The sequence below is a fragment of the Staurois parvus genome, unplaced genomic scaffold (genome assembly GCF_062004578.1).
Source record: "Staurois parvus isolate SC_StPar_1 unplaced genomic scaffold, SC_StPar_1.0 ptg000004l, whole genome shotgun sequence".
NCBI lineage: Eukaryota > Metazoa > Chordata > Amphibia > Anura > Ranidae > Staurois > Staurois parvus.
Genome location: NW_028317800.1, coordinates 5,174,085 through 5,462,442, shown reverse-complemented (window position 1 = coordinate 5,462,442; position 288,358 = coordinate 5,174,085). Strand labels below are relative to the sequence as shown.

The 288,358-nt window shown below is 41.2% G+C and overlaps 1 protein-coding gene across 7 annotated transcripts; it reads right to left on the bottom strand.

The window, feature by feature from the left end:
* Positions 1–48,690: 48,690 nt before the first annotated feature.
* On the bottom strand, positions 48,691–261,590 carry CSNK1G3 (casein kinase 1 gamma 3). 7 transcript variants are annotated; one of them, XR_016312431.1, is made up of 15 exons: positions 261,116–261,588; positions 190,998–191,418; positions 158,585–158,625; positions 155,507–155,576; positions 103,175–103,323; positions 98,118–98,352; positions 86,939–87,024; positions 85,970–86,054; positions 85,347–85,495; positions 80,920–81,015; positions 75,688–75,783; positions 64,371–64,477; positions 59,054–59,077; positions 50,493–51,139; positions 48,691–49,102 (listed from the first exon to the last, which is right to left on the bottom strand). XR_016312431.1 is itself a non-coding variant. In XM_089675348.1 (14 exons), the coding sequence occupies exons 2-14, from the start codon at positions 191,170–191,172 to the stop codon at positions 51,085–51,087; spliced, it is 1,365 nt and encodes a 454-aa protein (XP_089531474.1). In that variant the 5' UTR covers positions 191,173–191,418; positions 261,116–261,590; the 3' UTR covers positions 48,691–51,084. The 7 variants fall into 7 exon arrangements, 6 of the variants coding, with proteins under 6 accessions (XP_089531474.1, XP_089531373.1, XP_089531531.1 ...); XM_089675348.1 differs by having other exon boundaries at positions 48,691–51,139; positions 85,347–85,492; positions 261,116–261,590; XM_089675247.1 differs by having other exon boundaries at positions 48,691–51,139.
* Positions 261,591–288,358: the final 26,768 nt, after the last annotated feature.

The following is a 288,358-nucleotide window of genomic DNA, read 5'->3' as shown; positions in this document are numbered from 1 at the left end:
GTTCTCACACTTAGAGCCAGTGGGGGACAGGTTCTGCATCGGACAGCAGGGACTTGCTATGATTCGAACCATGTATGGGCAAGCCTGAATCTACCCAAGCTGATCGATCGATCAACTTGGGTACAACCAGCCCGTCAGATTTGACATGCAATTATTGCTAGTGCTGGGAGAACACAATGGCTCTGCGGGGGAAAGGGGGGGGGGATTCCCCCATCTACACTGACTGTGTTGATGAGAGAATAAAGCAGTTTTCATTCCTTGCAGGAAAGAAAATCGCTCCTTCTATGGACAGCTTTATGAATTTTCCCACCCCTTGGCAATATGCCCCAGATAAAACTCAGCGTTAATGAATCTGTATTTAAATGGACGCCATAATCAGCTTCTGTCACAGCTTCAATATGATTACTCTTTGAAGCAATATATTGTATTAGGCAGTAAGCCATGTACAAACAAGCAGATTCTTTGGTGATTTCCTTTTTTCAAATGCTCTACTTATCAGTGGTGACCCTGAAGCATGTCTTTCTGTCCTCAGTCCACTCTCTCATTCTTTCTTTACTGCTGTGTGGGTTTTGACAGATTTGAGACATGAGAAGTAACACTGGCTTATATATATTTTGCATTGTCTGTGTTTGGGTTATTGGTTTCAAAATATTTATGCGGTTTTGATTTTGTGCAGATAACTTCTATTTTCACTTTAAAGGGTGATATTATGTTTGGTTTAAGATAGGGATTGGGATTGGCTCAATAGGTATTAATTTTCTTAATTAAATGCATGGGGTTTTTTTTTCATTTTTTTTTTTTAATGACTGCATATTTTTGAGCTCATGAGGAAGCCCAGTGAGTGCTTGATCTGCTGTTCTTTGAAATATTTCAAAAAGGTTGGGAAGTAAAAAAGTTTGCAGCCAAGAGAAAATGTACAGGACAGACAGATGAGTTTACAGTAGTTTTTTTTAACATACCAAAATTGTGTTCAGGAGATTTTACTGGCGTTTCAAACGCCAAGCACTTGTAAACGCGGTTAATCTTGTTTACGTTTAGACGTGTTTTTTGACAGGTCCATATCCAGATGCTGTCCAGAGCAATTTTTCTTCATCAGAAATACATGCAAAGCGTTTTCCATGTATTCAAGTGGACCCAGTACACCAGCACAGACAGTTCCAGGTTTTGCATGAAGGAAAAATGGTAGAACGTGCTGCATTATGCTCATGATGGGATCCATAGTGAATACAACCAGAAAAGATAGGTAATCTCAACACATACTGCTTTCTCTGTTTCTGCTCTCTATTTCTCTCAAAATGTCTGAAATAGTTATTTACTATTTTTCAGTGCATTCTGGGCATTTGGGAGGGTCTCTTTTAAAAACGCTTCTAAACGCAAATGCGCATAAATGCAGTATGCAAACACGGCTAAATTGATGTTTTTTTAACCTACGTTTTCTAGCAGTCAGTTTCCAGTGGTCAGAAGAGTTTTCCCAAACACCCCGTGTATATGAGCCCTTACAATCTGAGAACTTCTGATACTCCGTTGGTAAGGAAACAAAGACTGAATGTTTGCTTACAATCAATTTATCAAATGTCTTTATCAGTAAAGCATTTTGAGGACAAAAAGGTACCTATGTTACTCCTCTTAATCAAACTGTGTTGATTGGTGGATATACAGTACGTTATGTTGTCACTGTCTTCTGTTCATTGAATTGTTATAGACAAGAAAAGAAAGCACACATCTTTTGTAATATTTGTTTAGAGGAAAGAGGGTATAGGCACAAGAAGGGAAGGGAAGGGATGACTGAGCAGTCATTATGAGTAGAGATGAGCGAATCGAACCAGGCGAAGTGGAATTCGTTTCGAATTTCAGGAAAAATTTGATTCGCGGCGAATCCGAATATTAGCATACTTTGGGTGCGCGAATCGGATTTTTCCCGATCAGCCGGCAAAAGTGTCCCTGCAGAGAGCTCCGCTATTTCTGACAGTTCTCTGACAGTTCCTTCACATGTACAGCGGTTGAAACATTGTATCTATTTGTTTCCATTTAGGATACAGATGTTTTTATTCGGAAATAGATACAATGTTTCAACCGCTGTAAATGTGCAGGAACTGTCAGAGAACTGTCAGAAATAGCGGAGCTCTCTGCAGATACACTTTTTGCTGTACTGGAATACTTCTTCTTTTCATTCTTCTCATTCTTCTTTTCATTCTTCTCCTTCTTTTCTTCTTCATGAAAAGAAGAATGAAAAGAAGAATGAGAAGAATGAAAAGAAGAATGAAAAGAAGAATGAAAAGAAGAAGAATGAAAAGAAGAATGAAAAGAAGAAGAATGAAAAGAAGAATGAAAAGAAGAATGAGAAGAATGAAAAGAAGAATGAAAAGAAGAATGAAAAGAAGAATGAGAAGAAGAATGAAAAGAAGAATGAAAAGAATGAAAAGAAGAATGAAAAGAAGAATGAAAAGAATGAAAAGAAGAAGAATGAAAAGAAGAATGAAAAGAAGAATGAAAAGAAGAAGAATCTTTTCATTCTTCTTCTTCTTTTCATTCTTTTCATTCTTATTCTTTTCATTCTTTTCATTCTTATTCTTTTCATTCTTCTTTTCATTCTTCTCATTCTTCTTTTCATTCTTCTCATTCTTCTTCTTTTCATTCTTCTTTTCTTCTTCATGAAAAGAAGAATGAGAAGAAGAATGAAAAGAAGAATGAGAAGAATGAAAAGAAGAATGAGAAGAATGAAAAGAAGAATGAAAAGAAGAAGAAGAATGAAAAGAAGAATGAAAAGATGAAAAGAAGAAGAAGAATCTTTTCATTCTTCTTCTTTTCATTCTTCTTCTTTTCATTCTTCTTCTTCTCATTCTTTTCGTTCTTCTTCTTCTTTTCGTTCTTCTTCTTCTTCTTTTCATTCTTCTTCTTTTCATTCTTCTTTTCATTCTTATTCTTCTTTTCATTCTTATTCTTCTTTTCATTCTTCATGAAAAGAAGAATGAAAAGAAGAACGAGAAGAAGAATGAAAAGAAGAATGAAAAGAAGAAGAATGAAAAGAAGAAGAATGAAAAGAAGAAGAATGAAAAGAAGAAGAATGAAAAGAAGAATGAAAAGAAGAATGAAAAGAAGAAGAATGAAAAGAAGAAGAATGAAAAGAAGAAGAATGAAAAGAAGAAGAATGAAAAGAAGAATGAAAAGAATGAAAAGAAGAATGAGAAGAATGAAAAGAAGAATGAGAAGAATGAAAAGAAGAATGAGAAGAAGAAGAATGAAAAGAAGAAGAATGAAAAGAATGAAAAGAGGAAGAATCTTTTCATTCTTCTCATTCTTCTTTTCATTCTTCTTCTTCTTTTCATTCTTCTTTTCATTCTTCTTCTTCTTCTGAGGATGAGGATGAAGAAGAAGAAGAAGTAGGATGAAAATAAGAAGAATTCCAAGCCGGCAAAAAGTGTATCTGCAGAGCTCCTCTATTTCTGACAGTTCTCTGACATTCACATTTACAGCGGTTGAAACATTGTATCTATTTGTTTCCATAAATGGAAACAAATAGATACAGTGTTTCAACCAAATGTTTCAACCACAATGTTTCAAACAAATAGATACAATGTTTCAACAGCGGTTGAAACATTGTATCTATTTGTTTCCATTTATGGAAACAAATAGATACAATGTTTCAACCGCTGTATGGAGTGAATGTCAGAGAACTGTCAGAAATAGCGGAGCTCTGCAGATACACTTAGCGGAGCTCTGCAGATACACTTTTTGCCGGCTTGGAATTCTTCTTATTTTCATCCTACTTCTTCTTCTTCATCCTCAGAAGAAGAAGAGGATGAGGATGAAGAAGAAGAAGAAGTAGGATGAAAATAAGAAGAATTCCAAGCCGGCAAAAAGTGTATCTGCAGAGCTCCGCTAAGTGTATCTGCAGAGCTCCGCTAAGAAATAGCGGAGCTCTGCAGATACACTTTTTGCCGGCTTGGAATTCTCCTTCTTCTCATTCTTCTCCTTCTTCTCATCCTTCTTCTTCTCATCCTTCTTCTTCTCATCCTTCTTCTCATCCTTCTCCTTCTTCTCATCCTTCTCCTTCTCATCCTTCTCCTTCTTCTCATCCTTCTCCTTCTTCTCATCCTTCTCCTTCTTCTCATCCTTCTCCTTCTTCTCATCCTTCTCCTCATCCTTCTCCTTCTTCTCATCCTTCTCCTTCTTCTCATCCTTCTTCTCATCCTTCTCCTTCTTCTCATCCTTCTTCTTCTCATCCTTCTCCTTCTTCTCATCCTTCTCCTTCTCCTTCTTCTCATCCTTCTCCTTCTCCTTCCTCATCTCCAAGGGCATTTAAATTAAAGGTACAGTGTTCTGCACTATTATAAAGGCTCTCTGAAGCCTAGAAACCCTTTTTATAAGTTAAATTTGCAGCGAATAAATTCGCATCGAATCGAATTTCTTCCTCAAATTCGGCGAATCAGCCAAATCGAATTTTTGAATAATTCGCTCATCTCTAATTATGAGCATTAGGTTAAGTAAGGGATTGGAAGGTAAGAGACCCTCAGGAAATGTTCAGCACAAAAGAAGCACTGAAGAATATATGAATCAGAAGTATGGTCCAACCTATACTTAGCAGCTAGATAAATAGTTAAGATGGACAGGGATCCTCAATGAGTAACAGGGCTACTAATGCAGGCCATAGACGGGTCGTTTATCGGCCAAATTTTCGTCCGCATGAAAAATCGGCCAATATTCATGCAGTTAGTGGGACCAGCCCATCGGCCGTTTTTCATGGATCTTCTCGTTTAGTTTTATCGGTCATGCTGGAAAATCCGTGAAAAGTGGCAGTTTTTCGTGGACATGGGTGGCAGCATCGGTAACGGGGCCGACCAATTTTTTCGTTTATCGGCCGAAAATTCGGCTGATAAACGGCCCCTCTATGGCCTGCCTTAGTCCATAGGGACTAGGGGTAAGACCCCTGCCCAGATTAAACAGCTAGAGAATTTATGGAAGAAAGATATGGATGTTGGGTAACAGTACCTTTAAGTATTTGAGCAGGATGGATGAAGAGTCAAACAATATAACACTAAATGTTTTGATGTTAGGTTGTGATATGAATGTATGCATAGGTAGGTTCCACAACTATTAAAAGCTAAACCATGGAGAAACAAAAGTCGGATTGTATTAAGAATAATAACAATAATTAGAATAATAGAACTGGTCTCTGTAGCGACTTAAAACTAACTCACACAAGGACATTTTGAGAGAGAATGTTATGTATGTGTTGTGTAAGAAATAGGAATATTGCAGGCAAATTAGAGAACTGGGATATGATCGTCTATGGGAATGGGCTTACTGATAGCAGAAGTGACACAAAAATTCTGTGTAGATGTGCTCTCTCTCTCTTGCAAGAAAGTAACGCGTGGGTTTAAATGTGAGAAACCACAAAGGGAACATGTGTTTATATGCTTTCCTGAAAGTTATTATAACGTTTTTTAGAAAGAAAAATGTATAAATGTGTCAGCTTAATTAATGTGATGATAAACAATGTGATCACCATTATTTTGAATCTATTTTCTAAGTATTGTTAAATACATGTATTTTTGTACCTTTAATAGGAATGCCATGTCAAACTTAAGTGAAAAATCCTCAATGTACTAAATTTAATTGAAATTAAAAACGAGCACTTGAAATGCTTTTTTTTTTTTAGTTGGAAAATATTCTCCTTTAAGGAGATAGTACCTGTGTAACTGAAATAAAGGTGTCAAATTGTCACTTAAGTATTACTTTCTGATATACTGCCGACAAAAGTATTATTAGAGGCAGATTTATTACAAATGGATTAGGCAGACTGAGTCTACAGGCAAGAGAAAAAAAAGAAATCTGCATATAACTATTCAATTTCATATGACTTGCCAATGTATTACACACAGCACTCATTGTGCACCTGGCCCTAATAATGTTTTGATTATATCTTTGCACTCTTTCAAATCCTGATTAGAAATTAGCCTGTGTTACGCCCCTTGTTACTATAAATGTTTGATTGTAATTTTAATGTGATACCTATGTAATCATGTGTATTAAAAAAACTTCATTTGTGCCAAATAAACAGAATGGTTCTTTGAAAAAACTGCTGACTGTATCTTTTTGTGTTTTTTCCCTACTGCAGTAATTGTTATTCATTTGGAACCACTAAACAATATGAGGATAGCAATTGCCCATTTCCCAGTGAAATTTCCAGAACTGTTGCCGAGCCTTTGCCCAGGAGGGAATTTCCAGGTGATCCTGAGAATCTGAAAGGAGGAGCTTGAAACAATCTTTGATTTTCTGATAATCAGCCAGTTGATAACCAGTAAGCCCTTTACTTACCTTAGGTTCTCACTTAGCCCCCGGTAACATTGGGTGCGACTTGGCATGTGATTTGTATGCCCTGAGACTTGCAAATCGTATGCCAAGTCGCACCCTATTGTCCGCTCTTAGAGCGGTCATCTTGATGCGGATCCGACTTGGTCAGAGCCGCACCGATTTCTAAAGTAGTGCATACACTATTAGAAAAGGTTAGCAGTTGACTAGAGCAAGCTGAAAAAAAAGACGGTATTTTAAATCCAATGCAGAGTAAACAAAAACATCAGTAATAGATGCAAATAATTTCTTTAGAATAATCATTAGGATCCTCTGAAAAGGTGGACATATGACATGGTGAACACACAGTCAATCAGAAAAATAAAAACTGAGTTAAAAACAAAAAAAGTCCTGCGTGTACACTTAACTGAATCATGGTGATTAAGTGCATGGCTGGGAAACCGATATATATGAATAGGAAAAAAATCTTCATTTAGGAGAGGTTGTAGTAGTGTATGGAAAGTCCACTTTCAATATGATCACTAAGTCGCACGATTTCAAAATAGGCTTTGATGTGACCGGGGGGTAATGCACATTTCAGTGCATTTTTCAGTTTGCATAAACACATTACAGCCCATTAAACATGATTTTCCTATGGATGTAGTTCACATCTGTGCATTTTGAGCTGGTGTGTTTCTTGGAAAGAATCAGGGACTTTTTTTTCCTGCAGCCAATTGTGTTTTGTGTGTAATAGACTTCAATGAACCCACACCAAAAACGTGTTGCGTTTTTTTATGCATTTTTTTGTGTTTTGTGGGGGTTTTTTGCCAATAGAAAAGTACTGACTTTGACACCACTTTGCTGCGACTTAAGTGCCAGAAGGTGTAAAGTCGCATTCAAGTCACAGCAAAGTCACACCCATTAAAAGTTGCATCAAAGTTGCTTTCCAATTGACACAAAAGATGCAAAATGCATCAAAAACACAAGATACACTGCAAAACAGACTGTGAAATTGCACAATCCAGGTAATCCAGCCCAGGATGATTGGACTACATTCCACAATTCTTCTCTATTTCTTGGTTTTGCCTCAGAAACTTAATTTGTTATGTCACCCCACAAGTTTTCTATTGGTTTAAGATCCGGGGATTGGGCTGGCCACTCCATAACATCAATCTTGTTGGTCTGGAACCAAGATGTTGCACGTTTACTGGTGTGTTTGGGGTCGTTGTCTTGTTGGAACACCCATTTCAAGGGCATTTCCTCTTCAGCATAAGGCAGCATGACCTCTTCAAGTATTCTGATGTATTCAAACTGATCCATGATCCCTGGTATGCGATAAATAGACCCAACACCGTAGTATGAGAAACATCCCAGTATCATGATGCTTGTGCAACCATGCTTCACTGTCTTCACAGAGTACTGTGGCTTGAATTCAGTGTTTGGGGGTCGTCTGGCAAACTGTCTCCGGCCACTAGACCCTAAAAAAACAATCTTACTTTCATCAGTCCACAAAATGTTGCGCCATTTCTCTTTAGGCCAGTCAGTGTGCTCTTTGGTAAATTGTAACCTCTTCAGCACGTCTTTTTTTCAACAGTGGGACTTTGCGGGGGCTTCTTGCAGATAGCTTGGCTTCACATAGGCGTCTTCTAATTGTAACAGTACTCACAGGTAACTTTAGACCTTCTTTGATCTTCCTGGAGCTGATTGTTGGCTGAGTCCTTGCCATTTTGGCTTTTCTTCTATCCATTCGAATGGTAGTTTTTCGCTTTCTTCCACATCTTTCAGGTTTTGGTTGCCATTTTAAAGCATTTGCGATCATTTTAGCTGAGCAGCCTATCATTTTCTGCACTTCTTTATATGTTTTCCCCTCTCCAATCAAATTTTTAATCAAGGTACGCTGTTCTTCTGAACAATATCTGGAACAACCCATTTTCCTCAGAATTTCAGAGAGAACAGCACTGTAACCAGCATGTACAACATTTGCTGCCTTCCTTCCTTAAATAAGGGCAATAATTGCCACCTGTTTTTCAAAGAATAAATGACCTCACTAATAGAACTCCACACTGCTATTATTTTGAACATGCCCCTTTCAATTAGTGATTCAATTACACAGAAACAGCAGCATGCATGTCATGACTGTTGGGTCTGTTGGATTTCTATTACTCTACTACACCTGCTAGTAAATTATTTGCCATGTAGAAATATCATTTCTACCAAAAACAGTGATTGATCAGGTTAGTGATGACTGACTGCTATTATTTTGAACACAACTGTATGTTATGCTGCCACTGTCTACTGTCCATCAAAGTGTTATAGATAAGAAAAGGAAGAATAGTGCTGTTAACAGGTTTTATGAAGCACACATCTGTAATAGTAGTTTAGAGGCAAGAGGGTATAGGAAAATGTAGAAAAGAGAGAGGACTGGCCTGTCATTACAGGCATTAAGTTAAGGAATAAAAGGTAAGAGACCCTCAAAAATGACCAGCACAACAGGAGCGCTAGAGAATATATGAACCGGAGGTACAGTCCCACCCCTACTGAGCCCCTTGATAAATAGTCAAAGTGGATAGGGATCCACATTGAGTAATAGGGTTACCAATATCACAGGGATTAAGAATCACATAGATTAAACAGCTAGAGAAACATCCATTTGAACAGAATGGATCAAAGGTGAAAGACAATGTAACACTAGACATAAAAGGAAATGTTGATGTTAAGTTGTGGAATGAATTTAGGGTCAGGCACCACAACTAGTAAATTCTAAAACATGGTAAAAAACCAAAACAAAGAAATGAAAGTCAAATTGTTTAGGACTAACAGAATTTTTGACCCTGGCCCAAATAGAATACTTAATATGTGGTCAGAGAAGAAAGATGGGGTGAGCACTATGGCTGCCCATCTGATCATAGGAGCTAGAGTAAGTTGAGTACAGGAATAAAGTACAGGGGATGCAAAGGATATCAGAGAACAAAATAAGGAAAGCAGAATTTAGGGAGATAAAACTAACATAAGCAGTTAAAAGAAAGTGAGAGAATGATATGCATGTGTTGTGTAAAAATGGGAAACAATGTAAGCAATTATAGAGAGATAATCGTGTATGTGCGTGAATGGGTGTGCTGGGGTTCTTAGTCTCTATCTCCCTCCCTTTTTCTTTCCCATGACAGGAATGTGCTGGGATGAGACATGAGTGATGAGACTGGCAAGACCACCTATGATATGACTGCAAATAATAACATTATCTGCCAGGTAATTAATCTGAAACAATGTGATCATAGTTATTGTGAAAGTTTTCCAAACATGATAAAATGAAGGTTACATTTAAAAGTGCACATGGTATAAAAGAACACAAATTAAGCACCCTTTGATAGTGTAAACAGTGCATTTAAAAAGGGATATAAGGTAAAGTGTCCTCCTTTAACCACTAGCCTACAGGGCACTTTTACCCCCTTCCTGCCCAGGCCAATTTTTAGCTTTCAGTGCTGTCACACTTTGAATGACAATTGCACGGTCATGCAACATTGTACCCATATGACATTTTTATCATTTTTTTCACACAAAATAGAGCTTTCTTTGGTGGTATTTTAATCACCAATGGGTGTTTTATTGTTTGCGCTATAAACAGAAAAAAAAGAGCAAAACATTCTGCAAACAGGTAATTTTTCTCCTTCAGTGATGTGCGTTGATGAGCCTGCACTGCTAGGCAGCACTGATGAGGTGGCACAGATAGGCAGCATTGATAGGCGGTACTGGTGAGCTGGCATTGATAATGCTGCACTGATGGGCAGCACTGTTGGGTGGCATTGTTGAGCACAGTTGCGTGGCACTGCTCATCAGTGCCGATCACTTCTCTGACAATTGCCGGTTATTGGCAGTACTTTCCTCACACTGTGACAGCGTGAGGAAAGTGCAGTCGGAAACCGGCAACTCTATTTACTCGGTGATCTGCTGTGCCGCTGGGGGCGTGTTCTGGAAAGACATCCATGGACATCGTCCCAGAACTAGACAACCGTGCTATAGCCAAAAGCCGGGAGAGGTTAACCACTTGCCCTCCAGAGGATTTACCCCTCTTCCTGTCCAGGCCATTTTTTGCATTTTGGCTCCTGCGTTACTTTAACTGACAATTGCGCAGTCATGCAATGCTGCACCCAAATTAAGTTTATGTCCTTGTTTTCTCATGAATTGAGCTTTCTTTTGGTGGTATTTGATCACCTCTGCGGTTTTTATTTTTTGCACTATAAGCAAAAAACGATCGACAATTTTGAGAAAAAAAAGCAATATTTTGGACTTTTTGCTATTAAACGTCCAGTAAAAAAATTAACAAATCAAATTTTGTCATAAATTTACGGCAAAATGTATTCTGCGACATGTCTTTCCTAAGAAAAAAAATCCCAATACGTGTAAATTAATTGGTTTATGTGAAAGTTATAGCGTTTACAAATGGCGGTACAGATAATTCGATTTTTTTTCTTTTTACTAGTAATGGCGGCGATCAGTGATTTTTAGCGGGACTGAGGCGGATATTCTGACACTGGGGGGAACTAACTTGTTGATAACCCAGTGACACCAATACAGTGATCTGTGCTAAAAAAAAAAAAAAGCACTGACACAGTACTAATGGCACAGGGCAGGAAGGGGTTAATGTGAGGTGATCAAAGGGTTAACTGTGTGCTGCGAGTGTTTTACTAGGTGGCGGGGGGGTGTTCTTCACTGAAAGCACACTGATTGGGATGGATGTACCGTGCACAGCCATCCCGAGCAGTGTGCTTGAGCTGACAAAGAGAAAGATTGTTTGTAAACAAAACAATCTTCCTCCCCGTCAGAGATGCTCGGTAATCACCGGCCGGGACCTAGTGATTGACATCTGCGGCCACGAATGGCGGCGCGGGTAGGGCACGTGCCCCTACCTGGAAATGCAAATTCAAGTATGTATACGTGATCCTGCTCACAGGTGCCGCCCTGTAGCAGTATATCTGCTATAGGGCAGTCCTTAAGCGGTTAAGGAGATGTATCTGTGTAATAGAATTTAGGGTGTGATACTGAGATCATCACTTGAGTATTAATTTCTGATATGGTGCTAACAATTTAATTAATGATATAGACATTTTATAATTGGTTTGGAAATGAGATACAGGTTATTGGGAAAATTTGTAATATGGAGTTACTTCAGATTAAGCCCAGGTACACACCCATGCAGTGCAGGAAATGCTGCAAATCCTGTGCGTTTCCTGCATCATATTGCAATTGCATCATGTTCATGTGATCTGGTGCGGTTGTCATTGATAAATTAATGACACCCCGAAACAGATCGCATAACGTAATGCAATTGCCAGAAATTGCATTCCATGCGTGAGAACACCCATGCGATGCGATTCACGTGCAGTTTCGATGCAATTTGAGACATACAAAATATATGGCTCAAATCGCATCACACAGACATTTGCATGTAATTTGCAGAGGAATCACACTGCATTTGCACAAATGTCCTGCACTGCATAATGTGAACTTTGGCTAAGATGAGGTGGTACTACATACTACAGCTGCCATAATACTTAACAGAGCCTAGATGGACAGCATACATAAAAATGCTTTCTAGAACAATTAAATCCAAAGGTCTGATAATAATGTGATGTGAGTTCAATATCGTGAGAGTCATAAATACAATTATAACTGTTGACAGACCCATTGCACCAAGTCCACACACCCTGTTACAAGAGATGCCACTTGCAGCCAGCTGTCTTATAGTTTGTTTTTTTTTTATCTGGCTGATGATTTTTCTGTTCTTACATATACAGATTGTTGGTACTTCTTGTTTTTATTTTTTGATCCAAAGCAGAATGTATGGATTGTGAAATGATGTGTCCATTTTCCTTGTAAATGCAGTGGTAAGCTCAATAAAGTAAAGGATTTACAGACATCTTTACATCACGGCAAGGTATTCTTATAATATAGTATATTGTGACATTGGAAAATATGTAAGAGGGAAAATAAGGACTTGTATTATCAAGCTAAATGTTACGACAGAGCAAGCAAAAAGAAATGATATTGTCACGAAAAAAAAAAAAAAAAAAGAGTATGATACAAAAAAACAAGCCATTGAGATACTGTATATTTCATGCAAGGTGAACCCAGTAATCAAGGGTTCACCCAGTTGCATGTAAGGTGCTACTAGAAAAAGTTACAGACATTATTTTGGACAATATTTAACTTTCATGGTCCTATATTTGTGCAGGAATTATTGCAAACAGCCCAAACTAATTATTTGTTTAATGCAAAGTTCACAAAATATGAATTTGTATTTCTATTTATATACAAATCTAATAATGAAAACTGCATCCCATTGATCCCAGCCACCCTATTTCCTGTATTGAAAGAGGCTGGAGACGAAGAAAAACCACGCGTTAAATTGAGGATGTAGGAATCAGCTGCCATGAGCTCAGTGCAGGACACATTCTTGGAAAACCCCGATATTTTATTTTTATAGATGGATCTTGGTTTTATACTGAGGATGGCAAAGCAAAACCCATACTGAATATGCAGTTATCACTTAGAAGGACACTTTGTATTCAGAGTCATTGGATCCGTCTTCACCAGCTCAAGAAGCAGAGCTCCATGCTTTAGCAAAAGCTATCAAAAGAGTATGCATTTATACAGATAGTAGAGATTTAGAGAGCTTTTTGGGTGGTGTATTTTGGTTCCATTTGAAAGGCTAGAGGTTTTTTGTTTACTTCAGCAGGTAAACCAATCAAGCATGCCAAGTTAACTTATTGTCTGTCTTCAGTGTTCCAGCTTCTTGCTGAAGTAGCCATAATAAAATTAAAACGCACACATGGAACACACAAGATGAGGAAAATTATAAAGCAGACCAGGCAACTAAGAATGCTACATTACAGCCCCAGACACTTGCTGGGTCTGTCCAACTAACAGATTCTACCCCTAGTTCTAGCCCAGTAGAGCGATTAACAATTGTGTTATTAAACCCACAACAGTAAAATCATTCTGTACATGCAGTAAAACATGCTCGTTATACTGAGGAACCTAAGGGGTTAATCTGTGTTAAAAGGATGTTTGATCCTGTGTTCTCTGATCCTCCCCTTCTTCCACAGTCCCCAAATCATCTCCTGATAGAACAGAGCCTTGGGCGAAAGCTGCACATGCTCAGTTTGGTGTGTATTACTATAGGGGTTTTTTTGGGGGGGGAGGGGGGAGTGCATGTGATCAGCACAGTGCCAATAAGCATTGTCCAGACAGAGGGTAAGGGGTCCAGAAGTCTCATATGGGGTTTTAAAAACTCCTCCTACAAGCTTTAAGCAGTGCTCTCCTGGACACCGATGGAAGTTACAAGACTACTCTAGCTGCTGACAAGAAAAAGTATATAGCAGTTTATATGTACTAAAATAATTGCATTTCCATGTTCTGTGTACTGTGGTAGACCAGATGAATGCAGGGTCCTGGGTTTAGTAACATTTTAAAATTCGAGGACTCCAAAACAAGAATTCCACAGTGGGGGTAACTTAAGAAGCAGGACTTTGGAAAAAAAAAAAAGGTGATCTTTTATGTCTTCCAGACACTCTTTTCCATATGACAGCCAGATTGATACATGGACCGTGTCATCAGTCAAAAGCAATTATAGCTGCCTTAGTAAATACGTATGGGACAGTGCCATGGTTCACCGCAGTTGTTTTAAAATATACCACTTCTTGTGTTACCAAAAACTGAACATCCGTTCCAGAGATTACAAAAAAATATATCCAGATGCCCAAGTCAGGAACTTACGAGTATGCACTGGTCTGTATGGACATGTTTTCTGAACGGCCTAAAGTTTGGTCAGTGGCAAATGCTACTGAAAAGGCCACAGTGTTATCACAAGTAGTTTTTAAGTACAGAGTCCCAGAAGCTACAGAGGAACTCTTTTTATGGGAGAGTTCTTATAAGAAGTTTTGAGGTTTTATTTTACACCCCCTACCATCTACAATGTAGTGGAGAAAGAAGAGTAACTAAGGGAATGTCAAAAACTAGAAAACTATGGCCAGAATGTCTTCTAATATTTTATATTAAGCTCCTAAGGGGATATTGGACCCTCTCCCTATGAGATTTTGTTTGGGAGTGTGTCACTCAATTTCTTATATTTTTCTCAGCAGCTGAAGGCCTCCACTCAGATCTCATAGAGAATGTTGCTGATCTCTTAAGGTTTTTGAAAAACTCATGTATGCATTTTCTCCCCAATTACAGATCCTAACAGTTTGGAAAGATTTTGTAAACTACAGTCAGGTGACTTAAATTGTTAAGAGATATTTATATATATATATGTATGTTTGGAGACACAATACAGCGTCTATTTCATGTACAGTATACAAAAGCTGAAGGCTCCATACTAGACATGACAAAAAAAAAAAAAAAACTAAATGAAAGTATCTCTGTGTTTGATTAGTTTTCCTCTAGGAATCACAGTCTGGGATACCATTTATTCAAATATTTATTGTACGGGATAAATATATTTATTGTGATTTGAAATGTTGTTTAGCCATGCTGAAGTTATATTGCCTTTTATATGTCTTCCATTTTAAGTAGAATTATCCTTGTTTAACTATGCTGATAAGTAAGCATGTCTACAGTCAAGCTACAAGGCCCTCCTGGTCACAGGATCTGAGTATACAGACAAATAATGTGTGAATATTTATTTGTTTTTATGTAAGTTTTAGTCACAATAAAATGTCATTTTTTTAATGATATAGCTGCTCTCAGCTATTAGATTCTTCCCAGTGGAGTTTACCTCTTAGGCATGGACAAGTTCCACCTAAATAAAAGGAGGTTTCAGGTTAAAGATGATAGTTGGTGTGTTCAGTAATCAAAATGCAAAATACTGATCAAAAGGGAAATTGTAAAAGAAATTGTATTCTGTATATAACTGTATTCTATGCCTTGCCAATGTAGAGCACACAGCACTCATGCACACTGCGCTAACAATGTTTTGATTATATCTTTGCATTCTTTCAAGCCTGCCTATGTTAACCTCCCTAGCGGTCTGATTATGTCCATATTTCTGTGCTCAAAGTGGTACATTTTTTGCATGGAAATATGTATTTTTTTTATTGTAGGCCTGTAATATTTAGGAATAACTCACTGAAATCTGTCCGAACAAGAGTCTAGTAAACATCCCGGGTATAATAAAATTTGAAACACGAAATCATAAATTATAATTTAATAAATCATACAAAATAATATAATAATAATAAATTGAATTCAATAATATAATCAAACCAAAAACACTAAAATTTGAAATATAGCGTCAAGTTCGCACATCACTGAGCAAAGTCGCAAAATCGTTTTCAGTGTCTGATGACGAATTTCCCCACGAATCATCACTCAATTCTGCAAGTGGTTCTAATTTACTATCGCTGTTCTCTAGCTGGTCTAAAACCGCTTTTTAACTAAAGGGACGCTTTTTGGACGCCATGGACATTTCTCAGTTTCCAGGCAGAAAGAATGGTAAAAAAGCAAGCAGGGCACAGGACAAAGCACTTGGGCCAAAATGTATGTGCAATGGTTTGATACAGTAATGTTTTACTATGTGATTTTAGTGAATGTCACTTTTTGTAATTTTCCAATTTCCCGCCAGTTCTGTTCCCGTACGTCCCGAAGTCGCAGGGAACTGAACCCAAAAGACAGATGCCGGCATCGGCCGGAGGACATTACAGGGGACACTGCAGGAGGGACATCGCGGGAGCGCAGGACAAGGTAAGTGAAGAAGAGATCCCGGAGCAGCGCCGCATGGTAAGCCCAAGTGTAGCTCGGGGGTTACCGCTTTTGGTACTGAAACTTTACCCCGAGCTACACTCGGGAATACCGCCAGGGAGGTTAATAACCCTTGTTTCCATAAAAGTATAACTGTAATATCAATGTGATACCTACGTAATATGTGTATAAAAAGCTTAAATTGTACCAGATAAACATAACAGTTATTAGGAAAGATGCTGAGTATATCTTTTTGTGTCTGTTCCCTACTGCAGCAGTTATTAATTTAAAACCACTAATCACTATTAGGTTAGGAGTTGCCCAACTATGAAACTTCCAGAACAGGTTCAGATATCCCAGAACAAGAAGAGCAAGTGGTCCATAGTGGGGGGGCAATTACTAATGAAACTGTGCTTTGGAAAAAAGGTGAGCTTTTATGTCTGCCAGCTACTCTTTTCCGATGATGGCCAGCCTTACACATGGAGCTGTCATCTGTCAAAAGTAGTTAAGGCTACCTTAGTAAAGGAGCATTGGATATCACCAGGTTTCAACATAGTTGCTTTAAAATTTACTGCTTGTTTTACTGGTTACCAAAAGCTCTGTATCAATTTCAGAAATTATAAATTGGTATATCAAGATGATTTGTACATGTCTGTGTGGACATGTTTTCTTTAGCTTGGCCAGTGGCAACTGCTTCTGCAAATGCCACAGTAAAAAATGTGGGTCATCAGAAGTAGTTTGTTAATATGGAGTTCCAGAAACGGCGCTGTGAGCCGTTGAGCGCTGTGTTAGTTCATCGATCCTTCCCGTCAGTGTGAAACTGCTTGCCTATACAATGGGCTGACAGCTCACACCGACAGTCTGCAGGTGTCATGCATGGCACCAGTGATCTGCTGATTATTGGTGTAATGCTTTACAGGCTCCTAAAAAACAAAAATAGTAAATGCACATTTTTTTTTACCTGCAACTTGTCCTTTAAAGCATGCACTGTAAATCTCCTTGCCAATAATTTTCAGCTACTAGTACTAGGTCAGGATAACATCCTACTACTTACGAGATGGTGGCTAACTATGTATATACTGAAGAGGTCTAACAAGATAAAAATAAAAAAAAAGAGGAACATGAACAACAGGAGGGAAAGGATAAGATAAGACATTATATATGATATTACTCAGTAAACTATATACAAACAAGCAGATTCTTCAGTGATGTCCTTATTCAAAGGCTCTACTTATCAACATAAGTTTGGATTATAATTTGTCTGCTCCTCCTGACAATGGTAGAACAAAAACGCCAAGGGACCTCTCTGAGAACCCTCAGGAAATACAAAGTGGGAATCGGACTGCCTGAAAGAGCAGAGTAGCAGGCAAACTCTCACAGCGTGTGCCATGTCAAGACAGTAAAAAGAAAATTCCTTGGAATGTTTTGGAACTGATCATAATGAAGGAGGAACAGTGTCCTGCTTGAGGTCAAAGGAAGAAACCATCTTTGAGAGAAAGGAGACTCTAGACTTCAAGACAATCTTGTCTTGTGCAGTGTTAAGAAGTGCTTCTTATAGGATACGGTAACAAACTCAGAGACCCTCAATGTAGAATTCAAAGCAACAAGAAGGGCTACTTTGTGAGTGAGATTTGACCGAAGAATTTCCCAAATAGGTTCAAAGGTGGCTTCTGAAGAGCTGATAACTGAATAATGGAAAAAAAAAGCATACTGGAGATGAAATATGTGTGACACCATGAACAAAGGACTTAAGATCTCAAAAGGTCTCTGGAACAGAAATACCAAGGCCAGACTAAAGGCAGGACAGAAGAAGTCCCATGGAGTAATTTCTAGGAAATTCCCTGACATGCACCATGCAAAATAGGCCTTATGGGTGCATTGGTAGACTTTGCGTGAAGTTGATTTCTTAGCCTCAAGAGGGTAGTCTAATTCCATAGGGCCCCTGTCTTTCAGGACAGCAGCTTAAACAGCTATAAATTAAAGTAGACATCCAATAACCTGTACGGAACACAGGCATTTGGGACAAAAGATCCACATAAACTGGACAGGGCACACAGAGTACGTCTGAGAACCACATGCCCCTGGGCTTATTCAGTGTGAGAAAAATCATAGGAATGTCATCTATCTCAATGCAGCGAACAACATATAGAAACGGTGTACATCAGATTGATCCGATCCCATTATTAAATCTCTTTATGCCCATCACACATCATACACAGACAGAAACTCGCATTATCTAGTGTAACAAGATAATCGCACTAGATCTCCATCTACATTCAGTGGCACTTCTGTGCAATTATGAAGAAATCCCTTAGTGCTCAACAAACATTTTACTCTGATGAAAAAATCTTACATAAAAACAGACATTTCCATCTATAGAAATCTCTTGAATCAGTGTTTCCAAGCAAAAGGTCCCGCTTTCTGTCCTCCTTAAAATAGTACACTTTTAACCCTATTTAACAGTTTTTTGCCAGTGCAATCAGACAGACAGCAGTGAAGAGACTAATACCCGACAGATAACTACACTATCTACATTCAGGGAAATTATAATAAAATCTTCTTATGCCCGTCACACATTTTACTCTTCTGTAAAAATCTCACATCTGCCATACATCAAAACAGTCATTTGCATCCACAGCCAAACCTACTTCAACAAAATCTCCTGAATTGGTGTTTCCTTGCAAAACGGTTCTACTATCTGTATTCCCTAAAAAGGTGTAAAGGAAATTTGTCAATTCTGCATAAAATTGTATTCTATTTTGTATGCATTGAAATTAGAAATTAGCCTGCCTTTGTAACGCCCCTTGTTACCATAAAAGTACAATTGTAATATTAATGTGATACCTACGTAATTATGTGTAAAAAAAAAAAAACTTCAAATGTGCCAAATAAGAACAGTGATTTGGAAAGATGCTGAGTGTATCGTTTTGTGTCTGTTCCCTACTGCAGTAGTTAATATTAATTTGGAACCACTAATTTATATGAGGATAGACGTATTAATGTCCAGAACAAGGGCATTCCTCCATCCCTATTGCCACTGTAATCAGAATGACAATGAAGAGGCTCATACCTGACTTAATGTAATAATATAATTGCATGGTGTACATTCAGGGACACTTCTGTGAAATTATGCATCTATTTATACCCATTTCATATTTTACTTGGATAGAAAAATTTCACATTTACCATACATAAAGAAAAATTTGCATCTATACACAAACCTATTCAGAACAAATCTGGTGTTTCCAGCCAAAAGATCCTGTTGTGTCTTCTGTAAAAGGACACACCTTTGTCCCCATTTTACAGTTGTGCTAGTGCAACCAGAATGGGAGCAGTGAGGAGACTCATACTTGACTTTGTGTAATAAGACTAATTGCACGGTCTACATTCAGAGACAATTCTGTGTAAAAATTATGAAATCTCTTTAGGCCTGTCACACATTTAACTCAGATGGCAGCAACTCACCATATTTAAAAATAGACATTTGAAGCTATAGTTAAATCTACTCCAAAAAATTGTTCTGAACTGGTGTTTCCAAGTGAAAAGGTCTTGCTGTCTCTCCTCTGTAAACTGTACACCTTCCTCCCCATTTTACAGTTCTGCCATTGCAATCAGACTGACTGCAGTGCAGAGATACAGATGTCCTACTATGAAAGAGAACAGATCAATTATATCTTAGCTGATCTCTCATATGTGCTGATTAAGTAGCTGAGATGAGGAGTGGAGAACACTTCACTTCTCATCACAGGACACACCCTTCTGTCATTCACTTTTACAGAGATAGACGGTATTTGAAAGTGATATCTGAAGATCTCACTAGTCATCTCTGTAAAATATCTCTGTCCTGGCTTCTCCAGCCCAGAGGTGGAGAATCTGGCATAGAACTATTGTAATGTGAGGAAGGCTTCTTTTTATCGTGATTAAAAATGAAAATAAATAAGACCAGGGGACATTTTTTTTTTGGAGGGGGCAAGGTTTTTGTAAAGCACTTGTCAAAAACTGGCTGTGTGTTTATTTACTTTGCATTTTTCGCTGGAGTACTATGTATCCCATACTCATTCACATAGGGGTCGGCTGGGATCTGGGGGCCCCCTTGTTAATGGGGCTTCCAAATACTGATAAGCTCCCCACAACCACCAGGGTTGTGGGGAAGAGGCTACATTATGGACAGAATGCGATACTCGGAAAAATTTCCCAAAAATTATGCTTTATTAAACATTAATGATAGACAATAGGGCAATCACCCTGGTTCACCATCACCTCAGTATGAGACAATACACACAGACCTAAAACCATTTAAAACCACACCAAGACCGGTCTGGATATATATATGTGCTGCAGAGACAATGACAAACCTTGTCTAAAGCATTTGCAGCACCGCACATTGGTTACACTACCAGTAGGAGGTATTTAAAAAAATTGTACCATAGGTATATATAATATAATTATGACATGCTATGCATAGTAGCTAATACAGTTGCCATGTGGAAAGAGACATAACCCTTAGCCTATTCAAGGCAATGTGGGTAAAAAAATTGCATAAAGGGGAATAAACCCCAGTAATATTAATATGAACTCATGCAGTACAACCCTATAGAGGCACATGTGAGTGGGACCCATCCACCCTTGGTAGATGCAGATAGTTGCAGAAATTCTTATAAATGGAGGAGTCCCTGTTGATGTCCTTGATGGAATAATAGATGTAGATAGCAGAGCCCTGCTTTACATGGTTTCTTCACCACAACGTGTGGACTATAAACCACTATGATATACGTGATGGAATGAGGCCTGATGGGTCTTCCGTTTGTTGTAATATATGCTGTATGCCTTGCATCTAGGTAATACATCATAATGTCCCCATCCACCTGTGCCATGGGTAGTAAATAATGGAAATGTCCTTCGTATGTACTGCCGTATTGATCCAGGGAACAACCGCTTACATCAGCCGATATCTTGCGGGTTCCGTTCTCTCCATGGCGCCTGTACAGCCTTGCATGGCTCATGGCATGTGAAGATGGCCGCCTCCTAGTTGGTCGGCGTGCATAACGCCAATGCGCATGACCGGAAGTGACGTATCTGACGTATGACGTCAACGCGTTTCGCTGATGGGCGTATCTCACTCAGCTTCGTCAGGACCAATGAGATTCCTGCCATTCAGCTTCCTATTTATAGTGGGTTTAAACCCACCCAGATATGCAAATTGTTTACCTGCAGCTATTCTCAATGGGAAAGAGGCTAATTACTTAGCACAACAGCTGGTCATTTATCACATTTAAAAAGACAGGCAACTGGACACATCAAAGAGAGGAAAGAATTACCATGTTCTATTAACATTAGAGAGAATGAAAAATTACAGCAAAGTCACCACAAGATGGCGCTATTAAGAAATCCCTACATATGGCTATTTTTCCAAAAATACCTGGAGATCACATTCAATATTTAACCCTTTTGGAAACAGGGTGTCAAGTTTACAGTGGGGATCGAAAGTTTGGGCACCCCAGCTAAAAACGTATATTAATGTGCATAAAGAAGCCAAGGAAAGATGGAAAAATCTCCAAAAGGCATCAAATTACAGATTAGACATTCTTATAATATGTCAACAAAAGTTAGATTTTATTTCCATCATTTACACTTTCAAAATAACAGAAAACAAAAAAATGGCGTCTGCAAAAGTTTGGGCACCCTGCAGAGTTAATATCTTGTACTGCCCCCTTTGGCAAGTATCACAGCTTGTAAACGCTTTTTGTAGCCAGCCAAGAGTCTTTCAATTCTTGTTTGAGGTATCTTTGCCCATTCTTCCTTACAAAAGTCTTCCAGTTCTTTGAGATTTCTGGGCTGTCTGTCATGCACTGCTCTTTTAAGGTCTATCCATAGATTTTCAATTATGTTGAGGTCAGGAGATTGTGAAGGCCATGGCAAAACCATCAGTTTACGCCTCTTGATGTAATCCCCTGTGGATTTCGAGGTGTGTTTAGGATCATTATCCATTTGTAGAAGCCATCCTCTCTTTAACTTCAGCTTTTTCACAGATGGCATCAAGTTACCATCCAAAATTTGCTGAAATTTTATTGAATCCATTTTTCCTTCTACTCGTGAGATGTTCCCTGTGCCACTGGCTGCAACACAACCCCAAAGCATTATTGATCCAACCCCATGCTTAACAGTTGGACAGAGGTTCTTTTCATTAAATTCTGTGCCCCTTCTTCTCCAAACGTACCTTTGCTCATTCCGGCCAAAAAGTTAACTTTTAACCTCATCGGTCCACAGAACTTGTTTCCAAAATGCATCAGGCTTGTCTATATGTTCATTTGCAAAGTTCAAACGATGATTTTTGTGGTGAGGACGTAGAAGAGGTTTTCTTCTGATGACTCTTCCATGAAGACCATATTTGTACAAGTATCTCTTTATAGTGGAATAGTGGACCACAACTCCAGTGTCTACCAGATCTTTCTGGGGGGATCGTGCAGTCAAACGTGGGTTTTGAATTGTTTTTCTCACAATCCTGCGAGCTGTTCTGTCTGATATTTTTCTTGGTCTTCCAGATCTTGCTTTAACTTCCACTGTTCCTGATGACTGCCATTTCTTAATTACATTCCGAACAGAGGATATTGACATCTGAAAACGCTTTGCTATCTTCTTATAGCCTTCTCCAGCTTTGTGAGCGTCAACTATTTTCAGTTTCAGTTTTCTAGACAACTGCTTAGAAGAACCCATGGTGCTGATTGTTGGGGCAAGGTCAGATGAGTCTGGGCATTTAAAACCTTTGAGATTGACATCACCTGGTCTTCCCAGACGATGATTGAGAACAATCCATGACACAGGCAGGTCTCAGCTTTGCAAAGGGGGCAGTGCATGCTATAAATTCTGCAGGGTGCCCAAACTTTTGCAGACGCCATTTTTTTGTTTTCTGTTATTTTGAAAGTGTAAATGATGGAAATAAAATCTAACTTTTGTTGACATATTATAAGAATGTCTAATCTGTAATTTGATGCCTTTTGGAGATTTTTCCATCTTTCCTTGGCTTCTTTATGCACATTAATACAAATTTTTAGCTGGGGTGCCCAAACTTTCGATCCCCACTGTATAAATCCAGTATTTTTCTCTTTTTAATAATTCTTCATCAAAATCACCTCTCCTCTGAGGAAAATGTAATGCAAAGAAACCTTTCACTTTTGTACCTTCTAATTTACCACCGTGGTACCTAGCATAGTGTGGAGCGAAGTTACTTTCAGGGTCATTGGATTTGATATCTCTAAAGTGTTTGCCTATTCGTACTTTAAGTTGCCTTTTAGTTTTACCTATATACACATCTTTTTACATGGGCAAGTCAACATATACAGTACTCTAGCTGAGGAGCAGTTTATAAGACTTTGAATTTTATAGTGAGTACTATTATTTGAGTCAAAGAAAAAATCTGTGCGATCCACAAATTTACAGATTTGACATTTTCCACATCTATACATCCCTTTTGTACGTGACTTTAACCATGTTGTTGGTTTTAACGGTTGATAGTCAGAATGAATAAGAAGGTCACCAAGATTTGGTGCTCTTCTAGCTACCATTTGGGGGCGTTCACCCACAATTTTACCTAATTTAGGGCATTGGGTTAGAATCTTCCAGTGTTTTTCTAATATTTGTCTTACACCCTGCCATTGAGCTCCAAACCGAGTTATCATTCTAACAGGTTGCTCACTTGATTTAACCTTTTCATCTTTTTTTGGGGATAATAAACTCTTACGATCAGTTTGATATGCCCGTTTACGAGCTTTTCTAATCTGAGAGTGGGAATATCCCTGTTCCCTAATATCCCTTTTATAGAGGTCCTGCGCCTCCATCCTAAAGTCATTAATATTCGAACAGTTTCTTCGACATCTCAGAAACTGTCCTACCGGGATTCCTGTAATCAATGAACGTGGGTGGTAACTCCTAGCCTCTAATAAGGTATTAGCTGCAGTTGGTTTTCTAAACGTTTTGGTAAGGAGCCTGTTGTCTTCAAGTCTAAGTTCGAGGTCAAGAAAAGAGATACATCTTTCATCAAACACATATGTGAGTCTAATATTGAAGGAGTTCTGATTTAACTCCTCCAAAAATAGTTTTAATTCCTCCAATGTTCCTCTCTATACAAGGAAAATATCATCAATATACCTCAGCCAAATCTGAGCATATGCAAGAAACCTTAGCGACTTGTAGACAACCTGTTCCTCCCAAAAACCTAAATTTAGACACGCATAAGCCGGAGCCCATGGTGCCCCCATACTTGTACCTCTAATCTGTTGAACCAACTGCAGCTAATACCTTATTAGAGGCTAGGAGTTACCACCCACGTTCATTGATTACAGGAATCCCGGTAGGACAGTTTCTGAGATGTCGAAGAAACTGTTCGAATATTAATGACTTTAGGATGGAGGCGCAGGACCTCTATAAAAGGTTTAGGGAACTGGGATATTCCCACTCTCAGATTAGAAAAGCTCGTAAACGGGCATATCAAACTGATCGTAAGAGTTTATTATCCCCGAAAAAATATGAAAAAGGTTAAATCAAGTGAGCAACCTGTTAGAATGATAACTCAGTTTGGAGCTCAATGGCAGGGTGTAAGACAAATATTATAAAAAAACTGGAAGATTCTAACCCAATGCCCTAAATTAGGTAAAATTGTGGGTGAACGCCCCCAAATGGTAGCTAGAAGAGCACCAAATCTTGGTGACCTTCTTATTCATTCTATCAACCAACAACATGGTTAAAGTCACGTACAAAAGGGATGTATAGATGTGAAAAATGTCAAATCTGTAAATTTGTGGATCGCACAGATTTTTTCTTTGACTCAAATAATAGTACTCACTATAAAATTCAAAGTCTTCTAAACTGCTCCACAGCTAGAGTATTGTACAGTGGGGCAAAAAAGTATTCAGTCAGCCACCAATTGTGCAAGTTCTCCCACTTAAAAAGATGAGAGAAGCCTGTAATTGGCATCATAGGTAGACCTCAACTATGAGAGACAAAATGAGAAAAAAAAATCCAGACAATCACATTTGGAAAGAATTTATTTGCAAATTATGGTGGAAAATAAGTATTTGGTCAATATCAAAAGTTCATCTCAATACTTTGTTATATATCCTTTGTTGGCAATGACAGAGGTCAAACATTTCCTGTAAGTCTTCACAAGGTTGACACACACTGTTGCTGGTATGTTGGCCCATTTCTCCATGCAGATCTCCTCTAGAGCAGTGATGTTTTGGGGCTGTCGCTGGGCAACACGGACTTTCAACTCCCTTCAAAGGTTTTCTATGGGGTTGAGATCTGGAGACTGGCTAGGCCACTCCAGGACCTTGAAATGCTTCTTACGAAGCCACTCCTTCGTTGCCCAGGGGTATGTTTGGGATCATTGTCATGTTGGAAGACCCAGCCATCTTCATTGCCCTTGCTGATGGAAGGAGGTTTGCACTCAAAATCTCACGATACATGGCCCCATTCTTTCTGTCCTGTACATGGATCAGTCGTCCTGGTCCCTTTGCGGAGAAACAGCCCCAAAGCATGATGTTGCCACCCCCATGCTTCACAGTAGGTATGGTGTTCTTTGGATGCAACTCAGCATTCTCTCTCCTCCAAACACGATGAGTTATGTTTCTACCAAACAGTTCTATTTTAGTTTCATCTGACCATATGACATCCTCCCAATCCTCTTCTGGATTATCCAAATGCTCTCTAGCAAACTTCAGACGGGCCCGGACATGTACTGGCTTAAGCAGGGGGAGACGTCTGGTGACTGACTAAATACTTTTTTGCCCCACTGTATATGTTGACTTGCCCATGTAAAAAGATGTGTATATAGGTAAAACTAAAAGGCAACTTAAAGTACAAATAGGCAAACACTTTAAAGATATCAAATCCAATGACCCTGAAAGTAACTTAGCTCAACACTATGCTAGCTACCACGGTGGTAAATTAGAAGGTATAAAAGTGAAAGGTTTCTATGCATTACATTTTCCTCAGAGGAGAGGTGATTTTGATAAAGAATTATTAAAAAGAGAAAAATACTGGATTTATAAACTTGACACCGTTTCCAAAAGGGTTAAATATTGAATGTGATCTCCAGGTATTTTTGGAAAAATAGCCATATGTAGGGATTTCTTAATTAATAGCGCCATCTTGTGGTGACTTTGTGGTAATTTTTCATTCTCTCTAATGTTAATAGAACATGGTAATTCTTTCCTCTCTTTGATGTGTCCAGTTGCCTGTCTTTTTAAATGTGATAAATGACCAGCTGTTGTGCTAAGTAATTAGCCTCTTTCCCATTGAGAATAGCTGCAGGTAAACAATTTGCATATCTGGGTGGGTTTAAACCCACTATAAATAGGAAGCTGAATGGCAGGAATCTCATTGGTCCTGATGAAGCTGAGTGAGATACGCCCATCGGCGAAACGCGTTGACGTCATACGTCAGATACGTCACTTCCGGTCATGCGCATTGGCGTTATGCACGCCGACCAACTAGGAGGTGGCCATCTTCACATGCCATGAGCCATGCAAGGCTCACTATGCATAGCATGTCATAATTATATTATATATACCTATGGTACAATTTTTTGAAATACCTCCTACTGGTAGTGTAACCAATGTGCGGTGCTGCAAATGCTTTAGATAAGGTTTGTCATTGTCTCTGCAGCATATATATATCCAGACCGGTCTTGGTGTGGTTTTAAATGGTTTTAGGTCTGTGTGTATTGTCTCATACTGAGGTGATGGTGAACCAGGGTGATTGCCCTATTGTCTATCATTAATGTTTAATAAAGCATAATTTTTGGGAAATTTTTCCGAGTATCGCATTCTGTCCATAATGTAGCCGCTTTTATGTGAATCTCTTTTCACAATTTCTTTGTTTGTTTGCATATTTTTTGGCTACTGGATGGAAGCCATATATTGGGTGATACAGTAATATATATATGAACCTCTAAACCCCATTTTTTATTATTTGTGGGGAAGAGGCCCTTGTCCCCATCAACATGGTGCCCCTTCCATGTTGAGTGCATGTGGCCTGGTATGTTGAATGCTCAGAGAAGGGTCTGATATGAATTTTGGGGGAACCCCAAGCAATTTACCATTTTTTTTTGATGCGGGGTTTCCCTTAAAATCCATACCAGACCCAAAGAGCCTAGTATGGATTAGGGGGGACCCCCATGCTACATTTCTCAAACGATCTCAATATATATTGCGTGTATTTTTACAAAACTCAGTTCCTAATTACATCTTTCCTCTGGTCCTCCAAACCTGCATGATTGAAACACTCTATCTTAAGTAGACCTAAACACACCTATACTACACAGCCACACATTTTACCACAGCACTCAACTGGTGGTGGAACTGAAGGCAAAACTGTTTGAATTTTGAATAGAGTAAGGAAGAGTTATAAACCCTCACTTTTTTTGTTTTTTAAACCATCTGTGTTCCATTAGGAGACTTCCCTTCACTTACTGTCCCATAGCCAAAACAAAAAGTGAAAAGAAATCCCTCCAAAGTGAGACAAATTCCTGGTAATCATCAGGGTCACCAGAACTAGTGTCCCAATTTGAAGATTTCTCCTCTCCTGCTGTTCTGGAGACCAACAAATAGGGATTTTGTTCTTCACTTTTACTCTCGGTGTTAACAGTTACCAGGACAAAGAGGATGAATCTCTCTAACATGGGCACAGACAGCAATAAATACCTGAGAGATTTTTTAATTCCTCTCTGCTCTGTCTAAAACTAAATAAAAAGTTCAATATTAGTTTATTTTGCCTGATGAAGGGACCCATGGTGCTTTCAAAGGGTTTCCCTTTTTCTATGACACGCTTGTTCCAGAGGTGACAATAGCAGATACAATGGATATAAAAAGCTCTGAAGAAGGGAGTACGTCTCCCGAAATGCATTAACCTACCTCACCAAGGGTCTACTGTAACTGGGACTGTTATTACTGCCTCTTCTTCTGTTTTTATTCCCCTTTGGTTTGTGAGTATGCATGTATATGCTTTTAAATAAATTTGTGTCTCACCACGGTAATGCACGAAGAAAGTGCGCCCTGTTTTGCTTTTGTTCACCAGTAACCTATAATCTGTACAACTCAGTTGACAACAAACTGAAATTTTTTAGGTGGAGGGAAGTTAAAATAGAAAACTAAAATATGGTTGCATAAGTGTGCACACCCTTAAACTAATACTTTGTTGAAGCACCTTTTGATTTTATTACAGCACTCAGTGTTTTTGGATATAAGTCTATCAGCATGGCGCATCTGGACTTGGCAATATTTGCCCAATCTTCCTTGCAAAAACACTCCAAATTTGTCAGATTGCAAGGGCATCTCCTGTGCACAGCCCTCTTCAGATCACCCCACATAATTGGCCATCAGATTCAGGTCTGGGCTCTGGCTGGGCCATTCCAAAACTTTAATCTTCTTATAGTGAAGCCATTCTTTTTTTTATTTGGATGTATGCTTTGGGTTGTTGTCATGCTGAAAGATGAAGTTCCTCTTCATGTTCTGCTTTCTAGCAGAAGTCAGAAGGTTTTGTGCCAATATTGACTGGTATTTGGAACTGTTCATAATTCCCTCTATGTTGACTAAGGCCCCAGTTCCAGCTGAAGAAAAAAAGCCCCAAAGCATGATGCTGCCACCACTATGCTTCACTGTGGGTATGGTGTTCTTTTGCTGATGTGCAGTGTTGTGCCAAACATACAGTATCTTTTGGAATTATGGCCAAAAAGTTCAACCTTGGCTTCATCAGACCATAGCACATTTTCCCACATGCTTTTGGGAAACTTCAGGTGTGTTTTTGCAAAATTTAGCTTGGCATGAATGTTTTTCTTTATAAGAAAAGGCTTCCATTTTGCCACTCTACCCCATAGCCCAGATATATGAAGAATATGAGAGATTGTTGTCACATGTACCACATAGCCAGTACTTGACAGATATTCCTGCAGCTCCTTTAATGTTGCTGTAGGTCTCTTGGCAGCCTCCCACACCAGTTTTCTTCTCGTCTTTTCATCAATTTGGAGGGTCCAGTTCACTGTTGTGCCATATTTTCTCCACTTGATGACTGTCTTCACTTTGTTCCCTGGTATATCTAATGCCTTGGAAATTCTTTTGTACCCTTCTCCTGACATACCTTTTAACAATGAGATCCCTCTAATGCTTTGGAAACTCTGCAGACCATGTCTTTTGCTGTAGGATGCAACTAAGAAAATGTCTGGAAAGATCTACTACAACAACTGAACTTTACTTGGGGTTACATGGGGTTAATCAGAGGCACTATGATGGCAGGTGCGTACTGACTCCTATTTAACATGATTTTGAATGTGATTAATTCTGAACACAGCTACATCCCCAGTTATTAGAAGGTGTTGCACACTTATGCAACCACATTATTTTAGTTTTTTATGTTTACTTCCCCCCTGAAAGATTTCAGTTTGTTTTTCAATTGAGTTGTACAGTTTATAGGTCACATTAAAGGAGGAAAAAGTTCTGAAATGATTTATCTTTGTCATTTTTTTTACATCACAAAAACCTGACATTTTAACAGGGGTGTGTAGACTTTTTATATCCACTGTAATTTCCCCATGTTTGCTTTTTTTGCTGAAGGTTGTAATTTATTGCCGGGGCATCATACTGCTTTTCTAATTACAGGAAAAAAAAAAGATCAAAGTAAATTTTTCCCCAAGGACAAGATAAGTGATTTCAAAGAAGGAATACCTGGTAGTTCCTTGTTCCATTCTAATTACAATTATTTCACTGAGTTCTAGTAGTGTAATTCATTAAAGAGGAATTAATGTAGAGACCTGACACAAGCGATCATCCATTTGTTTTGTGGAAGGATCATTAAATCTAGAAATTCAACATTTTTTTAATAGAAGATGAATGATAATGTGAAAATTGCCATAACCCATGTGATCTTGTATTGATCTGAATTTAGCAAACCAAAATGTAATTGGTTTCTGAGGCTACTGCTATGTTACCATTGCTTTTGCACTTTTTTTTTTTATATAACAGGTCAAATGGAATTCATGATTACATGATAACAAATTCTTCTGTCTTTTTTAAGAGCATCTGGTCTTTAATAATCCTTGATCATTATGCACTTCTAATTTAAATAGGAATGAGGTTAGTTTATCAAACAAATTATCACACGTCTCTATCTGCAACTTATAGGGGAGACATCCTTCTACAAGTTAGTACAATTTTTTTTAGGTTAAGTTGTGTTTATTGTTTACGTGTGCTAATAATTATGTTGGTGTGCTTTTACTAAAAGATCATTTCAATAAACATTTGTGCAACTATCATGGGTTTTACAAAATCAGCATTAACATCTTTTAACCATAGGTCTTGGGTCTTCATAGAATATTTGTTTTGAAGGATCTTTAAAAAAATTTTCAAGCTGTGAAATGTGAACATGAAACAAAACTGGTTTGGATATCTGAAGCAAAATGTGAAGCAATGTATGGCAAGGGAATCATTAAAGCTGAATCCTAGTAATTCAGCAACTGTCTAAATCTGATTTACTATAGGTTATGTCCAACAAGGTGCTTGCCATCTCCTTATTTCTTATTTACAATGGACAGTTTCATTGAGCACCAGGAGTACAATTATCGTTATACTTCCAGTGCGGAGAAACATTGCTTCCTTATACAGCAGCACTCCCTCCGCTGTTCATTTAAAGAAGGATTTGTATTTTGTGAATGGGTTCACACAGTGTAAAGTGTTCTGTGATTTGGTAGGAGGAGAGGAAGGGTGGGCAAAGTGGCTCCATTTGACTCTGAAGCTTCAGGAGCTGAGACCAGAATGTCTACTGTCAGAGCTCCAGTAGATGTACTCCTGGGGTTTACACCAGCAAGGATAAATTGTAAAATTTGCAAATTAGAGAGAAGTCCACATAGTGGCATACATCTCATTGCACTTAACCCCTTCTAATCCAGAACATTTTAGAAAGTGACTTAACTCCTGGAATTTCGCTGCCAGGTCCATACAGCATATGCATCTGGAATGTCACATGGAAGCATTCTGGTGACTGTGCTACCGTCTGTTTGCTTCCACCCCCCCGCCATATTTTCTTGGGCTCGGCTTGTCCATCTGTGGGCCCAGGATCAGAGTAGTGGGTACCACTGGGTAGACGGGAGGGAGCAGAGAGGACACATGTCCACTCTCCTCCGCTACTTCTTTGAGGTAATATTGTGACACAAAAAATTGCAACTACCACTGTTTTATTCTCTAGGGTTTCTACGTTCAAAAATTATATAATTATTTGGGGGTTTATGCAATTTCCAGGCCTAAAATTATTTTTTCTTAAAATGTGTGGAAAAAAAAATGTAAAAACGGCTCTGGCAGCGAAAAGGCTAAAGTAATATCTGAAGAGAAAAAAGGAATTCTTCTTTGGATGAAAGACACAAGTAATGCAAAGGTTGAGCAGATTTAAGAAAAACAACATCTAACAGCTAGTTAAATAGGGCAGTAAAAAATAAAATAAAAAATATCACCTGATGCTACCTTAGCGAGTAGCGAAAATGCCTGAGTTGCTGCTTATATTAATTTCCATGACAGTAAGTACAGTGTCGTACAGGGTAGAGCCCTCTGCAGTTTCATTTGGTGCAGTCACTAGTTCATGTCCTCTTTCCACATATGGTATATGTTATTTATCAACAGTATTTCACCATCTATCATACTCACCCTTGTGAGCGCATTCCTTACATTTCTTAATAAATTTCTTTGATTTTACTTACATTATTCATGTTTTATGCGGTCTTTTTCTTTTCCACTGGTGCCATTCCAATATAGTGCCAATCTGGCATAACAGTGATATACAGCCACAAAATCTCAACAGCTGAATGGCATAGACCAGGGGTGGGCAACTGTGGCCCTCCAGCTGTTGTAGAACTACAAGTCCCACGAGGCATTGCAAAACTGACAGTTACAAGCATGACTCCCAAAGGTACAGGAATGATGGGACTTGTAGTTCACCAACAGCTGGAGGGCCACAGTTGCCCACCCCTGGCATAGACCATAGGTTTAAGGCTGAAGAGTGAGCTTGTTCCTTAATTGACTCCCTTCTTGATTTTGTCAATTTCTTGCTGGTATACCATTTTCTGTACACAGCAGATGGTGCAATGTCCACTGCTGTAGGGTGTTCTCTACAGCTACGCCATCTGCAACACCCTGGTGATGAATGCTTTCTAAAACAATAAATTATGTGGATTAGATTAGAAATACAAAGGGTGAACAAAATTATGTAAACACCAGGTAAAAGAACAACATCCTTACCTAATATGGTGTTGGATCACCTTTGGCATTCAAGACAGTCTGAATTCGCTTGGGAATTGATAAATATGTCTAGGATGGAGGAGAATGGAATCTGATACCACTCTACATGCAAAAACTGCTCCAGTACTCGCAGAGATGCCAGAGGTGGAAAAAATGAACCATAGTGGCTCTATGATATTGAGGTTCTGGCGATTGTGGCACCCACAGAAGGTGAGAAGGAAGGAAGGCCTGTATACTCATCAAACCATGATTTGGCAACACCAGCTGTGTGAATCAGAGCATTATCGTCTTCGCAAATGGCACTGTCTTTGGGAAATAATGGTTTGCACCATGGGGTGCACATGGTCGGCCAACATTTGTACATAGTTGCTTGCAGTGACTCTACCTTTCCATGTGATGATGGGGCCTGCAGAATACAAAGATATCACTGCCCAAACCATGATTGCATCACCGTTGGCACAAGACAGTCCTGGTCATAAGCTTGGATGGTGTTTGTCACATGTAAACACATCTTGTGGTTGGGAACATTGTGAAGCTCGATTCATCGGACCATATCACAGTCTTCTATTGATCGATAGTCCATGATTTATAGGTGTTGCACCACTCTCTCCTCTTTTGAGCATTATTATCAATCACTAATGGTTTGGCAATTGAAGCTCGCCCGTGAATGTTTTACTTATGGAGTTTCCTCCACACAGTTTTTGTGGACACAGGCTTTGGAAGACGGAGATTGAGCTCTGCAGTCACTTTTGCAGCAGTTGTTTAATTACTTCGGGTCACAATCCTGCGCAATGTCTTTTGGTCTCTTTCAGTCAGTTTACCATGTCGACCGCGCTTATGCTTATCAGATGTATTCCTGGAAACTGTACATGCCATCATAACCTTAGATACTGTGCCTTGCAACACCGCAAATAAATTGGCAACTTCAGTCAGAGGCACCAGCTAAGTGGGCACCAGCAATTTGCCCTCTTTGAAGCTCAGTAAGCTCAGACATGACTCCGTATTACTAGCAGAACATGCAGTGAATGACGAAAGTGAGGCTTCTCACCTGTTCGCAAGTTGTCTCATCATATAGAGAAAGCAAAGGATGTCACGTCACTTCTACTTTCAATGTGAAAATGTCATCAGTGTCACACCTGCAAATCATGTAGTGTTTCCATATTTCTGTCCAACCCCTGTAGCTCACAACAGATGACCAACTTGAAAAGCGTTCTAAACTATGCAATCACAATTTCAGCTTTGCATTCACAGAGGTGTGGTATTCATGATCCTGATTTTTTTGTCAACCTCAGGATTCACTAGCTTTTAGGTAGTTTGAGTAGGAATGAGGTAGAGATCCTTATAAAAGAGTCTTGGAGGCAACAGCCACCAGCTGCCACAAAGAGCTGCTGAAGGTACAAGCTTTTGTTGCACAATCTATTAAGTAGACTTCTGTGGAAATGTGATTCCATTATTCTGGTGCAGACAACCTTCTGCTATGTTCTACCGTGTTGTCAATGTACACATAAAATGGTTTTGTTTGTTTGTAAATGAAACAAGCACTACTGTAGTGTCTATCTAAAATGTGAAAGAATAAATTTTAACATTCATGTCACCTTTTATGACTTCAGTAATTTACACTGCTAGTACTGCTGTACAAATAGGGAGAGATTGCCATGCAAACAGCTTGGAGACAGTTGAGCTCAAACTGCTGGAATTGGTGGTGGTTGTAAAGCTGATGCCTGCTGACATCCGGTACTGCACTTCCAAGCCACGGTAAAATATACAGTGGGGCAAAAAAGTATTTAGTCAGCCACCAACTGTGCAAGTTCTCCCACTTAAAAAGATGAGAGAGGCCTGTAATTGGCATCATAGGTAGACCTCAACTATGAGAGACAAAATGAGAAAAAAAATCCAGACAATCACATTGGCTGATTTGGAAAGAATTTATTTGCAAATTATGGTGGAAAATAAGTATTTGGTCAATATCAAAAGTTCATCTCAATACTTTGTTATATATCCTTTGTTGGCAATGACGGAGGTCAGATGTTTCCTGTAAGTCTTCACAAGGTTGGCACACACTGTTGCTGGTATGTTGGCCCATTTCTCCATGCAGATCTCCTCTAGAGCAGTGATGTTTTGGGGCTGTCGCTGGGCAACACGGACTTTCAACTCCCTCCAAAGGTTTTCTATGGGGTTGAGATCTGGAGACTGGCTAGGCCACTCCAGGACCTTGAAATGCTTCTTACGAAGCCACTCCTTCGCTGCCCGGGTGGTATGTTTGGGATCATTGTCATGTTGGAAGACCCAGCCATGTTTCATCTTCAATGCCCTTGCTGATGGAAGGAGGTTTGCACTCAAAATCTCACGATACATTCATTCTGTCCTTTACATGGATCAATCATCCTGGTCCCTTTGCGGAGAAACAGCCCCAAAGCATGATGTTGCCACCCCCATGCTTCACAGTAGGTATGGTGTTCTTTGAATGCAACTCAGCATTCTCTCTCCTCCAAACACGATGAGTTGTGTTTCTACCAAACAGTTCTATTTTGGTTTTGTCTGACCATATGACATTCTCCCAATCTTCTTCTGGATCATCCAAATGCTCTCTAGCAAACTTCAGACGGGCCCGGACATGTACTGGCTTAAGCAGGTGGACATGTCTGGCACTGCAGGATCTGAGTCCCCGGCGGCGTAGTGTGTTACTGATGGTAGCCTTTGTTACGTTGGTCTCAGCTCTCTGCAGGTCATTCACTAGGTCCCCCCCATGTGGTCCTGGGATTTTTGCTCATTTGCTCGTTCTTGTGATCATTTTGACCCCACGGGGTGAGATCTTGCGTGGAGCCCTAGATCGAGGGAGGTTGTCAGTGGTATTGTATGTCTTCCATTTTCTAATTATTGCTCCCACAGTTGATTTGTTCACACCAAGCTGCTTGCCTATTGCAGATTCAGTCTTCCCAGCCTGGTGCAAGTCTACAATTTTGTTTCTGGTGTCCTTCGACAGCTCTTTAGTCTTCACCATAGTGGAGTTTGGAGTGTGATTGTTTGAGGTTGTGGACAGGTGTCTTTTATACTGATAACAAGTTAAAACAGGTGCCATTGATACAGGTAATGAGTGCAGGACAGAGGAGCCTCTTAAAGAAGGTACAGGTCTGTGAGAGCCAGAAATCTTGCTTGTTTGTAGGTGACCAAATACTTATTTTCCACCATAATTTGCAAATAAATTCTTTCCAAATCAGCCAATGTGATTGTCTGGATTTTTTTTCTCATTTTGTCTCTCATAGTTGAGGTCTACCTATGATGCCAATTACAGGCCTCTCTCATCTTTTTAAGTGGGAGAACTTGCACAATCGGTGGCTGACTAAATACTTTTTTGCCCCACTGTATGTGGCTAACACTCATTTCTATTTCAAGACAAAATTTGCCTTGTCTCTCCTCAGTTGGGTAGCATAGTTAGTTGGATATGAGTCTCTTCACTGCTGTTGGTTTTATTGCATAGACATAACTGTAAAACTGTATACTATCTAAACAGGCCAATTCCCCTTGATGCAAGGGGTGCCAGCCGAGATAATCCACCTACCAGTTTTCCACTCTGGGATGTGGACTGCAGAAAAATCACTGGATGAATTCTGCGGATGATAAAATCTGGTTTGCTTCCTTTAAGTCAGACAGGTTCCTCCTCCATTGACAACTGATATATGCCACTGTGGTGGCATTGTCTAACTGCACCTAAATTGTGGGGGTCCTGTGCTCAAGGGACAGCCTAACTGTTCTGAGCTCCAAAATGTTGATTGGGAATATGGTTTCCTCTAGACCATATTCCCTGAGCTGTCAAGAATTGGAAAACTCCTCGCCAGCCTCACAAATGTACAGTGCATTCATAAAGTATTCAGACCCCCTTCACTTTTTTCATTTTTATTATGTTGAATCCTGATACTATAGTTGTTTGAATTCATTTTATGAACCTACACTCAGCACCCCATAATGACAAAGTGAAAACAGAATTTTAAAAATGTTTGCAAATATATAAAACCGGAAAAACTGAAACATCACATTAGCATAAGTATTCAGACCCTCTGCATCAACACTTGAAATTTAACTCAGGTGCCTCCCATTTCTCTTTACTGTTGTCAAGATGTTTATACACCACCTATGGTAAATTAAATTGATTGGACATGATTTGGAACACACACCTCTCTATAAAAGGCCTCACAGCTGACAATGCATACTGTATCAGAGCAAAAGCCATGGTCAAAATGAACTGCCTGCAGAGCTTAGAGACAGGATTATTGCAGGGTACAGATCCAGGGAATGCTACAAAATATTTTGATGCACTGAAGATTCCCAGGAGCACAGTGGCCTCCATAATTCTTAAATGGAAGAAGTTTAGCACAACCAGGACTCTTCCAAAAGATGGTCACCCAGCCAAACTGAGCAATCAGGGGAGAAGGGCCTTAGTAACAGAGGTGACCAAGAACCTGATTATCCTCGGCTCAATTCACTAAAGAATATTTCATGAGATAATTGAATCACACAACACATTTTTTCCAATTATCTCACAAGATAATGAAAATATCAATTCACTATCACCTAATGAGGTATTTACAGTGCTCAGCATAAATGAGTTCACCCCAACAGATTTGTCAGAAAACCTTTATTTTCTTTTCAACATTTTCTATGGGACACTATTCTACAATATACTCCCACAAATGCAGGGCATTCATTGCAAACACGATTTGATCATTTGCACACACAAAAAAAGTATTTGTCCTAACAAAATTCATTCAAGACCATGTTGCAAAAAATGAAAGTCTTGGGAGCAAAGCTAAATTTTAGACAAAATCCTAATTAAGAAGAATTCAACTACAGGTGAGTTTAATTATTCATTAAACTGGTGTCCAGCAGATAGTGGATTATAAAAAGGATGTTACCCAACAAAGACAACCCCTTCTCATGTCATGCTGTCAGCACTGGCGCCACATGAAAGAGAAATGTCATAAGGCCTGAAAAAGAAAATCATTCCCTTACACAAGAAAGGTGAAGGCTACAAGAAGATCAGCAAAGCTTTACTTATCAGTCAGAATAGTGTAACAAAAGTGATACAAAAATTTAACATAGATGGAACTGCAACCATCTCACAGAGATGTCCAGGCCATCCATGGAAGTTAACACCTCAACAGGAGCATCTTCTGATGAAAGGTTGAAGAAAAAAAGTCGCCATGTAAGTTAACTGCAGTTGACTAAAGAAGTAGAAAGCCAAATTGAGGTGTGATTGCTTCCCGTGACAAAATACGGCATACACTGCAGGAATGGTATAAATGGGCACAAAGGTAGCCTCTCCTGAAGCCCGTCCACAGAAAAATCACGCCTAGAATTTACCAGGGCCCATGCTGAAAAAGAAGACTACTAGGGCTCTGTACTTTGAAGTGAGGAGACCAAGATAAATGTTTTTGGATGAAGAAATCTCTGCCAAAAAATTACCACCCCAGGCGCCCATGCTTGGGAATATATGTTCTTTTTTTTTTTTTTTTTTTTTAAACTGCGGATGATATATTTCATCCAGCAGCGCTGCACGTAGAGATGTATATTCTGAGAGCACACCCCATTGCTGTCAGAATAAATAGATTGGTGCTGCAGCTGAGTGGCATTCCTGTAAAGAAAACAATGGTTAACAATAAAACACAGTAACAACAGAGTATTAACTCAATAAAACAACAATTTTTTTACTAGGTAATACTGTAAACTGGGAGTTTTTTGAGGAGGAGGAGGGGATGGTCAACAGTATCAAAAGCCGCAGAGAGGTCAAGTAGTAAGAGTACGGAGTAGTGGCCATTGGTTTTAGCATTTAGCAAATCATTAATGAGTTTTAGTAGGGCAGTTTCAGTGGAGTGTAGTGAGCAAAAGCCAGATTGTAAAGGGTCAAGAAGGTTGTTGTCAGTGAGGTAGGAGCCCAGGCAATTGTAGACTAAGCGTTCTAAGAGTTTAGAGGTAAACGGGAGCTGGGTCTTAAGCTGTTCAGGTTGATGGAGTCCAGGGAAGGCTTTTTAAGTATGGGAGTGATTGTGTGCATGCTTTAGAGGGGTGGGGAAGACACCATTAGAGAGGGAGAGATTGAAGATGTGAGTGAGGGAGCCTAGGATAGAAGAGGGTGACTGTAGTAGTTGTGAGAGGACAGGATCCAGGGGGCAGGTAGTTAGACAGGCTTCTGAGAAAACCTTAGTGACCTCTTCAGTAGTAGCAAGGTCAAAAGAGGAAAGTGTTGAGGGAGGTTTAGTATAATGTAGGCTAAAGTGGGATGGATATCTGTGCAGTGGAGATGACCCTACGAATTGCATCAGTCTTGTTTTTGAAATGATTTGCAATCCCGTAAGCAGTGAGTGAGGTACTGGGTGGTGGTGGAGAAAGTAGAAAGTTAAAAGTAGAGAAGAGACAACAAAGACTGGATGACAAGCTATTGATGAGAGTGACAAAGTAGGCTTGTTTGGCAGCATGGAGGGAGGAATTGTATGTGAAGAAAGCAGATTTATATAGGATGAAAGCTTCGTGTGATTTGGTTTTATGCCACATTCACTCCAGAGCACAACTATGTTGCTGAAGATTTCTGGTGTCGTCAGTCTGCCAAGGTTGTAATGGTCGGGGCCTGATGCTTTGTGTGGTTAGAGGAGCAAGTGAGTCTAATGTGGATGAAAGCGAACTGTTGTAGACAGCAGTGGCTAGGTCAGGGCAGGACAGGGGAGAGATTCTGTCATAGAGGCAGTCAGTTGCAGAGTAGAAGAGAGAAGGGTTAAAGTTGTGAAGGTTTCTGCAGGTAATTGTTTGCTGCTTGGATGGATAGGTGTTTGAAAACAAGAACACTGAAAGTGATGAGATTGTGATCAAAGAGAGGAAAGGGGGTGTTTGTAAGGTTGTAGAGAGTGCAACGATGGGAGAAAACAAGGTCTAATGTATTCCCATCAGAGTGAGTGGAGGACTGTGTCGATTGTGTTAAGGTAAAAGATGAGGTTAGGTTAAAGAGTTGGGATGTAGCTGGGTTGTTCACATTAATGGGGATGTTAAAATCTCGAAGAATGATAATGGGTAGTTCAGAGGAAAGAAAGTAGGGTAACCAGGCAGAGAAATCATCAAGAAAACGAGACACCGGTCCAGGAGGCCGATAGATCACTGCAATCCTCAGAGAAATGGGAGAAAACAGCTGAATGCAGTGAGTCTCAAAGGAAGAGAAGGATAGAGAAGGAGGGTTATGGAGGACTTGAAAGGTGCTTAGTGGGGATAGAAGCAAACCAACTCTACCACCTTTCTGACCATTGGGTCTGGGTGAGTGGGTCCAGAGAAGGCCTCCATAGGAAAGTGCTGTGATAGAAGAATCTGCTGCTTGAAGCAAGGTTTCTGTAATCGCTAGTAGGTTAAGGGAGCGGGAGACAAAAAGGTCATGGACGAAGGTGAGCTTATTACAGACAGAGCGGGCATTCCAGAGTGCACATGAAAAAGGGAGGGTGTTTTTTACGGGGATTGATATTATATTGAGTGGATTGTGGCTATTCCTGGAGGAAAGAGGGTGCTTGGTGTGGGGGTGAGATAGTGGAGGACCAGGGTTTGGGGAGATATCCCAAGAGGTTAGGAGGATGTGAAAAGTAAGATGGGAGCGGGATGTATATGAGTGTACATGCCTTCCTGTCCTGGTGTTTGGGTCAGCAGGTGAGTAAAGTATAAGCAGGAGGTGATGAGAACAGTAGTAGAGAGATGGTAGCAGTGAGGGTGAGATGCATAAGCTTTGGGGTGGAGCAGAGGGGTAAAGAGATGAGATTTTGGGAACACATGATAGTAATATGAAAAGGAGTAGAGGTGGCATAGCAAAAGGTACATGGAGTAGGAATCAGATTTGTAATTGTTTCCCAGGATGTTTGCTTGCAGTCCATCCAGTGTGCAGTAGAGTTCCTTGTTGTATCTTCCTGTTCCTGCTGCTTGAGTTATCCTGCTTTAGTTAAACTGCTGTGTTCAACTGCAGCTTCACACTCCAGCATCAAACACACCTCCCCCATGAGCTGGTCTAAATTTATAGGGAGATGGTCAAATGAGCAACTCTTCTCCGCTCCAATTAGGAACTGATAAGGATCACATGAATTGGGGGGGGGGGGGATTTTTCTCAAAGACAGACCAGCCACAGACACAGCCCAAGTCATAAAAGAAATGCAAGAGGAGGTGAGAATCAATCACCACAAACCAAAAGATATACACTAATTGTTCTGAGTTTTGCAAAAAGTCTATGCGTTGCAGAAATTACAGTTTAAGGTGGAGATGAGAGCAGTATTTACCCAGAGTAGCAGAAGTCTATGCGTTGCAGAAATTACAGTTTAAGGTGGAGATGAGGGCAGTTGTAAGAATGTTCTAATTGAAAGGGAGGAAAGATTTTCCCTTTGTTAGAGCTAGAGTGGTGATCCACCAGCACAAGGGAGTTCTTGTTTGGCTGAAAAGTAGCCTAGGTAAGTCCAGGAAAACAGCCGATTTTTTCAATTATAACAGAATGTTTTGCTGGAGAGTTCTTGAGTGGAATTGGGATGAAATGAACTGCCTCCAAGGAGGCATCCATTAACCCCAAAAATCTCATAGCAAATTTTACCGTTGGATTTATTTTGAATCTCAGATGTCAAACATGACAGAACTGCCTTTTCTGTAAGAAAGACCTCTACCTAAGATGTGCCTAGGATCAGACCCAAGTACTCTAGGTGTAAGAAAGGCTGGAGAGGAGTAGTCACTATCTTAGCCTCCCCAATGACGCCTACAGAACCCAAAAATGGTGTTAAACTGTCTAATAGCAATTGCAAGGGTCCACTGCCAGCACAAGGAGTCTGAAGCCTTGTTGCAACCAAGAGGATGTTGTTAATGCATGGTCAAGCCCTGGGACTGGCGCACAATAGGCAAAGCCAGTTAATAAAATAGACGCACATCAAAACAAGAGAACATGCCGAAGGCATGGCCACTCAGCGCTTTTAAACACTTTGGCAGCATCATTATTGGTAGGGATTTGCATGTTCAGGAATACTTTCCTAATATTAACAGCTGTATACCTACAGGGGATGAACCTTGAATGGAGTCAGGGTGTAAAAGTTTATTAATTAACTTTGCCAGTCTAGTCACCTAAGTTTCGGCCAAGAATTTGATATCAAAAGCCAAAAGAGATATTGGACAGTAGGAACTTGGCAGAAGGGTATCATTTCCTTGCTTAGGAAGTACAATAATCGCTGCTTCTGACACAGCCAGTAGAGATGACATCCACAGGAGTCTCTAGCAGCTCTAGAAGTACTGTACATAACAATTGTTTTTGTAACTTTCATAGGTAAGGTCATCAATGCCAGGAGTTTTATTTTTAGAACATTCCGCTGCAGGTATGGTAAGTTATTTAACCACTTGACTCCCAGGTAAATTCTGACACTTCTCACATATACAGTTATGCTCAAAAGTTTGCATACCCTTGGGAGAACTGGTAATATATAGTATGTATCATGTTTAAAGAAAGCATGAGTGAGCAGGCAAAACACATTTCTTATGGGATAAATATTCAAGTGTAGGTCATAACAGAATGGCAAACATAAAACAAAACATGGCAACAACAAATGAAATGACCACTGTTAAAAAGTCTGCATACCCCTAGTTCTTAATACTGTGTACTGCCCCCTTTAGCATCAATGACAGTATGCAATCTTTTGTAATAGTTGTTTATGAGGCCCCAAAGTCAAGCAGGTGATAAAGCTGTCCATTAATCTTGGCAAAATGCCTCCAGTTCATGCAAAGACTTTGGTCATCTTGTATGAACCGCACGTTTGAGAAATCCCCAGAGTGGCTCAATGATATTAAGGTCAGGAGACTGAAGGCCACTCCAGAACCTTCACCTTTTTCTGCTGTAACCACTGGAGGATCAACTTGGCCTTGTGCTTAGGGTCATTGTCAAGCTGGAAAGTCCAAGAGCATCTCATGCGCAACGTTTGTGCTGAAGAATGCATATTGTCTGCCAGTATTTCTGATAACATGCTGCATTCATCTTGCCACAAATTTTCACAAGATTCCCTGTGCCTTTGGAGCTCACACACCCAGAAAACATCAGTGAGCCACCACTATGCTTCACAGTGGGTATGGAATTCTTGTCACTACAGGCCTTGTTGACCCCTCTACAAACATAGCGCTTACACTTGTGACCATAAAGCTCTAATTTGGTCTCACCACTCCAGATTACAGTGTGCCAGAAGCCATGAGGCATGTCAGGCATATTGTAATTGGGCTTTTTTGTTGCATTGGCGCAGTTAAGGCTTCTTTCTGGCAACTCGACCATGCAACTAATTTTTGTATCATATGCTCCTTTAAACAACCACACTGTCTTTTTCCAGAGCAACCTGCAAGTCTCCTGAAGTGGCCTGTTAATTCTTCTTTGTATCCCGAACAATTCTTCTGGCTGCAATCATTCTTCGTCTACTTGACCTTGGTTTGGTATCAAGAGATCCCCAAATTTTCCACTTAATAGGTGATCAAACAGTATTGACTGACATATTCAAGTCTTTGGATATCTATTTATATCCTTTTCCATCTTTACAAAATTCCATTACCATGTTACGCAGGTATTTTGACAGTTCTTATCTGCTCCCCACAGTTATCTAGCCTGCACATGAGAGTTAAACTCACTGACTATTTATACAGACACTAATTTCAATTTCAAAAGCCTTTGAAATTAACCTTTAATTGCCATTTTAACCTGTGTGTGTCACCTTGTGTGTCTGTACCAAGGCCAAACACTCCAGGGAATGTAAACTTTTGATCATGGCTATTTGGGCAATTTCTATTATCATTATGATTTTAAAAGGAGCCAAATACCTACAGTACATATGGATTTTTCCAAGCCTGTAGACTTTACCTTACACATTAGCCATGTGTTCGGAACTGTGTCAAACGCTTTTGCAAAATCCAAGTATACCACATCCACTGCCACCGCCACCCCTCTGTTCAAGGTTTTGCTCACCTCCTAATTAAAAGAAATCAGATTTGTTTGACAACTTCTGTCTTTCATGAATCTATGCTGCCTGTTGCTTAAAATATTTTTTTTCCAACAAGAACTCATCTATGTGGTCTTTTATTAAACTCTCCAGTATCTTCTCAACTACAGAAGTTAAACTAACAGGTCTATAATTACTTGGTAAAGATTTTGGCCCTTTTTTAAATATTGGCACCGCATTGGCCTTATGCCAATCCAGTGGTACTATGCTAGTCATTAAAGAGTCCCTAAAAATTAGAAACAATAGCTTTGAAATGACAGAGCTCAATTTAAGGAATAAATATTTTTGGATCATATCAATTGTGAGACAACGTGGATCAATCTGGAGCTGTGTCAATACCATACCCATTATGGACAAGAGCTCCCCCATGCTCCTTTGTATACACAGAGCTGAAGAAGGTATTTAATAAATTTGCCTTCTCTTTGTCCCCCGTCACCCACTCTAGATTATTTTGTAAAGGGCCTACATGCTCGGACCGGTCCTTTTTACTATTAATATATTTGAAGAATTTTTTGGAGTTGGTCCTGCTATCTTTTGCAATCTGTCATTCGGTTTCAATCTTTGCAGCCTTTATTTCCTTTTTGCATATTGTTATATTCTTTGTAATGTTTACATGATAGCATTACTTCATTTTCATATTTAATAAAAGCTCTTTTCTTATTATCTATAGCTTGTTTACCTTTGGCTGTAAGCGACATAGGTTTGATTTTTAGCCTTTTAAACTTGGTGCCCATGGGAATATATTTTGCAGTGTGTTCACATAGTCTTTTTGAAGAACTCCCATTTGTGTTGTCTTCATTGATGCCAATATTCCCTCCCAGTCTAAATCTTGGAGAGCAGCTCTCAGCCTTGGAAAATTGGCTCTCTTAAAATTGAGCGGTTTTATTTTTTCTGTATGTGCTTGCTGTTTACAGCTAACAATAAATGAAATCATGTTATGGTCACTGCTACCCAGATGTTCTTTTATACGGGCATTCAAAATAAGCTCTGCATGGTTTGAGATTACCAGGTCCAGCAGAGCATCATTCCTAGTAGGGGCCTCTATGAACTGTACCATAAAACTGTTCTGTGGTAGGTTTAAAAAGGTTTGCCCTTTAACTGTTCCTGCACTACCGTTGCTCCAGTCAATTTCCAGGTAGTTAAAATCCCCCATTATTATCACTGTCCCAGCCCTTTCAATCTGTGCAAGGAGCTGAGTCTCCACCTCCTCATTAACACTGGGAGGCCTATAACAAACTCCAATGATTACCTTTGTAGTACACACCCCCCATGTGCAGTTCCAGCCATAATGCTTCAGCCTCATCACACTCTCCATCAACTAGGTCCACTTTCACACTCGCTCTGAGATCACTTCTCACATAGAGACAGACACCACCACTTTTCCTATTTTCCCTGTCTCTCCTGATGAGAACATAGCCAGGAATATTAATGACCCAGTCATGTGAAGAATGAAGCCAAGATTCAGCAATACCAATTAAATCATAGTTCTGTTCATGCACCAAAGCTTCCAACTCACCTATTTTGCTTGGCAGACTTCTGGCATTGGTGAACAAACACTTTAATACATTGACACCTTGTTCACATGTATTTTGCATATTTTTCTATTTTCATACAAATGGTACCAATTCCACTGATTGTAACATGGGAACATTCTTATCTGCCATAGCCCTCCCTCCATCTTTCCCCATTCCACCCACCAATAAGTACTGACCCCTGTCTGATCGGTCTACCCCGTACCTCCTCCCCCCTCGATCCTAGTTTAAATACTCCTCCAGCCTTTCCATAAACCTCTCCCCCAGCACAGCAGACCCTCTTACATTTAGGTGCAAACCATCTCTAGCATATAGGTTGCACGCCAATAAAAAGTCAGCCCAGTGCTCTAGAAACCCAAATCCTTCCCTCTTACACCAGGTCTTTAGCCATGCATTGAATTCTCTAATCTCCCGCTATCTTTCCTGAGTTGCGCATGGCACAGGTAATATTTCAGAGAATATCACCTTGGAGGTCCTTCCCTTCAACTTGCAGACTAGTTCTTTAAATTCTTAAGGAGCCTCCACCTTCCATGTATTCTGTCATTGGTTCCAACATGGACAAAGACAGTTGGGTCATGCCCAGCCCCTCCCAGTAATTTATCAACCCGGTCCACCACATGCCATGCGAGGAACACATGCCATCATCAACCAGGAAGAATAAAGCTGACACAAATGTAGAGAAACAGGATCAGAACCTGAATCACAGAAACCTGACATTTTAACAGGGGTGCGTATATTTTTTATATCCACTGTATAGTAGATGTCCACAATTACCTGTTCTGATACATATTAAGTTTGTGCTAGGCCCCCCGCAAGTTGGAAGGATGATATGTCCAGCTGACTGAATGAGGGGAGCCTGTGAACATCCAGTGGTCCGACAAGACGGCGCTGAACGCACTCCATCAACAACCAGGAATTAGAGACTAGAAGTGCGTTCCAGAAAACACTTCTGGTATCACGTGGCATCACATCCGGTCCTCCAGTCAGTACTGAGAGGAACCAGAGATGTGAGCCCCATGGGAGCACAGGGACGACGTCTTAGCTCTCTCTATTGGAATTATCTGATATAGATGGAAAAATGTCTCCACAGCTAGCCTGCACGCATGTAGATGAGCGCATATATAATATATTAAACAAAAATTCTACATATATATATGTATAGTCCATATGACATGTTCCACTGAATGCACCACTGACAAAATACAAACGCAAGTGAAATGCATGCAACGTGGTAGGTTGGCATTTTAAAAGGTTAAACAGTCAGTGAGAAGGCAACGTATTACATCCCATTCGTTTCTGCATCTCCAATCAGAGGGGCAGCAAGGACTGCCAAACCTCATGGCCCTAAAAAAAATGGATAAACAAGCCTGTGGCTGATGAGGGTGGAGATCCTAATTGGAAACATACACAAATCAAATGAGGCACAGGTGAAAGAAAACAGAAAAAATAGCCTAGGGCTCCTTTCATGTGGAGCAGAGTCAGCTCCTTTGTTGATTAGAGCAGAAGATGATGGATGTCACATCCATGCCTGTTCAGTTTCTGCCCAGCAGATACAGTCAGGTCCATAAATATTGGGACATCGACACGATTCTAACATTTTTGGCTCTATACACCACCACAATGGATTTGAAATGAAACAAACAAGATGTGCTTTAACTGCAGACTGTCAGCTTTAATTTGAGGGTATTTACATCCAAAATCAGGTGAACAGTGTAAGAATTACAACAGTTTGCATATGTGCCTCCCACTTGTTAAGGGACCAAAAGTAATGGGAGAGAATAATATTCATAAATCAAACTTTCACTTTTTAATACTTGGTTGCAAATCCTTTGGTGATGTCTATGCGTTCCAGACTTCAGGCTGTAATTGACTGCAGACGCTGGGTTTCATCCCTGGTGATGCTCTGCCAGGCCTCTACTGCAACTGTCTTCAGTTCCTGCTTGTTCTTGGGGCATTTTCCCTTCAGTTTTGTCTTCAGCAAGTGAAATGCATGCTCAATCGGATTCAGGTCAGGTGATTGACTTGGCCATTGCATAACATTCCACTTCTTTCCCTTAAAAAACTCTTTGGTTGCTTTTGCAGTATGCTTTGGGTCATTGTCCATCTGCACTGTGAAGCGGCGTCCAATGATTTGGCTGAATATGAGCAGATAATATTGCCCGAAACACTTCAGAATTCATCCTGCTGCTTTTGTCAGCAGTCACATCATCAATAAATACAAGAGAACTAGTTCCATTGGCAGCCATACATGCCCACGCCATGACACTACCACCACCATGCTTCACTGATTAGGTGGTATGCTTAGGATCATGAGCAGTTCCTTTCCTTCTCCATACTCTTCTCTTCCCATCACTCTGGTACAAGTTGATCTTGGTCTCATCTGTCCATAGGATGTTGTTCCAGAACTGTGAAGGCTTTTTTAGATGTCGTTTGGCAAACTCTAATCTGGCCTTCCTGTTTTTGAGGCTCACCAATGGTTTACATCTTGTGGTGAACCCTCTGTATTCACTCTGGTGAAGACTTCTCTTGATTGTTGACTTTGGCACGCATACACCTACCTCCCGGAGAGTGTTCTTGATCTGGCCAACTGTTGTGAAGGGTGTTTTCTTCACCAGGGAAAGAATTCTTCGGTCATCCACCACAGTTGTTTTCCGTGGTTTTCCGGGTCTTTTGGTGTTGCTGAGCTCACCGGAGTGTTCCTTCTTTTTAAGAATGTTCCAAACAGTTGTTTTGGCCACACCTAATGTTTTTGCTATCTCTCTGATGGGTTTGTTTTGTTTTTTTCAGCCTAATGATGGCTTGCTTCACTGATAGTGACAGTTCTTTGGATCTCATCTTGAGAGTTGACAGTAACAGATTCCAAATGCAAATAGCACACTTGAAATGAACTCTGGACCTTTTATCTGCTCATTGTAATTGGGATGAGGGAATAACACACACCTGGCCATGGAACAGCTGAGAAGCCAATTGTCCCATTACTTTTGGTCCCTTAACAAGTGGGAGGCACATATGCAAACTGTTGTAATTCCTACACCGTTCACCTGATTTGGATGTAAATACCCTCAAATTAAAGCTGACAGTCTGCAGTTCAAGCACATCTTGTTCGTTTCATTTCAAATCCATTGTGGTGGTGTATAAAGCCAAAAATGTTAGAATTGTGTCGATGTCCCAATATTTATGGACCTGACTGTACATGTGGAACCGTTTCAGCTCTATGTACAGCAGTTGTCTGTTTACATCAGGCTACCTCCAGTCTGGTCTGCATAAACTGGACAAGGACACAGTTCTTTTTTTCTGGACCTGGACGAATCCAGAGGTAGTTGTAAAAGGCCACAAGTTTGTTTACATCTGCCTATTCAAAAGGCTCCACAGAACAGCTGATCAAGTCCGTCTGAAAAACCGACAGGCAAAACTGACCAGAATGCCTGTGTGAAAGAGACCTAACAGAACAGCCCTGCTGAAAGAACACCAAATTTCAGACTTTAAAAAGTGACATACCCATGTGTAAAAAAAGAAAACATAGCACTGTTCATACATGAGCAACAGCATGAAAAGAAAAAATATTTCAGACTTTAAAAATTGACATACACCAGACAACTACATAGTGAAGCCTAAAACAGGATGACAGGCCCAGAGGACACACCATTAAAAGAATTGGACAGTCTTACATTTATATCTTTGCATGCTTCTTTTAAATGGCTTTGTATATTGTGAGATTTATATTTCAGGTTTAGCTGTTTTTATTTTTTTTTTTTTACCTTTGTGTAAAAAAAAAAAAACAAAACAAAAAAACATAGCACTGTTCATACATGAGCAACAGCATGAAAAGAAAAAAAAGGCAAGTTAAAAAAACTACCTTTATTTTTTATTTCAGTTACATACTTTTAAACAGGGATTTATTCCATTATTTTAACATTCAGGCAATGTTGACTTCATTAGTATAGACAGGGAAAAAGCATATAAATGCAAAACATTGTTGGCTTAACCTGAACATACCTGCATTACCTATTATTGACCAGTTAGTGCTGCCAAAGAGAGCCTCCCCTTTACATGGCAGCAAACGGAGCACTTAAATATTGCTAAAAAGCAAATGTCTACATACTGGTCATTGCAGCAAATAAAGGGTTTTGTATTTTAAATATTTGAAGTCCACAATTGGATTAATATACACATTTTCTTGTTATGTGTGATGAGTTCAGATCATATAAACACTGTACAGGCCAAATAGCTTCTTCTCTCCACAAAAAAGAAAGATCTAACAAGAAAACAAAATAAACAGGTGTATTATATAAGAAACACAAGTTGCTGCATGTATTTACAATATGGTGCAATAAAATTTGGTCAAATACTGTAGAGACAGAAGTGATTTCACATTAGAATGGCCACAACTCTCATCTTTCATAACGAAAAAAAAATATATATATGTATTTATATATATATATATATAGATCATTCTTGAGATTAAGACAGTAACACAAACAAGGCAGACTGAAAACTGCAGTACGGATTATGTCATTGACAGAGGGATGAAATTAATGTATTTGACCAATGAAAAAGAAAAAAATGTACAGCGACAGTGGGGGGGAACAAAAAAAAAAACAAACAACCATTGTCACATCAGTAATTTTTCAATGTTTTCATGTGAGCGCATAAACCATCCAAAAATAAGCACTGCACTCTTGGTTGTTAACAAAATAAGTTACAAATGACAATTAAAATCCCTGTAAATGCAATAATGAACTCAAAGATGTGCATTTATCTAATTGCAATAAACAATGATTTATGTTACCACAAACCAGACTTAAAAAATAAATAAGTTAGCCATAGAGCATGTGCTGATAGACAAGAAAAAAAAGTTCAAGCTAGGAGACTTTTGGATTTATATTGTGACATAAATTAACCAGAGTTTGGTCAGAAATTTGTTCTAGCCAGTTCCCTTAAAAAAAAAAAAAAAAAAAGCTGGCCTAATGCAGTTAAATGCAATAAAGACAATTATCATGGCTTCACCGCTTAGAAGCTACAAGGTTCTGGATCAGAACATTACTTTACTGCTGGACTTTGAAGTTGATGTCATTAATAAACCTCAAAATTCTTACTGAGAAATCACTCCTCCTCCCCATCTCCCAAAAAAAAAAAAAAAAAAAAAAGCAGACACTTCTTTTTACCAGAAGAAAATAATGGAGAAGAAGTGTTCAGCCAATGCTTTCCACCGTGCCCTACCACAAAGTTGCATTGAGAACAATTCTGAAAGCATCAGCTAACTGCAGGCATACACACGACAAGTGAAGCACCCATCAACTCCGCTGCTTCGTGCTGAAGAGTAAAATGGTTTTACACACCTATCACATGACAGATTTTAAAATTTCTATTAAACGGAGTAATATGCTTTTCTGCATCAAGCAGTATGCAAAGTGCCTTCCAGCTACCATATGCTTATTTTATTAATTCCTAACCTCCGACTCCTTCATGTAGTGTTAACTTACATCAGTTGAGTAATAATTTTTAAGTGTGTTTTTTTTTGTGTTACTAAAACACATTACCAAGAAGCACAAATTACATCATGTACATTCAGGACTACAGTCCTTGCTGTTTCTAGTTCTCTCCATCACTGCAAGAGGTACAACATAAAGAACTATTATATTTACTGCTTAGGAGTCTGTGTCTGACTGCTTTTGTACATTTTCCCCAGTCACGTCCAGACAGGTTCGTCCTGTGTACCTCTGGGCAGTGGTTGTACCTTTTAAACAATGAGAGAGAAAGGTAAGGCTAACTACTGATTAACACAGTACCATTTCAGTAATACTGTAAATATCTGCCAATATTGAACTGAAAATCTCCAAAAGGGAAGGCTTTTAGTGTGTTATTTTAAAGCTTTAGCAGACAATCCTTAGCCACGGTTTGCATGTGAAAAAGCTTGTTGACGACTTATCCATCTAAGAACAGCTAGCAGTTTCCAGTGGTGGTTAAACTGCATTTGGCTGAAGACAGTAACTTATGTCTGTACCACATAATTGGTCCATTTACTGTAAAGAATTCTATTTTGACAAAACTTTAAAGCTTCTAGAGGTTGGACATCATAAAATGTGTGTAAGACAGAGGCATGGGAACATGATGCTGTAAAAGGGGGGAAGAAAGTAACGAAACATGGTCATTGTGGAGATGATTTTTTGTTGTGTGTTATCACAGGACAGCAGATGAACAAGTGAGTAATTCCCCATGGTCTGCCCTTTTCCAGAGTCATTTGTGACGCTGAATGGTTTTCCTTTTCCTCCTCTTGAAAAAGCAACAGCACCTATAAAAAGAAAAAGTTGAAATTAAAGATTGGAAACAGAAAGAAATATCTTGGTGAGCAACAGTTTGGATTCTGTATTATTAGGACTGGGCATGCATCACATACATGTTCTTCTGCATACACAATTGGGTGAAAGCTACAAACTGATTCAGATTCACACATGCACTACATGTATGTAACGAACAACCAAAACATAATAAACACTCACTAAGAAGTCAAGATGGTCTAAATGGAAGGATGATACTTTAAAAAAAAATGTAATCTGAACAAAAGCTTCTCAACCTGGGAAATGTGTACCACCTGAACACTTCTGCAAATTTGATCTCAGAATAAGGATCTAAAACAAATCTTAGACCAAAGAGAAATTTCTTCTCTTGAGGTGGTGCAGTAGACCCCTGTATAAGATATTAGTCAGGATCTCATGAAATCTCCCAACCACAAACATTTTAATGCACTACTGAAATCACTAAGCAGGCTCAGTCCATCCATGAAAAGAAGACATGATTTGGGATTAAAATGGCAGTACTGGTAGAGCTCCTCTACATTTCAGTCCAAAAAACTGAAGGGGTTTCTTGGAAGAATATGCATTTTTTTCTAACCCCTTGTACAGTATTTCCTTTTCTGCTTGATTATAATTTAAAGGATAAGTTCACCTTTAGTAACATGTTACACCTGTATTTTGGGTGTAACATGTACCTTGCTACTAAAAAGCACCTGCCCTTTTTTAAAAAATGAACTTATCCTTAAGCCTAGGTTCACACCTTTGCGTATTGTGCGGCTGCATTAGCATGGGCACAGCAGCCCATTCCTTTAACTGCCTACCAAGTAAAACGCAGGGAAAAGGTCCCTGCACCTTTCCAGAAATAGTAGCCTGCACTGGGAACTGCACTAGTGTGTGTGCAATTTTAAGTGCGGGAGGCGTGTCATTATGATCAATAGCAACCGCCCGCAGGTCCCACGTTTTGTGTGTGGGTCTTGCAGCTGTGGGACAAAGTGCACATCCCACGACGGCTTCCACCCACACTAGTGTGAACTGAGCCTTAAAGACTAACAACTTCTCTATTCTGTACGAGAGAGAAAAAAAAAAGAAAAAGGAAAAAAGGTATTTCAACTATTAGTAAACTTTATACAATTACATGCTGACTTTCAATAAAATAATTAGGGAAACGTACAATAAATCCTCAGTAAGATCCCCTTTTATGAATTTAACATTTTACAGAGGCATACTGCATAAAAATCTTTATGAGTGTACTTGGAACAGAAATTAGGGTGGTGATTGGTAATTTTATGTTTTCAAATGGCTGTAGAAAATAATTCTAAAATATCATTCTGATTACTTGCCTCTAAAAATAATGGCCTACTAAGAACCTTCATTCAAAATTAGACCACCTCACACGTTTAGCTTTAAATATACAGAAAGACAAATAAGCGAGAACTTTCAAGTTAATGGACTGAGATAAAAGCTTGCTGCTATATTGTATACTGTGCAGTTAAGATTTCAAAGGCAAAACAGATGAATATACACATTACTTGAACTGCTTTAAGGATAAACTCTTCTATAGTGTGTAATACAATGAACTGTTAACTAAAGCTGGCCATAGATGGTTCGAATCTCTGCTGGCTCAGCAGGGTCCAGCTGAGATTCGAACCAGGTAAGGGCAGGCTGAACGTACCCAAGTTGATCGAGCAACTTGGGTACAACCAGTCTATTGGATTTTTCATGAGATTATTGCTAGCGGCTATTATAGGCTCTAGCAGTAATCACTGTGTTTTCCCGACGGGGACTGCTCCCCCTGCCAGGAGAACACAACAGCTCCGAGGGAGGGATTTCCCCATCAACACTGACTGTGTTGATGGGAATTGAGTAATTTTCTTTTCTCCAACCTGTGGTCACTGAAAAGAAAATAACTCTGTCTATGGCCAGCTTAACTCCTGGACTTAGTGCATCTTTAATCTTCATAAGAAAATGTTGTCGTTTACAAGTGTGGTCTGCTCAGATAATGGCGCTGTTTCAGACAGATGTCTAGTATAATGAAATATTATGGACTTTGGCATTTAACACACGTGACCAGTGAAAACAATGAATGGAATGCTGTGAAGAAGTGATCATTCTTAGCAGCTCTCTCAACTTACAGAACAAATAATTCAAAAATAAAGTAAACAACTGTTGAAAACCCAGCAAATATTGCAAAATCACATTTAGTCAATTTCTATTCTTTAAGAGATTTTAAAAATTCACAATAACAGAGGTACACAAAACCAGGCTGCCTTCTTTTTTTTTTTTTAGAAAAAATGTCAAGATTGAAATAATGCCAATTGACAAGTCATGGTTGCAGCAATCAAAGATGACATATGAAAGCCACAATTTTCTTATATACAATATATGACATGAATAAATTATCTGAAACACAGTTTAAGAAAAGTTGAGAGCATTGCTTTTGATTAAGACAAAAGAAAGTGACAAGAAAGATTTCTGATCTGCTACACATGTTAATATTAAATATACAAAATTTTTGATAATGTATAGCATTTATAAATTATTTTACAACTCTGTTTCTCCACCATTGTTACAAGTACAAAGTTGGAACTTACAGCAAAAACCATTTACTTTTTGCAACAATTAATATGGAATATTTTACTGAGAATTTGTATGCAGTATTTTAAGAGGTTATATTATGTACAGGGGTATTTTGCTAAAAATATTTGTACAGTGCCTGGATTAAGTATTTTACTTTATCCCTGACCTGTCTGGTGTTTTCCTTGGCCTTCATGATGCTGTATGTTCACTAATGTTCTCTAACAAACCTCTGAGGGCTTCACAGAACAGCTGTATTTATACTGAGATTAAATTACATATAGGCGGACTCTATTTACTAATTAGGTGACTTCTGAAGGCAATTGGTTCCACTAGATTTTGAAAACCATTTATCATGTTCCTTCCACTGCACAATTATGTGCCACTTTGTGTTGGTCTATCACATAAAATCCCAATAAAACACATTTCCGTTTTTGGTTGTAACATGACAAAATGTGGAAAATTTCAAGGGGTAAGAATGCTTTTTCAAGCCACTGTATGTGCTTGTTTGATCATATTATGGTTATGCTTCCTTTAACTACCTTGAGTCCTTGAGCTTTTTTTCTCCTGGTACCCCCTTGTGTTCCAGAGTTTTGTTGTTTTTGTTTTGTTAAATCTTGTTTCTGCGCCTAATACTATTTTGTAACACATATGCAAGTAAATACTATAATAAAATCTCATAACATGCACGTGTTATTCTTAATAAAATCTATTCATGATCTAATCTTTGTGATGTCAGTTCTTAATGTAAAATAAAGTCAGTGGCAAGTCTGTGGTTTACAGTGCCAGGTTGAAGAAAGCCAGTATGTGAAGGATCTGGTCATGTTAGATGAGAATGTGTGTGTATTTTAATGTTGATTGCCATGGTGTTTAGGAAATATTTACTTGTAAAGCAGTGCTGGCGCATGAGCGCTGAAGGAACGGCTGTTCTTTCAGAGCTGTATGCCATAAAAACTGACTCCTGCACGCTTGGAGTGAAGTAATCGCGGCTCAGCCATTCAAGCCACTGGAGCTTGCGAACCCAGAAAAAGGACCGGGTAAAGATGGAAGCCCTGTCAGCGCATTGCAGAGGGGGCTTCATTTTAAGTTAATTCTACAATGTATACTAGCACGTTATGACATTGCCTTGCATTAGGGAGAAAAAAAAAACCACAACAGTGTATGGCCAGCTTTATAACGGAGATCATAAAGATTATTTTTTTATGTATTTATTTATGTTTTTACTTGCATATCATTAGAATATTTCAAGTGTTGTTTATTGTTGCCTTTTGACTTCATTCACAGCAGCTTTAATATATATCTATATTATTTGGTAGTGTGTGGATTTGGTAGTGTGGTACAGTGGCAAGTTTTAAAATTATATCTGGGACCTCATCAGTTACCAAGAAAACAAGTATATCAACTGTAACATGACCATTAAGTGGCAGTATGGGGTTTGCGAAAAAAAAATAAATTATACTCACCTAGGTGGATGAAGCATCGATCCGATGCTGCATCTGTCCTCTGCCACCTGTACTGGAACTGTATTGCAATGTGGTGCGCTGCGTCGCAGTATAGGGTGAGATGTACCCCGACAACAAGTATCATGTGTTTTTTATACTTATGTAATAAAGTATTTTTTCAATCAAAAATCTGTCCTCTGCCACCTCTGCACTGAGAACTGAGCATTCAAATACCGCTGGTCGCTAACTTCTCTGGCTCCCTGCTACGCCCCTCCAGTGCTCACTGGAGCGCTGGGCTGGGAAACGAAGGAAGCAGCTGGCTCAGTCTCCTAGCAGTGCAGCTGAGAGGCTGAGCATGCTGCTGATCCAGGCACCTGGGTGGATCTCCGACTGTAAAGTTGGGATCTTCTGTGAGCCTGGACCAGCTGACTTCAGCTGACAGCAGGTTTTCGCCCGATGTCGGCTAAAAATGGGTCAAAGGAGTGCAGAATGAATGGCAGTTCTTTGATCCATTAGAGAGGTATAGCCCAAAAAAAAAAAGCTTTGGCCATACTCCTCCTTTAACAATATTTAGAAAGTTTAGCACTTAGAAAAGTAGTTAATGGATATAACTAAGCTTTGATGCCACTTTATATATGTTTCAGCAACAAAACTTTCACCTCTGGAGAAATTCTTTTTACAGTAAACTATTTTGTTTTCATATACATAAAAAATATCTTCACACTGTGTACTACCTTGTTACCAGTGTCATACTCTTAGTGGCCAATCACTAACCCTGAGAGCTGATAACACGAGCGTTAAGGGGCATGCCCAGTGCTGAGCAAGAGTAATTTTTTGCTTTAAAGTTTCAAATCTTTTTGGAGAAAAATTCTAACTTGTAGCGGGGCCAAGTTAAGTGCTCATTTAGGCCTAGGGGACCACACAAAGCAGTTTTATTTATCCCCTAGGCTCCTGCACTGGACATAATGACACAAATGTACAGTCCACTGCTGGAGCCTAGGGGAGAGGAGGAGAGCACCAGCTTCTGGAAGGGCAGATGATCAGGATGGTGAAACCGCTTTTCTTGGTCTGCTAAACCTAAATGATCATTTAAAGCTTGCCGTGCAGAGGCAGTCTCAACACAAGGGACAATTTTTACTTTCCCCGGAGAGAGGATTTAAGTCAATTGACTAGAAGATGAGGATTTACAACACAGTGAATGGGGGAATCCTCCCCACTGAATTATTGTATTTTGATAGGAGATATCTTCCATCACAATACAGTGATCAGCGCTGCCGGCTATAGCTGGCAGAGCTAATCAAGTGGGGAAAATCCGACAGGGTGGTTGTAAAGAAGTCAATCGAAAGACTGACTTTTGTACAACCTCCTTGCCAATATGTGGATCGAAATTCAACTGGTCCCTGAAAATTTCGATGTAAAGCCAGCTTGAAGTGGTTGTAAATTCTGAAGGATTTTTAACCTTCATGCATTCTATGCATGAAGGTATAAAACCTTCATTATGCAGCTCCCACCGCAACCCCCTAATACTCACCCGAGCATGATCCCGGTCCAGCACCGTGCACGAGAGGAGCTGCTGTCCCGGCTCGATGCCTTCTCACTGGTTCATAGTCAGTGAGGAGGGATTGGGGAGCAGGCCAAACTTTACTCTATGTGTCTTATGGCCACCCAGGGCCGGCTCGGGAGTGAGAATGCATGAGTAACCCCAGAACAAGCAGATTGCTTTAAGTAAACTTGGCAGGGAAGAGGAGCCCAAAGTGCTAGTAGGGAACCCGAGGAAAGGAGGATCTGGGCTGCTCTGTGCAAAAACCCTTGCACAGAGGAGGCAAGTATGAAATGTTTGTATTCTGTAAGCCTTTAATATCAATTTTTACAAAGTTATCTCCTTTTAAAGACATGGTCTCTTATTGAAATCTTAAACAGTCTAATAATGTATGAATGACTGTTGTGATTTTGAGAGTTAATTTTGGAAAAAGAGACAAAAAGAAGTAAAGGTTTATTTATATAGAGTGTAGCAGTATTAAGCAATTGTGTACAAACCCATTAGACGTTAATATTAAAAGCAATGGGAATGGCATATAATTTAAAAAAACTTTTTTCTGGATTGACTGCCCCAGAATAAAATTTATACTTCAAATCTAATGTGTGAACAAGAGAGTGGTACTGGCAAATCTGACTTTAAAACTCCAAGTCTAGTGAAAAAACTTTTCATTTTAGATAAAAAGAAGGGTTAAAGCTTATACAGACTTTTATTGCGGTTTATATCCCTGCTGGAAATGTTTGTCTCTACCGCCTATCAGAAAAGGATGTGAAAGGAAACCTTTCCAAAGAGCACACAAGCAAAAAAAGTGCTGCTTTTTTTTTTATTTAATTTTTAACAGCGTGGGGAAGGGTTAGAACTTCTGACAATATTTTCTGTCTGTGCCCCCCTGCCCCAGTGATAACCACTTGTAGTGCAGAAAAATCTCCTTAGCGAAGAAAGGCAGAAAGAAACAAAAACCTGACAGAATATAACACTTCCTCAATGTATTAAGAAATAAACATTTTCTAGGAAACAAACTGAATTAGGCTGATTTGTTAATGGCAATTATTTAAGCATTTAACCACTTCCCGTCCACTGTATATATACATCCACAGACAGGAGTGGTGATATCACGATCATGGCTGCAGCCATGATCAAGGTATTATTTTTTAGAGTAGGGGATAGTTTTTCATGTAAAAGTGATCAAGCGGCTATATAGCCGCCCATCGCTTCAAAAAGAGGATCTTTTCATGGCCAACGCTGTCACAAGGGATGTTGTTTAAAGTTAATTTAAAATATAATTAAAGGTACAGTGTAAAAAAATGTAAAGCGCCCCCATCCCCTTGTGCTCACGTGCAAATCCAAACATGCACGTATATTTTACATGCATATATAAAACGGTGATCACACCACACCACACATGTGAGGCATCATCGCGAATGTCAGAGTGAGAGCAATAATTCTAGCACTAGACCTCCTGTGTAATTGTAAACTGATCATTTGTAAAGGCTTTTAAAAGTGTTGCCTATGGAGATTTTTAGGTACTGAAGTTTGTCGATGGTTTGCGGACATGTTCGCTATCAATTTGCTTGGTGTAAGATTTTTTTTTTACCAAAAAATGAGTATTAGTAGTATTATGAGTGTTTGCATGCACTAAAATTCATTAAAAAGTGTATTTTTTCATAAAGGTTTACATTTAATAAGACACTGCGCAAATATTGTGCGACAAAGTGCAATGTCACCAATTTATTCTCCAGGGCCTCTGCTTAAAGAAAAACAATGCTTGAGGGTTCTAAGTAATTTTCTTTAAAAAAAAACAAAAATTATGAGAGAAATGTCAGAATTGGCCCAGACAAGGAGTGTTCAAAAAAGTAATGTGCCAAGACAGTATTACTTTGCTGGTAAGTGGTCCATGATGTCATACTGTGGCCAACAAGAGAAAGAACGTAGTAGAGGCAGTATATTTAGGATGTCATATCAAAGTTGTAGATCTATGGTCATCCTCATTTCCTGTTCACCCTATCCAGCAAGATCTACACATAACTGTACTCATGCAAAAACAAACTTTTAAGATACATATTAACTTATGTGGCAGATCGAAAGAGAAGACTAAAATAAAGCTGTCATAAAAACAAATTGAGTGTAACAGCAGGCATATGTGCACAAAAATCTAATCCACTGACACAAACACAAATTGTGGCAGGCAAAACAGCTCCTTGTATGTAAACAAAGGTGTGTTATAAATACTGCTGAATTCTACAAAAAGTTGGAATGTATATATTACAAGGGCACCATATTAGAAACAACCCCAAGAAGCCAGTTATGACTGTTATTATGACGGAGCTGGTTCTGCCTGCCTCTGCATATGTACAACTCACCACATGTTCAACACTTTCTGGCAGCTATGCAAGGGGAGAACACAAGGGAGAAAGGAGAAAAATCAGACAAAGAGCCACATAGCACCTGAAATTCAAAGATTTGTGTATGCTGCTGTCTAAAGTTTGAAATGCTCTTCAATCAAAACAAAACTAAAAAAAACATTCAAAAACATACTTGTATTTTTTTTTTAAACAATACTGTATCATAAGGAATACCTGCCTGCCTGTTTAGTCTGTAAATGTCTTAAACATTTTAAATGCAATGAATCCTAAACACACAGCTTTAGCTAACAGTAGGAAATAGAGAAGATCCCACAAAACTAAAGCAAATTATGTTTCTAACAGTCGCCCGTGTCGTGGATGTCACTTGCTGCAAAAGATGTATTTTGGGCCTGCTACTAATTTTTTGGGAAGAGATTAATGCCAGTATATTCACCGCTATCTAGTGGCCAAAATGTGGCATAGTTATCTGAAACACCTGAATGAGAAATCTATACCACATTTTGGCTAGTAGATGGAGGTGAAGATACAAGCATTAATCTCTTACAAGAATTACAGACACATTTTGTTATACTGATATGCATTCAACAAATGTTTTATATATAGACTCCAGGGTCCACCCTTCAAAAATTAAATACAAAAATGAACAGCTAACTTCTTAACGTTCAACTATCATCAGTGGATATTGCATATCCGTACCTACATAGGGCTTTTTATTGTCAATGACATGCATCACACATCACAGCAGATAGGATTATAACAAGCACACAACTTGACCTGACATAATTTGTATCTATTTACCTAACCAGTTCTGCGCCACCCTATAGCAGAAATACTGCTACCGGGAGGCACTATATATACGTAATTTTGTAGTTCTGGTTAGGGGGTAGGGGACCTGCACCGCCATTTCCAGCCTCGGCTGTCAATCACCGGGTCCCGGTCGGTATTTACTCGCTGGCACCCGGTGATTGCCGAGTATCTCTAACGGGGGGAGAGACTTATATGTAAACAATACAGATCTCCACCCTGTCAGCTCCTGCACACTGTATGGCTGTGCATAGAAGAGCCATACAAAGCAGTGTGCTTACAGTGAAACACAGAAGCCCACGTAGTAAAACACCACAAAGTTAACCCTTTGATCGCCACAGATGGTAACCCCTTCATGCCCAGTGCCATTAGTACAGTGTTAGTGCTTTTTATTAACACTGATCACTGTATTGGTGTCACTGGGGATGTCAGTGACACCAAGTCAGTTCCCCCCAGTGTCAGAATGCCTGCCGCAGTTCCGCTATGAGTTTCTGATCACCACCATAACGATTAGGGCAAAAAAATTCCAGTATACTAACCACCATTTGTAGATGCTATAACTTTCACGTAAACCAATTAATTTACACGCATTGGGTTTTGTTTATCAAAGACGTAGCAGAATACATTTTGGCCTAAATTTATAATGAAATTTGATTTTTAAAATTTTTTTCCTGGACTTGTTTAATAGCAAAAAGTAAAAAATATTGTTTTTTTTTCCTCAAAAGTGTCGGTATTTTTTTATTTATTGCGCAAAAAAGAAAAAACGCACAAGTGATCAAATACCACCGAAACAAAGCTCTATTTGTGGGGGAAAAAAGGACATAAATTTCATTTGGGTGCAGCTTTGCATGGCCGCACAATTGTCAGATAAAATAATGTAGCGCCGTATCACAAAAAATGGCCTGGTCAGGAAGGGGGGTAAATCCTCTGGAGGGTGGTTAAAACAATCTTATATTTTATAGTTTACAAAATAAAGCAGATATTATATTATGTTAGTGTGCATTAAAGTATATCTTAAAGGCAAAACTTTCTTTTTTTTTTTTACGTTTTCGATAGTGTGGGGAGGGATTAGAACACCTGTAAGGTTTTTATTGCTTTGTGTTTGCCCATTTGATAGATTCACCCTCTCGATTTGTCCTGTTTACCATCATCATTGAGCCCAGGTTCACATTACAAAGTGTGGGACACAGCATGTAATTTGTACAGGAATTGCACCGTATTCCTGTGCGAATTACATGCAAATGACTGTGCGGTGCGATTTGAGCCATACACTTTTCATGGCTCAAATCGCATAGCATCCGCACTAATAAGGTGCAGGGCCCCTTTTTAAATCCGCACCTGAATCGTATTGCATGGGTGTTCTCAGCCATGTGATACGATTTCTGGCAATCGCATCGAGTTTTGCAATCTGTTTCAGGGTGGTCATTAATTTATCATTGACACCTGCACCAGATCACATGAATCAAATGCGATTGCAATGCGGTGAGGGAAATGCACAGCATTTGCAGTGTTTCCCGCACCGCATTGGTGTGCACCGGGTCTGAAAGTGAAAGTAAAAAGATTTCAAGTTTTGGGTTGTCCCCAGGAAATGAACAGATGAGAAATCTTCCAATGGGGACACTAGTTCTGGTGACATAATTTGCAGGGATTACTGCTCACTTCCTGTTTTAGTTATGGGACAGAAAGTAAATCTCCCCAACAGGACACAGATGACAAACATAAAATCTGACAGGAACAACCCTCCCTTTTTCTATTCAAAATGAAAAAAAAAGTTTTGCCTATAGTTCTACTTTAAAATAAAGTTTAAGGTACTGTTTACTGAAAAAACAGGTTTGATAAACAGTTGTGCAAATATACTCAAAGTTTTCAACTTTCTATTCTATCGATTCGCATCTTATAGAAAATATATATGTGTTTTATTAGGGATTATATCCATTCTTCAGGACAAAAATGCATAGTTTAGCACAGCTGTAAAGAATGAAAAAATCTAACGTTTGGAAAATAACAAACTTACTGGCCGGATCACCAAATGAAAATAAAGGGGAAGAAAGGCCAAAAACAGAAAATGTATTCAGCCAATACATCCAAGTATTGAAAGAAAAGATCCAGATATAGAGATAGAAACACAGACACACACACACTATATTGCCAAAAGTATTAGGACACCCCTCCAAATAATTGGATTCAGGTGTTCCAATCACCTCCATGGCCACAGGTGTATAAAATCAAGCACCTAGGCATGCAGACTGCTTCTACAAACATTTGTGAAAGAATGGGTCGCTCTCAGGAGCTCAGTGAATTCAAGCGTGGTACCATGATAGCTTGCCACCTGTGCAACAAGTCCATCCGTGAAATTTCCTTGCTACTAAATATTCAACTGTTAGTGGTATTATTACAAAGTGGACGCAACTGGGAACAACAGAAACTCAGCTACTAAGTGGTAAGCCATGTATAAAGACAGAGCGGGGTCAGTGCATGCTGATGCACACAGTGCACAGATGTCACCAACTGTCTGTAGAGTCTATAGCTAAACATCTCCAAACTTCGTGTGATCTGCAGATTAGCACAACAACAGTGTGTAGAGAGCTTCAGGGAATGGGTTTCCATGGCCGAGCAGCTGCATCCCAGCCTTACATTACCAAGAGCAATGCAAAGCGTCGGATGCCGTGGTTTAAAGCACGCCACCACTGGACTCTAGAGCAGTGGAGACATGTTCTCTGGAGTGATGAATTATGCTTCTCTGTCTGGCAATCCAATGGACGAGAACAGTACTTGCTTGACTGTATTATGCCAAGTGTAACGTTTGGTGGAGGGGGGATTATGGGGTGGGGTTGTTTTCAGGGGTTGAGCTTGGCCCCTTAGTTCCAGTGAAGGGAACTCTTAAGGTGTCAGCATACCAAGACATTTTGAACAATTTCATGCTCCCAACTTTGAGGGAACAGTTTGGGGATGGCCCCTGCCTGTTCCAACATGATTGCGCACCAGTGCACAAAGCAAGGTCCATAAAGCCATGGATGAGAGAGTTTGGGGTGGAGGAATTAGACTGGCCTGCACAGAGTCCTGACCTCAACCTGAAAGAACACCTTTGGGATGAATTAGAGCGGAGACTGTGAGCCAAGCCTTCTCGTCCGACATCAGTGCCTGACCTCACAAATGTGCTTCTGGAAGAATGGTCAAACATTCCCATAGACACACTCCTAAACCATGTGGACAGCCTTCCCAGAAGAGTTGAAGCTGTTATAGGGTGAGCCAACTCCATACTGAACCCTACAGACTAAGACTGGGATGCCATTAAAGTTCATGTGCGTGTAAAGGCAGACGTCGCAATACTTTTGGCAATATAGTGCACACACACACACACATATATATATATATATATATATATATATACACATACACACACATACACTTACACACACTTGACATATCATTCCTAATATGCTAAATGCCTGGGATTTTCACGAAGGGGAGTCTTTCCTCCGGCAATTTTCAGCTAGTTACTGAATTGCTGCTACCATTGGTTCCTTAGTCATGATAGAGTAGCAGGGCTTCCAGGTAAGGCCAATCACCAAACCACAAAACTCCTACATCATCCCCGTCTAAACTCCAACGCCAGTAAATTCCTAAGTTTAGACAGGTGGGGATGCTGCAGTGGAAGGGAGGATGTTTGGGTAAACATACAGGTCTGGGGGATAGGCTATATGCAGACACTGTCACTTTGCTTTGATTGGGAAAAGTGACAGTGGGGGAGATGTACTAAAACTGGTACAGCACTGCATGACAGCCAATCAGCTTCTAACTTCAGATTGGTCAATTAAGCTTTTACAATAAAACCTGGAAGCGGATTACTTTCTGTGCAGAGCTGCACCAGATTTTGTGCCATGCAGTTTTAGTAAATAACCCCAAGTGTCTAATGAAACAGCACCTTCACTAAAAATGATTTTCTCACTTCTTGGTAAAATGTAGGCAGGGCTTAGTCTCGGTTTCCTCACTTGTCGCAGAAATCTGGCAAGGATATCTGCAGTCATAGTTATTATAAGTGAAAGACACTAACAACTGAAATTATTGCTGACACTGGTTTTTGGAGCTTTCATTATATTTTCATGGGGAATACATTAGAGGACACAACACAGAAACAACTATTATGTGTGCCCTCCAGTTTCTACTGCGACTAAAGATCTTTCCATAAACTCCCACATGGCAGGAGACATATGCCACCATAACCAAAATCCATTCTAAGATAAAAGTGCTTGTTCTCCCTCTGAAATTGCTAACCACATTTAAAGTAGGCCATGTCAACATACTAGAAACTAATAAATAGCAGCAAGTAGTATTTTCTCTTGGGAACTAATCATAGTGATGTACACAGGCAACTGCTTTTTTATTATAGACCAAAGCTACATTGTAAAAACAACTTCAGCAATCTGCCTAAAGTCGAATGCAATAATAAAACCACATCAAATAAAGATTGGAAGTTTTGACAGCACAGCTAAATGTATGTGAAACTTACTTTGTTTCATCTAGAACTTCAACTTCTGCTGGGGCAGTGATGGGTGCATTTGAGTGTCCAGCTGTGGGATCATCTGTATTCAGCTCACCATTTGTAGAACTTACAACCTGCAAAATACAAGAGATCACATATTGGCCAATACACGGAAGAATCAGCCTCTGAAAAACTCAACAGATCAACTCGGGCCTTTTCACAGTCACAGCAGAATATATTCCAAGTCTTATTTCATCTCATCAAAGCTACCTCCTGGTTTAACTACCACTTTAAAGAGAATGTAGTGTATTTTTCACTCCATTTGTATTCTATTACAAAGCCAATACAATTCCTTACACTCCACGCACACTTAAAAAAAAAAAAAAACGCTGCTCTTAGCAGTTTGACTGTAGAAGCAACTAATGTTATCCAATGTGTTCATGCAGATTAGGTAGTTGAGAGGCATTTTTAAGCATTTAGGCAGAAAAAAAAATCCATTCTCTGTAAAGAAAAAGCCCTATTATTTCTGTAAATTAACATGAAAAAATTATCTTTTAACCTGTAAAGCTAAAAGAAAAAAAAAACTTAATATAAAAGTTTCCCAACAGCCAGTATATTTGGATGTAGGATTATGACTACTGGACTATTAAAACCTTGTCTGATTTGATGAAGGGGTCTTTTGAGGCCCAAATTGTTACACAAAAAGCCTGTGACAATCCATATCCATGGTTTTGAATACTTCTGGAGTGCTGGTAATGTTTTTTGTTTATTCATTAATACAGCACAGAACGGTGCCATCGGTCCCATTGTCATTTCAAGACCTATCATTCTGAAAGGGTCAGCTGTACACTGCTTACGTGAACTCACACTTCTAACCCTCTCACTTAGTAGAGGAAGGAGCTCTTCTGGATTTACCATTTAAAGGAGTAGTCCAATGCAGAGCTAGAGCTGGGCTTTCTTATTAGCAAGTCCAGCACGCTCTCCAGACAGAATAGGGCAAAGTACCTTACCTTTATTTTTTTGTAAAATAAAAAGTTTCTGTGAATAAATATTAAAAAAAAAATAACCGTAAAACAAAAAAAAAAATGTTTAAAAAAACATTCACAAAAAAAACAGTATAATTCCCTTTAAATAAATTCATGATACACACAATACACAGAACTTATAATTAATATATTCAAAAGTTCAGTATATTTTATAGGGAGGAATATTAAAGGTCCACTGACACTTCTTGGCGCGGATGCGATGCGATATGAGTCAAAGTGTATGGCTCAAACACTGAAGGCATATTTTTTCCATAAAGGACATCAGTGTGGTTCTTGGGGGGACAATGCACAAGGGAAAACATTTCTAAACTGGTACCAGAAGATAGCACAAATGAGAAGTGTGAAACCAGAAATGGATAAATGTTCAGATGCATTTGACTGAGCAGAAAAGAACTTTCAAGATAATGGGACCCAACAAAAAGTCTTATAAAAATTTAAAAATAAAGTTGAGGAAGAAATGAAGTAAAACAATGGAACACGTTATCTTTTCCCAGAGCTAATGACCTAGAGTTCCTGTCACATGTAGGATGCATATTTTTTAGAAAGCATCTAGCTAGCAAAATTGTTCAAAGGAGAAGTTTGGTATTACTAAATAAATAAACATACACACTCCCTTCTATGCTGCAGCATCGCTGTGAGGCTGCAGCTGTCCCCCGCCAGCTCTAAGCCCAAGAACTGAGCGATCACATGACCACTGATCGCTTAGTTCTCTGTTAACACGGAGTGGAGAGCAGTGACTGCACCCTCACTTAACCCCGGCCACTTCATGGGACTCCAGTTGGTGGCAAGCAAAAAGGAGACAAAAAGAAGACAGAGGGGAGGAACCTGAGTACTCACTGTACTCCAAGATAGAGAGACCTTAACTTATCTGACCACATCCAGGAAGTGGAGTGAAATCTCATTAATATGTTTTGGGGCAGGGAATAGGGAAGAGAGGAGATTCAATGAGGTGAAAATAAGAGACCACCTTGGGGAGCAAACAGGGACTGGATCTTAGGACCAATGTAAGACAAGAAAAGGCTCCTTTTACAAGAAAGAGTCACTAACTTGAAGTTACATCTGGCTTATGTAATGGCCACAAAAAAGGTCACCTCTCTCATGAGATCTTTGAATAGGATTGATTCAAATGGAAGTTTTTGAACAACCAAAAGCACCCGAGTGAGATCCCAGAAAGACACAGGAGATTGAAGTTGGGGATTAACACGAGCAACTCCTTGTACAAAAGGACAAGAGTGTGCAAAACCAAATGTTTTTGTAACAGAACGGCTAAGGCAGAGACCTAAACCCTTTAGAGTACTAAGAGCCAGATGATGGCCCAGACCAGACTGGAGGAAGGACAGGATGCAAGGAATAGAAAATATCCACTGTCTGCTTTTCTCCAAGCAAAATAGCCCTTGAAGATGCAATAGTAGATACTAGGAAAAGTACATTCTCCTGCTAAGCAGAGTGGAAAGGACTGTGTCAGTAATGACCCTATCTCTGTGGAATCTGGGATTCAATCAGTCATACCATTAAAGTCAGCATCTGAGAAGCAGAGTGGAACAGAGGCCCTGTGACCAGAGGTCTGGCCTGAGTGGATGAGGCCGTCGTTTGTATGCCAGGAGTCTGTGTGTCTGTATACCAAGTTCTCCTGAGCCAGTTTGGAGCAATGAGGATCACTGGAATCTGTTCTTCCTCTATCTTGTGGAGAAGACGAAGGAGAAGTTTCACTGGATGAAATGCACATACCAATCTGAACAGGGACCAAGGAATCACCAGGATATCCACTGCAAAGATCTGTGAATCCCTGGAATTAGCTAAACCTGTTTAGTTTCTTGTGGGACCTGGAAGTCATGTCAATATCGTGTGCTGCCCATTTCTGACAGAGCATCAGGAAGATCTCAAGATCAGTCCAGGCATTGGTGACTTATAAAGTCTTCTTCTCAATTTTCCACTTTCAGTATTTAAGTAGCATTGAGAGCTGAAATGTGGTTCTCCACTAAACAGAGAATTAGGATTACTTCTTTCAGGGATGTCAGACTTCTTGTACCCCTTGGTGGTGTATGTAGGCCACAGCAATTGCGTTGTTTGATGCTTGCCAGACAAATTCTGACCTGACCTCAGAAAGTCCCATTCTTCCCCATTAATGCGATGGGTGGCCCTACTGACCAACAGGGAGGTGTGAGGGAGGAAGAGGATGTCATGGAAACAAAGTGATGAAGAGGACTGGAACTTGTACATTTCCCCTACAAAGTTCAAGCAGCAATTTAAAAAGGAATTTTAGCCTGGCGCTACTGTGGTCCCACCCCCATTCTTCCATGCCGACATCTTTGGATATCCACAGGTCCCACAAACCTGGCAGAGATCTAAGGCACATCTACACACACATTGGGATTTCCATGCAAGTGCACACACCAAGCTTGGATTAAAGCAAGGCATTCACAAACCTTATCAGTCCATGGTCAAGATCAGAACTTTGCCATTTTACTGAGTAACTAGAGACAGAATCTAGGCAAAATTGATTCATTATATTTATAGATCTATAACATCCTGTGTAAAAAAATTATTTTGATAATTTTTTACTAAATACATGTCATAAGCATGCTAATTCCCCATGCCTAGATTTATACATTTCTTTTGATTGAACTAGAAACCCAGCTATAGTGACATTAACAGAGATGTAACAAACTTTAACACGGCCAAGGGTGCTTGAGTGGTTGAACCAACTGTCTTTTTAAAATAGATTTCAACTATTTAGATAAAACATGATCGTTTACAACCAAGGAAGCTGCTACCTTAGCTTCTCTTTGATCTGCAGCTGCCATTTTGCTTCATGTGTGATCAGTTATGATGACCAGCCATTTGATGGCTCACCAGTTCAGTTAAGAGCACAAGCAACTATACATCCTCATGCAACTGGACATTTTTATAGCTGCTGTTTTTGGCTTTTGGCGGGTTTTTTTCTACAGCCAGTAAACTCCCCAGTATGTTATCCTATGTGTCCATGCACACAGAGATTAATCATCGTTTTTTGGCAGGGGCATTTTTTGGCTGGAAAAAACCCCCAGAACTAGTTGGTTTCTAGAGGAGTTTTTTTAGCTGTAAAAACTCTCTAACGCTGAAAAACATGGTAAAATGCAGAAAACCAGCATTTTGGTAAAAAAAAAAAAAAAACACAAACGCGAAAAAAAGTGACAAAACGCTAATGCAAAACTGCTAAAAAAACCTCACATTTTTAACGTGACTTTACACAGCTAAGGTTACCAGCGTTATTAAAATGCCCCATGTGCATGGAGCCTTAAAGTTATTCACAGCATGCCTTAAAATGTAAAGCTGGCTTTACACTGTGTGGCCATCACTGCTTGACAAAGACCAGTTTGATCGAAGAGACATGCAGGCACACTTTTCTCAATTACGGTAGTTGCTGCAGCTGCTCAGTGTATTCTGAGAGCGACAGATCCTCCATGCAGACAAATCTTAGCATTTTCCAGTCAGCCCGCAGGCTAGGGGGGAATAAAAAAAAAAACTAATCATGCCATGGCCAGCTTAACAGGTTTGGGATTTGTTGGGTTTAATTTCACTTCTCATTAAAGATGGAATGAAGAAAAAAAATATTGAAAGCTACCGATAACATCCTTTTAATATTGCCAGTCTCCTGTCATGCTGATCCTCTGACTCCAATACTTTAAATCACTGAACAGAAGTATGTAAAACAAGAATTCTGATTTTTAAGTACTGTGTGCCACTTTGGTAGTGCTGTTTGTCAATCGTAACTGTAAACTTAACCTGAAAAATCCTTTAATAAAGAATACCCGATAGGGAAAAAAAAAAAGTTTAAATTTCACTCTAAGCTCATCTGATGCATACATCTTATGTCAGTAACAAGACACTGAAGTCAGGCAGCCAGGCAACTAGCATTTTCAGGATGAGGCCAGCAATAGCGGTCCATGTATTTCTCTTATGACAAGTGTCTTTTAAATTAGGTAAGGATGTCAAAGAACAGACACAGTAAGGACAGAGAATCAAAGGAGGAACTTTAAAAGCAGCTGTTCTAGCTCTTATCAGTCTACTCCACCTGAAATAATACTATTGGTTTTCAGATGGAATACTTTAATGCTTTTCCTAAGTTATACAAAGCTAACACCTTCCAGATGGAAAAAGCTTTATATATAGAGGAAAATAAAATTTGAAGCTTTGTTCCTGTAAAAATAAAACTGGTATCCAGGTGGCATTTCTGACAGCTTGTAATCTATGTACTGTTTGCGTTTATTACCCTAACAGGAACAAGCTCAGGTTTCACAGATTACTGGCCACATTTCCAATCATCATTTTACTTTACTGTCATGCTTGTTCTATCTCATCTGCTGACTGCATGTTTTAATTATAAAGGCTTTGAGGTGATTAAAGTGTAACTAAAAGGCAACAATTTTTTGTTCTGGATAGAGTGAAGAGGGATTAGAACACCTGTCAGATGTTATTGCTGTCTGCGCCCCCCCCACCCCCGTTAGGAAGATTCATTATTTATTTGTCCCGTTTACCATTATCATTGAACGTGAACGTAAAAGAAAACTCCCAATTTTGGGTTGACATCAGCACTGTAATAGATGAGAAATCTTCCAATGTGGACACTAGTTCCAGTGACACCAAATGGTATCCCTTCATTTGCATCTCACTTTGTTTTGGCTATGGGACAGGAAGTGAAGGGAAATATGCCCAATGGGACACAGATGAAAAATAAATGGACAGGAACTATAACCCTCCTTTACTCCTTTGCCCCTAGTTACACTTTAATTCATGCTTCGGTTACCAGCAATACCCAGTCTCTGGAAATAAGTTGCAGGGCAGCTGGAGCCAAATAAAGGTAAGATGCAGGGGTAGAAGTTTAGAAGCTTCCACTGCTACTTTTTTTTTTTTTTTTTAACCCAGAGAAATGTAGGCTGCCATTACTGACCTTCTGAAAATGCTACTTGGTTGCCTATCATGCTAATCCTTTTACTTCACCAATATGAAGCAGTGAAGTAGGAACTATTAATATCAAAATTCTAAAGCCACTGATCTGAAAATTTAGAAAAAAGGTCACCAATGGCAGCCTAATTATGTCTGTCAGTAGAAGATCCTTTTAAAGTAACCTGTTCTGAAAGGAATATGGGGGCTGACATTTGTGTCCCCCTGAATATGTTAGTTTTCTTGCCGATATGCTGGCCCCCTGGCTTTCATACTGAGTCAGTGGTAAAACCAGTGACATATAAGCATGCACAGTAAGGGCAGTGGGAAAGAATCACAAATCCTTATCTGTATGTTTGTGACATATGTTTTGAAAATGGAGACAGAATGACAGCCAGGCAGGTATTATTTTGTAAGGGAAAGTTTAGCCATGGTAACTTCCATGTTCCTCTAATGGCAAGTTACCTTTAAATGTCCAGGCACCATGGCTGTCAGCCCAATATACCACTCACTACCTAATGAGTTTCTAAGACAGAAAAGCATGCAGGTTGGAAACTTTTCTGACTCCCCTGGCTACACACCTGTTCAAAGTCAATGATTCACTAGGTAGTAAAGCAGGAATCTAGAGGACAGCCTGAAGCTTGCAATTTTAAAACAAACCAACTTTACTGTGAAGAAAGGATCAAGGTTCACTAAAGTGGATAAAAAAAAAAGCTGTTCCGTATAGACAGGTTTAAAGGAGAATAACAGCCAAAGCTCTTTTGGCTGTAGTTCTCCTGTGGATCACAGCGCTGCGGTTTGTTCTGCACTCCTGTAGCTCGTTTTCAGCTTCCAGAGGGCTGAAGCAAAGCAGAGAGTGGTGACCGACAGTCACTGGTCTCTTCTCACAGCAGCGATGAGAACTCCATGATCAGCGGTCAGGTGAACGCTGAGTTTTCACACTTAGGCTCCATGTACATGAGCCTACCCTGACCGCCGGCTGTAGGAAACCGCAAATAGCAGCAAAACCACGGTACTGCGATTGCTGCGTTTTCCCACAGTCAGTGGTCAAAACATTCCTATCTTGAACACGATTCTTCTGCGATCAGGAGAGGGAGGTCTAAATTCATCTTACCGCGGCAGCTGCTAAACTCTGCTAAAAGCCTATGTGTACATGGACACAGGCTTTTATAGAGTTGAGTTTAGGAGCAAAAATATGCCAAAAGCTCCTGAACTCAAGTTTAGCAGCTGGTCGTGTACATGAGCCCATAAGCCTCCCTAGTGGTATGATTATATCAATATTTCTGTGCTCAAAGCGGTACATTTTTTGCATGGAAATATGTCGTTTTTTTATTGTAGGCCTGTAATTCTTAGGAATACCTCACTGAAATCTGTCCGAACAAAAGTCTAGTAAACATCCCGGGTATGTTAAAATTTGAAACACTTAATAATAAATTATAATTTAATAAATAAGCATAAAAAATATTTTAACAAAAATAAATTTAATTCAATATAATCAAACCAAAAACACTGAAATTTTAAATATAGCGCCAAGTTCGCACATCACTGAGCAAAGTCACAAAATCATTTTCAGTGTCTGATGACGTATTTCCCCACGAATCATTATCACTCAATTCTGCAAGTGGTTCTAATTTACTATCGCTGTTCTCTAGTCGGTCTAAAACCGCTTTTGACCTAAAAGGGACGCTTTTTGGACGCCATGGACATTTCTCAGTTTCCAGGCAGAAAGAACAGTAAAAATGCAGGCAGGGCACACGACAAAGCACTAGGGACAAAATGTATGTGAAATGGTTTGATACAGTAATGTTTTACTATGTGATTTTAGTGAATGTCACTTTTTCACATTTTCAAATTTCCCGCCAGTTCCGTCCCCCGTACGTCCCGACGTCGCAGGGAACGGAACCCAGAAGACAGATGCCGACATCAGCCGGAGGACATTGCCGGGGACACTGCAGGAGGAACATCGCGGGGGCGAAGGACAAGGTAAGTGAAGAAGAAATCCTGGAGCAATGCTGCAAGGTATTCCAGAGTGTAGCTCGGGGTTACCGCTTGTGGTGCTGAAACTTCACCCCGAGCTACACTCGGGAATACCGCCAGGGAGGTTAAAACCGGCGGGGGACAGGTAAATCTAATTTGAAGAAAAAAAACCAAACTTCTCTTTTAAATATGTAATTCTACTACCATGTGTTTTTGGTAGAGTCACTGTTTACAAATTGCAACATTGTCTTCCTTTTTGCTACATGCTCCATTTCAAGTGTTTTTATTTATTTAACTCCTTCCACACTGAATAAACAAAACTAATAGCCAATGCACTGATAGCTTTTGTTCTGCTTTAAATTTTGTCTGCAAAATACACTATGTCTGGACAGATTTGAGAAGCCATGGAAGTACATTGAGTCTTTATGGACTTTTCCACTGCATTTTAATGAGATTCATAATCACTGATACATATTGCTAGCAACTTGCAACAGGCCAAAAGCCACTGACAAAGGCAAGGCAAATTTCCCTTTTCTAAATTAGCTGGCTACTGCTTGTCAAAAGGCTTGGTGTGCATTCTGATACACAGAAAGTACGATTCTTTAAGCCTGAGTCCACATCTTTGCGGTTCCGTATGCCACATTAGCACGTGCACAGCAGCCCGTTCATTTGATTGGGCTGCAGTACCTGCATTTCTTGCAGGAAAAGGTCTCAAAATCTTTTTTTTTCTGGCAACACAGAAAATGCACGGTGCTTTGGCGGAATGAAGGAAACCACACCAAGTTTTACCAGTGCATGGGGATGCCATTAAGAGACAATGGCACCTGTGCATGAGTTCTTTAACCTCTTGCCGACCGCGCATAGCCGAATGACGGCTTCACCGCGGCCGGCCAGTTCTGAGTGGACGTCATATGACGTCCTCCCAGAACGCGCTCTCCTGCGCGCCCCAGGGGGCGCGCACCCGGCGATCTCCGTGATCGCTGTGTCCTACGGACACAGCTGATCACGTGATGTGGTGAAAGGCCGATCCCACCGGCCTTTTACCACGTGATCAGCAGTGTCCAATGACACGCTGATCAGAGGGAAATGCAAGTGCCGGTTCTCGGCTGCACTTTCCTCACGCTGTCAGATCGTGAGGAAAGTACTGCCGAGAACCGGCAGTTGTCAGAGCGGCGATCGGCACCGATCATCAGGGCACTGATGATGAGTGCCCTGATGATCGGTGCCCAGCAGTGACACCTGCAAGTTCCGCCCACCCGTGCCCAGCAGTGCCCCCACCTGTGCCCAGCAGTGCACCCACCTGTGCCACTCTGCAGTGCCACCTACCTGTGCCCAGAAGTGCCACCTACATGTGCCCAGCAGTGCCACCCACCTGTGCCCACCCACCTGTGCCCACCAGTGCCACCCACCTGTGCCCACCCACCAGTGCCACCCACCAGTGCAGCCCAGCAGTGCTGCCAGTCAGTGCCACCAGTCAGTGCCCAGGGGTTGTGCCAGTCAGTGCCGCCAGTCAGTGCCCAGAAGTGATGCCAGTCAGTGCCGTCTATCAGTACCCATCATCAGTGTCACCTATCAGTGCCGCCTATCAGTGCTGCATATCAGTGCCGCCTATCCGTGACCCCTAATTAGTGCTGTCTATCAGTGCCGCCTATCCGTGCCACCTCATTAGTACTGCCTATCAGTGCCCTTTAGTGCTGCCTATCAGTGCCCATCAGTGCCGCCTATCAGTGCCCATCAGTGCCGCCTCATCAACGCAAATCAGTGAAGGAGAAAAAATACCTGTTTAAAAAATTTTATAAAAGAAACAAATAAACTTTTTTTTTTTTCAAATTTTTTGCACTTTTTTTAATTTATAGCGCAAAAAGTAAAGCGCCCAGTGGCGATTAAATACCACCAAAAGAAAGCTCTATTTGTGAGAAAAAAATGATCAAAATTTCATATGGGTACAATGTTGCATGACCGCGCAATTGTCAATCAAAGTGCGGCAGCGCTGAAAGCTGAAAATTGGCCTGGTAAGGAAGGGGGTATAAGTGCCTGGTAGGCAAGTGGTTAAAGCAGTGCAATTTACTTGAGTAATTGCAGAAACGCGTGCGACGTACATGCACTCCTGCACCTGCACAGATGTGAACCTAGCCACAATTATTTTAGTACTTAGAGTTTAAAATTCATACACTGGCCATAAAGGTTAGGTTAAAAACTCAGACAATTTAATTATCTGCATGAGATGTGGCTATTCTCAAAGTTATTAAAATCAATAGAAAGAGAAGCAATACATTTTTGCCAATCCAACTTTATTTTCTCATTAGTTATTCATTCTAAAAAAAAAAAAAAAAAAAAAAAAATGTCCCATTCGGTAAAGTTACCACTTACACAATTTCAGCAATTGATGTAAAGGAAATGTAACCTATTAGATTGTAAGCAGAAGAGGGCAGGGTTCTCATAGCTCATCTCTTGTAATGTTCTGTATTGTTTACACTGAGCATCATTGTAAAGTATAACAAAACACGACAATACTGTACAAATATAAGATTAGCTGATCATACTATTTCATTTAGGGTTTTTAGGTAATATGTTTGTACAAGTGAGAGTATAGGAAATCTTGGTAGAAACATTTTCTACAAAGGAAAGCAGTGTCATTACAAAGAGGAGCAGAGAATGAACATGATGCATGTAACCTAATCCCATGCCTAATCACACACTATTGGTAGACTTCTGTGCTACCCACTTCTTTTCATAGTCTGCAGTGTCTTGCTGCAGCAGCCTCCCCTTCTTTCTCCGAGGGAAACGTATTGTTGCCTATAAGATGTTAGCCATTAGCGGCTTCTTAAAGCAATGTGAAAAACTTTATTAGTGATAAAATGAGCTTTGATCACCAGCTCAAACCCTTACTACAGGCGGCCATACAGGAATCCAAATTTGGTTGGTTCAGCAGGAAATGGTCGAGTTTTGATCTATCTATGGGCAGGCTGGTTGGGCTGAAGTTGATCTATCGATTTCCTTTAGTACAACCAGCCTATCAGGGTTTTTTTTGCCCAATCACTGCAGGTGGCTAGAGCTGCCAACAGTGATCATTGTATTCTGCCGGTGGGGAAGGTTCCCCTCTGGTAGAACACAATAGCGTTGTGGCTGACTATGCTGATGGGGGAATCAAACCAGTTTCTTACCTTCAACCTTTAAAATATCATAATATGATGCAAAATGCAAACATAATAAAATACAGTTTGAGCAGTTTTAAAGGCCTAGATTCTAAAACCACAATATGAATAGTAATGCAGTTGAGAACACACTGAAAAGCATCAAATCAGCTTGAAACAAAAAGCATGCTATGGCAACCTGATAGGGCACGCTGAGGTTATGGGACGCGCAAGTAGTCAGTCATGCAAAGAAGCAGAAAATACCTGTACCGAGCCACCATGTCTGTCTGCTGCTAGGTGAGCTCTTAGGTGGTGGGGGTTGGCCTGCTGGGAGTCCCAAGCTGCCCTGTGGTCTGCCGACTGCCCATTATATAATGCATAAAACATGCATGGAAGAGGAAGGAGAAAAACCCAAAACATATTAAACACCTCATGCGTCATCACAACATGTGAAATTAAATAAAGACAGCAAGCAAATTATACCACAGTATGTGAACTTACAACTACAGCGCACACTACAATTTAAAGCAAGATTTGCATGCAAACTAGGTTCTAATAAAGCAAAAACAAAAGCAAAAGTTTATTAGAATCCAGTGATGTTAAGCTGAAATTACTGCTTAGGAAGTGCCACAAGTGCAGATCTAAAATGCAGCAATCTATAGAAAAAGCTTGTGCTTTATTGAGCTACAGTGACAACTAGAACTAGTGTGTTAGACAAATACACGCATACATCAATGCTTTACATATAGATACGTATGTGTGCATGACAAAGTATATAAATATATGACAGCATATACACATCATAATGTGCAATAAAAGCATATATTTATACATACATTAGATTCTAAATAGAAACCCCAGGGAAAAAAAAATACATCATTGTCTTTTAACCATATATTCATATACTTCAAATATTGTTTTGGAAAGGGTTTTTTCGGGTTTTTAGGATCTATAACCATGAGAGAAAAGTAAAATATGTGAGGAAAAAAAACAAAAGACAAAGTTAAGCATATGTTTACAACATCTTTGTTCGCACATCTGAACATAGTCCCTTATCCCGAGATCCATTCAGTCTCCAGCACTGGATGGTCTGTGGCATCTCACAGCTTAGTACTGACTTATCTTGTACAATATGTTGGATCTCTAGCACTGTGCATAGTCTGTGTTATCTCATGATCTAGTATTACCTTATGTAATATCGTCAGTCCCTAGCACTGTATGGTTTGTGGTATCTCACAGTCTAGTAATACCTTAAGCCGGCCATAGACGGCTCGAATCATCGATCAATCAACTTAGGTACAATCAGCTTGCCAGATTTTACATGCGATTATTGCTAGCGACTGTTAGAACCTCTAGCAATAATGACTGTGTTCTCCAGCGGGGGCAGGGGCCAGCTCAACCCATGCCTCCAACACTGCCCTTGAATGCAAGGCTCCAGGGGGGGAGGGCTTGGGGAGTCTGTGTTGATGGGTGATTTGAGCGAATTTCTTTCCTGCAACCTGCCATCTATGGCCTGCCTTATTTTGTGAGCTATATTCAGCCTCTAGCACTATCAGTCTGTGTAGACTTATAATTAAGTACTGACTTATCTTGACCAATATTATTTGCTCTGTGTCTCTCACAATCTAGTGTTACCTTACCTTATGCAATATCTTCAAGTCTCTAGCACTGTGGATGGTCAGCGGTGTTTCACAGGCTAGTACTACCTTATCCCATGTTACTCCTTCAAGTGGTTGTAAAGGCTTCAGGGTTACCACCTTAATGCATTCTATAATTTAAAAAAAAAAAAAAATCCTTTTATGTGCATCCCCCCCCTTGCCAAGATACTTACCTGAGCGCTCTCTCTTCAGTGGCTTCAGGCTGTTGTTGCCAATCAAATTCAGAGACAGGGGATGGGGGGAAGCGGGGGCACGCACACGCACACACACACAGTGCAGCTCAGGATTGAGTTCGCACAAGTGCCAACATAGGAAGAGGAGTCATCCAGACAACCGAAGGGGATCCCCAGAAAAGGAGGATTGAGGTCGCTCTGTGCAAAACCATTGCACAGAGCATGTAAGTATAACACTTGTTTTTTGTATTTTTTTAAAGAACCTTTACAATCACTTTGAGTCTATCGTTGTGGGCGGTTTATGTTACCTCTCAAGTTGCTACTACCTTATTCTGTATGATCCATTCAGCATCTAGCGCTGAGAATGGCTTGTGCTTCTTTAGGCTGGTATTGCATCACCCTAGGTTCACATCTAAGAGTTTTCCGCAGCGTTTTGCAGAAACACGCTACAGTCCATTTAACATGATTTCCAGTGCCTTTTTTTGGAAAGGGTCATAGACTTTTTTGAATGCAAAAAAAGTTGAGTTTTTGGTTCTATAGACTTCAATGGAAACTCTGCAGAAAAGCATGTAGTGTGTTTTGCTGTGTTTTTGTTGAGTTTTGCTTTTGAAATCTGCCTAGCAACAGGAAAAAAAAATAAAGAAACCTACATCAAAAACGCGGCAAAAACGTGTCAAAACAGCAGGTGCAAAAATGCAAAACACAATGCAGAAACGCAAAATGCATAGGTGTGAACCTAGCCTTATGCTGTGTTATACATTCTACCTCTAGCACTATGGATGGTTTAGGTTCTGCACTATCTTGTGTGATAAATTAAAAGTCTTATGTTGTGGAGAGCTTGTGATGTTTCACATGCTGGTACAATACAAGTGATCCTCTATTAGTTACTATACAATAAGTGTGGATCTCATTGTCTGTAGCACATGACCAGTGTCTGATTCATCACACCGTTTGCTATGCACTGATATAGGCACAGGTTAGTTTGTCTAATTAATATGTAGAAAATGTTGATGAAAAAGGATGCAATTATTTTAATATCATCCTGTGCAGCTCAGCCACACCGACTGTTCTTTAAGGAAACTTCAATTCAAGAGGCTCATGATATAATGGTTTCCATATAGCTCTAATGTTCATTAATTTTCAAATAAAGCAATTTACATTCTTCTGCCTTAGACCAATTTGGTATATACCAAAATCATTGTAACCTGTGCATGCTTTAACCTATATTTAGGTTGTGTAATGTGCAAAAGAAAAAACAAATTAAAAAGATATGACAGAATTTAAAATAAAGGTTTAGCACTGCTTCTTACAAACAAAACTGGATGTATGAAATGTTGGCCTTCAGCTGTAAAAGCCATTTTTAGCAAATCAGAGTGTTGCTAATGAAAGGTTACCATACCAACATCTGCTTCTAAAACAGCTGCATGTGGTGTGAGTGAATGGACCACGACCCCTGGTTCACATATCCGCATTCCTGCGGGCCGCGTTTTGCACGGACACGAGAGCCCATTCATTTGAATGGGCTCCCGTACCCCGGGACAGGCAGGGAAGAAGCCCATGCGGTTGCGATTTACAGTGCGGGCGACGTGCCGTTAGAATTAATGGCACCCGCCCACAGGTCCGCATTCTTCTGTGTGGGTGGTACGGCAGCACGGATTTTTGTGCGGACCCGCAGCGACATCACCCACACATATGTGAACCTAGCCTAAGTCAAGTGGCCAGAGAACGAGCAGAAATATTTATTACACTGGCAAATTCACTAAGGCAATTTTGCCATTTCTGAAGAACTCTGTGCAAAAATGGCGCTGTATCACTGTGCAAGCTACATTTTGGTGGGTTTTAGCCCATTGCCATCTACACACAGGCCTCCATTTGATGGCATGGTAAAAAAAAAAAAAAAAAAAAGCACACACTTGTAGTATAACTTTCACACACTATTTAATAATACATAAAAGATATGTTAAAAAATCGTGCAAATAGCACTGATGTGAAGCTGCACTCTACATGGTAGCAGAAGCTAACATTCATTAGTCTTAAAACATTCATTTTGGCATGCTACCATGAATTCGAGAACATCTCTTAAAGCCCCATCAACCTAAAAATACCTTTATTTTGTGTTGTAGTTTGCAAGCTAAATCACATTTTAACTACTAATTCCATTGATCATGCCAACTATAAAAATGAATGATGGGGTCACAGTCTCCTGAGGGATTTGCCATTATGTAAAAAGCTACTGAATCCAGCAGTGAGCATGTGACCTCAGGTAACCTTGAGCTCCAGGCAAATATACAGTACATGAATACCGGATATTCCATATACATCTCATTTTTGCATAAGCACTTCTATATTTATTTTATCAGACTTCTGTAATTCTCTGCACAACAGACTGCATACTGACTGGTTAGCAGTGTGAACCAGGCAAGGCTCTATTTGCTCTGTTCACAGTTATTAACCTAATGAAGAGCTCATGCCTATGCTTTTCACATTAGCAAGCTTTTTGCTGTCCAGTCACAAGATGGCTGGATCCTGGAGGAGATTCTATTATAAAACCGTATTTTTTGTCTGCATAAAGGTTGAGGACTCGGCTGTTTTGTCTGGCAGGGATGCCTAGAGCACAAGGCTGGACAAGAATTACAAGTACTTTGACAAGTAAAACAATCCACATATATGTGTTTCAGCTGTGGATTTAGCCATTTGCCTGATATTCAATTTTAAGGCCTCGGGGGAAAAGAGTGAAAACTGCAAGAAACTATCAACACACCAGTCTCTAAGAGATAGAAGAGGCTGAATGGTGATTCAACACTCATTAACAAACCTATTCTGAATAACTTTAGAATGAATTTCTCTTTTTAAGGCTAGAAGGACAGGCAATTTAAGCACTGAATGGCTTCTCAGTTAAAATGTGTTATCTGTGCTTAAATTGACCAGTATATTGTCACTTCTCCAATGTTATGGTCCAACAAATTTAAAAAAATAAAATGGTTTACTTGCAATATGTTTTGTAAGAAAACGAAGCAAAACTGTGAGAGTGATAAAAGGCAACTTTATCAAACAGTTAATTAGGCACCATCCCTGGACTCAGGAAGAACAGAGAAATTATGTATCGTATTCACTGCTAAGTCGAAAACACAAATTAATGAGAAGCAGATGGTCACAGAAGCCCATTGGCTTCTTTTTTAATGACACTAGTAAGTTTCTATGGGCAACTGCTGTAATTTTACTTAAGCTTTCTTGACTCCAGCATATGTATATCAGCTGCAGGGGTTCCAAGTTTGTCAGAGACTAAAGTGACAACACTTATTTGTGGCCTAGCTTGGTATGTGTGGGAGTCTTGATATTACAGGAAGACATGTTGAGTTTTCCTTCTATATTTAACTGCCCCTTAATCCAGATGCTGACAGTTGCTGTTTTACTGCACATAAATATTAAAAGGTAAACACTTTTTTTTTTTTTTACAAAACTGAGCACTGACAGAACTAAAAATAAATAAAAATACTACATATTAGAAACACCTTGTGTTACCTCTACAAGTGCAGATATCAATAGTATTATTTGTATTATTTTTTTGAATTACAAAAATAGATTAGTAAGAACATGTTTGTTGATATTAAATGCAAATAAAAGGTTACTATTGCGAGGACTGCAGCTGACAAGGTCACACTTACCTGATTTTTGGCTTGCTGCATCTTATCTCGGTGTTGATGTGCTTCTCTGTTTGATGAAAGAGCTGGATCTGCATGAATGGAGCCAACTGGTGTGGGCTGTTGTGAGGGAAAAGAATATGTTTTAACATACAAGATAGAGATGCAGTACAGCAAAAAGTATTTAATACATCTGCCACTCCTCAATGTTTCCCATGTCTACATCTCTACAGATCTGAGCAACCTACGTATGCTGAAATGAGCTGCAGGACAGAACAATGCAATGTATTCACCACAGAGTAACACATTCTGACATTCTACTGGACTTTAAGGCATTTCTTTGGGCTCAAACATACAAATAACAAATTGCGTTACTACACATGGACATCCAAAGCTGACGTGAAGGTGTCAAGTATCTAATGTCAGATTATGGTACTAGAAAAATTAAACTTTGCACAGACAAGCATTTTAATCAACTGATCAGTATTTTCTGAGGCGGCATTCTGGCCGCATACCTTGTACTCTGACTGATTATATATATATATTTTTTTATCTATTGTATTATTCTATATTTTATCCTTTAAAAAAAATTAAAAAAATTGGTCACTGGCAATACCACACACACGGTGAACTAACAAGATATAAATCACAAACCAGCCCACAACACCCTATAAAAGTCACATAGCATCTTTCCGCATGTTTGCGTTGAGATAAATGGAAGAGGGAAATAGAAAAAAATTGAAAAAACACACACATTGCACCTGGAGTGTAACTAAAAAATTTAAAAATAAACGGGGGGGGGGGGGGCAAAATCATCCGCTGAAGAGGGTTCCTCTTGACCAAACATTAAACTTATTCCTTCTGCCCCTATGGCCAGGTTGTATGTATAGTGATAGAGAGGAAGATTAGCATTATTAAGACATTTCCAGAAAGCAAGAAAGGGGGATGTCGGTTTCTTCCAATGTATGGCAACTGATGTTTAAGCATTAAAAAGGGACATTCCTAGAAATGTTCTCTCTGCTACAATAGGGGCCAGGTCGTTCACCAAATCCAAAAGGCACACCATCGGCTCCAGTGGGAGGTGAGTCTGAGGCACATTATTATTATTATACAGGACTTATATAGCGCCGACAGTTTGCTCAGTGCTTTACATTATGGAGGGAGACAGTACAGTAACAATACAGTTCAATACAAGAGGGCCCTGCTCCTTGGAGCTTACACCATATATTACACCCACCACTCCAGACAAAAGCCAAGAGAAAGACGGACAAGTCCAGAAGACATGAAAAAAACTCATGATCAGCATACAGAAGCCAAAACAGGTATTCGCTTATGCAACATATGCAGAGTTAATTAGGCTCTGTGCAGAAGCTTGCATTGAATGAGCCTATCTCGAGCTGAGACCAGGTGTTTAAAGTGTACATCCCAGAAATCTGACCAGTTTCCATCGTCTAATTCAGGTATACCCCTCCGCCATTTTTCCCCAGAGACTGGAGAGGTCAGAGAGGCTAGCAAAAACATATTGGTAGAGAGACAAAGCTGGTTTCAACAGCTGGTCTAAACGTACTAGGGTTTCTAAAAGGGACCAACCTAAAAGATACATGTCGATGCAAGAACTGACTATGAAAGGCATGAGAAAGTTGCATATACAGAAACTGGTAATAACTCAGGATACTGAACTGGTGCCAAAAGCTATCAAAACAAGAGCAATTCCCCATTAACCACTACATGTGCTGACTGCACTATATTTGACAGCAGCATGGTTCCTGACCATGTGATCACTAGGATGTTATAATGATCACATGGCAAGGTAACAAGTCTAACTTTTTTTTTTTTTTTTTTTTTAAATTAGAAGCGATTCAAAGTAAAAACAGGATCTTTTTCTAGTCTCTGGAAAAAAATCCTAATTTTTTTGTTTATTGGAGGACACAGTTACTGCTTTAGATCATCATCTACTAGCAGTGCTTCAAAGGGGGAAGGCAAACTTAGGACAAAAATAGACTAACCATCTAAAAAGAAAAACGCAGGCTTGTCAAACTGCTGCCTGCAGAAATTTACAGCCAAAATTGGCATCAGCTGAAGATTCCACATCAGTCTTGTAAAATTTGGTGAACGCATGAATAGATGACCAAATGGCAGCCTTACAAACCCAAAAATCGATGATTGATGTTAAAAACTCATGATGTACTTACCAATCTTTCAGAGTGGTTTGCAGTGCTTGAAAGTATGCGCTAGGACAATACTTTGCCAGATCACGCATTAGACAGTTGCAGTAAACAGTTCAACACCCTTATGTGGGCCCTCTCCAGCAAAAACCAGGGAGTCTGACTTATACACCATAATCACCCTGACTGCATTCAAATAAAGTAAAGCAATCTCCTTAGTGTGGACCCACTCAGGACAAAGCAATGGAAGCACAATTTCTTCATTCAGGTGGAAAGCTGGTACTATCTTTGACAGAAAAGGGAATCACGGACACAACCTTATCCTTATGGATGGCCAAAAATGGAGGCTTGCAAGACAATACAACCAGTTTGTAGACGCTATGCACCAACGTAACGGATTCTAGGAACACCATTTTCTGAGATAACATTTGCAGTGGGATCTCCCTAACATCCTTGAAAAGCGTTTTTTTGAACACCAAACACATGTGTGTCCACTTGAATAAAGGTGTGAACTGGTAGTAAAGATGCCAGAAGGCACAGAAATAAGGCTGTCAACACTGACAGCTAACCTTTACCTGTGCCTAAGGCCAACTACTGCTCCTCCCTGTGCTGGATGAAAGCTAAGAAACAGGAATTTATGGCTTCCTGAAAGATAATGGTGTGTCAGCCACTGCAGCGGGAGGATCCAAAAATGATAGGTATATTCCTGATCAACTTAATTGCTGACACCAATTCCTTCCTGGAGGCAAAGTTGATGCTGATGCTTTGTCGATCTCCAAGGGGATGGAGACCATCTTACAGCAAAGCTATGTCCACAGTCCCAGTCGTTTGCCCAAGACATTGGCTGGAAATCACCATCCAGACCCGAGGTGCTACTGGCATCTAAGTGGAACAATGTGATCTACTATTCAGCTAGCTTGTCATATGTGTCTCCCTAGAGAAAGAACTCTGCAGGCTGCTCACAAGAACACCGGACAACTGCAGTTGAATCTGCATGCACTCAATGGCTGCAACTGGGGAGGAGGAGGGTTGTCATCCAGGCTTTCAGCAAGTCAGTGACTTGCTTGAAGTAAAATAAAATAAGGTAGGATTTCCAAGAGGACTTTTCTATGCCCTCCTAGACACTAGGCTAATAACGGAGTTGTTCCACAATGTCAAGGGACTTTTGGCCACTAGCAAGGGCCACCACACTGGGCTGTGTTTTGTTTGTTAGCTGTACCTAGTATTCTATTCCTGCAGGTGGGACTATACCCAGTAAATGATGATATATAAGAGAAGCAGTGTCCTCCAATAAACAAAAGAGAAAAGTGCATTTTGTTGCCCTTTTGTATCCAATCATCAGCATACAAGAAAAAGCACAGCACGGTATATCATTACAATAGCTTATACAAGCTTGAAAAGGGTAAACATTTTAAAAGTAGGAAAATTAAAGTTATAGTCCAGATAAAATAGTTATATGGTCATGAAAGTAGACTGCTTAGCTACTATATACATACATACATACATTTGTAGTAAAGTGTATGTAAACACAATCTATTTTCTAGTGTTTGGCATCATGTCATACTGTATATAGTTTTCCTAAGCAAACCGTGTAAATTTTTTATCTGAAGATACAGCTAAAGTAACATCATTTCTTATAAGCAGAAGTGTTGTCCGTCTACCATGTGCAACTCCTTTAGCTATTGTGCTACTTGATAGACCTGATAAGCAGCTGAACGGGGAAACTACAGGAGCACATACGGCAACCTGCAACAAGAAGTGGTTGCTGAAATGTAAGCTCCACAGCCCACAGAGTTGATTGAATTGTGAAACAGCATCAACACACTGATGAGTTAATATACAACTCTGTTGAACTGGGATATTTTTATGCATTGCTATGTTAAAACACAATAACCAAACATCCTTTAATCTGAATCTACCTTAATCCATAGCAACTATATTGATCAGACTTTTCCAATGGTAGGAGAAAAAGTGCTTGTTACATGATTTCTGTACTGTTCAACCTCTCTGTGATCTAATGGGGGGGGGGTGTCTAGAAACTTGGAAAAGTTGGCCTGCATTTCAGCAGGACAAGAAAAATTCTAAAGCAAGGATAAAGACAATTAGGACAAAGAGAAACATTAATGAAAACAAGAGCCTTTTAAAAAGGTAGGCTAGTCTCCTGAGAATGCAGAATGATCATATTCAACTTAAGTCTACTCTTAACTTTGCACCAAAAATCCAACAGCATGAAGAAAACGAATAAAAATAGTATTGTCAACATTTGTCTATAGTTATTGTACTTACTAGTTGCTTCCCAGTCCAGTCATATTCATAGTCAAACATATATCCCTTTCGATCAAACAAATCTGTAAATAGTTTTCTTAAGTAGTCGTAGTCTGGTTTTTCAAAAAAATCTAGCCTTCTTACATAGCGTAGGTATGTGGCCATTTCTTCTGCAATTTAAAAATAAGTGGTAATTGAGCTGATAGTAATGAACGGGTATATGTCTGAACAGTGAAGAGGCTTCCTAATAAAAGCAAGATAAAGGCAATTAAAACAAACATCACATAGCAAGCTGAAATATTTATTCAGCATACTTGTTTAGGGAACTTGGAGGAAGCTGAGAACAATTCAACGTACATTTGAATTAAGAATACACATTTTAAAATAATTTTTTAAACCAGAATTTAGTGTCACTTTAGCCTGCCTAGGACTTGGCACAGGAAGTACTAGAGTCCCACAACATGCAGTCAGTTAAGGAGGTGAAGAACCTTCTAAATGCCATATAAAGGGGTCCAAGAAGAATAACACATTTTGGTAAACCTGATATACCCTTTAGATAAAAACAATCTACATATAAAGGAGAAAGTGATAGTGCTGGTTTTGTTCATTCTATCTGAAAAAGCCCAATAAATTGTACTTTTTACCTGGGAAATTCTCACAAAGTACTTCTATTGGAGTTGCTCGCTTCGTATCTCCAATTTTCTGATACCTTTCTTTTAACGTGTCAGCCTACAAAACGGAAGCAAAAACAATGTTGAGTGTGTGTATACAATTCTTTATACATACACATACATAGGTGTGCGTGTTTGTGTGTGGGGGGGACACTGTATAAAAAGTAAAATATATATTGGATTAGTATTGAGAATCACAGGCATCAAAAATACAGGTGTATACTGCAGACTAACAAAATATGTACAAACCAACAGTGCAATGTGGCAAGTCTAAAAAGACAAAAAAAAAAAACTTTCAGGCCTCATTCAGATCGTACATGCAGAAAAACTGATGGAAAAAAAACACTTGGAAAAAAGGACTTGCAGAAACACACATTTCCATCAGTTTTCAGATGCGTTTCAACAAGTTTTATACATGCTGCAGATTCCTGCAAAGAAAAAATCTGCACATAATACTAGTACTATCATGTGAACAGGGCACATAGAGAACAATTCTTTTTGGGTTTTTTTGTGCCCTTGCAGAACAGGTGCAGAAAAACCCACATCTCTGCACATGGTGTGACCGAGGCCTTAAGAGTCCTGAACTGGCAAGTTTGGTTCAGAAGAAGCAATTTAGAACGTATACAAGTCATTTTATTTTTTTAAACAAGATACAAATTCTTTTGCTGATAGGAGAAGCAAATTCAAGAAAAAGACCATCCATGCTAAAAGACAATGCAACCATGCTGAAGGAGTACATAATGTAAAAGTTCACAGTGCAGGGCTTTAAACTAGTACACAGCAGATCAGGCCTATAGAGGTCAACAACTTGCAAGCATTACAGCTTCCTTTTCCAAATGAAAAATGTTCAGCTAGTAACTCAAAAAAGGCTAAAAGATAAAATCATGGGGAATCCTTGGAAATAGTACTTAAAAGGGTTACTCCTGAGTAAAAAAAATTTACCTTTAGTCCTTGCCAGGGTAGGCTCCCTCGTAGAAAATACATAAACATATGCCCTAATGCTTCTAAGTCATCTCTTCTACTTTGCTCTAAAGTTAACAAAAAGAAATGAAATGACAGTGGTCATATGCACACATATAATTTATATATTATATTAAATAAATATATATTTATATTACACACACACACACACTCACTCACATACAGTGGATATAAAAAGTCTACACAACCCTGTTAAAATGTCAGGTTTCTGTGATGTAAAAAAATGAGACAAAGATAAATCATTTCAGAACTTTTTCCACCTTTAATGTGACCTATAAACTGTACACCTCAGTTGAACAGCAAACTGAAGTCTTTTAGGTGGAGGGAAGTAAAAATAAAAAACTAAAATAATATGGTTGCATAAGTGTGCACACCCTTAAACTAATACTTTGTTGAAGCACCTTTTGATTTTATTCCAGCACTCAGTCTTTTTGGGTATGAGTCTATCAGCATGGCATATCTTGACTTGGCAATATTTGCCCACTCTGCCTTGCAAAAACACTCCAAATCTTTCAGATTGCGAGGGCATCTCCTGTGCACAGCCCTCTTCAGATCACCCCACAGATTTTCCATCGAATTCAGATCTGGGCTCTGGCTGGGCCATTTCAAAACTTAAATAAACTTCTGGTGAAGCCATTCCTTTGTTGATTTGGATGTATGCTTTCGGTCGTTGTCATGCTGAAAGATGAAGTTCCTCTTCATGTTCTGCTTTCTAGCAGAAGTCTGAAGGTTTTGTGCCAGTATTGACTGGTATTAGGAACTGTTCATAATTCCCTCTACCTTGACTAAGGCCCCAGTTCTAGCTGAAAGAAAACAGCCCCAAAGCATGATGCTGCCACCACCATGCTTCACGGTGGGTATGGTGTTCTTTTGGTGATGTGCGGTGTCGTCTTTGCACCAACCATATCTCTCGGAATTATGGCCAAAAAGTTAAACCTTGGTTTCATCAGACCAGAACACATTTTCCCACATGCTTTTGGGAGACTTCAAATATGTTTTTGCAAAATTTAGTCGGGCTTGGATGTTTTTCTTCATAAGAAAAGGCTGACATTTTGCCACTCTACCCCATAGCCCAGACATATGAGGAATACAGGAGATTGTTGTCACATGTACCACACAGCCAGTACTTGCCAGATATTGTTGCAGCTTCTTTAATGTTGCTATAGGCCTCTTGGAAGCCGCCCAGGCCAGTTTTCATCTCATATTTCATCAATTTTGGAGGGACGTCCAGTTCTTGGTAATGTCACTGTTGCGCCATATTTTATCCACTTGATGGTGACTGTTTTCACTGTGCTCCATGGTATATCTAATGCTTTGGAAATTCTTTTCTACCCTTCTCCTGACTGATATCTTTTAACAATGAGATCCCTCCGATGCTTTGAAAGCTCTCTGCAGACCATGGCTTTTGCTGTAGGATGCGACTAAGAAAATGTCAGGAAAGACCTACTAGAACAGCTGAACTTTATTTGGGTTTAATCAGAGGCACTTTAATTGATGGCAGGTGTGTACTGACTCCTATTTGATATGATTTTGAATGTGATTGCTTAATTCTGAACACAGCTACATCCCCTGTTATAAGAGGGTGTGCACCCTTATGCAAATTACATTATTTTAGTTTTTTATGTTTACCCCCCCCCCCCCCCCCCCCCCTAAAAGTTCAGTTTGTTTTTCAACTGAGTTGTGCAGTTTATAGGCCACATTAAAGGTAGAAAAAGTTCTGAAATGATTTATCTTTGTCTCAAGAATAGAAAAACACCTGCTGATCTATCAGAAATGCACTCTGCTTATATTTTCCTCATGTGGGCTGACAACACACAGCATCTCTGTGTTGTATGTGCGTTGTCTGCCCTGCTGACTAACTTCATCTTCAAAGCAAAGGAACTTGACTTGTAGTCCCAAGCGAAGAGCTGGGAAGGCTTTGAGATAGCACAGAAACATAGATAATTATTTTTGCAGTGATAAAAACAGACCTAAAATACTAAATGTTTTTGATTGTATATTAAATACATGAAGTTAAAGCAAATAGGAGAAATTCATTGTTTGGTTTTATGTACACTGTTTTTCATTGACTAATAAGAGAACATGCAAATTTTTAAAACCAATTTAGCATTTTTCTTTTTGCAAGCACTGGTTATATGAGCTAAATGTATATGTATGCAAGAGGATGTGCATAACCCATGTTATAGAACAGAAAATTGATTAAACTAATAAAGTCATGCTAAGGGAAGTGTCCAAAAATATATTTTATAAAAGAGTTTGATTGGCACAGATACAAGTTAATTCTCTTGTCCTGATTTTTACTGATTTGCCTTGAAGAATGAAACTATATTCAGAGGAAGAGATTAGAGCTCTAACATACACTACCGTTGAGTTTCTGTGTTCCAGATTTACCCCACACAGCCTACCATCTCCCTATGTGTGTGACTTTCCATCACTGGCAGCACCTGAGTAGTTAGAACTCAGTTCTATAAATGACAAGCAGGGAGGCCTAGGTTACATTTTCTTAGGCTGATATTACTAAATGTAGCATGCTGTCTATTTCAGGCTGAAGAGAGGCTGCCTATTATAAGCCCCATTGGAATTTCCCAAAAGTCAACAGTGTAATGCAAAATATTTATCCCATTATCAAAGTTTCATCTTAAATGCATTTAGCACTCTGTGGAATAGAAAATGCCCTAATACAGTGGTTCTCAACCTGGGGGTCGAACGACCCTTTCACAGGGGTCGCCTAAGACCATTGGAAAACACATATTTCTGATGTGTAAAGAGCAGCTATTGTGTAGAAAGCAGCTACTCTGTTAAAAGCAGCTACTGTGCTGAAAGCAGCAGTATTGGAGGTACAACGACATTTCATGAATTATAATTACTGGGTAAACAATTTTATGGTTGGGGTCACCACAACATGAGGAACTGTATTAAAGGGTCACAGCATTAGGAAGCTTGAGAACCACTGCTCTAATATAAAAACACGGCATGTGTCAGCCTGAGTCCATTAAGAAACATTACTGTGATACCCCATTATGATTTTTTGTATGTAGAAAATAGTTTCTCAATTAAGATGGTAAACCAAAAAGAAAGACAACTTTGGCATTTGGATACACTGATTTTAGATTGTAAGCTCCATGGAGCAGGGCCCGCCTAACTCTCCTGTATTGAACTGTATTGTTGCTGTATTGCCTCCCTTTATTTGTAAAGTGCTGAGCAAACTGTTGGCGCTATATAAATCCTGTATAATAATATAATAATAATAATTCTATGAATTCTTGCAACTAAACTCATTAAACAAACATTTAAGAGCTAAATATTTCTCCACATAACAAACATAAGCTTAAGTGTTCCTTCAGAGAAGGCTGAGTCCTCCGATAGTATCGCTGGCATGAACGCTTAGCATTCTTTAGTGGGTGAGAATACAATTGCTTTTCTGTACAAGTGCAAAACTGTTGAATATCAATCAAAGGAAGAAACTCTTTGAGCCATTTATATCTCTGAACTGTGAGTTTCCTTTATTTGAATTCTAGTGTGCAAGATTGAGATTTTTGTTACACTAACCCTAAGTAACCACCAGAGTTATCCCAACTTCCCCTGCACCCAGACCTTCCCCATAGACAGAGCATTTCCTTAGAACCAGAGTGAGAAATCCTCTGTCTGCCAGCAGATGGCAGCATCAAACTACTGTATGAACCATATATTCCATGGAAAGTGAATGACTGGAAGGACCTCCACAACATTTCATTTCTGAGACTATATATACGAGATGTTATATGTTTACATTCTACATTAGGAAAAATTGCGCAAATACGAAAAAAGGAGAAATGGAAGAGTTTCATTGTAACTCACAGGAAAATCCATTGCCAAGATTGAGACGAAACCATAGAAGAGAGGAAATATGTAGTCCAGACAGATCAATTTTAGTTTTCCTGCTCTTAAATTCAAGATCTACTTAAGTAGCACAGATTTCTTTCAAGTCTAGACTAAGGTTTCTTCAATTCAATTTCAATACTAGCTTGAGTACTGGTGCTTCAAGGAACTCTGCCAAATGCACAGAACATCTTGAGGCATTATGGGAATTCATGTATCTGCTGCTCAGGCAGAAATCGCCATGCCATGAAATATGAACAAAGCATATCCCTCTATAGTGTGTACATGTCTCTAACCAGAGCACTAAGTGTCATTTCTGTCTGCTGCTTCCTTCCTTTGTTATCAGCATGAATCACTTCTAACAAGTTTTTCTGACACCAAGAGAAAAATGGTGACAGGGGAGGGATGTCCAGCTGATAACCCGTCTCAGCTCTGTTCCTAAGAGCTGTGTGGAGGGGGGGTGTCCCTTCCTTCCAATCAGCTCTCAGAGTTCTCTCCACTAAGCTCTGCAGAGTGTAAGCTCCCAACCCCACTGATTTCCAGAAGCTCAAAAAAGCTGTACAAACTCTGCACTTTGGATGTAGAGAAGAGGACCTGCAGATGAACAGGTACAACTTATGTAGGAGGATTTGTGTGTCACATGAAGCCAGTCACTTCATTGGGTATTTGTAAGGGTTTACAACCACTTTAAAGCAAGTATTTCCCAAGCAGAATACAATTGTATTTAGAATGTAGTACAGGCACGCCAAAGTGCATGCTCACACTTTTGTCTCGCCTCTTCAGCTCCTCAAACCTGCTGTACTCCAACATGCCAATCTGGCTTGCAGGCTTCCTCAACTCTCCAAGGGTTGTTCCAGTGATGAGCAGCCTCAGGGTGCTGGAAGATGGGGGAAGCCCAGCTTTGGACTAATTTACACTAGTTTACCAAAAAATGATATGCCTTTAAATCACACTTGGCAAAATAGAGAGGGCTGTCATAATAGAGCCCTTCTGATGTTCATTTGAGCCAGTTGATAAATTAACCCAAAAATGACAGCCCACAAAGCCTTGTACCCATTTACAGAATGCTGCAACATGCATGTGCAAACTGAGCTATGAGCACAGACATACAGTGAAAGGCATGAACTGAAGATCCCAACTCTGGTCAACAGGTAGGACAGCACAAACATGCGGCCCACAGCTTCATGTACGGGGTGTCTATTACTGAGCAATAGATACACAATTTCAAACAGGATTTGTGCAGCTGTTTAGGAAAAGTATACACAGGCATTTAAAATTGGTACATGTCAGCTTGATTCCAGTTTGCACTTTTACCTGTCCAAACAAGTCAATGTAAATACATGGTAGATGCATCTCAAATGTCTATGTTCTCTAGTTCTTTAAGGGCCAGTTCACACTACAAAAATGCACTCTGGATTCATTCTTTATAAGTTTTTGCTTCCAGTTCATACCACACGTAATTCCGGTGCAGTTTGCCATGTTTCAGTATGGTTCAGAATAAAATGCAGCATGTTCTACTTTTTTTTCTGCACCGGAAACTGACTGCACTAGTGTGAACAAGGGCCATTGGAATATATGGAAAACACTGTGCATGCATTTTGGATGCAGGAAAAAAGTGCACTAAACTGCATCTAGTGTGAATTAGCCCTTAAGAAAGCTGTTGTGCCTTTTCAAGAAATTTTGCTCCAACATTGGAACATGGGTCTTAAAAATGTCCCTTCAAAAGAGCAAGCTGACTTTTATGCTGCTTCTCCTCCTGCATATACTTGACTTCCCATCACTCCCCTGCTGCTCTGTTCTGTCATCTTAAGCAAAGAATTATGCCCAATAATTCCAGATATTGGGAACTTGTGACTCACTCCTTCACTTCACATGATGCAGCACTGCAAGAACAGCCACTTGCCAGGCACTAGCAACATGGAGATAGATTTCTTACCTTTATGTAAATTTTGACCAGACCAGCAGGGGAAGCAAAGGGAATGTGTATGACATTTAGGTGAACCTGTTGCCTTGCCCTCTCTAAGCAAAGGATGAGTCAACTTTAAAAATGGAATTTTTGGTTTACCTGTAAAATCCTTGTATATTATAAAATATGTTATATTGTCAACATTAAGTGACTGGACACAGGCAAAAAAAGTAAAAATTATCTTTCCCAACCACTTAGGCATAGCTTCAGTTTTGTAGCAAGCCATGAAACCGTAAAGGAAGAAGGGTGGGATCCCCATGTCCTGTGATGTACTCCAAGAAAAAGATTTTATGGGTAAACCAAAATTCCAATTTTCTTAACCATACAACCCCAGTTCACTGGGCATCTTCATATCCATTACGAGGGATGTCCCAAAACACGGAATATGAGGGGAGGACAAGGCTGGGGCTAGAACCTTGGTTGATACTTTGGGAGCACAGGATAGGCCTCGACTACTGCAACTCCCTCCTCACTGGCCTGCCTCGCCGCTGGCTATCCCCGCTTCAGTCCATCCTGAATACGGCTGCCAGACTCATTCACCTTTCCAACCGCTCTGTCTCCGCCACCCCCCTCTGCCAATCCCTCCACTGGCTTCCGATTGCGCAACGGATCAAATTCAAAAGCCTAACGCTGACGTACAAAGCTGTCCACCATACTGCCCCGAACTACATCACTGACCTAATATCCAAGTACCGCCCAGCACGCACACTCCGCTCCTCACAAGACCTCCTTCTCTCTAGTTCCCTGGTCTCCTCCTCCCATGCCCGCCTCCAGGACTTCTCCAGGGTGTCACCCATCCTCTGGAACTCCCTGCCCCAACCCATCAGATTATCACCTACTCTCCTCTCCTTTAGGCGCACCCTGAAAACCCATCTCTTCAGGGAAGCCTACCCCACCCCCTGCTAACTTGCCGACCTCCTCCACTCTTCCTACCACTCTATCCCCCACAGCTATCTCCTCCTGTGCCACCACCCCCTCCCTCCTAGATTGTAAGCTTGTAAGAGCAGGGCCCTCGATCCCCTCATGTTTTGCATTGTATTGGTATTGTTCTGTCACATGTTCTGTCCCCCTTTGTAATGTACAGCGCTGAGCGAACTATTGGCGCTTTATAAATACTGTATAATAATAATAATATTAATAGGCCCAAAAGGAAAGGCCCCAAATTGAAAGAGGCAGTCTCTAACTCCAAACCTTAGGAACCTTTGGTGAGTTGGGAAAATTAGGATGTGCAGATAAGCATTGTTGATACCCACTGAGGCCAAAAAATGCCCCTGCTGGATGGAGGCCACTACTGATCAGAACGATTCCATTTTGAACTTGTATACGCAAGAGAAACCTGGTGAATCTCTAGATCTAGGATGGGGCAAATATCGTTGCTCAGTTTCAGAGCCATGAAGACGTTTGTGTAGAAACTGTGATACCTTTCGCTCTGTAGGACAATCGCTCATCCACAGATCACACAGATAGGTGATCAAAAGCTCACAAATTAACTATCTTTTTTTTGCAGATTCAAAGAAACATTTGAAAGCATAAAGCACAGAGAAGAAACAGACTGAAATGCCAGATTGTAACCTCAAGCCACTATGTTACTGACTCACTTATTCATAATGTTCCCCTACCAAATGAGTGGAAGTGGGTTCTGACACAATCCCACGGTCACAACCACAGTTTGTATGCCTGCCCCAACCAGTGCAAAAGAGACTTTAAGTAAGTCCCCCAAATGCTTGTCCTAAGTATCCTTAAATACTGGGACCTCATCCACTGGCACCGTGAGAGTCTTTTTAACCACTAGCCTACAGGGCACTTATACCCCCTTCCTGCCCAGGCCAATTTCCAGCTTTCAGAGCTGTCACACTTTGAATAACAATTGCGCGGTCATGCAACACTGTACCCATATTAAATTTTTAGCATTTTTTTGTGACAGATAGAGCTTTATTTTGGTGGTATTTAATCACCTCTGGGTTTTTATTTTTTATTAAACAAACCAAAAACCACTGAAAAGTTTGGGGGGAAAAAAACGGTTCTTACGTTTTTGTTATAAAATTTTGTAAATAAGTGATTTTTCTCCTTCACTGATGTGCGCTAATGAGGCTGCAGTGATGGGCACTGATAGGCTGCACTGATGGACACTAATAGGTGGCACTGATGGGCACTGACAGGCATCACTGATGGCCACTGAAAGGCAGCACTGACTGGCCCTGTTAGGCAGCACTGACTGGCACGGATAGGTGGCACTAATAGGTGACACTGAAAGGCAGCTCAGATGAGCACTGATATGTGGCATTGATGTGGCAGTGATGGGGACTGAAATGTGGCACTGATGAGCACTGGCAGGTGGCACTGATGGACACTGACAGGTGGCACTGCTGGGGCTACACAGATCATCAGGGCACACTGATAATCAGTACTCTGATGATCTAAAAATATAAGTAGTGCAAAGAAAGCACAAGCATGATCGCCAACTAAAACACTAGCAAAAAGCTGAAGCTACACCTAGCTGGGAGGGATTATGCCTGGATGAGGATTTTCTTAATTTTTTTGCAAGTGTTTAGTCATCGTAAGGTGGCAGCATAACCCTATCATAATGCATATGACAATGCCCTGTGTCCTGGGATGTGCGATAAAAAAAGCATTTTTTTTTTTTGCTTTTACATAGTTCTCTTCCATGTGTTCGTTATTGTATTTAGACTTCTAGAATAGCGAAGAAACCCTGTATTTCATCTGTCTTTTAGCTTAGCAACTGTATAAACAAAGCTGGCCATACACTGAAGAAAATCTGCCGATACCCTCATCCAAACTAAACAGCATGGATAGAGGAACCTACCCAGCAACTATATTCTGACAACCGTGAGCGCTGTAGATGTAGGGCTAAAATCTTTGTCAGTTCTGTCTTCATTGCATTCATTTGTGACTGCTGAGGATTTTCTATTGCCTCCCCTCTTACTGACAGGTGAAAACACACAGACAGCATTTAGAACACCTTTTTCAGTAAAGTGAAGGTAAGGCTAGAATCTCTGTCACCATTTTTTTTTGTTGGTGTACAGATTTCTTCTTACTTCATAGTGGCAGTATTGTCATGGGACAAATGAGATGAAATCTTCCCAACAAGGCAATAGACAGTGATATCAATGTATATAACATCATCCCCTCCATAAAACTGGAGGCAGAGAGTCGAAGTAAAACCTACTATCCCCAACCTCATTGTTTAATCATAAGTATAATCTCTGCTTCAGAAATACACATCAACTGGTTAGCAGTATGTCCAGACTCAGTTAAGTAGCTCCCAGAGTCCTCTGGCAAATATACAGAACTTTGTATGTCCCACTTTCAATATAAATATTGAATGATCACTTAGTGCTGAAAATGCTGCTCAACACTGCACAGTATTCCCTTTATATAACAACAAAAGACGGGTTGTCTTCTGTTTGCATAGCAAAACTAAATTTAATGCAGCAGTGTACTTGCACTTGCAGAGTAAAAAATTATCAGAATGTTGGACTTCTGTTCCAGAAAATCTTTACAAATAAGAAGCCAGAGCAAACTCTTTCTCATAAAGCCATTCATGTAAACAGCTCTTCAAATGGTGTAGATTCAATTAAAGCCAAGCCCATCTTTGTGGACTTTCTGTATCTCGTAATGGGAACCAACATGATCCTCAGTGCTGTTCAAACAATGCACAAACAAGAGTAAAGGACTTCTTGACCACTACTAAAGATGGATGAAGTATACTTGAGCACATGGAAGCTGGAGGTAAACTTCATTCTGTAACATTGCCATACTCCAAGGAAGGGCTCTGCATGAATCACAGAGGCTTGTGATAGACTAACATCTTTTATAATTGACAGCCTAAATAAAATGTCCATTCAGTTATGAATACTATAGGTTCCTGGTTGCCAGTGTCTGTTCAATGACTGCTGCAGGTATTCCACACTTCAAATTGTGTAACTATCTGCTCCCCTAGCTGCACACACAATAGGTAGTCCCACAGCTTTATACGTCACCAAAGAACGCGCAAGGTGGTGACAACATCTACTGCATGCAGCAGGGATCTGACCCACTAGGAAAGGTTAAATCCCGCAGCAGCTGGGGAGCAAGACACAGGCAGCTGGAAAGGTAAAGTACAGATGGACTTGTACAGGATGGCCTTCTGTTATAAGCGTCCCTGTTGCTAGGAAAAATAAATACATTTTATTTAACCCAAACAATGAATTTCTCTTACTTGCATTCTTTCAGTCTGTTATACACCACTGAGCGGGTTTTGTTATATCCGCTCAGGAAGGAAAAAAAAAAATCTAACACTTATTAGGAAGCGTGTTAGGACAACAGAACACCTGCACCTATGTTTCAGAGAACAGAAAAGGAGGTTTTCTGTAGTCCTAACACTTCCTGTGACAATGTTGCTTCTCCCTAGAGGCAGAAAAAGATTAAGTGATGTTACCCTAGGGCAGGAAGTGCATTACTGACAGGATCAGCAGAAGCCGAAAATCTGAGGAAAAGAGAACTACTGCAGCCACCACATCTAAGGACTGATATGTTGCTAAAAGTAACATTTTATTCTTGGAATAGCAAAATCTTTTTTATCTTGAAGAGTCAAGGCCACTGCTGGCATCCAACATTTTAAGTCCCCTTTTACATGGGTGGAGCCAATCAGGTCTGCCTGATCGTTTTTCAGGTGGACCTGATCGGAAGGTCCATGCATCCCTAAGGACAGGCAGCTGTCACCTTCCTACCTCCGAGTCTGATCCGGTCTGCTTAAAAAAACAAAACAAAAACAAAAAACCATAAGGGGATCCATCCTCTTGCTATTAGGTGGATCGATTGGAGGGTAGTCAGACAGGCACAGTCAGTTTACTTCCAGCCACCCATAGATCTGTGAGCTGATCCCCTGCTGATCGAAACAGATTCTGCAAAGAACCCACCCTGTGTGAAAAAGGCCTAAGGAATGTCAGATGCTATGTATCCCACTGCTCAGGACAGTTCCACTTGCCAGCTGCTATGTCACTAATGGAGACAGTAGAGCAGGGCACATGGTGTCCACCAGACACAGAATTGGCAGATACAAGCAGCAGCCAAGAAAGCAAAGGTTGCAGTTGGTGCCCATAGGACAGGTATTCTTTTTCTTTACAGGCTGCTTCTATTTTCCTAGCAAAATTGTTGGTTTAAACTATCAATAATAAAAAGATAAAGTCAAAATCTTTTCAAGATGCAGAACATGCATTAGACAATGGGAACCAAGCCAAAGCTTTAGAATCCTACACAAATGATATTATTAGCAAAAGCAAGATTATGGCACATCAGTGATTAGTGGTCACACACCTTTTCCTAAATGTGTATTAATACTCATGTATCTAGCTGTTCCTGTAAGGCTCTTGTGTTCTCTGTAAGGTATGTGCTTCTTTGTTTCTGGGTCTATGTATTCTTTTGCCAAGCCAAAATCTATAATGTGAATTATTTGCTGGTTCTTGTTTCCTGGTCGACCTATCAAAAAATTTTCAGGCTTTACGTCTCTATATATCAGGTTTTTCGAATGAACGTATTCCATGCGGGAAATCTGTGGAAAAATGGAAAAGAGGAAAAAAAAAACAAAATTAACATTGAAGTCATGAAAAAAATATTTCGGTGTTTCAATATTCAACAGCAAGAAAGTTTATTGTGAACAGGTTTTAGAGCAGCACATCATCATCAGGATTGATCAGTAACCAAAGGCAAAGAAAAGGTCTATGGTGCCCAATACATTCTCTTTCTTGGTTATATTCAGTTATATTTCTCTCTATTTTCACTTCAATGTGTCCCTTGACAATTCATAAAATTTGGCTGGTAGTCATGAATCTGTTCATAAATGAAGCTTCAAAAGCTGCAGAATAAATTCAACACAGAAAAGTTTGGTTTTACTCGCTAATGGTGAAAATCTGAAAGGCAGTGCATTCTAGAAAGTTTCTTTATTAACCACTACAAGACCAGACTGCTTTACCTTTTTCATGCCCAGGCCATTTTTCTGCTTTTAGCACTGAATGACAATTATGACAACTGAGAAATGTGTTTCCTTAGTTCTGGTTATAAAATTCAGCACATAAATAATCTCTCTTCATAAATTTAGGCCAAATGTATTCCGCTACATTTCTTTGGTAACAATAACCCAAATTTGTGTATATTATTTAGTCTGTAGGAAAGTTATAGCGTCTACAACTGGTACATATATTTGAAAACTGATCAATTCTGATGTACTGACAACCTCATTTCTTAAGGCCCTAAATTGCCAGGACAGTACAAATACCCCTAAAATGACCCCTTTTTTGGAAAGTAGACAGTCTGAGGTGTTTGGGAGAGTTTTCAAGAGGCATGGTGAGTTTTTTTGAATTTGTAATTTTTTTTGTTTGGAAAATAAAGAATCAAAAAATTTTTTTTCCCCACAAAGTTGTTATTTCTCACACACAGCATAGGTCTACAAACTATGGTATATACAGTGGCAAGAAAAAGTATGCAAACCCCTTGGAATTACCAGGCTTTCTGTAGTAATTTGCATTAAAATATGATCTGATCCTCACCTAAGTCACAACAACAAACACAGACAAACACAATGTGCTTAAAGCAGAATTAGGCTCCATGTACACGAGCCTACCCTGACCGCTGGTCGTGGGAAAACGCAAATCGCTGCAAAACCGCGGTTACTGCGTTTTTGCCACGCTTTGCGTTTTCCCACGGTCAGCGGTCAAAACTTTCCTATTCTAAACACGAATCTTCCGCGTTCAGGAGAGGGAGGTTTAACCTCACCAAAACGGGGCTGCTTCTAAACTCTGCTAAAAGCCTATGTGTACATGGACACATAGGCTTTTATGGAGTTAAGTTTAGGAGCTTTGGCAAAAAAATGTCAAAAGCTCCTAAACTCGAGTTTAGGAGCTGCTTGTGTACATTGAAGCCTTATATTCACCTTACATCTCGCAATGCAACATCCCAGGGCTCCCACCCCAGCCTCTAGCCATCTTCGGGCTTTCATTGGCCGGACAGGGGTGGCGATGACATCACTCCTGCGCATGCACGGAGTGCAGACAGCTTCAAAGGGGAGTTTTAAATATTTCTCTTCACAAGACTGCTTTGTAGGATGTCTGGTATGAACAGCTCGCAAAATCATTCCACAGAATTTTTATGGGTTAAGGTCCGGGCTCTGAATGGGTCACTCCAAAAGGTGCATTTGCTTTTTCTGAAGCCAGTCTGTGGTGGATTTTCTTCATTACTTAGGGACATTGCCCTGCTGCATCACCCAACTTCAACTAAGCTTTAGCTGGCAGACAGTTAAGCTGACATTATCCTGTAGGACATTTTGGTAACCTTGGGAGTTCATTTTTCCCTTGCTGGTGTCAAGTGGTCCAGGCCCTGGGGCAGCAAAGCAAGCCCAAACCATGATGTTCCCTCCACAATCATTCACCATTCAGATGATGTTTTGATGTTGATAAGCTGTACCCTTTTTTGCATCACATATAGTGCTGAGCATTCTTTCCGAACAATCCAACTTTTGTTTCATCAGTCCACAAAACACTTTCCCAGTAGTTACTCTTTGGAAACTTCAGGCACACAGCGATGGGTTTTTAATTTTTTTTGGAGAGCAGCAGCTTCCTCCATGTTGTTCTGCCATGGACACCCTACCTGTGCAAAGACGTACGTGTGGTAGGCTCATGTACAGGGATGTTTGCCAGTTCCACTGTCTTCAAGCCTTTAGCTGTTACTTGTGGATTCTTGTTTACCTGATTGAGGATTTTGTGCTGTGCCTTGGGAGTCATCTTGGCTGGGCACCCACTTCCAGGAAGGGTAGCCATGGTACTAAACGGTTTCCATTTATAGAAAAATGTGTCCACTGAGGGATGCCTAAACACTTTGAGATTGATTTGTATCCCTTTCTAGCTTTTTCTAGGTTTTTTTTTTTTTTATGATCACCAGAACAGTGAATTGACAGCAGTAGGCAATCAATTCCCCAGCACTGTCCAAAGACTTATGAACAAATTGTGCAGCGCAAAACTATATGAAACAAGTATAGATGTGTTACCAAACAATCCAATAAATAACCAGTATAGAATGTCCAATAAATGAATGACAGGGACACAAATAATCCACTATGACGTGTCCCAAAAAAACTTGACCGAATATTAGTCCCAGACAATGATGTGATTAAATGGTGACCAAAAAATGATTGTGACTTCTGTGACTTCAGTGTTACTCCTCCACCATTATGCACTCACCAGAAGTAAGTAGCACCCCAGCATTGGATGAAATGACTCTGAAGCATATCTGCCCACTTCCTATCACCAGTCACCGATCCATCCATGGGTGGAATCCCTCCAGCTGGCATCAGCACTCTCTACGTACAATCACTTGGCGTGTAAGACGGGCTCGTCCTCGCCGACCGGTTCTTGACTGGCAGACGCAGTGCGCGCCTCCTTAATCCAGCGTGTTCTTGGGAACCTCACTGACAGCGCGCGACCCCGGCGCAGGGCACTGATAGTGAGAGAGGAGCGTCCCTGTCATTCATATATTGGACATTCTATTCTGGTTATTTACTGCATTTTTTGGTAACACATCTATAATTATTTCATATATTTTAGCGCCATTTGTTCATATGTCTGTATAGTGGGAGCAGAGGGTTTGCCACATTGTGCCAGCTGCTTCCTTTATTATTATTTTCCTTTCGTGCTCACTGTTCACATTTATTACTGTTCAGAGACTGCATTAATGCAGTCTCTCTTTAATACTACATTACAGCATCACTTCTGGTTCCAGTCCTGAAGTCAGGACTGAAACTGGAAGTGACATGGTAACATTGTATGAAAATTACGTAGGTGGTGAGACCGTGATTGGATCGCTACACGTGCTTTACCTGACGCCACTTCATGTCTCATTCACGGATAAGCACTATGTTGATTTTAATTTTGAGAGTGGCTTTTCACTATTTTAATAAAGTTTATTGGTTACCATTGGAGCCATCTTTTTTTTTTTTTTCATATACTGACGGTATGAGTCGGATAGAGAATTATTATGATGAAGATTAATTTCCTGAAAGCTGATATGCAAGTAAAAAAGTGAGTTATACCAATCATGAGAATGGGAGACATAATGGTTTGGTGAGTTTTTTCATAAGGTAGAGGGACTGCACAAGCGGTGCTCTGATGGAGCAAGAGTTTTTTTTTTTTTATAAGGGGAGAAACACTACTTTTCACACACTATTGGCTGTGGACTTATTAGGACGACTCTTTATGCACTCTTCCATATTATTATATCACAGCGCTACTGTAAAATGGATACATTGTGTTTTTAGGTTTTGACTTTTTGGCCAAGGAAAGTGGCAGCAGCATTGTAATATCTGTTTACTACTGTTACTGTGATTACAGTGTACTGATCTGTGGCCCACTGTGTCTTAGGGGCACAGCAATCACAGATCATGTGCTGCATGCCCCCACATGGGTATTGACCTCCCTGAACAGTTCTTGCCCTGCCCAGCCGTATATGTACAGTGGTCGAGTGTGACGCAGTTAAAGGAGGACACCAGTCACAGAAGATGTAGTATTCTGATAACTATAAGCAAATAACACATGTAATCCTAGTACATAGTATATTTTCAGTGTGTTCTTGTTCCCATGTACATGTAGACTAAACTGACTGGCAAAATTGACATGGGCTGGGACAAGACACAAAAAAACTTTCAGGCGTGCTTACAATTACCTTTTATTTACTTGGCAAGCTCCCCTAGCAGAGTTATTATAGCTTATCACCAAGCCTTCAATGACTCCCACTACAGTGTCTAAGCCAATGAAAAGAGAAAGAGCCCAGAGAGCCTCTACTCTCATACACATCACTGGATCGAGATCAGGATCAGGTGAGTGTAGGGGGAAGAGGAGCTGCATACAGAAGGTTTTTCACCTTAATGCACAAAATGCATTAAGGCAAAAAAATTCCAGCCTTTAGAACCACTTTAACATTAACCAAGCTGCCACCAAGAGAGGCACAACTCTGCCATCGCCACCCCCCACTGCAATGATTATATTGCCCTCTTTGCCTAATGGTAGAGCAATAAAAAGTGTAATACTTAACTTGTTTCTGACTCTGACAGACTCCCTCTCTCTGTGCAACAGGTGACTCGATGCCTACTCTCTCAGGCATTCCTGGATGTGGTGGCCCTCTCACCTGTGCACATACAATCCAGGACTGAAAGTCCTGCACTGCATGCGATGTTTCCGAGAGACCACCCACAGTCCAAAGCATCAGGGAGAATAGGAAAGACTTGAAGCAAGAAATACAGTAAGTAATACAGCCTCTTCCCTTATGTTTAGAGTTAACAAACATTAAAACCTTTAATGAGACACATTCAGAAATCCATATCTACTTACCAGCTGTATGGCTATCATGAGCACAGTTTTTAAGGAAAATGTTCTGTCACACAAGTCGAACAAGTCTTCCAAACTTGGCCCCAACAATTCTAGCACCATGGCATTGTATTTACCGCATGGGCCAAAGTAATAAACCTGAGGTACACCATCTAAAATAGAAACAAAGGAGAGAAAAAAAAATTAACTCCTGTAGTGATAAAATACATCCCACTAGGTAGTTACAAAAGGTCAAATGCCAAATGACAGTATGCATCAGCTCTCAAAGAGCACATCTACTGCACCATAATAAAGATTTTTTTAAGGCAACTAACAGAGTTCCAGAAGACTCAAATGATGCAAGTGCATCAACACAGGACAATTCCTAAATGCCCCAAAATACAGCATGATAAAATTGCCTGCCACAAAATGACTCACATTCAACAATCATCGCATATAATGAGTTTCAATAAAATGAAACCTATTGCAGGAAAAATAGTTAAAAAACCCAAACATTATACACCAATCAGCCATAACATTATGACCACTGACAGGTTAGATGAATAACATTGATTATCTCGTTATAATGACATCTGAAAGTCGGTGGGATATATAAGGCAGCAAGTAAATATGTTGTGCATGGGGTGTAAAGGGGTAGTTCCAATTAGGGATACCCTTTTTTGATGAGTGAGTATTGATAGATGCTTGAGATTCTCAGCTGTAGGAAAGGAGAGAAAGCCAATTTCATTTGAAATCCCCACAGCTTTCTCTCCTCTCCTTGCAGGGATGACAGTTCGAGCTAGAGGGCCTTTGATTGGTCATCACCGTTACATGGACGGTGCTGACCAATCAGAAACTGTTAGCCTGCGCAGTCATCCCTGTAAGAAGAGGAGAGAAAGCTGCTTCATAGGTCTGGGGATTTGATATCCGCACGACTTCCTCTCCTCTCCTTGCAGGGAAGACAGTACAGGCTAGATAACGTCTGATTGGTCAGCACCATCCCTGTGATGGTGCTGACCAATCAAAAGTTCTCTAGCCCGAGCTGTCACCCCTTCAAGGAGAAGAGAGAAAGCTGCAGGGATTTCAGATCCTCAGATCTGTGAAGCAGCTTTCTCTCCTCTCCTACAGCGGAGGATGATAAACATCCCGATATGCCCACTCTCCGCTCAGCATGCGATCGGAGCAGGGAGGTTTCGTGCTCCGCTCCTGTGTGAACTCGGGCTATGACAAGCCTGGTTCACACAGAAGCAGTGGGGAAAACGCATGCGATTGGAACAGGAATCGCATTCCTGTTCAAATCGCATGCTATTCTTTGCAGTGTGATTTGCTTCAATGCAAATTGGGCCACAAAGTATCGGTTTCCGGAATTGGAAGCATTTTCACGAGTATAAGTGAAAATATTTAATATCAATACCGGTATTGGTACTAATACTGGTATCAATGCATCCCTAGGTCCAATATTTTATGTCTCAAAACATTTGTGCAAGCGCAAAATTTTTGTAAAAAAATACACTAAAGAGTATAATTTAACACAAATGCAATATATTGTCCATATTTTTTTCTAAAATATAAAAGATGAAGTTGTGCAGAGTAAAGAGATATTAAACACGTCAAGCTTTTTGTGCACACCTGCAAAATGACAACAAGCTATATTTTCCATAGACAACGCTTTATAAGCCCATTGAGGTCAGGTCAGGTAGTGTTAACTGTGAATAATGGCCCTCAAGTATTCCTCTCACTCCAGCATGAGCAGTGACATGCAACTTTTATATCGCAATAACATTTTCACACACAAGTGCCCCTGACAGGTACATTTACATTCATATGCATATCTGGGGACAGGGCATACTCAAGCATTTTTTTACCTTTACTAAAACACGATTTGTGTCACACTGGGGGTAAAAAAGGGGAACACTCAGGGGGTCAGAGAAAGCAATCTGGCAGTAAAACTGGCAGCACGCCTTTTTGAATTTGGAGTAGGACTTGTCAAATTGCCATATCACCAGAAAAGTAGCACAAAAGCTTCACTGAATTCCCCTCATACTGCATTAGCAAAATAAATGTCACTTAGGGTTTAGGTCTATAGCAAGTCAGTATTGGTGTGCATGTCTTTAACAAATATTGATTCATAACACAGAGGCAGAGATGTGAATGATAACACCATATCAGCCTCACCATATTCATTGTTTCTCCAACAGTGGAGTCATGCTTTCTTTTACATAGACATACTGAAGAGAAGAAATTAATGCTTCCACCAAGTATTCAAAGCAAACTTGCAGCGTGTAGGAAAGTTTTATTGTAAGTTGTCTAAACAGTCAGATTTTCTGTTTTATATGAATTCGGTCTAGTCCAACCAAGGCATATTTAAGTGTCAGGCGAGTCTGCTGTATACTCTCTCTTCTCTTGGGGACCTCATCCAACATAATCCTTACTTAGAGACGACCCACTCCTACTGCCAAAAACACCCCCCCACCCAACACATGTTGCAATTTCAATAACTTTACCATTTTCAAGTGCAAAACACAGAGGTCAAAGACATCTTGCAACAGGAATCCCAAAGAAATACAAGACCCTATGGGGTTTATTTACTAAAGCTGGAGATTCCAAAATCAGACTCCCTTCTGCATAGAAACCAATCAGCTTCTAACCTCAGCTTGTTCAATGAAGCTTTGGCAATGAAACCTGGAAGCTGATTGGTTTCTATGCAGAAGTGAGTCTGATTTTGGACTCTCCAGCTTTAGTAAATAAACCCCTATGCATCAAATACCAGTTAACCAAGCGATATTCTGGTTATAATAGTCACTATTGTTAATAAGCGAATTAGTATTGGATTATTAGACATAATCAGACCATAATAGCCATTGCTGAATATTTACAAGCAGCACTTAACAATATCCGCAGCCTTACTATTTCTTTTAATCCATTACCGTGCCCACCAGAAATATGGATATCTTTCTCCCTGGTGCTGGTGGAGTATATGGCATATATACCAAACCAAAACAAGTCTAACTGGGAGTTAAAGCTGGGTGATCTAAAATCCGCAACAGCACTGGGCTCTTCCAAGTCCAGTAATGAGAATGGACTTTCCTGAACAAAAACCATATGCACGATTAGCAATTCATTCATTTGAGAAAAAAAAATTGCTTTCTGCTCCTTCAAATTTTTTTAACACTGCAGTCAAAACAAACATCAGGTTTACCCCAATTAGAAAATCAAATGAAAGTTCGCAAAACAAAACATTTTTGAACAAAATTCTACTAGTGTATTGTCCTCTCAACCAAAACAAAACTCTGCCCGAACATACATTTTTACAGCTTTGTGGAAGATAAGTTTTTACAACCACTTTGCAAAGGCAACACCTGTAATTATATGTTCAATACCTCTGTTCGTGATATTACTGTCAGTAAAGAGAAATCTTTCTAAAATGTATGTTCCATCTACACTTTAGCTCACAAAATAAAAGACCGTTTACATCCCGGAAATTGGAAATGTGCAATGTTTTATAATAAAAAGAGGCATAAACTATTAATGGAAGCATACAGTTGTGCTCAAAAGTTTGCATACCCTGGCAGAAATAGTGAAATGTTTGCATGGATATTGAAAATATGACTGATCATGTCAAAAACTGTCTTTTATTTAACTGATCATATGAAACCATTTTATCACATAATTTTGATCTCCTTTTTAAATCATAACAGAAATCACCCAAAAGGCCCCGTTCAACAGTTTAAAATCCCTGGAATGTTTGGCCTTGGTACAGACATACAAGGTGACACTCACAGGTAAAAATGGCAATTAACGGTTAATTTCCCACATCTATGCCGTTTTAAATTGCAATTAGAGTCTGTATAAATAGCCCAACAACACCTTGACATGCCCACAGCTTCTGGCACACTGTAATCTGGAGTGATGAGACCAAAAGAGAGCTTTATGGTTACAAATGTAAGCACTATGTTTGAAGGGTCAACAAGGCCTACAGGGACAAAAATACCATCCCCACTGTGAAGAATGGTGGTGGCTCACTGATGTTTTCAGGGTGTGTGAGCTGTAAAGGCACAGGAAAATTTGTGAAAATTGATGGCAAGACGAATGCAGCATGTTATCAGAAAAAACTGTCAGACAATTTGCATTCTTATGCATGAAAGCTGTGCATGGGACGCTCTTCAACTTTCCAGCACTACAATGACCTAAGCACAAAGCCAAATTGACCATCTAGAGGTTACAGCAGAAAAAGGTACAGGTTCTGCAGTGGCCATCAGTCTCCTACCTTGATATCATTGAGCCACTTTGGGGAGATCTCAAAACGTGCGGTTCATGCATGACAACCAAGGACTATACATGACCTGGATGCATTTTGCCGAGATGAATGGGCAGCTATACCACCTGCAAGACTCCGACAACTTCTACAAAAGACTGCATGCTGTCACTGACATTAAAGGGGGCAGTACACAGTATTGAGAACTGACGTTAAGTAGATTTTTGAACAGGGGTCATTTAATTTGTTTCCATTGTTTGTTTTATGATTGTGCCATTCTGTTATGACTTACAGTTGAATATGAATCTATAAGAAGTAAAAGAAATGTGTTTTGCCTGCTCACTCATGTTTTCTTTAAAAAAAAAAAAAAAACGTACATACTGTATATCACCAATTTTTCAACGGTATGCAAACATTTGAGCAAAACTGTACGTAACAGTAGCAGAGAAAGAAATAAAGACAAAGTAAGAACAAAATTGTATAATACCTAAGCCAAGCAGATGATGTTATACAGTTTACTTAAATAGAGATTTCATTTCATTTCAGTCACTACACACAAGCCAAGCACAGGCTTAGCTGCGTACTCATGGATACAGTTTAATATACTAGATTAACCAGGATTAAGCATATGGAGTATGAAGGAAAAAAGGATTTATCTGTGCCATATTCCATAATAGCAAAGTAAATGTTACGACTATAGAGAAGCATAACCCTGCAGATCATGACAGGTAGTTCTGGACTTTTTACACAAGGACAAGATGAGCAATCACAGGGTGTCAGTCATTCCTTCATCATATACCAGTCACGCACAAACTACTTTTTTCCCTATTTCACATCAAGTCACCCTATTATTCCCATGTCAATTTGTCAAAACACAATTTGTATGAGATAGAATTCTGATTAATCCGAGTGTCAATAGCCTCACTGTCAATTTGCAGTAGAAAATTTTAAGCTTTATTTAAAGGAGAAGTTCACTTTTTGACCAAAAATAATAAATGTACCTTATTTGCGGGTAAACATTGTGCATTTAATATATTTGGTTGTAGGAATCTGTAAAGCACTGCAACAGCGATCAGCAGATTGCTGGTGCCATGCCGGTCTCCTGCTGACCTGTCAGTACATCTGCTTGCCCATACGGGATGTAAGGGAAAGGAGACACACTGACAGGAAGATTCAATTAACTTCCTTGACGCTCCACAGCGCTGTGGTAGTTCATTGAGTACTACAAGCCGCCATTAAAGCTGTCAGGGCTTGTAGTTCATTAATTCTCAAAACATTTTAAATGAATGGCCCACACGGTCACGATTTTTGTTTTTTTTAAATGACAGCTAGTACAGGGAACTTTTGCCCAAACTTCTGTCACAAGGAGGAGGGAAGCAGGCAGCGGCTGCAGCATTGGGAACATGTTACAGGCTCCTCCCTACACATGTTCCCAATTCATTTCTGAAATCTGTGGGGTAACAAACACTCTTATTTCAGATATATTCATAAGTAAGAACCAGTGAAAACCACAGAAAAGGACACCCTTGTAGAATACCCATTACTACACCGTTTGGAAAGTGCACCCAAACTGTAAAACAGCAGGTTTGCAGTGTGAACAATCAAACAGCAAGGGGAAAGACCCCAACAAGAAAATTAGATACTAGATGCCACCACAAATGAGTATGAACAGACTATCAACGAAAAATTAGGGAGTACATTTCAAGTACTCAAAATGTGTGAATAAATCTAATGCCAACATTCACTCTGGAGTATTTTGAAGCATGTATCCGAAAGCACTTCAACAGTCAACATTGAAATCCTATTGGAGGAAATTTACTGAAACTGAAGGGTGCAAAAACTGATGCAGGCTGTTTGAACCGGAGCCAATCCGCATGACATGTGAAAAAACATTGCTTCCTATGGTTCCTGTTCACATATGTGTGGTGCACTGGCAGTGTGGATTCAGTGTGGTTTGAAAAAGAGCCATGTCTGATTTCTGAGCAGTGTGTCTGGTTCAGGTGCGGATTACAGGCTATTAACTTCATTTCTAAACCGCATATGTGTGAACAGGATAATCCTGAGAGCTAATCCTGTCCTGAACCTGATGTAAACCTGACATGAACCAGTTAACAACTACTGTATCAATTAGCTGTGAAACCTGAGCTTCAATCCACACCGCACATGTGTGAATCAGCTCTGATTGGCTACCATGTACAGCTCCACCAGATTCTGAGTGCTCCAGTTATAGTAAAATTTCCCCCATTGCATCCTCACACCTGAGAATTCTCAAACCTCAAATAAGTACAAGCTTCTTTGGGGCAGAGTTGTGTTTTTGGTCCCAACAGACTTCAGTAGCAGCACCTGAAAACACATTAGGGTTGTCGTGTGATTTCTAGCTCTGCTCCTCCTAGTAACTAGCTTTCAAATGGCTACAACAGATATGCTCAAGCCTGAAAAGCCCAAAACTGCACCTGCAAATGCTCAAGCTAGGCATAGAGTGCTTACAGAATGGTATTTTTAGATAGATTATTATAATCCAATATGGCACTTGATGTTCACAGCCAAGACAGAAACTGATCAGATGACTTCAGACGCGGGCATGTGCTGAGGGCTTGTTATAACACATCTTCAGAGGCAATGGCTGTTACATCAGTTATATTATACAATGTACTGGACATCCAGTGGAAGGCCTCACATCCAAAACTACTATACTCCTGCTGGCAGATTTTTCCAGCCACAGAATACAGGAGCTTTGTTTAAAGTGGCTCTAAAGGCTGAAGGTTTTCTTACTTTCATGCATTCTATGGATGAAGGTAGAAAAAAAAAACTTCAGTGTGTAGCTCCCCCAGCCCTTACCTGAGCCCGATCTGGATCCTGCGATGTGCACAAGAGAAGTGGCTTTCCCGGGTCTCTCTCTCCTCACTGGCTGACACACAGCATCGGGAGCCACCGGCTCAGACGCTTACTCTGGGGTCACTCAGCCGGGGGGAGGAGCCTGGAGCACCGGAAGGGGACTAAAGAAGGGGAGGATTGGGGCTGCTCTGTGCAAAACCACTGCACAGAGCAGGTAAATATACCATATTTGTAGGCTTGAAGTGATACTAAAGATTTTTTTATTTTTTTTTGTAATAAACAGGTCTTCTGACATTTTGTTCATCTGCTTCAGCGCTCAGTGTGTTTTTTTTTTCATTTTGGAGCAAGGTAAGAGGTTTATAACTCCTGTCAAATTTTGTTTTCATTATGTATCCAATTTCAGAGATTTCCTTTCACTTCCTGTCCCGTAGCCAAACAGGAAATCCTTGCAAATTAAGGAAATTCCCTGGGGACCCCCAGGTCACCAGAACTAGTGACCCCATTGGAAGATTTCCCCTGTACAACTTTTCTGGGGACAACCCACAAAAATATAAAAGATGATGTCACACAGAGTTAATAGATACCAAACATGTCACACTTTAAAATTGCACGTTCCAGTGCAACGGCAACAAACTATGTAAATTTTACTAACCACAGTCGACGTTTTAAAAGCCTTTACAGGTTACCACTTCAGTTTTACAGAGAATGTCTAGTGCTAGAATTACTGCCAATGATTGGACATTGGCGGTGATACCTCACATGTGCGGGCTGATCACCCTTTGTGTGTGCAGGACCAATACATTCCTTCAGCTATGCGAGCGAACGGGGGGGGGGGCCTTACATTTTTACACTGTTGCTTTAAAATTCTTTTTTTTTTTTTAATCACTTTTATTGCTGTCTCAAGGAAAGTAAACATCCTTTGTGACAGCAATAGGCACGTGGCAGGTACTCTTCATGGAGGGATCTGGGGTCTATAAGAGCCCAAATCCCTCCTCTGCCCTTAAAAGCGCTCAAATAAACCAAGATTGGTAATTGTGAATAGTCTTTTTTTTTTTTTTTTTACAAAAAATTAATTTAATGCTGAATAAACTGGAAGTGATATCAGGTCACTGCTTCAAGGTTATCAATACGGAGAGCCAATCAATGCCAATCCCAGTTTTATTTAGCTGTCTGGCCAGCTGGCGGACGTGCCAACTGGTCGCTTGGGTCTCCTGGTGGAATGAGAGATCCCAACAGAGTGGTGGAAGGTGGCAGGAGGGGGGTGGGGAGGTGGTTTGGGACATCCTGTCTCCTTGTCCTGCTGCTTATAAAAGCAAATTGAGTGGCTAGTTGGCTGCTCCAATTGCTTTTACAAGTCAGCCCACCGCTGGCTCTAAAAAACTGTATCGGAATAACTGCTTGAAGTCCAGCGTCATGGTATGTAGCTGGTCCGTAAGTGGTTACTTGCATTTTCAATGATAATGGTAAACAGGACAAATAGAGGTGGTTAATATCCCTAACGGGGGCACAGACAGCAATAAAAACTGACAAGGGGTTTTAATCCATCTACACTCTGTCCAACACAAACAAAAAAAAAATGTTTTGCATTTAGTTATACTTTAAGATGTGTAATGTTACAGTATGGGCACTTTACAAAAGTTTAACATTGTGACTAATTTTGCTAAAATGCTGTGCTTGCTAACAGCATGGAAAAGCACGTGGGAGTATGTGAAACAAATTTGTTTAGAAGCCATAAAGATTGTGAAAAAAACACAAGCAGAAGTTGATTTAATGGATTTCTATAAAATATAAAACACCCTTGAATGTCAGTGTCTCTATGTATTCAAAACGGATACAACATGTGGTATTAAACTCATTTAAGAAAGAAAAAAAAAACGCTGACAGTCAGGGATTTTATGACAGAAAAGACCTCATCAGTCTCTCCTACTATAAATGCTCCTCCCTGGTTCTCAGCCGTAATGTACAGTGAGCCATGCCTAAGCATTTACAGCCCCCGCTCTGTGCCATGATGAAATGACTCCCGTGCACATACATAGGAGTGACCTCCCAGCCATTCAATGGAGCGATCCTGAAAGAAAGACTGGGAGAAGATGGAAGTATCCAAGTCTGTCATAATAGACTAATATGCTGTGCATTTATTAGTACATTACGGCATAAACCTGCAGCAAAATGCCTGTCACTCAAAAAAGTACTTGTGCTACTGTTCAGGCAGATCTGAGCATTTTGTCCCCATAGACTTGAATGGAAACGCCTGAACAGTGGGATTGAGCGCTTTTTTAGGTGTTTTCAGCTCAAACAGCAGCGGGTTTTTTTTAGGTGTTTTCAGCTCAAACAGCAGCTATTGCTATTGGCCACAGTAAAAACGCCTAAATGAAAAATGCCTATATTAGCAAATCTGATAAAAAAACGCTCAAAAATAATTTTAAAAAAATGCTCAGCTCAGTGTGAATGCAGCCTGAGAGGAATAGCTACTTTCTTATAGCTTGTCTATGCAGTTAAGGATCTGAAATGCATGTACGTTTCACTATTATGAATACTTACTACTAGTCCACACGCAGGAGAAGCACATTGCAAAAAATATATAACTTATCCTAGAACCATATCAGTAAATCTTTTAAAGAGAATGCTGGTGCACCAGCTGAGAGCAACTGTCACCAATGAAGGACTGCCCAATCAGCAGCACATGTACAAATGGCTTCATTCAAACAACAGCCATACCCTTCTTAAGGGATACCTGGTGGATCTCAGAGGGCCTAAATCTAGCTGGCATTTGGCTTTCTGCTGTAGAGCTCCTTAAATAATAAGTTATTATTTAAGTTTAGAGATCATTGGAAGGCAAAAGAAATTTTATATCTTATCTTTTGATTTTAACATCTACACCAAAACTAGATACGGCAGAGTATAAAAAGGATAACATACAAGCATGCAAATCACCAGCTAAGTGATTTATTACAGCAGAGATAAATTATTCTTATCCAAGGAAACACCCACATAAATCACTTTTCTTCCCTTATGGCTTTTCATATTGGCATAAAATAAATGCTACTTATTCTCCCTTCAAGTCCCTGACACAGTGTATCTACAACTTGCTGATTGTCCCTTTAGTTGTCCACCTCACAATCCGGCCTTGCCTGCTAAAAACCCAAAAGAGAAGCAGCTCAATGGCACAGAGAACAGACAACTGAGTACAGCTGGTTTCAACAGCTGTCAATAAATCTGCTTAGATTGTTTAATCCTTACATTATTCCAAGGGTAAAACATGATTTTTATTTCCCCACAAAATCTACTGAATGTTCATTTCACAACAGATTTTTATTTATTTAATACTAAACTGATCAGTTTAATGAACAATCTGCCAGCCCTACATAAGGTCACACTAAAAACTGGTTGTGGTGTGCCAAACAAAGTTTAATTGAATATCACAGCATCAGAGAAGTAAACACCAAAACAAACATGAATAACATTTTGCTGTTCTTCCGACCAATATTTCAAGGTCTGGGGCAGCATCTATAGAAGTAGTGATGGAACAGGACTTTATCAGGAGTTACAAGAGAGGGACCAGGGACACAGCAGCCAATCAGGAGAGTAGGAGCTCAGCAACTACTAATTAACAACTTTACTGAATGGAGGTATATAGCTACAGTAACCTATCACAACTAAATACACCTGAGAAAATGGTAATAACATGAGTATTAGAGAGTACGTAACCCAACAGTTCATATTCCTGATATGTGCCTGCTGTACCATGTACTTGTATGAAAAATTATCCTGTTCTCTTTGTATTGCTTCTTTTGTGTGAAAGCCCCAATGTTCCTGCAAGTAACTCTGCTTTCCTATTAAAAACTGACCACACCAGGCATGAGAACAAACCGCGGTCAGTTCTCTAGCTATGCTGGCACGCTGTGTAATCTTCTCCAATGACCAGGCATCTGCTGACACAACCCTGCCCCCCCCCAAAGCTATTCACTGGAATGTTCAGTGTACTATTGTTTCTGCTCCCCCAGCTCTTAATGGGACACTAAAACTTTGTTTGTTTTAAATAACAAACATGTTATACTTACCTGCCCTGTGCAGTGATTTCACACACAGCAGCCCCGATCCTCTTCTTTTCAGGTCACTGCCTGCCCTCCTGGCTCCTAGCAGCTGTTTACCCTGGGGGCACCACTGCATGCTTATCCCTGAGCCGCTGCTCTATGCGTTCATAAGAAACAAAGCCGCGGCTCTGCCAGCCCAACTCCACCCCTGCTCTCTCCTCATTGGCTCACTGGCTGTGACTGAAAGCAGCAGGAGCCCACTTCTGTGTCAGCCAATGAGAATAAAGAGTCCCCAGACAGCAGAGGCGGTTAAGAACGTCGCTGGATCGAAAAGTGGCTGAAGTAGGATAGGTGGGGGGTGCTGCACACAGAAGATTTTTTACCTTCATGCATAGAATAAGCGCTCTGTGAATGGTCCCACGGTCTTCTGGGACCTGTGAAGTTTCCCAGAAGACTGTGGGGGAAGGAGGGCTGCCGAACTTCTGGCTCAGGTTGCCTTGGTGCAGCTGACCGCAAGTGGAAGCGGGTACCTGTCCAAACCCCCCAAAAAAGTGCCAAACGTGGCAGTGAAGGGAGGGGGGGATACAAACGAGCACAACGCCCCTTTTTAGGTGAAGTTCCACTTTACGTAGCTGAGAACACAAGGAATGTGATCACTTGTGAAAACAAGGTATTTAAAAAAAAATTTTTATATCTATACACAATATATTTTAGGCCAGTGGTTCTCAACCTGTGGGTCGCGACCCCTTTGGGGGTCGAAGGACCCTTTCACAGGGGTCGCCTAAGACCATCAGAAAACACATATTTCCGATGTGTAAAAAACAGCTACTGTGTAGAAAGCCGCTACTGTGTAGAAAGCCGCTACTGTGTAGAAAGCAGCAGTATTGAAGGTAAAACGATACTTCATGAATTATAATTACAGGGTAAATAATTTTATGGTTGGGGGTCACCACAACATGAGGAACTGTATTAAAGGGTCGCGGCATTAGGAAGGTTGAGAACCACTGCTTTAGGCTAATATTTTAGTTATTTGACACAGAGTTCCAGCTAATTAATACCATCGAATGGACAATGCAATCAGCCTCCAGAAGCCTAAAGTAGTTGGCAGTATAAAGACACATGAACATGGAGCTTAAAATATTGTAAGCTCCAAGGAGCAGGGCCCTCCTATCCCTCTTGTACTGAACTGTATTGTTGCTGTATTGTCTCCCGTTATATTGTAAAGTGCTGAGCAAACTGCTGGTGCTATATAAATCCTGTATAATAATAATAAAAAAAAAACGTAGCTTATCATGGTGTTCAGTGGATTTTTTTTAATGCATGTAAAAGGCACCTCTATGTTACGCTTGTTGCTGTGCACACATCATACTTTATAGGAGTTTTAAAGAGAAGCGTTTATGGGCTGGAAAACATACATACACCAATAGCAGGTTCTGAGAGGAGCTTTTGTGAGGAGTAAATGAGTCTTAACGCACATAAATGCATGCGTATGCCCAGAAATATATTCAATTATGAGATACAATTATGAAATACATAGCTGTACGAGTCTGCGTGGATGCAAGGTCACATCATATACAGTGTTTCCCACATCACATCTCCAAATATAAGAACATGAGATACACAAAACAATCTAAACACCAAGAATAGAGAAAAAAATGGGGGGGGGGGGGGTGGGACGACAAGTATGCTGTGAGCTGCCAATTTCAAGGTCTTTTCCACAGAGATTAATTTTTAGGTCTTTAGCAGGGGCAGACTGACCATGTGGAAACTCGGGCACTGCCCGAGGTCAGTTGGGGGCCCCATGAGATGCCCCTGGTACCTTTTTCATAGGCTTTTTTGAGTTTGGGCAAGGACACAGGGGCCTCATGATCCCCTATTGCCCGGGGGGCCACATGAGTTGTCAGTCCGCCCCTGGTCTTTAGGTCCAGCACCCATTTGACACATCCAGCAAGTTTATTTTAATTGCTTTGGTAATGAAGAAATACTCCAAGTCCACCATGTAGGTCTGGTAGGGACCACTAATTCACTGCTGCAGATGTGCACGCCCCACTTCTGGATTCTGAGGGCCTGGCTGCTGGACAGCCCACATTAACTCTCCATATCACGCAGGCAATGACATGGACAACTGAACACCCCGCCTCATGTAAATAGGAGCGTCAAGGGACTGCAGCTTTTGGTAGGTATAAAGGCACAGGGGCGGGGAGGGGGTTACTGTTCTGCCCAGAGATGGGTTTTAATATTTAATTTTTTCATAACATTAACTAAGGGCTCCCAAGATTGGAATAAACCTCAACAGTAAAGCAGAACTAACCCCACTAATATAATGGGTTCCCAAAACGGTTGCATTCAAGGCATGCTGTAAGGGATACCTTTCAGTTGCTTGTGCTCTCAACTGAACTGTCAAGCCATCAAGTGGCTGGGGTCAAAACTGATCACATGTACAACTCCATTGCAACTGCAGTTCAGAGGCTGAGTTGGCTGCTTACTTGGCTGTAAAGGAATGGGAATTTAGTTTCTCTTTTGTTACGTAGGTCACCTGCCTCATAGCTGAATCACTGCATCTAAAAAAAGTATCACCTCAAATTTATTTATTTTTTCTTTCATGATATATAAAACTGCCATTGACATTACTGTTGTGTGCACCAGCCATAGAGCCAGCAAATGTACATCCCTCTCTGAAATGCCTGGTTAGTCTGTAGTACATTTCCCAGCAAGCAGCCAATGGAAGGGACAGAATGTCATACATGTACTTGGGTGAGAGGTGCTGAGTCAGTGGACGAGGTGCAGTAGTACAGCCTACAGTGCACAGCATGACAGTACGTGTCAGCTTAAGCAGCTTTGTCAACCTGAAACAGGAAAAGGAGATGAGCCAATTACTGACAAGATAAAATAATGGAATTGTTTGAAAATAAAGCAGAGGGGCCTTAAGGCCCCTTTCACATCAAATAGAATCCTCTTTGTTCAGCGGGGGATCTTTCCTGCTGATTCCCTGCTGAACAAAGCAGAGTGGGTGGATAACGGGTCCTCGTCCGCTCTACAGAAACTGTCCAAGGCCGCTCTGCTCTATGGAGGGCTGGATGTAAACCAACCGGCTGTCTGTTTACACACGACTGCCCTCCGATCTAATCCACTTAGATGGAGGGGACAGATCCCCTTGAGAAATTTTTTTAAGCAGACCAAATCGGAGGTAGGCGGGTGTAAATGGAAAGTCTGTTTACACACGCCGATCCACAGGGATACATATGTGGACCATCCACTTAGTTCTGCCTGAAAGACTGCCAGCAGACCTGACTGGATCGCCCATGTGAAAAGAGCCTAAAGTTGCAAAAATACTATAGCATAGTAAGCATCCTTTTCAATCAAAATTTAAAGGCTTACATGTATTTTTGAATAAAAGCAATTTTAACAAACTACACTGAATATTTTATACATAAAACGTGTACTAATTTTGGCACCTTCAGGTGTTCTCAGACGTACATTAGTAGTAGATGTATGATGGCTCCCTTCTAAATTGGCCATTAAAGGTGAAGTGCTTGTTTGGTTGTACTTCTCTTGTGGATCACAGGAGTGCAGTTCGTTCTTAAGTCTGCTGTGACATCAGCCGTTTCAGGCTGGGAATAGATCCCGACCATATGGTCAGAATCCACCCAGGAGCCTGGACCTGCACTAGGCTCAGCCTCTCAGCAATCCACTGAGTCTGAGTGAGCTGCTCCTGCCCCCTCTACAGCCCAGTGCTCCAGTGAGCGCTGGAGGAGCAGAGCGGCTGGGGGAATTGAGCCATCAGAAGTCTGATGGCTCAGTTCTCACCTTTAGACATGGTGGGGGACAGATGCACTATCGGACAGATGCTGCATCCACCTAGGCATATATGATTTAAAAAAAAAACAATTTCCATTACTACTCATGCTACGATGCAGTGCGTTAAAAATATACATATGATGAGCAACTTCCTCACACAAGCAATGCAAAAATTCCCCAGTACACTCTGCAGCTAGTCAGCACAAAAAAACCTATTTATACGGTTTCTACATTTTAGGTTAGAAACAGACAAGGACAGCTTCCTAGGAGACTTTTGGTATTTTACCTAAAGTAAACCCCTCCCCTGGATAGTGTGGTCACCCATTTCTGTCTCTTAAAATTATTTCAGAGATCCCACTGAACTGTGGAATACTAAGGCTTCATTCACTTCTGCACATTATGGATGTCTTGTAATGGAAAAACATTCCGCTTGATGCATCTTTGATCCAGTTTCCAGCATGGTAGATATTAATGGGAACATTTAAAAGGCACCTAAAAAGACACACGTGTGCACAACGCACCACACATACAATGCGCCTATTATAAGAGCATAGAGGATAAACCATCTAGCTGACATTTCTCTATAAAGTACAACTAGGGAAGTCTGTACAAAACTTTATTGATGTTCCTTACGGTGATCTGTTATTACAGTATTACAGGTCCAAGTAAAATCCAACTCCTAAATAATACAGTTATCTAGGTAAAAAGCCACCATCACCTACAAGACAGGTTTTTCAATCAGCCATCCCTTCCTTTTCTAGCTTTAAAAGTACTACATCAGCTAAATATCCAGATCAGATTGCACGAGACCAGGAAATGTGCATTAGGCATAGTAAAACTCTACAAAGTTACAGAATTACTGGCAGAAACTTACAGCTAGGAACTGCCTCAAGGCTGTGTGCTATTTTGGGCTGGAGCTATAATCGGCAGTTCAAATTCATCAGAAAGCCAAAAAGTAAACGTAACACAAAGAAATACATACTTTCCTTATTCACACGACCAAGTTTAAGAGGAATACAAAGTGCAAAGCCAACCTACCCACTACTTACTAAACCGAGGACCCTGCATTCACTATGGCCCCATTCACACAGGGCGGACCCGTCAGCAGATCCACTTTCTCAGAGGGGGATATCTCCGCTGATCCCCACTGAGCAAGCAGATGACAGGTCCGTGTCTGCTCCGCTGCTGCATAGCAGACACAGACACAGCCTGCTGTCCTCTATGGGCGGTCGGATGGAAACAGACTGCCTGTCTGTTTCCATCTGACTGCCATCCCATCCGATCTGATGGACGGAAGAGTAATGGATCCCCATCCGTCTTTGTGGCAGATCGGATAGGATTGGATGTCGGCGGGTGTAAACAGACACATATCTGTTTACACCCGCCGCTCCTTAGAGGAGAATAGAGGATCAAATCGGGTCTGCCTGAAAAACGGGCAGGCGGATCCGACTGGAACGTTTGTGTAAAAGGGGCCTATATCTGGTCTCCCACAGTACACACTAAGCTGCTGTAAAAAAAAAAAAAAAAAAAAAACCCTCCCAACAAGGAATATCTTCTCCTCCACTGAGAAACATTTTTTCCTTGCTATTCGTGTCTGTAATCTGTAAATTGGGAGAGAATTCTGTGACTCTTCTCCATTCACAGATCGTGTTACAGGCAGGGAAAGGAGGGGATGGGTCCCTGTAAGGTGCTTCCTTCACAGGGGCTCAGCCTAAAGCTATTAAAGTGATACTAAAGATTCTGATTTTTCTTTTAAATAACAAACTTATACTTACCTGCTCTGTGCAATGGTTTTGCACAGAGCAGCCCCAATCCTCCTGTTCCTTGCTGGCGCTCCTTCCACCTGAGTGCCCCCATAGCAAGCTGGTTGCTCTGGGGCATACGTGCGTGTTCGCTCCCAAGCTGCCTCTGTGTCTTTAATACACACAGACCATGGTTTAGCCCCTCCCCTGCTCCTTCCTCACTGGCTGTGACTGACAGCAGGTGGTGTCAGTGGCTTCCACTGCTGTCTGAGCCAATGAGAAGAGAGAGACCCGGGAGAGTTGCTGCTCTGGTGCACATTGCTGGATCAAGATCAGGCTGGAGTAAGAATACGGAGGGGGGAGCTGCAAACTGAAGGTTTTTTTTAATCTTTTTCGCATTAAAGTAAAAAAAACCTTGAGCCTTTAGAACCACTTTAAGCCCCTCCTGCAGCAAATATTTCTCCAGAATCCAACTGCCTGCACAACGTAGGAAGAAGGAAGGGAAGGGGAGGGAAGAAGGAAGGGAAGGGGAGGGAAGAAGGAAGGGAAGGGGAGGGAAGAAGGGAGGGAAGAAGGGAGGAAGGAAAGAAGGGAGGAAGGAAAGAAGGGAGGAAGGAAAGAAGGGAGGAAGGAAAGAAGGGAGGAAGGAAAGAAGGGAGGAAGGAAAGAAGGAAAGAAGGGAGGAAGGAAAGAAGGAAAGAAGGGAGGAAGGAAAGAAGGAAAGAAGGAAAGAAGGGAGGAAGGGAGGGAGGGAGGGAGGGAGGGAGGGAGGGAGGGAGGGAGGAAGGGAGGGAGGGAGGAAGGGAGGGAGGGAGGAAGGGAGGGAGGGAGGAAGGGAGGGAGGAAGGGAGGGAGGAAGGGAGGGAGGAAGGGAGGAAGGGAGGAAGGAAGGAAGGAAGGAAGGAAAGAAGGAAAGAAGGAAAAAGTGTGTACGGTTCAGTATCATCCCTTTAATGATTACTTTCACTTGTCTAGAACTGCTCTACAAATACAAAAGCAGCATGCACGAAATGTGCCTGACAATAAGCATTGTTAGCTCCATGTTAATGTGAACCATTAAAATACATCAAGTTTTCTCGCAGGTACTGAGCCCCTGCTGGGATTCCCATCAAAGGATAGCAGAAACCCTCGAGTCACTGGCTGGTGAAAACTGACCCAGACTGCAGACATGCAATATATCACCACATTACAGAGGCTATAACAAGACTGATCTTCAAGAAATGCATCTGTTCAGATACAAGAAAGTAAAGTTACAAACACAGAACATTTTCGAATAAGATGGTTTGGTGGAAATGTGGCAGCAGGCCAAATAGCTGGAATGTTTCAGCTATGCCATAAGGTTTTGAAACACCACATTGAAGTCATTTTAGAAACCCTTTTAACATACAGAAACAAGTATCTCTTGTACTTGACCGTGTCTGAAATACTCAAAACCACAGTAAAAACATACATTACGTTGTACTTGCAGCATTCTACCTAGTTTCTTACAAAAAAGAAAAATAACCACACATTATTCCAGATGGTAATTGCCCGCTTCCTCATCTGATGCTTACTGAATAACTCACTCTATCACGAAGGTTACGTAACAACCACAAAGGTTACATAACTACAGGATTGGATACACATAGTCTGGTGGCAACACCACGGTTTTTTTATTTGCACACTTCTCTCCCATCTCATTTAATGTTGGCCTTGTGAGCCAAACCCTATCGGAATATGATGGTACACCAGGCAAGAAAGGCATTTGCTCTAACAAGCCATGAAATGTATTTCCTGGGGCACCTAAAACAGAAGAACAGCTGCTTGATGTCCCTAAATGTATGAAGAACTCAGAAATATATATTCTTTGTCATTCTGTTCTAAAAAGGACAGAAACAGAAGAAAACAATTTTTCCTCCCGATTGTCAAAGATGAATATGTTCCTACAGCAGAACATTTATGTGTGAACTTCTGAACTCTCATTTACAGTAGAAAACAATATAGTAATGGCTTGCAAATGTACATACTGTAACAAGAATTCGATGTTAAGGAATAGAATGTTTGTCACCCAAACTCAGAACTGATCTACACAGGAATAATAAGACATTACAGCTTGGATTATACCAGAGCTTTAAAAAGGCAACAAAGTTTGAAGAGAGAAACCATACTGAGGGCTTTGCACACAACAGTTGGGTGCCCAGCATCACTGGCACTAAGGGCCAAGAGCAAACTAATGATTTTTTTTATTTCCAACTTGATAAAAAATAATGTTCTTTAGCAAGGAACATACATTCCACATTAATAATTATGCTACCAAAATGAGTGTGTGCTGTAAATTGCCTCCAGCACTGTTCCTATTTGTTCTTGCTGGAGGCTGTCATTTTGCTGAAGCCCAGAGCCTCTGAGCAGCAGTAAATCTTTAGGCTGTAAGCAGATCGGCTGTAGGCAGCACAGTGCCTAAAAATAGACAGCATCTGAGCATGTGCAGAGCAGGGTGAGACAGTCAGTTGCTCCCACCTCTGTTCATGACCTCTTTGTCACTAACTCCTTTAACCTACTTGCTGCCACTGAAACCTGGCTGCATGAATCTGACACTGCTTCTCCTGCTTCCTTCTCCCATGGTGGCCTTCTATGGACTCACTCCCCCAGACCCAGTGGACACAAGGGTGGTGGAGTAGGAATCCTCCTATCCCCATAGAGCACCTTTCAGGTTCTTCATTCTCCTCCCTCTCATTGTTTGAAGCTCACTGTATATGTCTATTTTCTCCAACTTCTTTAAGAATTGCTGTGATCTACTGGCTCCCAGAACAGTATTAACTTCATCTGATGACTTCTCTGCCTGGCTACGCCACTTTTTCTCTTCTAAAATTCTCACAATTCTTGGCAACTTCAACATTCCTGTTCATACCAACACTCCTGCTACTTATAAACTTCTTGTTCTAACCTCCTCATTTGACCTGAAGCAATGGGTACATGCTTCTACTCACTCTGATGGCAAAACCTTCAACCTTGTACTCTCTTATCTATGCACTCCATCTAACCTCTCCAACAATCCTTTTCCTCTCTCTAAACATCACCTTATTAGTTTCGCTTTCTCCTGATCTTCCACCACCTCTACCTCCAACCACCTAACATTTCCTTGGACCTTCTCTCCTCTATTCGGCTACTGACCACCTCTATGACAAAATCTCACCCCTGTCCTGCCCCAATCTAGCCACTTCTGTCTACAATAGATCCCTGACCTCTGCCCTGGTCGAGCCCACCCCTCTCACTGCACACATAATCAGGCCTCAACCCCTACAACCAGGGCAAACAGACGACACCAGAAGTCTCAAAAAACACAGCAACACTCATGAGCGTCTGTGGCATAAGACCAAGATTCAGAACGACTTCAACCAATATAAATCCGCCCTCCCAAAACACAACTCTTGCCTCCACACAGCCAAACAGACCTAGTTTATCACACTAACACCTTCTCATCCAGTCCTTATCAACTCTTCTCTATCTTTAACCCTCTACTTCATCCTCCACCACCTCCACCCACTAACTCATTCACTGCCCAGGAGATCACCAATCGCTTCAAAAATAAGATTGATACTCTAAGCCTTCTCAAATACTGCGGTTACCCTTTGGCTCAGACCTACACTCTAACTCACATCTTCAATCTCTCCCTCTTTCCCGACATCTTCCCCAACTTTCTAAACCATGCACTAGTTACCCCCATACTTAAAAAAGCCTTCCTTGGACCCAACCAATCTTAACAACCTACGCCCCATGTCCTTGCTCCCGTTTTCCTCCAAGCTCCTTGAACAACTCGTCCAACAGAGTGACCACTTTATTAAGAAAAACCTTCAATCTGGATTTCGCCCTTAACACTCCACAGACACTGCTCTCCTAAAACTCACAAACGATTACTGACAGCTAAAACCAATGGACACTATTCTGTACTCCTACTTCTGGACCTTTCAATTGCCTTTGATACGGTTGACTAGAAGTTAGCACATCAGATGAGTTTTTATTGCTGTCTGTGACCCCATTGGGAAGATGTCTCTATACTTTTTGCCCCTGAGAAATTAGAACAAGAAATGTGGGCAATAAATGTCATTATAACAGAAAGGCAGAGACTGCAAAAGAAGAGATGCTGCCCCTTCCTAGCACAATAAAAACTAAAGTTTCGGCTTTAAAGAGTTACTAAACCCAAAACAGTAAAATCAATCTGTATATGCAATGAAGCATGCTTGTTACACTCACTGTGGAACTTGAGGGGTAATCCTCTGAATTGTGTAAAAAGGAGGTCTGATCCTGTCTTCTCTGATCCTCCCCTTCTACTGTCCCCAGTTCATCTCCTGGTAGAACAGAGCCTTGAGGGCAAGCTGCACATGCTCAGTTTAGTGTGTATTGCTAAGGAGTTTTGCATTTTTCTTGGGAGAGTACATGTGATCATCACAGGGCCAATCGGCGCTTTCCAGAGGGTCAGGGGTCCTGCAGCCTCATAGGACAGTGATAGGAGAATGAAAACTCCTCCTAAACTTTAACCAGTGCTCTGCTGGACAGTGATAGAAGTCACAAGACTGTTGTAACTGCTGATGAGAAAAGGTCTGTGTACTGTGGGAGACCAGATGTAAATGCTGGGTCCTGGGTTTAGTAACAATTTAAGTGGCATGCTCAGATGTCATCACAATAGCAATTAGTCCTGTCATTGGACCTGCACAAGGAAGCCACCAAGGGGAACAGGACCTGGTGCGTGAAAAACTGCTAAAAGCTCCAGGCAGCAATCCTTCTGAGTTTTTAGTCATTCACCTTCACCATCATCTTTTATAACCAGATATGACTTAAAGTGGAGTTTCACAAACTAGATACACGAAGCAACATTACTCTCTTTCCCTCTCACTCAATCTAAAATGTAAATTATACATTTTTTTGTTTCATCTATTTACCTTTTTTCCTGGCTTGCCCCCAGCCTCATTTCTTGCCTAGGTGAGAATGACATCTACAGAGCTCTAAAGTCTCCTAGGATAAGCACATCACATATCCTATGGTGCCTTATGTTCCATTCATGCATCTGGAGGGTGGCAGACCCCATGGCGAGTCATCAAGGGGCCGGGTTGCCTGACCCAAGAAGAAGCAGATGGCACCCAATGAAGTCAGCAACAAATATGGTGGTGTGGAACCTGGCCTATGACTACAAACTGGCGCAAGACAACAGCGTTTTTTCTGAATTGTGCATGCTACTGCCTAAAAAAAATAAAGGGAATCACGCTCTTCTTTTAAGCTAGCTATACACGTTGATTTCTTCCATTCAGCCTGTGAACTGAACAAAGAAATGCAACATATTCCTCTATCAACACTAACAGCATGGATAGACAAATCTCCCACTGCAGACATTGCATAATGACAGCTGGTGTCATCGGCTGTCATAATACCCAAACAGTGCCTGCTTCTGAATGAATGCAGGTGCTGTTCAGGTGACAATGTTTCACCCGTCTGCTTCAACGGAAAAAAAAATGTGACTTATTTATCAGGTGTCCCCGAGTTAATGGTCAGCTTTAGTTGGCATAGTGGATCCCATATTAACACCCACATAAATAAAAAACGCTTATTTATCAAACCACCAATAAGAGGAGCTGTTTGATTTGCTCCACTGTAGAGAAATACAGACAATTCCTATTACAGAGACTTCGATAAACATGACCAGCTGTCTTATACTTTCTAAAGAAATTCTTCATGCATGGTATAGATAGTTTTGCGTTCCTGTGGTATGAACGTCTGGGAACATTAGCTTAGTAGTAGTCTTTAACATCTATTCTGTAACAGAAGACAATTTACCAATATTGAACATTTTCAAGGATGCTGTTTAACCACAATAATAACTGATTTAAATCAGGAGGTTTTGACAGTGTTGCAAGAACACATGGTATGAGAATAGGTTAAACACACAAAGCTACAACCAGTTCAGCAACATCCATTTATGACAAGGGAGCAGGCAGGGTATAGCTGTATGCAATGAAATGTGTATTTTTAGTACTTGGAAGGAAAGAATACAATTCTTGCTACTTGCATACTTTGTGCATTTGTATTCGCTCTTTAGACGTCCTAATCCTAGAATTTAAGGATGATTCCGTGAGTTCACAAACCTTTACTGACGTATATACAGGACATTGACATCACTATGGCATCTCAGCTCCTCTATCAAGCAAGGTGTACTTCAAAGTTTGTGTACAAGATTACTGCGCACAAGTGTGTGAATAATTAAAGCTGCAAGCATGAAGTGAAAAAAAAATCACTTGGATGTATATAAAAGAGTAAATGCTGCACTATCACCAATAATTTATCCTTTGGGGGTCAATACTGAGAGGTGAAAGTTTGCCCATAAGGGATTCACCATGGAGGCGTTTTCTACTTGCACGTTCTTGCAGCACTTACCTGGGAGTGATATATATCACAAGTTGTATGGGATCACTACATTCACGATTATATGGACTTTTGCTGTTTTATTGTCTATGATTGGTTGATTTTTTCCGATTAATTGATGATTGCTGAAAACACATAGAACACCAGATTACAGACATTGGTTATTACTCACAGATAAATTATTAGTGATAGCGCAGCATTTAATTACGCTTATGTACTTAGACGTTTAGTGTGGATATCCCAGGTGGGAACAAAAAGAGGAGTACAGTAAAATGTGATACTATTCCCTAAATTAATCCTGAAAGCTGCACCAAAATATTTAGGGTGACCAAACCACACTGTCTATACACAGAGCCATTTGCCTAGTACAGAGGTCTCCAAAGTGAGGCCCGCAGGCCAGATGTGGCTCCTTTATCCAGGCCTTGGTGTAATAATCCTTCAACTGATACAAGGCACTACTCGTCTCACTAACACCAACAATGGGGCACTATTCCTCCAACTGACACAAAATGATGGTTCACCATTACTTCCACTGACACCAATGATGGTTCACCATTCCTCCCACTGATTTAAAAAGTTGGAACACTCTTCCTCCCACTGACACCAACAATGGTGCAGTGTTCCTTTGACCGATACAAACGGAGCACTATTGCTCCCACTGACACCAATGATTGCTCCCCATTCCTTCCATTGACACCAATGAAGGGAGCACTATTCCTGTCACTGAAATCTATGAAGGGGGCACTAATCCTGCCACTAACACCAATGATAGGGGAACTATTCCTCCCACTGACACCAATGATGGGGCACCATTTCTCCTCCTACTAACCACAGACATTGTTTACTGACACTAGGGCATTTTCTACTCCCACTGGCCACAGTCCAGCCCTCCAAAAATCTGAAAACAGTTAACTGGTCCTCTAGAAATTTTTAAGACCCTGGCCTAGAACATTAATCAGAAACCTAAAATAATTGTTTGGTCCAAGTCAATGATTAGTCAGATAATAAAGGATAACAGCAGTGAAGCATGTATGCATCTTCACCAACAGGTTAGCCATAAGCAGCTTACTACAGCTTCCAATTATTGTTCACCTGTGTCATAACGCAGGACTGGACAGATGTCAAACTGCAAAAATGTCAGCAAAAATGGTGGGGGAGTTTTTGTTTCAGCTTTTATTTTTAGCTGGCGATCCTGCCATTAATACACTTTCTGTCCTAAGGTCAGTGTTCAATCACTATCTATGGAGGAGCAAAATTGTTACACTATACAGGAAATGTCCTCGGACTAAACTCGGAGGGAGATTTACTAAAACTGGAGCACAGAACCTCGGGCAGCTCTGCATTGTAACCAGTCAGCTTCTATGTTTAATTATCAATGCTGAAAGTGTTACTAAACCCACGACCTTGCATTCACTAAGGCTGGTCTCCCACAGCACACAAAACATGGAAATGCAATTTTAGTAAATATAAACTAGTGGTGCACCAAAATGAAAACTCTGGTGTCAAAACTGAAAATTCAGGATGCACTTGGCCAAAAACGTTGAACTTTATTTATTTTACATTCTCCCTTTAAAAAAAAAAATGTTTTAATCACTTTTATTCCTATCACAAGGAATGCATGCATCCCTTGTGATAGAAATAAGCAGTGACAGGTCCTCTTTATGGAGAGATATGGGGTCAATAAGACCCCAAATATCTCCTCTACAATATAAAACATCAGATCAACAAAAGCATTGATCTAGTGCTTTAACCACTTGCCCTCCAGAGGATATACCCCCCTTCATGACCAGGCCATTTTTTGCTGTTCGGCATTGGTAATTGCGCGGTCGTGCAATGCTGTACCCAAACGAAATGTATGTCCTTTTTTTCACACAAATAGAGATTTCTTTTGGCGATGTTTGATCACTGCTGCGGTTTTTACTGTTTGCGCTACAAACAGAAATAGCGAAAATTTAAAAAAAAACCCTGATATTATTCACTTTTGGTTATAAAAATATCCAATAAACTCAAAGTTAGTCATAAATGTAGGCCACAATGTATTTTGCTACATGTCTTTGGTAAAAAAAAAAATCTCAATACATGTATATTAATTAGTTTGTGTGAAAGTTATGGCATCTACAAACTATGGTATATATATTATTTACGTAGCTGGCTAAAATGCCAGGGCAGTACACACCCCCTACCCAAATGACCCCTTTTTGGAAAGTAGACACCCCAAGGATTTTGCACAGAGGAATGTTGAGTCCATGGAACATTTTATTTTTTGCAACAAATTTTTTGAAAATTAAAATTTTATTTATTTTACACAAAGTTGTCACTTTAATGATATATTGCTCATGCATGCCATAGGTATATGTGGAATAACACCCCAAAACACATTCTTCTACTTCTCCCGAGTATGGAGATACCACATGTGAGAGACTTTTTGGCAGCCTAGCTACAAACAGGCCCCCAAAATTCAAAGACCACCTCCAGGCTTTCAAAGGGCATATTCCTCATATCACTTCCCCACCACCTATCACAGTTTCAGAGGCCCTGACATGCCAGGATAACACCAACACCCCCCATGCCAGGGTAGTACAAACAACCCCCCCCCCCCCCCCCCCCAAATGACCCCTTTTTGATGAGAGGCATGGTGAGTATTTTACAGATATCATTTTTGTCACAGGGTTTTGAAGAAGAAAAAAATGAATAAATAAATGTTTGTTTTCTTTCATCGTTTTCCAAAAACGAATGAGATCTGCAAAATACTCACCATGCCTCTTGGCAAATACCTTGGAGTGTCTATTTTCCAAAAAGGGGTCATTTGGAGGGGGTGCTTCTACTATCCAGGCATTTCAGGGTCAACATTAGAAGCTTATGCCACACATCACCCAATCTTGAAGACCAAGCCTTTTCTGACACTTTTTGTTCACACGAAAAAATTGTTTTTCTGCTAGAAACATACTTTGAAACCCCAAACATTATATATTTCTTTAAAGCAGAGGCCCTAGAGAATAGAACAGTGGGTGATGAAATTTTTCACGTTACCCAGTATTTGTGCATTGATTTTTCAAATGCAAATCTGCTGGGAAAAATACACTTTTTAAAATTTTAATGCACAAAGTCACAATATATCAGGGGTGTGGAAATTTTTGAAAAAACTACTGGTCCAGGGACTAAATCGGTGTCCCACTCTACTTGTCCCTCATGACAATCTACTTGTCCGGATAAAAACAAAATAATAATTTTTACACCAAAACTGTATTTAAATCTGAGGTGCTGTTAGAATGTCTGGGACCTTTAATAACAAAAGGGGCTCTATGGCGACTTAAATGTTTACTTTTTTTTAACATTGCACTGTTTATCTCCTCCTCCCCTCCCTGCCTGTCTCCAGTACCGCACCTGGGGACTAGCAGGGTGGGGCGAGACCTTGCAGTGTAATGAGCAACGGGTGCTCGTCAGGAAAGGGGAATGTCCGGCTTCTCCTTTATCCCTTTTGCTGCCAGAGCGGTTTTTGCGCGTTTAAAAAATCATTTTAGGCTTGAAGATTACACAAAACTCCCCCAAACATTATATATTTTCTGAAATCAGAGACCCTAGAGAATAAAATAGCGGTAGTTCCATTGTTGCATATTACTAAAAAAGGTCTAGAAAACGCAAAATTTCAGTACAAAATACACAAAATTAATTTCAGGGCACAAAAAAAAAAAGCAATAAATTACCCTATTTTTTTGGTAAAATATAAAAGATGAGGTTCCACCGAGTAAGTAGATATACATGTCAAACCTTATATTTGTGCGCTTGTGAAATGGCGACCCTTTTTATAGGTAACCTTTTAGGTCTTCAGTATAGTGTTACAGTACTAGAATTTTTGCTCTTATACTAGTGTGTACACGATATGTAACATGTGTATCGCAATCGTCATTTTCATGCGTAGGTGCCCTGGCGTGTGCTTTTACTTTAGTACGTGCGTATATATAAAAACATTTCTTTTTGAGGGGATGTTATGTGCTTGTGTGCAACTTTGATTTTTTTACTATTAAAAAAAAATTTTTTTTTCATCACATAGGGGACAAAAGGTCCCCTATGTGATGATTTTGTGGTGACAGGTTCTCTTTAATGAGACATCCAGGGTCTATAAGACCCTGCATGTCTCCCCTGAATGTAATGCGGTGCACATTGCACCGCATTACATTCTTTCCCGGCCTCAATGGCCAGGAATCTGTGAATGGGAACCTGGAAGCGATGTCAAACGTCACTTCCGGACGGGGAGGGGAGCAGACGTGTTTGGTCTCCTCTCTCCCCTCTAGATGCCATTGCACACTGAGTCAGTCCCAGGCCCGCAGATGGGCAAGCAGAGCCCGGGACACTTCCAAGGGGAGGTTCACATGGGAAAGGGGGGGGGGGGTGGTTGGGGGTTTGAAGGCTGGAACCGTGGGCTGTGTGGAAGCAATCAGACGGCAGCGGTGCCGCCCAAATGCTTTAACCTGACAGGGGAGCCCTGCTGCTTGCCCACAGTAGGGCTAAAGGTTGAATAAAGCTACCTGCATAAAACATGCATAAAGAGGGGTGGCTCCCTCAGGTCCACCTGCCCATGATCTATCCATTAAATGCATGTGCCTCTACTATGGGGACTCACAAATTTTAGAGTTAGGACCACAGATGATCAGGGTGCCGTGTCGTGGCTCTGTGGCTTACGTATGTATTTGCAAATGTGTGCTAACTAAACCCCTGTTATAAACGCATACTGTTAGACAGGTCAATTCGGTTGTTAGCAAGCTGGCTGGCAAGTTGTCCAAGAACATTGTTCTCTCCCCTTTATTCACTGAATAAAGCTACCTGCCCGATGCACGGAACTACATGTCCCGGGTGTCGGACAATACAAATTCAACATCCCTGTATATTGTTTGATAGAATATAAAAGATGATGTTAAGCCGAGTAAATAGATACCAAACATGACATTTTTTAAAATTGCGCATACCCGTGCAATGGCAACAAAATACATAATTTTTATTATCGATAGGCGATGCTTTAAAAGCCTTTACAGGTCACCAATTTATATTTACATAGGAAGTCTAGTGCTAGAATTACTGTTCTCGATTTGACGTTTGCAGCAATACCTCACATGGTGCAACCGCTGCTTATATACTGGCACGGGATCAAAGCTTGCGCACGTGCAAGGGGGGCAAGGGCACTTTTTATTTTATTTTTAGTCTTTTTTTTAATTATTTTTACACTGTCCCTTTCTTTTTTTTTTAGCACTTTTATTGGTATCATAGGGAATGTAAATACACCATCTGACTGCAATAGGCATTGACAGGTATTTTTCTTCTTTTTTTTTTGCGAAATTTGAGGTCTATTAGACTCTAGATATCTCCTCTGCCCTTACATCATCTGATTTCACCAAGATTGGTGTGTGAGATGCTTTCCCAATTTGCAAATGGCGCTGTTTATATCCTGTGAAACTGAAGTGATGAAATTCTGATAGCTTCCGACTATAGAGATGACTGGAGCCATTCTGGTCTCTGACCAGCTCTATGGTCAGCCAGTGGATCTGCCAGCAGCATTCTCGGATTTCCCTGTGGGACAGGAGAGCCCAAGAAATCTGAGGAAGGCGGCAGGAGGGGGGGGGGGGGGGGGGGGGGGGAGGTGCCCTCCCGCTGCCTGTAAAAATAATTCAGCTAATTGGTCACTAGGATTGCTTTTACATGAAAGTCGACCACCAGATGAAAAAAAAAATTATACCAGAATGATGCCCATAGCTGCAGGCATCATCCCGGTAAAACTCAAAGTCCAGCAACGTACCAGTACATGGTCCATGTTGGGCATATATGTAACAGCAGAGAACACGGGCATATGATAAATCGGCTCTGTGGATCAATATGACCGCAATTCATTCTTTTTTGTAATGTCCATGTTGAAGGTTAGGCCAAAAAAAGTTTAAAATTCAGAAAACGTGATTCCATGCGAATTGTCTGACAAGGGCTGAATTTGGGTGGGCGGCAATGTATTGTTGTGCGTATAAATTGCTTTGGCCCACAATCATATGGTACAAATCTTCGTGAAAAATAGCGGAAGGGCTTAACGCTAGAGCTGGCAGCGAACAAAGCTGATCCTGCTAACACTGCATTTTTGGGGACACTATACTAAGCAGGCACTAGTATAGTTCTGTTCATGATCAATATATTGATCTGTACAAACACTATAATAGTAACGGCGGTGATCAGCGACCTATAGTGTGAGTGTGATAGTATGCGGGCAATCTAACGCTAGCTGACCCTGGCTGGGTGGGGCGCTTACTGACCCTAATGTTATCGGATATTGCTAGTTGCAGGAATGCAGTGATCAGTGAAAAATTTTATATACCGACACCGTACTAATGTCACTGGCTGGGTGACCGGGCGATCAAAGGGTTAATAGGGGCAATCAAAGGGTTAAATGTGCTAATCCAACGTGTGTTTGTGTGTGTGTGAAATGTAGTGCTTTTACTCGGTGCCGTGTTCTCTCTTCTCTCCCTGCACTGAACGGAGGGGGGGGGGGGGGGGGGTTGGTGGCACAGGCACGTTCACACCCCAAAACAGGAAGTGGCGCAAGATTACTTCGCTTTGCCAAGAGGTGCTGCTTGCCGGCAAAATGCAGGTGAGCGGTTGGCAAGCAGTTAGGGAAAAACATAAAACCTTACATTTTTTTTAATTCTCAATATGGTATTTTTTTATTTTTTAATACTTTTATCAGAATGGTACATTCTTACCATAGCAGCACTGTACTACTCAGGGGGGGGTCAGGGATTTTTTTTTTGAAAGGTTTGCTGTCATTCATTCATGGAGGTTTTTGCCAACTCAAGATAGTGATCTGTGATTGGCTGGAGCTGGTCACATGGTAAAAGGTGCTGTGATTGGCCCGACGTATCATGTGACAGCGATGGGAAAATCACAGCTCACTAGGAGGAGAAACAGAGCTGTTATGAATGAGATTGATTCATAACAGCTTTGCTTACATTGTGATCATGTGATCACATGATCACTGGGTCCTGTTCACCGGGCTCTTCATTCTGCTGTGTCTGTCAGACACAGCAGTTGTGGGCACTCAGCGACCCCCTGTGTTAGTACAGCTAGAGCGACGTACGGGTACATCACTTTGCCTGTAGCTGCTGCCCTGCTGCAGTACATTGTAGGCGGGCGGTCGGTCGGTCACAAAGCAGTTAAAAAAAAAAAAAAGAAAAGAAAAGAATCTGCACTGGAACCAGAAGTGACGTAGCTCTGGTCCTCCAAGAGCATAGAGATGAGTGGAGGCCATCTTTCCTTCACTTATCTCTATGCCCAGCACTGTCGTCATTCAATAGTTTCTCAGGTAAGGCTGAGAACCACTGAGCAGCGGGGGCGGGGTTATATTCAGCACCTGTATCGGTGCTTATTTTCATATCAGCCAAAGGCCTATAGGAGTGTTTTCGACCATTGAAATTTCGGTGCATCCCTACTATAAACTGCTAAATACCTTTTCTCATCAGCAGTCAGAGTAGTCTTCTGACTTCTATCAGGGTCCAGCAGAGCGCTGGTTAAAGCTTGTAGGAGGAGTGTTCATTCTCCCCTGTTTGTCCTATGAGGCTACAGAACCCCTGGCCCTTTGTCTAAACAATGCTGATTGGCCCTCTGTTGATCACACGCACTCTCCTGAGAAAGAAAAAAACCTCTCTAGCAATACACATCAAACTGAGCATGTGCAGCTTGCTCCCAAGACTCTGTTCAATCAGCAGATGGATTGGGGACACTGGAAGAAGAGGAGGATCAGATTAGACAGGATCAAGCATCCTTTTTACACAAAGCAGAGGATTAACCCCTTAGGTTCTACAGTGAGTATAACAAGCATGCTTTACTACATATACAGACTGATTTTACTGTTATGAGTTAGTAACCCTTTAATTGAACATGCTGCAGATAGAAGCTGATTGGTTACTATGCACAGCTGCACTAGATTCTATGAGCGCCAGGTTTTAGTAAATCTCCTCCATTGTGTAATCCACAGACTTAAACTAAGAACGCTCATAACATTGCTTAAAATTTCAATGCAGCCAGAGCACATGAAAATACAAGCTTGCTGGATTTATAGCAGATCAAGTTATTTTTCTGTACTTGCAGGTTTTAGTCCCAGAAAGCCCATTGCAACTGCACTGTATGAAACATTAGACTAGGCCCACAAATGGAGAATGGGCAACAGAACACCACCTCTAATGCTGCATGTAATTGTGTTCAACAAACAATAAGCTGGGGCTGCATACGACAAAATCAGCTGCAAAAGGACAGAATTTTCTTGATCTTTTCGCAAAAAAACAAAACAAACACAAGCACCCCCTTAAAAAACACTCAATGGGCTTCAAACATGTTACAACTGCACTATGTTCACAGAAAGAAAACAAAAAAATAAAAAACAAAAAAACAAACACAATCACCCCCTTATAAAAACACTCACTGGGCTTCAAACATGTTACAACTGCACTATGTTCACAGAAAGAAAACAAAAAAATAAAAAACAAAAAAACAAACACAATCACCCCCTTATAAAAACACTCACTGGGCTTCAAACATGTTACAACTGCTCTATGTTCACAGAAAGAAAACAAAAAAAATAAAAAACAAACACAATCACCCCCTTATAAAAACACTCACTGGGCTTCAAACATGTTACAACTGCACTATGTTCACAGAAAGAAAACAATGCTGTTTTCCCAGATGACTTCGACACCTACAGATGTCCTTGTGAAGTATGCCTGACACAATGAAAATGAACATTTGAGATCGTTGTTCACCTTTATGATTTACAGATCATTTCCTACCACATTTCCTTAGATTATACACTGAAGAAAAATGACCTGTTAGGTTTCCGAAACTGAATAATAAATAAATCAATTTATATAACCAACCAAAATATTTGAGATCGTGCAGTCCAGGGCAATTTCCTTTCTCAAGCGCAGTTTGGAATTACCCTGCAAGTGTACTTTGTGTTCAGCATCAACAGGACTCGGGAGAGTCCCATGTAAGGCAATCCATAGAAAGGTTTTATAATCCAGCATAAATAAAAAGAGTGTGCTACGGACAATGCAAAATGTATATATTCCTCGTCTGAGCTATCTACATTATGATTTAGCCTACTACCTTTGCTAAGTACATTCCATCATGAAGGCCTAAATAGTCAGTAGCAAAAAAAAAAAACCCTCTTAAAACAGAAGGTAACCACATGTCTCACCCAATTACAAATCATTCCTTTACACTCCATTGGCCAAATGCACATCCAGAACTTCAGGTGTCTAGTGCAAACACAGCCTAATATTCTGGGACCATCAGTGCAGTATATGGAAACCATAGTGAAGTAGGGTTTGGGACCCAACCAAACAGTATAACCACAGAGTCTATGGTATACGGTCTTGTAAAGACGTACATAGTCATTTTAGTAGGGTTAGACCAGTATTTCTCAACCTTTTTTCAGTCAAGGCACCCTTTAAACTTATGACAGTCTCGAGGCACCCTTTAAAATTATGGACAGTCCCAAGGCACCCCATTCTAAAATGGGGTGCCTCAAGACTGTCCATAATTTTAAAAGGGCGCCCCATTCTAAAATGTGAAAAACTATTCTAACAGCAACATCCACAGATGTAGGACACCCAACATTAGAGGTAATTTATTCTTCCAAAGCAAATACATTTTTGCACGTTGGTACTGGCTAGTATTCCAATGTTTCTCTTCTCCCTCAGTTTTTCTCCATCACTGAGCAAATGTGACCCCAGCACTGCCGGAGAGGGGAAGGGGAGGATCAAACTAGGATGCTGTGCAGGCAGCTGACATCCTCCTTATCAATTGAAGATGTAATTGGTTGTCAGGACGTCGGTGGCTAGAAGGTTGTAATGGCGCACAATGAAAACCTGTGGCTTTGTGTAACTAAAAGGCAGGCTTGTTCCACCCACTAGCTTGTATACAAGTTTTGGGCAATTTTTATACATTTTGCCAAGGTACCCCTAAAGAAACCTCAAGGCACCCTGGCTGGGTTAGAGACTAATGGGTTTCCACACAAGTAGTATAAAATTCCAACAGATACATAAATAGCTCACTCATGTGAATGTCAATCTTACTTTACAATGATTGCCCATTTAGGTGTTCAAGTGAATATAAACCATATAAATGCTGCGCTACATTCAAATCAAAGTGAATGTGGAATCCAATGACACAAATCCAATATAGTGACAATAATATGGAAATAGATATATAAGTGCTTGATAATAACAAAAATCGTCAAATCAAACACCCAAAGGATGAAAAAACAAACACTTAAATCTATACGCATGTGCATAAATTACACATACATATAGTTACATCACACGTGCAAATGTGAAGTGAAATAATATTTACTTATTAAGCGCAAAAAAAAAGTCCAATATATAGATGTTAAAGGTGAAAAAATGTAAACGGTGTTTCCAATAATATTATAAAGTGACCACAGGTGACACAAATCGTGCAGGTATCTGAGTGTAGATAGAACTTGTGAATCCAACCACCTTCTGGATTAGCCTCTCACCTCATCACTTCGACCCTTGCGGATCAAAGAGCAATAATGGATCCCTCTCACAGATCCTCCAGGCACCACAGCACTCCAGAAACGCTTTTCAGAATTCAATATTCCCACTTAAACTCTTCTCCAGGTATAGATGAAATATCAATATCTCAGAACAAAAAGAGGAATCCTCCCATAGTGTAGTATATTTATTATACCATAGGAACATAGGAACATAAAACTTGTTGGTAAAAAATTCCACTTACATAGCAGCCAGTCCACACAAGACCCTCATGCTCTCAGATGAGGATATATCTGTGTTTGTTGGGTGTACAGCTGAATAACAGGTGTACCAAGATGGCCGCCACGCCGGAAATACGTCACCGCGCTTACGCCGACGCGTTACGTCACAATATCACGTGACTTCATCAGGGCTGTCAATCACAGTGACGATAGCTCTTTATATACCCGGCCAGGATAGAAGGAACCACCCACATCAATATTCCATTCAGCCTAATCGCAACGATACTTCCTGCAGCCATTAAACTGAAGACCACTGGGGACTATTATGCAAGGATGCCAGACTTACATCTACAATGGGCACATTTACACAGAAAAACGAAGAGTGTATAATGATGCACCAAAGAAACCTAGCAAGAAAATATATATATACCGATTCTGCAGTAGGCACATTTACACAGGAAGAATATAATAATGTACCAAACTGCAATGTTAATTATATTAAACAAAAACAACCTAATACCCATTCCCTTTTAAAATATTTTAATTAGTTATTTAAAAAATAAAAATATATAAAGAAAGGACCATATCTCACATAATTGTAGACCAAACTATAATGATCTCTAACTATGTATGCCTATAAGCAGCCCGTACCTTATTATATAAATATAATTGACATTAACCGGAAATATACATATACTTCTGCATATAAGGACGCATACGTATATATATAATCCTACAAATTGAATAATCATAAAATATATTAAAATTAAATAATATATTAAAAAATATATTATATAATCATCATTTAGGTGTTGTTCAGCCACTTCTGTTTCCTTCACATTCGAGAATTTTGGTTCACTTATCTACTTTACAGACTGATTAGATTTGGCCACACTGCTGCAGCTGAAAATATAAATCTGATACAGAATACGGCTGGCCACACATTATACAATTTTCTTGTACAAATTTCCTTTAGATTTACCACAACTATATATTATTATACAGGATATGAGCTCAAACCTAAATGCTTTCCATGTATATGCAATCAGACAGGACATTGCACTACATAAATGAAGGTAAATCTAAAGGAAATCAATTTTAACAAATGTGTATAATGTATGGCCAGCTTAAGGGTCCTTTCAAATGAGTGGAATAAACGACCGATGTATTTACACAGGTTCTTTAAAGCAGAAAGATAAATAAGATCCGTAAATTGCTTCTGTTTACAGACGCAAAAATGCCTATGTGCACAAAATTTACTCATGAAACCATACATGTTTGTACATGCGTTCAACCATGGACACAAATTTTTCTATTTTTTGTTGACAGATCTGGAAGTGACACAATTTTAGGCTTCATGTACACTAGCAGTTTTTTTTTCTTCTTAAGCTAAAAAAATGCTGGGAACACCTCTGGATAAAAAACACTGCTAATAGCATTTTTTTGTAGCATTTGCATATTAGTATCATTTTTACAGTACGAGATAAAAAAAAAGAAGCTAGAAAAAGCTGTTAGGAGCATTTTAGTAGAGCTTAGCATTTTTTTCTGCTGGAAAAACGCTCCCAAAAAACTCTACAAAGAACATTTTTTTCTGCTTCTAGACGCTGAAGCTCAGAAAATGCTAACAGCCTAAAGTAGTGTGCATGGACACAGCATACCACGATTTAGCTTCTAGGAGCAGAAAAAAATATGCTGATAATAGCTTCTAGGAGCTTAAAAAATGCTGTTGTGCATAGCGCCTGACTGATATTTATGCACTGTGAGAATAATTGATCAAAACTGGAGTAGCTAGAATGTGAAGCGCCTGAGCATGAGAGCCAATCAGCTTCCATCTTTAATTTTTAAAGCTTCAGGGTAGGCATGGGCATTTTGCCATGGTATGAATCTCAACAGTAGGCATTCAATGATTCCTGCTGCTGGGTTTGAAAGGAAAAAAAAAAAAAAAAAAAAAGATTGTTAGAATGTACCGTAAAGGAGAAGTAGAAGCTAAAAGTGGATTGGTCACCATACACAACTGCCCCAGACTCCAGTTTTGATAAATTCCCCCTTGTGCATATTAACTCATAAAAAAAACAATGCTGCACTGCTAAAAATGCTGCGTTCCTGTGGCTGTGTGCAAGGACCCTAATCAAGCAGATCACCCCCAGTAAGTTCTTGGATCAATTCCCCAAGATGTTCTAGAGACCCATAAAGTCTCAATAAGTAAACCATGAACCCAGTAATCTGAGGAGACTAGTTCTGGGAGACAATACAGTCCACTTTTATTATAAAATATATATTTTATTTTTGTTAATGAGACATGCATTGTAAAGGATGATGTGAAAACACAAATTCTCATTGGCCTGGAATCATATGTCCAAATATTAACCTGCAGACCTGCCTTTATGATCTATCATATGAATCAAATCACAAAACCGTGGAAAGCATTTTAGCTGGTACATTATGTTCCAAAACACGTTTCTATGACAACAGGATGCTTACAATGTATTAAATCCAGCTGTTTACTAATCTTTGACAATGCCATAAAAAAAAAAAATGAAATAAAAACACACAATAGCACAAGAGGACAAAAGTGGGAAGGACACTCTCAGTGGAATAGCATCAAATACAATAAAGAATTATTTATTAGTTTGCAGTACTGCGTTTATATAAAAATGTCTATATTTCAAAGTAGGAAAACAGAAATTAATTTCCAATAAAGAAGTTCATCTTTAACCAATTCAATTCCGGGCACTTTTACCCCCTTCCTGCCCAGGCCAATTTTCAGGTTTCGGCGCTCTCACACTTTGAATGACAATTACGCGGTCATACAACACTGTACCCAAACTAAAATTTTATCATTTTGTTCACATAACTAGCGCTCTCTTTTGGTGGTATTTAATCACTTCTGGGGTTTTTATTCTTTGCTAAAAAAACAAAAACAAAAAACAAAGAAAAACGTGTTTTTTTTTAAATTTTTTTTAGTTTCGGTTATAAAAGGTTGCAAATAAATAAATTCATCATAAATTTAGGCCAAGATGTATTCTGCTACATTTCTTTGGTGAAAATAACCCAAATCAGTATTTATTATTTAGTCTGTAGGAAAGTTATAGAGTTCACAAGCTATGGGATATATCTGAAAATTGATCAATCCTGAAGTACTGACAGCCGATCTAATTTCTTGAGGCCCAAAAATGTCAGAGCAGTCCAGATATCCCCCAAATGACCCCTTTTTGCAAAGCAGAAAGTCCGACGTATTTAATTTTTTTTTTACATACTGTCACCAGTGCAGTACAGCATCATCATATAACTGGTGTGGCGGTGATCAGTGACACTGACTGGTGACAGTACAAAAAATAATAATTTTTTTAAAATATTTTTTTTCTCTCTTTTTAATATTTTTTTTCATATTGCAGTATGACCAAAGTAGTATAATGTAACATTGTACTACTTTGAGGAAGTGATAAGTTTTTTTTTTTTTTTTACACAATTTGATTACTGATAGCATAGAATTTCTTTGCTATAAGTATTTAACTGAATGAAATTGATTCATTCAGGTTTTTTTTGTTGTGATTAGCTGTGAATGGTCACGGCTAATCACATGACACAGATGGGCTGTGATTGGCCCAGCCTGTGCATGTGATCGCTGTGACCATTCACAGCTAGACAGTTGTATACAATGGATGGCATGAAAGGAAGCCTTTCATTGTATACAACTATCATGTGACCGGCGGTGATTGGTCACAGCCGGTCACATGGTACTGGCAATGGGGCTGGTACGCAGATCTGTCATCGGTCGTGTACGAGGTACACGGCCGGTGACAGATCTCTCCGCAGTGCAGCCCTGCGGGCACGCACAAAGCGCGATCCGGGAAGGTCGTCATATGACGCCCTCCCGGAGGGACAAAGTGTTCGTCCAGCCGTCATATTACTATAGGCCGGGCGGGAAGTAGTTTAAAAAAAAATAATAATTAATGCACTTTAATTTGCAGGTAAAACGATTTGCATTTATTTATTTTTTTCAAGGGGCCTGCTGAGCATAGCACCCGCGATCAGATTGTACAGGCAGGCAGTTACCTAAGAGCAGGATGAATCAATGAACTACCAGAGCATTCACTAGTGTCCTCATAGTTCATTGAGAACTACAAGTGGTCGACTGCAATGGCTGATGGTACTTGCAGGCTTTCAGTGACAGGAAATTGTGAATGAATGACGCAGCTGTGTGGGCAGAGCCCCGCATGGCCGCGTTAGTTTCCAATAGTGACAGCAGGTGCAGGGAGAGGATCCCCCACCCGATGTCACTGGGGGGAGGGGGATCGGGGAGGAGAGGCTGTAGATGCTAAAAACGGGTGGAACATGTAACACATTCCAAAAGGTGAACCTATCCTTTAAAGTGGTTGTAAAGGCTCAAGGTTTTTACCTTCATGCATTTTACTGCTGTGTGCAGCAGCTCCCCCATCCTCTTACACCCCCCCCCATCCTTACCTGAGCCCCCTCAGGATCCAGTGATGTGCATGAGAGCCTCGGCTCTCCAGGGACTCTCCCTTCTCATTGACTGAGATAGCAGCGGTAGCTATAGGCAGTGAGCCAATGAGAGGGGGCAGAGCCAAGTTGCAACTGTGTGTGTGAATGAACACAGGGCAGTGGCTCAGCAGCAAGCCTGCTTGTGTGCCCCCATAGCAATCTGAAAGCACTTAGCAGGAGACAGGGGTCAGGAGCACTGTTGGGGAGCATCAGGGCTGCTCTGTGCAAAATCACTGCACAGATAACGTAAGTATGGCATTTTTTTTTTTTTATTTGCCTTTAATATCACTTTAAGGAACCATTTCTCTCACGTTAAATGGAATACATTTAAGTGACACTAAAGGTAACCCTTTTTTTTTCTTTTTAATTTTATTAAAATAATAAACATGTTATACTTACCTGCTCTGTGAAAAGGTTTGGCAGAGATTGGCCCCAAACCTCTCTTGTAGGGTTCCCCTGCTGGAGAGCTTGGCCCCTCCTCTTGTGTGCCTCCATTGCTCCCCAAGCTGTGTGTGTCTATGGAGACACGCTCTGTATACACACAGCGGGGCTCAGCCCCGCCCCCGCTTCCTCCTCACTGTGTTTCATTGACAGCAGCAGGAACCAATAGTTACTGCTGCTGCCGAGTCTTAGGCTACGTTCACACTAGCGTTGTGTGCAGGCGGCAGAGAGGCATTTGGGAAGCGTTTTTACCGCTTCCCAAACGCCTCTGCCAATTCTGCACATTACAGCACATGGTGCTGTTCTAACGGGAGCGATTGCGTCGCGTTGTGGCAAAACGGACGCCTCTGGTCGAGTCAGGAGGCGTTGAAGCCTCCTATTCTAGTCTATAGTGCCGCTCCGCAATCGCCCGGCCATTGCGGGGCGTTTGCGGAGCGGTAACACCATTCAAACTGCATTATAGGAGTTTGTGGGGCGTTTTTAACGCTCGGCAAACGCCTAGCAACCGCCACTAAACCGCACATGCGGCGTTTGCAGAGCGTTTGCCGAGCATAAAAAAACGCTCTGCAAACGCTGGACCAACGCTTGCCAAACGCTATAGGGGCGTTTGGCAAGCGTTGGTAAAACAGCCAAGTGTGAACGAGGCCTTAGTGCGGGTGTCGGCAACCCGCAGCTCTTTTTCACCTTTGCTGCGGCTCCGGAGCACACTGCCCACCAGGTGACAGGCAATAGGGTTGCCGTAGCTCAGTGGTCGGCAAGCCGCGGCTATTTACACATTTTAATGCGGCTCTTCTGTGTGCCGGGCGCCCGCTCCCCTCCCTCCTCTCGGGCGGCCGCCCCAAAAGTCAGGACTCTGCAGCTAGCCCAGCAATGGGCAAACTACGGCCCGGCGGACCTTTTAATCCGTCCCGCGGAGCGTGGCAAACATTGGCTGTCAGGATGTAGGCGGGGCAGCGTGACAAACTCCTCTCCTCTCACAGTCCGCCCTGAAGACCGGAACGGCGCGGGAACGCGGCGAGAGGAACGCGCGGAGTACAGGTAAGTGAATTCAGACAATACGGGGAATGAATTACTATAGGGGGGATGAATTACTATATGGGGGATGAATTACTATGGGGGATGAATTACTATATGGGGGATGAATTACTATGGGGGATGAATTACTATGTGGGATTAGGGCTAAAAAACCTCTAGAAACCCAGTCCTGGGTTTTTTTTTCAGCCAAAAAAATGTTGGATTACAGTCTATGTGTGCATGAACACATAGGATAACATGCTGGGGAGTTTATTGGCTGTAGAAAAGAAACGTCAAAAGCCAAAAACAGCTGTAAAAACATCCAGTGTGCATGAGGACTTATGATACATTAGCTGCTACAGCTTTAAAAAGTGAAATTATTGCAATCATCACCCGGCTTACTGCATCTGGCACAGCAGCTTTACCTTGCACAGTTCTACCTAACATTCACTAAAGCAAAGTATGAGAAAAACTGCCAGAGCTTAGAAAAACCAAATGTTTATCATTCAAAGTAAAGCAGGAATGAGCAAAAAGAAAGCCATTCAACAGACATGCATGCCAATCAAGCAGCTATATTTATTCAGCACCAGATATTAGCAAGCTCCCACTGAAATGTTCCACAACATATGCTTCTATTAAACCAAGGACACTCTTCTGAGCAAATATAAAACTGCAGAACTAAAAAACACCCAGCAGTACATTCAGTCTAAACACTTTTTTTTAAAGCAAAAGCACAAGTCTTTAAATTACAAGATGACTCGGTCGTTGACTTTGCTAACTATCCAGTGGAATTCACAAAATGTATTAAATAAAAACAGACACTCGGGAATAAACAGGAAGAGACTTGAGTAAAGCCAGATTTAATGGAAGCATCAGATACAAACGATCAATACAGAGACCACTAGTGACTGACAACACATGAAGTCTCCACTGTTTACAGCAACTGTGGACAGTAAAAAAAAAAACACCACACTACATCCCTACTGATTAACAATGACTCCTACAATTCAGGCACTTTTTGTGGATTTTACAAACATTGTTTTCTACCTTCAAACACAAAATACCAAACACTGAATTCTATGAATCTACATCTGAAAGCTGCATTAGCACATGCATGCACTGAAGAGCTGTGTTAGGGCTCGTTCACACTCGACTTTATTTCTAACTCTTGCCAAACGCCCCTATAGCATTTGACAGGCATTTGGGAAGTGTTTTAACGCTCCTCAAATGCCCCCTCCCAAACGCCCTACGCGCGGATTTGAGGCGGTTGATAGGCATTTGCCAAGCATTAAAACCGCACCACAAATGCCTATAATGAAGTTACATAGTATTAACGCTCCGCAACCGCCTGCCAGGCGTTTGCGGAGCGGCACCAGAAACTTGAATGGGAGGCTTCAACTCCTCCTGACTCCACATGAGGCGTCAGTTTTGCCGTGACGCTAACGCTTCAGTGTGAACAGCACAGTGTGCTGCCATGTGCAGAATTTTCATAGGCGTTTGAGAAGCGTTAAAAACACTTCACAAACGCCTGACACCTACTGACAAAGCTAGTGTGAACTGAGCCTTAGACCAATCCTAAAGTGGGTATTCCAGCAACTAGAAATCTGAATGAATAATGCTGACTGATATGGACAAGAAATAAGAGAATCATTTTTAAAAAGAGCTCTATCTTATGGGGGGGAAAAAAGTCCTTGAGCTCTAGACAGGTGACTTAGCTTAAGTTAAGAGGATTTTAACAGTCTGCTGCAAGCAGGAGGAAGCATTTTCCTAGTCTCCTCTCCCCAGTGATCAGACTATAACATGGCTACTTTGTAAAAAGTCATACGGTGAGAGGCTGCAGCAGGGGGCTTTGTCAGTCATTTGTGAACACCGCCAAGAGCTGCACAGGCAACAGCCTTCACGTGATTGCATTATTTCTGAGGCAACATCTCAAGAACTACAGAATATGACCACCCTTGACAATGCCTGAACAAATATGGCTCCATCTTTCTACAGAGAAAAGCAGATTAGGGTACTTTCAGGATGGATACTATAATCTGTGACAGGTCATCGAAATCTGTAACACTTCTACGTTACATACAGTGAAGGAAATAAGTTATTGATCCTCTGCTGATTTTGAATGTTTGTCCACTCACAAAGAAATGATCAGTCTAAACATCGAATGGTAGGTGTATTGTAACACTGAGAGACAGAATAGCAACAAAAAATTCAAAAGAAATGCATGTCTAACAAATTATGCACTGATTTGCATCTTCATGAGGGAAATAAGTATCTGATCCCCTATCATTCAGCAGGATTTCTGGCTACCAGGTGTCTTTCATACAGGTAACAAGCTGAGATTAGAAGCAGTCTCTTAAAGGGAGTGATGCTAATCTCATTTTGCTACCTGTATAAAAGACACCTGTCCACAGGAGCAATCAAACAATCAGATTCCAAACTCTCCACCATGGCAAAGACCAAAGAGCTGTCCAAGGATGTCAGGGACAGGATTGTAGACCTACACAAGGACTGTTTGAAAGTGCTGTGGTCAGATGAGACCAAAATCAAGGTCTTTGGCATCAACTTAACTCGCCATGTTTGGAGGAGGAATGCTGCCTATGACCCAAAGAACACCATCCCAACTGTCAAACATGGTGGTGGAAGCATTCTGCTTTGGGGGTGTTTTTCAGCTAAGGCAGTGTTTCTCAACTCCAGTCCTCATGGACCCCCAACAGGTCATGTTTTCATGATTTCCATTATTTTGCACAGGTGATTTGATCAGTTTCACTGCCTTAGTAATTACCACAGCTGTTTCATCTGAGGGAAATCCTGAAAACATGACCTGTTGGGGGTCCATGAGGACTGGAGTTGAGAAACACTGAGCTAAGGGGACAGGACAACTGCACCGCATCAAAGGGATGATGGACAGGGTAAAATACCGTCAACTCTTCGTTGAGAGCCTTTTTCCCTCAGCCAGGGCATTGAAAATGGGTCGTGGATGGGTGTTCCAGCATGACAATGACCTAAAACACACAACCAAGGCAACAAAGGAGTGGCTCAAGAAGAAGCACATTAAGGTCCTGGACTGGCCTAGCCAGTCTCCAGACCTTAATCCGATTGAAAATCTGAGGAGGGAGCTGAAAGTTCCAGTTGCCAAACGTCAGCCACCAAACCTTAATGACTTGGAGAGGATCTGCCAAGAGGAGTGGGCCAAAATCCCTCCAGAGAAGTGTGCAAACCTGGTGACCAACTACAGGAAATGTCTGACCTCTGTGATAGCCAACAAGGGATTTGCCACCAAGCACTAAATCATGTTTTGTGAAGGGGATCAAATATTTATCTCCCTCATGAACATGCACATCAGTGCATCATTTGTTAGACATGCATTTCGATTGAATTTTTTGTTGCTATTCTGTCTCTCAGTGTTACAATACACCGAACATTCAATTTTTAGACTGATCATTTCTTTGTGAGTGGGCAAACATTCAAAATCAGCAGGGGATCAAATACTTATTTCCTTCACAGTAGCTTGCATACACCCACTTGATAAAGAATTCTGATATTTGGTCCACTTTCTCAAACCACAAAAACCCCCTCTAGGTTAGAGTGTAATTTCGATAGCTGCTGTTCATTATTGGCCTACAGCTCACTCAAAATATGATCAAACACATACCACAGTGCTATGCAGTAATACGTACACCACCACCACCACATAAAAGTGCCTAACACTCCAACACCATTAGAAATGCTTAAAGTGTAACTAAACCCAAAAAGTAAAATCAGCCAGTATATGCAGGAAAGCATGCTTGTTAGGCCTCATGCACACCGGGAGTTTTTACAGCTGCTGTTTTGGACATCAGGTGTTTTTCTACAGCCAGTTTTTTCTACCCCAGCATGTTATCCTATGCATCCATGCAAACATAAGCTTTTATCAGTTTTTTGGCAGGGGCGTTTTCAAGCTGGAAAGAACCCAGAACTACTGTGTTTAAAGAGGAGTTTTTCAGCTGTAAAAATGCTCTAACGCTGAAAGACGCTAAAAACCAATACTAAAATGATAAAAACGTGCAACAAACCGCGTGTTTTTAAACACAGCATTCTACAGCCAATGATACTGGCATAGTAATGTCCAGTGTGCATGAGGCCTTATACTCACTGTGGATCTTAAGGGGTTAATCCTCTGCATTGTGTAAAAAGGCAGTTTAATCCTGACTTCTCTGATCCTCCCCTTCTTTTACTGTCCCCAATCCATTTTCCATATTACATGCTCAGTTTGGTGTGTATTTCTAGAGGTTTTTTTTTGGGGGGGGTGTGGCACAGGGGCACAGCACTATCCATACAGAGGATTAGGGGTCATACAGCCTCATAGGACACTCAGAGGAGAATGAAAACTCCTTCTACAAGATTAAGCAGTGCTCAGTCGGTCACTGATAGAAGTAACAAGACTGCTATACACTGCTGATGATAAAAGGTATTTAGCAGTTTACATTTACTCAAATAACTACATTTCCATGTCTGTGTACTGTGGAAGACTGGATATACTGAATGGATGTTCATGGGTTTAATAACACCAACAGTCCACAATGTGCAATTCACTCTCTTGCCTAAACAACAAAGTCGTGGGTGCAGAACTTCACCAATAACATGACCATATTGTTCTGCGTGACCTGTGACCCTTTAGGCCTGGTAGGAATTTTAAAGGGGAACCCACCCCATAAAAAGTGAGGAAAAAGAGTGGCGTCCCCCATAAATTCCTACCAATCCCTTGATCTGAACACCGGCCCAGCAGGGCAGGGCGGGCAGGAAGGAGGGGGGGCTTCGATCGAGCGCCCCCCCCCCCCCCCTTCCTCCAGCTTACCAGGCGGTGTCCCCATGCCAATTGGGACAAGGGCCTCTTCTCCACAACCCTGGCCCAGTGGCTGTGGGGGTCTGCGGGAAAAGGGCTCCTTAGCATCAGGGAACCCCTTTAAATAAGGGGCACTCTGATGCTGCCCCCTCCCATTCACTAAAGGGTTACATTTAGAAAAAAAATTAAAAGACCAGTCTTTTGAAAAATTCCTTTAAATGAACAAAAAACAAAAAAACAGTTTTTGACAAGTCTTTTAATTAAAAAAAAAAAAAAAGCCATAAAAATGGTTCCATTGCTGTAATCCATTGTCAATCATGGTATCCAGCGTTGTTACAACACCAACTAGCCAAAATGTAAAAAAAAAAAAAAAAAAGACGACGCCCACCGACCTTTCCGCACTTGTCGCAATATGACAGGTCTGACATTTGCCAGTCACATGTAAACAATCGGGCGGAGCTAGCGGTGGTGAAGTCGCCTCCCACTGACTTCAAGGCAAAGTCGCCTCCCACTGACTTCAAGGCAAAGTCGCCTCCCACTGACTTCAAGGCAAAGTCGCCTCCCACTGACTTCAAGGCACAGTCACCTCCCACTGACTTCAAGGCAAAGTCGCCTCCCACTGACTTCAAGGCAAAGTCGCCTCCCACTGACCTCAATGCAAAAACTCCTGTCTATAGTTTTTCTCTCGTTAATGTGGTATTAACTGGGTTTTCCCAGGGTTGGTAAGGTATAGAGAAAACCCTTTCCGGGCAATTAACTTAAGTATGATAATCTCTCCTGCCAGCTATTGTACTATGACAGTCTACACTCCTGGCTGCTATTTAGCTGAATATTTTCAGCCAGGCTCCCTCAAATTTCCAGATCAAAGGATGGCTGGCAGGAGGGTACCCAATAGCCAGCTGGATCTACTTGTCTATTATGATCTACTTGAATCTACCATAATCTTTATTGTAAAAAGTTGGGGGGGGGGGGGGGGGAGATCAAAGTCACAGAGGTAAACAATAGGAAATAATGTGCTTTTTACAATGAATATTCTGACACTCTTAGGAAGACCTATAATCATACTGACCAACTTTTTTTTTTTTTTTGTACACGTTTCACTGCATGCTAAAATTACAAATTAAAAAAATCTCTTTCAACCATACATCTTATGTGGGTCACACCAGTGCACTTACTTTTGCTCTCCAGTGACCCAGAATCAGCCAACAGCAAGCTAAAAGGCCGCTGTCAGTTGATGGTCGCTGTCCGTTGATGTCACAGACCCACTCCAGACTCTGGAGGGATCCCGAAAATAATGTCAGAATCCACCCAGATGGCAGTTAGCTCAGCATCTCAGTGCGCATCTCAGAGTCTGAGCCAGCTGCTCCCACCCACTCCTCTGCCAAGGCAGCGCAGAGAGCTGCTGACTGACAGTCACCGCTCTCCACTCAATGTAGACTGAGAACTGAGTGATCATGTGAACGCTCAGTTCTTAGGTTAGACACAGAGAGGGACAGCTTGGAGTGCCAGATTGAGGCTGCAGCAGGTAGAAATGTGTGTATTTTTTTTTCTAAACTTGCACATTCTGCTTTAATGCAGCTATCAAAGATCCTGTCCTTTTCTCTACTGGAACTCCAGCATAAGAAGCATAAAGACATTAAGCATTGATTGCTGGGTCTCTATTTTGATCTAGGACAGGGGTCTCCAAACTTTCTAACCACAGTGCCAGTTTACTCTCCTTCAAACTTTAGGGTGGCCAGACAGCAGCCAGTGGAAGTAGAAAATGACCTGCGTCAGAGGGCATAAAAAAGGTCTCAGACTTGACTGTCAGTGAAAGTACGAAAGTATATTGCACCTGTGGTCAGTAGGAAAAAGAATAGTACCCATCACTGGTATCAGTCAAAGGAACAGTACCCCATCACTGGTGTCACTGGATGGAACAGTGCCCCATCCATGCTGTCAGTGGGTGGAACAGTGCCCCTTTGTTGGAGTCAGTGAAAGGAATACATAGTTGGTGTCAGTGGAAGAAATGGTGCCTTGTTGTTCGTGTCAGTTGGAGGAATAGTGCCCTGGGCCAGATCTGGCCTGTGAGCCGCAATTTGGGGATCACTGGAAGACTGACATCCAGAGACCCCTCAGGTACAGCCAAACACTAGATGGCATTTTATGCCAGTGCAATGCTCTAGAGTAAAGCTGGCCATAGATTATTATTATTATAATACAGGATTTATATAGCGCCAACAGTTTGCTCAGCGCTCTACAATATAACGGGAGACAATACAGTTCAATACAAGAGGGTTAGGAGGGCCCTGCTCCTTGGAGCTTACAATCTAGGAGCTATAGATGGATCGAAATTAGGATGGTTCAGCAGACTCCTACTGAATTTTAACCACTTTCCTGCCGCCCTACAGCAAAACTACTGCTACATGGCCGCAGGGCTGCGCAAAATCACATATACGTGATTTTGCATTTCCGGGTAGGGGGCGTGCTCGCCATACCAACACCGATACTGGTGGCCTCGGCTATCAATCACCGGGTCCCAGCCGGTGATTCCCCACCCGGCGATCGCTGAGTATCACTGACAGGGAAGAGACCTGTATGTAAATAAAACTGATCTCTCAGCGGTCAGCTACTGCATAGCAGAGCAATACAATGCAATGTTCTTACACAGTAAAACAGCACACAGAACATAGTTAACCCTTTGATCGCCACAGATGTGAACCCCTTCCTGCCCAGTGCCATTAGTACAGTGTCAGTGCTATTAGCACGGATCACTGTATTAGTGTCACTGGGGATGTCTATGACAGTTAGTCAGTTTCCCCCCAAAGTCAGAATGCTCACCGCAGTCCTGCAATACGCCGCTGATCACCGCCATTACTAGCATATACAAAAAAAAATACCAGAATATATATATATATATATATATATATATATATATATATATATATTGCAAACAATAAAAACGCTAGGCGATAAAATACCACTGAAAGAGAGCTCCATTTGTGGGGGGAAAAGGACATAAATTTCATTTGAGTGCAGTGTTGAATGACCGCGCAATTGTCAGTAAAAGTAACACGGTGCCATATCTCAAAAACAGCCTGGTCAGGAAGGAGGGTAAATCCTCTGGAGGGCAAGTGGTTATTACATGTGTAGACATTCCTGTTCAACAGAAGTCGATCATTAAATTGACTTCAATTGAAAGGGAATGTTGAAAAACTTTGATCAATCAGCAGCTGAAGCTTGAGAGTCCTGGTGTAAGTATAAAATGTCTCCAAGAGGGTACGGGAAGGGAAGGAGCAGGTTATTCCCATCATCTATGGCCAGCTTTAGGTTTTCTCTCTGAGCACTGATCCTGAACAGGACTTCTAGGACTACTAGTTTTCTGCATTTTAACAAGTGCATGCTGGGTAAAAACTGATAAGTGTGGGTTCATTTCTAACAATAAATCCGCTTTATATAAGCTTTCCGTACTCTCCCTTTCCACTGCTGTATAAACAGAAGTATAAGCTGTCATCTTATTAACATGCCAGCTAGTGCTGGAAAAAAAAAACACGTGATGTAATGTCAGTAATCAAGCTAAGTGCATTTTATCTCATCCCAAACCAAAAATACTGGACACTGCCACCCCACATGTAGCAAATTCTGCAGGTCAGAGCATTGTTTTCTAGGAAGTGAAGAATGAGACAGGCGGATTTAGAGTCATTAAGTCACTTCCTGTAGAAAGACCAAAGTGTCGTTAACCTACAAGACACATAGCCTGGAAAAGAGAATTCAGTTGACATCACTCACTTCCAGGAGATACAGTGCTCAATTCCTGCTTAAATCCAAAATCATCTGATTGTTGGTGTAATACAATCAAATGTAGGTTTATCACTGGTAACATTTTATGGGGCCTTAGTACAATATGGTACTGCAGCCAACACATGAACCACTTGCTCTAAAGATGTTCTGTGCCTCACCTGCGAACACAGCAATTCCCTCTACAACTTGGGGCTCATGTACACTGCAGCTGATAAACTGACGTTCAGGAGATGTTCAGCATTTTTTTTTTTTTAACAGCCCCTGAACTCTCCCTAATATTTTTCTATGTGTGCATGTACACCATGTCATTTACAGGCAGTTGAGTTTACAGTCTTTTTTTGAACGCACCAAACTTGCGTTCAGGAGTAGATTTTACCGGCATTTCAAATGCCAAACGCTTGTAAACGTGGTTAACCGCGTTTATAAGCATTTGCGTTTAGAAGCATTTTTTAACTGTTCCATGTCCAGATGCTGTCCAGAGCCTTTTTTCATCATCAGAAATGCATGCAAAGTGTTTTCCATGTATTCAAATGGACCTGGTACTTCAGCGCAGTCAGTTCCAGGTTTCACGTGAAGGACAAAATGGTAGAATGTGCCGCATTATGCTCATGACAGGATCCATAGTGAATACAACCATAAAAGACAGGTCATCTCAACACATACTGCTCTCTCTGCTACTGCTCTCTTTATTCCTCTCAAAATGTCTGAAATTGTTAATTTTTTTACTGTTTTTAAGTGCATTCTGGGCATTTTGGAAGGTCTCCTGAGGTTATCTTTAAAAAACGCTTCTTCTAAATGCAAACGCGGTATGCAAACGCGGCTAAACAGAAGTTTTTTAACCTGCGTTTTCCATCAGTCAGTTTCCATCGTTCAGAAGTCTTTTCCAAACGTCCCATGTACATGGAGCCTTAAAAATGAAGGAGTCTGTTCTAGCTAGTAAAGTAAAGTAGCCCCCCCCCCCCCCCCCACACTTTGCAGTCTATGTATAAAATGTTCCCTTTGTGGATATCTTAAGCATTTGCACGAGCATCACGAATATCTGCTGTAATGATTGTAATATGATCATCTCTTAGGGCCATCAGTTCCAAAGTTCCAGTTCCGGTGACAAAAAGGAGGTATATTTTTTAACAATTGAATTTGGTTATGGTGACATGCTGCCTACTCATAAAAGATGTTTTGGGGGGTTTTTTTGGTTTTTTGGGTTTTTTTCCCAGCAACAGGCCCACTTTTCCAGATACAGATTGTTCACGATTCTCAAACATGGATAAATAAGAAATGTTAATACACCCAACAGGAAACTCCGTAAAAGCAGGAACATTAACTGCTTAGCTTAGTAGTACTGTACAGTATTGTCAATATGTTCCCTGCTACAATTTTACAACGTATCCAAAAGTATAAACTACAGGAAGTATGTATACAGATTTGCTTTTAAGCACATATAATACATCCCGTCTTCAGCTGGCCTTCCTGTAAATCTATTTTTAGGGCTATTGGCTTTCTGCATCCAATAGGAAATCATTTTGAAAATGTAACACATGCTGCAATAGGTAATAGCATTTCAGAAACAATGCAACGGTTTGAAAATGCAGCCAAGCTTTCTGCAGACCACAAAGAATATTTACAGATTATTTTACTGCAGGCAATAGTTATGTATGACAGTGGTAAACCATGCATGAGACACCCCCAACAGTATGACCTATGGTTATTCAGCATGGCAGCAAATAAACACAATGCAGTCAATGCCTCAATGCAGGAGGAGTTTGTACAACAAGTCCACAGCATAAAACAAAACATCTGCTCATCCAAGCCATTAAACACAATGCAGTCAATGCCTCAATGCAGGAGGAGTTTGTACAAGTCCACAGCATAAAACAAAACATCTGCTCATCCAAGCCACTAAAGTGGAAGAAATGCCTAAAACCAACCAACGATGGATTGAATTTTGATCAGTTCAGGAGGGATCGCCTTAGATTTGATCGAACTCCGGGCAGGCTGGATGTACTGAACTCAATCCATCGATCGACTTCAACACAACCAGCCTGTCAGATTTTTTTCATGGGATCCCTGCAGGCAGCTATAGCTGCCAGCAGTCATCATTGTGTTCTGCCAGCAGGGAAGCCTCCCCATGGGCAGAACACAATAGCACTGACTGTGTTGATGAGGGAAGCACGCAATTTTCCTTCCTTCCATCCGTGGTAGAAGGAAAGAAACTGCATAATCTATGGGATGCTTAACTATATCTATTTTTAAAAATGCCCCCCGCCCCCCTTATCCAGCCTAACCTGTATAAAAAAAAGATCTGCATACTTATTTGTTTATATTCTTCTTTGGTCCAGTTACACAATCCTGCAACTCCACCTCCCATTTTAGAAAGCAACTGCTGCAGGGGAGAGGAGGGAGCGCCAACAATGGCTGGGCTATGGGAGCCCATAGGCGACATCATGAATCAGGAATTCAGAGCAGTTATCCCGCGATCCCTTACACAGAGCTGCAAGATCACAAGACTGGACCAGAGTTAATAAAAATAGCGAACATCTTTTTTTATGCAGGATTTGCAGGATAGGTAAGAGGAGGGAACAGATTGAATACATATAATTAGACTTTTCTTTCACTTTAACCACTTCATTCTGCAACCCGTACATCACCAAATTCAAGTGGTTATACCAAGATGATGCCTGCAGCTACAGGAACCATTCTGGTATTTTTTTTTTCTACTGGCAATGGACTTATGTAAAAAGAGATTCTAACGGCTCATTAGCTGCTGGATCACTTTTACAAAAGTGCACACATAAACACGCTGTGGTTTAAGATGCATGGTTGTTGCGGGTGTGATAATACGTACAATTTACATGTGTTCTTGAATCCACAATATCACCTTAAACACTGTGTCTTTTCCCATCGTGGTTGTGTATTGCTAGACCTTAGTCTACTGCTTTCCTGCAGCTGTTTGTTTGGCCCCATATTGGAACTATATGCCAGGTATCTGGCAATCTGCACAGCTGGATAGACCCTTGCCAGAGAGGGTTCATTTTGATGCAGTTGGCTATGATGACATCACTCCCATGCATGCCCATGGGAGTCATGTCTGACAGTGCTTTGAATTGACGGCTTTAAAAGCTCTATAGGCACTTAATGCTTCCTTTTTCTGTATATATTCAGGATATGACTGCTACAAACGTTCCTTCTTATTCTGCCAAATATAGCACTTGACTAGTCTCATTAGGGATGAAAATTATGGGATATCAACCACAGACGTTTCAAACGTACACATCCTTAAACAGACGAGTTTGAAGCTGAAGAAGGCCACCCATCATTTAAAACCGAATGAGAGACATCTTGACACTTGCAATACAAGCAACAAGAAAACCTGGAAAACCAATAATGTATTCTGTACAACACAAAGTTCACAAGCAAGGCTCAAATGTACTTAGCTTGGGAAGCCCCTTTAATTGGATATTTTATAACAAATGACAACAAAAGCAACTCAGGAAAACAGACCGTTAACAGTATAAACAAAGTACTGAACATTATGTTGTGTAGAGGTTAGACAGCCTATGTAATGCATAGTTCAAGAAAATGCATCAATGTTTATTTCCCTTGTTGCTTACTTATCCCTCTCCTCCAGCTAAACAGCCAACTAAACATTACAGGCAGACATATTGACTGTAATCGCTGGTGAAGATGTACAAACTGAAGTAGCTGTATGTAATCACTCAGTAGAACAAAACGGTTTCACACATAAAACACATCTAAGTCTCAAAGGGGCCTGAGCAGAGGTGTATCCTTAGTGATGTATAGAACATTGAAACTATGGATACCAAACACTTGGGGCTTCTCCAAGCTTGGCACACACTGTGTATCACACCGCTAGGAAGAGATCGGAGAGGACTCCATGTGCAAAAAAACCGATGTATGCCAAGCACAAAACGATGCTAGGGTGCTACAATACATGAATATTGAAAACCTGGGAGACTTACCAACAGATCCTAATTGCTTGTAGAATCTATATTCCAAATGTAGCTGCGGTGCCCTGGATTTCATAGGTTCCTAATACAGAATAGAAAAGATTTACAAGTGAGAAATAATACAATGTAACATACATATGCATCAAGAACAGTAAAGGTGCATTACGAAGAAAACAACCTAATAAGACATCAAACCTTTATGACACCCTCTAATATAGCAAAACAGGGTTCTATTTATTAATATCAGTATAGTTTTAACAGATACAGAAGAAAGCATGCCATTTATGGACACACTGTTACAGCTGCCAAAAACCATAACCCCAAAAAGAAAAACAAAGTTTGTTGGTCTGGCGCTAGGATTATAATTCTTTGGGGAATATGTACAGTGCAAGCAAATACAAAAAATACTGTAGTTTGAAACTGAACTCCAGGCCATATTAAGATACCAATGAACACAGTATTCCTTAAAAAAAAATGTGTATATATATATATAAGTATCATAAACAGCATAAGTCTAAGGCCTCTTGCACACGGTATTGATGTTTGAACATTAGCATTTCTGGACATAACTTTAGGCATTTGCTTTGAACGTATTTGCATTCTCACGCACAATACATTCCTAGGGAAAAACTGTTACTATTTATGCGCATACGCACATATTTTCTATTTTTTTTTTCTACTCAAGAATATGCAGCGCTTGTCCACATGCTTGTGTGTACAGGCACATTGTAAATGATGGGCTGCATTTTAGGTCACTAAAAAAAAAAAAAAAAAAAAAAAAAAAAGAAGATGCAGTGTGCAGGAGGCCTATAGCTGCCCATAGATGGATCAAAATTCATCCGGCTCAATAGGGACTACTCAAAATTTCATCCATCTATGGCCGTTCCACTGGACTGCAATCAAATGACTGACTTCTGTCAGGCAGAACTCTTGAAGAATTTTCTTGTCTGCAGCCACTCAGTGTATTCTGGCAGTGGACAGAATATAATGGCACAGTGGGATGAATCCCTCCATCCAACTCACATGTTCAAATAAGGGAATCTTTTTTTTTTTCTCCAATTAGCTCTCTGGCTAAATGCAAAAAAAATACAGCAACAAACGCCACACAAGACATGTACAGTGGGGATCGAAAGTTTGGGCACCCCAGCTAAAAATTTGTATTAATGTGCATAAAGAAGCCAAGGAAAGATGGAAAAATCTCCAAAAGGCATCAAATTACAGATTAGACATTCTTATAATATGTCAACAAAAGTTAGATTTTATTTCCATCATTTACACTTTCAAAATAACAGAAAACAAAAAAATGGCGTCTGCAAAAGTTTGGGCACCCTGCAGAGTTAATATCTTGTACTGCCCCCTTTGGCAAGTATCACAGCTTGTAAACGCTTTTTGTAGCCAGCCAAGAGTCTTTCAATTCTTGTTTGAGGTATCTTTGCCCATTCTTCCTTACAAAAGTCTTCCAGTTCTTTGAGATTTCTGGGCTGTCTGTCACGCACTGCTCTTTTAAGGTCTATCCATAGATTTTCAATTATGTTGAGGTCAGGAGATTGTCAAGGCCATGGCAAAACCTTCAGTTTACGCCTCTTGATGTAATCCCCCGTGGATTTCGAGGTGTGTTTAGGATCATTATCCATTTGTAGAAGCCATCCTCTCTTTAACTTCAGCTTTTTCACAGATGGCATCAAGTTACCATCCAAAATTTGCTGAAATTTTATTGAATCCATTTTTCCTTCTACTCGTGAGATGTTCCCTGTGCCACTGGCTGCAACACAACCCCAAAGCATGATTGATCCAACCCCATGCTTAACAGTTGGACAGAGGTTCTTTTCATTAAATTCTGTGCCCCTTCTTCTCCAAACGTACCTTTGCTCATTCCAGCCAAAAAGTTCAACTTTAACCTCATCGGTCCACAGAACTTGTTTCCAAAATGCATCAGGCTTGTCTATATGTTCATTTGCAAAGTTCAAACAATGATTTTTGTGGTGAGGACGTAGAAGAGGATTTCTTCTGATGACTCTTCCATGAAGACCATATTTGTACAAGTATCTCTTTATAGTGGAATAGTGTACCACAACTCCAGTGTCTGCCAGATCTTTCTGGAGGGATCGTGCAGTCAAACGTGGGTTTTGAATTGTTTTTCTCACAATCCTGCGAGCTGTTCTGTCTGATATTTTTCTTGGTCTTCCAGATCTTGCTTTAACTTCCACTGTTCCTGATGACTGCCATTTCTTAATTACATTCCGAACAGAGGATATTGACATCTGAAACTGCTTTGCTATCTTCTTATAGCCTTCTCCAGCTTTGTGAGCGTCAACTATTTTCAGTTTCAGTTTTCTAGACAACTGCTTAGAAGAACCCATGGTGCTGATTGTTGGGGCAAGGTCAGATGAGTCTGGGCATTTAAAACCTTTGAGATTGACATCACCTGGTCTTCCCAGACGATGATTGAGAACAATCCATGACACTGGCAGGTCTCAGCTTGGCAAAGGGGGCAGTGCATGCTATAAATTCTGCAGGGTGCCCAAACTTTTGCAGACGCCATTTTTTGTTTGCTGTTATTTTGAAAGTGTAAATGATGGAAATAAAATCTAACTTTTGTTGACATATTATAAGAATGTCTAATCTGTAATTTGATGCCTTTTGGAGATTTTTCCATCTTTCCTTGGCTTCTTTATGCACATTAATACAAATTTTTAGCTGGGGTGCCCAAACTTTTGATCCCCACTGTATGTCCAGCCTAAGACTAACAGAAGGAGGGCAGAACTCTGAGCCAATGAGGTTCTATTGCAAGAACATGTGCGAACAAGTAACTTGTTGAGAGCAGAGGGATGACTTCAAAAGAACCCTTCTGCTCTTCATTGTCTAAGCAAACAAGAATTGGAGTTGTAGGACCTGCCTGTGCTTTCTGGCTGGAGTGACAGGATCATAAAACCGACTCCACTGAATTACAAAACCTTTGGTAGGTAGAACAGTTCCCTTGTATACATATCAACTGTGCATTTGGATGCTATCCTGCAGTTTAGCTTCAATGTCAGCTGGAGGTGTGTAATTAAACACTTAACTTGTAATAACCATAAAAACGGAACTTACCAGTTTAATTGCCACATATTCGTTTGTGTACAGATTTTTCCCTTAAAAAGAACAAAAAGAAGAATGTTATGGCTTGCCAAGGCAGGGTTTATAGCAACACATTGAGAAACAAATGAGCAATGTGCCAGAATACAAAGTCCACATAAACTGGTAATGGGGCCACAACACAAAGCCTATTACTTAAAATACTGGTGACGCAACACAGAAAGTAACATTTAGTTTTCTCTTTATTTTATTAGTGAAACATTTTAAAAGTAGGTAAATTACTTGGTGTCACAACACATGTAAAAACCATTTGCTGTAAACAGAAATAATATTTCATCCATAGGGAATCAATCATTTGTTAATGCGACTGGAGCCACCAGGTACTATGCGCAGGCTGGCCTTGTACATCTATGGGGATGCAGCAGCTGTAAAGACACAGCCCTAATTTGACAAGCATACAGGTGAGCAGCCACAAATGCAGGCTGTGTGCATTCCAATTTGCTCACCTGCTAAAGTAGGTCGAGCAACTGACTGTGCATCCCTATAGACTTAAATGGCTACCTGCATGCAGCACCTGGCAACTTCTGCCACATAAGCAAATGGCTGATTCATAGTGTACGGCCTTAGCACATATGTAAATGAGGCCCAAGGGATATGTCATTATTATAATACAAGATTTATATAGCAAAAATACAAAATAACGGCAGACATTACAGATACAATACAATTTGGTACAAAAGGGAATCAGAGGGCCCTGCTCGTCATGCATGTATAGATAATGTTATAGAAATGAGGTGTCCATATAAATTTTATGTGACAAATCCCCCTAGGTTTCAGCCACACATTCACATCTCTCCTGGTCAACTGTTTTTTTTTTCTTCTTAAAAAGGCCAGAGACCTAGAACAGCAGAGCACTGTTGTTCTTCATCCAAAATCATTTTCTGTCCTCAATGAGCCTACCATTACTGAGCAACACAAAAAGAGGGACGTGACAGAAAAGTAGAGCATGCTGACCTTTCCTGACATGTATTTATTTCAGGTGCACGGAGGACAGAGGATGCCTTTTTTGCATAGAAAACAGTACTCTATACTGTCCTCTTTCTGTAAAAGTCGTGATGGGGAGACGAAGCTTTGGCAGTCCATACGAACAAGCCCTAAAGCACGCTACGGACTCAGGAGAGCATTACTATGCCTATACCAGTGTCAGTGTCATGCCTGTAAGTGGACTATGAAAATAACCACACACAGGCTGATACCCAGCTGTAATACGTGGTAATCATCCAGCTGATTTAGAGAGCGTGATTATAGGGCAAGGCTGGTATTTCTAGGTCATGCACTGATATCACACCAACCTCCTACACAAGGAAACAGAGGCTATAGAAGAACAGTTATATCTCTATAGACCTTGAAGATAAAAAGATCTGTACATAAAAAAAAATTTAAAAAAATGTAATGTAAAAAAGTGCTTCTGTTTACATGAGTTCTGATGCATAAATGCCTGCAAACTGTTCACATCCATAAAATTCTTCTAGCTCAGTTTTTAATCCCAGCATGTACTGATGTTTAAATGTGTACACATGTAAAGTATGCAAAAATACTGACCCCAGGTGCTATATTTTCTACTTTGTCTTTAAACGGTACAAGCTGATTGAGCACGAGGCAGCTGTGAGTATGGGTATAGAATATACAGTACTACTACATTCAGATCTATAAAAAAAAAAAAAAAAAAAAAAAACGAAAAGAAAAATAAAAACTACTGCATGCGGTTAAGAACCGAATGCAGAATGTTAACACCTGTGTGCATTAACTCTGGGGGAAAAAAAATACAAACTTAAAATTAATTTACAAACAGCAACCAAATATATTTATGAAAAAAACAAACAGGAATTTTTAGGCAATGTCTGTTTCTTTTCACCTTTTCGTAACCAGAGTTCATTGATGTCTAGATGCACAAGCCAAATTTAGCAGCATCAACAAGCTGTCGGTTAACTAATCAATAACTCTTGACTCTTTTTGAATATGTAAATAATTATTATATAAGGCTTTTAGTACATTATTTTGTTAAAAAAAAATATATCCTTTTCCCTGGTCATCATTTTCATATATATGTATGTGACACACAATCGCCCTGATGAGGATACATGCCAAGAATTGAAATGAGTCAGGTTTATACATATATTGCTCAGGTTTATGTTTTACATTGTGACTGTGATATCTAACCAAGGACCTGAATGTTTTTATATGCACAGTGTTTTTAAATGAAAAATTATACATTTTGTATTTTTATTTCTGCCTGACAACATACTTTGCCTGTTTTTGTTACTCCTTTATTATTCAATATCCTTTTCCCTAATATCTTTTCTTTATTACGATTGTATGGTTAGAGGCAATTTTTTTTGTTAATGCTCAGGAGTGTTAATCACCAGTGATTTTATCATTTTATTAGTCTCTTAAAAAAAAATTATACACACACACACACAGCTGTTTTTATTATAGGATGACAAATGTAAAAAAAGAACCCAATAAATTTTTTTTTACCATTTAAATTTTAAATAATGCAACTGCATCTGACAATAAGCTAATTAATAGATGACACCAGGGATAATACTGGGGACCACTAAAACATCTAAAACAAAAATGTAATATAATGCACCTTCCCAGTACTGAAGAGGCAGCCCCAGATGACGTGCCTACATTCCTCATTTTCTGGCTCTCTCACTTTTGTTCACTTGGTAATCTTGTGCGTAAACACACTGCATGTCCCTGGGTTGTTACGCTCACTTCTCCACTTTATCTATGAAGAGAGTCATGACTGCCATCCAGGCTAGGCTTCAAAATTGTCTGCCTTTGTTCTTCTCTATTACATGGGGGACAATGGTTTTAATATTACACATAAGATCCCGAATTGCTTTTGCTTTTCAGTTCATCTCACAGAAAGAGACTAGGACTAGCAAGTATTTTCTGTACTTGCTTTAAAAAAATAAAATTAAAATAGTTGCTAGTTTAAAAAATGCAGACACCGCATAGAAATAATGGTAAGCAGCAATATGATACAATATTGTTCTTGTGTTTAGTTATATTTTATTACACAGCCTGCAGACAGAATGCGGTTAATGAATTAGCCCCATCTCCCAGCTTCAGAGAATGTTTATACACCAATCAGGCAGAACAGTATGGCCACTGACTGGTTAAGTGACTAACAGACTATCTCCTTACAATGGCATCCAAGAGTTGGAGGGATATATTAGGCAGTAAGTAAACATGCTGTTACTGAAGTCAATGTGTTGAAAGCAAAAAAAACAAAAAACAAAAGGGCATCACAGTTTGTTGTGTATGGGGTCACAGTATCCATGCTGACCTGTGTCGACAGCCATAAGAGTCTACAATGGGTATGTGAACATCACAACTGGACCAAAGAGCAATGGAAGAAGGTGGCCTGGTTTGGTGAACCTAGAATCAGAAAAATTGTGCACTATCTTAACTTGCATGGGTGGTGTGCCGCACAAAAAGCTTTTAATGTTGAAAAAAAAGAGCAAGACTACAGTTTGCCATTGAACATACAGGCAAAGACAAGGCCTTTGGGAAAAATGTGATGTGGACTGATGAATCAAAGATAAAGCTGTTTGGCCATAGTAACAGACATGTTTGTTCAAACCAAATAGAAAATTTCAGAAGAACCTCATACCAAATGTGAAGCATGGTTGTGGAAATGTTATGGTTTGAAGTTGCATTACTGCAATAGGTGTCTGGCCAGCTTGTGGTCACAGAGTCAGCTATGCATTCTGCATATCCAAGCATGCTTGACATGAATGAGAGGTCATCTGTCTTAAAGTTTTAGCACATTTGCGATAGCCGTTAGAAGGTTGAGAAACCATTTGCCACTGGCAGGGGTGCTTACAATGATCAGCTTTTATTTATGCAAAACCTTTAAAAATAACAAAAAACTGTTGTTGTGACTGCTTATAAAATATTGTCTGGAGCTTGGCTTTAATTTGTTTAGTCACATCTAAATTTGCTGATTCATTCACCACTCCCCACCCCCAGACAAAGGTGCCCCTGTGCTCCTTCATGCAAAGTGGAGGCACTCTAATACAGGAGGTGTGTTTACTTGCCAGATTAGCAGGTGAAAACAGATGAAAAAACAAACAAACTGGTGAGCTGCAATATATTCCGTTTTTGGTTTTGGGTTTAAATAGAACTTGAAGCAATGGAGGATTATGAACTGGCCTAGTCAAAGTCCTGACTTGAACCCAGTTTAATTGTAAAGTAGGGGTTAACAAAGGGTAGCTCATGCAAAGAAGCTCAAAGAAATTCTGCATAGAGAAATTGTCAAAAATTCACCTAATCAATGTCCAATTGGTGGACAGGGCAAAACCAGCAACTTGAGGCCAAGGATGTACTTACTGTTTCCACAGTACAGCATTACAACTATTGATATTTTCCTTAATTTATTCAAAATGCAATTTTCCTTGTGTTTTATTTACGTATATCACCTTATCTGTAGACGCTATTTGAATGAAGATCTAATGTTTGCCTTTTCTGATATCTTAAAAAAGTCAACAATTTTATGAAGTGTACTTTTCACATGATTAGCTAAGAGTAAACCTACAGGTGACCATCCACAGACTGTACAGGGTATACTAGCATTGCCCCATTTCCCCCAGCACTTAAAGTTGCCTACAGACACTGAATGGAGGGTTAGCGTTGTCTGTACTATATGGCCACTGGAACATCTGACCTATAAACAAACCAGGAGGCATCAAGTGAACTTACCTTGTAGTGCCTATAAGGAAGAGAGCAAGGAAAATAGCTATCAGCCTTGGAAACAAACTCCAGGCTTGTTCATTACCCCAAGTCTGCTCAGCCAGCAGGCAATTACAAAGGCCTATAGACACATGAACATTTCTAAATCCAAAATAAACAGCCAGATCTAATGAATGTTCTTTGATGCCTGTACTTTGCTTTTGAGAGATCACAGAATCACTCTCATCCATCCTTGATGCAGCTTCACCTGGCCATACACAAGTTGTTAGAAAAAAAAATTGGTTTTGGAAAGTTCATTAGATTGTCAAATAGTTAATGGGGTTAAATCTACGATCAACAAATTTCATTCGTTATAAAATTAGATGCTGAAAGCAAAAAAAAAAAAAAAATTTGAAGTACTTTTGAACGGCATTAGTCAACTCTCTGCTGGCATTATCAAACATACTGATGAGATTTTATGTACAATCTTATGTCCCTATCGCAAAATTCAAAATGCATATACAGCAGGTCCAAATGTGGAAACAGAATGTGCAAATGTGGAAACTGATTTGCACAAGGGCCAGTAATATCTCTAGCAACACCTCTAGTAAGATATTTAGCAGTCTCATAATGGCGTCTATATCATCTTCTGAAGCATTTTCATTGTCACCCTCACTCATGGCTTACACCTGTTGCTGCCTAAAGTGCGGGGAACTACTTATCCATCTCTGCGATGGAAGCTACAGGCTACCGATCCCCTGCCAACCCCTGTGCTGACGTCAGTCCTCTTCTATCTCCTTAGAGGACACCACCACTAGCCATTCGCTATTGAGTGTCAGTGCCATGGACACCCAAAGAGGGACCCCAAGTAGGAAGTAAACAAAAGAGAAGGCCTGTTGCTATAGTGTCATGTGACTGTGGCTTAAGGTGTGTAAAAAGATAAAAAAAAAAATTTAATACAGAGATTAGGCAAATCTGAAGTTTATGAATAAGCGCTATGGAGCATGAAACGCGTTAACTTTTCTCCTGATTGTTCTTTTATCTGCGTGCTAAATGTTTTGACAATTGTCTATGAGTATTTCCATATATATCTACCAGCAGAGTGTGCAGCCATTTCCTTTGGTTTCTACTTTTTTTTTGCGTGGGGGGGGGGTAAACACCTCTGCATTTGCAGTGTTGGCTGAATCATGTCACACAGACCTGGAGCTGTGTTTTTTCTCTATGGGCGATTAGGCAAATATCTTTAGTCCTGAGGGGGGGCTTTAAAGTACACCTGTGCTTTAATACAGGTTGACTTTACTATGCACCTGTGCCCAGACTGTGAATGATAAAGTACTTGCATATCGTTACAGTAGAACTGTTATAACCCCTGTCATTTTTTGCCATCTATGTCCCACAGGGAAGATTTCCTTTTCTCCTCCTGTCTTATAGTCAATACAAGGAGAGGAAATCCATCCAAAGTGAATGAATCTCTGGTAGTCACCATGGTCACCGAAATTAGTGTCCCCATTGGAAGATGCCCCCTCTACATCTGTTTTGGTGAGCACTCAAAATTTGGGATTCTCTTTCATTTTCAGTGATAGCGGTCACTGGGACAAATAGGGAGGGTGAATCTCCCCAAAGCAGACACAGACAGTAATAAAATAAAAACCTGACAGGCATTTTAACCCCTCCCCACTCTAAACCTGGGGGGGGAAAAAAAAAAGCTGTGTCTTCAGTTATACTTTTGCAAGCAGCAAAAGAGCTTACTAACCTCTGCAGCTGGATGAGCTGTGAAGAAATTCTTCTTAAAAAAAAATAAAAATAACAGACTTTAAATTTGGACTTCAGTGATTTGTAACAGCTTACAAGCACTTTCCATTTGCCTACATTTAAAGGATGACAGGCTTCCAAGGTCCTCCTGCCATAGAAAAAAATGAGGAAGAGAGTTGTCGTTTTTGGAGCTTATGTTGTAAGTTTTGAAGATATATTTCTCCACAATACCTTTATCTACAGAAGTGAATGTGGGCTTGTTTTAGGCTCCATGCAAACTCGTTTTTTTTTTTGTTTTTTGTTTTTTAAGATCCAAAAATGCTGGAAAACACTGGATAAAAAACACTGGTAATTTTAGTAGTGATTTAGTAGATTTTAGATGAGTTTAAGAGCGCTAGTGTTTTAGTAGCATTTGTACATGTAGGGAGAAAAAAAGCTAGGAAAAAAAAAAAAAGGAGTTAGGAGCTTTTTAGAAGCGTTTAGCAGTTTTTTTCTGGCAGAAAAAGACTCCAAAAAACTCTAGAAAAACATTTTTTCTCTGCTCCCAAGTGCTGAAGCTTGAAACATGTAAATAGCCTAAAATAGTGTGCATGGACACATAGGATAACACTTATTAGCTTCTAGGAGCAGAAAAGAAAATTGCTGATAACAGCACCTAGGAGCTTAAAAAAAAAAAACACTAGTGTGCATGGAGCCTTAAAGTAATTTCAGTACTTGTTCAGAATATGTAAATAAGTACATGAAGTGAAGTTGGAGAAAATCTCTTCAAACTGAGCACAATGCTCTTAGACAGTTGTTACCGATACAGTGTTCCTATTAGACTTTTTTATTTTGGGGGGGGGGGTCCCTCCATTTCTCTTCTGGTGATAACCTAAAAATTCTGCATTCTTTCAGTCAGGACAAAATATATTTTACAAATGAAGATAAACAATAAAAACCTGACAAGTTCTAACCTGCCACCTCCGCCACCAAAATTGCTATAGATACCCTTAAAGTAATGGATCTTTTCATCAAATTGCCATAACATGTTGAGGAACAATACATGCCATTTACCAACTCCCTATGATCTTTAAAAACATCAAATGAAAAATAATAAAAATCCGCATTATAAAATGATCAACATCAGCATTTGATTTTGATTGATTCTTTTTTTAGCACTTTTTTCTTGCTTGATCTCATTTGGTTTTTCTTTGTGAAACACAAACCAATGAAGCATTTCTGATTATGGTGAACAGATGTTCTCATAAAAAAAGCATTTGACAATGATGAAAATGGCATATAGAATTTTAAGATTTAGGGAACAAAAACAGGTTCATTATCCAATGATTTTAAAATACTATGCAACATCTTGTTAGGACCACCTCACTACTCCAACTTAACCAGTTGAAAAAAAAAATCTGAAGGAAGAAAAGCACTGGCAAAGTGTTTCCAAGTTTCATATAGGCAATCTTGTTATATGACACTAAACGGCTGGCATCTAAATTGAGAGAAAAAAAAAATCACCCAACATGATGTGCATTTATGAAATATGTCACGCTAAATAACAGTTTTTTTTTTTTATTTTTGTTACGCACTATAAAATTCCCTTCTCTGAGTTCATTGACGGACACCGCCTTTACTTATTCTCGACCAGAAGATTATAGCACCACCTACAGGAGTAGGACACTGGGCAGAAAAACTTGGCACCGCCTATAGGCAGCCCTAGCTGGTATAAACCCCATCTTTGCAATAGGCAATCCAGTTTTGTAACAAGCAGTGTCAGAGGTAAACTACACAGAGGGGTGAGTGCTGTGTCTGTAAATGAACTCAGAGAAAAGGATTGTACACTCTGTCACAAAAAAAATCCTGTTTTCTCTTACATTCATTGACTGACAGCCTCTTCCTATTTTCGGCCATAGGGACAACTACAAAGCAGTGTCAAAAAGAAAGGAAAAAAAACAAAGAAAAAAAAAAAAAAAGGTGAGGAGTAGGAAAAACCAAGGCCAAACAAAAACCAAACCAGGCCAACCAAAGCTCAACCCCAAACTACAAAAAAACATGACCACCAGGATCCAGACCACAAGGTGGACAGACCTCAGGAAAGATGGTTACCACCCCAGGAGGAAAAAAACCTGCCACGCCGATCGCAGGGGGAGTCCAAGTATATGAATGCACAGAGGCACTAGGCGCCCTCCCCCCAGACAGCCCACACTCTGTCAGCAGGGGCACAGGACTGGAGACCACAGCACCTCTGCCATCAGAAAATACGCCCCATCCAGGCACCAAAACACCAAAAAGGGGGACCCAGGTTGAGTAGGGCCAAGAGGTAACCGGACAGCAAAAGGGGGGCCTGGATGGAAGGAGGGGAACTCTCAGCTTTGACCGTCCCAAAGAGCACCCACGTCCACCCGACAGCGAGAAGAGGGGGGAACTGTACTTACTGATCCACAGATGTGTGTATAATGTTAAATAGAGAAATCCACCTCACCACCACAGTGAGGGGGCACAGAAATGCTGTGACATGGACAATGTCTAAAGGGGATGTGTCGCAGGCGATCTAGCAATTGGATGAAAGTTTGCTCGTGATCGTTGTCCAGACTGGGTTGACCACTGGATCTAGCTCATCCAGCCTATTGCCCAGCCCAGCAACTGATTGCAGATCTCTGCAGGAGAAATCCAGGGAAAAAGAAAAAAAAAAGCTATGGAACTAGAGGTCCCAGCAGGGAAACAGGTCCTTTCTCCTGAAACTAGGCAAGAGAAAAAAGAATGGATTGCCTATAGCAGAATGGGGGTTTATAACAGATAGGAATGCCCATAAGCATTGCCAAGTTAATTTTCTGCCTAGTGTCCTACTCCAGCAAGTGGGGCTATAACCCTATGGTCGAATGTGGACATGTGAGCAGTGGTGGGACACACTGTATATGTCAAGATTGAACCATGTATGGTGAATTTTTGTTTTTTGCACATTTATTTGGCTGATTTATGTGTTGTATTTTTAACTAAATATATTGCACAGTATATCTGTGTTGATGCATATGGTATGGATATATAATCACTAATATAGGGTGAGGGAGGGCGCAGCAAGATGTATTTATGATAACCCTATGGTCGAGAATAAGAAGAGGCTGCGTCAATGAACATACGAGAAAAATCAATTCTATCGAGTGTTTTAAATCATATGCTCTATATCCACATACCTACAATACATCAATTGCAATAACACATAACATTATGTACCACTTGAATAAAATAAAATTAAATTGTGTATCACATTAGCAAAAATAAAAACACAATAACAAACCTTCAAATATTAACACAGAAAATCAAAAACTTGAAGACAATGTACTGCAAACAACTGACAGCGTTATTATTATTATTATGCAGGATTTATATAGCACCAACACTTTGCTCAGCGCTTTACAATATAACGGGAGACAATACAGCAACAATACAGTTCAATACAAGAGGGAAAGGAGGGCCCTGCTCCTTGGAGCTTACAATCTAGTTCATAAATTACATCTAATATCCTTGTGCAATATGTGAAGTCATAAATACACACTGGTGCCAAAGTGATTGTGATCTCCACCTTTCCCAGTGGACACATGCTCACCTTCTTAGACAGACCTTAGTATCAGAAGGTCATGAAGAGCATGTCCCCTTTAAAGCCAGGACAGGGCTAACTCTAAAGGCAAATTTAGCTCACTTGCAGAGTGATGAACTCAAAAAGATAAACAGAAACCATAGTGCTCTCCATAACATCCAACAGCTTTATTACAAAGATAAGAGTTACACTAACATGTATTTTAAAACAATCAGGCTCTTCTGACTGCAAGTAAATCTCTCTCAAGGGCTGGTGCAGTGGAAACTCTCAATGCTCACAAACTGAGATCCCCTCCAGGCACTCCTACGCAGCACCTTCCACATGCACAATCTCCATGTTCCACCTGAGTAGTTTCATCAGAGACATGGGTCAAGGTGATATACTGCTGTGTAATTAGATTATTTATTACTGGTACTTATACAGCACCGTAAATTTACACAGAGCTTTACATATATATTGTACATTCACATCAGTCCCTAACCCTCAAGGAGCGTACAATCTAAGGTCCCTAACACACATTCATAGATACACATACTAGGGCTATTTTAGACAGGAGCCAATTAATTTACCAGCATGTCTTGGGAGTACCGGGGAAACCCACACAGGCACAGGAAAAACAAACTCCATGCAGATAGCACCATAGTTGGGATTCAAACTTACGACCCTAGTGCTGCTAGGCAAAAGTGCTAACCACTTAGCCACTCCAACACCTAAACACACATCCTCATAGGCTAAATATATAGATAAGGATACATTTGTGCAACATTATAAATGAAGTAAGCAGGTGAATCTAGGGGTTTCATGGCCATATATCCAATAAAATATCTGGAAATAGACAATAAAGAACGAGCTTAGATTCTGGAACAAAAAGTGAATGCCTTCAAGAAAATGTATAAAATACAGAACCCCATTACAGAAATGCAATATTAAATAGGGGGAAAAAAATTGCAATTGAAGACAAGTTTGAGAGGCCCCAATAGGCAGGAAGACCACTTATACCAGATTCCAGAATAGATTTGGACAATTATGAGGACATAAAAGAGTCCCATTCTCCTCCTTTTTTGGAGAAAAAGAACTTTCAAAAAACAAACTAAATCAAGAAGAGAAGGGATGGATTTTTGGTCTCCCAGAATAGAAAGAGAAGAAAGAGAGAAGGTAAAGGGAGCATAAAAAAAAAGGAGTACAAAGGGGAAGGCATTTTAATATTAAGCAGATCTTACACATACACACCCATTTTTCTTAAGTATCCTAAAATATATTTTTGTGTGAAGTAGTAGTTTCAGGCAAGTAACTCCTGGTAGATTAGACAGGTTTTATATGAACTACTTTGTGAAGGTGGGAAGGTACCATCTGGTGGATATTGCACAAATGTATCAGTGTATTTAGCCTATGAGAATGAGTGTAAAGATACACAGCTGTATATTTTCTGGACCCATGCCCATTAATGATGTCAGGGTTGACACAACTACTTGGGCGGAGGAAGAAGATTGTGCATGTGGAAGGATCAGCCTAGGACTGCCTGAAGGGATTCGCAGTCTGTAAGTGATGAGAGTCTGCACTGCACCAACACTTGAGACATGGTTTCTTGTAGTCACTAGATGAGCCTGATTGTTTTAAAATACATGTGAGTGTAACTTCTCTTCATAAAGCTTGTAGATGGTATGGAGTGCACTATGGTTTGTGTTTATCTTTTTGAGCTGATCATATTAGGCTAGGTTCACACCTGTACAGGTGATGGGACCTCACCAGTTCCCACAGCCACAACCACCCGCACAGAGAGAGCAGGAGATGCGTACAGGTGCCATGAATCCTAACGGCACAAGTGCGCACTGGAACATGCAGTAGCTGATTCCCGCTCTGGGAACTGCACTGTACTTACGTTTTCCATGCGGGCTGCAATTTAAAAAGTGACATCCCTGCATTTTCAGGAACACTGCAGCCCATGCAAAACACAGCTCACACAGCACCAGTAGTGTGAATCAGGCCTTACTGGGAGATCTCTGCATCGAGTGAGCTGAATTAGCCAGGCCTGGCTTTAAAGAGGGCATTCTCTGCATGACCTGATTCAAGGATCTATCTAAAAAGGTGAGCATGTGCCCACTGGGAAAAGTGGAGGTCACAATCACTTTGGCACCAGTGTATATTTATGACTTCACATTTTGCACAAGGATTTTAAAAGAAGATGTAATTTATGGATGCTGTCAATTGTTTGCAATAGATTGCCTTCAACTTTTTTATTTTCTATGTTCACATTTGGAAATTTGTTATTGTGTTTTAAATTTTATATAAATGTGATACACAATTTGTTGTCTTTATTCACGTGCTACATGTGTTATTGCAATTGAAGATATTTAAGTGTATGGGTATAAAGCATATGATTTGAAGCACTAGATAGGATTGATTTATTTCATTTAGCATGGCACATTTCATAAATGCACAAGTGTTTCACAAGTGCTTATAAGTTCTCACGCACACTGGAGGGTTGTTTTTAGCTGCTCCTAGGGGCATCCAGTGTTTTTCTTGTCTGCCTCTAAGCACCCCTGCATGTTAGTTTGTGTGTCCATGCACACATTGGCTTTTAGAGTTTAGTGGCTGGAAAAAAAAACAACTGCCAATATGTCCAGGAGCAACAGTGCTTTGGCAGAAAGGAAAAAAAAAACGTGTCTCAATGCACTTAAGAGCTAGGTGCGTTTAGTGCTTGAGAATGAATTCATTTCAATGGGCAGAGTAAAATTATTATTCTGGCCAATGAAATGAATGCCCAAGCGTTTGACGAGCCTAAACATGTTACACATTTTATAAGTGCCGGGTGTTTTTTTTTCTGCCAAAACACTGCTGCCAGGAGGAAAGGATTCTAGCAAAAAGTCCTCTGTGTATAAGGCCTTAGGGTATGAATCAGACACAGATGGGGAGTTTAGATTAATGAGAGATTGTAAGCTCCAAGGAGCAGGGCCCTCCTATCCCTCTTGTATTGAACTGTATTGTCTCCTGTTATATTGTAAAGCGCTGAGCAAACTGTTGGTGCTATATAAATCCTGTATAATAATAATAAGAGATAACCCCTAAATATGCACATAGATTACTGTACTTGGAACATTCTTTGTAGTACATCTCATTGGAGCATGCTGGGTTAAATATACCCTTGTAAAACATAGTGACTCATTTACATACATTTTACCCACACTGTAAAATGCATTAAAGGGTAACTCCACCTTCATGGGGGAAAAAAAATAGCAAAAACAAAACAAAAAAAAATATTGTGTATATAATTGCCACTCATGTCATATTGTAATTAAATGTTATTAAAAATTGCCTTTCCTTTTCAAACTGCAGCACTGTGATTTTCTGTAAAATGCAATATGGCTACCCGGAGGCGTGCTGTACACAAAACGTGTACAGATTGCCCCCAGAAACATATCCTGCTTGTGTGATTGGCTTGTTGATTTTCTCAGAAGTCTAAACTAAGATACAAGTCAGATTTGGGCATCCCCTGTAACAAAATGGAATTTTGGTACGATACTCCCAAAAGGGCAATCCTATCTAAAAGGAATGCAGACCCGGCCACTTTCCTCATTAGAGTCCTGCAGGTGCAGTAGCTGATAATTATAAAATCACTCCCATACAGATTCACTCTGCAACATGGTGACAGACAAGCACACCGCTATTTCTTCAGATTAACAAAAAGGTAGGAATTGGTAACAAAGTATGGTAAAATGATTGTAATGTACATAGATCACCCAGAGGGGAAGGTTTTATTTTCTCAACAAAAGTGGAGTTACTCTTTAAAGGTACAACAAATATCTGATTAAAAAGAGCCCTAAAAAACACAATTTCTTTACCAGCTCTCTCCCCAGGTAGGTATATTTTTCTCACTCACTAGGGGTGGGGCACAGGGCTTGCCTTATTTTCTACCCTCAGGGAGTAAGCGCATCTTCTTCATACCAGATAAAGTGTTATATTAGGATATTAAACCATTATGTTTGTAGCACATATCTAGCAAAGGAATGAAAATCATAAAGCAAAGGAACAGTGTTTTCATTATATTATTCCTGTGTGCATTGAAGGTCCTACTTTTAATACTTGCACCCTTGGCTTGTGTTTTCTAAAACAAGACTCAATGCATTAAAAAACAAAAAACCAGTATCATAAAAGTACATAAAAATAAATATTTGCACTATTAAAAAAAGAACAAAAAGCAATGAGTTTGTTTTCAGGAATGTGTGAACCCCAAGCATAATTAAATAAACAGCAGCTAGTTAAGTCACAGGGCAGTAGAGATCTCCATTAGCAGACGATTATTTCAATCAGCCTATGCAGTCAGAAATACCAGTATTGTCTTGGGAATGAAGAAAAACTCTGGATCCATTCCAGAAAGCTGCTATATACACAAACTGTAATAGGAGGCCTCTTTAGAGCCACTGCAAACTGAATACCAAGCAAATATGTCTGTCCAAAACCTAATCACTGCATATGACTTAAAGTCCTAGTACCAAAAATAAAGAGACAAATAAACCCACAACACCCTGTAAGAGAAGCAGGGCAAAACCTCAGGCACCCTGAGCCTGGGTTCACATATATGTGGTTCGGTACATCGCATGAGATTCGCACAGAAACCGCACCACATTCCTGTGTAATCCCCATGCTAATAGTGTGCGGTGCGATTGGAGCCATACATTTTGTATGGCTCTAATCGCACCACAAAAAAGGTGCAGGGCCCTTTTTTTGGTCCGCACTAGAATCAGATTGAATGGGTATTCACAATTATGTGATCCAATTCTGCCCATCGCACCGCGTTTTGAGGACCGATTTCAGGGTGTTAACACACAAACCCACAGCGGTTTGCATGAATGGGGTGCGATTCTGATGCGGTGTGGAATTCGCACAGAAAACGCTGCAAATTCTGCACTGCATCAGTGTGAACCCAGGCTGAACGGTTTCTACCTTTCCTCCTGGCAGCAGTGTTTTGGCAGAAAAAACACTTGTTTGTAAACGAGTGTAACATTACACAAGCATTAGCCCAGGGTTTGACCAATTTGAATCTAGGAGCCTAAAAAAAAGTTAGGTGCCAGGTAGGGGAGTTGGGGGGGGGGGGGGCAGCATCACACTCACCTTGGAAAGCACCAGTCCTCCCATCTCTCACCTGTCCAGCAGCGACACCTCCAGATGGCGTCAATGGGGAGGATCTGGTCCCAGGAGAGGTAGCGGAGCCTGTGACCCATCTCCACCAGGAACCCTAGCAGCAGCTGCAAAGAGCAGAGGGGCTCATCCACCCTGACCTCCTCCTCATCTTCCTCCTCCTCCTCCATGGAGCCCCTGGCCTCATCCACCCTGCACAGCCCAGCACACACTGCTGTTACTGACCGGAGCCTGCCTGACAGTGGGCCCCGAGCTCTCCCTGCACACACCTGGCATCCATCCACCACTCCACCCTCCTCTGGATCCTGGCAGCCGGTCTGCTTTGACAGCAGCTGCCCCACGTTAAAGACAGTCCTGGTTGGGGCCAGTGGTTCAGGCCCTCTCAGGACGCCCAGGCCCCCTACTTGTGTATGGGCCATTGTCCCCTGATGGTGGCCCTGCAGGCGGTGGGTGGGCTGGCAGGAGCCCAAAAACTGGGGCATGGTTTCTGGTCACCATTGCGACCTGGTGCCTGGGATTTGTCGAACCTTCTGTTAAACTCTGCCTCACTTACACATGAATCAGAGCGCATGTTTCTGGCAGCACTCTGGTTATAACCAAGAAACCCCTACCATCAGTGGTGTAAGGATCAACCAAAGTACCTGCCAAAGACACCACCTTACTGTCATGCACCCACTGATCTATATATGTAAATCCATATATAGTTTTTAAAAGCGTACTTCCAATTTTGCAAAAGCTGGCCATAGACTAGGAGACATTTGCATCATACATCCAATTTTGGAGTGAACGGACTTTCTTGAACAAAAACAACATTCACTGTTCACATTCTATTGGAGTAAACATTTTCCATCCTGCTCCTTCAAATTTCCTTGTCACTTGCAGTTGAAAACAATTGTCAATTTGAACCCAATAATGATGAGAAAATCCAACAAAACTTTTCCACACAAAAACTTTCAACAAAATTTCAAACAAAATCCTACTAGTATAAAACCAGCTAGACACCTACTTTATATTTGTGACATGTTCCTATTCAAATAGCAGAACTTAGTAATACTATTTTAAAGCAGAACTAAAGGCACTTTACTCCTCTCTAACAGCCTGGGTCCCTCACCAGCATCTTCGCCTCTAGTGCTGGTCTATAGGCAGCTCCACTGGCCGATGCAGAGGACGTTGCACTACGATGCAGTGTCTTGCAAAAGTATTCAACTCCTTAAAACGTTCCACATTTTGTCATGTTACAACCAAAAACATAAATGTATTTTATTGGGATTTTATGCGAGAGACAAACACAAAGTGGCACATAATTGTGAAGTGGAAGGAAAATGATAAATGGTTTTCAACATTTTTTACAAGTAAAAATCTGAAAAGTGTGGAGTGCATTTCAATTCAGCCCTCTTTTCTCTGATACCCCTAACTAAAATCTAATGGAACCAATTGCCTTCAGAAGTCACCTAATTAGTAAATAGAGTCCACCTGTGTAATTTAATCTCAGTATAAATACAGCTGTTCTGTGAAGCCCTCAGAGGTTTGTTAGAGAACATTAGTGAACAAACAGCATCATGAAGGCCAAGGAATACACCAGACAGGTCAGGGATAAAGTTGTGGAGAAGATTAAAGCAGAGTTAGGTTATAAAAAGAAAATCCCAAGCTTTGAACATCTCACTGTTCAATCCATCATCCAAAAATGGAAAGAGTATGGCACAACTGCAAACCTACCAAGACATGGCCGTCCACCTAAACTGACAGGCCGGGCAAGGAGAGCGTTAATCAGAGAAGCCGTCAAGAGGCCCATAACAGCTCTAGAGGAACTGTGGAGATCCACAGCTCAGGTGGGAGAATCTGTCCACAGGAGAACTAGTAGTCATGCACTCCACAAATCTGTCCTTATGGAAGAGTGACAAAAAGAAAGCCATGGTTGAAAGAAAGACATAAGAAGTCTTATTTGCAATTTGCGAGAAGCCATGTGAGGGACACAGCAAACATGTGGAAGAAGGTGCTCTGGTTAGAGGAGTCCAAAATTTAACTTTTGGTCCTAAAAGCATAACGCTATGTGTGGTGTAAAACTAACACTGCACATCACCCAGAACACACCAACCCCACCGTGAAACATGGTGGTGGCAGCATCATGTTGTGGGGATGCTTTTCTTCAGAAGGGACAGGAAAGCTGGTCAGAGTTGATGGGAAGATGGATGGAGCCAAATACAGGGCAATCTTAGAAGAAAACTTGATAGAGTCAGCAAAAGACTTGAGACTGGGATGGAGGTTCACCTTCCAGCAGGACAACGACCCTAAACATACAGCCAGAGCTACAATGGAATGGTTTAGATCAAAGCATATTCACGTGTTAGAATGACCCAATCGAAGGCCAGACCTAAATCCAATTGAGAATCTGTGGCAAGACTTGAAAATTGCTGTTCAGAGATGCTCTTAATCCAATCTGACAGAGCTTGAGCTATTTTGCAAAGAATGGCCAAAAAAATCTCTCTAGATGTGCAAAGCTGGTAGAGACATCCCCAAAAAGACTTGCAGCTGTAATTGCAGCAGAAGGTGGTTCTACAAAGTATTGACTCAGTGGGGCTAAATACAAATGCACACCACACTTTTCACATATTTATTTATCATTTTCCTTCCACTTCACAATTATGCCACTTTGTGTTGGTCTATCATATAAAATCCCAATAAAATACATTTACGTTTTTGGTTGTAACATGACAAAATGTGGAAAATTTCAAGGGTACAAATATTTTTTCAAGGCACTATAACTCCTGCACATGCACAGGAGTCGCTCATCTCGGCACACAGGTACCATGCTGCTGATCTAAGCTGAGCTGAGCATGCGCAGCTCAGTATACATGCCACAGAAGACAGTGAGCAGATAGGCAAGTGTATTTTAGAGCAGAAGAGTCATTCTTTTCTGAGATAATAGCCTGCCTGCTTACAGTCTGTTGTAAAATGCCTGCAGGTCAACTTTAAAAAAAATCGCTGCTTACATTTTTGTTCTTGTTTGAAAATTTCAAAACTGAAGTTTTTCCCATTTAAAATCTTCTTACACAGAAGGAGTTAGTTGCAATGAGGTGAATGCCACCACTTGAAGTTCGCTACTTTATTTAAAATTTACCATTTCACCAAGCACCTATAATAAAGATAGCACCATACTTCCGAGCGCTGACACCCCAGCTATTGGTGTCAGAGAGCAGCCATAGCATTCTTTGAAGCTGCTCTGCCTGTCCCTACTCTCCCCTGCTCAGTAACAGAACACTTTCCCTTCTGTGAACCCATTCACAAAATCCAAAGCTTTAAATGGGCAGGGGACAGGAAGGGCAGGCAGAGTGGCTACTGCGCAGGAGAGCTTTATTTCTTCTATTGGACTGCTGTAGTATAGCGAAAGCTATATCATCAGCACTCAGTGAACCTGTAAAGTGTAAAAGTAGAGAGATCCAGGAGCTGGTGCTTAAAGTGGAACATCACTCTCTGAATCACCATTGACCATTTTTAATCCTTATGCTGCTAGCGGTATTAAACAGATAGAAAAGTATATAATATTTACTTGTTGTAAACTTATTTTTTTGTTACATTTCTTCAATTACTTTCTGGTTTCTATGCCTAGGCAAATTATGTCATACATCCCAGGAGTCTTCAGGAGGGGAGGGAGGGTTCTCAGCTCATCCAGTGCCTGAGTTAAGGGGAGATGGAATCCAGGAAGTAAATGCTACATTAATAATCTGCCCTTATTCAAGATGTCCACTGCTAGAAATGCCAGAGGATGTTTTTCAAAATGATTTCTCAGCAAAATAAAGCATTAAGACATGTATGGATGTGGGAGTTAGCTTTGAATATTAACAATGAATTAAATAGCATTTTTTGGTTTGTGGTGCTCAGATGCAGTGCAGTTCCACTTTTTCATGGAGTATTTCTTTAACCATAACTAACCCGCTCTATACTGTGTTGGCGGATCTCATCAGTTGCAAACACCAACGGTCTTAAGAAAGGGATAAAGATCTCAAGGCTTGGATCCTGCATTGTATGGTAATGAGGGCAAACTCAGCCTGTCCTCATTTTTTCACTCCACTTTCACACTATAGCCCAAAGTCCTTCTCCAAAGTGTGTGTGTGTGCGTGCGTGCGTGCGTGCATAAAATCACTGGATTCAGGTGTTCCAACCACCTCCATGGCCACAGGTGTATAAAATCAAGCTCCTAGGCATGCAGTCTGATTCTACAAACATTTGTGAAAGAACGGGTCGCTCTCAGGAGCTCAGTGACTCCAAGCGTGGTCCCGTGATAGGTTGCCACCTGTGCAATAAGTCCATCTATGAAATTTCCTTGCTACTAAATATTTCAGGACCAACAATTAGTGGTATTTTAACAAAGTGGATTGCAACTGGGAACAACAGCAACCCTGCTGAAAAGTGGTAGGCCAAATAAAATGACAGAGCGGGGTCAGTGCATGCTGACGCGCACAGTGCGCAGAAGTCACCAACTGTCTGCCGAGTCAATAGCTAAAGACCTCCAAACTTCATGTGGCCTTCAGATTAGCACAACAAGAGTGCATAGAGAGCTTCATGGAATGGGTTTCCATGGCCGAGCAACTTCATCCAAACCTTACATCACCAAGTGCAATGCAAAGCATTGGATGCAGTGGTGTAAAGCACGCTGCCACTGGACTCTACAGCAGTGGAGCCGTGCTCTGGGGTCACATATCCCACTCCTATCTGGCAATCTGAAGGATGTGTATGGGTTTGGCAGTTGCCAGGAGAACGGTACTTGCCTGACTGCATTGTGCCAAGTGTAAAGTTTGGTGGAGGGGGAATTATGGCGTGGGGTTGTTTTTCAGGGGTTGGCCTTGGCCCCTTAGTTCCAGTGAAGGGAACTCTTAAAGTGTCAGCATACCAAGACATTTTGGACAATTTTTATGCTCCACCTTTGTGGGAACAGATTGGGGATGGCCCCTTCCTGCTCCAACATGACTGCATACCAGTTCACAAAGTAAGGTCCATAAAGATACGGTCATGTGTGTGTTTTATTTTTTTTTTTCATATGTTGGTGAATGGGAACACAACTGCAAAAATGAACTACACTTTAAGTAGTGAATTTTACTATTTGGGGGGTACTGGAGCAAGGATTAATCTTCCAGTCTTGGATAGACAGAAAAATTCCCCTATGGTCTTGACGTGCTGAAAGGGACTGGTTTGTAACAAGACTGAGTGCTTGCACATATTCCAATGAAGTATCCACTAAAATAAGTGGGACTCTTCACAGTAATATATGGAGAAACAGAAGCTGGTAATAAGCAGCAAAGCTAATAATCATAGGTATACCAAGGGAAGAGGAAATTCCCTTTTAGTGGCTAAACCGAAACAAAGATCAAACGGGTTGAATCCTCTCATATAATATAATAATTGTTAGGATTTTGCAAAATGTAGGAAAACATTTTCTGTATTATTCTGCTTCAAATTTATCTGAGGAAACACGGCCATAATGTACAGCACAGCAACAACTCGATTCTGTGTCAATGACTTTTATTTTTAAAACTCACTCACTTCCTTTTTACAAATTTATGTGATTGGGGGCAGAGTAGGCTGGTGTGGGGACCATCCTTTTCAATCCACACAAACCAAACCCAAGAAGGGATGTCACATCTTCCTACAGAAACACACATCCTGAATAATTCAATCCCCATTGGGACTCCCCATACATAAAACAAATCCTCCACGTATGGATGTCTCTGCGCAGCCACTGCACTGTAAAAGGGCTGTGACTGGTCAGCTGCCACCTTCCCCCTCTCAGCTCCCAGGACACTATTGTGTTCCACTGCATGTTCCTCAGTAAAGATGGCTTCTGTGAAAATGACTCAAACATCAACAATGTGACTGTGTTCTTCATGATCATAACAAACCAATTAGGTGTATGTGGCAAGCTGTAATAAAGGAATGATAACTCCTATCTAATTATTCAAGGTACTGATGTACACAAATTTCAATAGAACTTAAAGCAGTAGTTAAAAACTGCAGTATAATGTCATAATGTGCTAGTATACACCACCTTATATATACAGACCTGAAAATGAAGTTGTCCAGAAGGGCTTCCACCTTCACATGGTCTTCATTCCAAGTTGGCAGGCTCCGGCCTTTTGAAAGGCTGAGCCGCAATGCCGCTACTCTCACAGCACAGCTCTCAATGGATGGCATGCCGTCCATTGAGCGTGAAGTGCACAGGTGACGTCGCTAAAGTAGCATGTTTAGGAGATAATTACTGTACCTGAAGGTAAGCCTTACCTGTAAGTATAATATTTAAAAAAATTTAAAAAACGGTTGGATTGTATTACCACTAAGATGGGTATACACTATCGGGGGGTTTGAACGAAATCAACATATCCCCACATCAACACAACAAAGTGTAATGCGGGGATCTCTACTTCTCAGCTATAGTATTCCAACAATAATGATAATAACCTGAGCTAAATGCGACTCAAATGGTAAAACAGCTGGCAAAAAATGCAGGCAACATACAATAAAATTATAAAAACAGTGTGCAGAGCTAATTCACCCCACATATACAAAAAAAATATAATAAAAAATATATAATCAAATAAAGTCTTCAATATAAGTCCATGTTGTGTGACTAAAAATTATATAAAACCCATATCCATGGGAAGAAACTGTGCCACAAAAGAGAACAGGTTTTCTCCACTAGAGTTTTTCCCACTGCTACTCACTCAATGGCATAAATACAGTATAGAACCACAAGGATAATCAAAAGATCGCACCCCTGACAATGTCTTCTGACGAAATATGTAGGGTGGAGCTATGGCTTATGACATCATCACGCCACACATACCGCCATATTGTCGGTTGGAAACATCCTTGAATTTACATGCGGAGTTCATTTAACGTTTGTAAGTGAAATATTCTTATTAAATTTAGAATTCTTTTTAAATACTACACTATGAAGATTGTACGCTCCTTGAGGGTTAGGGACTGATGTGAATGTACAATATATGTATGTAAAGAGCTGCATAAATTGACTGCGCTATACAAGTACCTGAAATAAATAAATTAAGAGGTCTTGTTCTCTTCACATATTTACAAATGGGATCTTTTAATTATCCTTGTGGTTCTATACTGCATTTATGCCATTGAGTGAGTAGCAGTGGAAAAACTCTGGTGGAGAAGACCTGTTCTGGACTCCTTGCCTTCATATATACCCTATATATGCTGTTTTGACCGCATGACCTGTGGTAATTTTTTCTGGTAAGAGACTGAGTGTTGGTGGTTGAGGATCTTTATCGCTCTTTTGTGGCACAGTTTCTTCCCACATATATGGGTTTTATATAGTTTTTACTCACACACCATGGACTTATTTTGAAGGCGATTTGGTTATATGTTTTTTTTGTATATGTGGGGTGAACTAGCGCTGCACACGGTTTTCCGACAGGCTAAGGCAGGCCATTGATTATGCAATTTTCTTCCCACCATAAACACAGTGATTGTGTTTATGGTGGGAAGTCCTCCCACAATGCTACTGTGTTCTGCTGAGGGGGAGCCTTAGCTATAGGCGGTGGCACCAATTGTTTGGGAAAAACAGGCTGGTTGTACAAAAGTCAACCAATAGATCGACTTGTGTACAACCAGGGAGCCCATATATGGTTTGAAATTTGGCCTGTTCCTGCTGAAGCAGCAACATTTCGATCCATGTATGGCCGGCTGTAGACTGGCTTCTGTTGAACAGACTGCAGCACACGTGTACTAAAAATAGTCCGGTTCCTGCTGACGATCAATTCTTTTCTGATTTATTCAACTTTGACATTTGCATTATTAACAACTCTCTAACAGCTGACCTCAGACCTTGAATGTCCAAATGTGATTTACACAACCACACCATCCTAACATGTCTACTGTTCTAGGCAACAATGGTCATATGCAGATTTCTTCTTCCATGTGTGCTCATGGAACATTGTGGTGCTGTTTTAGTCTTTTGAAGATTCCATGTTTTATAGGTGTTTGTACAGAGCTGAAAAAATGGCAAAAGTACATGTAGATGAGCAAGCTATAACTTTCATGGACAACATGCCTGTATTATGAGACTGTATCCTATTCCATTCACCTGTAAAACTTTGTGCAGACTCTCCCATTTTATTTTAATCTTTAGAATCAATCTCTTAAACATGGTTCCTGCAGCCTCGACTCTTCCTGTACTTCCCTCTCCTCCATATTGTTTTCCTCCATACAGTGCAGATTTGTGGCAAGCACAATGAGACGAGGCGGGGTATTTATTAAAGCTGAAGCAGACAGAATGAGAAGCAGATTACTGTGAACAGCAGCTGCAAACCTCAGCTTGTTCAGTTAAAGATGAATTTCAGGTATGATATATTTTTACAGAGTTACATTGGTTCAGCCTGGCCCAATGTAACTATGTATATATCATACCTGGCCGACATCCCTGGAAGCTGGAAATCACCAACACTGCTACCCCAGTGACCGTCACTTGCTTCCGGGTATTGCACCAACTGGCCAGCCTGCTGCATTCTGAGCATTGGAGGTTGACTGCTCAGCACAGGTGCCATCCAGAGAATGCTTTAGCATTTTCTACATGAATGCAGAGGATTTTCTGACTAGGCGAGGAGAAGATTGTAATGTCACCACCCCGTCTCTCCACCTCTTCCAATCAGATAACATTTTGCATTAATTCAAATAATGTAAAGCATTCTCTGACTGGTGCGCATGCCGACCAAGGTTTACAATGCATCAGACCGGCAACTCAACATGAGACCTCCCTGAGACTTACTGACTCACTGAATATGGGATTCTGTAAAATACAGGCGATTACCAAGGTGACATATTTACATCCACTTGGTAAAGATTGTGTGTAAGTATAACAGTGAAACAAACAAACCCTGATAATGAAAAACAAAAAAAACTTACACTAATACTAAAAGAATAAATGCATACACATACCTTACATACAGGTGAAACTCGAAAAATTAGAATATCGTGCAAAAGTTCATTTATTTCAGTAATGAAACCTAAAAGGTGAAACTAATATATGAGATAGGCTCATTACATGCAAAGCAAGATAGTTCAAGCTGTGATTTGTCAAAATTGTGATGATTGTTACAGCTCATGAAAACCCCAAATCCACAATCTTAGAAAATTAGAATATTGTGAAAAGGTGCAATATTCTAGGCTCAAAGTGTCCCACTCTAATCAGCTAATTAAGCCATAACACCTGCAATGGGTTCCTGAGCCTTTAAATGGTCTCTCAGTCTGGTTCAGTAGGAATCACAATCATGGGAAAGACTGCTGACCTGACAGTTGTGCAGAAAACCATCATTGACACCCTCCATAAGGAGGGAAAGCCTCAAAAGGTAATTGCAAAAGAAGGTGGATGTTCCCAAAGTGCTGTATCAAAGCACATTAATAGAAAGTTATGTGGAAGGGAAAAGTGTGGAAGAAAAAGGTGCACACACAGCAGGGATGACCACAGCCTGGAGAGGATTGTCAGGAAAAGGCCATTCAAAAGTGTTGGAGACTTTCACAAGGAGTGGACTGAGGCTGGAGTCAGAGCATCAAGAACCACCACACACAGACAGATCCTGGACATGGGATTCAAATGTCGTATTTCTCTTGTCAAGCCGCTCCCGAACAACAAACAACGTCAGAAGCGTCTTACCTGGGCTAAAGAAAAACAGACCTCAGTGGTCCAAAGTCCTCTTTTCTGAGGAGAGCAACTTTTGCATCTCATTTGGAAACCAAGGACCCAGAGTATGGAGGAAGAATGGAGAGGCACACACTGCAAGATGCTTGAAGTCCAGTTTGAAGTTTCCACAGTCTGTGTTGATTTGGGGAGCCATGTCATCTGCTGGTGTTGGTCCACTGTGCTTCATTAAGTCCAGGGTCAACGCAGCCATCTACCAGAAGATTTTGGAGCACTTCATGCTTCATTCTGCAGATGAGCTTTATGGGGATGCTGACTTCATTTTCCAGCAGGACTTGGCACCTGCCCACACTGCCAAAAGCACCAAAACCTGGTTCAATGACCGTGGGATTACTGTGCTTGATTGGCCAGCAAACTCGCCTGACCTGAACCCCATATAGAATCTATGGGGCATTGCCAAGAGAAAGATGAGAGACATGAGACCGAACAATGCAGAAGAGCTGAAGGCCGCTATTGAAGCATCCTGGTCTTCCATAACACTTCAGCAGTGCCACAGGCTGATAGCTTCCATGCCACACCGCATTGAGGCAGTAATTGCTACAAAAGGGGCCCAAGCCAAGTGCTGAGTACATATGTATGCTTATACTTTTCAGAGGTCCGATATTGTTCTATGTACAATCCTTGTTTTAATGATTGCATGGACTATTCTAATTTTCTGAGATTGTGGATTTGGGGTTTTCATGCGCTGTAAGCCATAATCATCACAATTATGACAAATCACGGCTTGAACTATCTTGCTTTGCATGTAATGAGTCTATCTCATATATTAGTTTCACCTTTTAAGTTACATTATTGAAATAAATGAACTTTTGCACGATATTCTAATTTTTTGAGTTACATCTGTACTGCGTCATATATACACACACACACACACACACGTTAAAGATCTATATTCGACACACAGTGTCCCCTACTTTTCCCCACACAAAACTGATGTATAGTGCCCTCTGCAAGCATGCAAACATAAATAATGCATCAAGTCCCCTGCATGCATAAACGTGTAATGGATACATAGTGTCCCCAGCACACGCGTGTAACTGGTGTAGGGAATCCCCTGCACCACAGATAATAATGACGACTAGTCCTTTGCTCTCTGCCTATTTGGGCATAGCTTCCAGAGTTCGGTTCCTCTTCAAATGACACAAAGAAGAGCCATAAAGCATTCGAACTGTTATGATAAAATTTGCAGACAGTCATGTAGGGCAGAGATAGGTGGATACACAAATGTTACACAAGCTTATCTGGTTGCACTGCCAAATCATCCAGCTAGGAAGGTGCCAGCAGGAAAGATCTGTAAAGCATGTCAGCTGTTACTCTCTTCTGAACTAGGTCACATCAAGATACTTTGTTTATATGTCATTTCAAAGTGACAGAGTAACACCAAGCTTATGGAACTGCGATGTCACCTCTAGTGTTAGTTAAAAATAAACAAACAGTGCTACTAATATATTTTCCTTCTAATTTTGTCTTTAGTTGTATTAGGTAACTCCTTTTTGATAGTAAAAGGTAAACGTGCACTAATTGTTCTTGATTCATGCGCCACCATTTTTGCTTTTCCTGCACACTGGTGGGCAAGCAACACTTAAAGCGGAGTTCCACTCAACTTATCAAAAAATAAAAGTCAGCAGCTACAAAAACTGTAGCTGCTGACGTTTAAAAAACAGCCACTTACCTGTCCCTCGGTCCCGTGGTATATCCCCCCGCAGCTCGTTTCACTGGCCATCTTGTATTTCAGGAGGCCGGCATCTTCAGTGTGGGCACCCAGCTGTGATAGCTTCACAGCCGGGTACCCACTGCGCATGCGCAAGTAGCGCTACACTTCATGAATGGTCCTGTAGACTTCTGGGACTTGTCACGTGTCCCAAAAGACTACAGGGAGGGAGGGAGGGAGGACACCTTCTGCTTCTGATCGCCTAGGCAATCGGACCGAAGTGGGATCAGGTACCTGTCAAATTTGGGTACCCGGTCCACAAAGGTGCCAATCCTTAAGGGGGAGTGGGGGAGCAGTCCTTAAAGCGGAACTTGCCCTTTTGGGTGGAGCTCGGCTTTAAGTTCAACATAATAAATTACAGACACTTAAAGATCTGCTTTTACTGCTTTCTGGACTGGATCACCAGCACAAGCATTAATCAGTAGCCCATGATCAAGTTGTAAATCTTCTCACATAGATGGACAGATAAATGAAGTTCCTAAAGACACCACCAGGCGAAACGTACGCCAAAGCGTGATTCCGTCACTTCCAGTCGTAGTGAGAGCGAGCCTTGGAACACACGTCGGCCATTATGACTACACAGGCAATACATGCTGGTGCCGGCTCCATAGGCACCTTTACATGCGAGTGCACAGCGATTTGTTTACTTATGCCATTTTTACAATAAATACTGCACTTGGAATGCCGTAATTTCTTTTGGTTTTTTTTTAGTGGTATGACAACATCCAAAAAGGAGTATCTGCTCCAACCCCCACTTTTACATCTTTGGAGAATATATTGGCAATCTCCTCTCACCTTTCCTGGTCCTAATCTGAGAAGTGTTGGCGATTGAAACCATCTTGGGAAGAGCTTAAAGTGGAGGTCTTGGCTTACATTACCATAATACGATAGGTGACCTCCTGAAAGGGGTGATATAGGTCCGGTGAGTGAGCCATTTACTTGTTTTCTCACTGAGGTGTGGATTTATGGACTTTTGTCACCAACATTTTGCCATAAAGAGGACTATCAATATATGCTTTATATCACCATATATGTATTTTTGGCTCATGGTGAAAGCAAAAGGACTTATATGTTGATGTGTATAAAAATTATTTGGATAGCTATTAGCATGTATACATATGAACTAATTGAACAAAAGCTATTAATTCACTGATGAGAAATGATCAGCACATTATATATGGTTTATATGGTGGGATTGCATGTCCCTTTATTTGAAATTTGTGCTCAGTGCCCACCTATTTAATAATAGTAGATAAATTAAGCTGTGTGAGTAATCACTGGCCTGGTTAATGTCAAGGGTGCAGATAACACAATGGACCTCTGATATGTAGTTCTTATATATAATAATATGTTGAAATGAACCTGTATTAAAGTAGAACTATAGGCATAACTATTTCATTTTGGATAGAGTAAGAGAGGGTTATAACCCCGGTCAGTTTATTTTTTACCATCTGTGTTCCATTGGGGAGATTTCCCTTCACTTCCTGTCCCATAGCCAAAACAGGAAGTGAAAAATCCCTGCAAAGTAAGGAAATTCCTTGGAGCCCCCAGAACTAGTGTCCCTATTGGAAGACTTCCCTCTAATACTTTTCCTGGGGACAACCCAAAATGTGGGGTTTCTTTTACTTTCGATGATGATGGTAAACAGTAGTGCTGCACCAATACTGTTATCAGTGCCGACACTAATAATTTGTACGAGTACTTGTACTGGGGGCCGGTTTGCAGTGCGATTGCAAAGCCCACCTTGGTGTGATTTCTTTCAGCAGTTCATGTGCATTGTAGTGTATGAAATTAGAAATCGCACCTGAACCAGACTGAAATTGCACATGCCTTTTTCAAAAATCGCACTGCGGCCAGCCCACATAATATGAACAGGTTGCAAAGACATCACTTTCACATCAGTTTTCATGTGCGTTTCAGTGAAAACGGTGTGGTTTTCCCTTCGGTTTTCATGCATGTATGGTGTGAACAAGCCCTAAAAAAATGGTTAAATAATGCTGAAAATAGGTATCGGTAACTGGTATTGGCGAGTACTTGAGAAAAAGTATCGGTACTCGTACTCAGTCTTAAACTGGTATCAGTGCATCCCTAGTAAACAGGACACATCAAGAGAGTGAATCTTCCTAACAGGGGGCACAGACAGCAATAAAACAGACAATTGTGGTCCCAGGCCCACAGATGGGCAAGTGGAGCCCAGGAAACATAACATGCAAGGGGGGTGGAGGCTGGCACTGTAGTGGGCTGTGTAGAAGCAATCGGGCGGCAGCGCAGCCGCACAAATGCTACCACCTGACAGGGAGCCCTGTTGCTTGCCTGCAGCAGGGCTAAAAGGTTAAAAAAAAAAATTTGATTTAAAAAAAAAAAAAAAATCTCCTTCACTGGGGAATAAAAAGAAAACAAAAAATATTAGTAGTGTTGATATAAAGTAGTGGTCTCCACGCTGCAGCCCATTTTGTCCCTTTATCTGGCCATTGAGGCATTTTCCAGGGGCACTATTCCTCCCACTGACACCAACTATTTCTCCCCCTAATACCAAAGATTGGGCATTTTTTTTTACTCCCACTGGCCACAATCCGGCCCCCATAAAGTCTGAAGGACAGTAAATGGGACAGTTAGGTGACTCCTGGTATAAAGTGAAGAAATGGTAAACTAAACAGGTTGCGCTTTGCCACAATGTAAACCAAATATAATTAGTGACAAAAATAGTATTGAATATATAATGTGAAAAATAACAAAGTCCAAACAACAATATTGTATTGTGATGAAGAAAAACTTATTCGTGTCCAACAAATGTCACCATGTGCCAATCCACCACCAAATAAAATGAATTAACGCACCAGAACAATATGCTGATCAAATTAGAAATCAGCATAAGCGCTTTCTGCTCCGAGAGCAATACTCTGCGGAAGGATGCAATAACTCTGAAGGTAGTATCCGTATATTCAAGGAGCAATACTCTGCAGGGAATACTCGGCAATATAGATCCACTTCTTAAATAAAACCTCTTCCTCAGATGTTCAGACCAACACTCAGGGTATAAGAAAACAGAGAACTCATGGTGCAGTACCTTAAAATCTTCTTATTTATTTAAAACGCATTGCACTTACACATAATGGTGTCCCAGCCGACACCAGCAAACAAAGCGTGGTGACAATCAAAAGGAACGAACCCAGCCTTGTCCCGCATGTGCAGACACTGACAGCTCAGGAACGTAATGACGTCACATTTACAGGCTCCGCCCTATGCATTTCGGCGACAGCCTCACGGAGCGGATATGAGGATGTCAATGACGAAACTCGTAGAGTGGAGCCTGTGGATGTGACGTCATTACGTTCCCAAGCTGTCAGTGTCTGTGCATGCGGGACAAGGCTGGGTTCGTTCCTTTGATTGTTACCACGCTTCTTGAGTTTCTACCGTCACCCTATGCTCAGCACTGAAGTCTGCACAAAAGAAAGGAGACACTGCGGTTGCATGGATAATCAATAGCCTAAAGGCATTATTTTTCATTTGGACAGAATAAAGAAGAGTTATATAACCCCTGTCCATTTCTTTTTTTTTTGCCTTTTAAATCCGGCAGGGAAATTGCCCTTCACTAGTTCCATAGCCAGTACAGGAAGTAAGAGGAAATCTTTCCACAATCAATAAATCCCTGGTTGTCACCAGAACTAGTGTCTCCAATAGAGGATTTCCCCTTTAAATATGTTCTGGTGACAACCCATAAATTTTGGGGTATGCTTTCACTTTTACTCCCAGCGATAACAATAAATAGGACATATAGAGAGAGTGTTAATCTCCTACAGACAGCAAAAAAGAAATATATATATATACACACACACATATATATATACACATGTACACACACACACACACACACACACACACTTTACACCTATACAGACACTTTAACCGCTTCCCGACCACCCTATAGCAGATATACTGCTACAGGGTGGCACAGGTGCGCAAAATTATTATATATATATATATATATATATATATATATATATATACACATATACATATATACATACACATACATACAATTTTGCAATTCTGGGTAGGCGAGGCTGTCAATCACCGGGTCCCGGCCGGTGATTACTCGCCAGCGCCCGATGATTGCCAAGCATCTCCAACAGATAGAACTGTATGTAAATAATACAGTTTTCCTCCCTGTCAGCTCATGCACACTGCTTGAAAAGGAGTGTGATTACATTGAAGCGCGCACACACACACACACACACACGTAAAACAGCACACAGTTAACCCTTTGATCATCCCTCATGTTAACCCTTTCCTGCCCAGTGCCCTTAAGTGCTTTTTTTTTTTTTTTTTTAAGCAGTGATCACTGTATTGGTGTCACTGAGGATGTCAGTGACACCAAGTCAGTTCCCCCCAGTGTCAGAATGCCCGCTGCAGTCCCACTATAAGTCGCTGATTGCCGCCATTACTAGTAAAAATTTTTAAAAAATTCCAGTATCTATACCGCCATTTATAAATGCTAGAACGTTCACATAAACCAATTAATTTATATGTATTGGGATTTTTTTTTTTAGCAAAGACATTTTGGCCTAAATTTATGACGAAATTTGATTTTTAAAATTTTTGTACTGGACATGTTTTTTCTTAAAATTGTTGCTTTCTTAACAGCACAAAAAATAAAAACCAACCAGGCCATCAAATACCACTAAAAGAAAGCTCAATTCGTGGGAAAAAGGACATACATTTCATTTGGGTGCAACGTTGCATGACCGTGCAATTGTCATTTAAAGTAACACAGCGCCGTAACGCAAAAAAATGACCTGGTCAGGAAGGAGGGAGTAAATCCTCAGGAGGGGAAGTGGTTAAGGTGGCTCTAAAGCCTTGGTGTTTTTTTACCTTAATGCATTCACTGCATTATGGTAAAAAAAACATCCCAATATTTCCCAGTGATCCAGTGCTGTACCCAGCTGCAGTCTTCTCTCCCCTCTCCTCAAAGGAAACATGGGCAGCAGTGGGAGCCATTGCCTCTTGCTGCTGTCAGTAAAATTCTGTAAGCAGAAAGCGTGGGGGGGGGGGCAAGCAGCACTGTGTGTGTCTATGGATGCACACAGCCAGGCTAGGAATCAAGCCTGCAGATGTACCCCATAGCAAGCAGCCTGTTATGGGGGCACACGGAGGAGGAGGAGCCAGGAATGCCTGCAGGGGACCCCAGAAGAGAAGGATCAGGGCTGCTCTGTGCAAACCCACTGCACAGTGCAGGCAAGTATAACATGTTTATTATTTCAAGAAAAAAAGTCAGAATTTTAAAGTTTAAAATTCATCTTTACAAAGCCATAAACATTGTAAGCGCATTCTTTTTCCTACATTCTTTATTTCTGCCCGAAGTTCAGCGTTAAAGACAAAATTACTACAGCTCTGTATTCAGTAACTCATTACTTTTTTTTCTGTTTTTTGAATTCAGGCAGTGCAAGTATCTGAATCTTACCTGGTACAGCAGCCCCTTGGAGAAGGAGAAGCAGCACAAGGAGTCCGTCAATTGTGCTGCACTTCAGTTTAGCTTGAAATATAACTGGGAGGAGATTGATATTTTTTCTTACATATCGTAGTACTATAATGCATCTAAGTAGTAGTACTATATTCTGCTGTACACGTGCAAATATTTACATTAATTCCTGCTCAATGGGAACTTACAATCTAAAGCATCCAAAATTTCCTTGAGCCAAATAAAGACGCCAACCAAATCCTGTGTCCTGGATAAGCTTGCTATCCAGCTGAGGGTAACAAACTTTTTTCCCCCATGATAAGACAGATCTCTTACCTAATCGCAGTTCTCCAAAATTCCCACAGCCAATTTTTTTCCCAACTCTAAAATTAGGCCCGACCATCAATACTCCAGAGTTCGAAGAGCCAGTACGTGTGTTGTGACCTGATCGGCCACTAGGTCGGGCCATTCTTTCATCAGGTTTGTCTTTGTCTTTCTTTTTGCCATCCATATCAAGTTTACGGTACTCCACTTTGAATTCTTTTTTAAAGACAAGCAAACTCAAATTGGGTGTTGTAAAAATGGAAACATAACTAGTGAAGTTCCCCTGATGGATACTGTTATTCTCGTTTTCGATGGTAATGAGGGCTCAGCAAAGGCGGGTTCATCCCATTCGCAAATTCTTTCCACTGGGGACTTCGGTACGGTGAAGTTTATCCTCTGCAGTAATTCCTTCTGCTGCTGTCCTGGGTCAAACCTAGAAAAAGAAAAAAAAACACAAACGAAAAACAATTAGAAAAAAAATTGATATAACTGTATGCAAGAGGTTATTAAAAATGCAAATTAATTAAGTGTACAATTTGTTACAGGAATTGACACAAATAAATTGCTTAGAAGTAACGTTATGGCCTTGTTCGTTTTTTTTTTTGGTAAAGATATGAAGTTCAGGAGCTAATTAGGGCATGAAAACCCCATTAGAAAATGAAACCTTTGAAGTCAGTGCAGTTAGGCCTTGTTTTCACAGGCAGCTATTTGAGAGAAAACTCTGATTGTGCAGAAATATATTTAGATAAAGGAGACTTTGTTGTTTAGTTCCACAGAAATATGATGCATTTAACGCTACAATCAGCCTTGTTCATATTATAAGGCTGAGAAATGAGGTAAATTAAGGTGAACCTGGGCCTGATTTTCTAAAGGGTAAAGACAGTAAAATGCATGTTTGCTTCAAACCTTTTATAATGTGTGTGGGGAAAAAAAAAAAACACAAGAAATGATAGATAGATTTTTTTTTTATTATAATATTTTTCCTTTTTTTTTCACATAGTTAAAGGTTTCATACTGTGCACACCTAAAGGGCAACTCCAACGATTTTTTTTTTTTTTTTTGAGTGAGGGTCTGTCAGGTGTTATTGCTGTATAATATTGTTAGAATGATTTCCCCTTCCTTCCAATCCCTGTGATAACATGATCACCCTGAACAAATGTGTGGGGGGATTACTAAAAGGAACACAGACTATTTTTGGACAGTTACAAGAGTTCTCATATTTATGTTTTTTTTATTATTTACAGTATTTTCTGGCGTATAAGACTACTTTTTTTACTTAAAAATATACCCCAAAAATTGGGGGTCGTCTTATACGCGGGGTATAAAATGTGAACCCTGAGTTTGTTTGGGTCAAGCTGGCTGGATGTGCGGTAATATTGTACATACAGTATACCACGCTGAGACAAGCTGGCTCAAAACAAATGTCCCTATGACAGATTAATCTGTCAGCCCACTGGATGTGCGTTATATACAGTATACTGCGCTGAGCCAAGCAGTTTCAAAACGTACCGGTACGTCCCTACTGTAATCAGACCGCTGGATGCGTGTATGTACGGTATCTGCGGCTACATACAGTATACACTGGGCCAATCACGGCAAGTGATGTATTCTACTAATGAATACAAAGCCTGCTCAGATTGGCTGAGTCAGAGAGGTGGGCTGATGATGTCACAACCTCAGCCAATCCGAGCAGGCTTTGTATTCATTAGCAGAATACATCGCTCGCCGTGATTGGCCCAGCATATACTGTATGTAGCCTCAGCTACTGTACATACCCACATCCAGCGGGCTGATTACCGTAGGGACGTACCGGTACGTTTTGAAACAGCTTGGCTCAGTATACTGTATATACCACACATCTGTCATAGGGACATTTGTTTTGAGCCGGCTTGGCTCAGCACGGTATACTGTATGTACATTACTGCACATCCAGCGGGCTGTATATATACTGTATATTGTATGTAGCCGAAGCTACCGTATTACCGCACATCCAGCGGGCTGTATATATACTGTATGTAGCCGAAGCTACCGTATTACCGCACATCCAGCGGGAACCATCTGATTTGGAATTTGGTCCATATGATGACTGTCTTACAAATGTATCACAAGATGTCATTCATGAACTTATGATGTCAGAGGATAAACATGAGGATTTTGAAGGATTTTAAGTACCGGTAAGTCATAACCATTTCAACTAAAAAATCTGATGTTTTTAAATGGTGTTGCCTCGGAAGTTGGGTAGTTTTATACAGCGCGTATAGCCAAAAACCTATGTTTTAACTGGAAAATTAGGGGGTTGTCTTATACACCCAGTCGCCTTATACGCCAGAAAATACGGTACTTAACATGTTCATTATTAGTTGAATTACTATACGGAGAGGTTACAATATCTTTTTGGTCGAAGCACATTTAGCCGCCCACGGCCACATCATCCTGAATGCGCCCGGTCTTGTCTGATCTCGGACCTGGTTAGTACATGGATGGGAGACCGCCTGGGAATACCAGGTCCTGTAGACTGAAATTTTTTGCATGGACCAAAATTGAGATAACCTTCAGGTGGTACTTCTCTTGTACTTATTGCACTAGATGAAATTTATTGTTTGGACAAATGTAGTGCCTATCTATATATATTTTATTTGCATGTTTTTATTGTGGTATGCGTCTCTCAGAGATATTCCCTCATCTCCTGTAGAGAAGAAAAGTTGTCACTGAGAAAAGAAGTGCGCACAAAACAGATGCACACAAGTACATAGGAACTGAAGCTGGAATTTTGATTAGTATCTTACAGAATGAGCTCCAATAATAGCATACAGCTTAGTGTAACAGACATTGGTATGGAAGGGCACTGAAAATACGGTCATAATTTAGACAGGTGTGACATTAAGGGTGGCAATCATGGCTCAAACGCCCAAAATGTGCCTCTCTATTCATGACATAAACAGATTACAAAAATATTAAAAGAAAACATCATGCGAGTTCTACATTTTACCCGATTCTCAAAAAAAAAAGGAAAGAAACACATCACCTCACATGCAACATTCCAACTCTCCCATCACTGATGACAATTCCTCTCCATCACCAAAAAAAAAATGAAAAGAAAAAAAGGAATGGTCACAACAATACAGCAATTATATAATGTCAAACCCCTCGAACCTCACCTGTTTGTAATGGCTTAGCAAGAAAAAGACTGCCTTACGTAGATGATGCATGCAATTACCTAGAACCACATTACTTTCTATTAAAGACCTCAGAAATGCTTGAACATATTCGACCACGCAAGCCAAAAACAAAACAAAAGCTTTGAAATGACAGTGTCAGCACAAGTTGGAGCAGCAGTGCCAAGATGGGACTACTTAAATCAACAGAGTCTCAGGGTTATTATTCATCGTCTGCTGCACAGCACTCATTCCTTAGCAGATCTTAGCTGTCCTTTACTCATGTCCATCAAAACATAGAATGAATTAACATTTTAATGGCATAGCCCTGTGTGCACATATCACTGAGACTTAATCACACCATCATCAGTTCAGAATTGGTAACGCTACTTGTAATACACAATTTTAGGTGGTTTATTTGGAAGGATCCGTGAAAGACTCCAACAACACATCATGCAGAATAGTTCTTTATTGCCTGTCTGGAGTTTACATGTTCTCCCTGTGCCTGCGTGGGTTTCTTCCGGGTACTCCAGTTTCCTCCCACACTCCAAAGTAGCCTCTCCCAACCAGGGTGCCCAGGCACCCTGGGGTATCTGCAGGCTTTTCAGGGATGCCTTGGCAATATACTTAAAAACTACTCAAAAATTGTATTCAAGCCAGCAGATGGATCAAGCCCGCCTTTTAGTTACACAGAGCCATAGGTTTTCATTGCGCACTTTTGCAACCTGCCAGCTGCCGTCATCCTAACAACCATTTACATCTTAGTTGATAAGGAGGACATCAGGCACCTGCACAGCATCCTTGTTTGCCCTTCCCCTGACCCTCTTTATCAGCAGTGGGGTCACTGAGCGAAGGAGAGAAATAAAGAGAGAAACACTGGAATACTGGTCAGTAGCAGTTTGCAAAGGTATATTTGCTTTGGAAAAATAAATCACCTCCAACAGTGGGTGTCCTACGCGTTTGGATTTTGCTGCACTATGCAAGACTATTAGAATCGTTTTTACATTTTAGAATGGGGTGCCTTGAGATTGTGTAGAATGTTAAAGGGTGCCCTTGAGATTGTCCATAATTTTAATGGCGCCTTGACTGAAAAAAGGCTAAGAAACACTGCTCCAAAGACATGCTGGTAGGTTAATTGGATCCTGTCTAAACTGGCCCTAGTATACATATGTATGCATGATCGAGAGTTAGGGAACTTAGATTGTACACCCCTCGAGGGTTAGGGACTGATGTGAATGTACAACAAATATATATATATATTTAAGCATTGCGTAAATTGACGGCGCTAAATAAGTACCAATAATAATAATTATTGCACAAAGTTATTTGCAAGAAATATATCATTACTGCAGTCTGCCCTGCTCCAAGGTGGCCACAATGCACAGGAAATTCAAGGAAGTGAGTGATGATACTAGTGGTGCACCAAAACAAAAACTCTAGACCGAAAGATAAGTTATTTTTTAAAAATATATTTTACATATAATTGTTTTTTATTTGACTTTTTGATTATTATCATGAATTTAAGTGAATATGAATTGAAAAAAAAAAAAAATCCAGTAACGCAAAACATCTTTTATTAAGTTTGGTAGAAAATAAAATTAAATAAATTATATATATATATATATATATATATATATATATATAATTAAAAAATTAAATAGGGGAACGTTTTTGCACTAAAGTCAATAGGGGACGTTTTTGCACTAAAGTCAATAGGGGACGTTTTTGCACTAAAGTCAATAGGGGACGTTTTTGCACTAAAGTCAATAGGGGACGTTTTTGCACTAAAGTCAATAGGGGACGTTTTTGCACTAAAGTCAATAGGGGACGTTTTTGCACTAAAGTCAATAGGGGACGTTTTTGCACTAAAGTCAATAGGGGACGTTTTTGCACTAAAGTCAATAGGGGACGTTTTTGCACTAAAGTCAATAGGGGACGTTTTTGCACTAAAGTCAATAAGGGACGTTTTTGCACTTTTTTTTTATCTACTTCTTCTTCTTTCTGCAAAACACTGATAACCCTATTTTCAGTCAATAATTTTCGGCGGCTAACATATCTGTGCATCGCTAGATGACATCACAAGATTTTCTCTGTAATCACAATGTGAACACATTGGGGCATTTACTAAAACTGTAGCAAACAGAACCTGGAGCAGCTGTTCATAATAACCAATCAGCTCCTAGCTTCCGCTGTCTCAGGTAAGTTTTGAAATTTAAAGCAAGAAGCTGATTGGTTGCTATGCATAGCTGGTGCAGATTCTGTCTGCTCCAATCTACATAAATACCATCCTTTGTGTTGTTATTTACAAGACACTTCAGGCAACAGTCCACTGCAGCACAGACACCCTCCAGGACACAACTCCAATTGCACCAAGCACTATTTTAAAAGGTGCTGAGGGTAGAACTATAGGCTAAACTTTTTTTTCCCCCCATTGTCGATGGGGGTTATAACCTTTCCTTACACACACAGTGTATATTTTGACATTTGTGTCCCATTGGGGAGATTTCACTTCACTTCCTGCCCCATAGCCAAAAGAGGAAGTGGGAGGAAATCCCCACAAATTAAGGGAATTCCTTGGGGACCCCAGGTCACCAGAACTAGTGTCCCCATTGGAAAATTTCCCCTCTATTACTTATTCTGGGGACAACCAAAAATTTGGGGTTTCTTTTACTTTGACTTTCGATAATGGAAAACAGGACAAACAGAGAGGGTGAATCTCATTAACGGGAAAACAGAGAGCAATAAAAACCTAATAGGTGCTCTAATCCACCACCACTGTGTCCAAATCTTAAAAACAAACAAATTAATTAATTTTTGCTTTCAGTTATAAAAAGCCCTTGCGAAGTAATTGAATAAAGGCAATAACTCAAACAAACAGCAAAAACAGTAGTTTAACTGGTAAGTAAAACTGTAATACTGTGTATGCAGCCAAACATCATTTTTATTTAGTTCTGGATAAAGTAGGGAGAGGTTCTCCCACTCTGGAGATATTTCAGGACATTCTGGGAGAGGGATTCTCTTCTTAGACAGTCATCACCTGAACACAGATTGTAATCATGAAATTTTGGATGTCTCATCACTTTATGTCCTACTGACAATGGTCACCAGGAACATAAAGAGGAGGAATTTCCCCAGCAAGAACAAAGACAGCAAAAAACAAGAAAGGGATTCTAACCCTTCCCTAAATGATTCATGGCCAGAAATGTTTTAGGAACACACAAACTACTCTAGATACCCCTGATAACACCAGCAGTTCTTTGATCTTCCTACAGAAGAAAGTGGTGGCAAACTGTATAAATTCAAAATCTGCTGACAGGCAGGGCTTTTATAACAGAAGAGACCCAAGAGGTCCCTTGAGTCATAAATTTCCCCCTTGCCTGTCAGTGGGTAATGTGATCTGAGCCGCATATGCGCAGATCAAACCACATTAATGGCGCCCTTTGCACGCCACTGCAATGCGCACAGAGGTGATGTCACCACTGCCTGGCCATTCAGGTGACCGAAGATTCTACACCCGGAGGGAAGAGTGGGTGAAGATGGAAGTGCTACGGAGCTGTGAGTGCAGTGCTGGAGGGCTCCGTTTATAGGAAGTCTGACATAATGTACTAGTATGCTGTACATACTATAGTATACTATATTATGACTTTAACCTGCACGGGGGCCCATCATTTTTTTGTTTAATACAAAGACTTCACTAGTGCTTTAAAAGCCATAGTGCATGGATAATAAGGATCTTAACAGTGGATCACCTGTTAGAAGGTTGCCAAGTCACTGTTGTAGGAGAGAGCAGGGTAAGCTACCAGAACTAACTAGATTGCAGCTTGTTATCAACTTTGAAGACCAACAGCTCCAGAATGCCAATGGGGGTTTTAAAGATTTACTAGCCAAATTGTACATTCATCCTCCCCCCTCCCTAACCACTTTCCTTCAGTGCACTTATATTACCCTCCTCTCTCTCAATTGGACATTTAATAATTTTTTTTTTTTTAAATACATGTTGTGTCCTCTCTCAGCACTGCTGGGATTCTCACCTAGGTCAGAATGTCCCAGTCACCTGCAGCCTCCTGGGATACTGAAGTCACATTTCAGGAGGCCTTAAGGTACTCTACAGCGTATGTTCCGCTGCACATCATCCTACGGCCAACTGTCTTCCTGTGTCTTGCAACCAGCCATCGGATGATATGTAATGGCGCATGTACGTCATTCAGAAGGCTGGCTAGAAGAGAAGGTGGCCCAGTGACAAAGTGCAGCAGGACAATGCTGTATCTATAAACAGAATGGTGAAGCTTCTCTTTAGTAACATGTAAATTCTTCAATCTCCAAACTTTGGCTTCAGGCTCACTTGAATTCTGATAAAAGGAACCCATCAACACTTGCTTTGCATTCTCTGGGCTGTCACCATAAACCATTTAAAAAAAACTCTGGGATAGGCAAAAAAAAAAAAAATCACTCATTAATACACGCCCTACACAAAACCCTAAACAGTAAAATTTTGAAAATCCTTACCATTTAGGGGAAAGGTCTAATTATTTTTTGAATTATGGAGATGAGGTCATGAAAATTTAACAGCATCTGCTCTGCCAAGGAGGAGGTGTAACTGCAGAGATTACACCATATCCTCTCCTCTCTCTGCAGAAAAAGTAAACTAAAGTTCCCATCAACCACAGGGAATTGTAGTCAATGTGGGTGGGTACAATAGGTCTGTACATGCTGAATGTGTCTGAGAGTCTATGTACGCCCACCACTGTAAGTGGGGCTGAATTACATCACTATTTAATGGAGAAAGAACTACAGAAGGGATGTGCCAAGACCAGTGGCTGGGGGAACAGGAAGCATAGCAACCACTGGTCTTACAAACAGAAAACCAAAGAGAATTAACAGTTTAATTTGAAAATGAACAGGCTATTTCAGAGCAACTATTGAGTGAACCAGAAAATGGATGACATACTCAGAGATGGTAGGAAATCAGCAACAAGGAAATGTAAAAACGTTTTTGCCTGGAGTTTTGCTTTAAAGCTTGAAATGCTTGAAAAGAGTAAATAACTGAAGAGTATTTATTGTTGTCCTTTATCCGAATGGAGAGATTTTATCTTTCTGTTTTTGCGAGAGCAAAGTAAAAAAATACAGTATGCTACTGGGACAGGAAGATAAAGACAGGAATATCACCCAGCCATAAGAGTGAAAAAAAAAGGTTTTGGTGCAGTCCATGTACCGGTTCTAGAAATTTCCCATCACATCCCATCCTGAAATAAAGTGAAAAGGAACTCTCTCGAATGAGGACACAGATCGCAAATAAAAGCCTGAGGCTGTAACCCATTCACACCAAACCCACTGGAATTGGGCTTTAAAGTGTTACTAAACCCAGGACCCTGAATTCACTATATTCAGTCTCCCATAGTACAAAAAACATGGAAATGCAATTATGTTAGTAAATATAGACTGCTAAATACCTTTCATCAGCAGCAGTTAGAGCAGTCTTGTGACTTCTATCAGTGTCCAGCTGAGCACTGGTTAAAGCTTGTAGGAGGATGCAGAACTCCTGTCCTCTGTCTGGAAAGTGCTGATTGGCCCTGTGCTGATCACATGCACTCTCCCAAGAACCAAACTGAGCATGTGCAGAGTGACTGCACATGATATGTCTTATCAGGAGATAAGAGGGGGACCATGGAAGAAGGGGAGGATCAGAAAAGGGAGGATCAAACAGCATTTTTACACAATGCAAAGGATTAACCCCTTAGGTTCCATAGTGAGCATAACAAGCATGCTTTACTGCCTATACAGACTGATTTTACTGTTGCAGGTTTAGTAATACTTTTCTAAGTCACTGATCTAAACCAAAATTGTACATATCAGGTGTCAGGACACCCAATATGAACATATTTGTGTGTGCTTGTTACTTACTGAATAGAGAAAAGCAACTAACTATAACAGCCCAAAGCAAAGCACCTTTTAAAATATGGCAACAATGGCTGCACCCACATAGCCATCAAGTTGCTGGTGCATTAAACAAATGTGGAAAATTATTAATTTTGAGAAGCAATAAAAGAAATATAGAAAATAATGTTTTCATAGAACAACATTAATTGTGTACTGATTAAGGAATTTAGTACAGGTAGCACAAGTCATTCTTAAATAGTACTAAGAGGAGGGATCTGACGTGTGAAATTTGCATCTTCTAACTGTAGAAAGAAAACATTATTATGCATAACAGAAGCCATGTCACGTACAACAAGAAAGTTATTGTTGCAGGGAAGTTGATTGAGCACATAAAAGAGGTACTGAGCCCAGTGAATAGAAAAAGAAATGTGATCACAGTCACGCTGTAAATGTACTAATGCTGCATGAAACCTAACCTGAACCTACATTGTTTCACCTTTCCAAGAACCCATGAAAGCCACACACAGCATCACGGCTTAATTCAGACATCATCATGAAGAGCGCACACAGGTCAGCATTCCTGGCAGCTGGCTATATCTTCAGACTTCAAACCACAGGACAGCAAGACTTCATCATATTCTGCTCTGCCAAGTTCCTACTCCAGCTAACAAGCCTGTAATCGAGCAACTTAATGGACAGTAAGACTGGCTGAACATTTGTCTCAACAAAGGAAATTTGTCTGCATCCAGGACTGATCTGCAGGTATTTGCTGCATGAGTGATTACGTGCAAACGGTTGCCAATAGGTGTGGGTGCCGTCAGGCTCCCATTGCTTTCAGTGGGACATCCTGCCTGCATCTTTTTGCATGGATCCCTGCTTAGCCTCCTGCAGATAATCTCAAAAGGCCCCATTCAAAAGTTTGAACAGATCCTAAGTTTGGGACTCAAACCAACTGTAAAATGAGTTGGTCATGACTAATAAACAACTGCCACAAACAATTTTTATCTATCTATCCATTCAGCCGTATCCGACCCTTGGCGATTGCATGGACCGTCACTCATAAGCGACTTTTTCCATGAATTCTCTTAGCAATTATTTTACAGGGTAAGTTGCCAGGTCTTTCCCCAACCCCTACCATGTAGGAGATCCCAACACATTTTAGGTACAGACAAATCAACTAAGCAGACTTAGTAGCAGTAAAACGCAACCACCCAGCTGCATTATGTAATAGCCCCTTTAAATTCCAACAACATATACATTTATTATATTTACACACAAATTTACTAAACAGAGAGAAAAAAAAAAAGTTTTCATTAAACGCATAGACGCACTACATTGCTTGTAAACTTTCAGGTTCTAAGCAGATTCCTTTCACAAGAAAATCATAAAAAGCCTTTAGAATGTCATTTTACGGCAGGAAGATAAAGCAGTGGTAAAATGTAAGTCTGAACCAGCTCTTGACTGGCTGCCACATAATCATATACATATATAATAAAAGTGACCATGTCACCATTAGGACACTTAAAAGAGTAAAGGATAAAATTAATCTAAAAAAAACCGCCAGACTTAACTGCTCTGAGCAATGGTTTTGCCTCCTTCTTCTTCTGCGGTCCGGTCTCAGAGCTCCTGGCTCCTACCCATGCCAAGTGCCCACCATAGCAAGCTGCTGGCTATGGGGGCTCTTGTGCATACTCACTCCCGAGCTGGCTGTGTGTGTCCATAAAGACACACAGAGCATGGCTCAGCACCACCCCCCAACTCCCTCCTCGCACTGCTGTGTCTGAGCCAATAAGAAGAGAGAGCCTCTGCACTCATGCATATTGCTGGATTGAGACTCAGGTAAGTATGAGAGGGTGCTGGGAAAGGGCATAGGGTGGGATGCGGAGCGGCAAGCGGAAGGTTTCTTTCCCTTCATGCATAGAAGAGGAAAAAAAACTTCTGCCTTTAGAACCACCTTAAAAAAATGTCCCTTCATCCTCTAATCTCCCTCATCTTATCTAGGTACATGCAAGATGTAGTAGTTGGTTTCCCTTGGTAGTACAGTCATGGCCAAAAATATTGGCACCCCTGCATTTCTGTAAGATAATGCACCACTTCGCCCAGAAAATTGTTGCATTTACAAATGTTTAGACATTCTTATGTTTATTTCTTTTGTTTGTATTGGTATGACACAAAAAAGTGGAGAAACAAAAAAGCCAAATAGGTTTAAGTATAGCTTTATTCCCTAGGTCTTCAACCATTGGAAGTCATACTTAGCCTTGTTTTCCTAATAGAATGTACTGAACTCCGGGCACCTTCATTTGGTTGCCTTTTTTTTTCTTTTCTTTTATATTGTCAGATATTTTTGTTTTCATGTTTTATGATGTAAACGAGGCCTGTTTGTATGTGGTGCCTCTGTTTTGGCCTTCTGCTACTTTTCATTGTTGGCCCTGGCATCCATTTACTGTATTCTCTGTATAACATTCCATTTTTTTTTTTTATTTAATAAAAATATTGTGAAAGAAAAATAGGGTCATTAGGTAGTGGATATGTATGGAATATTTCTGGAGTGTAAGGTAGTGGATATGTATGGAATATTTCTGGAGTGTAAGGATATCATTTGGTGTCACTTTAATTCTGACTTTTGTGACTACATTCCTGTTCTAGGTAATTGAGTCGAGAACTATTGCAGTCACAAAAAGTCAATCTCGCATTTCCAGGCAGAGCCAAACAAGGGTAGCCTAGATATTTCTCTTAGTACAGGTATTGCAATGCAACCATTTACATCTAAATTTGCTGTGAAAAATGACAATACGAGACTGGATAAAACAGGGAGTTGGATATTTGCTACTTGCTATGCCACAATATCAGGTTCATATCTAATACAGACAAAACGTATGTCCTCCACCAAGTGGCTAGATGTACTGTATAATCCGATGACTGCGGCAAGAAAAGAAAATATTCAAATGAGGCAAAAATGCACTGAATTCAGAGAAGTACACATTTTTAATCTGGGAGAAATAAATTCAGCTGAATGACTCAAACCACAATAACACACTGCAAAGGCCATTCCTCACTGGATTAAAGTGAACCTACCAGGAGAGAAGGGGAATTACCATTGAAGCATGGAAACCAAAGCACATCTTGACAGCATGCTCAAAGATGGATCAGAAATGGCACCATCCATAGTCTCTCAAGATAGATTCCCCGAGTCCTCATGCACAGTGGACGTTTTAACAGCGGCTGTTTTTGGCTTTTGACGGTTTTTTGTCTACAGCCAGTAAACCCCCCAGCATGTTATCCTATGTGTTGATGCACACAGACTGTAATCAACTATTTTTGGCAGGGACATTTTTTGGCTGGAAAAAAAAAACCCCAGAACTAGTGGGTTTCTAGAGTTTCTTTAGCTGTAAAAACGCTCTAATGCTGAAAAACACAGTAAAATGTAGAAAATCGCGACAAACCGGCAGTTTTTGGATGTTTTCTGACCCATAGAAAATTGGGGGTTTTTGGTTAAAAAACGCTGAAAACCGCAAAACACTACTGCAAAACCACTAAGAAACTCACGTTTTTAATGTGACTTTATACAGCTGTTACCAGCGTTATTACAACGCCCCATGTGCATGGAGTCTTAAAATGATCCTGAAATTCACTGTGAACCTTCTTATTTGTACATATCCTCCCCCTGTAACGAGAATAACAGCAAATGACAGGACTATAAACAAAAAAAACTACAGCAGACGCTTCCCCATTCAGAACCTGTGTGTACGAAGCCCAAATCACAAGCATAGCTCATTGTTGCTGACATGCAGCCACAGTCGGCACAATACTAACACCAAAAGATCACACAATGGATAACATTATACGATAAGTTAGTGTAAATTAAACAATTTCCATCAAAAACACAAATTGTTCCAGAAATGAATCAGACTCTAAAGCCTGCACTAAATAGATCTATCTTAGTCTGAATATGTACAGCCCACAAATACTCATGTGCTGAACACCAATCAAATGTAGTAACTAATTTCAAATGCTTTAAAGAAGTACTCCTGTCAATCACTTATTGAACAGTGTTCACAGTACCACTCAGCAGAAGGTCAAACAAAAGAAAACGTCCTGCTGTGAATGCTTAGGAATGTAAAAACATGTGGCACACCCTAATATCAGCAATATGAGAGTGACAAATTTTATCCTGCCAAGCAGGAAGCACAGATGTGTTTCAGGGACATATTCAGCTTGTATGCGCTCATTATGACAAAGAGCAAAAAAACCTCCAATAAAGCAACAACATACAGTACATGCAAAAGGAAAAAACAATCATGGATCTAACTAATTAGTATGAATGAAGTCAGGACTATTATAACAATTATCCAGCTATCATAGGAACACTCAAGCGGAATACCTGTGCCAGTGAGGAGGCCCTAGACCAGCCTCTCTCAGTCAGGGCTCCTCCAGTAGTTGCTGAGGGGGTTCCCCGAGTAATAAGCAATTTGTCTCCCAAACAGGTAACTGCTAACCATCCAAGGGCATTAGTCCCACTTGTTACCAATGTAAAGGGCGCTTGTCAAGGGGGTACTATTTTAAACAATATTTTTATAATTATTCTCAGAACGGGCAGCCGTGGGAGCCAAATCGCACCAAATATGCAACATCCCTTATTCTTTAATTTATTGTTATATCTCAACTTACTGTGCCTGCTGATGTCCCATGGGCTGCAAGAGTTTCAGGTCGCAGGATGTTATAAGGTTACATAAAGCAGCACATTCACGTGAACAAATGCACCCAAAAAAATTGAATTTTATGTACCTGCAAACTTTTTTACCTTGGAGTACAGTACAGGACACTGGTCTTCGTAACATAATGGATGGGTTATATGCAGGGGCGGACTGACCATTTGGAAACTTAGGCACTGCCCGAGGGCCCAGGGTCAGTAGGGGGCCCCATGAGATGCCCCTGGTACCTTTTTCATAGGCTTTGAGTTTGGGCAAGGACACAGGGGCCCCATGTTCCCCTATGGCCCGGGGACCCCATGAGTTATCAGTCCGCCCTTGGTTATTTGTGGAACCTTGTTCTCCAAAAGAAAGATTTTACAAGTGCATAAAAAAAAAAAATCCAATTTCCAATACAGTACATGACACAAGTCTAATCATAACAAATAAAATGGCCTAAAGCAGTAATGAGGGGAAGGCAACATGGCAACCGAAAACCTGTCAACATACAGTCAAAACAAAGTCAAGACTGACCTTAAAACAATGGCATGCAACACCAACTGGGTAAAACTTAGTAAATGTGTGAAATAGCAGGTAACAACCTCACAAAAGGTATACAACAGATTTATTTATTATTATTATTTATTTCAGGTACTTAATTTACTGGTACTGTCAATTTACGCAGTGCTTTACATACATACATAGTACATTCACATCATTCCCGAACCCTCAAGGAGCGTACAATCTAAAGTCCCTAACTCACATTCATATATACACATACTAGGGACAATTTAGACAGGAGCCAATTAACCTACCAGCATGTTTTTGGAGTGTGGTAGAATACCGGAGTACCCGGAGGAAACCCATGCAGTCACAGGGAGAACATGCAAACTCCAGGCAGGTGGTGCCGGGGTTGGGATTCGAACCAGCGACCCGAGTACTGCCAGGCGGAAGTGCTAACCATTCAGCCCCTGTGCTGCCCATATGCCTTATGTCAAAAAACTAAAGATGTGCCATTAGATCTAGTAGAATGAGTCGTAAACTAAGTTTCTCGTGTCTGTACCCTGAAAGAGGAGTCTTATTTAGCTGGCAAATCCCCCTGGCCTCTTTCACACAGCCAGGGAGCTGTGGATGCTGGATTCCTACGGAAAGAAACAACAGAGTTTGTAACCAGAGGAAACGACTTCTAGTACCGAGATGTTCAAATATTCCCGACACCAGAAAAGGCCAACAGATTACACCCACACACGCATCAGTGGGGAAACCCCTTCATTGCTAAGGGGAACTGGGGACAACTTGGAGGATTTGGAAGTCCAAGACCAGCAGCAAAAGGAATGGCCTGGTTTGACCTTGGAAGTGGATGACGAACGAGAACAAAAAAAGGACAAACTATTTCTATGTCAAGGTACATGGCTTACCCGTAAATACCTTCACCATCTTGCTAGACAAAAAGTACTTTAACCACCTGTCACCTTCTTGATGTACACATCCAAAGACTACGCATAGAGGTGTTCACTCTAAAGCAGCATCTGTTCCAACTGTTTCTTGCAGGCTGGTTCAGCCAACCAACTTTTTAGCCAGAGATTCCCGAAACACAATGCGAGATAACAGACGGAACAAATTGATCTGGTCCACATAGCAGTGCAAGCTCAATGAAAATAGTTCAAGCTGATGTTGAATTGCGGAACTAACTGTGATACCGCCAGGTTTCCTGGCCATCTGAATGGAAAAGACCCTAAAGACGGCCAAAGACTATGAGATTTTCTTTACTGCAGCCACAAATTGCTCGGCATCCATGAAGCCTTAGAAAGATGACCAGCAGACAAAGCAGCACTCACACCATGAAAGGAGATTGTTCAAGTAAGGGGTGGACTCGATTTTAATCTGCTGATCGGAGCCAAGTGTCCACTTACCGTAGCTTATGTAGAGTGGGCATGAACAGAGCCCGCTCTGCTCTACGGGCGGCTGGGAGTAAACGGACTCTGTTTTCCATTTATTTCTGACTGCCCTACAATCCCCCTAGGCAGAGGACGGATCCCCTTCCATTGTTTTTTTTATCAGACTGGACCGGAGGTAGGCGAGTGTAAATGGACACAAGTCAGTTTTACACCTGTTGATCCAAAGGGGTGAACAGACTGACCAGTCAGGTTCACCTGAAAAACTAATTTTTATTTGAAAGGGGCCAACACTTTTTTTTTTTCTACACTGTCCCTTAATTTTACCATCACTTGTATTCCTATCACAAGAAATGTAAACATCCCTTGTAATAGGAATAAGGCTGAACAGTCCCTCTTTATAGAGAGATGTGGGGTCTATAAGATCATACATCTCTCCTCTATGCTTGAAAGCATGAGATAAAAAAAAATTGATCTCAAGCTTACCAGCAAAAAATGGCAGTGTTTATATCTGCCAGAGCTCTATGGCAACCCAGTGCTGCCGCTAGATCAGTTCCCCGGCTCCCTGATCGCACAGGAGATCACGGGGGGTCCCCTGCCACTGCCTGTAAAAGCAATCCAGCAGCTAATCAGTCGCTAGGATGGCTTTAACAACACAGGAAATTGCCAGCTGAAGAAAAAAAAAATTTAAATTTTCATTACGGCGGGAAGTGGTTAAAGTAATTTTGATTTGTCTTTCACATTATTTGCCTGCCATTTCATATTTTTGTGACTGCATGGAGTATAAAGATTTGTAGATTAGTCTCTAGAGGCAGGACAGACTAGTAACAAATATGACTCTCCGTAATTGCTTAACAAGCACAGCTACTGAATAGCACGGCAAAAGCAGCAAGAGGAGCTTCGATACATTATGGTTAAATATGGCAGCTCTCATATACATAAATCATTACAAACTAAAAAACAAATACACTTTTTTTAAAGGATGAAAGGGATAGTAAACTCGTTACTGCGAGGTAATATAATGTGCTAGTATGCATCGCATACTAGCACAATATGAAAGACTTATCTTAGAATGAAGCCCTCCAGCACGCTGTCACCGATGAACAGGCTTCCATCTTCACCCGGTCTTCCTTCTGGGTTCACGGGCTACGGCTGCTTGAATGGCCAAACCACCAATGATGTCACTTAAGCGCATGAGTGCGGGAGTCTCGGCCACGGCACACGGCTCTGAAGGAACAGCACGGGTATGCTGTTCCTTCAGAGCACGTGTCGGTGATGTTTTCAGCTGCCTCTCTGTAAAATATCTCCTAAATAGTGAAAGTTTAGGAGAAATTAATTTTACCTAAAAGGCAAGCTTCATCATAAAATTAAATGGAAGTATCCTCCTGCGCTTTATATAAAAGGATTCCCTATATGATAGCTGCTGTCACTGGACTAAACCAATAAGTGATCAATATTTAACAAAAATTAGTGAAGCGCTACTATTATCAAAATTAAATACTACAGTGCCTAATTATGTCTATCGACTCGCAACGCGTCGGTACGCCATATCCGGTTTCGAGTAATGTCACTTCCGGTCACGTGGTGACGCTTGTCCAGACGCAGCGGCCATATTGGTTTCCCCAGGTTTCATGCAAATACACCCATGGGATGGGGAAACCGCTGATGTGACTACAACTATATGTGAGTGTAATCTTTGCCTTCTTTGCTGGCTTTATTAAACTTATTACACTATGGAAGGATCTCTCTTGTTTCTTGTATAGTACTGAGTGGAGGTGGGGTGGAACAGAGGAGTCTCCAATTCCCTTGTGACATCTGGATGGGCTATCCATATACAAGGACCTGATACAGAGGAGAGGAATAGCTTTTTGGCCCTGTGTGGGTCAGTGCGGGGAGGTGAGCAGGCACTGCTGCCATTTGAGGATTTGTGCACTAGAAGTGAAGATCACTTTTTCACAAAGTTTTTCACTTGCATGGACTTTGCTTTATTATTTTTTTTTTGATCATTCACAGATGGTGGTTTTATATTTATGTGATGCACAGGTATAGGATGGAATTTTGTGATTGAATTCGTTATATATACATGGTATTTTTTTCATCCTTCTTTTGTTTTAAATTCACATTGATGTGTATTTTTATTTCACCATATATCATATATATAATATATATGAGCTCCTTTTACACAGAGCACTAATCGATAGACATAATTAGGCACTGTAGTATTTAATTTTGATAATAGTAGCGCTTCACTAATTTTTGTTAAAGCTTCATCATAAGCTTACCTGTAGGTAAAAATGACTTTACTACCACTTTAAAAGTCCATTCACAACAGAAGTGCTGGCACACATTGATCAATGCATTTCAGAGCATACACATTGTAAAAGCAATGTAATTCAATAGGAGCATACTGAAAAAGAAAAAAAAAAAACGAACAGGCCCAACTTTTTTTTCGACAACGCATATAAACACAGGTACACGCTTGGCACCCACACTGCCGGATAAAACATGTGTTGACACAGTGCACCATGGTACTGGTTGGAAGACGGAGCAAGTTTGGTCTCAGGATACACCCACCCACTCTCCCTGCACACCAAACCCAACCCTGGGTTTAATTTCCACACAAATGTCATGGCTCTCCCTGTTAGTTGCCCTAATCGAGCTCCCACTCTCTGCCTCTGTTCAGTGCTGTTCTGCCTTCACTTTCTAACCCAGCGGTATTCAGTCAGGATTCTGTGGTACTCCCACTGGTAAAGGCTAGATGTGTTTCATTATATTAACATTCCCATGTGTGATACATCACAAAGACCAGGCATTCACTGGATGCTGTTTGAACCAAAAAAGAAAGTTGTCCTGTTCCCTTGATGCATAGGGACCAGCTAGATAAAGCAATGCATGGACATAGGGAGATTGATCAGCCATGACACTACAAACTGCGGCCACAACATGTGAGACCATCTTTACAAGGCAAGACAAACATAAGGAGTATAACCATAATGGTACCTAGTTAAAACAACCGCCAAAACCACCAATTTGAAACTATACAGTTCCTTTAAATTAGCATCACAATATTTTAGTTCCTCCTTTAATCACATTTTCATACATGCCTTAAGCCTTCAAGACTAAAGTGATGAAAAAAAATCATGAAGGTTCTTTATAAGGGAATCATCCCAATTATTGACATAGCACATGCACCATGTGCTTAATGATTAGCTCTGATTGGTCACGTACTGTTTAGTACACCAGCACTTGGCTTGCTGTTGTAGACACAATTAAGAAGAGCACTCTAGTTAACATATCACATGAAAAGCATAAAGGAACACAAACTATGCATTGCAAAGCTGGTCTTGCTAAGGATATAGCAAACCATTCTCTCTGACGAGTTATGATTTTGAATCTATATACAGCAGATTTTTTTTTTATGACTTTTTCTCCTGTGATGAAAACCCACAAGGGTCGCCAGATTAAAAAAAAGCAGATCTTGACCACTTGCCCTCCGGAAGATTTACCCCCCTTCATGACCAGGCCATTTTTTGCTGTTCGGCACTGTGCTATTTCAACTGGTAATTATGCAGTCATGCAATGCTGTACCCAAACAAAATGTATGTCCTTTTTTTCATACAAATAGAGCTTTCTTATGGTGGTATTTGATCACCTCTGTGGTTTTTACTTTTTTGTGCTATAAACAAAAAAATACCGAAAATTTTGAATAAAAAAAAAAAAAGAAATATTTTTCACTTTTGATTATAAAAAATATCCAATAAACTCAAAGTTAGTCATACATTTAGGCCAAAATGTATTCTGCTACATGTCTTTGGTAAAAAAAAAAAAAAAATCCCAATACGTGTATTTTAATTGATTTGTGTAAAAGTTACAGTGTCCACAAACTATGGTATATATATATTGAAATTTACACAGCATTTACTTTCTGACTGCCTATCACATTTCTTGAGGTGCTAAAATGCCAGGGCAGTACAACCCCCCCCCCCCCCCCCAAATTACCCCTTTTTGAAAAGTAGACATCTCAAGGATTTTGCAGAGGCGCATGTTGAGTCCATGGAACATTTTATTTTTTGCCACAAACAGTTTCTTTTTTTTTCTTTTTTTTTTTTTTACACAAAGTTATCACTCAAATGATATATTGCTCATGCATGCCATGGGTATATGTGGAATAACATCCCAAAACACATTCTACTTCTCCCGAGTATGGGGATAACACATGTGGGAGACTTTGTGGCAGAACTACACTTTCTAGAATTTTAATGCACAAAAACACAATATACTGCCCAATCGTTTGATAGAATTTAAAAGATGATGTTATGCTGAGTAAATGGATACCAAACATGACATGATTTAAAACTGTGCATGCCCATGAAATGCAGACAAAGTACATACATTTTTAATATCAATAGGTGACGCTTTAAAAGCCTTTACAGGCCACCAATGTATATCTACACAGAAGGTCTAGTGCTATAATTACTGTCCTCGATCTGACATTCGCAGTGATACCTCACATGCATGGTGCAATCTGTTTACATACTGACAAGGGACCAACGCTTGAATTTGCCTTTGCGCACGAGCATGGGAAGGGGGGAGGGGCGAGGGTGGTTTTATTTTCCCCCACAAGGTTTCCTTTCCTTTTTTTATCACTTTTATTGTTATCACAAGGAAATATCCCCTGTGACTGCAATAGGCATTGAAAGGTATTCTTTTCTAAGAACTCTAAGGTCTATTAGACTCTAGATATCTCTTCTAGCCCTTAAAGCATATGACCACACTAAGATCAGTGTGATCAGATGCTTTCCCAATTTAAAAATGGCACTGTTTAAGTCCGGCGAAACGGAAATGATGAAATGCTCATAGCTTCCGGTCTCTTAGACTATAGAGAGGATTGTAGGCATTCTGGTCTCTGATCAGCTCTATGGTCAGCCAGCAGAATTGCCAGCTGCATTCTCAGATTCCCCTGTGGGACAGGAGAGCCCCAGAAAACTGTGGAAGGCGGCAGGAGAGGGATGTCCCTTCCCACATCTTGCAAAAATGATCGAGCTGCTAATTGGCATTTTACATAAAAGCAGACTGCCAGCTGAAAAAAAATGATACCAGGATGATGACTGTAGCTGCAGGCATCCTACTGGTATAACCACTCAAAGTCCAGCAATGTACCAGTACATTGGTAGTCCATGTTGGGCATATGTGTAACAGCAGAGAACACGGGTATATGATGAATCGGGTCTGTGAACCAATATGACTGCAATTCATTCTTTTTTGTAATGCCCATGTTGAGGATAAGGCCCAAAAAAGTTTTAAAATCAGAAACCATGATAGGTTTCCATGCAAATTGTCTGGCAAGATTTGAATTTGGGTGGGTGGCGATGTATTGCTGTGCGTATAAATTGCTTTGGCCCACAATCAATTGGTACAAATCTTCTGTGAAAAACAGCGGAAGGGCTCATTGCTAGTGCTAGCAGCGAACGGGGACGATCTTGCCAACATTGCATTTTTGGGAACACTAGTATAGTTCTGTTCATGATCATTACACTGATCCATACAAACACTATACTAGTAATGGGGGTGATCATCGACTTATAGCACGAGTGCGATAGTGTGCGTCCAATGCTAGATGACACTGGCTGGGAGGGGCGCTAACTGACCCTGACGCTATCTGATGTCACTAGTGGCAGGAATACAGTGATCGGTGAAAATTCTATATAATGACACTGTACTAATGGCATTTGCTGGGTGATGGGGTGATCAAAGGGTTAAATGTGATAATCTAATGTGTGTGTGTGTAAAATGGAACTGGACTGATGGGGGGGTGAGCGGGGGGTGGCAGAGATGTGTCCACACTCCGAAATAGAAAGCAACGAAAGATGACATGGCTTTGCCCAGAGCCGCTGTTTGCCCGCAAAATGTGGGTAAAGTGGTCAGCAAGTAGTTAAAAAAAAAAATCTTTTAAGGGTGTTTTTTTTAATTCTCAATATGGTATTTATTTGATTTTTTGTAACTTTTTTATTTTTTAATACTTTTATCAGAATAGTACAATGTTACCACAGTAACACTGTACTACTGTGGGGGGGTGGATCAGGGATTTTTTTTTTTTTTTTTTTACACTTTGCTTTGCAGGAGAAATAAACATCATTTCTTCTGCAATGCGAAGCTTGCTGTCAAAAACCCAACTCATTCATGACGGTTCATAACAGCTCAAGATAGTGATCTGTGAATGGCTGGAGCTGATCACGTGGTACAGCGTGCTGTGATTGGCCCCATGTATCATATGACAGCTGTGGGCCAATCAGAGCTACTAGGAAGAGCAGAGCGATTATGAATTAGATTGATTCATAACAGCTTTGCTAACACCGGGCCGCTGGACACAGCAGTCGCGGGTGGGAAGTACTGCGCACCAGCTCAGACGTGCAGCATCCCCCTGTGTTAGTACAGCCAGAGCGGCGTGCCTGTATGTTGCTATGCCTGTAGCTGCCACCTGTCCGAAGTATATTGTGGGCAGGCGGTCAGGAAGCAGTTAAAAGTAGAACTAAAGGAAAACGTTATGGGGTTATAACCCCTGTAAGGTTTATTTTTGTCAGCTGTGTCTCATTTGGGAGATTTCTCTTCACTTCCTGTCCCATAAGCAAAACAGGAAGTGAGAGGAAATCCATGCAAATTAAAGGAATCTCTTAAAGCCAACCAGGTCACCGGAACCAGTGTCCCCATTGGAATATTTCCCCTCTCTTACTTTTCTGGGGACAACCCAAAATTTGGGATTTTCTTTTACTTTTTATGATAATGGTAAACAGGACAAATAAAGAGGGTGACTCTCCCTAACAGGGGCATAGACAGCAAGGAAAAGCTGACAAGTATTCTAATCCATCTCTACTTACTCTATCCAAAACTAAAACAAGAAAAAAAACAATTGTTGACTTTAGTCTTTAAAGACCTACCCTGCTTACCATAATTTTTAAGGTTTTACCTCCTTGGTAATAAATTAATGTTTGATCTCTTCATGGTCAGCAGAAGGGGGGTCTACAGCCTTCACCCCGCTAACACCAGGCCTGCATACATGACAGATACCAGAGTTAACTACACCACTGTGCTGCCTCTGTTTCATTGTAAAGACCGGGGGCAGATGAGATTGTGCAAGTGTACTAAAGATATCACTGCCCTGGCTATGCCATTTAGGTAGGCGCTTGGATTACAGGATTGACTGAACACTAATACAAACCCTTTGGAAGATAAAACTGTTATCGTATATGTATTTAAACTGTGTGTTTGGCTGTCTGCCTTGCTGTTTAAGCGAATATGTATTTAAAACAAAGTTCAGCTGTGCAACAAAGAGTCAAAAGCACAAAAAAAATATAATTTTTTTTTAATGATACACACTGGCCACTTTATTAGGTATACCTGTTCAATTGCTTCGTAACACAAATTGCTAAATAAGCCAATCAAATGGCAGCAACGCAACGCATTTAGGCATGTAGACAACTTGGTGAACTTCAAAACGAGCATCAGAATGGGGAAGAAAGGGCATTCAAGTGACTTTGAATGTGGTCTGAGTATTTAAAAAACTGCTAATCTACTGGGATTTTCACGCACAACCATCTCTAGAGTTTACAGAGAATGGTCCGAAAAAGAGAAAATATCCAGTGAGCGGCAGTTGTGTGGACAAAAATGCCTTGCTGATGTCAGATATCAGAGAAGAATGGGCAGACTGGTTCGAGATGATAAAAAGGCAACAGTAATTTAAATAACCACTCGTTACAACCAAGGTGTGCAGAATACCATCTCTGAACGCACAACATATAGAACCTTGTAGTAGATGGACTACAGCAGCAGAAGACCACAGCGGATGCCACTCCTGTCAGTTATGAACAGGAAACAGAGGCTACAATTCTCCCAGGCTCACCAAAATTGGACAACAGAAGATTGGAAAATCGTCGCCTGGTCTGATGAGTCTCAAATTTCCCTAGAGATGATTGTGCGTGAAAACCCCAGTAGATCAGCAGTTTTTGAAATACTCAGACCAGCCCATCTGGCACCAACAACCATGTCATGTTCAAAGTCACTTAAATCCCCTTTCTTCCCCATTCTGATACTCTGAACTTCAGCAAGTCATATTCACCACGTTTACACGCCTAAATGCATTGAGTTGCTTGCATGTGATTGGCTGATTAGTGTTACCAAGCAATTGAACAGGTGTACCTAAGAAAGTGGCTGGGGTGTGGGTACCAATGCTGAAGATTATCATTGCACAATGCTGGGGATTCTGATTGTGGTCACTGACACCAATGCACGGAATTAATATTGTGGTCACTGAAACTGATGTTGAGGATTATTATTGTAATTGTGGAGGGTTGTTCATTGCATTCACTGACACCAATGATAAATCCAACTAACTTTCCAGTGTGCAATCTAGTACATTTAAAAAAAAGTCAGCAGGACCACCTTAAAGTACAATACAGCCTATTCATTTTGAAAGGACTCCAACTGGGTAGCCCTTTGGAAGTGTCAGGGGATGCACTTGATGCCTTCTCATTATACATTCAGCGCCAATAGTACACACTCTGTAGTGGCACACCTGATAGATCCCAGTAATGGCTGAACAGATACACATGCATGCCTCCTAACCTTCTCCACCTAATTGCTAAGCTCAAGGGTCCATCTTCTACAACAATAAGCTAGGTGTGTGCAACGCACAGTTGCAGGTCAATGCACATAGCGCTAACACCGAAAGATCCAATGACCATGTGAGCAACTATACGACCCCATTCACACTGATGCACAATGACCGCCGTCGTGCTTATGAATGTTTTTACTCTATGCACAAGGAGCAGTCTATTCATTTTCTAAGTGCAGCAAAAAGTAGCTTATGTGCCTTTTTGAGCGTCGCACATTTTTCCTAACCATGCATTTGCTACACTGAAATAAGATGAACAAAGAAAAAAAAACTGCTTGCCGCATTTGGGTTGCAATTAACAATGAACAGCGCCATGCTCTTTTGTGCGTTTGCTAAACACATGTAAAATTGTGCCATTGTGTACAAGTTCACAAGTTGCTATAGTATGAATGCAACCTAAAAAGCTATTGCTTTTTGATACATAAAAATGTTTATTTTCCCAGCTTAGACACCTAGATATGAAGAAAAAAAAAATCAATAAAAGACAAACAAAACAGTTAGTTAACCAGTCTAGCTGTGCAGTGAACCTGTTTCAAAGAAAGGGTTCGCAAATTGTTCAGTGCATTATTTAAAGTGATTTTCAAGCTTTCTTGAAGCAGAAAAAAAAAATCTAGGTCACCTATACATATCACAAATCCTTACCAGCTTCTGTTCTAAGGATACTGATACAGACCTGTTCAGTAGTAGTCATCCTTCTGATATAAAAGCTGATCATTGTAAACACCCGTCAGTGTTAAACGGTTTATGTTTTAAGCATAATCACATCATTCCTGCTGTAATAAACACACAAGGGAATATTTCAGGTACCCCTTTTGCAGCACTCCAGATACCCCCTTCTCCCACCTTACACATATAGTGGGAAGGATGCAAGGGATCACAGTAGGAAGCCCAAAAAAGTAACAAGCAACAGAAAGCATGCATTAAGGTTTTAAGAGGAGATTCACACCCCGTTGTGAGACTATCACACAAAGTATGACACCCAGAGTCCTGTTTTAAGGACCTGGATGTTTTCTTGTACCTTTGCAGTTTAGCTTCCTAACACCCCCCCCCCCCCCCAAAAAAAATAAAAAAAATAAAAAGGAAGGGTGAGCATCAAAAACATTAATCCTAATATTACAAGGTACAGCAATTGTTACCTAGACTTCTTTAAAATCACGCACTGCCCGAGAGGCAAAATAGCAGCAGAGCATATTCCTTTCCCAATAAAAGAAGGTCCCAAGCATACTGCTGCTCCTAAACTGACATTTTTGGGGTGTTTGGCAATTTTTGCATAAGCCCCTGAACGCACCTCAATAAAAGCCTGCCCATTCAAATGTAGGCGTTTAGAGGCAGTCAACCCTTCTCTCCTGAAGGCAGAAGAATCACATTCATGAGAGGAGCTTTTGGGCATAAATAAAAAAAAAAAAAAAAGTGGCTAAACGCATCTAAACGCTAGGCACATTTAGCACTTTGGCATTTATTAATTTCAATGGCTAGAATAAATAAAAATTCTGGCCAATGAAACAAATGTCCAAACTCTGCTAAACTCACCTAAACTGGTTTAATATAAAAAAAAAAGAAAAAAAAAAAAAACTGCTGCGGTGAGCTTTTAAACACAGATTTGCAGGAGAAACAGCATTTACAAACCAGTGTGCATCAGGCCTAAAAATTCAAAGAGTGAAACTGGAATACAATATGAATCAAGGAAAAAAAAAAAAAAACACTACGGTGCGCTTCCTCTACCAGTCCATAACTGGTCTTTCACAGCGGATTCACTTTGCTGCGTGGATAGCCACAGCTTTCCAATGTCATTAGGTACAAAGCCGGACCGGCAATTCTTTAGGCTAGGTTCACACCTATGTAGTTTGCGTTTGATCTGTTTCTGCGGTCCGTTTTGCACATGCGTTTTTGCCACTTTTTTTGTTTTTTTTCTTGTTGCTAGGCAGATTGAAAACGCATCAAAAATGCACTACCTGGTTTTCTGCAGTGTTTCCAATGAAGTCTATAGAACCAAAAATGCAACTTTTTGCGTTTTAAAAGGTCCCTGACCCTTTCCAAAAAACGTACTGGGTGAAAATGCGGAGATGTGAATGTGTCTCATAGGTAATCATGCGAAATGGAATGTAGTGCGTTTCTCCAAAACACTACAGAAAACGATTTGGTGTGAACCTAGGGTCATACAGAAGGTTATACAAGGACCGCACTGCATGTGCACATTTCAAAAGAGACCCAGAGTAGGGTTTTAAAAACGCAGACATCCCCAGCGATAGGCAATCTGATTATGGCTGTGCAGTCTGAAAACTGCTGCTTTGTCATCAGAGAATGTGGCCAGGCTGTAGGGGTGAGCCGCATATGTGGTTTTCTATAGCAACTGGTACTTTTAGGATGCATAATACCAAATGACTACTTTTTACACAGAAATAAGATACTGCCAAAAAGTATAAATACATATGTACGTCTTAGGATCTCTAATTCTCCAATAAAGCCCACAGCTCTGTTTTTCTCCTGAAAATGTCTGACATTTGTGCAACAGCGCTGTTCAGTAACCAAACAGAGAACATATATACGATTATTCCAAATCTCTATATGATGAAACTGAAGAGGGGACTGCAGGGTGATGTGATCATGTGTAGAACACCAATATCTTCCTGCATCCCTAAGGCCCTTATTCACATCTGGCATTTTGGGATCTCGGGCAGCCATCCCACATCGCCCTGCAATAGTAGCAAAATGTGCCACACATGTTCGGGTGCCAATCATTTTCAATGACACCTAAAACGTACATTCTACCAGAGATCCCAAAACGTCAGATGTGAACGGGGCCTGACACTACATCCATACAGTGTATCCCTCATCTGTGTGCAGTCCCATCCACAATCAAACATTCCAAGCATTTGATCGTACTGAGCAATTTGGCATAGTATACTTTTTAACTCTCACATATTCAGGTGTTGGGCTCATGAACACAAGCACAGGGGGGCTTACAAGGGAGAAATTTAATCTCCAAACATGGAAAGGTTTCTTCACAGTGAGAGCTGTGGAAATGTGGACCAACAAGAGTTAATTCTGGCCAGCTCCGTGGATTGCTTTAAAAAAGGCCTGGATTCTTTCTTGGATACACAGAATACACAGAATATAACTGGTTTATAGGTAAAGTTGATCCAGGGAATATCCGATTGCCTCTCAGGGATCAGGAATTTTTTCCCTGCAGGAGCAAATTGGATCATGCTTTGCTGGGTTTGTTTGCCTTCCTCTGGATCAACTGTGGGTGTAGGATTATAACTTTTTTTTTTTTAATGGCTGAACTGGATGGACTTTTGTCTTTTTTCAGCCAGACTAACTATGTGACACTGTCAAGAAGCATATTTCTGCACCCAGCAGTCAGAGGTTTGCATAAACGCACAGCCAGCAGTCTGTACAGATCAATGAAAAGCTGACAGACGCTGTGGCTTTACAGGAGTGGCCACACATTTGACTTGTCTGCAGCTGTGCACAAACCCCTGGGTGTAGAAATACAATGCTTCTTGCCTGTGTTCAGCCCTCTGTGCCTGTGTGCACGAGCCCTTAAAGACAAAAGAAAGAAAAAAAAAACCCAGAATCCACAAACCTGAAGCTTATTCAGAAAGAACAAAAACTAATTAAAGTGACGTCCAAGTTGCTCTAACAGGGAAAAACCGCTTCCTGATCCCAAAAGGCAATAGGGTACTGCCTATAACTAAATTATATAACGTTGTTCCTAAGTATTAATAGCCAGTTAAATTGTATGCATTTAAAATACCCCCAGCTCCTTTGCAAAAGCAGATTTCTGAATTGGTTACTATCAGCTTGCGTAGACAACTATTTCACATATTTACAGCTCTTACTGTAAAGAACCTTTCCTATTGCAGAGGTTACACCTCTTCGCCAGGCACAAGGAATACCCTTGTGCCTTTTAGAATGGCCTTAAAGCAATCAATTTTTCAGCAAGTTTACTATATAGATTACATATTTACATGGTAGTGATGTAGAGCTGGCAGCAGGCTGAGGACTTTCACCTGCGACTATGTGACATAGCGGCTACTCACAAAGCACCAGTGTTGTCATATGCCAAAGCATCAGGTATTTTTCTTAGCTCCCAATGCCTGAAAAGGACAGTTGGGGAGTAAAGGAAAGTTCAGTATGCATTGCGAGCATTAAAGTGAACCTGGTTTCAAAGAGAAACACTCCCCAGCTTGTTTTCTTTTCATCATGGCTTCAATTCACACACTCACCCGCCCAGCAGATTCAGTGTTATCCTGCAGTGATCCACTTGTTCAGGTGGCACCGTCTGGGTGCTGCGCCACCATACTGGCCCTCCCCAGTGATCATGAGCCCATTGCCTCTTCTGGGTTTAGGCAGTTGGCCCGCGACCTCACATGCCAGTTCCACCCAAAGCCAATGTTCCTTACCCCTACAGCCTCCTGGGACATGTGACAGGATAATCCCAGGATTAAGATACAGCCAGCAACACTGCTCTAAAACATCCTAACCTCAACTGTCTACTAGGCGGGTGTCTGCCCTAGGGTGTGTCTATGCTCCACGAATGTGCCGGAATGGCACAGTGGCTAAATGGTTATTACTTCTGCCTGGCAGCACTAGGGTCGATTTGAATCTCAACCATGGCATTACCTGCCTGGAGTTTGCATGTTCTCCCTGTTCCTCTGGAGTGTAGGAGGAAACCGGAGTACCCACAAAGACATGCTGGTAGGTTAATTGGCTCCTGCCTAAATTGGCCCTAGTATGTGTATGGCTGGCCATACATTATACAATTTTCTTGAGATTTTTGGTTTAGATTTACCAAAAACCATATAATATGAGGTCAAACCTAACAAAACTTTCAATTGTATCCAATTAGGCAGGCTCTTGCACTACATAGTTGAAGGTAAATCTAAAGGAAATTGGAGAGAAAATTGTATAATGTATGGCCATCCTAAGTCAATGTGAGTTAGGGACCTTAGATTGTAAGCTCCTTGAGGGTTAGGGACCAATGTGAATGTACAATATACTGTATATGTAAATGCTGCATAAATGGACAAAGCTATACAAGTACCTGTAACAAAAATCCACAGTATAACATTCCGCCTGCCATACCACCAACTCCAAGGAGATTCGCCTAAAAAGGGCCTAAGGACTAAATATTTGTTTTTATTTTCTATTTGTGTGCTCACATATGTGTATTTTATAAATAATAGTATCTATCTGAAGTACCTGGTTGATTGTGCCAGTCACCTTTCTTCTTGTTCTAAACCAGTGGTCTCCAAACTGTGGCTCGGGGACCAGATGTGGAACTTTACTTGTCTTTATCTGGCCCTTGGGGCACCATTTCATCCACTGATACCAACAATGGGGCATAATTCCCCCCACTGACACCAATAAAGCAGCACAATTCCTTCCATTGACACCAACGATGGAGCACAATTTCTCCCAATGACCACCAATGGGGCCAATGACACTAATGATAGGGCACAAGTCCTACCAATGACACTAATGATGGGGCACAATTGCTCCCACTAGCACCAAAAGATGAGGATTTGTTTTTTCCCCACTGAAGTTTGGTCCTTTTCTACACCCAATGCCCACAGTCCGCCCCCCTAAAGTCTTAAGGACAGTAACCTGGGCCCTTTGTTTAGAAAGTTTGGAGACCCCTGTTCTAAACTAACCACACAAAGCACAGAAGCTGGTCTGCTAGTGTGGTCGGTTATAATCCTTTGGCTGGCCATTCAGAGGTACAGGACACTGAGCAGACACACAACATGCCTGTATTGGGTATTTTGTGTAGCCACTATGCCCTCTGACCTATCACAGATATCACCTGGCACACACCCCCCTCCCAATCACAGCCTTCCTCTTGAACATGCCCCATGCATCTTGCCTCAGGCTGAACATACAGTGGAATATAGGCACAGCATCCTATGTCCGCATAACATCCTGTACGCCTGTCCCCACTATCAGGAAGATGAGATGCATGGTCACATGATGGAACTTAGCAGCTTAACCTTTCAAAAAAAAAAAAAAAGGTAGGGAAAGTCATTTCTGAAACTAAGCAAAGGCAATCATTTTATCTGCATAGCTATAACTATTTTATAAAGTGTCAATAACATTGTACGTTTACAACTACTAGCGTTTTTTTTCTGCTCCTAGAAGCTAAATCATGTTATCCAATGTGTCCATGCAAACTATTTTAGGCTAGTAGCACTTTTCAAGCTTCAGCGATTAGGAGCAGAAAAAAAAAAAATTTTGTAGAGTTGTTTTGGTTTTTTCAGCAGAAAAAAAATGCTAAATGTTCCGAAACACTCCTAAAAGCTTTTCTTCTAGCTTTTTTTTCTACATGTACTGTAAAAATGCTAACGTTCCTAACAGCTTCTAAATACTACTAAAAAACACCACCATTACCAGTGTTTTTTTGAGCTTAAAAAAACACTAGTGTGCATGGAGTCTTACACCCTGGTCACATCAAGCCCGACTTTGAAATCGTGCGACTTACAGTGAAGTCGAGCGATTTCAAAGTCGGGGGACATGCCGATTTCATGTGCAATTTGTAAGACATCTGACACAGATGTCAGTGCAAATCGCACCAAAAGTAGTGCATGTACTCCGAGTCAGAACCGCACCGATTTGACCGATGTAATTGTGTGACAATAGACTGCGACTTGGCATAAGATTTGCAAATCGCTTGGCATGCAAATCACATGCCAAGTCGCACCCAGTGCGACCGGGGTGTTAATCAAGAAGGGAATCCCAGGAGTGTACAGTAGAAAGGACTCATTATCATCATAGTTTATACTGTGGAGGGGTTTATGCACCTAGACTCTAGCATCTCCTAGATTGTAAGCTCCAAGGAGCAGGGACCTCCTATCCCTCTTGTATTGAACTGTAATGTTGATGTACCGTCTCCCTTTATATTGTAAAGCGCTGAGCAAACTGTTGGCGCTATATAAATTCTGTATAATAATAATTACTGAAGACAAAAGTCTACTTTTACTGTGTGATTTCTGGGTACTCAACAAAAAGCTGCATTGTGTGCAAATTTCTTGCGGCCAAAATGCTCATCCAAGTGCAGAAAACAACTAGAAATGCCTGCATAGTCTTCAACATGACCACTGCAAGTAGAACAGCTCTTTCTACAAAAGCCTGACACTAATCTGCAGTCTTTTCTTCTCCATGCAAAAGTATCTATCCAGACACATGTAAATTGATTTTCTGTACGTGTTTCAGCCATTGCTTTGTTGAAATATGCCCCGACTTGTTTCAGAGCAAAACACTGATTTAGTGAGACTTGTGATACTGGCAGGGAAAGTTGAAGAGAAGGAATTAACCAAAGCGCAGCACCACACAAATCCTAAACAGAGATAATGAGGGTCACAACGACTTAATGAAGGTCAAAAGAAAAGCTAAACCGGCTGCAGGAGGAAGAGCTGTACAAAGAAGATCAAAGAAACAAAACTCAGGGCGGCCAACTTGTTTAACATTCATCCAATGACAAGTGTGTATTACTTGTCTCCTCAATATACCATGCACCCATTGCAAGCAAAGTACTAGTAAAAAGAGACTTATTTATTCAGGGGTGTGGAAATTAAAAAAAACAAAAAAACCTATCCAAAAGGACAAAAGTGGGGTCCCAATCTACTTGTCTCGATTAAAAAAAACCCAATAAAAACCAAACCCATATTTAAATCTGAGGAATGTCCCGGGCTTTTATAAATGGGCTTTATGGCAACAAACTTTTAATATGTTTAGCTTTGCATTGTTTATCTCCTATTCACCTCCCTGCCTGTCTCCAGCACCTCACCCAGGGACTAGAAGGGAGCGGAGAGACCTTGCAGTGTGACAAGAACCAACTGGGTGCTCGTCAGGAAAGGGGAGTTCTCTGAACACCCAGCAGAAGTGCATCTGCTGAGCAAGTAACTTACATGTGTATGGACCCCAATGTGGGGGCTCAAAGTGCTAAGACAGAAGTTTCACTCAACTGCTCTGGTGAAGATTTCTTCCTTGTGGGTTCTCAGTAGTCTAGAGCAATAAAACTGGTGATAACTTGAAGGCGACACCTTTGTTAAGTCTTAAGCAGACCATACAGGAGGGTCTTTTTTCATTTAATCAGCGAACAAAAAAAAAAAAACGCAGTCACAGAGATTTCCCTGTGGTTCTCACACCCGCAAACGCACTGCGGGTGCCAATAAGAATGAATAGCAGCCCAGAACGTTTATACAAAGCAGCTCAATTTGGCTGCAGTGGTTGCAGGTACTAGAACAGCTGCGATTCCTACACCTGCAACCACCCACTCAAGTGTGAACCTAATGTGGATAGGGGAATCCTCCCCGCTGTATTCTGACAGTGGCGAGAATTTCCCGACATGAGAACACACTGATCAGAGTTGCAGGCTAGCCAGCAGCACTGATCGAATGGGGAAAATCTGACAGGCTAATTGTATAGAAGTCAATCAGTAGATCGACTTCTGTTCAACCAGCCTACCAAAACATGGATTGATATTCCTCTGCTCTCTGCTGAAGCAGCTGAATTTCAATCCATATATAGCCGGCTTTAGCTTGCATTCATGCCTGAGCAAAGAGTATTTCTAGTGACTGTGAAGCTTTTTTCACAATCACTCCCCCGGGGCTGGGCAAGGGGCGGACAGCAGTTCTTTAAGCACGAAAACATGTATGTCACGTGTCAACAGGCTCTCTTATTGATGTCTAGGAGGTCCAATGCATGAAATAGCTAATGTACTTCTCTGAACATAGGGAGCTGAGATAGCAGCTGAGCATTGATATCTGAATGGGCACAACTACCAAAAGAATGGAATTTAGCATGTTGAATGTACCCAAGGTGTAGGAAAATACAAAATACTCAGGTGAGAATGGGGCTTAAAAAAAGGAGCAGAAAAATGACTTATTGCAGAGGAATCTCACAGATTCAAGAAGTCAGTTGCCAAGGCCCACTGAAACAAGAACGTCTTGCACCCTACAGAAGCATCACCTGGTTACACACATCAGAGGTAAACTGGAATACACAAACAGATTTCTTTATCTGCACACAGATGGAGTCTATACAGGCAAGTTTAATCTGTCAATATTCAATGATTTTGGGCTTGCTCACACTGCGGCTGTGAAGGGAAGCTTGGCAGCAAAAGAACTCAGTTCACACATAAGGTGTCCAGCAAGTGAGACAAGGCAATCTATGGCTTCCCACTGCTTCTCCCATCAGTTCAGTCTCTGGTGGATCACTGCCCGAAAAACACTGCATCAGATGCTCTTCTGTAAGCATGGCCTTAACTACTTGTATACAATCTTCACTTTGGCAGCACATTGATTTGTCAGGTATTAAAAAAAGAAGTTAAGGGCTAACTCCAGTCATGGCCGAATCTAGGGGGTGATGGGGTGGGCTATGCCCCCCCAGGCAGACTTTATCCAAGAGAAGCTGACTGCAGCGCTTCCCATAGCCCAGACAGCACACTTCCCCATCCCCTTCCCTACACGGAGAGGAGAGAGGGGATCCATGTACACTGCCTCCCCCCCCCCCCCCCCCCCCACACTCCAACTCCTAACCAGTGCTGAGCCTGAGAAGATGTGTGGGCAGGAAATTTCAAGCATTGCAGCAGACCACTACATCATGGCTGCAAGATAGAGACCAACCTGCGTGAGTGAGCTGAGCTCTGCACTACAGCTGCCCCCCGCCGTCTCCCTCCTCCTTCTCCCCCCCCCCCCGCCGTCTCCCTCCTCCTTCTCTCCCCCCCCCCCCCCCCGCCGTCTCCCTCCTCCTTCTCCCCCCCCCGCCGTCTCCCTCCTCCTCCTCTCCTCCCCCGCCATCTCCCTCCTCCTCCTCTCCTCCCCCGCCATCTCCCTCCTCCTTCTCTCCCCCCCCCGCCATCTCCCTCCTCCTTCTCTCCCCCCGCCGTCTCCCTCCTCCTTCTCTCCCCCCGCCGTCTCCCTCCTCCTTCTCTCCCCCCCGCCATCTCCCTCCTCCTTCTCCCCCCCCCGCCGTCTCCCTCCTCCTTCTCTCCTCCCCCGCCGTCTCCCTCCTCCTTCTCCCCCCCCCCCCCCGCCATCTCCCTCCTCCTTCTCTCCCCCCCCCCCCCCCCCGCCGTCTCCCTCCTCCTCTCTCCCCCCCGCCGTCTCCCTCCTCCTCCTCTCCCCCCCGCCGTCTCCCTCCTCCTTCTCTCCCCCCCGCCATCTCCCTCCTCCTTCTTTCCCCCCCCCCCCGCCATCTCCCTCCTCCTTCTCTCCCTCTCCCCCCGCCATGGGAACCCGCAAAGAAGACCAAGTTAAGATGGAAGCCTCTGCAGCGGAGACAGCACGCCGTTGGAAGCTTTGTTTCAAGGAAAGTTTCAAGGTAAGGTACTAGCACATTATGCCTTTACCTTGCAGGAGGAATTTTTTTTTTCTTCCTAACTTTTCTACCCCTCTATCCCTTGCAGAGCAGGTGCAGCCCAACAGCATGGGAGAAGTTTCAGTTTCCATGAAGTTCAGCTTTAAATCTCTCATGTCTCTGATACAATTGTATTACAACAGATGAATACAGGCAAAATTGAAAACCAAGTCTGAGACTTGTATAACCTACCTACTCAGTCAGGCAGTCCAACCCACTAATTGTTGTTATTCTGGTGATTTTGCTCACCCTGTATATACAATACAACCAATATTTCCAAAGTCTATTACAGGTTTCTCACAGTCTCAAACACATACACACACTATCCTGATAAGATATTTAATTTGTTGGGTTTCTTTTTGTCAAGGAAAAAAACAAACATGCAGTAGGGTTTTCGCAAATTTGACAGCAAAAGCAGACATACACTTTAAGGTCTTTAAATCTGGGGAAGATGCAGTACACATATCCTTGTTCCAGCAAATTTCTAGAGACCAGGAGGCCAGGAACACATTCTAGCAGGCTGAAGATCAGTGTGCTGGAGTTAAATCAGTGATTGCTACCAAATTTTACACTTGAAGGTGTCTGGATCTGGAAAACGAAACAAAATTACACTTGCCTTTCCAGATTTAAAGATCCTTATATCACAGAATGTTTAAAAAATCAATAATGACAAGCTCTTCTTGGACACAAATCAGATTCAAGTCCAATTTTAAATAATCTGATTACAGTTCTGCCTTAGAAAGCAGGCCCATCCATTCCCATGCATGGAGCTCTATGGGATCGAACCACAGTGGATTACGCAGAAATCAGATTATTATTAACTTGAATAGTTTTAATGGCATACAGGGTTTTCTGCTATTAGTTCAGTTACAGATTTTGTCTTCAATTGCTTTAAGCTGACCATAGTAAAATATTGAAAAAGGTATCAAAGAAAATGCAAATACACAAATGTCACCTGCCTTACAAATTCCCAATTACTGCTAAAGTCAGGGTACTTTGAAGCACCAACAATTTGCCTGCCTTCAAATCAATACCAGTATCGGTCCTTAGATGCCAAGGTTAGATATACAAAAGGCCTTTACTTTCCACCAAGTGGAGATTAGAACCTCACCTAGGCAGAAGATCCTATGATATTTGACAGGCAGTAGACAGCAAAGCAAGGTTAAAGCAAAGCTCTGTGCCAATTTGGGCAGACATGGCCAGGATCCAAGGGACTGTGAAGAACTTGAAAACACAAGAACTTACAGGAGATACTTGCCTGCTCTTCAGCCCGGTTAGTACCTAAATTACTATTTGGCCTAGGTCAGTTCCACTTAAAAAAAAAAAGTCTTAAACTGCTAGTAATTGACACTTTTTTTCTCTAAAAGAACCTGGTGCCTAAGACATATGGCAACTGGCACTGTTGACTTCTGTTCCACAAAACCCTAGCCCCCTGATTGCTATGTTGACCCACTGGCTTCTGTTCTTTGCATCACTGAACCACAGCAAGTAAGATCATACATGGACTATACTTCCCGGCATACTCTGGGTAAATAACACAAAGGGTCAAAGCATGTCTGGCAGGTAACTAAAATTTAAAGACAGGTGGTCAACAATACAAGCCACACATTTTCAACAGAGCAGGTTTCTTTTAGGAGGCTAAGTTACATGGCTACAAAGAGATATGGTGATTATTGTACATACTTATATATGTTATACAAAATGAAACGTGAACTTCAACACAATGCAATGGTAAGTTATTCAGGTACTGTTTGTATTCCTGCAATTCACACACCCTTTGTGAGTACAAGCACAGTTTCCTTTGGTTTTCTGACTCAGTGCTTTATGCCCCAGCACATTAATCCAGAGATATACACCATGCATGCATAACTACTTTTGTTGCCCAAAGCAGATTCTTCCAAAGTTGCACTAGCAGGATAAAAAGGAAGTACATGAATAGTTGTGTGCAATGAGAACAGTTCATCCATCACATAATTCCAGTATATCCACTAAAAGATGCATACAGTGCCATTACTGCTAGCTACCATTAGCATCCGAAACCCACATTATAAGCGAATGATCTCTGCCCACTTCCTTTGGAGCTGCCTATCACCAACATTACAAAGATTAATGTAGGGAAATAAAAGGTCTTGTGAAGTAGAGGAAGACAGCAGAGTCTAAAATGAGACTCGTTTCAATACAAACTTTTTTTTTATAATGTATTCCTAAAGCAGAAAGCCAGCTGCGCTTCTAAATACATAAAAAAATTAAATGTTTTATTGATCAGACAGTGTTGTAAACCCCTTCCGCACTACGTACATATGAAGATGACACCACTTTTTCACCTGCCAGCTCATCAGACTATGAATGAGGCCTTAACTGTAATATATTAAATTTTTTGGGGGGTTTAGTTACAGTTTAACAGACTAAAAACGTAGCAAGTTCATTGCTGAGCTACATTCACACAGGCAATTAAAGCCAGTGCAACCGTTGCGGCAGGAATTTTTTGTTTACAGCTACAGATGAGAGTGCAGCAGCCAGCTCCGATCACTATAATGACAGATGGCAGCCAGCCGCAGCTATCTGTGACTCTCCACACAATCAGGGAATTCTAGCAATGATCACTGCTGGATGCACTTGTACCCAGCAGCGATCACCTCAGGTCGCGAATAGCTGCGGCTGCCGGCCATCTGTCAGTATAGTAAAAAGGGTCGGTGGCTGCATACAGCTGCTCTCATCCACAGCTGTAATCAAAAGATTCCCGCTGCTATTAGTTGCTCCGGCCTCAGGCCCCTTTCACACAAAGGGTCAGATCCAGGCCCACCTGTCAGTTTTTCAAGCAAAACTGATTGGACAATCCATTTACCCCTATGGACCAACGTGTGTAAATGGTAAAACAGACTTGCATCTTCTGATCTGATCACGTCTGCACACGCGGAAGGAGTGCCGCCCTCCTTCATCTAAGCAGATCAGAACGAGGGAAGTCCTTTTAGAACTGGAAACCCATAGAGCAGAGCAGGCTGTCATATCATCTGCCCACTTTGCTCTGGTCAGCAGGGAATCAGTGGACAGATTCCCTGCTGATCAAAACAGAGTCTGCCTTGTGTGAAGGAAGCCTTAAAGGATACGTTCACCTTTTAGACAAAAATAATAAATGCACATTTTTTTTTGCAGGTAGAAAAAAAAAAAATGTGCACTATTTTTGTCTAAAGGAACCTGGAAAGCATTGTACCAGTGATCAGTAGATTACTGATGCCATGCAGGTCTCCTGCAGACCTGTCAGAATATCTGCTTGCTTGTAGGGAATATATACGAGCAAGCAGATATTCTGACAGGAAGCTTCAATGAACTACCACAGCACTCCACACCACCATGGTAGTTCATTGAAAACTACAAGTCGACAGCCGCTAAGGCTGTCGGGACTTCCAGTTCATTCATTCACGGCCCCCTTCCACAGTCGTCAATGGAATCAATGTTCCCATTGGAAGATATCCTTTTCTTGTTCTGGGGACAACTATAAAACATTGGATTTCCCTACCAAGAAAGCAATAAAAACTTGACAGAAAGTCTAACTCTTCCTTACAATGAGGGAAAAAAAAAAAAAAGCCTAGTTCCACAGTAATAGAATGCATCAAGAGACTGTGAATATTGTCCTTCCATCTCTGATGTTTGCAGCAAGTGAACCTATTTCCTGCAATTGATAGTTTCAAAAGTTTTTAGATGATCCTCTGAAAACCACAAATAAGCAGCTCAAGTATAAACTCAAGAAATTCTGCATCATATTTTTTAGTCCATAGCAATTATGTTACTCTACAAGACAAGTAGAGAACACTGAAGGTCAGTGAAGCTGACCTGAGAACAACTATTTACACACCCACTGTGCATTCAGCATCGTCTGCCAACACTGCATTAAAAATACAGCATACAATTTGGCATTAAGGTAGACAGACAGACTGCACTGAGGTTTTGGATAAGTGCAGGGGGTAAAGCAAATTATACAGAACATAGAAATGACAACTGGTTCAGAGAAAAACAGAAGTAAAATTCAGGAAATGGGCTATTATTTTAGTTATGTTGCGTGTGTCTTCTGCAAGTTCATTAAGTAAATAAAGTTTGGTATTACAAGCGAGTCAAGAATACATAGCCATATCCTTAATGCTTGGCTGGAAAACATTCGGAGCAACATGCCCAGGCCGATCTACACCACTTTCCTGAGAAGGCTTTCTAAAGTTAAAGCTGAAGTTAAGTAAAATGCGTTTTTGGGTATACATCACCAAGGACATAACTCACCTCCAAGACAAGTATCCTACATCCTGCTGGCTGCTCTTTACCGTAAAAATCATCCTTTTACTTCAGTGCTGCAAAATCCTCTTCGCAGCGGTGATCTTTTGGCACTGCATGGGTTAACTGCCTCAGCTGTAGCAGTGAAGGATTGTTCCGCTCACCCTCCCCTTCTGCCCCACTTTTCCATTCACAAATTCCCTTGTATTATATTTACAGAGTGCAAAGCATGCTGTGAATGGGAGTGGTGATTCTGTCATTCATCAACCCCCCCATTCACAGAAAGCTTTGCATTCTGTGAAAATTATACAAGAATATTAGTGAAGAGGAGAGGAGAGAGGCATGATCCGTCACTGTTAAAGCTAGTATTTTTTTACAGTAACCAACAGGACATAGGAAACACTAGCTGTATATAGAGCTATGAACCTGGAAGTGCTCAAAGCAGCACAATGGGTTTACTGCACTGATCCTCCAGTTTTAAAACAAGCTCAAGGTAACTATAAACATTTTAACACACACGCTAATAGAGCAAGACAATGTAAAATATGTCTATTTGCGAATTACCATTTTTTTTGAGAGGGTGGGACTCAAATGACCCTTTGTGGTTGCTCTAACCGGTATCTTGCTACTATCTAGGCGCTCACCCCAAGGTGTGTGATCTTCCCTAATCTTGCTCAGATCCAACCCCTACTTTCCCTCCCCTACTACCTAACCCCCACCCAGCCCTTCCCCCCCCCCCCTTTCTTCTCATTTTCTTTTTCTTCTCCTCATTGCTACTAATTCTGTTTCTTACACTGTCCATGACAAGCCAAATTTCACAAGGCTCAATGCCTCATATTGGCATTCTCTTGCCCCCCCTCCCCACCCTTGTGTTGCACTGAGAACCTTGTAATAGCATGTGCCCCCTCTGGGTTCACTACCTCCTGTTGGGGCTTAAACACACTCAGGAAGTGTGTCATCTGATGAGGAAATTGCATTCCCGTTGCCCATATTTCAGTGGTACGTGGGTGATTTTCTGACCCAGTCGTAGTTATTCCACATTCTTGCAACCCTCGATATCCTTTTCTGACTTCTGATGCAACACTTAGTACACTATGTGCACTTTCTGCAGTGTAATGCTTGTGCGCACCATTGTGAATTGTTTTGCTTCTATGTTTATTGTATAACTACATTTTCTGTTAAAAAACCCCTCAAAAATTGAAAACAGAAATACAAAAATAAATGAAAGTTTAAACTACATCAGATACACACTTTAAAAAAAGAAGAAAAAAAAAAACACAATACCAGCAGCACTTTGTGTGACAAAAAACACCAGAATGCACACAACAGTACTGCAAGTCCTGACCAGCATGTTACTGTATGGTGTTTTGTGGCAGGTTACACAAAGCTAAACAGCACAGACAACAAAATAAACAAAACAAAGTCTCTCTCCCACAAGCTGACCACTTCTACATAGTACAGCACAGAAAATGTTTTGCGTTGTCACAACCTCCACCTAATATTGACTAATCAAAATCTCCCTGTTCCCCAAAACACTCTGTTCACAACCACTAAACTATAACCCACAAAAGGAGGTAGCCTGGCCTATAAAAGGTGAGGAAGGTCATTTATCAGTAGGTTGCCAGACGTGGTGTCACAAGGGCTGGTAAGCATCATGGAAAGGTTTTCTTAATGGCAGATTGTTTTTTTTCCCCCTCCAAGCAAATTTTGACTAAGTGGTGCTACATAGTGAGATTTTTTTACATTTCAAAAGGTGATGTGAAGGTGAAATCAAAATTTTGCCAAAATCACGGTTTGTGCCAAATGACACATTACAGCTCTGATCTCCATCCAACCTCTCAATATTGTACCTAAAAGGCAACCAGAGCGAGGCTGACCAGCCTGACCACATTAGGAGACATATGCTGGTTAAATGAAGGTGGCACTACAGAACAAACTCGCCAGCTTAGATCTGGGATACTACGAGTAAGAAGTGGTGACATTAGGAGTAAACATGAGGAACAAGCATTTCAAGAAAATGAATATTTGTTTCAGTAAAACTTTGACTACTGTGTATGGGTATTTGTAGGTCATCAGATCATGTGACCACTGTAACTGGCAGTCACAACAGTCACATGATCGGAAAGCTGCCGATCCCAAGTATGCGTCAGAGCTTTCCAGTACCCACCGGTAACTATGCTAGGAGCACGCAGGGCACGTGGTCTCAGCGCAGAAATGTTTACATTTGGGATGCATATATGTAACTTCTCTGCATTAAAGCCCATCCACCAAGAGGCCACATATATGCATAAGGCCGATGGGAAAAGGTTAAAACTGTCATTTTTACTTGCTGAAAAGTCCTACTTCGCTTCCCCCTTCTATGTAATGTTAAAGCAGAACTACTCTGTATCTGAGCAACACAAACCAAACACGCCATTTTTTAATATTTAAAACAAACTCCCCCATCCATTCATGAATCCATGCTTTATTTTATTGCAAAATCACTTTGAAAAACACCCCCCCTAGCATTTCTGGATGTGGCCATCTTAACCTCTTCCATACCAGGCACTTTTACCCCCTTCCTGCCCAGGCCAATTTTCAGGTTTCAGCGCTTTCAGACAGTCCGACGTACTTCATAAGAGGCATGGTGAGTTTTTTGAAGTTGTATTTTTTTTGTCATAATTTTTCAGGGAAAATTAAAAAATTAAAAATTTTTTTTTTTTTTTTTTTTACATACTGTCACCAGTGCAGTACAGCATCATCATATAACTGGCATGGCGGTGATCAGGGACACTGACTAGTGACAGCATGAACAAAAAAATAATTGTTTTTTGTTTTTTATTATTTTTAAGTTAGTACATTTTTCTTCTTTTTTTTAAGATTTTTTTTTTTCATATTTCACTATGACCAAAGTAGTATAATGTTACCATAGTAACATTGTACTACTTTGGGGAAGTGATCAGTATTTTTTTCTTTTTACACAATTTGCTTATAGCAAAGAATTACTTTGCTATAAGCAAGCATTTACCTGAATGACATCGATTCATTCAGGGTTTTTTTTTTTTTTTTTTGTGCTTAGCTGTGATTTGGCCACGGCTAATCACATGACACAGCTGGGCTGTAATTGGCCCAGCTTGTGCATGTGATCGCTGTGACCATTCACAGCTAGACAAACTAGTATACAATGGATGGCATGAATGAAGCCATCCATTGTATACACCCTGTTCCAAATTATTATGCAAATTCTATTTAAGTGTCACAAAGATTAAGTATTTTGGTTTTCAGTTTTACTCATGGATGGCATTGTGTGTCAGGGCTCTTTTGATCACTGAAAACAATCTCGGACACCTGTGATAATTAGATTGGCCGGTGAGCCCAATTTAAGGAAAAACTACTAAAGGAGGGCGTTCCACATTATTAAGCAGAGCACCATTTTCAAGCAATATGGGGAAGAAAAAGGATCTCTCTGCTGCCGAAAAGAGTGAAACAGTTCAATGCCTTGGACGTAGTAGGAAAACATTAGATATTTCACGAAAACCTAAGCGTGATCATCGCACTATTAAGAGATTTGTGGCGGATTCAGAGCACAGACGAATTCGTGCAGATAAAGGCACATTGAGGAAGATTTCTGCCAGATCCATGCATCGAATCAAGAGAGCAGCTGCTAAAATACCATTACATAGCAGCAAACAGATATTTGAAACTGCTGGTGCCTCTGGAGTCCCACGGACATCAAGGTGTAGAGTCCTCCAGAGTCTTGCAACTGTCCATAAACCTTCTATTCGGCCACCACTAACCAATGCTCACAAGCAGAAATGGCTGCATTGGGCAGAAAAATACATGAAGACTAATTTTCAAACAGTCCTGTTCACTGATGAGTGCCGTGCAACCCTGGATGGTCCAGATGGATGGAGTAGTGGATGGTTGGTGGACGGCCACCCAGTTCCAACAAGGCTGCGATGTCAGCAAGGCAGTGGTGGAGTCATGTTTTGGGCCAGAATCATGGGAACAGAGCTGGTTGGCCCCTTTAGGGTCCCCGATGGTGTAAAGATGACCTCTGCAAAGTATGTGGAGTTTATGACTGACCACTTTCTTCCCTGGTACAGAAGGAAGAACTATGCTTTCCGTAATAAAATCATCTTCATGCATGATAATGCACCATCTCATGCTGCAAAGAATACCTCTACATCAATGGCTGCTATGGGGATAAAAGGAGAGAAAGTCATGGTGTGGCCTCCATCCTCCCCTGACCTCAATCCTATTGAAATCCTTTGGAGCATCCTCAAGCAAAAGATCTATGAGGGTGGGAGGCAGTTTACATCCAAACAGCAGCTCTGGGAGGCTATTCTGACATCTTGCAAACAAATTCAAGCAGAAACTGTCCAAAAACTCACAAGTTCAATGGATGCAAGACTTGTGAAGCTGCTATCAAATAAGGGGTCCTATGTTAAAATGTAACGTGACCTGTTAAAATGTTTAAAAAGTTAAAATGTTGTTAAAAGTTTGATTGAAATAGCTTTTGATTTCAGTAAATATGCTGCAAACACAACAAATGACAATTTTCAGTTCTTTACAACCTATAAAGTGTCTTGAAACTTACTGTGCATAATAATTTGGAACAGTGCATTGTAAGTGTTTTATGTTTAAAAAAAATCCTGTTATCATTAGGTTTGTTCAATAAAATGTGAATTGTACTCTTAATAGTTGATAACATGAGAATTATGCTGACTGTTATTTACATCAATTATTTAGGTAAATGGGAAAAATATCATTTGCATAATAATTTGGAACACGGTGTACAACTGTTATGTGACCTGCTGTGATTGGTCACAGCAGGTCATATGATACCCGCAACGGGGCTGGTACTCAGATCTGTCATCGGCCGTGTCCAAGGTACATGGTCGGTGACAGATCACGCCGCTGTGCGGCTCTGTGGGCATGCAACTGCGCATGCCCGAAAGGACGCCATATGGCGTCCACCCGGAAAGGTAAGGGTTTTTGCCGGCCGCCATTCGGCCATAGGCCGGGCGGAAAGAGGTTAAGTAAGGGAAGAGGAGTCATGTAGCATTTACTTCTTTATCTGCCCTTAGCTCACACATGCAGGCAAGGAGGGTGTGCTTAACTGAAAAACCCTTCTTCCCCTCCTGACAACTCCTGAGATATGACATCACTTGCTTAGATCTGCAAACCAGAAAGTAACTGGAAATAAAAAAAAGTTTAAAACAAGTAAATATGATATACTATCCTATCTATTCACTAATGCTAGCAGCATAAGGTTTAAAAACAGTTGATGTTGACAGAGAGTAAAGTTCCACTTTAGGGAAGGGGCTGGGAAGTTCCGTTTACCATAGTTAACGCTGTCTGTATTACACCGGCAGATCAATTTTGTCAGCTGTAAACTAGATGTGCACATTGTCAGTGTTAAAGGTCTCAAGGCCTGGTCTGGGTGACATTTTAGATTCACTTTTAAACCAATCTGTCCCTAAACTGTCCCTCACAAGTTATTCTGCGCAAAAGAGGCCCATTGAGTCCTGTTTCGAATCCTGTTCCAAATAATTATTTTTAGCTATGCTGTGTGAATGGAAACACATAAATTTGGCTGCAAACGTGGAAATACACTTTGAAGGTGATCATATACAATCGGAAAAATGCAAGCAGTACACGGTACACATTTGTTAACTGCTTTTACTTATGAGCCTCAACCTTCAGAAACTCTCTGCAAGCAATAAGCAGGCCTTGGTTTTGCAACAAAGAAGAGATAAAAGGCCCTTTACCATGCTTGTGTCATATTTGTATGTATACTAGTGCCTAGTACACATGAGAAAATTTGATGAAAAATGCCACTTTTGTCTGAATCTGATCATTGGTACACAGCTTTCAAGAGCTGATCAAGACAGTGCATGTGAAAATATCTGAAGGGACAAGTAAGAAAGCGTTTCTCGTACAATACCAAAACAAATGATTTTCATTTAATCAGTAAAGTATTCATCCGTAGGAAAAAAAAAAACACAAAATACATTACATCAGCATGGAACGTTGTATTCTCTTATGACAGTTTTCTTAACTTTAGTAACCTATTCATTTTTAATATGAGACTAGCATGCAAAAAAACAAAAAACAAAAAAAAACACCACACCACAGAGAATAATTTGTCCGATATTTTCATTGTGTGTATGAGACTTAAGGCAGGTAGGCACACTGTTAGGCCTCTGTTGTGTGCAATACATGAAAATACAGCCAGACCTGTCATTAGCAGCAGCTATTTATGTCAATATGAAGCTTCCCATAGAGAAGCCTAAAGCTGGCCATACAGTTGTGGCCAAAATTATTCAACCCCCACTGAAATTGAGTGTTTTGGCCAGTTTGACATTGCTTTTGATCATTCAGTCATCTTGCTTACATTTACATTAAAGAGGCACTTGTAGGTCAGACAAATATAACATAACAGTTATAATGAAATAACCACAAATGTCTTTTCTGTGCTCACAGCATTATCAGTTTTATTCAACCCCCAAGTGACATTCAATCTTAGTACTTAGTACAGCATCCTTTTACAGTTATAACAGCTTTTAAACGTGAAGCATAGCTTGACACAAGTGTCTTGCAGCGATCTACGGGTATCTTCGCCCATTCTTCATGGGCAAAGGCCTCCAGTTCAGTCACATTCTTAGGCTTGCGCACTGCAACTGCTTTCTTTAAGTCCCACCAGAGGTTCTCAATCGGATTTAAGTCTGGTGACTGCGATGGCCACTCCAAAATGTTCCAGCCTTTCCTCTGCAACCATGCTCTAGTGGACTTGGAGGTATGCTTGGGATCATTGTCCTGTTGAAAGGTCCAACGTCTCCCAAGCCTCAGGTGTGTGACGGACTGCATCACGTTTCCATCCAATATCTCCTGGTACTGAAGAGAATTCATGGTACCTTGCACACGCTGAAGCTTCCCTGTACCTGCAGAAGCAAAACAGCCCCAAAGCATGATTGACCCTCCACCATGCTTCACAGTAGGCAAGGTGTTCTTTTCATCATAGGCCTTGTTCTTCCTCCTCCAAACATAGCGTTGATCCATGGGCCCAAACAGTTCTAATTTTGTTTCATCAGTCCACAGAACACTATCCCACAACTTTTGTGGTTTGTCCACATGGCTTTTGGCATACTGCAGTCGACTCTTCTTATTCTTTGGAGACAGCAAGGGGGTACGCCTGGGAGTTCTGGCACGGAGGCCTTCATTACGCAGTGTGCGTCTTATTGTCTGGGCTGAAACTTCTGTACCCACATCTGACAAATCTTTTCTCAGTTCCTCAGCAGTCACACGGGGACTTCTCTCCACTCTACGCTTCAGGTAGCGCACAGCAGTCGAAGTCAGCATCTTCTTTCTGCCACGACCAGGTAGCGTTTCAACAGTGCCCTTTGCCTTGAATTTGCGAATGATGCTTCCTAAGGTGTCTCTTGGTATGTTTAACATCTTTGCAATCTTCTTATAGCCATTGCCCTTCCTGTGAAGAGAAATCACCTCTTCTCTTGTCTTCCTGGACCATTCTCTTGCCTTCACCATGTTTGTAACCACACCAGTAAATGTCTAGAAGGAGCTGAGTATCACAGTCATTTTAAAGCTGCCTAATTGGTGCTTATTATGCTTGATTGCTGCTCGGTGACATCCACAGGTGTTTTCAATACCTGATGGAAAGCACCTGTATGAACCTCTGTTCTTCAGAGTGGTAGTCTTTAAGGGGTTGAATAATTGTGGCAATGAAGAAACCACATAAGAACCATTTACTACTGTATTACATAAACAATTGATGTCATTTTAGTTGCATTTGGGTAGTTACAACGTCCTTGTAGGATTTGATTCTGAATACAATTCCAAATGTACACTATAGTCCCTAAACCCCTTTACAGCATTGGGGGTTGAATAATTTTGGCCACAACTGTACATGGTTTGTTTTTATTTACTTCAGCTACTGGGCTAAACTAAACAAACGGATCTGATTTCCCCATCCACACATTGGAGGGGGATAGGGGAATTCTTCCTACCTATCTTACTCTGAGCCCTGGTTCATACTAGTGTAAAATAAAAGTCATGCGACTTCCAATGCGACTTTGCTGTATGACTTCCCAACGACCAGATGCAACTTCTAGGCTACTTTGATGTTTTTAAACTTTGCTTGTATCCAATTATAGCAACAGAGTGTGACACAATTCCCTATACATGTACTAGGTCAGCAATGGGCAAACTACGGCCCGCGGGCCGTATACGGCCCGGCGGACCTTTTAATCCGGCCCGCGGAGCTAGGCTCCCGCAAGGCCAGTGGTCGGCAAGCCGCGGCTCTTTACAATAGATGCGGCTCTCCTGTGTGCCGGGCGCCCGCTCCCCTCCCTCCTCTCGGGCGGGCGGGCGACCTCCTCTCCTCCTCTCCCCTCCCCTCCTCTCGGATGGCCGCCCCCCCTCTAGGATGGCCGCCCCCTCCCTCCTCTCGGGCGTCAGGACTCTGCAGCTGTCAGGATGTAGGCGGGGCAGCCAGGATGTAGGCGGGGCAGCGTGACGAACTCTTCTCTCACAGTCCTCCCTGAAGACCAGAACGGCGCGGGAATACGAGAGGAACGCGCGGAGGAGCAAAGGTAAGTGAATTGACACAGGGGGGACTTACTATATGGGGGACTTACTATATGGGGAATGAATTACTATATGGGGGACTTACTATATGGGGAATGAATTACTATATGGAGGACTTACTATATGGGGAATGAATTACTATATGGGGGACTTACTATATGGGGGATGAATTACTATATGGGGGTCTTACTATATGGGGAATGAATTACTATATGGGGGACTTACTATATGGGGAATGAATTACTATATGGAGGACTTACTATATGGGGAATGAATTACTATATGGGGGACTTACTATATGGGGAATGAATTACTATATGGGGGACTTACTATATGGGGAATGAATTACTATATGGGGGACTTACTATATGGGGAATGAATTACTATATGGGGGACTTACTTTATGGGGAATGAATTACTATATGGGGGACTTACTTTATGGGGAATGAATTACTATATGGGGGACTTACTTTATGGGGAATGAATTACTATATGGGGGACTTACTATATGGGGAATGAATTACTATATGGGGGACTTACTATATGGGGAATGAATTACTATATGGGGGACTTACTATATGGGGGACTTACTATATGGGGGATGAATTACTATATGGGGGATGAATTAATATGGGGGATGAATTACTATGTGGGGGATGAATTACTATGGGGGATGAATTACTATATGGGGGATGAATTACTATATGGGGGATGAATTACTATGTGGGGGATGAATTACTATGGGGGATGAATTACTATATGGGGGATGAATTACTATATGGGGGATGAATTGCTATATGGGGGACGAATTGCTATATGGGGGACGAATTGCTATATGGGGGACGAATTGCTATATGGGGGACGAATTGCTATATGGGGGATGAATTACTATATGGGGGATGAATTACTATGGGGGATTAATTACTATATGGGGGATTAATTACTATGCTTACTATGGGGGAATATTACTATACTTACTATGGATGACACATACACATCATTCATCTACTCTTGGTCCGGCCCCCGGGTCCAATATATGAACCCATTGCGGCCCTCAAGTCAAAAAGTTTGCCCACCCCTGTACTAGGTTGATTAGCAGCTCATTGTCCTGAGCTTTAGGCGTGCATCTGGAAGCTATTTCTGCTATACTGCTTACATTGTGAAGACAACTGTAACAATGTGATGCCCAGCCTGGCCATGTGGCCATTCTGCCCATATGGTTCAGAGTTGTCAAATATTGGACAGGGACAATAGGAGCCAACGAGACACTTGAGAGGAAAACTGAACAGGAGGGATGGCCAGGTACAGAGCTATACAGCATAAAAATGAATGTTAGTGAAATATACAGTAGAGTTTTTAAAAAAAAAAAAAAAGCTGCAGAAAATCGCTGCCGATTCGCACAGATAAAAACAAAGGGCCTCTTGCTGGCGATTTTTCATTGCAGTCTATGGGAGTCGTGCCACACAAGACTCACCCAAAAGTAGTGCAAGAAGTATTTTTTGTCACAGAGAGACTCAAGATGCGGTAATTAAGACAGAAACCATTAAAATCTTTGTATTTTCACTTCATCTGTGACTTTACATGTCACAGGTTGCTGGAAAATTGCGCAAGTGTGAACCAGGGCTGACAGTGGGGGGGACTACCCCACTGTCAGAATACACACACTACTATTACACAGGGATGTTCAACTTATACCGCCCAATGCCCGGGACATGTAGCTCCAGGCGCAGAGCAGGTAGTTTTTGTTTTTTACCTTTAGCCCTGCTGACTGGTCCCAGGCCCGCAGATGGGCAAGCAGAGCTGGGAGACATAGCGGGCAAGCAGCAGGGCTTACCTGTCAGGTGGAAGCATTCGGGCGGCAGTGCTGCCGCCCAACTACTTCCACACAGCCCACTATGTCTCCCGCCTCTGCTCCCCTGCCTGCAGGCCTGGGACCAGTCAGTGGCTGCCGGCGGATATAGGGTACACATCTGCTCCTCTCCCCTTCTTGTCCTGACCCAGAAGTGATGCAACGTCACTTCCGGGTCCCCGTTGACAGATTCTCTGCCATCAAGGCTGGGAAAGAATGTAATGCAGTGCGATGTGCTTTTAGACTCTGGATAACTCAAAAAAAAGAGAACCTGTCACCAAAAACCATCATATATGGGACTTTTTGTCCTTTATGTGATGGTAAAAAAAAAAAAAGTTACACCCAGGCATATAACCCCACCAACACAAAATTTTTCAAGTCCCCCCCACCCCCACATATGTACAAATGTAAAAGCACACATCTATTTATGAAAATGACAATTGAGATACACATGTTATATATCACCGCACACGCCAGAATGAGAGCAATAATTCTAATACCAGGCCTCCTCCATAACTCTAAACAACTGACCTATAAGGGGCTTTAAAGGTGTCACCTATAGAAAATATAGGGTACTAAAGTTTGTTGCCATTTCACAAGCGCACACAAATTTAAGAGTTGACATGTTGAATATATATTTACTTGATGCAACCTCGTCTTTTATATTTCCCCCCCCCCCCAAAAAATTTAAAACTACCGCTATTTTATTCTCTAGGATTTCAGAAAATATATAATATTTTGGAGTTTTGTGTAATCTTCAGGCCTTGATTGTTTAAATATGAGCGAAGAACGCAAAAACAGCTCTGGCAGTGAAAGGGATAAAGGATAAGCCTGACACTCCCCTTTCCTGACAAGCACCCAATCGGTGCTCATTACACTGCAAGGTCTCTCCCCTCCCTGCTAGTTCCCCGGCTGCGGTGCTGGACACAAGCAGAGAGGGGGGGAGGAGACATACAGTGCAATGTTAAAAATATTAAACGTTTAAGTCCTCAGACATTACTTAATGCAGATTTAAATACAGTTTTGGTTAAAATGTTTGGGGTTTTTTTATGAGGACAAGTAGATTGTCATGAGGGATAAGTAGATTGGGGTCCTGATTTAGTCCCTGGACAAGTAGATTGTCATGAGGGACAAGTAGATTGGGGTCCTGATTTAGTCCCTGGACAAGTAGCTTTTTCAAAAATGTCCACACCCCTGATGACAGCACCGCATGTTTACCGAGCGCAGAGATTTTAAACTTCTACCAAAAAAATTGTAAAGGTAGGAATCTTATTTGCAATTTTTTCTAGCCTTTAGCTGTTTTCTGGAAAAAAAAAATCTCCAGCTACAGAAGCACCAGCTCAATTCTTGAAAATCTGTGAATTTGAAAGCCGAGTAAAAGCTCATTAACAATTTATATAGCTTACAAATCAAATTACACTGCACTCATATAGGGATGCCCAATGAAGTACACAGACATCCACTTTCAATTGACCACCTGACTCAAAACTGAAAGGGAAAAATCAATAACAAGATAAATAAAGAAACCTGGGAAATCTTCCTTCCGTATTACCAGAACGACTTCTTACTTGATCCAGTGAAGAATGAATCATTTCAGTACAATACGACCTGTTCTCTTTAGGGGCCAACTCGTGCTGGTCTAGTGCGTTGACAAACAATACCATACCATACGTCATTGTAAGTTTTGTTACGACATCCCATTCACTTTAAATGAGCTGCCAACGAACTGCAATGCATATTTACAACATTCACTACTTCTTCAAGGCACCATACCACCATCGCACAGATGGTTCACTTTCTATGCACTATAATGCCATGATACAAAACTCTGCTGAATCGCACTGACTAGGTGCTTTGAAAGCACAATTCAAACTGAACATCACCACAACACACTTAAAGTGGAATTCCTGCCTCACACTATGTTTAAAAAAAAAGTCACCTCCCCCTTCTACTTATGCTGCCAAACCTGCAATAACAGAAAAAATAAATAAATAAAGTGTATACTTACCTAAAGCTTACTCCAGTCCAGTCACATGATCCCGTGTCAGTGAGAGGCGCTGCAGAGACAGAAGCACTTGGTTGGGAACTTTAGGTGGGGTGAGGACACCCATAGGCTCCCATGCCCCAGCCACCAGGGTAGAGAAGGGAGCTCTTGACAAGAGCTGGGAATTACAGGAGGTGTCAGGTCACCCATAAACTCCCATGTCCCAGCAGCTGTTGGTGCTCCCACTTCACTGCAGCCACTGCTGACTGGCACTGGAAAGACAGAGCTGCGGGATCACATGACCAGATTGGAGCAGGCTGAAAAGAGGTAACAATTTTTTATTTTTTTTTAACTTGCAGGTTAAGCAGCAGGAGGGGGGAGTGGACAATTTTAAACATAGTAAGTGTTAGGCAAAAATTCTACTTAAAAAAAAAACCAAAAAAAAAAAAAACCTGAAGTTTAGTCATGTCACATAGGCACCTGGATCCTGGAGAAATCATCTTTGCAGGAATGCCCTGTCCTCTTCCTGTCTCTGAACTTCCAGTGCTGCAATGGTTAACAGCTTTGGGTCTTCTGGGAGAACAGCAGTGCACATGATCCAAAAGGGACCATCCTCCATGAGAAAGATCTTTCATTGATTACACTGCATGTAACACAATCTGTGAATGGGGGAAGAGAAGCCTGTGATGGATCAGACTCTTGTCCATTCACACAGAATGGGATTTAGGGTTACATGCAGTGTAATCAATGAAATAACTTCTCTCAGTGGAGGAGGAAGGAGATGGCATGTCCCATCAAACCATCTGTACTGCAGTTCTGCCTGAAGACCCAAAGCTGTTGACCACTGCAGTAATGGATGTTCAGAGACAGGAAGAGGATGGGGCATCCCTGTAGTTAAGATTTCTACAGTATTCAGCTGCACGTAATTAAAAAAAGTGTGTGGCACTCACAGTTGAACTGAGGGAGATGTAGGCATACATCCAAAAGAGACATCCTCAAAAGAAACTGCACCTTTTCTATCCCTGTTAATCCACAGATGCAGGTTTTGGTGTTCTCTTACACTAATGTACCGTAATTCAAGTATGCAGTTCCAAGATAATATCCAGGAGTACTCATGCCATTTATCACTCAAACTGCACACTTAGCTTTATGTGTTACCATAAAGCAAAAACATGCTATGGCTAGACACCATCATACAGCAATTACATGCACTACAACAATGCATGGTAGTGCACCAAGCAAGGTGTGATGCCAAGTTTTACCATTTATTTTGAATGGCACCCCAACACATCCCTAAAACTTACCGACGCTACAGTATGCCGTAGTATTAAAAGTGAACACAGTACCAGCAATTTTTCCTGAATAGATTCCCATTCCAAATTGATAGGCTGCAGTAACACAAGATCATGTGATCGGAAAGCAGTCTCCCAGAGTTGTGTTCTGTTACAGCAATCACATGATCAGCAGCCCATGTCATTTGCTACCAACAGCAATCGGTGACCAGGTGCAGAACCTTGGCACTCGGTGGACCCACCTGTCACATATACTATATATAATTTATTTTATGCCCCACGCAGGGAGGATAAAGAGAAACCTCACCCCTATTCTATGCAATTTGTTCTCCCCTTACCTTATTTGCTGGGTTAGGCTCAAAACACAAAAACATCTAGGAGGATCAAGCATTGTCCTACTGTAAACCGCCACCACATATTGGTTCCTGTGTCGCCATTGTTTTTTCTTACATCATCAGTAGCCAATCGCCTCTTCTCCATTGTAGCATCTGGGCCATTGATGACACACTAACACCTGTACATTACCCTGAAGCCTCCTGGGATATACAATGTAAGTATCTCAAAAGACTGCAGGACAATGTGGGTAGGTTACTTCTGCCTAGGTAAGAGAGGTAGGGAGCTGGCTGGATGGCAAGAAAATGAGTATTTAAAAAAAATGTACACCAGCTATTAGGTGAAAGGGGGGGGGGGTGTTAGCAGAAGCACAAAAAGAATGAAAGTGTACTGTATGTACATTATTTTTATTTAGTATCATCCTTTTGCAGCCCCTCAGCAGGGCTCAAAGAGGAGGAGGAAGCAGCAGCACAAGAAGCCAGTAAGATGTGTTGCAGAGCGAGGAGTATACGGATAAAAGGAAAGATCGGGCTGACGGACAGATAAGCTCACCAGTCTCCTGCTTCTCCATCCACTGCCCAGTCACAAAAGATGAAGACCACCTGTATGTCAAACTGAAGGTCATAGTGGGTCATAGTGAAATATGAAAAAAAAAAATCTTAAAAAAAATAAAAAAATCAAAATTATAATTTTTTTTTCATACGGTCACCAGTCAGTGTGCCTGATCACCGCCATGCCAGTTATATGACGACGCTGTACTGCACTGGTGATAGTATGTAAAAAAAAAAAAAAAGAAATAGTGAAAATAATTTTTTTCATTTTTTCATTTTCTGAAAAATTACAAAAAAAATACAACTTCAAAAAACTCGCCATGCCTCTTATGAAGTACGTCAGACTGTCTACTTTGCAAAAAGGGGTCATTTGGGGGATATCTGTACTGTTCTGACATTCTTGGACCTCAAGAAAATAGATTGGTTGTCAGTACTTCAGGATTGATACATTTTCAGATCTATCCCATAGTTTGTGAACTCTATAACTTTCCTACAAACTAAAAAATAGATCCTAATTTGGGTTATTTTCACCAAAAACATGTAGCAGAATACAACTCGGCCTAAATTTATGAAGAACAATTCTTTGAAAATTTTGAAAAAAAAACAAATTTTTCTTTGTTTCTGTTATAAAAGTTTGCAGTCTGTTTTTGTTAATTTAGCAAAAAATAAAAACCCCAGCGGTGATTAAATACCACCAAAAGAAAGCTCTAGTTGTGTGAAGAAAATGATAAAAATTTAGTTTGGGTACAATGTTGTATGACCGCGCAATTGTCAAAGTGTGAGAGCGCTGAAACCTGAAAAATGGCCTGGGCAGGAAGGGGGTAAAGGTGCCCGGTATTGAAGCGGTTAAAGGAAAAGTTCATCTTTTAGAAAAAAATAATAGATGCACTTTTATTGCAGGTAGAAAAATGTGCATTTATTATTTTTGTCTACAGGAGCCTGTAAACCATTGCCCCAGATTCCTGGTGCCATGCAGGTCTCCTGCAGATCTGTAAATATATCTGCTTGCTCGTCTGAGATGTATGAGCAAGCAGAAATACTGACAGCAAGAATGAACTACCACTGTGCTCCACAGTTCATCGAGGACTACAAGCTGACAGCTGCTAAGGCTGTCAGGACTTGTAGTCTCTCATTCACAGGAGACTCTGAATGAGTGACGTGGGCGGAGCTCCGCACAGCCACTTTTTTTGACAGCTAGGGAGGGGGGAGAAGATCCCCCACTAGCTGTCAAATCGGGGATCAAGGGGCAGGTCTGATAGTAACATGTTACTCCATGAATATGGGTGTAACATGTTATGAAAGGTGATCTTATCCTTTAATTGCTCAGTCCCCAGTCTTATAGGTGGCAGGGGACAGCTACAGCTGGAATCGGGGCTGCAGCCAGCTAGGCGACTATGACTTTTTTATTCCCATACGTCGCTTTTAAAAACACTGACATTTGATGGCTGTAACATTGCAGCTTGTGAAATAGGTATTAGAAACCCAGGTGTTCAAATGGGCTTGTTAGATCAGATAGTTAACATGTTGCACCTAGTATTCCCATGGATGGGTTTAATCTGCTTATTTAGCTTTTTGCTATGAGATCAGCTATTTTATTTTTGCTCTCTGTGGAAATTTCCCTGCAATTATACCATTGAAACAACAGGAAGTGCGTAGAAATCTCTAGAAAGGGAGGAATTCTCCTTGAAGACCATATCAGTGGAACAGGTGTCCCCATTTTCAGCCCTTATGGGAACTGCCCTTAGGCCTAACAGATAAGGTAAATCTCAGCGGGGACACACACAGCAATAAAACCCCAGGGATCTGATGAACACCACAGAGAGAGCCTAGTAAGTGTTGCTATTCCAGTCAGTGTCATAGATTTGCTATCTTAACTACTTGCCATCCTGTGGATTTACCCCCCCCCCCTTCCTGACCAGGCCTCTGTTTCCTATTTGGCGCTGCACTATTTCAACTGGTAATTGCGCGGTCATGTAATGCTGTACCCAAAACGAAATTGACGTCCTTTTTTTCACACAAATAAAGCTTTTTATTTTTTGCACTATAAACAAAAAAAGACCAAAAATTGAGAAAAAAAAACATATTTTTTACTTTCGGCTATAGCAAATATATAGTAAACTCAAATATAGTCATAAATTTAGGCCAAAATGTATTTTGCTACATGCTTTTGGTAAAAAAAAAAATCCCAATAAGTGTATATTGATTGCTTTGTGTGAAAGTTCTAGCATCTACAAACTATGGTATAGATACTGCAATTTTCACCATTTTGTGCTATACAATGCTTCACTAATTTAACTGACAATTGCGCAGTCATGCAATGCTGTACATAAATTAAATGTATGTCCTTTTTTCACACAAATAGAGCTTTTTTCAGTGGTATTTGATCAACTGTGCGCTTTTTATTTATCGCGCTATAAAAAAAAAAAAAAAACTATGATTTTCTCATTTCTGTCATAAGAAATATCCAAAAAAAATCAAATTTCGTCATAAACTTAGGCCAAAAAGCATTCTGCTACATGTTGTTGGTAAAAACAAAATCCCAATAAGTGTATATTGATTGCTTTGTGTGAAAGTTATAGCGTCTACAAACTATGGTATAGATCAGGGGTCTGCAACCTTTAAGACATAAAGAGCCACTTGGACCCATTTCCAAGAGGGAAAAAAAGACTGGGAGCCGCAAAACCATTGCAACATTTAAAACAAATCCGACACTGCATATATTGCAAAAACCGCTCTGGTTATGAAGGGGGTTTAAGGGCCCAGTAAGCAAAGGGTTAATCAGGGCCACAGTGTATCGTCATAATCACAATCATAGCCTTAGGTCAGTGGTGGGCAACCTTTTTTTTCAACTGAGCCAAATCTCGCCAAAACCACGATTGAAATTTATTTTGAGAGCCACATTTTTAAAACTGAAAATACATCCCCCATATAGTAATTCATCCCCCATATAGTAATTCATCCCCCATATAGTAATTCATCCCCCATATAGTAATTCATCCCCCATATAGTAATTCATCCCCCATATTAATTCATCCCCCATATTAAGTCCCCAAGTCCCCCCTGTGTCAATTCACTTACCTTTGCTCTGCGCGTTCCTCTCTCCGTGTTCCCGCGCCGTTCCGGTGTAGCATGAAAATCTGTCTCCTATGAGGATCTGTCCCCCTCGACGTATCTGCGCATGTGCCAGTTTCAGGCATTAGCAGCCGATCGGCGCTCTCCGGCACATGCGCAGATACGTCGAGGGGGACAGATCCTCATAGAAGACAGATTTTCATGCTACACCGGTCTTCAGGGCGGACTGTGAGAGGAGCCTAGCGGGAGCCTAGCTCCACGGGCCGGATTAAAAGGTCCGCCGGGCCGTAGTTTGCCCATTGCTGCCCTATTGCCTGTCACCTGGTGGGCAGTGTGCTCCGGAGCCGCAGCCAAGGTGAAAGAGCCGCATGCGCCTCTGGAGCCGCGGGTTGCCAACACCCGGTATAGATAATGGAATTTACTTTCTGACTGCTCATCACATTTCTTGAGGTGCTAAAATACCAAAACACTACAAACACCCCCAAATGACCCCTTTTCAGAAAGTAGACACCCCAAGCTATCTGCTGAGAGGGATATTGAGTCCATGGAAGATTTTTTTTTCCCCACAAAGTTGTCAAATTATATATTGATCACACAAGGCATGGGTATATGTGGAATTACACCCCAAAACACATTCCGCTACTTCTACCAAGTATTGGGATACCACATGTGAGATGTTTTGGGAGCCTAGCCACATACAGGAGCCTGAAATCCAATGACCACTTTGAAAGCCTGAAGGTGCATAACTTCCTCATTTCACTTCCTCACTACCTATCACAGTTCCGGAGGCCCTGACATGCCAGGATAACACCAACACCCCCCGCCCAAATCACCTCTTTTTGGAAAGTAGACACCCCAAGGAATTTAAAAAGAGGCGTGGTGAGTATTTTGCAGATCTCATTTTTTTCTCACAAGGTTTTGAAATATATATTAAAAAAAAAGGAAAAAATGTTGTTTTTTTTCTCTTTCTTCATTTTCCAAAAACTTGTGGCAACAAACGAGATCTGCAAAATACTCACCATGCTTATCAAATTCCTTGGGGTATCTACTTTCCAAAAAGGGGTCATTTGAGGGGGGTTGGTGCTATCCTGGCATTTCAGGGCCTCCGAAACTATAATAGGTAGTCAGGAAGTGTAATGAGTACATAATTCCTTTAAAAGCCTGAAGGTGCTTATTGGATTTTGGGGTCCTGTACTTGGCTAGACTGACAAAACGTCTCTCATATGTGGTACCCCCATACTCGGGAGAAGTAGCCGAATGTATTTTGGGGAGTAATTCCACATATACCCATGGCATGTGTGAGCAATAAATCATTTAAGTGACAATTTTGTGTACAAAAAAATAAAAAATTTTTTTTGTCATTTTCCAAAAACTTGTGGTAAAAAAATAAATTCTTGTATTGACAACATGCCTCACAGCAAATTGTTTGCGGTGTCTACTTTCCAAAAAGGGGTAATTTTATGCCCAGCATTAGAAATTCATGCTACACATTACTCTAACCACCTGAACACCAAGCCTTTTCTGACACTTTTTGTCACATGAAAAAAAAAATGCATTTTTTGCTAGGAAATTACTTTGAACCCCCAAACATTATATTGTTTTAAAGCAGACAACCTAGTGAATAAAATGGTGGGTGCTGCAATTGTTTATGTCACATAGCACTCGCGCAGCGATTTTTTAAATACAATTTTCTTTTTTAAAAATACAATTTTTTTACTTTTATTGCACAAAAACACAATATAGTGGCCATTTATTTGGTAAAATATAAAAGATGATGGTATGCCGAGTAAACAGATACCAAACATGAATTCCAGGTAGGGCAGTGAATGGGGGAAGTACGGGTGCTACAGAATTCGTGGGCTGCCAATCGGGAATATAGCAGTATTCCTGCTATAGGGCGAACGGTAAGTGGTTAACCACTTCCCGACCGGCCGTTGTATATAAACGGCCGGACGGTGGCACTGCAGGGTCGGGTGGCCGTCTATAAACGGCCTCCCCGCACCCTGCTTGTGCGCGCTCCCTGGGAGCGTGCAGCACCGCGATCCTGTGCCCGCTGTGTCCTCCGGACACAGTGAAACACCGATCGTCGGACGGGACCTCTGTACGAGGTCCCGATCATGTGATCACTGATTGGCCAATCAGTGATCACATGCAAAGTAGTAAGCAAGATGTCACTTCTGACATCATTGCTTACTATGTGTGAAATCTGTGAATGATCACAGAGGTCACATGGTACAAGGCTATTCACAAAAGCCTTGTACCATGTGACAAGCTGTGACCAATCACAGCTCACTCAGTTCTTCTCAATGAGTGCAAGAATGCACACAGAGAGAAAGAGAAATGATTGCTTTTACATCCTATATGGGTGTAAAAGCAATCAGTGTAAAGAAAAAAAAAAAAAATCTTCATCACCCCTCACAAGTAGTACAGTGTCACCATGGTGACACTGTACTGCTAGGGTGACAGTATGTAAAAAAAAAATATATAAAAAAATAAAATAAAAATGTAAAAAAAAATGTTTAAAAATTATAATTTTTGCTTATAAACTAATTTGGATTTTTTTTTTTTACTAAAAAGATAACGGAATAAATTTTGGCTAAGATTTATGATGAAATATTATTTATTTGCAAAATTTTATAAAAAAAACACTTTTCAAAATTTTTGGACATTTCATTTACATAGCAAAAAAAATACAAATCCCAGTGGTGAATAAATACCACCAAAATAAAGCTTTATCTATCTCAAAAAAATGGTAAAAAATTCATTTGGGTACAGTGTTGCATGATCGCGCAATTGTCATTCAAAGTGTGATAGCGCTAAAAGCTGAAAATTGCCCTGGTCAGGAAGGGGGTAAAAGTGTCCGGTCTGGAAGTGGTTAATAAAAAAAAAAAAAAAACATTAAACCAAATACAACAAAGTACTGTATAGTAGAATGTAAAGATGACTAACAAGCAAGTAATAACTGTGTCCAAAAAATAACCATGGTACTAGGATTTTATCAAAATCCCCCCTTTTTGAGCTAAACAGTATGCATAATTGAGAATTTCCTAGCATGCTCTTTAAAGCTGAACAAACGCCAACAGCCAAGAGGTCTTACATCAAACCTCCTCCTGTTATGCCAAACAAAGCACAGAAATAGAATACAATATGACGCAATATATGTAATATATAATATTCGCCATGGAAAACATCTTAGTCATCAAGGCACTTGTGTAGCTCATGGACACCCATCAACAGACAATACATGACAACAAGCTGATAACATTGTGACTTAACAGGACTGATGATGTCACAGCCATTGACAAGATGGAAACAAAGACAGGTAAATAAAGTGTCTGAGCACTACATAGAAACATAGAAAAGTGACGGCAGAAAAAGAAGAGTAATCCATCCAGTCTGCCCGTTTTTGGGTTTTTTTTAATTTTTAAAAAGTTAAACTTGGAAAGGTAAACTTGGCCTCATCATATTACAATGCAATAAACATAATTCACCTGTTGCCAATGGCCATACACATCTTTATGTGGCAGCACAGTGGTGGCCTGTAACGCTGTGGTACCACATATATGTGCCACTGTTCTGTGCTTCGAAAAACACTCACTGTGCCTAGTGCTGTGACTGACAGCTCCCGGTCATTGTTTACAATCTAGAGCCAGTAGGACGGGCCCCAAATCACATGACCACTGTAGCAGCCAATCACACTGAATGCAAGATTGGAAGCAAGCCTACCTGGTCTATAGCCCTTTAAGGGTTTCAGAAGCCGGGAGGCAGACAGGGTTTTAGGGTCATGTGACCACCATGATTTGCTGTCACTGTCACATGATCGGTAAAGGTCCCGATCGAAAGAGGAGATCGGGACCTTCCCGTGAGTACCGGAAATGTGTGCTGGGAGCGCGCTCTCAGCACACGTTTTCCTTGATTGCACGTAAATGTGCGGCTCCTCGGCGTCAAGGCCCAGATGCCAGGAGGCCGCACATTTGAGTGCGGCCTGTGCCAAGAGGTTAAAGAACCTTGCCGACTGCAGATAGCCGAATGATGGTTTCACTGCGGCCGGCCAGTTCTGGGTGGGCGTCATATGACGTCCTCCCAGAACGCGCTCTCCTGTGCGCCCCCGGCGATCTCCGTGATCACTGTGTCCTACGGAAACAGCTGATCACGTGGTATGGTAAAAGGCCAATCACAGCAGCCTTTTACCACGTGATCAGCGGTGTCCAATGACACACTGATCACCAGGAAATGCAACTGCCGGTTATCGGTTGCACTTTCCTCACGCTGTCACAGCGTGAGGAAAGTACTGCCGAGAACCGGCAGTTCTCAGAGGGCAGATCGGCACCAATCATCAGGGCACTGATGATCAGCGCCCTGATGATCGGTGCCCAGCACTGCCACCCACCAGTGCCCAGCACTTGTTTATAGCTCAAAAAATAAAACACCCAGTGGCGAGTAAATACCACCAAAAGAAAGCTCTATTTGTGTGAAAAAAATAAGAATTTCATATGGGTGCAGTATTGCATGACCGCGCAATTGTCATTCAAAGTGCGACAGAGCTGAAAATTGGCCTGGGCAGGAAGGGGTTATAAGTGCCTCGTAAACAAGTGGTGAAAGAGCTGGCAGAAGCTGGTGGTTGGGGGCTAAAGTTTGTACACACTATATTGCCAAAAGTATTGGGCCACCTGCCTTTACACACACATGAACTTTAATGGCATCCCAGTCTTAATCCGTAGGGTTCAATATTGAGCTGGCCCACCCTTTGCAGCTATAACAGATTCAACTCTTCTGAGAAGGCTGTCCACAAGATTTAGGAGTGTGTCTATGGGAATGTTTGACCATTCTTCCAGAAGCACATTTAAGAGGTCAGGCACTAATAACGGACGAGAAGGCCTGGCTCGCAGTCTCCTCTTTAATTCATCCCAAAGGTGTTCTGTCGGGTTGAGGTCAGGACTCTGTGCAGGCCAGTCAAGTTCCTCCACCCCAAACTCGCTCATCCATATCTTTATGGACCTTGCCTTGTGCACTGGTGAGCAGTCATGTTGGAACAGGAAGGGGCCATCCCCAAACTGTTCCCTCAAAGTTGGAAGCATGAAATTGTCCAAAATGTCTTGGTATGCTGACACCTTAAGAGTTCCTTTTACTGCAACTAAGGGGCCAAGCCCAACCCCTGAAAAACAACCCCACGACATAATCCCCCGTCTACCAAACTTTACACTTGGCACAATGCAGTCAGGCAAGTACCGTTTCCTGGCAACTGCCAAACCCACACATGTCCATTGGATTGCCAGAGAAGTGTGATTCATCACTCTAGAGAACACATCTCCACTGCTCTAGAGTCCAGTAGTGGCTTGCTTTACACCACTGCATCCAACGCTTTGCATTGTACTTGGTGATGTAAGGCTTGGATGCAGCTGCTCAGCCATGGAAACCCATTCCATGAAGCACTCTACGCACTGTTGTAGTAATATGAAAGGCACACGAAGTTTGGAGGTCTTTAGCTATTGACTCTGCAGACAGTTGGTGACTTCTGTGCACTGTTCCCTTCAGCATGCGCTGACCCCGCTCTGTCATTTTACGTGGCCTACCACTTCATGGCTGAGTTGCTGTTGTTCCCAGTTGCTTCCACTTTGTCATAATACCACTAACAGTTGACCGTGGAATATTTAGTAGCAAGGAAATTTCACGGATGGACTTGTGATAGGTTGGCACCTGTGCAATCTATCACGGTACCACACCTGAACTATCAACCTACATAGGACTGAATTCAAAGACACCCCAAAAATCTAAGTGAAAAAATTATCCATCAGGCTAGTCCATCTTGCTGAAATTATATTGCAGCAACTCAAAATGGTCCTCTGTAGTTTGTATGGCCCCAACGTGCTTGTATGCATGCCTGAAAACATCGGGGCATGCTCCTAATGAGACAACAGATGGTGTCCTGGGGTATTTCCTCCCAGATCTGGACCAGGGCATCACTGAGCTCCTGGACAGTCTGAGGTGCAACCTGGCGGTGTCAGATGGACTGAAACATATCTCAGGAGGTGTTCTATTGGATTTAGTTCAGGCGAGTGTGGGGGCCATTCAATGTTATCAATGCCTTCATCCTCCAGGTACTGCCTGCATACTCTCGCCACATGAGGCCGGGAATTGTCGTGCACCAGGCGGAACCCAGGACCCACTGAACCAGCGTAGGGTCTGACAATGGGTCCAAGGATTTCATCCCGGTACCTAATGGCAGTCAGGGTGCCATTGTCTAGCCCAGCAATGGGCAAACTACGGCCCGGCGGACCTTTTAATCCGGCCCGCGGAGCTAGGCTCCCGCTAGGCTCCTCTCACAGTCCGCCCTGTTTCCTATGAGGATCTGTCCCCCCTCGACGTATCTGCGCATGTGCTGGAGATCGCCGATCGGCTGCTAATGCCTGAAACTGGCACATGCGCAGATACGTCGAGGGGGACAGATCCTCATAGGAGACAGATTTTCATGCTACACCGAACGGCGCAGGAACAAGAGGAACAAGAGGAACGCGCGGAGCAAAGGTAAGTGAATTGACACAGGGGGGACTTGGGGACTTAATATGGGGGATGAATTAATATGGGGAATGAATTACTATGTGGGGGATGAATTACTATGTGGGGGATGAATTACTATGTGGGGGGATGAATTGTTATGTGGGGGGATGAATTGCTATATGGGGGGTTGAATTGCTATATGGGGGATGAATTGCTATATGGGGGATGAATTGCTATGGGGGACGAATTACTATATGGGGGGATGAATTACTATATGGGGGGATGAATTACTATGGGGGATGAATTGCTATATGGGGGACGAATTACTATATGGGGGACGAATTACTATATGGGGGACGAATTACTATATGGGGGATGAATTACTATGGGGGATGAATTACTATATGGGGGATTAATTACTATACTTACTATGGATGACACATACACATCATTCATCTACTCTTGGTCCGGCCCCCGGGTCCAATATATGAACCCATTGCGGCCCTCAAGTCAAAAAGTTTGCCCACCCCTGGTCTAGCCTGTAGAGGTCTGTCTGCCCCTCCATGGATATGCCTCTCCAGACACCCACTAACAAACCACCAAAACAGTCATATTGAACGATGTTACAGGCAGCATAACATTCTCCACGGCTTCTCCAGACCCTTTCACGTCTCTCATAAGCTCAGGGTGAACCTGCTCTCATCTGTGAAAAGCACAGGGAGCCAGTGGCAGACCTGTCAATTCTGGTGTTCAATGGCAAATGCCAATCGAGCTCTATGGTGCTGGACAGTAAGCACAGGGCCCACTAAAGGATGTCAGGCCACCCTCATGAAGTCTGTTTCTGATTGTTTGGTCAGGGACATTCACACCAGTGGCCTGCTGGAGGTCATTTTGTAGGGGTCTGGCAGTGATCATCTTGTTCCTCCTTGCACAAAGGAGCAGATACCGATCCTGCTGATGGGTTAAGGACCTTCTACAGCCCTGTCCAGCTCTCCTACAGTAACTGCCTGTCTCCTGGAATCTCATCCATGCTCTTGAGACTGTGCTGGGAGACACAGCAAACCTTCTGCCAATGGCACATATTGAAGTGCCATCCTGAAGGAGTTGGACTGCCTGTGCAACCTCTGTAGGGTCCAGGTATCTCCTCACGCTAACAGTAGTGACACTGACCCTAGCCAAATGCAAAACTAGTGAAAAACAGTCAGAAAAGATGAGTAGGGAAAAAAAGGTCAGTGGCCTCCACCTGTAAAACCATTCCTGTTTTGGGGATCGTCTTACTGTTGCCCATCTAGTGCCCCTGTTCTTAATTTCATTAACACCAAAGCAGCTGAAACTGATTAACAACCCCCTCTGCTACTTAACTGACCAGATCAATATCCCAGGAGTTTCATTGACTTGATGCTATACTCTGATTAAGAAGTGGTCCTTTTTTTTTTAGCAGTGAATATATTTGTGTGCTATGAATATAGCAGGTAAGGCTTAGAACCCCTTGCCAGGTTCTGTTTTATTTTTGCTATCTACCCCTTTTTTTTGTTCTGGTAACAACTGTTACTGAAGCAAGTTTGCCGTTGCATCTTTTGCCTCCATTTTCACAAGACAATCGCAGCAAAAATCACGTTGTTTAGGCTGCAGTTGAGAACTAAAGTCACTGCAAGCTTGTCACACATTTTGCTGCGATTCTGGAATCACAGGCAAACTTGCACAATTCTCCTCACAGTGCCAATACACAAGTGTGTACAGGGCCAGAGAGTTCCAGGACAAGCCATAAGTATAAATCTGCCAATGGAGACACCTGTGCCCCCTCACTTCATAGTTATTATTTCCTCTCGCATTCTGTTTCCTTTGCAGCACTGGAAGTGTATATAAATTCTCAACAGGATAGAGGTGGCAAAGAAAAAAAAAAAAATATATGACAGATTTTAACTTTTACCTACTCTGTAAAACTACAAAAAGGTTGGCTGCACCTATGCTTTAACCACTTGCAGACTGCTCGGCCGCAATGTACTGCGGATAGGCGGCCCTTACAGGAACAGCAACGTACCTGTACATTGCTAGCCTTTTCTGGGTACCATGCATGCACGCCCCCACCCGCCGACTCCAACGGGAGTTTGTCAGCAGGCTCAGGCTCTATACAGAGGGAACAATCTGTTTCATCTCCCTGCAAAACAGGGAGAAGAAACAGCTATTTATTAAAAAGCAGCAAACATTACACAAATTAACACACAACCCCTTGGTAACCTAAGACTGTAACCCCCTCCCAGCCTGTGTCATTAGTGCAGTGACAATGTATAATATCACTGATCATTGTATTAGTGTTACAGTAGAAGTCAGTGGCAGTTAGTCAGTCCCCACCAAGTGTCAGTTAGTGTAAGATTGCCCACTGCACTATCACAGTCCCACTATAAGTTGCGGATCATCGCCATTAATAGAATACAAATAAATAAAAATTCCATTATATATACACCATAGTTTTCAGATGCTATAACTTTCACGCAAACCAATCAATATACACTTATTGGGATTCATTTTACCAAAGACATGTAGCAAAATACATTATGGCCTAAATTTATGAAGAAATTTGTTTTTGTTTTTTTTAATTGAGTGTTTTATAGGAAAAAGGTAAAAAAAAAATTTTTTTTTCAAAATTGTCAATATTTTTTTATTTATACAATAAAAAAAACCCAGTGATGGCCAAATATCACCAAAAGAAAACTCCATATGTGTGAAAAAATTATATAAATTTTGTTTGGGTAGTGTTGCATGACCACATAATTACCAGTTAAAGCAGCACAGCGCTGAACAGCAAAAAAAAAAAAAAAAAAAATTACCTGGTTATGGGGGGGTAAAACCCTCCATAGCTGAAGCAGTTAAAAGCTAAGTTCACCTCTCTGAACATGTTACACCTGTATTTAGGGTTTAACATGTTCAGCATGTGCACCCCCTCTCCCCAATTACAAAAGGCGAGGGATCTTCTCCCCACACCTGTTGTCACAATCTGCACCACTGTGCGGGGTTCAATTTTCCTGCTCTCGACTGCCTGCCTGTATGGGAGGTATGTGTAACAGCTATCCTGAGAGTCTGCAGGAGCCTAACATTGCGCTGCTCTGCTGTTTGCAGGTGCAATGCTCTGCTGGTTTCATAGAAAAACAAATAAATAAAACACATTATTTACCTGCAAAAAAACACGCATTTATTTATTTTTTTCAAAAGGTGAACTTAGCCTTTATGGACTCATGCACACTTTGGTAAAAACAAACAGGTGTTTTTTGTTTTTCAGCTCGTTTTTGACTTTGACTTTTTTTTTTCCCTGTCTCAAACAACCCTCCATATTAGCCTATGTGTTCATGCACACTATAGGCATCTACAGGAGGCAGGGGCGTTTAGAGGCAGAAAAAAAAAAACATAAATTTGTGTGTTCAAGAGAGGAGCATTTTGGCAGAAAAAAACAAAAACAAAAAAAAAAGAAAAAAAAAAAACCACTAACGCAAGTAAACGTGTCTAAATGCGACAAAGCGCTAGGCGCATAGAGAAACCTTTTTATGGTGTCTCTCCAAGCTGGAACTGAGAGGTCACTCCGCCAGCATAAGGAAAGAAGGGTGTAGCATCCCAAAGTAGTTCCAGCAATTCCGGTATAATGGAGGGACGGACGCTGCTCAACACCAACCCAGAGCGGCAGCTGAGGCCATCCTATACATCTGACTCTCATGGTCAGTCTTGAGCAGCGCCCGTCCCTCCAGTGCATTGTAAAAGTTAAGTGCATTTAGCACTTGAGCATGTTTTCATTTCAATGGTCACAATAAATTAATATTCTGGCCAATGACAAACGTCCAAGATAATGACACACCTAAAAACATTGGCAAAAAATGCAGCTTAGGTGTGTTTTTGAAGCTGCTGCTCTCCTGGTAGGAGAAAAGTGTTTAAAAGCCCCAGTGTGCATGAAGCCTAAGGCCAAGCCGGCATTTGTCAAGTCTACAATACACAATGTTAAATATCAGAACGAACACTAAACGTTCTGTTAAAATATATTTAACGGCAAACATTTTTTTCTCCACTTTTCAGAAAAAGTGGAGAAAAAACTGGTCAGGTAATTTTGTCATCTGAATCTCTTAAGGCAGATTTCTGATCACTGCCTGTCCTGTAGACACAACAGGAAGCGAGAGAATATTTTTGCAGTATATGGGAAATCCTCTCTTTGACAGCTGTCCGAGGAACAAGTGTCCCCACTGGAAGATTTTCCAACAATTCCTGTTCTGATGACTACTTGTAAGTGGATATTTCTCATTACTTTTATCCCCAGTGGCATTAGTTATCAAAAGTGTCAAAGTAAAATTTCCTGCAGATATATGGTGTATACATCTAAATTATAAATATCTGCCCGGGAGTCACAGATGCAGCATACCTCCAGCCTATCAAAATCAATACCAGGCTGAAGTATGCATCGTCTGTACGCAGATATATGCACATGCGAGAGGCATTTGGGTCTACATCTGCGGTAGCTCATACATCTCTGTATGCAAATACTGCTCGTTGGCCATATATGCTCTGTGTTTCAGCCTGTCATTGATTTTGACAGGCTGCAGGCAGCGAGCTGTAGTGGTGACTCCCTGGCAGAGAATTACCCGACTGTACGTCCCACTTGTGGATGTGGCAATGGACCCAAACAAGGACAATGATAAAAACCCAACAGTGGTTCCAACCGCTCACAATTCCATCCAAATCTAAAAAATGGTTTGTTTTCTTCATAATTTATGGAAAGTCAGGGATAGACACTTTATTTCCATAGTAATAGTTTTGTTCAGCAATAAACAAGCATCAGTAAGCAGATGGAGTAATGTCAGCCACTGACAGGAGCACAAAGCACCACTAGAAGGACAGCAAATAGATACAAAAGGTCAACATTCAGACACAACACTGTCCCATGTCTCAGATGTCCAGTGTATAATCAAATTGTGATCAGTCCATTCACTAACTACAATGAGTGAGTGGTTAACCTCAACACTGAACTACAGCCCATCAAAGTTGGTGGACTGTAGATAAGAGATGTGTGTAAGACCCATCACTGATCCTGACTGTGGGAGTTGGTGGACTATAGATGTGAGATATATGTGTTGGTTTTCATTGTTCTTGATTGTAAGAGCTGGTGGACTGTAGACAGGAGATCAATGTGTGGATCATCATTGTTCCCGATTGTTGGTGGTCTATGGATGAGGGATCTATGTGTGGGCCATCAGTGTTCCTGATTGTTGGAGGCCTGTAGATGAGGGATCTATGTGTAGGCCATGATTCTTGCCGGACTGTAGATGAGGGATCTATGTGTAGGCCATGATTCTTGCCGGACTGTAGATGAGGGATCTATGTATGGGCCATGATTCTTGCCAGACTGTAGATGAGGGATCTATGTATGGGCCATGATTGTTGGCAGACTGTAGATGAGGGATCTATGTGTGGGCCATCAGTGTTCCCGATTGTTGGAAGCCTGTAGAATCTATGTGTGGGCCACCAGTGTTCCCAATTGTTGGAGGACTGTAGATAAGGGATCTATGTATGGGCCATGATTCTTGCCGGACTGTAGATGAGGGATCTATGTATGGGCCATGATTCTTGCCGGACTGTAGATGAGGGATCTATGTATGGGCCATGATTGTTGGCAGACTGTAGATGAGGGATCTATGTGTGGGCAATCAGTGTTCCCGATTGTTGGAAGCCTGTAGAATCTATGTGTGGGCCACCAGTGTTCCCGATTGTTGGAGGACTGTAGATGAGGGATCTATGTGTGGGCCATGAGTGTTCCCGATTACTGGAGGCCTGTTGAATATATGTGTGGGCCGTCAGTGTTCCCGATTGTTGGAGGACTATAGATGAGGGTCCTATGTGTGGGCTGCCATTGTTCCCGATTGTTGGAGGACTGTAGATGAGGGATCTATGTGTGAGCCATAAGTGTTCCTGACTGTTGCAGGACTGTAGATGATGGATCTATGTGTAGGCCATGAGTGTTCCCGATTGTTGGAGGACTGTAGATGAGGGATCTATGTGTGAGCCATGAGTGTTCCCGATTGTTGGAGGACTGTAGATGAGGGACCTATGTGTGGGCTGCCATTGTTCCCGATTGTTGGAGGACTGTAGATGAGGGATCTATGTGTGGGCCACAAGTGTTCCCAATTGTTGGAGGACTGTAGATGAGGGATCTATGTGTGGGCCGTCAGTGTTCCCGATTTTTGGAGGAGAGGACGATAGATGAGGGACCTATGTGTGGCCTGCCATTGTTCCCGATTGTTGGAGGACTGTAGATGAGGGATCTATGTGTGAGCCATGAGTGTTGCCGATTGTTGCAGAACTGTAGATGAGGGATCTATGTGTGAGCCATGAGTGTTCCCGATTGTTGCAGAACTGTAGAAGAGGGATCTATGTGTGAGCCATGAGTGTTCCCAATTCTTGGAGGACTGTAGATGAGGGATCTATGTGTGAGCCGTCAGTGTTCCCGATTGTTGGAGGACTGTAGATGAGGGATCTATGTGTGAGCCCTGAGTGTTCCCGATTGTTGGAGGACTGTAGATGAGGGTCCTATGTGTAGGATGCCATTGTTCCCGATTGTTGGAGGACTGTAGATGAGGGATCTATGTGTGAGCCATGAGTGTTCACGATTGTGCAGGACTGTAGATGCGGGATCTATGTGTGGGCTGTCATTGTTCCCGATTGTTGGAGGACTGTAGATGAGGGATCTATGTGTGGGCCGTCATTGTTACTGATTGTTGTCGGACTGTAGATGAGAGATCTATCTATGGGCCATCATTGTTGGTGATTGTAGGAGCTGTGATGGCTGGCAGGTCCTGGTGATCTGTGGAGGAGCAGACATGGGGGGGCATAGAAGTGCAGGCATCATGACCTGCCAGTGACCCCCACCAGACTCTCCCCCCCCCATCCTGTCCATGTGTGCCCAGCCCCCAGCAGGCCTATGTGATCTGCCAGGGTCCTAGCTCCTGGGAGCACCAGCATGGATGGGATGGTGACACCAGTGGTTCCCCCACTTCCTGCCCCCCCCCTCCCGCGATCAGTCACCCACCTAGGAAGTCAGATCACAGGTCCGGGCCAGATCATAGCCGGAGATCCCGCCGCTGACGTAGAGCCCTGTGGTGGTGGCGGCGCCGCCTCTCCTCCCTCCGGTACCGAGTGCAGGTGATCGGCTGACAGTGGTGTTCGGTAGAGGCAGGGCCGGCTCGCTCTTCCTTTGCGGTAATGAATGTAATAAAGATGGCCAGAGGAGGAGGAGGGAGTAGGAGGAGGGCGCTCACACACACATTACACTGGAGGGAAATGTTCCGTGTCAGAGGGGAACGCGCAGCGGAAGCCGCCCCCTCCTCACCGCGGGCCCCGCCTCTTCCGCGATACCACACACATACACAGTCACACAGGGCGGCTTGGACGGTACCAGGCTGCGCTCAGCCCATACCCCGGCTAGCCGGACAGGCAGCGGCTGCGTGACGCCGATCCTCTCTTCATCCCTGACATTCCACCAGGTGGCGGTAGAAGTCGCGTGAAGCGGAGTAGCCGGAGGTACCGCCCATTTCCCCGGAACCTCTGACCAATAGAGTCAGGAATTCTCGGTGGCGTCACTGCCCTTGGCCCGTCAGCAAACGAGATGAAAGTAGGGAGGCGGGGCACAGGCGGATAGAAAGAACTGTACGGAATTATTTAAAGTGCAGCTGTCTTCTGAGCTCTGCTTCTGGCCAAATCTGAAAGGCGGGATTTGCCGCTCTTGTCCACTGATTGGTCAGCGATTTGCGTCAATCAAAGGGATTCCCCAGGGAAGGCGGAGTCGGATTGGGTTGCTGCTCTTGTCCAATAGGATCAGGGTAGAGGTAGTCACCTCATAGGGGATGGGGCTGTATGTGCGCGTCAATACATGTGAGCTCATCAAGTGTCTGCTGCCAGAGAGCTGCCAGGGAAGCCCGCGCACTGTCTGCTCCGTGCGGTACATGCTCCTGTGCCAAGGGCCACACCACAAAACCGGCCTCAAGATGCGTGTCTACCGGTTGCTTTTTTGATGCATTTCATATTCTTCTATTCCTCCTTTTTTGGGGTCATTTCAATTGCAACATCTTTATGTTCATCAAGACGATGCTTTTCCTGTGTTCTCGCTGTACTGGGGGCCGGTGTGTTTGTTTTTTTCCCCAGTACTGTGCAGGAAGTGTTTTTAAATCTAGAACTGATAAGCACTGGAACGCTCTGTGCTGGTGTGAACTGTGCCATTGGAACCCATATAACCCACTTGTCATGCTTTCTTGTAGAAAAAGAGCACTGCGCTGCATGAGGTGTGACTGGGCCCTAAAAGCATGTACACATTGGAATATAGAGCGCCTTACAGGGCCTGATATGTGCTGGCTGCATTGTTATTATCTTTGTTTTACTTTCCCATTGTGAGCCTGCAAGTAATGCACTTCCTGTCTTGGGGTGACACCACAGGGTGCTATATGTATGAAGAAGCAGAGTTGTCATCCTAGGCTGCTCTCCTAACTTTTACCAGTTGCCACCTGGCATATGGCGGCCAGGCGAACACTTCGTCCCTCCGGGAGGACCGCATATAGCATTCTTCCCAGATCATGCATGTACATCAGACACAGGCGATGACATCTGTGTACTGGCCCTGTTGCCAGTACCATGTGACCTGCTCTGACCAATCACAGCAGGTCACATGACAGTTGTATACAATGGATGGTTTCCTTTCATGCCATCCATTCTATACAAGTCTGTCTAGCTGTGATTGGTCACAGTCCATCGGTGTCATGTGATTAGCTGTGGCCAATCACAACAAAAAGAAAATGCACCTATTTCATTCAGTTAAATGCTTGCTTACAGCAAAGAAATTATTTGCTATCAAATTGTGTAAAAACAAACACTGATCACTTCCCCAAAGTAGTACAATGTTACTATGGTAACATTTATACTACTTTGATCATAGTGCAATATGAAAAAAAGAAAAAAATTTAACAAAGTTATCTTTTTTTTTTTCTTCATACTACCATCAGTCAGTGCCCCTGATCACTGCCACACCAGTTATATGATGACTGTACTGCGCTGGTGACAGTATGTTAAAAAAAAAAAAAATTGTGAAATTTTTTTAACCACTTGAGCTCCTGAGGATTTACCCCCCTTAATGACCAGGCCTTTTTTTGCTACTCGGCGCTGCACTAATTCAACTGATAACTGTGCGGTCATGCAATGCTGCACCCAAACAAAATTTACGTCCTTTTTTCACACATAGAGCTTTCTTTCGGTGGTATTTGATCACCTGTGTGCTTTTTATTTTTCATGCTATAAACAGAAAAAGACCAAATACTTCAAAGAAAAACAATATTTTTTACTTTCAGCTATAAAAAATATATAGTTATAAATTTAGGCCAAAATGTATTCTGCTACATGTTTTTAGTAAAAAGAATCCCAATAAGTGTATATTGATTGCTTTGTGTGAAAGTTATAGCGTCTACAAACTATGGTATAGATACTGCAATTTACGCCATTTTTTTGCTATACAGCGCTGCGCTAGTTTTAACGGACAATTGCGCGGTCATGCAATAAGGTACAAAAATGAAATTTATGTCCTTTTTTTTTAACACAAATAGAGCATTCTTTTGGTGGTATTTGATCACCTGTGCACTTTTTATTTTTGGCGCTATAACCAGAAAAAGTTTTGAAGGAAAAAAAAATTTTTTTAAAACAGTATTTTCTCGTGGTCATAAAAAATATCTAAAAAAAACTAAAATTTCATCATAAATTTAGGCCAAAATGTTTTCTGCTACATGTTTTTGGTTAAAAAAATCCCAATAAGTGTATATTGATTGCTTTTTGTGAAAGTTATAGCGTCTACAAACTATGGTATAGATAATGGAATTTACACAGCTTTTACTTTCTGACTGCCTATCACATTTCTTGAGGTGCTAAAATACCAGGATAGTACAAACACCCTCAAATGACCCCTTTTCGGAAATTAGACACCCTAAGCTATCTGCTGAGAGGCATATTGAGTCCATGGAAGATTTATTTTTTTCCACAAGTTTCTGGAAAATGACAAAAACATTTTTTTTTACACGACGTCATTTAAATGATTTATTTCTCGCACAAGCCATGGGTATATGTGGAATTACACCCCAAAATACATTCTGCTACTTTTACTGAATATGGGGATACCACATGTGTGAGACTTTTTGGGAGCCTAGCCACATACAGGAGCCTGAAATCCAATGACCACTTTGAAAGCCTGAAGGTGCGTAACTCCCTCATTACACTTCCTCACTACCTATCACAGTTTCAAAGGCCCAAACATGCCAGGATAGCCCCCTTTCTGGAAAGTAGACACCCCAAGGAATTTAAAAAGAGGCATGGTGAGTATTTTGCAGATCTCATTTTTTCCCACAAGGTTTTGAAATAGAAAAAATATGTTTTTGGTTTTTTTTTCTTCATTTTCCAAAAACTTGTGGCAACAAATGAGATCTGCAAAATACTTACCGTGCTTTTTATCAAATTCCTTGGGGCGTCTACTTTCCAAAAAGGGGTAATTTGGGGGGGTTAGGTGCTGTCCCGGCATTTCAGGGCCTCCGAAACTGTGATAGGTAGTCTGGAAGTGTAAAGAGGAAATAAAGCCATTTAAAAGCCTGAAGGTGACTATTGGATTTTGGTCCTGTACTTGGCTAGACTGCCAAAAAGTCTCTCACATGTGGTACCCCCATACTCAGGAGAAGTAGCAAAATGTATTTTGGGGAGTCATTCCACATATACACATGGCATGTTTGAGCAGTAGATCATTTAAGTGACAATTTTGTGTAAAAAAAAATAAACAAATATATATATATTTATTTTTGTCATTTTTCCAAAAACTTGTAAAAAAATAAATTCTGTTGAATCAACATTCCTCTCAGAAAATAGTTTGGGGTGACTACTTTCCAAAAAAGGGTCGTTTTGGGGGGTGGGGGCGTTTTATGCCCAGCATCAGAAGTTTTTGCCACACATCATTCACTCTTCTAACCACCTGAAGACCAAGCCTTTTGGTTCACATGAAAAAAATCTGTATTTTTTGCTAGGAAATTAACTTAAACCCCCAAACATTATATATTTTTTTAAAGCAGACACCCTAGTGAATAAAATGGTGAGTACTACAATTTTTTATGGCACATAGTACTCGCGCAGCGATTTTTCAAAAGCAAATTTAAAAAAAAAAATACACTTTTTTTACTTTTAATGCACAAAAACACAATATATTGGCCAATTGTTTGGTAAAATATAAAAGATAATGGTATGCCGAGTAAATAGATACCAAACATGACATGCTTTAAAACTGTGCATGCCCTGTGCAATGGCGACAAACTGCAAACATTTTTAATATCCATAGGCAGAGCTTTAAAAGCTACCATTTTAGATTTACAGAGGAGGTCTAGTGTTAGAATTACTGCCCTTGATCTGACGTTCACGGCAATACCTCACATTCATGATGCAACTGCTGTTTACATAACGGCACAGGGTCAAGGCTTGTGCGCGCATGGGAGGGGCAATTTTTTTATTTTTCTAGTTAGTTTGATTTTTTTTTAAATTATTTTTACATTGTACCTTTTTTATTTTTTTTTTATCACTTTTAATGCTATAACAGGGAATGCAAACCCCTATAACTTTAATGGGCATTGTCATATATTCTTTTTTGAGAAATCTGGGGTCTATCAGACCCTAGATATCTCCTCTGCCCTTACATTATCTAATCAAACCAAAATCAGTGTGATCAGATGCTTTCCCAATTTACAAATGGCGCTGTTTATATCCTGCGAAACTGAAGTGATGAAATGCTTGTAGCTTTTTAATTCTTAGACTATAGAGATGATTGGTACCACTCTGGTCTCCAATCAGCTCTATGGTCAGCTGGCAGAAACACCGGCTGCCTTCTCAGGTTCCCCTGATGGCACGGGACTGCCCGAGAAGGCCGTGGAAGGCAGCGGGGGAGGGGGACATCATCTCCCTCAGCTTGTAAAAGCAATCTTGCAGCTAATTAGCCACTAGGATTGCTTTTACATGAAAGCTGATCGCCGGCTGAAAGAAACGATACCAGGATGATGCCTGCAGCTGTAGGCATCATCCTGGTATAACCATTCAAATCCAGTGATGTACCAGTACATCGCTGGTGCTTGTTGGTTATATATGCTATGTTCTTTTTTTTTTTTTTTTTTTTTTTTTTCTGTATGCAGCCAGTGGAATGAATGAAAAAATTAGAAGAAATCTCTGCCAGAAAAAGTGTGTAGTATGCCCACCATTAGAATATGCCACCCTGCATCCACCCAATTCTAATGGTGGGCACACATTAGGTCACACTTTGCCACAAGTGCCAGTTCCAAGATTTAATGAATGTCTAAATAGTGGCACGCTTGAATAATAATTGTCCACATATAAGTGGTACCCCATATGGAGAAATGATGACACCAAGTCCCAAACTATCTTGCCACTGCTCCCCATGTAGTCTGGGCATCCGGGCAGGCTCCACGTGACTATCTTTTTCCCTCGTAAATCCGAAACTTATAAGTATAGCCTGTTGCCCTCTCACAGGTCTTCTACATCTTGACCCCATATCCGGCACGCTTGCAGTGGAGAAATTGTTTGAATGCAAGGCGGCCAGAAAAATGAATGAGGGACTCCTCAACGCAGATGTTTTGCTGGGGAGTATAGACATCTGCAAATTTTAGGTTAAGGTGATTTGCGAGGGGCTGAATTTTGTGGAGACGGTCAAATTCAGGGTTACCCCGAGGATGACAGAATGTATTGTCGCTGAAATGCATAAAACACATTATACTCATATCTATGCCTGGCCATGGCAGCAGAGAACACGGCATATGATGAATCGGGTCTGCGGACCAACACAACCGCAATTAATTTCTTTAAGTAATGCCCATGTTGAGAGTTAGGCCCAAAAAGTAAATTTGAAAACCGTAATGAGTTTCCATGTGAATGGTCTGGCAAGGTTTGAATTTGGGTTGGTGGCGATAAATTGTTGTGCATATAAATTGCTTTGATCCACAATCAATGCATACAGATATTCCGTGAAAAACAGCTCCAAAAATCAAGGAGGTATGTGAAAGACCAGGATGTACTAGACCGCTGGTACTCGCCAGTTCACCAAAAGGTAGAGCGGCACTAGTACTGGCACTCTGCTGCATATGAGAGTCATCAAACTTTACTGGCAAGTGCTAACAGAGATCAGGCCTGATTCTGCAAACACTGCGGTTTTGTGTGCAATGTATCAAGTGACAGTGACCTACTGACACTGCACTTGCTGGGGGAGAAGGGGGGGTAAGCGTAGGGGCTAAACGCAGGTGCCTGGGCTGATCCCGCTAATGCTGCGTTTTTTGGGACGCTATATTAATGTGAACTCTGGTATAGTGCTGACCTGATCAAAGATATTGATCAGTTCAGACGCTATACTAGCAATGGAGGAATATTGTACATGAGCGTGTTCCTGGCAATCAAGGGGTTAAATGTGATGACTGGTGTACTGACGGGCAATCTGACGCTATCTGGGAGGGGTGTGAAAACCACAGGAGCGCGAATCACCTGTGTGTGTGTATGTATATATATATATATATGTGTGATTTTGCGTACCCATGCCGCCCTGTAGCAGTATTTCTGCTGTAGGGTGGTCAGGAAGCGGTTATAGAAGAGGTTTGTGTTACGGCGCTGCGTTACTTTAACTGACAATTGCGCGGTCATGCAACACTGCACCCAAATTCAATTTACGTCCTTTTTTTTTTTTCCCACAAATTGAGCTTTCTTTCGGTGGTATTTGATCGCCTGTGCGCTTTTTAATTTTTTGCGCTATAAAAAAAAAGGCTGACAATTTTGAGAAAAAAAACTATATTTTGGACTTTTTGCTATAAATCATGTCCAGTAAAAAAAATTAAAAAATCAAATTTTGCCACAAATTTCATCCAAAATGCATTCTGCGACATGTCTTTGCTAAAAAAAAAATCCCAATACGTGTAAATTAATTGGTTTACGTGAAAGTTATAGCATTTACAAATGGCGGGAAAGATACTGGGATTTTTTTTTATACTAATAATGGCGGCAATCAGCGACTTATGGCGGCGATCAGCGACTTATGGCAGGACTGCGGTGGACATTTTGACACTGGGGGGAACTGACTTGGGGTCACTGACATCCCCAGTGACACCAATACAGTGATCAGTGAAAAAAAAACCCACTGACACTGTACTAATGGCACTGGGGAGGAAGGAGTTAACATTTTTTTTCACTGGCGGTTAACTGTGTGAGGGGAGTGTTTTACTAGGGGGCGGGGGTGTGTACTGCACGGAGACATGCTGATCGGGACAGATAAACTCTTCTGTCCTGACCAGCCTGTCAGGAGCTGACAGGCAACTGACAGAGAGCAGGGCTGTGTGTAAACAATGCAGCCCTGCTCTCTGTCAGCAATTGCCGGTAATGACCGGCCCTGACCTGGCGGCTGAGACCCGCGGGACAGGTAGGGTGGGTGTGCGCCTCGCGCGCGCCCCCTACCTGTTTTGCAAAAACACGTTTTTAAAACGTTTTGCGCAGCCATGCCGTCCTGCAAGCATTTTGATGCAGTGGCTGGGTTAAGTGGTTAAATTTAATTTTCAAAAAAATTATTACAACAAATTACAACTTCAAAAAAACTCGCCATGCCTCTTATGAAATACGTCGTCGGACTGTCTGCTTCTAAAAAGTGGTCATTTGGGGGATATCTACTGCTCTGACATTCTTGGACCTCAAGAAATTAGATTAGCTGTCAGTACTTCAAGATTGATCAATTTTCAGATATATCCCATAGTTTGTGAACTCTATAACTTTCCTACACGCTAAATCATTAGTATACAGGATTTATATAGCGCCAACAGTTTTCTCAGTGCTTTACAATATAACGGGAGAAAATACAGTTCAATACAAGAGGGATAGGAGCTTACAATCTAGGAGGGAGGGGCTAAATAATAAACACTGATGTGGGTTATTTTCACCAAAGAAATGTAGCAGAATACATCTTGGCCTTAATTTATGAAGAACAATTATTTTCAAACTTTTATAACTGACACAAAAATGTGGGGGTTTTTTTCAAGATTATCAGTCTTTTTTTGTTAATTTAGCAAAAAAATAAGAACCCCAGTGGTGATTAAATACCACCAAAAGAAAGCTCCAGTTGTGTGAACAAAATGATAAAATTTTAATTTGGGTACAATGTTGCATGACCGCGCAATTGTCAATCAAAGTGTGAGAGCGCTGAAACCTGAGCATTGGCCTGGGCAGGGTAAAAAGTGCCCTGTATTATAGTGGTTAACGCTGAGTTCCACTCAATAGAGGAAGCTTGGCTTATTTGCTTCCCCCCCACCCTCTCCACTACCATATTTGGCACCTTTTGGGGGGAGTGGATACCGGTTTTTGACAAGTACCCGCTCCCACTTCCGGCTCAGTTCGCCATGACGAAGCGAGCCGGAAGTTCGGCCCCCCTCCTTCCACTCAGTTTCCTGGGAACCTTCACAGGTCCGCTTTAAGTGGTTCTAAAGGTACAACGGTTTTCACCTAAATGCATTTTCTGCATTAAGGTAAAAAAAGCCTTAAGCATGCATCTCCCTCCTGCCTTATACTTATGCAGGCCATAGACGGTTCGTTTATCAGCCTATTTTTCGTCCGAAAAGTGAAACATTCGTTCTGTAAACTGATGTTGCCACCAATGATTGCGAAAATCGGACATTTTTCACGTATTTTCAAGCATGACTGATAAACGAAATGAGGAACCACGAAAATCGGCCGATGCCATTGCCCCACTAACAGTGCGAAAATCGGCCGATTTATTCTTTCGGATGAAAAATCGGCCGATAAAAGAACCGTCTATGACCTGCATTACACTATATTGCCAAAAGTATTGGGCCATCCCTCCAAATCATTGGATTCAGGTGTTCCAATCACCTCCATGGCTACAGGTATATAAAATCAAGCAGCTAGGCATGCTGACTGCTTCTACAAACATTTGTGAAAGAATGGGTCGCTCTCAGGAGCTCAGCGAATTCAAGCGTGGTACCGTGATAGGTTTCCATCTGTGCGGTAAGTCCATCCGTGAAAGCTCTGTGCTATTAAATATTCCACGGTCAACTGTTAGTGGTATTATAACAAAGTGGAAGCAACTGGGAACAACAGCAGCCCAGCCATGAAGTGGTAGGTTATGTAAAATGACAGAGCGGGGTCAGCGCATGCTGAAGTACACTGCGCAGAAGTCACCAACATCCCCAGGTGCAATGCAAGGTGTCGGATGCAGTGGTGTAAAGCATGCCGCCACTGGACTCTAGAGCAGTGGAGATGTGTTCTCTGGAGTGACAAATCACACATCTCTGGCAATTCGATGGATATGTCTGGGTTTGGCAGTTGCCAGGAAAACTGCTTGCCTGACTGCATTGTGCCAAGTGTAAAGTTTGATGGAGGGGAGATATGGTTGAGGTTGTTTTTCAGGGGTTGGACTTGGCCCCTTAGTTCCAGTGAAGGGAACTCTTAAGGCGTCAGCATACCAAGACATTTTGGACAATATCATCCTCCCAACTTTATGGGAACAGTTTGGGGATGGCCCCTCGCTGTTCCAACATGACTGCATACCAGTGCACAAAGAAAGCTCTATAAAGACATCGATGAGAGAGTTTGGGGTGGAGGAACTTGACTGGCCTGCACAGAGTCCTGACCTCAACGTGACAGAACACCTTTGGGATGAATTAGAGCGGAGACTGAGAGCCAAGCCTTCTCGTCCGACATCAGTGCCTGACCTCAGAAATACGCTTCCGGAAGAATGGTCAAACCTTCCCATAGACACACTCCTAAACCTTGTGGACAGCCTTCTCAGAAGAGTTGAAGCTGTTATAGCTGCAAAGGGTGGGCCAACTCAATATTGAACCCTACCGACATTAAAGTTCCCAAAAAACCCAATCTCAATCCAGGAATGTGCAAGAGAGAAGTAGTTCTCTGCCTCCTTGTTGGACAGAGATACAGCAGCGGGAGCTATTTGCTCCCACTGCTGTCAATCACAGTTAATCAGGAGGGGGCAGGGCTGAGCACACACAAGTGCTCCCAGAGTAAGCTGCTTGCTATGGGGGCACTTGGAAAGGGGAAGGAGGAACCCCAGAAGAGTAGGATTAAGATTGCTCTGTGAAAAATTGCACTGAGCAGGTAAGTATAACATGTTTGTCACTTTAAAAAAAAAATACATTTAGAATCACTTTTGAACTACAGACATATCCCTCTTCACATAATTTTCATTACATAGTGTGATGGCAATAGAAAGTTACAAGGAAACTGGAGTCCTACCAGGAATAACAGGTATTTTCTTGGCAGAAAATATACCCCGAAGAAGAAAAACTAATGCAGTCACAACATCTAAGGATTTAAGGGCAGCAATGTATGCTACATATTTGTTCTTCGGTTTAGATACAATTTAATCACTTGTCTACAAGTGAGATGATTTTTTTTAAAATTTTTCGCACACATTAAAAACTACATTTTTTTAGCTAGAAATTACTTTTAGGCTCCATGCACATGGGGCGTTTTAATAACACTGGTAACATTAGCTGTGTAAAGAATCACGTTACAAACGTGAGTTTTTCATCATTTTTGTATTAGCATTTTGCTGCTTTTTTTGAGTTTTTGACCAAAAAACTATTTTTTTCTTTTAGTAAAAAAAGTCCAAAAATGCTGGTTTGCCACGATTTACCACGTTATTCAGCGTTAGAGCATTTTTATAGCTAAAAAACTCCTCTAGAAACCCACTAGCTCTGGTTTATTTTTCCAGCTAAAAAAATGCCCCTGCCAAAAAAATGTTGATTACAGGCTATGTGTGCATGGACACATAGGATAACATGCTGGGAAGTTTACTGGCTGTAGAAAAAAACGTCAAAAGCCAAAAACAACCGCTGTAAAACATCCAGTGTGCTTGAGGACTAAAGCATATGTTCACCTTTTTTATAAAAAAATAATAAATGCACATTTTTCTTGCAGGTAAAAAAATGTGTGTGACGGAGGGTAAGCAGGACAAAACACGCAAAGCAGATGGCAAAACACGAAGCTTTATTAAGGCAAATGACAGTCACTCAAATTGGGAAGCAGGGGGTGTGGCAGTACCCAGTATGGGAAATAGCAAGGAGAGGGCTCAAAATACTTGTAGTCCAGCTCCAGGGGTAAAGTTAAAGTCTCTACAGCAGTTTGTAATCCAAACAGGGAGATGGAGAGGGAGTACAAGAACAGTTCAGGGAAAACCGGGGAGCATATACTCACGGCTCCGGCAGGGATGTTCTGGCTCACAGCGGACGATAGCAGGGGCGATCCTGCTCAGCACACAGCAACAGCGGGTAATCCGGGCCCCAGAGTATTGTGGGGCCCACAGCACATAGTCCTGACCCAGGGTATTAGCAGTGTCAGCGGTACTCCCAGCTCTGGAGTGTTAGCATTGTCAGCGGTACTCCCAACCCTGGAATATAGCAGTGTCAGCGGTACTCCCAACCCTGGAGTATTAGCAGTGTCAGTGGTACTCCCAGCCCTGGAGTATTAGCAGTGTCAGCGGTACTCCCAGCCCTGGAGTATTAGCAGTGTCAGCGGTACTCCTAGCCCTGGAGTATTAGCAGTGTCAGCGGTACTCCCAGCCCTGGAGTATTAGCAGTGTCAGCGGTACTCCCAGCCCTGGAGTATTAGCAGTGTCAGCGGTACTCCCAGCCCTGGAGTATTAGCAGTGTCAGCGGTACTCCCAGCCCTGGAGTATTAGCAGTGTTAGCGGTACTCCCAGCCCTGGAGTATTAGCAGTGTCAGCAGTAGCAATCCTCCCCCCCCAAGTCCTGAGTGACTGCAGAGGGCAGCTGGCATATCTCTGCCTTCTCCTGGGGCTTTGCAGAGGGCAGCTGGTGTAGTTTCCCCCCCCCCCATCCTTGGGGCTTGCAGTGCGGCAGCTTGCGGAGGTCTCCCCCCTTCTCTGGGGCTTGCAGCGGCAGCTGGCAGGGTTCTCCCCCTTTAGCTTGGGGTGTGCAGAGCGGCAGCTCGCAGAGACTCCCCCTTATGCCTGTGGGTCTATGCAGAGTGGCAGCTGGAAGAGGATGACTGGGAAGCTCGGCATCGGTCTTCTTAAAACCGATGCAAGATGCTTCCCAGTTGTCCTGGCGACGGTGGGCGGCGGGCCTCGCCGCTCGACAATGAGGCACACCCCCCTGGACTTGGGTCGCGCTCTCGAGAGCATGGCCTTTGGCCATATCCGCAAGCGTGGGAACTTGTGCCCGCACTGCAGATGCCAGGACGTCAGCCTGATGCCACGGCCTGGAACAACCCCGCGGGGGGTTCGCACCTCTCCACAGAGATGGGAGGGGGGTCATTTGGGCAGGGAGAGGGGGAGAGCAGCGCAACCGTTGAGGACTACAAGCTTACAGCCGCTAAGGCTGTTGTGACTTGTAGTCTCTCATTCAAAGACAACTGTGAATGAGTGACACAGCCGTGTGGGCATGGGGCATGTTTTTTTTTAATTTGACAGCTAGCGAGGGGGGAGAGGATCCCCCACTAGCTGTCAAAGCGGGGATCTAGGGAGGCGGGGGGCGGTCTGAACGTAACATGTTGCACGCTGAATATGGGTGTAACATGTTATGAAAGGTGAACTTATCCTTTAAATTCCAAAAATATTTTCTGAAAGCAGAGGCCTTGGAGAATAAAATGTAAAATGGTGGCCATTAGTTTTTTGGGGGGCAATATGTTTACAGACATTTATTAGGCAAATATTTTTTGGGACAAAATACAATAAAATTAGTTTTAGTGCACACAAACACAATGTAATACCCAAATTGTTGGATACAATTTAAAAGATGGTACTTGCAATGAGTAAAATGGATAGCAAACGTGTTTAAGATTTAAAATTGCGTGCACCTGTGAAATAGTGGAAATTACAGTAACAAATCTTTCATATTTGGCGCTTTAAAATCCTTTACAGGTTATCAGTTTAGAGTTAACCACAAATTATGGCCCTAGAATTATTGCTCTGACTCAGATGTTTGTGGTGGTACCTCCTAGCACGTGTGGCGTAATCACTGCTTACATATACATGCAGGAGCTATGCACACATTCGCATTTGTGTGTGAGGGGGGGGTGTGCAAGGCTGTTTTTGAAGTTTGCTTTTTTAAATGTAATTATTTTTATACTTTTCTTTTTGCATTTATCTTTATTGCTATCACAAGGGAGCTAACAAGCCCCCTATGTGATGCCATGAGCAATTGACAGGTACTCTTTATGGAGACATCATGTCTATAAGGCACCATTTACCCAGGTATTATGCCACGCTGTGATTTTGAGCAGCATCCCCTTATTCCTGCTGTCATGCTGCTGGTATTGGCAGCTGTGTGCACATAGCAGCAGCCACCAAGCTGATGGACTGCAGTGACAGGCTGTGGACAGGTGCAGCTATTCATGCTTGTTTGCACAGCCACTTTGTGTGCATCCAGTTACCTGCGGTTATCGCTGACTTTGGGAATCCTGCTTGGAATCACAGCTTGGCAAAATGTCCATGCGAATGGTGCTTTAAACCAACAATATCTCACTAAGCCCTGATTCACACTGAATGCAACTTGGCATGCAATTTGTTTGCCCTGCGACTTGCAAATTGCATGCAAAGTCGCATCCTATTGTCCGCAATTGGAGAGGTCATTTCAAAAGTAGTACATGCACTACTTTTGGTGCGATTTGCATAGACATCTGTATCATATGTCTTGCAAATTGCACCTGAAATCGGTGGGTCCCCCGACTTTGAAGTTGTGCGACTTCACTGCAAGTCGCACGATTTCAAAGTTGGGCTTGATGTGAACGGAGGGTTACCCTGCACTGCAGATACTCAAGCACAGATTGTGCTTTCCAGTAGAGTCCCAGGCTCACCGGAGGAACAGGTGACCTCAGAAACCACCACAGGCAATGCCGGGGTGGGAGGGGGGGTGGTCGGGGTCACACTTTTAGAGCGCCATAATAAAAATGATTGGTGACTTATCTGGAAGCCCTTCACCACTAAGCTCACTGCTCAGTAGCAGCCATGGGCTTGCTTTAACCCCTTGTTTACCATGCCAGTTCAGAATGTTACCCTTCTCAGCAGTCAAGGATGCTGTGTGGGCTAGCCAACTGAGCTCTAACAGTCAGCAATATCATAGGTTGCTAGTACCCTGGCAGCTGCACAGTCATTAATTATGTAGTGGTGCACCAAAAAACTATGTGGGGTTCCCCCAAAAATGTATATCCATTTTCCTAGACAGGGGGCTGGTATAGATTTTAAGGGGGTACCCCATGCAAGAAAAAGTGTGAGCTCCCCACCCCTAAATTAAAGTATATCTAAACCCAAAACCAAAAATGTAATATATTGCAGCTTGCTAGTCCTCGATGTTGTGGCTGCATTCCTTTTCATTTTTCAAACGTGTTTTACTTTTCACATGGAGGGCAGAGCAAGTAGTAACGTTCAAAAGATGGCTAGGAAGATATTCTTCAGTGCAGCTCACATGAAGTGACATGAACACTGCATTTCTGACAAGATCAAGAATTTTTTTATGTATTTGCTGAAAATGTTTATAGCTTGAATAAAAAAGAAAACTAATGCAGCCACCACATATAAAGACTGCAATTCACAATAAATTACATTTTTTTTCTTGGGTTTAGGTATCCTTTAAGTGTTAAAAGCTGATGAGGACAATGTGTAAAATGATGCTTACTCTGGCAGGGGTTATCTGCACAATTAATATAAGTTAACCGCTGGAGAAGAAGTAAAGAGAAAAGATGCTGTATGTCCTACTCATAGGCATCAGAATCCATCATACAATAACATGATTGCAAGCAAACTGTATGTGTTGGGACCCTGCCCTAAGGGGAAGTGTCCCTAGCCTAACTACTGCTGGTGGACTGTAGTCAACCTAATCATGGATTGACAGTCCAGCTTTCCTCAAGCTTTCCCTAAACTCCGTGTTATTGTTTGGTTCTACTTGCTGTGGGATGTGTCCCTGGTAATAGTGTAAAAAGATACAATAAGGCTTCATGCACACAGGACGTTTTGCAAATGCAGTTAGGCACGTTCAGGCATGTCAAGCGCCTGTGCATTCATTCCTTCCATTGGTCAGAATTTTAATTTATTTTGGTCATTGAAATGAAAGAACACTCAAGCACTAAACATGCCTAGTGTTTAAGCACGTTTAACACATCTAGTATTTTTTCCGTCAAAACGCTCCTCTCCTGAACGTAAGATGTATGTTTTTTTGTATTTCCTCTAAGTGCCTGTAAACACCTAGGTGTGCAAGTCCACTGGACTGCAGCCACTGATCTAGAAAAAAATGTCAACATTCCCATATCAGGGACTGTATCTGCATCCTGTTGGCTGTAGCCACTGGTTGAAAAGGGAAAATTGTATCAAATACTTACCTTAATTTTCCTTTCCTGGTGCCAATCCATAGCAGCATAAAAATGATAGAGCTCCACCTCTAGCTCCTCTCTCAGGACCAGTGAATAGCATAAACAAATGACCGCAAACACCCACAGGGTCTGTTTACTGCCATGGATTGGTGCCACAAAAGGAAAATTATGGTAAGTATTTGATGCCAATTTCCGGTTTCCTGATGCCAACATAGCAGCATACCAAGGATAACTGATAGGGTGTGTGGATGCCAAACAGAAAAGTTTTATTATATGGATAAAGAAGCTTTATTCGCTTTTCAACTGAAATCAACTGTAGACAGGATCCCCGAGTCCACTATATAGTGCTTTAGAAGGGTTTCGTGTGAAGACCAAGATGTGACTCTGCATATGGCCTCCAAAGATATGTTGGAGAAGGCTGACCAAGATCCCGCCACTGCCCTCGTCGAGTGTGCTTTCACCACCGCCGGCAGGTCAACACTTGTTGCCCTCTGAATAAGTCTCACAATCCATCCAGCCAAAGTCCTTGAGGAGGCTTCCTTCCCCTTGTTCTGGCCACTAGGCACAATGAATAGCCTGTCGGAAGCGGTCAAAGCTGTGGCTGAGAGGTAAAGTTTTAGAATCCTCAAGATTTCCAGCTCATGTAAGGTTCCTGATTGTGCTTCTGGGAGATTAGCTAAAGCCAAGGTTTCTGAGAGATGAAAGGATGTGGACACCTTGGGAACAAATTGGGCCACTGAGCAGAGTTCCACTCTGGGGAAAAAAGTAATATGAGCCTCTGTTGATCACAGGTGCAATGCTTTTCAGGCTTCTGCAGACAAAAATAATAAATGCACATTTTTTTTTTACCTGCAAAAAAATGTGCATTTATTGTTTTTTACTAAAAGGTGAACTTATCTAGTGAGCACTGTTCTGTAGGAGCAAAGGGTTATTTAGAAAGACAATCTAAAAATTGCCACAGATCCCACTGGGGAAAAGTCCTATTCCTAAGGGGACAGAGTTTACGCACTGCCTTGATAAACTGGATTATTAGAGGCTGTTCTGCCCACTTGATTTTGGTTGTTGCCGAGATGACTGCCATGTGCACGTTTATAGAACTCAGGCACAGACTGAGGTCTAATCTAGACTGAAGAAAATCTAGGACCTGGGAAGTAGAAGGAGCCATAGAAGAAAAGTCCTTTTCTACTGCAAACTCAACAAATCTCTCTGTTATCCTTGAGTAGACATTAGTGGAAGGCTTCCTGGAATTCAGGACGGTAGTAAGTATCTTTAATGTGCGCCCTAAGCTCTCCAACCCCCCTCTCTCAGCAGCCACGCATGAAAACAAATTTTGCATGGGTTTGTGTGCAAACATTCAAAGAGGTACACCAACCACTGGATTGGGTGCAGCTGGCTCTTCTCTAAATGTATTATCCAGCCAAAAGACTGCAGTGTCTTCAGCAAGAGTTGCTTGTGGTTCAGTAACTGATCTTTGTTGCGAGCCAAGAGGAGCACATCGTCTAAATAATGATGAACAAGCAAGCCCCTCTCCCTGAGGGTCCAAGTCTGCCATGAGGGCCATGATGAAAGTCCTTGGAGAGTTACAGAAGCCAAATGGGAGGCAGTGGAAATGGACAGTAGGATCTGCACATGTAGGTAGGCATCCTACAGATCCACCAAGAGCAGTGACTCCATTTTGAATCTCCAGAAAAATATACTGATTCACCCCTTTGAGGTCTATGACCAGGTGCCAGCTGCTGTTCTTTTTTTGGACTAGGCAGAAAGTAGAGTAAAACCTGAAAAATCTTTCAGAGAAAGGCACTGTAATGATGGTCTCTTGGACTAGTAGCGTTCTGATGTACTGATATAGAATTTTTGCCTTCTGGGGGAAAGCAGGAATTGGAGGAGGATGCACAAACGTACAAACGTGGCCGTGCGAAATCATGCACAACACACACTTGTCCTTGCAGTGTCTTGCCTAGACTTCCGCAATGCAGGCCAGCCTGGCCCCAACTAGTTGCTCTGGTTTCTCAAAAGGACTTCATTGATTCCTGTGGCCTGTCCAAAGTCTTCTGCTTCCTGGACCTTTGAAAAGTTTCAAAAACAGGTTGCGCTTAGATACATACAAATGTGTAACAAAAATGTGTCAAAAACAAACTAATAAATAAAAGATAAAGTCCAGCAAAAAAGAAAAGTCCAAAATATAATGAATGTTCAAATAATCAATAGTGTCCAAAAAACATATTACCAAGTGAATCCACCACCAAAAACGGTTCAATAAAACTCACAAGAGCAATATGCTGATTAAATTAAATACCAGCATATAGCACTTGTTGCTCTGGGAGCAATGGTCAGTAAAGTGACAGCAACACTGGGATAGTGAAAGATGAACTCCAAAGTGTAATACTCTGCAGAGCTGAAAATCCACTCCAAAGATGATTTTAGTATCAAAATGACAGATATTCAAACCGTCAGTCGAAAGAAAAAAGTAAAAAATCATGGTGCAGTATGTAATAAAAAGCATCAATCTTTAATGAAGAAATACACTTACAAACATGGTGTCCAGACTGACACCAGTATAGACAGCGTGTGTGATGAATACAAGTAACTCAGACCCAGCTAAGCCTGCACATGCGCCATGCAAGCGGACCAGGGGCGTGCTGACGTCACATCCAAAGGCTCCTACCTACGCGTTTCATCATCGACGTCCTCACAGAGCGGATGGATGTGAGACGTCAGCGGTTCATTAAATATTCACTGCACCCGGCAGACAGCTGATGACTAATGAGAGCGGACCGTGCGAGCAATCCTATCCCAACATCAAGCTGTCTCATAAACAAGTGGATACAAGAAATACACTTACAAACCTGTTTTTGAAGTTTTGTACACCCTATATATTTTTATAGGTTAGGTTTTGCAGCTTATTGTTTTACATATATTTTCCGTGGCACTGGTTCCATCTTAATCTACCTTAGGAAAGTTGCCTGGGTGCCTCTTCAACCTTTCCTCATGTCTTTCCCTTGGTGAAAAGCCTTGAAATCTTTGGACCTCCACAGCTGGAACCTACTGTGGAACGGTTTTGTGCACTTCATCTTTCTATCCTGAGACAGAAGCCCCGACTTGCCTTCTGTTTCTCTAGAGATTGGTGTCTCCAGTTTGTTACCTAAGAGAGATTTTCCAGCTAAGGAAATCTTGCACCAACTTTGCTTCAAACAGACATCCATGGCCTTTGGTTTGAGCCAGATGGCCCTCTTGGCTGTTACAGAATGAAGCATAGCCAAACACCTGACCAAACGCCTGATGCCTGACCAAACGCCTAATAGTGTCAATAGCTGCTTTTTCCAATGAAGTATGCGGAGTACTTCAACTCCTAAAATTTGAATGATGTGTTCTTGTGGCAACCCTCACTGACCATGGACTCAATGTTCTGCATCCATGTTCTGATTGCATTAGCAAATGAGGTCAGAGTGATTGCAGGTCTACCGGCTGCTGCTGCTGACAGACAGATTTTCCTGAGATCTAGGTCAATCCGCCTATCAATGACATCCTTGACAGTGGCTGAATCTTCTATGGGGAGAGTGACATTCTTCTCTAGTCTACAACTGCCACATCCACTACAATTGGAGTGTCCACGGCCAGGGCTGCTGATATGCGGGTACCTCCGGTCCTCCTGTAGGGGGCCCGAGTGCCATCTCATCAGCAGGGGGCTCGGGAAACTGACAAACACATTTGCAGCCGCTAAACTCCCTTCCATTCTACATTCTCCTATCATTCTCCCACAGTGCAGCTCTAATGTTAGCTGTGCTCAGTCTGCTGTTTATGTAACTTTGTTTCTCATCCCTGACCCCCCCCCCATCGCTCCAGATTCTTGCCCTATTCACTCTCTTTCCCCCTATCCCTGCAATAATGCTCCAATCTTTCCCCTTCTCAGTCCTATTGATTGTGGCTCATTTAGTTACCCTGCAGTCCTTCCATCCTGTACTCTTCATCTCACCTCACCTTTCCTGTCTCTCTGCTGATCTTGGTGCTCCAACTGCCCAACCTGTATATTCTTTGTGCTCTCTCCCTTGTTGCCCTGTCTCCTGACAGTCACAGCCGATCAGCTACATTCCCATTGGATGAAGAATTTATTGCTATACACCCATTCCTGCCATATGCCTTTGATCTTGTCCCAGTGCAGTTCATGTAGCTGGACTTCCCACTCCTCTCCTCCAGACTGGGGTCTCTCAGTTCATTGCTATAAACATGTCATTCCTCTGTCCTATGCAACTTTGCTTCTTCCCCATACTACTAGTTCCCTCTGCAGATCCATGCATCCTTTTATTTAACCATTTACTAACTTATCTGGTTAAAGCAGTAGTAAACTCTTTTCTTGTACCTACAGGTGAGCCTGTAATAAAGCTTACCTGTAGGTAAAGTGAATATCTCCTAAACATGCCCTGTTTAGGAGATATTTACATGTGTAACAGCCGGAGTAGGTGCATTGCACTCTCAATAGACAGCATGCTGTCCATTGAGAGAACTGTGATGCGACCATGAGTCCCGCTTGCATGCATTTACAGGAACATTTAATAATTTTGTTATATTTTTTAATGATTTTATTTAGTTATATTTTTTCATATCTATAGAAAATATGGATATGATTTGAGATCATTGATCAGCAGGATCCAACACTACACCCCCCATTGTCCCTTTCCACAGCTGCCAGCTTCTCCTCCTCTCCCTCCTTCTAGCTGTCAGCTGCCGCAGGCACATAGGGGGATCATTTCAGGATGGAGAGTGGGGAGTTGGTAAATATGTCATATTTAGCTGCACCTTCCTTTCCTGAATCAATACAGTGAGTGATCGGCACAATGTATATTTGTAACTGAAGCATAGTAAACCATGTTTACTATGCTTCAGTTTGTAAATGAACAGGAGCCTCTGTATAGTGCATGTCCTGTTCATTCATCTGCAGTTCTCAGTCTCTTTCTCTGTCTCAAAAGTGAGACATCAGGAGTCTGTTTACACCACTGATATTTCAGCAAAGCCCCCCCTTCCAAACAGGGTTAACAAAATTGGTTAAAATACAAATAAGGACTCATTCACACAGGTTCTCTGGCTTTGTGAAGGAGGGATTTAGGCTGCAGCTGCCTGTCACTCTGCTGTGGCTTTATGAACACAGCCATAGGCTTTAATTTGACAGGTGTGCAGGTGTGGGTGAATGGCCCCAGATACACATTGACTGTGTTTTGGCTGTACAGCTGAATCCACTTTCCTGTCATATTACGATGATTATTATTATTATACAGGATTTATATAGTGCCAACAGTTTGCTCAGCGCTTTACATTATAGTGGGAGACAATACAGTAACAATACAGTTCAATACAAGAGGGATTTGAGGGCCCTGCTCCCTGGAGCTTACAATCTAGGAGGGAGGGGTGAAATGTACAGTAGGTAGTAACTGTGGGGGATGGAGTGGTTGGAAGAATAGAGGATTCCAGAATTAGCAGAGGGCTGTATAGGCTTCCCGGAAGAGATAGGTTTTCAGTGATCGCCTAAAGGCAAGTAGAGTAGGTGATAGTCTGATAGATTGGGGTAGGGAGTTCCAGAGGATGGGTGACGCCCTGGAGAAGTCTTGGAGACGAGCATAGGAGGAGGAGATAAGGGAGCTAGAGAGTAAGAGGTCTGGCGAGGAGCGGAGTGTATGGTTTGGGTGATATTTAGATAAGATCGGTTATGTAAATTGGGGCAGTGCTGTGGATGGCTTTATATGTCATTGTTAGTGTTTTGAATTTTATCCGTTGGGCAACTGGGAGCCAGTGGAGGGATTGGCAGAGAGGGGTAGTGGATACAGAACGATTAGTGAGGTGGATGAGTCTGGCAGCACAGTTCATGATAGACTGGAGGGGGGATAGTCTGTGATGAGGTAGGCCAATGAGGAGGGAGTTACAGTAGTCGAGGCGTGATATGACAAGGGAGTGAATAAGTTGCTTAGTGGTTGACGGGGTTAGGAACGGTCGTATCTTGGAGATGTTGCGGAGGGTGAAGTCTACATGATTTTGTCAGCGATTGGATCTGGGGCTGGAAGGACAGATGGGAGTCTAGGATTACACCTAGTACCCTGGCATGAGGGGATGGACTGAGGATGGTGTTAGCGATATTTATGGTGAAGTCAGGGGAGGGGGCACGGGCTGGGGGGAATACTAGGAGCTCAGTTTTGGAAAGGTTGAGTTTGAGGAAGTGGAGTGACATCCAAGCCGACATGTCGCTTAGTAGGCTAGTGATGCGGGTGGAAACTGAACGGGTGAGGTGAGGGGTAGACAGATTTGCGTGTCATCAGCATAGAGATGGTAATTGAAGCCGTGGGAGTTTATCAAGTGACCAAGGGAAGAGGTGTAGATGGAGAAGAGAAGGGGTCCAAGGATAGAACCTTGAGGGACCCCTACAGAGAGAGGGAGTGAGGAGGAGGTGGCAGCATTATAGGTAACACTGAAGAAGCGCTGTGATAGATAGGAGGAGAACCAGGAGAGAGCAGAGTCGCTGAGGCCAAAAGAGTGAAGTTTTTTGAGGAGAATGAGGATGGTCAACCGTGTCAAAAGCCGTGGAGAAGTCAAGTAGTAGGAGTATAGAGTAGTAGCCATTGGTTTTTGCAGTTAGTAGATCATTAGAGAGTTTTAGTAGGGCAGTTTCGGTGGAGTGTAGAGGGCGAAAGCCAAACTGTAAAGGGTCGAGAAGGATTTGCAGCTGTGTTTGTACAGTCCGTGCGTTTCCATAACATAGGCTGCCTGCACTCAGCTTCAGGTGGCTCCAGCCACATAATCGAACCACTGATTCACACTGTACAGGCCACAACACCCATGTGAATGAGCACCAGATCTCCTCCACAAAGAGGAATTATGTAAGTTATGTTGTGTTTGTGTTCACTATTAATAATTGTATTGTATTTTCAGTGCAATATCGCTTTTATATTTTCTTGAGAAGGGGGTGGGGGGGTCCTGTCAGGTAGTCTGTATGGGGCCCCTTGATTTCTATCAGCAGCCCTGTCCATGGCGGCTGTGTCAGTGTCCTGCAGAGGGTACAGCTTACTGAGAGAAGACCTCTTTCCATTTTCTGCCAGTCCTGAGAGAATAGGCCCTTAATTTCTTCCATAAATGGAAAACTTGACTGTTGTTTATGTAGAAAGGGAAAATAACTTGCTTAACTGCTGTGATATATAATTGCACAAGGGTAAAGCTGAACTCCTACTGCCAAGGTCCTCCTCTCCTGATGAGGACTGATCCTCTTCTGTCTGGGGAACCCCACTTGGCAGTGGCCCCAAGGAACCAATATTAGAGTGGGAAGAGCTTGATGAAGGGCCCGGCTGATCCTTCTGAGAGTCACTAATGGCTGCCTGAGGGAGGTCTTGTCTGGGGAGAGCCAAAAACAATTCCACAATTGAATCTTAGACAGTCTGCTTCAGAAGGGATGACATTTGCTGGCCCTCTTGTTCTCTGTTAATTGGTATTTCAGACAAAGAGCTCCTGCAGACTAGTTTGCCAGGGGTAGCGGGCTCCCCGCACATCTAGCACGCCTTTGTACGCCTTTGATGGTGGGAACCCTCTGGAAAAGTGAATGAGTGGCATCTCTTTCTGGACTTCTTCCTCGAACAAGAGTGGTATCTGGAGTGATGCCTCATGGATTCAGAAGAGGGGATGTCAATGACAGCACTACACCTTGATGAACTTTTTTGATATCTTATGGCGTGAGTGGGCAGGGCTGCAACCAAAACAAAAATGCTCGTTAGATGGTTAAACTGCCACTTACTGAAACTGTAGGTCCTATACCTATTATGCAAATGAAGATCTTGCAATGGTGGTGACTGGCTCATGGCTGTCTGGTTCAGGGTGGTCAGCTAAGAGACAAAGATAGTAATCAGAATGGCAGAGACAGAAGGCAACATTAGCGGGTAAGCCACAGAAACCCTGGCAGCACACATACCTGCAGGAGCAGAAAGTACAGCCAGGAGCAAAACAAACTTTCCACAGACCCTGAAAGCTTCATGCTTAAAAACACCTGTAGGATGGAAGGGACTGGCGGTGAACAGGTGCCGCTCCACTAATTGAAAAGAGGGCAATTTTGCCCACTGTAAAAATGGAAGGCACAACTCCCAGCTGTGGGAGCCAGTGATGTCACCCCACTGCCCCCCGCTGGATGGAAAAGCTGGCTGGATGCACCCTAAGGGGAACACAGTCCAGAAAGGGTACACAGAGATCCCCCAGAGGGAAACCACTGTAACAGAGAGACAGCCACCCCTAAGAAAAGGAAAGAAGCCCAAAACACAGACCTGCAATTGCAACATAACCTGTGTGAAAAGCCAGAGTGAAGCTGACAACCCCCACCAAGGAATGCCCAGCATGCAATATAGATTTACCAGCAGATTTCGTTCCAAGTGAAGAAACACTGCAGTACCCGAAGGCTGATAGAAGGGCTCCCAGACTATTTAGCATGTTTAGCAGCCCAAGATCTGGAACCACATCATCGGGGCTGAACCCATACTGCACTGTTTTCGGCAGAGATAGGGACATCACTGCTAACTTTCACTGATACGTGTGTATGAGGAAAAAAAAGGAGAATGCCAGGGATGTTTGCAGTCTTTCTTTTATGCTATTCACTGGTCCTGAGAAAGGAGATAAGAGGCAGAGCACTATTATTGTTATGCTGCCACGTTGGCGTCAGGAAAAAAAATTTCCAACAGTTTCGACAGAGGTCAATTGTTAAATCAACTTTTGCTGAGCAGGAGCGGCCACACACAGATCAAAATTTGGCTGGTCTCTGCTGAACTAGCACAACTTTGATCCACCTATGGCCAGATTTAGTGTGCTGAATAGAAGCCGCTCTACAATCTGAGTAGTAGAGAGTACTGGCTGGGCTTAAAGGCCCCTTTTTTCTGTTTTGAGTGTGGACAGTAATATGGAGTCTGCATTTTGGTATTTTTTGGTATCCTGTCCCTCTCTCCCTGAGTTCATTGGTCCTGTTATAAACTCTGTTAAACTTTCTGAAATTACTGGTTTCCAGTTTCAATCACCCCATAAAGTGTCAAGGATTCCACCTTGAGGGGAAATACTAGTTCACCAAATCATCTTGCAGTCCCTAACCACCTTCAGAGGTAAGGGTGTGCTATATATGGATTGGGAACACTGGTGTAAACAAACCCTCATTTGTTAGAGTTAATTAAGATCTCAAAATCAATTAAGCCTTTTTTGACATTAGAAGTGTTTTATTAACAAAAGTAGTTATTTGTGCTGGGCACGTTAACAACATTTAATTTAGTTTAGACAGAACATAGCTTAAGTCCTAATGGGTTTGTCATTAACCACTTATTAGCATTATCCTTCTCATGCTCCATTAAGAAGTTGCATTCAGTACACACTACTCTGAAAACAGACTATAAATCCAGTACTCTCTGTATTAAGCAGAACGATTGTTAGCAGTCTATTCCATACGTCAATTGTGTCTCTTTCAGGCTAGGTTCACACGATATACAAATTCAGGACTGCAGGTAATTGCACGCCTTCCTGCACTTGCATCAAAAACACGCTGCTGTTAGCAAACATGCAGGGGTGCCATTAATTCCTAATGTCACTCCACGCACTGCAAATCGCAGCACGTTTTCCAGTGCTGGGAACCACATAGCACTATATGGTTTCTCTGTAGCTGTGATTTTGTAAACAGTTCAGGGACCTTTAGCTTGTGTTTTCCGTAAGTACAGCAGCCCATTCAAATGAATGCTGTTGCCTGCACAAAATTGGCCGCAGGGGAACTTGCAAAGTGTGAACCTAGCCTCAGATTTCACTGTATTTCACTGTGTTGTCCAATAAAAAAGGCAATGTAAGTGTTTAATTATTAAAAAAGAAATAGAACCAAAACTGTAATATATTGCATAGTGACTGGGAAGAAGCGCCTTAGTAGTGAAAATAGTAAAGCTGCTATGCACAAATGAGGTACCAATAACCCCTAAAAGACAATATGAAACATAGAATAAAGTGCAGCGCTAAACATGTATAGGTACTGACATATGTACAATCAGTTCGATCCAAATACAAAAGTCCTCCTTAATTAGTGGGTGCTCAGGTATTCAAGTGACTTTGTTCTGGTATCCGTGCTTGTAAGTGATAAACAATGCGCACTCACCAGACCCGCATCAAATATGCGCCTTTGTGTATAAGTGATCCAGATGTCATCCGATACTGGGTGGTCCTTCCTCAGCTGTGTATGAGGCTGATGTTCCTCTCCACTTAGGGGTCCCCCTGATATTGGACGTTTAGAGATCTGGTCTGGGTCCCTCCGGCAAAATTTGCCCCCAGCCTCGCTAACTTGTTCATGGCACATTGGGAGGAGATGATAATTTTTTCCAGGGAATGGCCTGAACTCGCTTTCTATAGACGCTACATTGATGATGTCTTCCTTCTTTGGAATGGGGAAGAACAATCCCTGATCAATTTTTTTACTACACTTAACCACAACGACCTCAATATTGAGTTGTCTTATAGTTATAGTACTAAGGAAATAAGTTTTCTTGACCTAACATTGATCAATTATCAAGGTGGAATAGTGACAAAAACATTCTTCAAAAAGACAGACCGCAATGGTTACATACCCAAAAATAGCTGCCATCACCCCAGATGGTTGGCTAACATTCCTAAAGGGCAGTTCATTAGGCTACGTAGGAATTGTACTGACTTAGAAACATTCCAAGAACAATCCTTAATATTAAAAAATCGATTTTTAGAAAAAGGGTATGAAGAAAAAACTCTGGATGATACTATTGACTCTGTAGCTCAGTTAAATAGGAATGACCTCCTCATTGATAAACAGAGACCTAAGAAAAGCCAGATATGTCCGTTTGTTACGACATTTTCGAGACAATATAAAGAAATTAATCACATCATTCATAAGAATTGGAAGGTTTTAAAATCTGATCCAGTACTTGCTAACATATTACCAGAGAAACCAGAGATTGTTTTTCGGAGGGCAACTAATTTACGCCATTATCTTGCACCAAATGTGATAGACCCTCCCAAAGAGATCTCCTTGTTTAATGATCTAAATGGCTACCATCCATGCAATAAATGTATAGCTTGCAGATGTGATAACACTAGAAAACGCAAACAAACCACCTTTATGTCACACATAACGGGTAACACCTATAACATTAACAAATGTATTACCTGTAATAGTAAATTTGTTGTTTATTTGCTTGAATGCCCGTGCAAATTGCAGTATATTGGTCGCACCACCAGGAGATTAAGGGATAGGTTGCGGGAACATGTCAACAACATTAAACGTGGGTATAGAGAACATTCGGTATCGAATCATTTTAGGAGGTTTCACAATAAAGATCCCACTTTACTTAAATTTACGGGAATAGATTTAATCAAACCCCACTGGAGAGGAATGCACAAAAAAAGAGCTGTGTCGCAACTAGAAATGAAATGGATATACGAACTCCATTCTTTACAACCTAAGGGACTTAATATAGAGGTAGACATTAATTGTTTTATTGAAAACAGTTAATTGGGTAATGGTTTGTCCTTACCACCTGTCCTCTGTTGTTTTATATGAAGAAATATATTTGGGATAAGGGTGTTCTTATCACCAGCCCTCTGTTGTTTTATATGAAGAACTACTCATAGTTCCTTTGTTTTTAGGATTTTTACCCTTCTATTATTTTATTTTTATTTTATTTTTGTTATTCTATGCTTTTACTCTATATATGTGTATGTGGGTTTACACATATATATATACATTTGGAATATACAGTTTTATACTATTTTGATTTCATCTATGGTCCTAATAATTTGATACTTCTTTTTTGCTTCTGTCTTTGCAAGATACCTCATATCTATATGCAAAGATTTTATAATATTT

What these genes read in the sequence shown, in the direction of transcription:
- CSNK1G3 (XM_089675247.1), bottom strand. Translation starts at nt 191,172, where the DNA reads ATGGATGGCAAAAAGAAAGACAAAGACAAACCTGATGAAAGAATGGCC. An exon ending in TTTTGGAGAACTGCGATTAG is followed by an intron (nt 158,626 to 190,997) that starts GTAAGAGATCTG and finishes GTTCTTTTTAAG; the next exon opens with GGAAAAATCTGTACACAAAC. An exon ending in TCATGATAGCCATACAGCTG is followed by an intron (nt 98,353 to 103,174) that starts GTAAGTAGATAT and finishes ATTTTTCCACAG; the next exon opens with ATTTCCCGCATGGAATACGT.